General features: G+C 43.1%; 9 protein-coding genes, 2 long non-coding RNA genes and 1 pseudogene across 21 annotated transcripts; 8 read left to right on the top strand and 4 right to left on the bottom strand.

Moving 5' to 3' along the window:
* The first annotated feature begins 9,340 nt into the window (after positions 1-9,340).
* On the top strand, positions 9,341-14,868 carry GJC3 (gap junction protein gamma 3). The gene is made up of 3 exons (XM_008536545.2): positions 9,341-9,438; positions 13,463-14,247; positions 14,559-14,868. Exons 2-3 carry the CDS (start codon positions 13,464-13,466, stop codon positions 14,564-14,566), a joined length of 792 nt encoding a protein of 263 aa, XP_008534767.1. The 5' UTR covers positions 9,341-9,438; position 13,463; the 3' UTR covers positions 14,567-14,868.
* A 3,894-nt stretch (positions 14,869-18,762) lies between these two features.
* Positions 18,763-44,147, top strand: TRIM4 (tripartite motif containing 4). 2 transcript variants are annotated; one of them, XM_008536544.2, is made up of 8 exons: positions 18,827-19,544; positions 21,135-21,208; position 21,254; positions 27,483-27,578; positions 28,524-28,754; positions 32,738-32,760; positions 33,024-33,121; positions 38,937-44,147. In XM_008536544.2, exons 1-8 carry the CDS (start codon positions 18,945-18,947, stop codon positions 39,521-39,523), a joined length of 1,710 nt encoding a protein of 569 aa, XP_008534766.2. In that variant the 5' UTR covers positions 18,827-18,944; the 3' UTR covers positions 39,524-44,147. The 2 variants fall into 2 exon arrangements, with proteins under 2 accessions (XP_008534765.2, XP_008534766.2); XM_008536543.2 differs by lacking the exons at positions 21,135-21,208; position 21,254 and having other exon boundaries at positions 18,763-19,544.
* A 20,451-nt stretch (positions 44,148-64,598) lies between these two features.
* LOC103561889 (olfactory receptor 2AE1-like) lies at positions 64,599-186,722 on the top strand. 6 transcript variants are annotated; one of them, XM_070567625.1, is made up of 5 exons: positions 64,602-64,679; positions 65,280-65,325; positions 68,492-68,584; positions 92,424-92,598; positions 185,190-186,722. In XM_070567625.1, exons 4-5 carry the CDS (start codon positions 92,541-92,543, stop codon positions 186,164-186,166), a joined length of 1,035 nt encoding a protein of 344 aa, XP_070423726.1. In that variant the 5' UTR covers positions 64,602-64,679; positions 65,280-65,325; positions 68,492-68,584; positions 92,424-92,540; the 3' UTR covers positions 186,167-186,722. The 6 variants fall into 6 exon arrangements, 3 of the variants coding, with proteins under 3 accessions (XP_070423725.1, XP_070423726.1, XP_070423724.1); XM_070567624.1 differs by lacking the exons at positions 65,280-65,325; positions 68,492-68,584 and having other exon boundaries at positions 64,599-64,679; positions 92,427-92,598; XM_070567623.1 differs by lacking the exons at positions 65,280-65,325; positions 68,492-68,584.
* On the bottom strand, positions 77,409-80,628 carry LOC103545381 (odorant-binding protein 2b-like). Of its 4 annotated transcripts, XM_070567639.1 has the most exons (6): positions 80,137-80,628; positions 79,789-79,859; positions 79,119-79,229; positions 78,346-78,447; positions 78,006-78,032; positions 77,409-77,596 (listed from the first exon to the last, which is right to left on the bottom strand). In XM_070567639.1, exons 1-5 carry the CDS (start codon positions 80,148-80,150, stop codon positions 78,007-78,009), a joined length of 324 nt encoding a protein of 107 aa, XP_070423740.1. In that variant the 5' UTR covers positions 80,151-80,628; the 3' UTR covers positions 77,409-77,596; position 78,006. The 4 variants fall into 4 exon arrangements, with proteins under 4 accessions (XP_070423740.1, XP_070423737.1, XP_070423738.1 ...); XM_070567636.1 differs by lacking the exon at positions 80,137-80,628 and having other exon boundaries at positions 78,006-78,447; positions 79,789-79,964; XM_070567637.1 differs by lacking the exons at positions 79,789-79,859; positions 80,137-80,628 and having other exon boundaries at positions 79,119-79,635.
* LOC139074845 (uncharacterized) lies at positions 92,919-93,921 on the top strand. Its single transcript, XR_011524698.1, has 3 exons — positions 92,919-93,054; positions 93,605-93,684; positions 93,783-93,921. It is a non-coding gene; the product is annotated as an uncharacterized lncRNA (long non-coding RNA).
* Positions 96,719-98,135, bottom strand: LOC139074842 (skin secretory protein xP2-like). Its single transcript, XM_070567635.1, has 2 exons — positions 97,872-98,135; positions 96,719-97,403 (listed from the first exon to the last, which is right to left on the bottom strand). The coding sequence occupies exons 1-2, from the start codon at positions 98,001-98,003 to the stop codon at positions 96,747-96,749; spliced, it is 789 nt and encodes a 262-aa protein (XP_070423736.1). The 5' UTR covers positions 98,004-98,135; the 3' UTR covers positions 96,719-96,746.
* On the bottom strand, positions 122,221-131,251 carry LOC139074961 (uncharacterized). Its single transcript, XM_070568925.1, has 5 exons — positions 131,248-131,251; positions 131,009-131,212; positions 130,189-130,261; positions 123,410-123,512; positions 122,221-122,976 (listed from the first exon to the last, which is right to left on the bottom strand). Exons 1-5 carry the CDS (start codon positions 131,249-131,251, stop codon positions 122,596-122,598), a joined length of 765 nt encoding a protein of 254 aa, XP_070425026.1. The 3' UTR covers positions 122,221-122,595.
* Positions 131,232-166,666, top strand: RCC1L (RCC1 like). Of its 2 annotated transcripts, XM_070567620.1 has the most exons (11): positions 131,232-131,646; positions 138,221-138,350; positions 141,015-141,143; positions 141,983-142,049; positions 142,614-142,665; positions 144,636-144,720; positions 153,664-153,845; positions 157,526-157,613; positions 158,468-158,641; positions 161,061-161,146; positions 165,634-166,666. In XM_070567620.1, exons 1-11 carry the CDS (start codon positions 131,323-131,325, stop codon positions 165,709-165,711), a joined length of 1,395 nt encoding a protein of 464 aa, XP_070423721.1. In that variant the 5' UTR covers positions 131,232-131,322; the 3' UTR covers positions 165,712-166,666. The 2 variants fall into 2 exon arrangements, with proteins under 2 accessions (XP_070423721.1, XP_070423722.1); XM_070567621.1 differs by lacking the exon at positions 153,664-153,845 and having other exon boundaries at positions 131,254-131,646; positions 157,503-157,613.
* An 18,709-nt stretch (positions 186,723-205,431) lies between the features above and the next one.
* Positions 205,432-205,991, top strand: LOC103561888 (olfactory receptor 2AE1-like; annotated as a pseudogene).
* A 31,819-nt stretch (positions 205,992-237,810) lies between these two features.
* Positions 237,811-239,037, top strand: LOC103561893 (olfactory receptor 2AE1-like). The gene has a single exon (XM_008536735.2). It carries the CDS (start codon positions 237,880-237,882, stop codon positions 238,909-238,911), a length of 1,032 nt encoding a protein of 343 aa, XP_008534957.2. The 5' UTR covers positions 237,811-237,879; the 3' UTR covers positions 238,912-239,037.
* Positions 239,038-248,942: 9,905 nt separating this feature from the next.
* On the bottom strand, positions 248,943-286,273 carry LOC139074847 (uncharacterized). Its single transcript, XR_011524700.1, has 5 exons — positions 286,090-286,273; positions 259,532-259,653; positions 257,157-257,203; positions 253,937-254,058; positions 248,943-250,352 (listed from the first exon to the last, which is right to left on the bottom strand). It is a non-coding gene; the product is annotated as an uncharacterized lncRNA (long non-coding RNA).
* On the top strand, positions 274,903-275,920 carry LOC139074841 (olfactory receptor 2AE1-like). The gene has a single exon (XM_070567634.1). The coding sequence runs from the start codon at positions 274,942-274,944 to the stop codon at positions 275,800-275,802; it is 861 nt and encodes a 286-aa protein (XP_070423735.1). The 5' UTR covers positions 274,903-274,941; the 3' UTR covers positions 275,803-275,920.
* Positions 286,274-286,896: the final 623 nt, after the last annotated feature.

Genomic DNA, 286,896 nt, shown 5'->3' with positions numbered 1-286,896 from the left:
CTCAGGAGTGGGCTGGCAATGTCCTTCCCTGTCTCTATCCTTGTCCTGAACCTAGAGCTTTTGGGAGTACTTTTAATGGGTTAGGTAGGATTCTGAGGAACACCATTCCATACCTCTAAGCCCTCCTCTTTCTCTTCCACTGGGTCATCCATCCTCTCATATCCCCTCTCCTCAAGGTTCCTTGTTCCTTCTCTTGCTCAGTGCTGGAGAGTAGAACGTAAGAAGCAGTGAAGACTTAGTTCAGGTAGCAGGCAATCCCTCAGAGCATCTCAGGGCACTCCTCCTCCAGGTGAGCCTCAGCCACCTCACTGAGGTGCTCCCTGCTTCCCACCTCTGATTGGTGTCCAGGGCTGCAGGGCCCAAGGGGACTCAGGCTGGGATTTCTCTGTTGAATTTGGCGAATCTGTCCACTGTAGGCATACCTCCAGAACGCTACCCTGCTTTGTTTTGTGTTTTCACTCCAGAGCTCTCAATGTTCCCGGGAAGGCGTGGGACCCTGAAGGTCTGGCCTCCCGGACCCCACATATAGTCAGTCTGTTGGTCTGGCTTCATGTCCTGCCTCATTCATAGCATCATCTCCATCTCTGTTTTTTAAAAAATTTTAATGTTTCATATTCATTATTTATTTTATCCTGTAAGTTTATAAAAGCAGTTGAGGCTTGAGTCAAATATTTTGTTTTAAATAAACTTCCACAGTGTTACTTCCAATTGAAGGAACTGCAAAAAAGTATGCAATTGGAAGTAACACTGTGGAAGTTTATTTAAAACAAAAAATTTGACTCAAATTTGAAGCGGAGTGTGCAGAACTATAACCGCTGGGCCATCAGGGCTGGCTCATGTGATCCACTTTTTTGTTCCCTCTGGAAGCTTGTAAAATTTTTATTTTTTTCTCTAGCTTTTTGAAATTTCATAACGATGTGCCTTGGTATGCGTCTATTCCTGCTTCTCAATTCTTTATGGAACTCCTAGTTTGTAGCTGTTGGACCCTCCAGCCGGGCTAATTTTCTTTTCTGTTCTCTCCGACTTTCCACTACTTTTCCTTTTTCCTGTAGTTTCTAGGAGATTTCCTCAACTAAGGAAACGCCTTCCCCTTTGGCAGAGGGGCTCCAGAGACAGAATGACCCATCGCTCTGCTCCTGCGTCTGATGGACAATCCGGAGCTTTCCAGGGCCAGTGAGAGGGTCTGGAGGGGGATGTCCAATGATGGGAGGACCCTCCCTCCTCTTGGTAGAGAGGGCTACGCACAAGAGACAGAGGGACCCTGGGGAAGGGAGGGTATGAGCCACCCCCCCACAAACTACACAAAGCTGAGGAGGAGGAAGACCAAGGAGCCCAGCAAGAAGGGCAGGCAGCCCTTCACGGCTTATGCCCCCCCAGGAGAGCACCAAGCCACTGCATTGATCACTGCAAGTCAGGATGTTCCTCCGCCTCATTTGTCTGGAAAGTGCAGCTAGGAAAATAAGTGCTCTCCCCCTCTCCCATGCCTGACATGAGGAACCGAGGGCGGTCCTGGGTGCTGGTGGTGAGGGGAGCTGGGGTAAAGCACACTGGCTACCACTCCCACCGCCCCAGGGTGCTACACATTGGAGTTGGCACCACACGGGTTCTCCCTCTCACCCCCAAACACACACAGAGGGGTAGGGCAGTGGCCCATTGTAGCCCAGAATCTTGAACCGTCCTGTGTTCCACAGCCATCAGTGTGTTAGCACCATTCTGATGCAATCCTGCCTCACCAGTAGGAGCAATTAGCTTGTGAGTCACGGAGCTCCTGCAGAAAACTGGTGGATCCAGTGCAGAGGTGGGAGGTGAGTGAAGGAGGTGGAGACAGTGCTGCTGGGAAGGGCAGTCTGCCGTGGGCCTTGAGCTTCCTGCACATTCTTACTGGGCATGCCAGGAATGCAAAGCCCTGTGTGATCTTTACCCAGGGTAGTGTTCGCAGCAAGCGACCTCAAGGGATGAGGTACTGAGCCCCTTTGGAAAAAGATCAAGCTTGTGACAGCTCACTATAAAAGGATGCATTTCCTAAGCCTGGTGTTCCATGACTGCACTGCAAGCCTGTATAGCACCCACGTGGGTCCTTCGGAGTTACTGTCTGAGATTTAGGGGTCCAGGGGAACCCTGGCCAACACGATGTTAATGCTGTTTGCTGTGCCATTATCATTAGTCCTTTGTCTCTCCTGTCTTCTGCCAGTATCCTTGAAACAGTGTTGCTGTTAGGCTAATTTATTGGCTTGCAAGTGAGGCAAAATTCCAGACTCTGACAAGCACCTGCTTCAGGAGATGGTCCCATGCCCCTCCCTTGTCTGCATTTGGATCCCTGCTGGCTGAGGGGAATTTGGGTGCCACACTGATCAACCCGCCTGTGTGTACCCCAGCCATGGGGGAAGGAGGGTTGAGCAGCGGAGGCCCCTCGTGCATAGATATGCAGGTGCAGTTTTGGGAAACCCGGTCCACCGCTGCAGGGCAAACAGTCAGATGACCCAGCCTCGCTGCCAGCCTCCTGGAACTCTGCGGCCGACATCGGATACCTAACGTCCTCCCTTCACTAAGGTGGGAGCCAGACTTTCACGCTTGGGTTGGTGTTTCTTGAATCTTAGAGGCAATATCCCATTTTGCCACAAGAGGGAGGCTATCAGTGGGCTGGGAGAGGAAAATCAGCACGGATGGCAATTGAACAGAATTTATTTCTTTGGATATCTTGTGAATGCTGAGGGAATCAGACACAGCAACATTCATAGGTATTCCAAAACCAAATAAAAATTATTTTTAATTGTTAGATTATTTGCAATTTTTCTTTCCATCCAACTTAGGAGTTCAACTGTCCAGTCGCGTGGTTGTAGTGATTACATCTGGTCTTTGATCTGGCTTTTATTGTCCTTGTCCTAAACTCCTAATGTTACCACCCCCTCACCCATTTTCAATAATTCTCCATTGTTTCCCCTCCTTGAACACCCACTTTTTGGGATCAGTGTAATCCCTCCCTAGGGCTGCCACATCCTTCCTCTTTCTGATTATTCAGAAGGGTTTCTGATTATTCAAAATTGTTCTAGCTAGGATTTACTCAATACAGTGAGCATTTTGGTTAATGATCCAGGTTTTACAGATAGCAAGTTCAGGTTTGAATCCAAGCTCTGCCACCATTTGCTTAACTTGTGACCTTGAGCAAAGTACTTAATTCCTCTGTGCTTCAATTTCCTCATCGCTAAAATGGATGTTATAACAACAGATTTATCATAGAGTTTTTTTGTGTGTATAAGAATTACGTGAGATAACACGTATCTGGTACATAGTACTTGCTCAATAATTGCCATCTACTATAATTACCTCGTGTCCCCTTTTCTCTGTCTTCGTCCAGCACCCCTGTTACTCATGACTTCTGACCACAAATTTTCTGCTCCAGCCAATGTCTTTCCAGTCCCCTGTGCTTTAATAACTCCTACTTAGGAGACATAGTCCAGGCTACTTTCCTGACCTCTCCTCCTGGAGATTTCAGATTCCCTGCAGCTTTTTGGGCATTTTGTGCCTTGGTATCAACAGTTCACCAGATCTGAGGAACTGGCCTCTTGTTTGCTCTGCATCTTGCAGTCTGTATGACCCATGTAAATTATCTATTCCGAGTCTGTTTCCTCCTGTGTAAAGTGGGCTGGAGGATCCTTCAGGTTCCATGTAGCTGTAACAGTCTATGGAAAGGAAAACGACATTCAGTGAGCACCTAGCATTGATGTGAACTATGACAGTATTTACTGAGCGAGTTCTAAATGCTGAGCAATGTCCTTGGTGATGAGGGTACAGGGCAGGTCAAGAAACATACCACCTCTGCCCTCACGAAGCTTACCTAGGCTAGTTTTAAAAAAGTGAATTCTCACAACAACCATGAAATGACTCATCGATGCAATGCAGCCCAGATGATTAAGTCACTTGATGAAGTCCCTGTGAAATAGCTAGTGACTGGTGGAGCCACCATGTGAACCCAGGTCTGACTCACCCCGAGGCTGGCTCACTCTCCACCCAACATCCCTGGGAAGGGGTGAGTCTGACACCTTCTTAAGTGGGATCAGCCTCAGACGGGCGGGGGTGTGGAGCTGAGAGGTCACATGTGCCTGGATAAGAGTGGCTCCGCCGTCACTTCTTGTGAGAGTTGAGGCCTGGGAGTGAGGATGGGGGACGTGACGAGGAAGGAGGAAAGCAAGTGTGTTGTGGGGTGAGGGGAGTGCAGAAATGTCTGTGTATTTCTACTTGTGTCTTCTGTTGATCTTTTGGGGCTCTGATATTTCCTTCCTGCTAACTCCCCTTTTCACACCTACTTGGGACTGCCCCTAGAGCTTGTGAAAACAGCACATTCCTACCTTCCATCCACAGCCTTCTGTCCACTGGCCTTCTCTGTCCTTGGAATAGTCCATGATGTCGTTCAAAGTCATCATGAGGATGTCCTCCCTGGTCTGAACTTAACTCTCCTCCTGTCGTCCATCCTCATCACCTGGCTCTAGTGTCTCAGGGATTTACTGCCTTCGCAATCATAGAGAAAGAAGGCCTGATCACTGGCGTGGGCAGTGGCCTAAAAGCTAGGGGAGACTTCACCGGGCCTGGAAAACGTGGTGTAAAGAAAGTCACAGAGTAAGGACCTGCCAAACTGAAGAGGACTTTGCGGTGTGGATCAACTGTGAGTCCTACTGTGGGGCAGCAGAGGGTCAAGAAGGAAGACTGCGTCATTGGGATCAACAGCTGATCATGGCCTCTGGTCTCTAGCCCTTCCTTCCTGTCAGCCTCCTGGCACTGCATGCTCACACAGGCAAAAACTTGCCTTTGTATGGTAGAAAGTGCAGGAAGGAGAATTTTCTAGAAATTCAGGTAACGAACCAAATGGGATAAAACCAGGATGCTGCTTCTGTATCACCAGTGCTTTGAGTTAAATGTGTTGCTAAGTTGAATCCTGGCCATACTGGTGAGAAACGCATTTGCTGACTGTTTGTAAATGTTACAGATTTTAAACCTGCACAATCTCAAGAAATCATTAGTTTATATTTTTTGGTGGGCCCAGGACTAGCTTAGCTCCCTTCTCGCCAGGTCACATAGTATTCCAGGCCCAGTGCTGTTGTATCAGTTCCCTGGGAAGATGTTTCCCTTTTTGTTCTCACACTTCCCTTCTGCTGACCTCTCCATGACCCTAGTTCAGGGTGGTCTCTCACTATCCCCCAAACCAGATAGATACGTCCAGCTGTGGAGGAGGGAGGGAGGGAGAGAAGAAAGATTTCTCCTCCCATCGTTGTGGGGTGCAGAGGTGCCAGACCTCCACACTTCTTTCCACACCCTTCTCTTGGGTGCTCCCTGCACTCTGGACACCCTGCTACTCCAGGTCTTGGCACATATCGTCAACATATGGCTGTGGGAGGAGGCTCGTCTCATCTAGTGGGCAGAGGGGAGACAAAGAGGGCATTGTTTAGTGGAATAAAGAAGTGGGTTGAGAGTTCTCTTTACCCTTGGGGGCTTCTTTCCTGGCACCAGTCCTCAGAAACTTACTGTGAAAGAGAAGTTTGTCTGGGTACTTTAGGGTCCTGTCAGAAGCTTAGAAGTAACCAGGCAGAAACCCCCGCCCCCCAACCCTAAGCACCAACCGTAGCCTCCTGCCCTGATACCCACACTGACCCGGGCACTGTGGACATTTATAAATAGAGCCATTGAAGAATCAAGAGAAATTCATGCAACTTTGAAAAGTATCCCTAGTCCCAGGCCCTGTGCATCTCCCTACTTTCCACCCCCACTTCAGACATTTAGACGACGACTTTGGTCATCACTCCGGTTGGACTATCTGCATAGCCCCAAAAGGGGGGGGTCACAGCTCTCGGTTTCCAAGGAGATGATCACACACTGTGATCAAAGATGTGTTAAAGGCAGCTGATTCAGTGGTTCCTCCTTGAGAAATGGTTCAGTAGAGGGGGAAGGGTCTGACCCTAGAGCCACCCTTGGTTCCCATTCTGACTCTTTCAGAGCAGAAATAGATGAAACAGAGACCAGAAACACAATATAAAAGATAAACAAAACTAAGAGCTGGTTTGTTTAAAAAGATAAACAAAATTAACAAATCTTTAGCTAGACTTACCAAGAGAAGAGATGACTCAAATAAATAAAATTATAAATGAAAGAGAAGACATTACAGTTGACACCACAGAAATACAAAGGATCATAAGAGACTACTATGAACAATTACACATCAACAAACTGGACAACCTAGAAGAAGTGGACAAATTCCTAGAAATATACAATCTACCAAGTTTGAATCCTGAAGAAATAGATCTGAACAGACTGCTAATAAGTAAGTAGATTGAATCAGTAAGGAGAAACCTCCCAACAAAAAAGAGTCCAGGACCAGACGGCTTCACAGGTGACTTCTACCAAACTAAAGAAGGATTAATGCCAATTCTTCTCAAACGCTTCCAAAAATAGACAAGGAGGGCACACTTTCAAACTCATTTTACAAGGCCAACATTATCCTGATACTAAAACCAGATAAAGATATTACAAGAAAACTATAGACCAATATCCCTGATGAATACAGATGCAAAAATTCCTAACAAATTACAAGCAAAATGAACTCAACAGCACGTTAAAAGAATCATATACCATGATCAAGTGGGCTTTATCCCTGGGATGCAAGGATAGTTCAACATACGCAAATCAGTAAACGTGTATCAAATCATTACATTGTATGCCTTAAACTTACAAAATGTTACATGTCAACTATACTTCAATAAAGCTTGGGGAAAAAAGTTTTGGTCAGGATATGGAGAAGACAGAGCTGCCTATACTGTTGTTAGGAATGTAAAATGTTGCCACCACTTTGGAAAACAATCTGGCAATTTTTCAAAGAGTTAAACATAGATTTGCCATAAATGAAAACATACGTCCACACAAAAGCTTGTACACATATACTTATAGTGGCATTATCCAAAAAGTGGAACAACCAAAATGTCCATGAACTGATGAATGAATAAATAAAAGTGGTAAATCTGTGCAATGGAATATTATGCAGCAATAAAAAGGAATGGAGTACTGGTACATGCTCCACCATGACTGAACTTTGAAAACGTTATTGCAAGTGAAAGAAGTCAGTCACAGAAGATCATATATTGTATGATTCCATTTATAGTGAAAAGCCCAGAATAGGAAAATCTACAGAGACACAAAGTAGGTTAATGGTTGCCATGGGATTGGTGAGGGGACAGGGAGCGACTGTCAGTGGGTAAGGTGTTTCTTTCTAGGGGTGATGAAGTTTTTCTAAGATTAGATAGTGGTGATGCACAACAGTTTGAATATATTAAACCCCACTGAATTGTACACTTGAAAGGGTGGGTTTTACAGCATGTAAATTATATATCAATAAAGCTGTTATAAAAAAGATAGATGGACAGCCAACTTTTGGGTATGGTGTAATAAATATAGATTAAGAAAAGATTAAGAATAGATTAAGAAAAGACACCTTAATGCAAATTCATGAGTCCTTAACAAGTTCCTGAACTGAGTTAGTTCCGACAACTGTTGGTTTTAAGTAAGTTAGATCGAGAATCCATCGATTGAAGGGTGGGATCTCCATGTGGAAGCACCCTGCAACACCACGTGAGGCGCATGCAGTAGTGATTCCCTGAGTTCTTCCCCAAAGTAAGCTACAGCCATTTATTCAAATAACCACACAACGGGGAAGGGGAATACTGAGAACTTTTGAGGATGGTTGGATACACGGATACAGGATCCAAAGTTCCATCATAGTGCATACGGAGGTTTGGTAATAAATGGAGCCCTGGCCCAGCTCCCTTTCACAGCACATCTTATATTCGCCGGCTCTACAGACCCATCTGGTAGTCATTTCCCATGTTCCAGAGTGTCCAGTCAGAATGGCTAAACTTAGCAGTTGCCAGGAACCCACTCAGATTCCTTGACCAGTGGAGTAAAATTATTATATAGCAAAGGCCAAGTGACCCCACGCCCCAACACACACTAGGCCAATATAGTAAATAGAAAACAACATTGCATCTCAGGAGGAATGGCAGAAATCAATGGCGTTCTCAAATAGTTAAGGAATGCCTGGGGGTGGTCTCCATCATATCCCCGGGTAATTTGCCAGTCTGGTCCTTGAAGAACAGAATGAATCATGGCAGATGATGGTGGGCTACTGAAGAATTAACCAAGTAGGACCCCCAATGTTTAGCCACTGGGCCAGATCTAGTATATTTAGTAGAGCAAAATAACACAGCCTTTGTTATGTGGTAAGGAGCTACTGATCTGATTAATGTGCATATTGATTCACTGTTAGAACAATGCTTAAAATCATTATTATTCATTTGTATTTCAAAAAGTTTAAATTTTAACAGAAATTCTCATATCTGTCTGGCTAGTTCACAAATAAGTTTTTCTTTTCCTTGGAGCGTATGTCTTGCTTAACAGAATCCCCTGGAGGAGTGAACAGGCTTCAGAGGTAAAAAAGAATCCACTGTCAAAAAGATCAAATCACTTAAAACGTGAAGACTGTCAAGCTGGACTTATACCTATCCATACGATCAGTACATGTTAGAAAATAGTGGAATGATGTCCCAAATATCCACAGGGGCAGTATCTGGAAGTGAGGTTTCCTCCAACTCTCCTCTGGGAGCTGTTGCAGGCAAGAGAGTGAACAGATCCCTCACTCTGCACTCTTGAGTTACTCTCTCACCCTTCCACCTGCTCACCCCACCTCTCCCCTTCCTGTTCTCCATCATATCTTTGGAGGGGATCCTGGCTCTAGCAATGGGGGCAGGAAGGGGTATAGGGGCAGGCATTGCAGTTCTCACTGGGCTGGGCTCCCTGAGTTGCTGAGGGGACATGCAGCAGCTGCCCATCATGCTGTGAGGGGAAGCCGGTGCTATTTCTTCCAGCCAAGAGGAGAGGACTTCCTGAGAGCATGACGAGTTCTGGGACAGCTGCAGCCTGAGGAAATGAAGTAAAAACACACACACAGACACAAACCCTCACACAGACACACACACACACACACACACACACGCACACACTCTTCTTGTGCTTCGGGTACTTTGGCCAGGAGAGTGGGGGTCATAACAGAGATTTAAACAGAACGAAATTCTATCTGTTGCTGCCTGCGAGCCTGCAGGTTGGAAACACCCTGAAGCCATTGCTTCCATTTCAGATGATCTGAAAATCCCTGTTTCAGTTCACCCTCAACAACAGCGGGTTATTCTCCAGAGCCCACTCTTTAACAGCAGGGCCGCCTGCTCCTTCAGCTGCAATTCTTCTACTCTTCACTAAAGCTGCCAGGAATGAAAGGGGGAGGGGAGGATGGGGGCGGTGGCAGGGGCAGAGCCTGGCAGAGAGCTGGGACCCCGAGGGCTCCAGCCAAGGACGCTCCTCTCTGCCACTTTCCCTGCTGTTCTTGCTTCTGCTCAAAGCTGCCAGGTGAGTGCTCAGGCGGAGAGCAGCTGGGCTGGCTCAGGGCACGGGGGAGTGGCGGTGGGGGCTGCCTGGGGCTCTGGACTGTGCTTCTCCAACTCCTGCACACACCAATGACCTGGGGATATTATTAAAAATAAGATTTGATTTGCTAAGCCTGGGATGCAGCCTGAGATTCTGCATACCTGGTGATGCCAGTGCTGCTGCGCCACAGATCCCACTTTAAATTAAAGAATCTAGAGTGTTTTCCAGGCCAGGAGGCTGAGATGGGAGCAGTGAGCTCGGTTCAGCACTGTCCTCAGTGGACATCTCTGCCTCATACCTTAACTATCTGAGATGAATTCTGCCACCAATGGAATCTTGAAATTTTTCTCCAAAAGAATAGAGATGCTTAGACAAATCCTTACCAAAATCATGAGGGAATTAAGAAAAATCTACTTACATATTTGAAAATCCCCTCAAATTGCGCTTTCCTCCCTCTCGCAGCTCTTGAGTTCACAGGTGTTGCTTCACTGACTGAAATCTTGACAGGGCTCAGATACTGCCAACTCCCTCCCAAATAGATTTATCTGCAAACCGTTTCTCCATTCCTAGAAACAGAGTGGCGTCCCTTGAACTGAGCTTTGTCAACAATGCTGAGCCCTCAGCTCCTTAGGTTCCGAAGTTTGGCCTGGGGGCTCTGGCTCCTGTGGACAAAGCTGCAGACGTGTTTGTGGGAGGAGGATGTTGGGCTCAGGGAATGAGACAGGTGGCCTGGGGACAGCTGGAACAGATGGGCCCCAGGAAAGCAGCGAATGAGGGACAAGGGAGGGCTGTGTTTAGGCTCCGGTTGTATAGGAAACACCCTTTGGTCTGCAGACTGTGGGAGATGGAGCATGATTCTGTCTGAGCCTTCCATGAGGCCCTGGAATGTGTGCAGAATAAGCACTGTTTTGGTGATAATAGCTGTGGGACAAAGGACATCAAAAGGTGCTGAGAATTAGACATGGGGACTCCAAACCAAAGAGTTTTCAGGCAAGTCCTCTTGTCCTGCTTTATCCCCTCTCTCCCTTCCAAACCCCCAAAGCTCCGTGGTGAGCTCTGGAGACCCCGGTTCAGTTCTAAGAGCTTCTCAGAGGACATTTGGGTGTCTAGCTATGGGTCAGGGGTGGGCATGGGAGAGAGAGAAGAACAGAGACAGGGTCTCTGGAAACGACTTACATTCCCAACACTTGGAATAGGGCAGGCCTACTCTGTGTTAAATTCCAGGTTTGCTGGGAACATGCTGGAAACATGTTTAGAGGGTGCTAGGCCTGTACTTTGAAAGGAGATGAGGCTGACAGCAAGACTTGAGAAGTTACCAAATTAGCATTTGGTAACTCTCCAGGAGAGCCAGGGCAGAAATCCTCAGGGCCTGGGGCTGCCTGCCCTAAGGGCGAGGACCCTGTAGACTTCTGAGGTGGAGAGGGACTGCAGGCGTCCTCACAGACGGGGCTGCTTGAGGGACGATGCACAACCAGCCTGGAAACGGGCTGATTATCATGCCCCACCAAATAAAAGCCCTTTGAGATGCTCTGGTACAGAAGTCTTGCTTTACAGACCTGGTAACTGAAGCCAAGAGTAGAGAGCTGATGGACCAGCACAGCTCTGAAGCGGTGGTTCTCAACCAGGGGTGAATTTGACCCCAGGGGACATTCAGCAACATCTGGACACTATTGTGGGTGGGCAGGGAGAGTGTGCTACCAGCATCTAGTGGATAGAGGCCAGGAATGCTGCTAAACATTTTACAACGCACAAGACAGCATCCCTCCTACCCCCAAGCAAAGATTACCAGGCGCCAGATGTCAATAGTGCCAACGCTGAGAAACTCAGGACCAGCATTAGAACTTGACCTTCCTTTCTGTCCTCCATGGAGCTCAGTGCTTCTCCCAACAAAACTCGGTTAAACACTTATAGAGAAACTGCTTTTCCTCAGGCATGTCGCTAAGCGCTTTTTTGTCCACTAAATAAGCTAGCGATTTTGTTTTGTCATTGTCTTCCTGTTCAAATTAGGAAAGAGATTTTGTCCCCTTATCTCTTTAGCTTTTATAATCTTCAGTTGTTCACCTTCTTCCTCTGAATTCTGGAAGAGTCAGAGTGTGGTACTGAATTCTTTCCAGCACCGCACTCTGATTTTCCTCTCAATCTGTCCTGTTGCCTCCAAAGTGGCTTTTGGTTGTGCCACTGGTGATCTTCCTCCTGCTCTATTTGTCATGTTTATACGTTTAAAGATCCATTTACTCTCATTTTCGAGGAGTCTTGGGAATGAGAGGGGATAAATCTTCATCTTCAATCCGCCATCTTTAATCATGAGACCAATTTTACATCTTTCTAGAGACTAAAAATACATTTCCTCTAAAAATTTTAACCCAGTTTTATAGAAAAGAGTTTTCAGCAGCCTGATATATTTCTGAGTCTTCACAGTCTGTGATGGAGGTAGAAAGACAGGGACTGAGGGGCAGGCAGAGGTTCAAACTCTCATTCCTAGTGGCTCAAAAATGGTTTCTCACAGTTGGTGGGTGGCGACATATTTCTCTGGTCAGTTGAGACCCTTAGGAAGTCCCTTGGAAGCATCTCAATCCATCCTTCCTGATTGTACAGAAGTGACCGTTCTGCCTAAGTTTAGGCACATGGCCTGTTCTTATCTATAGTTTATAACACTAACACCCATTTAAAATTGTTTTGTGCATCTTTCTGGGTATTATAATTGGGAAGCTGGTATGAGACAAGTTAGCCATGTCTCATTTGCTGCCATGTGAACTTAGCAATTCAGGTTGTCATTGTTAGAGTTAAAAGGGAGAAACCTAAGCAAGTTCATAGTCAGAGAGGAAACAAAGATGATTCAAATTACAGGAAAGATCATTTGGGGATCAAATCCTTGGAGAAGCTGGAGAGACCCAAGGGCACAGGTCCGGGAGGGAGAGTAGCCTTGGACAAGGGTAGGACCACTTCTTTCTCTAAGATGCTGCAGAAGGAGGTGACTATGGAGATAGGAGAAGTGGTAGCTGTGGGGTTTCACATCAAAGAATCTTTTTTCTCTGAGGAATCAGAGGTTTGCATGGTCTTCTGAGAGTGAGAGGAACTAGGTGTGGAACAGTTTGCACTGAAGGGGAATGGTTAGAAACAGCGGCTCGGCATTGAGCAGGCTGCTGATTAGGATAAAGATAAAGATGGCAAACTGGGCTTGTAGCATGATAATATTTGTCCAGGGAATTGAAGAATTTCTGAAGCCTGTCCCTGACCATGGTCACCTCTCACCACAAGGGAGATATAAGCCCAAGGAACAATGATAAAGCAGAGTCAAATTTCGAATTTTTTATCCATCCGGCTCTGGCTTTGGCCTCAAACTCCACTACAATTAACTAGTAGATTCTGCTGGTTTTTTCTTTTTTCCCAAAATGTTCTCCTTTCCCTAAGCTGTAAGTCTAAAGAACATCAGACTAAAGCAAGCCTTGACACTCACTAGGCTCACTTGATCTCCATCGAGCCTGCTAATCTAACTGCATCTCAATCTCTCCACTGTGAGGGCAGCAGAGGCTGCCCAGACACACCTGTGAGCACCCAAGGTCAAGGGGCCAGAGAAAAGCAGACAGCAAGAGAATGGACACTGCCCCCAGGGTCAGCACTGATTTCATTCAGGTGATGCCAACAGTAGCACCAGACCTGGCAGCCATCACTTGGGGAAACAACTGTTTTCAGGGGACTCTGGTCTCTGACATTCAGCCTTTGGGGAAGGATGAGAGGGAGGGATGGAGGGAAAGGGAGAGTTCCTCTCCATTCCAACAGAGCGGGGACTGTACTTCTCACTATTATTATTTTACGTAGAAGATTCCATTAACTATAACTAGGTGCAATCAGAGTCTTGGTATTTGATCAACCATATTCTTGGAAAGGAGCAAGAAGGCTTGCTCCACCTATTGATGGGTTAGGAGTGAAGAGGTGGCCTGACACTCTTCCTAAAGGACAGTGAGCAACACACCCACACCCATCATTGTCCTCTGCTCCAAAACAGGATGTGTGGCAGGTTCCTGAGGTGGCTGGTGGCTGAGGAGAGCCGGCACTCCACCCACGTGGGGCGCCTCCTGCTTCCCGTGCTCCTGGGATTCCGCCTTGTGCTGCTGGCTGCCAGTGGGACAGGGGTCTATGGTGATGAGCAGAGTGAATTCGTGTGTCACACCCAGCAGCCAGGCTGCAAGGCCGCCTGCTACGATGCCTTCCACCCTCTCTCTCCACTGCGCTTCTGGGCCTTCCAAGTCATCTTGGTGGCCGTGCCCAGCATCCTCTACGTGGGTTTCACTCTGTATCATGTGATCTGGCACTGGGAAGAATCAGAAAAGGTGAAGAAAGAAGAGGAGACCCTGGTCCGCCAAAGGGAGGACAGCAGAGATGCCTCAGGATCTGGAAGCTCCAGGCTGTTCTGGGCCTATGTGGCACAGCTAGGGGTGCGACTGGTCCTCGAGGGGGCAGCCCTGGGGGGGCAGTACCATCTGTATGGGTTCAAGATGCCCAGCTCCTTTGCATGTCGTCGAGAGCCTTGCCTTGGTAGCATAACCTGTACTGTGTCTCGCCCCTCTGAGAAGACCATCTTCCTAAAGACCATGTTTGGGGTCACTGGGCTCTGTCTCTTGTTTACTCTCTTGGAGCTTGTGCTCCTGGGCCTAGGGAGATGGTGGAGGACCCGGAAGCATAAATCTCCCTCTTCTAATTACTTCCCAACTTCAGAGAGTACCAGAAGACACAAGGAACCAACTGATAAATTCCTGGTGGTGGAAACAAAAGAGCAGTTCCGAGAAGCAGGTGAGAAGGGCACTCATATCCCTCTTTCTTCCTGCCCCTGATGTCTCTGTCCTGATGGTCTCCCATGGCAGGTCCCTCGTCCTCTGGGAAGTACAACTCCCACATTGTCACATAGTAGAAAACCAGGTACTAGGCAGATGTGTTCTGACCACTGCTCCCAACCCATCTCCTAACCTTCATCCCCATCAATTTGACGATTCCTTCCAACGAACCAGGACAAGAGTGCTCAGTCAGTTGTCTCCTGCCCTTCCATTTAGGTCTTTTCCTACTTAGAAAAAGTCTCAGCTTCTTCTTGATTCTCTACTTTGCAGAGTTATGAAGACACCTGGCTTACCTCTGAAGGAAACCCTATGATTGGATCTTCTTCCAAACATCCTATGAGTGGGGTTTTGCCTCCATGACAAATTAGAGGCTGTTGAAGCATCTCTAAGGGCCATGACGGGCCATGCTATCTAAAGCATTTCCTTGAAGAATGCTTGCTTGTGCCTTCTCATCAGAATTCTCTGGTGTCAGCATAACAATTTTCATGGGCTTGGTTTCAGAGTCAGCCAGCAGAAGCCTCCATTAAAACTGTGCCTCTCCCCTATCCTGTACAATAAATATCGACTACTATTGTTGGAATTCCTCTTGCTGAAGACAATCCTCCTTCCCGTCTCAGTGACTCTACTTACCTCTCCTATTGTTCCACACTTTCTGCTCTCCCCACCTTCAAAGTACTTTAACCTATGAATGCCCTCAGCTCTGCAGCATATATCATAACCAGAAGCTCTGGCCCTCCAAACATGTATGACCCAGTGTCCTTTAATATATAGATTAGGTTTATTCAAATACCTGGCCACACCCTTTAGGAAGATTACTGGGAAATCAGAGGCTTATGTCTCCTTGACCACTGACAACTCTGATTTCTACTCAATCCTCATCCTCTGCTTGGTGCACTGTAGCACCTCCTATGTGGGGCCAAGGCCCTAGTTTTTAAACGCATACGTCTCAATACCACACAGAAAAGACAGTAGAGATTTGCTGCTGATTCAGGGGTAACAGTGAGGGATGTTTACATCACAGTATAATTCAATAGATGATTTAAAGCTTAATATCAGGCTTCTCTTTTCTTGAATGTCTCAGTCATTTCTGTCTGAGACTGTTCTAGCCTCCCACTTTTTTGCAGAAACACCTCTCTTCTCGGTTCTTCCTTGCCCTTAAATTCTCAACAAAGAGTAGCTACCTAGTGTTTTTTTCTTCCTTCTGAATCCCAAATTATCCCCAAGTAAACGAGGAGGGCCCATTCCTAAGGAAAGATATTTGGTTCCCCAAGGGACACTTTGGCAACAACTTGCAAAATAATAATTTTCCTTTCTGCTACACGAATGTCTCATAAAGAATCCCTTACCTACTGTAGCCAGAGCCCAGCCAAGTGACCAGGCAAATGTCATCATTCTGAATTCCTCCTTGATAGCATCCCTTTTTAATCAGCTGTATTGAGATATAGTATATAACATACCATATAATTCACCCATTTAAAATATACAATTCAATGGTTCTTAGTATAGTCAGTATATAGTAATATACTGTGCATCCATTAACACAGTTTTAGAACATTTCTTCAACTCAAAAAGGAACCCTCCAATGCTTAGCTATTACCCCCCAACCTCCAGACCCCCTAAAATAAGCAACCACTGATGTACTTTCTGTCTCTATAGGTTTTCCTATCTCGGCTTTTCATATAAATGGAACCACACAATATGTGGTCTTTTGTGTCTGGCTTCTTTCCCTTAGCATGTTTTTGAGATTCACCCATGTTGTAGCATGTATCAGTACTTCATTCCTTTTTATGGTTGAATATCATTTCATTGTATGGCTATACCACATTTTATTTCTTCATTTTTCAGTTTATGGGCATTTGGATTGTTTCCACATTTTGGCTTTTACGTATAATGGTGCTGTGAACATTCATGTACTAGTTTTTGCATCAATGTATGTTTTCAATCCTCTTGGGTAAATACCTAGGAGTGGAATTAGTGGGGTATATGGTAACTCTTTAAAAAAGTTTTTGAGGAACGGCCAAACTGTTTTCCATGGCAGCTGTACTATTTTACATTCCCAGCAGCAATGCATAAACTGGTTCCAATTAATCCACATCCTCACCAACACTTGGTATTTTCTGTTTTTCATTTGTTTGATTTTTTAATTCCAGACATCCTAGCCGGGTGAAGTGGTATCTCATTGTGGTTTTGATTTGCACTTCCCTAATGACTAATGATGTTAAGCATCTTTTCATGTGATTATTGGCCCTTTGTATATTTTCTTTGGAGAAATGTCTATTCAAAGCCTTTGCCCATTTTTAAATTCGGTTATTTGTATCTTTGTGGCTGAGTTCTTTATGTATCCTGGATGCTAGATCCTTATCAGACTTATGATTTCCAAATATTCTCTCTCACTCAGTGGATTCTTTTTCACTTTATTGATAGTGTCCTTTGATGCACAAAAGTTTTTATTTTGATGAAATCGAATTTATCAATTTTTTCTTTTGTTGCTTATGATTTTGGCATTAATTTTAAGAAACCATTGCTTAATCCATGGCCATGAACATATGCCTGTTTCCTTCTAAGAGGTTTATAGTTTTAGCTTTACATTTCGGTCTTTGATTTTGAATTAATTTTTGTATATGGTATGAGATAAGAGTCCAACTTCATTCTTTTGCATGAAGATATCCAGTTGTTCCAGCACCATTTGTTGAAAGCCTATTTTTCCTCCATATAATGGTTTTGGCACCCTTGTTGAAAATCAATTGTTTGTAGACATGTGGCATTATTTCTGGACTGTCAATTCTATTCTATTGATCTACATGTCTATCCTTATGCCAGTACCACGTTTTGATTACTGTAGATTTGTAATAAGGTTTGAAATTGGGAAGTCAGTTCTCCTACTTTGTTCTTTTTCAAATTATTTGGCTATTTGGGGTCCCCTGAAATTTCACATGAATAAAATTGTGAACTGGGGATCCTCAATATTTTCAGTAAAAAAGGATATTCATCTCAGCAGTATGGCAAGATAAAAGACATACGACCTTAAGGAGACAGGACCTTATGTCTGCCACTCAAAACACAGGCAGACATCCAGACACATACACACTCAGACCACAGACACTCATGGCAAACATCAGTAACTGATGAAAGCACTTCGTCCTGTTTGGTCCATATTAAGACTCAGATTCCTTCTTAACACAGCACTCTAATTTCCAAAGAATGGGCATTTATTAGTCGTATAATTTAAACATTTTAAAACTAGATATTGTGTGGGGCTTGTATCAAAAACCTCAAAATAGAGATCATAGGAACCCCTTTCCAATTCATTTACTCATACATCCAGTAACTACTTACTGAGTATATTATGGGAAAGGCAGTATCTGATATTGGGACACAAGAAGAATTAAAAATTTCATCCATAGAAAAGGAACAGAGTGGGAAGAATAAAAAACAAACCACCTCAGAAACACAAGATCAAAAATCCACTGAAGAGAAAGATAATTCTCTGAAACACGCAAGCATATCGTTTGTTGAAAGCCTCAATGGATGTTCCTTGGGAGAGCAAAATGGTTGCTCTTCTTCAAGTTGGGTACCAAACGGCGACGTATCTGTGCTTCTGAATCTTAACCACTCCCACTCAAAAAACTTGAGTTGCTTTTCACCCACTCTCCCGGCCCTATCAGGTCTTTCACAAGGTCGTCACAACTACAGCTTCAGCTTCACTCTCCAGGCACTGCTCTGGCACCCTGGTCTTGACCTACTCACGTAGGAGGATCAGGAACAGCTCGAGCACCAGCAGCTACAGGATCTGCTCCCTCCCAGCATCTGAAGATGACAGCCACTCATAGCAGATGAGCCAGAGTTGCCTTAGAGCATCCGTAGCCGGCTCACAGACCTCCCGGGAACTGAACCACCTAAAACACTGGTGGGAAGTCTCAGATCTAGGAAAGACCATCGAATCCTAGATTCTCTTCCCCTGACTTATCAGAACCTCTATCTACAGTGGGTGAGTGTGTCCCATGCTATGAGAATGGGCTGCTTCTACCTGGAGTCTGTCTCCGATGCTTGGGAAGAAAGAGAAGGAAATCAGGGTGGGAGGGCGATCAGATAGTCCCCACTAGCTCGTGGGGGAGCACTCCCTTTCCTGCTCTGTCCCCGGGAAAGTCGGCTCTCCAGTTCCCTGGACTCCTCAAACTCCAGGAGAGTTGTGGGCTCCCAATTGGTGGGCTTCTTGGGGGCAGTAGGAAATCCTGCTTTTTTGGGAACCCAACTAGACCTTGCTGTCGGAGGCCGAGAACAGGTTCTATTCCCTGGAGAAGGAGGCTGAACGAAAAAGGCGAGACTTCAGGGAGAGCAAGCCTAACGGGCCCAGGGCCGCCTTAGCCCACTCCAGCCCAGCTTCCCAGACCTCTCCAGCTCTCCGCCCTCCACGCCGCTAGGCTGCAGCCTAGGACTCCAGGATTGAAAGTGCCGGGAGCGGCCGGCGAACGCTGACCCCACCCCTCAGCCTTGACGGACAGGCCAAGTCCATTGGCGCCTCCCCGTTTTGCTCCACCTGCGGCTCCGTCGCAGCCCTAGAGCGCACTCCATGAATCCGTGGGCTCCTCAAGTCCCCTCTAGGCTGCCCGGGGGGATTTCCGCATCTCTATTGTCGACCGAAGGCGCCCCCCCGTCATGCCCCGCGGCCAGGCCAGCACCGCCCCAGGCGGAGACCCGCGGCTTCCGGTCTCGCGCGCTTCGAGCCCGCAGCGCCCGCGGAGGAGGGTCGCCGTCGGGTCGGCGCGCGCCCCGGCTGGGTCCCGAACCCCGGAAGAGAGACTACGCTTTCCCCTCCCTTGGGAGGCGCCGACCGCGACTCCGGCTCTGGGGCAGAGAAGCGGCATGGAAGCCGAGGACCTCCAGGAGGAGCTGACCTGCTCCATCTGCCTGGACTATTTCGAGGACCCGGTGTCCATCGAGTGCGGCCACAACTTCTGCCGCGGCTGCCTGCACCGCAGCTGGGCGCCGGGCGGCCGCCCGTTCCCCTGCCCCGAGTGCCGGCAGCTGTCGTCGCCCGCGGCCCTGCGGCCCAACTGGGCCCTGGCCCGGCTCACGGAGAAGACGCGGCGCCGCCGCCAGGGCCCGGTGCCCCCCGGCGTCTGCGGCCGTCACTGGGAGCCGCTGCGGCTCTTCTGCGAGGACGACCAGCGGCCCGTGTGCCTGGTGTGCAGGGAGTCCCAGGAGCACCAGGGCCACTCCATGGCGCCCATCGACGAGGCCTTCGAGAGCTACCGGGTGAGCCGGCCGTTCCGGGGCTGCTGGTATTGCCCGGGAATACTTAATTCTCATGAAAGACCCAGGAGTCCCATTGCAAGAATGACCCCCTCCACCTGAGTTTTAGAGAAGTTAAGTGACACACGGATCTCAGAGTTGGAGTTAAAACTGGCCTTGGGAGGGGCGGTGCAAGGCTCAGTCATCACTGTGCAGAATTTTCAAGGGACTGTCCCCCAGGGGCTTCTGGTTTGAGACAAACATAATGACAGGGTGTATACCAGTGCCGTTCAAAAGAAACATAATATGAGCCACATATGTAATTGAAATTTTTTCCAGTGGTAAACAGAAACAGATGATGGTAACTTTAATAATGTATTTTATTTAACCATATTGTCCAAACTATTGTCATTCAGCATTAATTCGTATGAAAAATTATCAGTGAGATATTTTAGTTCTTTTTTCATACTAGGTCTTTGAAATCTGTTGACAGCACGTATCAATTCGGACTCTCCACATTTCAGGTGCTCATGTGGCTCATGGATGCTATATTGGACAGTGTGGGTCTGTATGTACAAGTGTCATACACAACTGATGATTTGAGAGAAGCCTGACTTGGAGTGATGAGGCTGGGTTTTGTTACTAGCTACCCTCATCAGCTGGGAAAAATCACTTAATATTTGAGTTTGGAGCTTGGCTGTCCTGCCTATCTCGTGGGTTAAGAAGCCTTAGTTGAATAAATCAGTGTACCTTCTCTGCTCCAGCCACGCTGGCCTTCTTGCTTTTGTTTCAAGCCTGTTTTCTTTCTCTACCCTCACTTTCCATCCTTTAGATCCTTTTAGCTTTTAGCTTGAAGACCTTCCTTGATCATCCTTTCCAGAGTAGCCCCACCCCCTTCCGTTACTGACGGTGTAACTCCAGTGCTCTCCGACAGAATTGGTATCTAGTAAGTACTTGTTAAATACAAGAATTTAATGATACAAGTTAAAATGTAAACTGTAAAATGCTAGACAGTTTTATCAGCAGACTATGAACAAGAAACAGATGCAAAGCTAGACTGGAAAGCGTACGTTCATTTCTTCATTCAGTAACCTTTTTTGTTGCTTATTGTATGTCAGGTATTGTTCTAGAATCGACGTCAATGGATGAGAAAGACATGGGCTCTGACTTATTGGGGACGTAAGCATGTAGACGAATAATTTCAGTATATGTGAGAGTTATCAAAGTTTGTTCCAAGTACACAGAAGGTCTGAGGCTGGAGGGATCAGTGAGGAGTGAGGAAAGGCTTCACAGAGGAATTAAATGTGAGTTGATTCTTGAAGGGTGAGTGCAAGGTAGAGGAGAGAATATTCAGGCCAAAGGAACAGCATATTCAGCAGTGTGGCGCCGTGGAATAATGTGTGCTGTATAAGAGGACTAGAGGTTGCTCCATACTTCTGGAGTGTAGAGCGTGGGAGGGAGGATGGAAGGAGTTGAGGTTGAAGAAACAGGTGAAAGCCAGTCCTGAAGGATCTTGTTCATCATACTGAAAAGATTGAGCTTTCTCTTTCAGGCAGTGGCAGTCATCGAAGGATTTTAAGGCAGGGAGTGACATGATCAGTTTCTTTGCTTTAGAAAGATCCCTTTGGCATCCATGTGGATGAATGGAGAAGGCCAGTTCGGCTACTGTTGCACCATTTCAAGCAGGAGTTATTAGGGGCCTGCATTAGTGCAGGGCAGGGGTGATGGAGAAGAGTGGATGGATTAATTATGAGCTGGAGTTGAATGACTTGGTGACTAATCGGACTTGGTTGGTCAGGGAGAGATGGGAGTCTAGGATGGCAGTCCAGGTATCAGGTGCTCATTTGGGATGTGTTGAGTGTGAAGTATCTGTGACAGAAAGTCCAAGGAAGAGGGACAGGAGGCAGGGGGCATAGGAAGGTAGAAACACAGTATTTTAGAATCATCAGCCTATCCTTGAAGTCATGGAAGAAGTAAGCAGATGAGATTTTCCCAGGGGGACAAAAGGGTAACGAAAAGGGTAACGAAAGAGGGGCGTGAAGAGAAGCTTGGGAAACACCAATATTCAGTAGCCAAAAGAGGTTGAAGGACCCATGAGAGAAATGGAAGGGAAAATACATTTGTGGGGGAGGGCTGAGACAAGTGTAAGTGGTTGGATCTGAAAGGGGAAAATAGCACTTAAAGCTTCAATCCTCAGCAATAATAGTAATAATAATATTAATACTAGCATCACTTATTGATGACTTATGCACCACCCACAGTTCTAAGCATTTTTTGTGTAGTAATTCTTTAATCCTCATAGCAGCTCTATTAGATGGATTTTGTTATCCCCATTTTGCAGATGAGGCAACTGAGGCACAGAGACGTGAGGTCACTTGCCAAAGGTCACAGAACTAGGAAGTGGCTAAGCTTGGACTGAGGTCCTCTAACCCCTAGTCCATTGCACTTTTCACTATGCTACAGCCAATCTAGCTGAGAAGACTTCTTGGAGGAGGTGGGATTTCAGGATTAAACAAATGGTCCAGCAGCTGGGGAGTGAGTGGGTAAGACTAATGCTGCCGTGGGTTGAATGTCACAACGTTGACTGGGCAGGTATTCAGGAGTCAGGTCATTAGGCAGAATTCCCCAGTGTGTGTCCTTTTCTGCACCCTCCTCTGCTTAGTCATTGCTCCATTGAGCCATCTCCAGCTCCATCCCCACCCCAAGTTAGAAAAGCATTAACTCGCTCTTGGGAGGAGCGACCCTGTTTCCACCATCCCATTCCTAGCTCAAACTCACATGGGTGCACTGTGTCTTAGAAGTTGGGACCTCTCTAAGTCCATGGAAAATACCTCCCGTCCTACACGCATACCTGGCCCTGCACACGTGTGCCAGATGCTTCCTCTCAGGATCTGAGCCCCTGAGCACTGTATCTAGGAAACCTGCTTTGATGAATTCCTAGCCCACTCTGTTTGCTCCTTCGGGCCACACCAGTGGTTCAGGATACACATTGGGACCACCCAGGAGCACTTTTAGGAAATAGCCAAACCAGGCCTCTCCCTCACTCCCCGCCCCCAGGATTTTGATTCGGTTGGTAGGGCTGTTGGCGTCAGCGTTGTTTAAAAGTTCTTTAGGCTATTCTGATGTACAGATAAGATAGAGAACCATGGACCTACATCTTAGTACTTTCACGGAGGGAAATCTCAAAAAATCTTTTCCAACGGAAGTTGGTTTTAAGAGAGTCGTTGGTCATGGGGGAGAGAAAGAACAGAGAAAGAAATAGCTTCAAAAACTTCAGGGAGCAAATTGTTTGCATGGAAAAGGCTTCCAAGCATAGCTCTTCTTTCCCTCATGCCAATATTTAGTCCACTGACTCTAGGAGCCAATCCCTTCATTGGTATTCATTTAACAAATACTTCTTGAACACCTGTTTTGTGTCAGATACTGTACTGCAGTACCAGACACAGCACTGGGAATACAATGGTGAACAAGACAAAGACTGTTTCCATGGATCTCACAGTCTAGTTGGGCTGGGCTTAGAAGGTAAACAATCGACAGACAAATAAATGACATAATCACAGGTTGTGATGTGTGCTGTGAAAGAGATAATGTGCCATGACAGAGAAGTAACAGGGGCTTTCATAAGGTGAACACAGTAGTCTTCTCTGAGGAGATGACATTTCAGTTGAGACCTGATGGATGAAAAGAAGTCAGCCATCTGAGGAGCTGTGGGAAGAACGTTCCAGACAGTGGACGGCAAATTCAAAGACCCTGAGGCTGTGAAGAGCTGGACGTATTATTGAACTGAAAGAAGGTCTCTGCACCTGGAGCATCATGAGAAGGAGAAAAGTAGCACAAGATGAGCTGGGAGATGTAGACAAGGGTGGGGTCATTTTGGGCCATAATAAGGTGACATAATAAGGTGTTTGGGTTTTCTTGGTGGTGAGGAAAGTCAGTGAAGAATCTTAAGCAGGGGAGTGACATGATCTGATTGATTTTTAGAAAGATTATTCTGCCTTCTCTGGATAGCGGATGAGAGAAGGACAAGATTGGAAGTAGGGAGGCTAGTCAGGAGGTTATTGTAGGTGTCCAGACAGGAGACGATGGTGGCTTGAACCAGGAGGTGGCAGTAGGGATGGTGGAGGTCGTTAGATTGAATACAGAGGTTACAATGACTGAAATTCACAGAACCTAAGGGCTGGGATGGTATTCAAGAGACCAGCTAGTCCAGTGGTCTTCATCTTATAGTTAAGGAAGCTGTGACACAGGAAATGTGTGAGGCTGACTTGCTCAGATACACAGCTAGTTTGTGCAGGTCTAGACCGAAACTCAGGTCTGATTTGAAGTTTGATGTTATTTGAACTACAAGTCAGCAAACGTATTCGTTGTATAAATGTATACTTTTTTATTATGCTTATGATTTTCTATATGCAATTTTCTGATGTTAAATGCAAAGAAAGTGATTTTTTAAACTTCTGCTACCTCTGTCTTTGAATTGCTTGGTGTTGCCCTCCTGCCACCTTGTGGCAGTTCCTGTCGTTGCAGGGAAGGAGTTTTCTAACCTTCTCAAAAGGTTGCCAGGTTTCCTCAGGGGCCCTGGTTAGATCTGGCTGTGGCAGGATTCAGAAAGACTAGGTGGAGTATTGGCTAATAGAACCAATCATACAGGATAATTCCTGCATACTGGAATTGTTAAGGACTTCTGAAAAATTGACAAGTTCTACTTAAAAGATTATTTAATTTTTTCCCATTATCAAACAAAAGTGAAAAATTAAAAAAAAAAAATCTTGGTCACAATTCAGAGGAGCTATTCATCTCATTACAAGCCTCACACGTAGATCAAATTTGACACTGATGACAAAGTGGCAGATATATAACTGAATAAAGGAATAAAATTACTTGAGCTAGCATACTGAGTAGCAGGATTATATACCTAGTTAACAACTATGGGTAATAAATAGATTGTGTAATGTTAGGAAACATTGTATTAGGAAGAAGATAGCACAGGTGATTGTGTGATCTATAACAGAATTATATAAATCTCTTTATAACCTACTTTTATTTTTCCCCAGCGTTTTGCTATGCAGTTTTCAAGCATTCATCAAAGTTGAAGGAATTTTATAATAACACTAGTATACCCACATCTGGATTCTGCCATTAACATTTTACTCTGTTATCACCTATCTATCCGTCTGTATCTTCTCTGCATCTACCAATTATTTTATTTTGAAGCATTTTGAAGTTAATTGCAGATAGTACACTTCTTCCTGTATTTTAGTATGCATATCATTAACCAGATTTAACATTTTTTATGGTATTATTTGAGGTAAAATTTCGTACAATTAAATACACACCCTTTAAGTGTCCATTTGCTAAGCTTTGAGAAATGCATACACCTGGGCACCGCAGGCTCATCTCAAGATAGAGAACACTACCCTTACCCCAGGAAGCTCCTTCACACCCTTTCCCAGTTAATCTCTGCTCGCTCCCCCATCCAATACAACCACTGTTCTCGTTTTTTTCCACCACAGATTAGTTTTGCCTGTTCCGGAACCTCATATAAATGGAATCATATAGTCTGTACTCTTCTAAGTAGGCTTCTTTTGCTCAGCACGTTGATTTTGAGATTCATCCATTTTGTGTCAGTAGTCTGTTACTTTTTACTGCTGAGTAGTATTCCATTATGTGAATAAGCCGCTCTGAATATTCTTGTACAGGTCTTTTTGTGGACACATGTTTTCATTTTTCCTGTGTCTAAGAGGAGAATTGCTGGGCCCTGGGATTAATGTATGTTTAGTTTTATATGTTTTTCCAGTGTGGTTGTACCATTTCACACACCCACCAACATTGTATCAGAGTTCATGTTGCTCCACATCCTTGCCACCTTTGGTGTTGTCAGCCTTTTAGATTATCTAACTTTATTTTAACCATTGTCATTTGTAAATGATTGGAAGTAAACTGATAATGCTTAGTTTTAAAAAATTCTCCTAGGAGAACCTGATATCAGAAATCTCAAGAGTCCGTTGCACCCCTATGTTCATCGCAGCATTATTTACAATAGCCAAGATGTGGAACCAGCCTACATGCCCAGAAACTGATGATTGGATAAAGAAGATGTGGTATATATACACAATGGAATACTACTCAGCCGTAAAAAAAGACAAAATTGGCCCATTCACAACAACGTGGATGGACCTCGAGGGTATTATGTTAAGCGAAATAAGCCAGTCAGAGAAAGACGAACTCTGTATGACTCCACTCATAGGTGGAAGTTAGTATAGTGATAAGGAGATCAGATCGGTGGTTACCAGGGAAAAGGGGGGGTGGGGGGAGGGCACAAAGGGGGAAGTGGTGTATCCACAACATGACTAACAAAAATGTACAACTGAAATCTCACAAGGTTGTAATCTATCATAACATTAATTAAAAAAAAAAAATTCTCCTAGGGAAGAATTAAAATAAAATTGTATTGCTAGTTTCTTAGTTCTATTCATTTTTTTTTCTTTTAGCTTTTTGTTTTGATGTACATTCAGACTTAAGGAAAGTTGCCCTAGGACACTCTTCAGCATTTCACAGTATTCACCATTTGTTAAGTTAAATTTTCTCTACCTTTGGTATATAAGAAACCATTCTCTCTTGGTTTTTCGCCAACCACTCATCTAGTTTCTTTGCAGGATTTTCGTCCTCTGCACACGCCTTAAACGTAGTTGTTGCAGTTCTAGCCTTGATCCTCCTCTTCCTCTGTAGAATCTTACCCGCTCATTTTACGCACCCGCGTGGCTTCCACTGCTGCCTGTGCTTTAACCCCTAAATCTGCTTCTGCAGCTCAGATCTCCTTCTTGACTCTTAACTGCTAACTATGTCCACTTGTCTGTCCCAGAGACATCTCAAACTCAGTTGATTCAAGTTGAATTTATTTTCTTTCCTTCCATTTGCATACTGCTCATTTCCCTCTATTTCCTAACTTGGTAAATAACCTACGATCCAGCTATTTACTCAAGCCAGAACCCAGGGGCTAAAGCTAGACTCCTTCCTCCTGTAACCATTTGGTCATCACTTCCTGTTGGTTTTCCCCTTGTGTGTGTCTCTCACCTGCCCACTTCTGTCTCTAAGGTCGTGTCTGACATCTGCTATAAGGTGCTGCCCCTGTCCAGAGCCCACTTTGTTAGTGTTGATTGACTCATTTTATTTTTTAATAGCTTATTCAGGTTTTTAAATTACAAAAATCATATATGCCTCTTGTAGAAATTCAAACAAAACAGAAATTTATACAATTTCTAGTCTTCGCCCCCGGCTTCCAACCCATTTTTATTCCCCAGAAATAACCAGTGTTAATAATACTTAGGTATATATCCTTCTAGATATTCCTTCTGTTCAAATACAAACACACACACTCACACACACGTGCACAGGCATGTATATTCTTTTCAAAACATAATTATGCAATACTCTTGTTTTACAGCTTAGTTTTAACTTAATATAACATGTCGATATATAGAGAGCTGCCTGAAATTGATGCAGAGTATCAATATACCATAATTTATGTATTACTTCCCCATTTATGGATAATGAGTAATGCTGCAGTGAACATTCCTATGCACACGGATTATTTTTGCTAGTGTTTTGTGGCATAAATTATTAGAAGTAGGATTATGCACATTTTAAATTTTGTTAATTCTGCCAGTTTCCTTCAAAGAGGTGGCACCTTTCTACTCTCCTACTATTATGGTGCCAGATGCCTTCTCCTTTGCCAATACTGTGTAATTATTAATCTTCTAACAATTTTTAGTTTTTGCCCACTTAGTAGGCAAACTCTATAAAGTGTTATGGTGATTTGAGAACAGAGTATTTCTTTCACATAGGCCTGTGACCTTCAACATTTTCTCAGTCTCATTCCCTTTTTGGATTAGGTGAGTTTTAGCTCTTGAACAAGGAAGATACTTGGAGAGGTGATTTCTCTCTGATATGTGTTTCTGCTGGCAGGAAAAACTCCTTAAGATTCAATGTAGTCTGATGGCCAAGATGAAGAAAGCCATGGATTTACAGGACGTGGAAGTGAAGAATGCTGCAGAGTGGAAGGTAACAGCAGAAGTGGTCAGGCATTTCTTGCCCCTGAGGCCCATTCAGTCCAAGGCTGCTTAAGGGGTTTTGCTTGAAAGAGCTTGCAGGATGTCATCACTTGTCAGGCGCCTGGCAGATAAGGTGATAGAACGGGAAGCATCTGTCCCTACTGACCTGTGGCTTTGGGAGATGTGAGTTCCACACACTTCATCCTCATATCTCTATTTTGTGGTAGTGTGCCCTTCCTTACCACTTTTTCCTAAATATACATCCTAGTTTAGAGTCACTTCGGGTCCATGGCATTGTGGAAGGTAAAATGGACTTAGCTTTCAGAGATGCTAGTCTTGTTGCGAGGCATGATGTGCGCACACGTGCGCATCTAAAGATTTCACAAAACTGAACAGTAGGTGTTCTGAGAGCTAAACTAAATAATAGATGTGAAAGTGCATTTTAGTTTAAAAAGTATACAAACAGGGCACTGCTATCAGTACAGTTATGTATCGCTTAACAACTGGGGTATGTTCTGAGAAATGCATCGTTAGTGATTTCATCAATTTGTGAACACCATAGAGTGTACTTACACAAACCTAGATACTATAGCTTGTCACACACCAGGGCTATATGATACTAATCTTATGGGACCATTGTTGTATTTGTGGTCCTTTGTTGACCACAACAAAAGGACCGCAACAAAAAGGACCATTTGTGGTCCTTTGTTTGTGGTGCGTGACTTCAGCAGAGACTCAAATGTTACAAAGAATGAATTAATACTGTAAAGACTAGTACGGAGATATCAAGTAAATATAAATAGAGGAGTAGTGGAAATTTGTTGGCGGCGGGCAGGAGCTTTTCTGGAGGAGATGGTTAGGATGGAAGGACCATGGATTGTTGGGGAGACGTGCAAGGAATTTAGGCGCAAGGGCCAAGCACAACATGGACTGAGCAAATCTCATGTGACTGTAGGAGAAGCTGAAGAATCAGCGGTTAAGATTCAGCACAGAGTTTGCAAAGTTGCACCGCTTTCTGGCTGAAGAAGAGCAACTGTTTCTTCAGAGACTGAGCAAAGAAGAAGAAGAGGTGAAGAAGAAGGGGAAAGACAACATGTTACGGCTCAATCAAATGATCGCTTCCCTGAGGAAGCTCATCGCAGAGGTCGGGGAGAAGAGCCAGAGCTCCACCCTGGAATTGCTTCAGGTGAGGCGGGCGGGGGAGGGGTAAGTTCACAGCGTTAACTGATCTCCCTCTGGTCCTTAGAGCTGAATGTCTTTCTTGGTGAGTGGGTTTAATAGAAGAAATGTTTTCTCTGTTGATAATTGTGTTACTACTGTCATTATAAAATTAGAGTCAAAGATTCACCATTCAAAGGAAATTAAGGTGAAATTTAGGTATGCTGAGCTCAGGTAATGTGAGGTACTTAGATTCACTTGGTCTAATGGTTTATCTAGGATCTAAAGCACATATAAGACTTCCGTTCATCTTATTTATATGTTTATAATTCTCTGTTAAAACAGTAAAACAGCAAACATAAAACCACAAAGTAGATAATTGTGTCGACAGTTTTTAAGAGAAATTTATCTTTCTCACTAGTTCTTTTTTTTTGGTGTGGAAGATTGTCGCTGAGCTAACATCTGTGCCAATCTTCCTCTATTTTTTATGTGGGACACTGTTAGAGCGTGGCTTGACGAGCAGTGTGTAGGTCTGTGCTCGGGATCCAAACCCATGAACCCTGGGCTGCCAAAGTGGAGCATGTGAACTTAAGCACTACGTAACCAGGCAAGCCCCATCTCACTAATTTTTAACCGTTACAATCACAGCTTGATATAACTTTGTTCTTAGCCCTAGATTTTGATTGGTATGTTTATTTAAATAATTTCTAAATATTTAGCAACCTTTAAAAGATTATAATTCTGATTCATTAGCACTTAGATTTGGGTCTGTGGGCCACTTTGTTACCAAAAGGCCTTCCCTTGAGTTAATCTTTACCATCATATCCTCTGTAGGTAAAGTGTCCTTATAGCTTCTTTCAGTTTTTGGAGGATCCAACGTTTGTGACTGTCTTCTTTTTCTTTCACTAAAAGAATTCACTTTTGGTCTCAGATCCCTCAGAACTCTCTTTCCTCCATATCATGTGACTGAAGATGAAGGAACCATTGAAGAATCAAGAATACCTTCAGTCTGCCATTACTATTTTTTCTTATCAGAAGGAGACAATTTTCTATTCTACTCTTAAGGAAGAGAGAAACGTGACCCACTCACCAGTTATTTTCAACAAGAAATTGCTATCTGGGTGTTATATCTAAATGTAATGATTTCCAAGAATTGTCTAAAACTTGTACAACTTGCTTGAGCAATGAAGCTACAATGACATATCCAAATATATACTCCAGCAGAATCTTTGGAAGACCATGTGTAAACAGTGTTCTTAAAATATAGGTTTAACATCTAGTCAGAGTCTAAAACCTCAAAGATATACATGAAGCAGCAAAATGCTTACAAAAAAATATATCAGCCAACATAAGTGCAGGGTTAGGGAAGTGATTAAAGAAGGTGGAACTGGATCATAGGATCTCGGAGCCTAAGAGAACTTACTTTACTGATTTTGTCCATCCATGGGTCTATCCATTTGTTTTTTTCATTTGTTCCTTCACTTTTAGCACATAACTAACTTCTATTCTTTTTAGAAACAGAAACATTGAAAATAAAAATCATTCTGTTGTGCTTAATTTTTATCTTTTGATTTGAATGCTCTTGCAAAATATGTAGCATTGCTTGGGTGTATGTGTTTTTAATTTATACAATGATTTTGAGTTCTTGTTGCATTCTGTTTCTTGCCTTTTTCCTTAGGCACTATGTTTTTAAGATCCAGTCCTGTTGCTATATAAACATTTAATCCATATGTCCATCCACCACCTTTTGTGCCATTTCCCTCTTCTAGTAATGGATACCCAGGTTGCCCCCAGCACTGTTACCACTACAAGTAATGCTGTAGTGAAATCATCAATGTCTGCCCTTGTCGTTATTGTTTTTGTCCTTATTGGTTCTTGAGTTTGCTCTCTGGCTCTTTCCTCAACATCTCGAGTTGACATGCTTAACTTACTTAGATTTACCCTTTTGTTTGCTGGTAAATTTATGCTATACTTTCACCTTTAAGTATTGCTTTAACTGTGTCCACAGATTTTGGCAATATTATTTTTACTGTCATAATAAACATTTAAAAACATTTTAAGTATAACATCTATAGAGAAAAATGTATAAATCATAAGCTTGACAAGTTATCGCTAAGCGACCCACCCATGTAACCACTACCCACCTCAAGAAATAGAATGTGAGTGGCATCCCAGAAGCCCTCCTCATGCCTCCAGTCAATGCAACTTCCCTTCTCCTCAAAGGTATTCTCCTTCTAGACTTCTCACTCTTCTTTTTGCCTGCTTTTGAGTAAGAATCTTTCAGTATGCACTCTTTTGTGTCTGGATTCTTTTGTTCAACATTATGTTTGTGAGATTGTTCTATGTTGTTGTACTTGGCAGTAGATGTTTGTTTTCATCACTGCTGAGCAGTAGTTCTCAATCAGGAGTCATTTTGCTCCCCGAGGAGGACGATATCTGATGTTTTTGTTGTCACAACTCAGGGGTAGTTACTACTAGCATCTAGTGTGTAGAGGCCATGGATGCTGCTGAGCATCCTATAATGCACAGAACATGCCTCCCCCACAGTTCCCAGCAAAGACTTCTCCAACCCAAAATGTTACTAGTGCCGAGGTTGGAAAACCATGCTGTATAGTATCCCATTGTGTCAATATACCAAAATGTATTATTCATTTTCCTCTTGGTGAAATCTGGGTTGTTTTTAGTTTTACTGTTACAAAAAAGCACTACCAGCGTGCCTTTTTTGGTGCACTTATGTATACATTTCTGTCCATTGTGTACCTAGGAGAACAATTCCTGGTCACAGGGCATGCATATGTTCAGTTGAGTAAATGATTCCAAACCGTTTCTCAAAGTGATTGTATTAATTTTCACCATTACTAGCAATGTGTGAGGGATCCAATTGCTCAATATCCTCATCAATACTTAGAATTGTCAGTTCTTTAATTTTGGCTATCCTGGATGTATATATATTATCTCATGCTCTCGATCAACACTCCTTTCTTCCTCCCAAAGGGTGGATGGTGTTTCCCTGATGACTAATGAGGTTGAGAACTTTTTCATATGGTAATTAACTGTTTTGATATACTCTTTTAAAAAAAACCAACTCTCCTGAGGTATAATGTACATATCATATAATTCACCCATTTTAAGTGTACAATTGAGTGATTTTTCTGAATTTACCAAGTTGTGCATTCCTCACCACAGTCTGGTTTTATAGCATTTCCATCAGCCCAGTAAGATCCCTCATGCTTGTTACAGTTAATCTCTGTTCCTACTCCCAGAGCCAGACAACTTACTTTTCTGACTGTTTAGATTTCCCTTTTCTAACTATGTAAACAGAAGCATACAATATGTGGTCTTTTGTGTATGGCTTCTTTCATTTACTATAGTGTTTTTGAGATTCATTCATGTTGTAACACATATTAGTGTTGTATTAACATACCTTTTAAAATGCCCGAATAGGATGCCATTGTAGAATATACCACATTTTGTTTATCTCTTCTCCAGTTGATGGACATTTGGGTTGTTTCCACCATTGGCTCTTATGAATGGTGCTGCTATGAAGATTTGCCTGCCATTCTTTGTGTGGACATATATGTTCATTTCTCTTGGGTAGATAGTAGGAGTAGAATTGCTGGGCTATGTGGTATATTTATGTTTCACTTTTTAAGAAACTGCCAAACCTTTTTTCAAAGTGGTTGAACCATTTTATATTCTTACCACATCCTCACCAATATTTGTTGTCTGTGATTAAATAGATGGAGAAATAGGCAAAAGGCCAGGAGAGAGTTAATGTCATAGGGCTAAAGGAGAAAGAATAGAGTTTCAAGAAAAGAATTGGTCAACATTGTCAAATAGTGCAGAGGCGTCACATGAAAAAAGACTACGTTGTATCAACCCATTGGCTTTGGCACTGTGAGATCATATGTGACATTAACAAAAACAACTGACAGAAAATACCTGCTTACAAAGTTGAGTACTGCATCTCAAGAGGAAGATCCATCACTTACTTCTTTCTTTTTTTTGCAGAATCCAAAAGATGTGTTGACCAGGTATGAGCTCCTGCTTTCTTTTGAGGCCCTGATTGGAGTGGTAAAGATACAGCTGAGCAGAGAGGGAAACATGGCCTGGGCTCCATAGATCAATCTGGGCACACCCTGAGGGGTCTGTGGAGGAGGAATTCTACTGTTCATTTTTGGAAGGAGGAATGCGAAAGAAGTGATCTCAGCTTTGGGCTTGGAACCTTCAGGTGGGAGTTGGGGGTCTTGGCTGCCCTAGCTGTCGCCTAAAAGAGCAGCCTCTGTACTTTCTTTAGGAGTGAGAACCAGGATGTGAATTATTCCCTTGAAGTTCTAAAGGTGAAGACTGTGTGCCGGATACCAATGATGAAGGAAATGCTGAAGCGATTCCAAGGTGAGCAGAATTTCTAGGATATGGCGCTCCCTAGAAATCTTTCAAGTAAGAGAATAATTAGTGAGAAAAGTCTGGAAAGGAAGGAGGAAACAGCATGCAGTTAACACAAGTGTCAGGAAAAATGGTAATAACTACTTGAATATGCTTCATTCAAGAAACGTTTATTTAACACATACTGTGTGTTATAAGGTACTGGTGATACAAAAAGAAGAAGACCTATTCTTTTCTTTCTAAGAATTCATTACAGAGACAGACATGTATCACTTACTATAATATAGTGGTGTGAATAACATCTTATAGAAGTCCAGAAGAAGAGCTCTGTTGGAGATGAGGTGGGGGAGTTTTCATGGCAGAGGTGACAGTTCTGAGATTTGAGGGCTGAGTAGGAGTTTGCTGAGTGGAAAATGGGGATATACCCTTCCAAGCAGAGTCAGCAGCATGAGCTAAGGTGTGGATAAAATGAAAGGGGGGTAGCTAATGTGACTAAACCTTAATGTACATTCTAGGGAAAAGCAGGAGCTGAGGTTGAAAAGATGAGTGTAGGAAAGACTGAAGATAAACTTACTGGATCTCCGGGGAAGTACCAAGGCATGTACACGTTGTATAAGCTATGCAGGCAGTTCTCACGTGTGCATCCCTGATTAAGAACCATGTTGTGAGTGTCTACTTCCAGCTAAAATGAAGTAACGGGGACTGGATTTACTCTTCTGCCTGAAACTTAGTTAATTAAAAAAACAAAAACAGAACACACAATACATGAAACAACAGTTTTCAAAATACTGCATGTCAGGTAGTGAAGGACAGTGATCCCTGAAAAATGTGAAACAAATGAGGTAAGCTCTATGATTGCCCCAGCCTGCTGCCTTGCGAGAGTTTCCAGGCCATCTCAGGGAGGATAGCAGGTGGAGCCAGGTAGACTCCCTGAATTGGGGAATGGAGCTGAGAGAACAGGAACAACAAAGCAGTGCGAGTTCAGAGAGCACTGGAGAGGAGAGCTGTACAGAGACAGGATCCTGACGATCTATAGAGGCACCTCCTAAATATTCATCAGAGTGCTGATCAGTACATGGTTGTGAAGAACTATCTGAGGGTGAGGAAGGAAGTTTCTAAAATGATTAGAAGGAACAGTTTCTGGTGCTCTCACAGGGCTAGGAATAGTGCCTGTTCCTATCAGCCAGATTGGAAAGCTCGTAATTCATGGGGCATTGGGTAGAGTACTTAGGAAAATCTTGCCTCACTAGTGGAATAATTAACTATACTGAGCACTACTTTGGACCCACCTTACAAATCATGCAAGCAAGACCCAAAAGGATTGAATTACTTCCCAGTAACTTGACTGCATCCCAGGACAAAGCTCAAGAAGACGGATGGGAATGAAAAAAAGGTTTGAGTACCCAACAATGTAAATTCACAATGTCTGGCATCCGATCAAAGATTACCAGGCATGCATAAAGGTAGGAAAGCATGACCCATAGTGAAGAGAAGAATCAGTTGAAACTGACCCAGAATTGATCTAGATGTTAGAATAAGCATACAAGGACATTCATACATTATAATTGTATTCTCTAAAGAGGCATATAGAGACATGGAAGATATAAAAAAGACCTAGATCGAACTTCTGGAGATGAAAACTACTACATGATGAGATAAAGAATACACTGGTTGGGATTAATAGTTGAGTAGATATTTCAGAACAAAAGATTAGTGAACTTGAAGACAGAACAGTAGAAACTGTGCAAAACGAAACACAGGTTAAAAAAAGAACTTAAAAAATGAAGAGTAAGCTGTGGCACAACTTCATGCAGCCTTACGTATGGTAATCGGGGTCCCTAAAGGAGAGGAGTGAGGATGGAGATTAGACAGAAAAAATATTTGAAGAAATAATGGCTAAACATTTTTCAGATTTGATGAAAACTCTAAGTACAGAGATCCAAGAAGCTAAAGAAACCCTAAGCATGAGAACTATGAAGAAAACTACACCAAGGCACATCATAATCAACTCACTCAAAATCAGCAATAAAGAAAAAATCTTATTAAGAGATGCAACAAGAGAAAGAGGACATGTTACCTAACAGTGGAACAAAGACAAAGGTGACACCACATTTCTCATTGGTAACAATGCAAGTGAGCAAAATCTTTAAAGTACTGAAATTAAAAACTGTTAGCTTAGAATCCTATTCCTGGCAAAAATACACTTCAAAAACAAAGGTGAAATAAAGATGTTTGCAGATATACAAAAACGGAAAGAGTTTACGTTCAACACTGCAAGAAATGTTAAAGGAAGTCCTTCAGGCAGAAGGAAAATGTTACCAGATGGAAGTCTGTATCTACGCAAAGAAGTAAAAGATCACCCAAAGTGGTAATGATGTGAGTAAATATATATATTTTTGTTATTATTTGAATCTCTTTAAATGGTAATTGTGATGGTTAATTTTTCCGTTAAGTTCACTGGGCCGTGGGGTGCCCAGATATTTGGTTAAACGTTATTCTCCGTGTTTCCGTGAGGGTGTTTTGAATGAGATTAACATTTAAGTCTGGAGACTTGAGTAAAGCAGATTGCCCTCCATAATGTGGGTGTTCCTCATCCAGTCAGTTGAATGCCTGAATAGACCAAAAGGCTGAACTTTCCCACAGAGAGAGACTCCAACAGCAGACTGCCTTTGGTCTTCATCTGTAACATTGGCTTTTCCTGCCTGAAGGCTTTCAAACTGGAACATTGGCTATCCCTGGGACTCGAGCCTGCCATCCCACACATATAGTGACTGACAAGTCACATATGAGCCAATCCCTTATAATCTCTCTCTCTGTGCGCTTCCTGTATACACTTCTCTATAAACACTGGTTCTGTGTCTCTGGCAAACACTAACTAATACACTAATTGGCTGTTTAAACAGACAGACAAAAAATGATGTATTGTGGCATTTATAACATATTTACATGTGAGGTGCACAGCAACAACAGATGAAAGTTGGGAGAGGAGAATGGAAGTACACTATTATATGGTTCTTATATGTGAAGTGGTATAATATCACTTGAAGGGAGACTGTGATAAGTTAAAGTTGTATACTGTAAACCTTACAGCAGCCACTAAAATAAAACAAGGAGTTATAGTTAATAAGCCAATAAAGGAGATAAAGTGGAATCATAAAAAAATTACTTAATCAAAGAAGGCAGGAAAAGAGAAAAAAGAACAAATAGGACAAATAGAAAACAAGTAGCAAGAAGATATACACAAACCTAACCATATTAATAATCATATTAAATATAAATGATCTGAATACTGTATTCAAAAGGAAGAGATCGATTGGATTGAATAAAAGAGCAAGACTCAACTATATGCTTCAAGAAACACACATTAAATATAAAGACTTACGTATGTTCAAAGTAAAACGGTGAAAAAAGATATACCGTGCTAACATTAGTAAAAAGAAATCTGGAATGGCTAAATTAATATCAAAGTAGATTTCAGAGCAAAGAATATTACCAGAAATAAAGAAGGTCATTTCCTAATGGTAAAGAGGTCGTTTCATCAGGAGGACATAACAGTTCTAAACAATTATACTCCTAATGATAGAGATTCAAAATATACTAAGCAAAAACTAATAAAGCTGCAATAAGAAATAGACAAATCCACAATTATAGCTGGACTTTTCAATAATTTTCAGAACAAGTAGGCAGAAAATCAGCAAGGATATAGTAGACTTGAATACTACTAGCAACCAACTTGACCGCACTGATGTTTATTGAACACCCAACGACAGCAGAATACATTTTTTTTTAAGGGTACATGGAACATTTTCCTAGATAGACTAGTGTAGGCCATAACACAAATCTCAGTAAATTCAAAAGGATTCAAGTCATACAAAATATGCTCTCTGACCACAAAGTATTTAAGTTAGAAGTCAGTAACAAAAATATCCTTGGAAAATCCTCAGATGTTAGGAAACTAAATAACATACTTCTTAAAAACCCATGAATTAAAGGAGAAATCAAAAGGGAAATTAGTCAGTACTTTGAACTGAATGAAAAAGAAAACACAACATATCAGAATTTGTGGGGTGCAGCTAGAGCAGTACTTAAGGGGAAATTTATAGCACTAACCACCTGTATTAGAAGAGAAGAAAGTTCTCAATTGAGTGACTTCAGTTTCCACCTTAAGACACCAGGAAAAGAAGAGCCCCAAATAAAGCCCAAAGTAAACAGAAGAATGGAAATAATAAAAATCAGAGCAGAAATCATTGCAACAGAATACAGAAAAAAAGGAAAAAACCCAGAAAAATCAATGAAACCAAAAGCTGGTTCTTTGAGAATATCAATTTTATTGATTATCTTTAGCCAAAATGACCAGAAAAAAAAAGAGAAGACACACATTACTAGTATCAAGAATGAGAGAGGCAACATCAGCACAGATTCTATACATATTAAAAAGATAATAAGGGAATATTATGAGCAACTTTATGCTGATGGATTCGACAATATAGATGAAATGGCAAAGTCCTTAAAAGACACAAATGACCAAAACTTACTCAAGAAAAAAATAGATAACTGGAATAACCCTTTTTCAGTGAAGGAAATTGGTGTTGTAGTTAAAAACCTTCCCAAATGGTTTCACTGGTGAATTCACCAAACATTTAAGAAATATCTATTCTACATGAACTCTTACAAAAAAATGAAGAGGAGAGAATATTTCCCAGTTCATTCTATGAGACCTGCATTACCATGATACCCAAATCAGACAAAGACATTAAAAGAGAAAAGAACTATAGATCAATGGTCCTCATGAACATAGAAGAATTCTAAAGAAAATTTTAGCAAATTGAATCTAACAATGTATTGAAAGGGTAATACATCGCAATCAATTGGGATTTATCCCAGAAAAGCAGGGTTGGTTTAACATTAGAAAAATCAGTGTAATTCGTTAGCAATCTAAAAAGGGAAAACTATACGATCACCTTAGTAGATGCAGAAGAAGCATTTGTCAAACCTAACATCCATTCCTGGCTTAAAAAAGAGTCTCTGGAACTAGAGTGACAGAGAGGGTTTGAGAGGGAAGAGAATTTGGAGACAGGGAGGAAGTTATAAACAGTTAAAGTGAGAGATGCTAAAGATCTGAGTGAAGGCAGTGGCAGTGGAAATGGAGAGGAGGAAAAGAACCTGAGTGATATTTCAGAGGTAGAGTTGATACAAGTTGGTCACTATCAGCTATTGAGGGTCACAGGGAAAGAAGAGTCAAATAATCTCAAGATTTCAAAGTATGACTGTTTGGATGGAAGTAATGCTCTTACACCTTAGAAAACATAGAAGACAAGATGTCTGCATGTGAGGGAGGATTAGTCTCAAGAGGGTGGAAGGGACTTAGGATAATGAGTTCCATTTTGAGTTATCTCTTGGGGGCCTGTGGAGATGCCCAGTGAGCAGAAACCTTGTCACTGATGACATCTATGTTTACCTGTACAAAGAACCAGCCGGTCAACAACCTTGGTCTGGTACTGATTCCATAAGTCAGAATTTGTTAATGTTTCTCCAAATTTTATGCTGATTATGAAGACTTGGGCCATGAAATAGTGAGCTGCCCATTTTATAGGTCTTGGTCTTTGAGAGCAGAAGGGAATGAAGATTTCAGGTTGCTAAAGCTTGTACTAGGGCCTGCTAGGCCCAGCTGAGGATCAGCTGACAGTCAGCGATGAGTTTCATCTCTAACGGTACTTGTTAGGAGGAGAAGGTTGGAATTGAAGCTGGAAAAGATGGGCATTTCTGGAGGAGGGTTGGTGGTAAGCGATTGCATTATTTATCTCAGCTCTCATTTTCTCTACAGTGGCTGTAAATCCAGCTGAAGACACAGCTCATCCCAAACTTATCTTCTCCCAGGACGGGAGATATGTGAAAAATGGAGCATCAGCCAGTTCTTGGCCATTATTTTCGACAGCATGGAGCTACTTTACTGGATGGAGGAATCCTCAGAAGCCCACACAGTTTGCAGAGAGATTTCAGCATTTACCCTGTGTTTTGGGAAAAAACGTTTTCGCTTCAGGGAAACATTACTGGGAAGTTGAGAACCGAGATAGCCTGGAGATTGCTGTGGGGGTGTGTCGGGAGGACATCATGGGGATTGTTGATAGTTCAAAAGTGTCCCCCAATCTGGGAATCTGGGCTATTTGTTGGAGTCCTGCTGGCTGTCGGCCCCTAACAAGCTTCCCTGTAAGTCCTACCAAGCAAGAGCCAGCTCTTCAACGGGTGGGAGTTTTCCTAGATTATGGGGCTGGGGAGGTCTCCTTCTACAATGCTGTGGATGGAGTGCACCTGCACACTTTTTCTTGTTCTTTTGCCTCATGTCTCCGGCCGTTTTTTTGGTTGAGTCCATTGGCATCTTTAGTCATTCCATCAGTGACTGGTGGGAAATGAGGCTGTTCTTTCTCTGCCCAAGAGTCTTCCTATACCCCAGCCCAGGGACATACATCCCTTGGTCCTCTTCATTCACTTCATGCATATTGATCCTGGATAGTACATCAATACTATCCATTCAGATCCCAATTTCATGATTTGTTTACCTCCCTGGCTGTCGTATGCACAGATACGGCAGACCACGTTGGTTGCCTTTCCAGTAACCACTTGCCCCACCCACTTCTCTCCTTCTCTTCTGGTTCTTCCTAATTCAGCTGTTTAGTATGCGCCCTCCACGTGCTTCAGGAGAGGCAGTCCCATGCAGGGGGTTTCTGGCTAACGAGATAGGAGGAGAAGTTTCCCAAGGTGCTTCTGGGGAAAGTTCTTGTAGCTTTTAAAGAGATGTTAGAAGTGTGTGAAGGGGAAGACGCAGCCCCTCTGATGGTAGCTGCTCTATTGGAATTGAGGAAAGCACAGTAACAGTGGAAAGGAAGAAGAAACATGGTCTTTGTTGCCATTGTTCAGTTGCTGAAATTTCACTAATCCCAAGTTTCTTGTTATATGAGATTATGGCTCCCTTATTGTATAAGGTGATTGTAGTTTCGTTTTCATCACTTGCGCTCTGAAGCATCCCAACGTGCTATAGACTCATAGCATGGACATCTCACCTTAGCGGCTTATCTCACCTTTTCTGAAATGTGACGAATTTATAGAATCTCTTTCTATTTAGTCACGTAATTCCTTCTCTTTCCAGTAACTTCTGATATCCCTCACTTTTCTGGATCAGAAGATTGAGGAAATCTTCCCTTACTCTGCCCGTGTCGTTACTCTTCTTCACCTGACCAGGTCTCTGCCCTCCTGTGTTACGCTATCCGTTTGTCAGATTCATACATTGTATATACAAGATAATTAACGTCACACTGAACACGTTGGGAGCACTTGTTAAGTTTTCACGCCTCTTCACATAATGCTCTCGTATGACTCTTGGGAACAGCTAGATGAGATGGAAATTAAAATACTTTTTTGTCAAGTGAGAGAGCATACCTTTGGAGTAACTCGCTCCGTATTGCTCAGCTGGCAAATGGGAGCGTTGGGACTAAATCCAGATCTCTCTGAGGTGAAAGCCTGCACTCTTCTCCTGTACGTTCATTTGTGGGATCACTTTGTGGGATTGATCCCACCAGTTCGGGGATTGTGGATCAGCTTCATCTTTGTTTCAGGTTTTTATTTTGATCTGTTTTCATCTTGTATGCGTATTTTCCTCACTTTCTTCTCTAGATGGCATGCACCCAGAGGATTATGGCAGTTACTGGGTAGTTATTTTTAAAATAATGATTGTTTCTCTCTGGTTATAAAAGTCATGTTGTACTTATTGTAGAAAATTTGGAACATAAAAAAAGTGTAAAGAAAATTAAAATTATCAGTAATCCCACCTCTACAACATTTTAGTGTATTTCTTCCCAGACTTTCCATAGACTTTGAATAGACTTTCTGGCAGTGATTTAATGAGGCCTCTCACAAAACTTCCAGCAGCCTCCCTAAGCCCTCCTCCCCCTCCTATGTCCCAGCTTATCCTGGCTTGTCTTCCTGTCCAGTCTGAATAGGAAGAATGAACCCCCTCATTCAGTTATTTCTGCTGAGTCCTCCTTAACTCTTCAAGATACTTGCTATTATGAGTTGAATTGTGCCCTTCAAAAAGATACGTTGAAGTCCTGACTGTGAATGTGACCTTATTTGGAAATTAAGCTGAGGTCATTAGGGAAGGCCCTAATCCAGTGTGACTGGTATCCTTTATAGTTAACGGCAAATTTGTACATGCACACACACACACGGAAATGCCCTGTGAAGATGCTGAGGGAAGATGGCTATGGGAGAGATTGACTTTATGCTGCTATAAGCCAAGGAATACCCGGGGCTTCTAGAAGCTGGAAAAGGCTAGAAGCTTCTGAGGGATCATGTCCCTGTCACCACCTTGATTTTGGACCTCTAGCTTCTGAAACTGTGAGACAATTTTCTGTTGTCCATCACCCAGTTTGTGGTACTTTGTTATGGCAGCCCCAGGAAACTTCTACAGTTGCCCATCAGGCCTTTCTCCATCCCTGCCTGGTTAATCTCCAGTCCTTGGGGAAACTCATCCATCCCTTTCCTTGGCTCTTCCTTCTGGGCTGTGGAACCAGGTTGACAGGTTCTGCCACGAAGTATCTCTCTTGACTTCAAGTGGGCTCTTTGAGCTGCTTCGTAAACAAACTTTATTTTTTTAATCCCTTGATTTCTTTTTATATCTCTGGTGGCAGTGATTCCAAATCTTTTCCTCTTTTCTCAAGCCTCTGTGAGCCCCGTGTCATACTGCTGTAGGGAAGGTGAAACTTGACCTCTGCCCATTTTAGGTTTTCAGCTGGGACTGGAACAAAAAGATTAACAAGAGAAAAAACCATGATTTATTCACACATGCAGCACATCATGCAGGAGAAACCTAAAATGAATTGTAACTCAAAGCGGTGGCTTAGAATTCTGGCTAACATAGTATCTTCAACAACAGTAAATTTGTGGAGAAATGCTAAAGGAAAGAAATGACAGTTTTAGGCTGCCAAGGGTGGCAGACTGGGGACATAAATGTATGTGAGGAAACTAATGGAGAAATGTTTGCAGATTCCCCTGCTGCTGTCTCTGAGCTAAGAGTTTGTCTCCAGTAAAGGAGAATGTATATCCTGCCTTGAGGCAGAAACCTGGGAGTTTTTTTCTGGGTTTGCTGCTTAACTGCCTTCACCTCAAAATAGTTTTTATGTTAAAGAGGCATATTTTGGGCTGACACATTGTGGTTTCCATCACTACTAATTCTTGCAAAGAACTTATTTTTTACTGAGAAAAAAAAATGTTCTACTCTACCCTTCTTATTTACAATTCTTTGTTTCTTTTTTGAGTCTTGCTGTTGGCCCCTCTTATCTCAGGTATGGGATGGGGCCCAGGTGTCATATTTATTACAAATAAAACAAACTCTTCTGATGCTTCTCATGCTGAACAGCATTAAGAATAAACTTGTAGTAGTTTTCAGTTTTGCTTCAGATTTCCCTGAGTCTGTATTAATTTCTGAGTCTATGAATTTCTATGTTAATGTGTTATAGGAATCATTAGGAGTGATATTCATTATGCAGCATTTCTCAAGCTTATTTCACCACAGAAATTTTAGCTCTGGGAGCAGCAATTAAGACTTCCCAGAAGACAGTTTGGCAATGACTGTTTATCCTACGCTTTCTTCAGATCTTGACCATCTCAGATTTTGACCTAGACTTGCACTGCCCTGGCCCCCAAAGTTGGTGGGTACGTGCACTGGCGCTGTAAGCTGCGCACACTGTGACCCTGGTAAGGCTCTGCTAAAGTCTTTTCCCTAGAGACTAGGCTTTTGTTATGGAAAACACTCGGCACATTTTTTGATGATTTCTATTCATCCTCCCCTTGCCAGAGCTCTGAGGGGATCTTTCTCAACCTTTCACTCAGAATTTGATGGAGTTCTTGGAGTTAAATCCCATGAATATGTGCCCCGCTCCAATACTGCAGCTCCCAGAAGTTTCTCGCTCTTAAGCTAGTCCACACCCAACTTCTAGCACTTCATCAAAACTACCGTTTAAGTATTCTTATCAGTTTGTTGTTCCAGTGGATTTTGCTTCAGGTAAGCACATCTCAGCTTTGACTCTGGATTTGCCTGTCTGTCCAGAATTGGGGTGGTAATTTGCTGTGAAACCTTGGTTCTCTCATGGGTCCAAGAAAAGCCATTAATTTCGTTTTCTCATCTCTTTCTTATACGGATGTGATTTAGGACTTCCAAATTCTTTATATGTTGGAGCTGAAACTGGAAGTCTTCTATCATATTATTAAAATAGGTTTCTTTTAGAGCTCTATTATGGTTAATTTTCTGTGTCAACTTGACTCAGGGATGCTCAGATAGCTGATAAAACATTTCTGGGTGTTCTGTGAGGGTGTTTCCAGAAGAGATTAACATTTGAATCAGTAGACTGAGTAAAGAAGGTCACTCTCACCAGTGTGGGTAGACATTGTCCAATCCGTTGAGAGCCTGGATAGAAGAAAAATGCAGAGGAAGGGCAAATTTGTTCTTTGCTTGACCTGGGACATCCATCATCTCCTGTCCTTGGACGTTGGTGCTCCTGGTTCTTGGGCCTTCAGACTCGGACTGGGACTCATACCATTGGCCCTTGATTCTTGGGACTTTGGGCCCCCACTGGAACTTACGCCATTAGCACCCTGGTTCTCAGGCCTTTGGACTTGGACTGAATTACACCAGCTTTCCTGTTTCTCCAGCTTGCAGACAGCAGACTGTGGAACTTCTTGGCCTCCCGTGATCACATGAGCCAATGGTCAATGTTCCCTCCTGTTGGTTCTGTTTCTCTGGAGAACCCTGACTAATACAAGCTTATGTAGTTGGGTCTTGCATTTTTTAATCCAGTCTGTCAATTCTTAACTGTTATTTTTAAGCCATTCTACTTTAGAGTTATTGCTTGTATAGTTGTATTAAAATATACTCTTAGCTGTTTTCTGTTAGTTTCATTTCTTCTGTTTCTTTTTTCCTTTTTCTGCCTTTTCTAGTTTTATTGAGCACTTTAAAAATAAAATTCATTTTGTCTCCTCTATTTGCTTATTATTTATACTTCTTTTAAAAGCTTTTTTTTTTAAAAAAATGAAAGCTTTTTTAGTCATTGCCATCTGGTTTACATTGTACATTTTGAACAATCTGAATCTACCTTCAAACATGTGTGGTGAAAGACTATAGCAGTATGGCCTTGATTCCCAGTCTTTGCTCCATTGTTGTCATACATTTCACTTTTACACATGCAATAAACACCCAATTCACTGTTACTATTAATGCTTTAAACACTTTTTTGCTTTAAACATCTTCTTCCGGTATGTTGAAAAGGGTAAGGGGGTATGCAGTAACACACACACAGGCAAAAATGGAAAGGAGACATGAGGCCGGCCCCATGGCCCAGTGGTTAAGTTTGCGCGCTCTGCTTTGGTGGCCCAGGGTTTTCCCAGTTCGAATCCTGGGCGCAGACATGGCACTGCTCATCAAGCCATGCTGAGGCAGCATTCCACATGCCACAACTAGAAGGACCCACAACTAAAAATACACAACTATGTACTGGGGGGCTTTGGGAGAAAAAGGAAAAGTAAAATCTTTAAAAAAATAATGGAAAGGAGACACAATGAAGAAACCTAGGTAACTGAAGATTCATGAGAGATTTTGGAAAGATATTTGTCATAGAGTATCCATACTGATGACTTAGAAGCTATAGACCATATTCAGGCAGCCAAGAGAGACTCTCAGGAAAGATAGAGGAAATCACAGCTTCTCTAGAGTCTGGATGCAGAGACTCCAGCCTTTAATTCTCAGTGACCCGGGTTCGGTTCAGGCCTAAAAGAAAGAATGCAGGAAATAGGTGATTCTGAAGTGCAAAAGATTTCCAGTGTCAAAGGCATCAGGGTCCTCTGGATACACTTGGAAGAACAGCTTTCACAGTCTTACTATTATTGGTGTCATGGTGTAGACCTATGGAACTCTTGTTGACACATCATCCCATTTTGGGTTTCTCATTTAGCATGACACACATACTTTCTTGCTGCTTTATCCATTGCATCCAGTGTAAAAATCTCTGGCTTTTAATTGAACTGTTTAGTTCGTTTATACTTACTTGAATTATTGATAGAGTTGAATTTAAATCTATCAACTTGCTTTTTAAAATTTGGCCTATTTTTTGCCTATTACTCTTTTCCTGCCTTCTTTTGGATTAGTAAAATATTTAAAAAATTTTATTTTGTTTCAGCTATTGGATCTTTAAAGAGCTATACATCTTTTAAAAAATAATTTTATTTTTTATTTATTTTTTTGAGGAAGATTAGCCCTGAGCTAACTGCTGCCAATCCTTCTCTTTTTGCTGAGGAAGACTGACCCTGAGCTAACATCGTGCCCATCTTCCTCTACTTTATATGTGGGATGCCTACCACAGCATGGCTTTGCCAAGCGGTGCCATGTCTGCACCCGGGATCCAAACCAGCAAACGCCGGGCCACCAAAGCAGAATGTGTGCACTCAACTGCTGTGCCACTGGGCTGGCCCCTAAAAAATAATTTTAAGTTTGACATTTTGGTCAACTGTTCTTCAACAAAGATGCCAAGAATACACAATGAGGAAATTATAGGCTCTTCAATAAGTGGTTTTGGGAAAACGATATCCACATGCAGAAGAATGAAATCGTGTTCTTATTCCATACACAAAAATCAACTCAAAATTGTTTAAAGAATTAAACATAAGACCTGAAACTGTAAAACTCCCAGAATAACACATAGAGAAAAAGCTGCTTGACATTGACCTTAGCAAGGATTTTTTGGATATGACACCAAAGTGCAGGCAACAAAAGCAAAAATAAACAAGGGGGATTACATCAAACTGAAAACTGCACAGCAAAGGAAGTAATCAATGAAAAGGCAACCTATAGAATGGGAGAAAATATTTGCAAACCATTATCTGATAGAGGGTTAATAAAAATATATAAGGTGTTCCTACAACTCTACCAAAAATCAAATAACCCTATTAAAAATGGGCAAAGGATCTGAATAGACATTTCTCCAAAGAAGACATACAAATGGCCAACAGAGTATGTGAAAAGGCACGTGACATGACTAATCTTCAGGGAAATGCAAATCAGAACCACAATGAAATATCACCTCACACTTCACTGGATGGCTGTTATCAAGAAAGCAAAAGATTATGGCAAACAGTATGGAGATTCCTCAAAAAATTAAAAATAAAGCTATCATATGGTCTAGCAATTCCACTTCTGACTATATAGCCAAAGGGCTTGAAATCAGTATCTGAAAGAGATATCTCCACTCCCATGTTTATTGCAGTATTATTTATAATAGCCAAGACATGGAAGCAACCTAAATGTCCATCATCAGATGAATGGATAAAGAAAAGTGGTATGCACACACAACAGAATATTATTCAGGCTTTAAAAAAGGAAATCCACACATTTGTGACAACACGGATGAAACTGGAGGACATTAGCTAAGAGAAATAAGCCGGACACAAAAGGACAACTACTACATGATACCACTTATATAAAGAATCTAAAATAGTCAAACTCATAGAAACAGAGATTAGTATGGTGATTGCAAGGGGCTAGGAGGAGGTAGAAATGGGGAAGTGTTAGCCAAAGTGTACATGCTTCCAGTTATACAAGATGAATAAATCCTAGAGGTCTACTGTCCAGCATAGATCCTACAGTTAACAATACTGTATTGTATACTTAAAGATTTGCTAAGAGGGAGATCTTAGGTTGTGTTCTTCTGACAAAAACATAATACGAAGAAAGGCAGGAGGAAGCTTTGGAGGTTATGGGTATGTTTATGGCGTAGATTATGGCGATGGTTTCATGGGTGTACACTTATCCAAACTCATCAAGTTTTATTCATTAAACATGTACAGCTTTTTAAAATTGAGGTCATAATAGTTTATAACATTGTGAAGTTTTAGTTGTACATTATTATTTGTCAGTCACCATATAAATGCGTCCCTTCACCCCTTGTGCCCACTCCCCAACCCTCTTCCCACTGGTAACCAATAAACTGTTCTCTTTGTCAGTGTGTTTGTTTATCTTCCACATACGAGTGAAACCATATGGTGTTTGTCTTTCTCTGTCTGGCTTATTTTGCTTAACATAATACCCTCAGAGCCCATCCATGTTGTTGTGAATGGGAGGATTTTGTCTTTTTTATGGCTGAGTAGTATTCCATTTTATACATATACCAAATCTTCTCTATCCAATCATCAGTCTATGGGCACTTGGGGCTGCTTCCACATCTTGGCTATTGTGAATAATGCTGCAATACACGTAGGGGTGCATAAGTCTCTTTGAATTGTTGATTTCAAGTTCTTTGGATAGATACCCAGTAGAGGGATAGCTGGGTCACATGGTATTTCTATTTTTAATTTTTTAGAAATCTCCATACTGTTTTCCATAGTGGCTGCACCAGTTTGCATTCCCACCAACAATGTACGAGGGTTTCCTTTTCCACACAACCTCTCCAACCTTCGTTATTTCTTGTCTTGGTGAGTATAGCCGTTCAAATGGGTGTAAGGTGCTGTCTTAGTGTAGTTTTGATTTGCATTTCCCTGATGATTAGTGATGTTGAACATCTTTTAATGTGCCTACTGGCCACCTGTATATCTTCTTTGGAAAATGTCTGTTCATATTCTCTGCCCATTTTTTGATCAGGTTTGTTGTTGTTGTTGTTCAGTTGTGTGAGTTCTTTATATATTGTGGAGATTAACCCCTTGTTGGATATATGATTTGCAAATGTTTTCTCCCAGTTGGTGGGCCTTCTTATTGTTTTAGTCTTGGTTTCATCTGCCTTGCAGAAGCTCTTTAGTCTGATTAAGTCCCACTTGTTTATTTTCCTTTTGTTTCCCTCATCTGATTAGACATGGTATTTGAAAAGATTATTCAAGACTAGTGTCAAACAGTGTACTGCCTATGTTTTCTACTAGGAGTTTTATGGTTTCAGGTCTTACCTTCAAGTCTTTGATCCATTTTGAGTTATTTTTTGTGTATGCTGAAAGATAATGGTCTACTTCCTTTCTTTTGCATGTGGCTGTCCAGTTTTCCCAATGCCGTTAATTGAAGAGACTTTCCTTTCTCCATTGTATGTTCTTAGGTCCTTTGTCAAAGATTAGCTGTCCGTAGATGTGTGGTTTTATTTCTGGGCTTTCAATTCTGTTCCACTGATCTGTGTGTCTGTTTTTGTACTAGTACCATGCTGTTTTGATTTCTATGGCTTTGTACTACATTTTGAAGTCAGGGATTGTGCTGCCTCCAGCTTTGTTCTTTTTTCTCAGGATTGCTTTAGCTATTCAGGGTCTTTTGTTACCCCATATGAATTTTAGGATTCTTTGTTCTATTTCTGTAAAGAATGTCATTGGGATTCTGATTGGGATTCCATTAAATCTGTAGATTGCTTTGGTTGTATGGACATTTTAAGTATGTTTATCCTTCTGATCCATGTGCATGGAATATCTTTCCATTTCTTTATGTCATCATTGATTTCTTTCAGAAATGTCTTATAGGTTTCCTTGCATAGGTCTTTCACCTCTTCGGTTAAATTTATTCCTAGATATTTTATTCTTTCTGTTGCAATTGTAAATGAGATTGTAATCTCGAGCTTTTTCTGTTAGTTTGTTATTAGCTTATAGAAATGCAACTGATTTCTGTAAGTTGATTTTGTACTCTGCAACTTTACTGTAGTTGTTGATTATTTTTAATAGTTTTCTGATGGATTCTTTAAGCTTTTCTCTGTATAAAATCATGTCATCTGCAAACAGCAAGAGTTTCGCTTCTTCACTGCCTATTTGGATTCCTTTTATTTCTTTTTCTTTCCTAATTGCTTGGCCAAAACCCCCAGTACTATGTTGAATAAGAGTGGTGAGAGTGGGCACCCTTGTCTTGTTCCTGTTCTCAGAGGGATGGCTTTCAATTTTTCCCCATTGAGTATTATGTTGGCTGTGGGTTTGTCATATACGGCCTTTATTATGTGAGTACTTTCCTTCTATACCCATTTTATTGAGAGTTTTTATCATAAATGGATGTTGGATCTAGTCAAATGCTTTCTCTGCATCTATTGAGATGATCATGTGGTTTTTATTCCTCATTTTGTTAATGTGGTGTATCACGTTGATTGATTTGTGGATGTTGAACCATCCCTGTGTCCCTGGTATTAATCCCACTTGATCATGGTGTATGATCTTTTTAATGTATTGCTGTATTCAATTTGCCAATATTTTGTTGAGGATTTTTGCATCTATGTTTATCAGCGATATTGTCCTGTAATTTTCCTTCTTTGTGTTGTCCTTGTCTGGCTTTGGTATCAGGGTGATGTTGGCCTCATAGAATGTGTTAGGAAGTGTTCCATCTTCCTCAATTTTTTTTTTGAATAGTTTGAGAAGGATAGATATTAAATCTTCTTGGCATGTTTGGTAGAATTCACCAGAGAAGCCATCTGGTCCTGGACTTTTATTTTTGGGGATGTTTTTGATTACTGTTTCCATCTCTTTACTTGTGATTGATCTATTCAGATTTTCTATTTCTTCTTCATTCAGTTTTAGGAGGTTGTATGAGTCTAAGTTATCCGTTTCTTATAGATTGTCCAGTGTGTGGGCATATAGTTTTTCATAGTATTCAGTTATAATCCTTTGAATTTCTGTGGTATCCATTGTAATTTCTCCTTTTTGGTCTCTAATTTTATTTATTTGAGGCTTCTTTCTTTTCTTCTTAGTGATCCTGGCTAAGGGTTTGTCAATTTTGTTTATCTTCTCAAGGAACCAGCTCTTTGTTTCATTGATCCTTTCTACTGTCTTTTTTTGTTTCAATTTCATTTATTTCTGCTCTAATTTTTATTGTTTCCCTCCTTCTGCTGACATTGGGTTTTGTTTGTTCTTCTTTTTCTAATTCTATTTGATGTAGTTTAAGATTGTTTATTTGAGATTTTTCTTGTTTGTTAAGGTGGGGCTGTATTGCTATGAATTTCCCTCTCAGGAGCAGTTTTGCTGCCTCCCGTATGAGTTGGATGGTGTATTTTCATTTTAATTTGTCTCCAGATATTTTTTGATTTTTCCTTTAATTTCTTCAACAATCCATTGGTTGTTCAGTAGCATGTTGTTGAGACTGCACATCTTTGTCCCTTTCCCAGCTTTTTTCTTGTAGTTAATTTCTAGTTTCATAGCATTATCATTGGAAAAGATGCTGATGTGATTTCAATCTTCTTAAATTTATTGAAGCTTGCCTTGTTTCCCAAGATACGGTCTATCCTTGAAACTGCTCCCTGTACACTTGAGAAGAATGTGTATTCTGCTGTGTTTGGATGAAGTGTGCTATAATCCATCTGGTCTAGTTTTTTATTTAAATCAACTATTTCCTTGTTGCCTTTCTGTCTGGATGACCTATCCATTGATGTAAGTGGGGTGTTAATGTCCCCTACTATTATTGTGTTGTTAATATCTTCTTTTAAGTTTGTTAATTATTGCTTTATGTACTTTGGTGCTCCTGTGTTGGGTGCATATATATTTATAAGTATCATGTCTTCTTGGTGGTGTGTCCCTTTTATCATTATATACTACCCCTGTTTGTCTCTCATTACCTATTTTATCTTGAAGTCTACTCTGTCTGATGTAAGTATGGCAACACCTGCTTTCTTTTGTTTTCCACTAGCTTGGAGTATTGACTTCCATCCCTTACTCCTAGCCTGTGTTTGTCTTTGGAGCTGACATGTATTTTCTTGAGGCAGCATATTGTTGGGTCTTATTTTTTAATCCATCCCACCACTCTGTGTCTTTTGATTGGAGAATTCAATCCATTTACGTTTAGAGTGATTATTGATATATGAGGGCTTAATGCTGCCATTTTATCACTCATTTTCTGGTTCTTCTGTATTTCTTTTGTTTCTTGTCCCATGTATTTCAGACTACCAGTTCAGTTAAGTTGTTTTCTATGATGGTTTTCTTAGTTTCTCTTTGTTTATCACTTGTGTCTCTGTTCTGATTGTTTAGTGGTTGCCATGAGGTTTGTATAAAAAAATCTCATAGATGAGATAGTCCATTTTCTGATAGCCTCTTATTTCCTTATACTAAACCAATTCCATCCCTTTCTTCTTCCCCTTCTAAGTTGTTATTGTCACAGTTTATTCCATCTTGTGAATTTGTGGTTAAAATGATGAGATTATGTTTATTTTTGGTGTTTTCCTTCCCTTTATCTTCAATGTTACAATTAAGTGTTTGCTAAGTTGTTCTGATAGAGAGCTTCAATTTTCTGAATTTGTCTACCTATTTATCTCCTTACTCAAGACTTTGTAACCAACCCCCCCGCCCTTTTTTTTTTTCAGGTATGAGGGCCTTATTGAGCTTTTCTTGTAGGGGGGTTTTTGTGGTGATGAACTCCCTTAGCTTTGGTTTATCTGGGAAAGTTTTTATTTCTCCATCATATCTGAAGGATATTTTCACTGGATAGAGTATTCTTGGCTAAAAGTTTTTGTCTTCCAGAATTTTGAATGTATCATTTCACTCTCTCGTAGCCTGTAAGGTTTCTGCTGAGAAATCCACTGAAAGACTGATAGGAGTTCCTTTGTAAGTTATTTTCTTCTGTCTTGCTGCTGTTAGTATTTTTTCTTCGTCATTGACTTTTGCCAGCTTTACTAATATATGTCATGGAGAAGGTCTTTTTACATTGCTATAGTTAGGAGATCTCTTGGCTTCTTTCACTTGTATTTCCAGGTCCTTCCCCAGGTTTTGGAAGTTCTCAGCTGTTATTTCTTTGAACAAGCTTTCTGCTACATTCTCCTTCACTTCTATCTCTTGACTACCTATAATCCTTATGTTGCATTTCCTAATTGAGTCAGATATTTCTCAGAGAATTTCTTCATTTCTTTTTAGTCTTAGTTCTCTCTTCTCCATGAAGCATTTCTATGTTTCTGTCCTCCAGACTGCTAATTTGTTCATCCCTAATATCAGCTCTATTGTCCAAGGAGTCCAGATTTTTCTTTATTTTATCCATTGTGTTTTTCATCTCCAACATTTCTGATTGGTTCTTCCAAATACTTTCAATCTCTTTTGTGAAGAACTTCCTGATTTCATTGAACTGACTATCTGTATTTTCTTGTAACTGGTTGAGTTTTTTTTTATGATAGTTATTTTGAATTCTCTGTCATTTAAATTATAAATTTATGTGCCTTCAGGATTGATTTCTGGGTGCTTGTCACTTTCCTTCTTAGCCAGAGATTTAATGTATTGTTTCATATTGTTTGACGGCATGGATTTGTGCCTCTGCATAGTGATAGTATCTGATCACAGCTTACACTTGCTGCTACTGGGTGGGGGTCAAGAGCTGTGTATTCTGAGCCTGCCATGATTCGCCACTCACTCCAGCCACAGCTTTTCTAACTGTGCAGGCACTCTGGCTGACTGGCTGAGCTGGAGTGCTGGGTTGGGGTAGTGTGCTTTCTTTCACCTGCATGATCCTGGCTGGGGTCATTCTTGCTCTGCCCTTGCTATCTGCTCTCCTGGGATGCTGGCTTGATGAAGACACCCCCAAAATAGCTTAGTCACCTCTGTGTGGGACTTTCCCATGGGCTGTGAGGGAAGTTGGAGAGCAAAGGTGTTCCCACGGAGGGCTGTCCCTTCCCCCTTTTCTCTGGAGCCCTGGGTCGCTCACTGGGGGAGGGAGAGGAGATTCCCCTTACCTCCTCCCACTTCCTCTGGGGGGGGTCCACCTCCACCTTCAGACATATGGCTGCATGGATCTCTCAGATGTCTTTTGTATTGTGTGAATGTTCTCTGTTTGGTATATCAATGTCCTTTTCATTGTATCTTTGGGGATAGATTATAAGGAGAGAGCTCACTTTCCCATGATGCTGACGTCATTCAAGTCTATACAGCTTTTTATATATCAATCATACCTCAATAAAGTGGTTTAAACAAAACAAAACAAAACAAAATACTTCCTTATTTCCCTTTTGATTTCTCCTTTGATATGGGTTATTTAGAGGTGTGCTATTTAGTTTCCAAGTATTTGGGATTCTTTTGGAGATCTTTCTGTTAGAATTTCTAATTCTATTGTGTTCCAAGAAAACACTTTGTATGACTTAAATTCTTTTAAAATTTATCGATACTTTTATTATGATCCAGAATATTGCCCTAGCTGTGCAGCCTGACATGTGGAAAGACCCTTTCAGATGTCCTTGGGGGTGGCCCCCCAGCACTGGGGTGGCTCTGTGAGGCAGCCATCACCCCAGGGCCTGCCCTGCCCCATGACTGAGCCCAAGGAATGTAACCCCTCCCCTGAAGACCCCACACTTGCCTTTCTCTCTCTCAGGGTGCATCACCCAGCTACCCTCAGAGACTCATGCTTCAGTGATGAAGAAATCTCAGGCTTTCTTTCACACAAACCTTGATGTTTCACATGGAGCAGCAGAAGCCCAAGTTCAGCTTGAGCAGGAGACAATGCCCTGAGTCCCTCTAGCTGTGCTTTTCTCAAGGCCACACTGAGGGCATGCTCAGCAGTCAAGTTTAAAAGGATAAATCCAGATAGGGTGGTCACCTCGTCAAACCAGGAGTCCAATGTCTTGCTAGGGAAGCAAAACAGGTCAGATGTGCCTTGTCGAGGTGGGGGGGCCTGCCAATGGAGCCACGGAGAAACTTGGTCTTTCTATTGCTGTCATAGCATGGTGCCAGCTGAAGTGTTAGGAGACCAGAGAGGAATGCATGCACGAAGCTGTGCCCATCAGAAAAATTCCCCATGTGAGTCCACCCCCAGAGATGGAAACTGAACAGGCTCAGGCTCATGGCCAGAAGCTGTTTCTTAGCTTCAGTGTCTGCTCTAATTCCAGTGGGAGAATATTGAAGATGAAGCAAAGGAGGGATTTGGTACATATTCCTGAACACTGAGTGTATGCCAGGACCAGCCAGGTGCTGGGGATGCTGTGGTGAGAAAGATGCATTCATCCAAGCTGGCATGTCTGGGGGCTGGCTGCCTCTGATTAGTCTGGCCTCAAACTAGAGGAAGTCAAGAGGAGGCCACCTGACTCCCAGAGCAGCTGAAGGAGGCCATGTTAATGAGAGAATTCCTTTGGGCAGATTCTACCCCCAACCCTGGGCTCCTCAACCTTGCCTGTATAATGGAATCATCTGGGAGGTTATTTATTTAGTTTTTTGATGTACCACATTTTGTTTATTCATCATCAGTTGGTGGACATTTGGGTTGGTTCCACTTTTTGGCTGTTATGAATAATGCCAAAACATTCATGTACAAGTTTTACATTGGCCCAGCCTTTTATTTTTTGGAACATTCTGATACAAGTGTTTGTGTGAATATGTTTTCAGAGTTCTTGGGTATATACCTAAGAAGTGGGATCACTGGGTCACTCATATAATATTCTAAGTTTGGACACTTGTATCATGTAATCCATGACACACTCTGTGATCTTGAGTCCAGCACATTGAGTATTGATTTCCCTGAAGACAATTCGGGCTGTTCCCTACAGGTTCCTTAGAGGCTCTGCCTGCTTCTCTGAGATTCTCCCTGGACATCAGGATCCTCCCTGTGCCCCATGCTCATCAGGGCAAGAGATGGGCCCGGGTCTAGCTGATGGCTGTATACTTCCCACTGGGTCAGCTCAGGTGGAGAACCCCTGGAAAACCAGCTCAAACGAGATGTTCTCCCACCAACCTTTGCAAGGTAGGAGCTCTGGGTTCTTTCCTCCGTCTTCCTCCTCCTCTTCTGTGCTGCCTCCATTGTGTTGATAGAAACTTTCTTTAACCATTAAGAGTGGCAGAATAACTTACATTCTTTCTTGGCTGTCTTTCATGCTGTACATCCACACCTGTTGCTTTTTCTCCTACATTCGTGTTTTTAAAACATTGAGATGTGAGTCACATAACATAAGACCATTTTAAAGTGTACAATTCAGTGGTTTTAGCATATTGTCTATGTGGTGCAACCACCCTCATGGTCTCATTCCACACATTCCCTTTGGAGAGCTCGTTTTTACCAGGATGAGCCCCCCCGCCCCTCAGCAGAATTTCACATGATAAAACCAGGGGAGGCAAAGTGACCACAGAGGATGCCCTTTCTTTCTGTTTGAGTTCTTTTCATTACTTTTTGAGAGCGAGTTGGGGAGCTTTTAAAACTATATGAAGCCAAGATGAGTTGAATCACACTCTTGGGGGTGGGGTCCTGGCATGACTAACCCCCCAGGGGATCTGAATGTGTGCCAGGGAGAGACTCTGCCAAAAGCAGCTAAAGCTGCTCCAGGAGGAATTACTCCCTGGTTGTGGGAGGGGCACCCATGGTTCTGAGGGCTGGCTGGCTCCTCCTGCTCCTCCAACACTGTCCCTGCCACCCCTGACTCTGCACTGGGAAGGCCCTTGAGCCAGCCATGGGCACCTCTCCTGAGAACTGAGGCCAGGACCCTGGCCCTGGCAGTCCCCTTTCCTCCTTGTATTAGCCCTACTCATAATCCAGACCCACCATTCAGATGCTAAGTTTGGTCCCCTGCATGGAAATCCTCAGTGGCTCCCCATGCCCTGTAGGAGGGAGAGGGCCCTGGCCAGCCTGAGTACCCACCTTGCGTTTCAACCTCATCCCCTACCTGCCCCAGCCATTCCTCCCTCCCCCACCACACTCCTCCGTTCCAGTCAGTGTTCCCTCTGGCCCTCTGCAACTTTGCTCTTCCCTCTCCTGGGTCACCAACTTACCAAGCCCAACCCTAATGTCCTGGCTTCTTGGTCTGCCCCCTACTACCAGACAGTGGTCATTCCCTACTTCTGGATACAGCATCTTCTTGTAGTGTAGCCTGGCACCGCACTCCCCGGAGTAGCTCCTTTCAGTGTCTTCACACCTCCTAGAGTGACTCTGGTGCAGGGGCCACAACAGGTCCATCTGGGTTCCCAGTGCTCAGCACGAGGTTGAGCACTACCTGAGTGACAGTGACTGTGAGTGAGAGGTGGGAAAGGGAGGTCAGGATCTGGAGGCCTTTAAACTGTTTGGAGAGTTTGGGGACCATCAAGAGTCCCCATGGATGTCCTGGCTCCAATGGTATATTTGAAGGACTGAGTGGGCACTTAGTCTGCAGACCCAAGAAGGAAAAGTCTTCGCAGCAGCCAGAACTTTCTGGGACTCAGGGTAGTGAGAGAGCTTCAGCCCCATTGTCACTCCCTTCCATCTCCAGGGCCACTTTTCCTGCAGGCAGGGGTGAGGTGGGTAGGGATGGGGGTTGGTGGAGTCGAGTGCAGGCCCAAGTCTTCAGCCTGCCCTGCTCTCACCTGCCCTCCATGGAAAACATCAGAGAGGGGCAGTGAAGGGTATCCGAGGTCCAGGACCACTATCCTGCCTGTGCAGCCCCAGTGCCCACCTGCCAAAAGGGCAGGAGCCAAATGCCACAAAGCTTGTGGGAGGGACACTGGGCATGGAGTTCTCCCTCCTGCCCCCGTGGGTATCTTGTCTGAAGCATCAGCTCCTGCACTTCTAGTAACAAGGAACCACTCCTGGGGGTGTGATGTCCACAATGGGCCTCAAGCCTTGGGGAAGAGGCCCTGCAATGGGGGATCCAGCCCCTGATTCCCCCCTACCACCAGCAAGGCCTTGTCCTGCTCCACTGGTCCCCTGACCTCCAGTCCTGCCTCTGTCAGAGGTTTGGGAGGAATGGTGGATGTAGTAGCTAGTCTCCAAGATGGTCCCCAATGACCTTGAACTCTTGGTTTCATACTCTTGTGTGGTCTTCTCCCCTGTCAAATCAGAGCTGGGCTGTATGATGATGGAGTATGGTGGAGGCGATACTGCATGAATTCTGAGTCTAGGGGAAATAAAACCATTTTGGTTTCTACCTTGGCCCTTGAATCCCTTGTTCTGTGGGGAGCCAGGCACCATACTGTGAGGACACTCAAGCAGCCCCATGGGGAGACCCACGTGGAGAGGAAGAGGCTTCCTGTCAAGAGCCAGCCCCAACTTGCCAGCCCTGTGAATAAACCACCTTGGAAGTAGATCCTCAGGTCCCAGCCAAGACTTCAGATGCCCGCAGCCTTGTGAGGGCGTCTGAGCCAGATCTGCTCCCACTGCTCACAGATTCCTAACCCACAGCAACCGCGACACGTGAATAATCATTTTAAGCCATTAAGTTTGGGGCAACTTGTTAGGCAGCATCATGTAACCAACACAGCCCCTGTCGCTCTGGGAGACGTGTCCTCTCTCAGATGCTGGGTATTGGACTGGAAGGATTGTTCTGCTTTCCTCCCAGCACCTGGCCCATGTTCTGCCAACCACAGACTGGAGAAGGAAAGAAATGAGATGTGACCCTGGATCAGCACAAAATCAGACACCCATCAGGCAATATCATTTTCCCCCTCCATTTTAATTAGCACTTTACAAAGTAAAAAATATACTGTCTTTTCTGGGGAACAATAGGTACTTTTTTCTGTGTCATACAGTATATGAATCTCAAGGGTTTTGTGTTTCTTCAAGAAAGAAAGAAAGTATGAGGGCATCCCCCCCGCCTCCACTCCAGTTCTCGCCTCACCAGACCTTGGGACAGATGTAAGTGCTGCTGCTACTGCCGGTGACCTGGGGCATGCCAAATGAGGGCCAGACCCCCCAAGACAAGGCCCTGGGCAGGGCAGAGGCCCCTCAGAGCCCCACTATGCATCCAGCATCCACTCACCCCCATAGAACAAGAGGGAGGCTTGGGATTTTGTGTGTTGTTCGTCCCCCACCAACCCCAGTTTTGGAGCAAAGCCTGCTCAGTTCTTTCTGGATTGTTTTCCAAATAGGTAAAGTGAGGCAGTGGACAGGGAAACACACTGGGCTTGACATGTGACTTGGGACCTGAATTTGGCCTTTTATTCATCCCCCTTCCCCAGTCCATCTCCAACTTTGCTGGATGTTCTTCACAGACAAGCCCCAGTAGGCAAAGGGGCACCAGCACCAAAAACTTCTCCCTGTGAACAATGTCCTCAGGACTAGATGCTTCTGAAGAGCTTGCTCAGAGGTCTAGCCTCTTCAGGCCAGTTGCATGGACGGCCAGGCCTCTGCGGAGCACAGCAGAGCCCCTGCTGGGGACACCTCTTCCCTCTCCACAGAACAGTGTTACAAAGTCAAGTGGGGTGGGCAGTCCAGCCTTGGAGGCCTGCCAACCCCCCATCAACTCCACATGTGGCCCACAGGTAAGAATGCTACTGAGGCCTCAATATGCTGGATGAGCCAGTCCCTTAGCTCAGATTTGGGCTCTGCAAGCATGTGCTCATGTTCACGCTAATGTGTATGACACAGCACATGCTCACACTTAGATGTGTATATATAAATACACGTGACTTTCCACAGAATACTGTCCTGACTCCCAGGGCAGGGGCCACCCTGCACTTCTGATTCTCACAGCCTCCCCTCTCCTTGAGCCAAGAGCCACAAACTCCCTCACCACTAGGCTGCCCACAGATGCCAGGGGCCAGGCCACAGGCTTCCACCTCTACTCCAGGCCACTCCTGGTGCTGTCAGCCTCAAGGACAGAGGCTGCCTCAGCCACCAGCTCCCACTTTTACCTTCCCAAGAAAGCAGGCTTCATAGGAGGGTGTGGATATTAAAGCTGAAGGTATGGAAAGGGGATGAGAGACAATTAAGCTTGTCCTTTTGCTGCCTCTGATTTGAAAATGAAAGAAAGAAAAAAGCTGGCTGAGCTCTGAGAGGTAGGAAAATGTATCCAGCTACACCAGGGCTCCACTGCCCTCAGGACAGCCCCGGCCACACTTCCCCAGCCTGCCCTCTGCGGAGCAGACGCCGGTAACCAGCCTGGTTGGTTCCCGTCCCAGGTGGCCACTTTAGATGGAGGGCTCCTTCACCTCCCTCAGCACAGCCTCTAGGAAACCTGAAAAACATGAGCCAAATCTCATGTCTTTCCACTGCTGGGAGACCCCATTACCCAACCACAACCTGCGCTCACTAAGCGAACCACCATCTGCATTTCTCCTTGGAAGTGACAGCAGTGATTGGCTGCTCCCTGTCCTGGCTTACAGTGGGCACCAATATATTGGGGGTGTTTTCTTCCAACCCCCGCCCGGTGGTGGCATTAAAAATTCCTCAGTCACAGGGCTGGAGTGCTCTGCAATCATCTGGGAGATCCCCAAGTTCCCCCAACTTAGCTGGGGCTGGGAAGGGCCCCAGGTGTCGCCATATCCAGATCCAGAGGTTCAGAAAGTGGCCCAGGTTGGTGGCCATGGGACTCCTAAAGGTTGGCCTGGGAAATGCTGCCATGAGGGACTGGTGGTGGGTGGGCAGGTTCCTCTTTGATGATATGGCAAATGGTGCCCTTGGCTTGGGGTGGGGGCCTGGCCCCTCCTATCTCCCCAGAGCCTTCTCTCCTGACATCTATGGCCTCCTTTGTCACCTCAGAGGGGGCAAGCCCCATCAGACCATGCATCTTCTTCTGGACACCACTGGTCCCAGAGGTCATGCTGCCTGGTGGAGGAGGCCACAATGGCTCTGGGTTACCTGGCTCCCTCTCTTCCACCAGGGGCCTGTGGCCTGGCATTGGTGGGAGGGGGAGCATGCTGGTGTTTGGGGGGTTCTGGACCCCCTGAATCTTGGGGAGGAGAGGTCTGCAGGCCTCTCCAACTTGGATGTGCACCCTGGGCTGAGACAGTGGCATGGGCAGCACCTCTTAGGGGACTTGGGAGACCCCATGGAGGAAGGCGGTACAGAGCTGGCCCTGCCCAACTCTCTGTGGGTGAGGACTGGGGCTGAGGGAGAAGGGGGTTCATGGGAACCAGGAGAGCCCATGCAAGGGTGGAGCCAGAGCAGATTTTTCTAATTGCAGGTGAGGGAGAAGGGGAGGTCAGGGCTCCCCCTGTCCCTCACTCTCCCCTCCCTGAGCTCTCACCACTCTGGACTGTACAGGGATGGGGCAGGCGAGGGGCGAGGGGTGAGGGTAGTGTAGACGGTTTGACCTTTTCTCACCAGGGAGAGGCGCAGAGGCAAAGACACACACTCGGAGCCCAGGTGGCACCCTGCGCTGCCTGCTCACCCTGCCTCTTGGCAGTCAGGCCCAGGAACCCCATTTCCCTTCTGTGCCCCCTGCCTCTCCAGCCAGAGCCCAGAGATCCTCAACACCAACAGGGTATATCCTCGGGCTGCCCCAAGCCACTGGCTGCCCTCAGCTCCTTTGCCTTCAGCCCGTAGTAAATGTGGTCACGGGCTCTTCCTCCAGGGCAAGAGGTCAAAGGTCATGCAAGATGGCAGCACCCGGGAGCAGCTGAGGCAGGAAGGGGAGAATGGCACTGGCTGCGCTGGCATGGGATTTCCAACCCTGTGCAGATGGCTGAGCTCGCCAGATTCAGGTCCCCATGTCAGCACTTGGGGTGAAGGAGCACAGCCTCAGAATCAGAGATGGTCCAGCTCAGGGCTGCCTGTCCTGGATCAAGCAGAGAGCAGGAAGCAGCAGGGACCTCCCTCCCATGACTGGGATGTGAAAGCTCCAGAAATAGCTCCGCCCTGAGCCCAGAACTCCCTAGTCCATGAATGGGGAGAATAGAGTTCACAGGGCTGTGGGGAGGACATGATAGTGGCTCAGAGTGAGGGCTTGTATTTGAGATAAGTGGGAAGGCCTGAATTTTATCACATTTTATCCTCAAGAGAGTCAGAGGAGCAGGGTGCAGTCGTGTCTCCGTGTTTGCCTTCTGTGTGTTGGTTCTTTGCTAGGCTGGGCTGCCTGCTCCATGTGCATCGATTTCATTTAACTTCACAGAATCCCCGCCCTGGAAGTAGCATTGTCCCCATGTCATGTCTGGGTATTGGAGGTGCAGGAAGTGTCACCAATGGCTCCCCAGCTAGTAGGTACAGCTGGCGTAGAACTAAGGGTCAGGAAAAGTGTTCTGGGAGTTTCTACCTGCTGAGCTTGGCCAGGTTCTCACCCCTGCCTCAGGGTGGTGCTGTCTCTCCAAGGCTTTGGGAAATGTGTGGAGGCACTTTGGGCTGTTCCAGTGCCTGGGGGAATTGGAGAGACCACTGTCATTTAAGGGGGGCAGTACATGCCACAGACTGAAGAATTGTCTCCACCCCCACACCACACCCAGGGTGCCCAGATGAGAACGACTGGGAGGCCTGAGGAAGGACATTCTAGCTCTGGCCTCACTTGGTTGCTGGGGGTAAAGAAGGTGCTCCTACCAGCACACGTGGCTGGCACCTGAGGGCATGAGTACTCTGCACTTGGAGCAAATTAATAAAAACATTGAAACAGTTAGAGCCCTGGAATGCTCTGGTCCTTTCACCTTCTCTAAGGATCCCAGTGGCCTTGGAACTGGGTTGAAGGTCACAGGGTCAGGGTCCCTGGCTAAGCTTGGAGGGAGACCCTCATCACAGTTAGCACCCAGCAGCTTCCCTGAGCCCCACTGACCCCTGTGGGCTTCTCAGCATCTCTCATACCCTGCCCACCCCTTGGCACAATTTCTGCTGGGACCCCATGCCAGGCCCCCATTCTGCTTAGCTCTAGGCCCTGGGCTGCACCTCTCGCAACCCCTGTCCAGACTCTCACCACCCCTCTCCAGCTGAGCCCCTGCCCCACCTAGGTCCTGCCCACCTGTGACTAAGATCACAAGCCAGGTCCTGCTAGTCAATCAGAGGCCACTGACCAGCTGTCCTTCACCCTGAGGGGGGCCACCTGCAGCAGGAGCTCTGCAGTCACACTGGCAGGGCCGGTGGGCACCTGGAGGGCTCTGGGGAAGGAGACCCTGGGCTAAGTAGGGTCAGTGCTGCCTGCACTGCCCAGTGTTCTCCCTCCAGTTCCCCTGGGGCTCATAAAGCTAGGGGTGCATTCTCTCATCTCTCCACCTTTTGTTGTTACTCACAGTTGCTTCTGGTTTTCTCCTGATGAAGTGAGTGTGCTTAAAAAAAAAGGTCAGAAATTGATAAAAGTATAAGGAAGAAATTAATAATCACTGCTAGTCCCTGCCGATAGGTAATGTTTTGGCAAATTTTCTCCTAGGCTTTTTAGCCCCTGCTGTATATGTGGTTTCACATCTTGTTTCCCTCGTTAACATTATTTCCTAACCATTTTCTGAAGTCACACAATGTTTGTTCCAGCTGTGTTGAGGTATGATTAACAAATAAAAATTGTATATATTGAAGGTGTACAATGGGATGATTTGATGTACATGTTCATTGTGAAATGGTTACCACAATCAAGCTCATGTAGTTACTAGCATTTCTTTTTGGGGGGAGAACACTTAAGATCAATTCTCTTAGCAAATTTTAAAAATACAATACATTATTATTAACTATAGTCACCTTGTTGTATATTAAGTATCAAGAACTTATTTATCTTAAAACTGAGAATTTGTACCCTTTGACCAACATTCCCTCACCCCTCCCCTCCCTTGTCCCTGGTAACCACTATTCTACTCTCTGTTTCCATGGGTTTGACTTTTTAGATTCCACATATAAGTGAGATCATGCAGTAATTGTCTTTCTGTGTCTGGCTTATTTCACTTAGCATAATGTCCTCCAGGTTCATCCACATTGTTGGAAAAGGCAGAATTTCTTCATTTTTAGAGATGAATAATATTCAATGTATATATATATATATATGTATATAGACACCACTTTTTTAATCCATTCATCTTTCAACAGACACTTAGCTTATTTCCACATCTTGGGTATTGGGACTGATGTCGCAGTGAACACGAGAGGGCGTACTACATCACTTCAAGACACTGATTTCACTTTCTTCAGATACTTACCCAGTAGTGGGATTGCTGCATCATACGAGAGTTCCATTTTTAATTTTTTGAGAGAACCCTACACTGTTTTCCATAATAGCTGCACAAACAAAAATCAATTACAGTGGATTTTAAATAGAAATGGGAGTTTTTACAACAGCTTCTCTAGTAGGTATCCTAGGAGAACATTTTCAAGATCTTAGGGCAGGCAAAGATTTCATAGAACAAAAAGTATACTAACCATAAGGAACAAAAACAAAAACTGGAAATTATTAAAAATAAGAACTTCTTTTTGTCAAAAGAAACTTTTAAGAGAGTAAAAATCTCAGGCACAAAGGAGATAAATATTTTCAGCTTATTTATCTGACAAAAGACTCTTATTTAGGATATGTAACTAACTGATAAATTTGTAAAAATATAGACAGACAATCAACCAGAAAAAAAGGGCAGAAGGTTTGACTAGGCACTTCACAAAACAAGATAACCAAATGGGAATAAGTAGATGCGTAGGTGCTGCACAGCATTACTCAAGAGGAAAATTCAAAGGAAAACCACAATGAGACATGACTACACAGATGCCACAATGGATAAAATCAAAGGCCTGACAACATCAAGTGTTGGTGAGGATGTGGAGCAATTGGAACTCTCATACACTGCGTTGAGGGTAAACTTTGAAAACTCTTTGGTAATATCTCCTAGAGATGGACATACACGTACTCTATGACCCAAAATAGTTTTATACCTAACCTTAGGTTTATATTTGACGTAGATATGTTCACATGTTCACCAAAAGACTTGTACAAGAATGTTGAGAGCAGCATTTTTTGGCATATCATCAAGTGGGAAACAACCCAATGTGCATGAGTAGTGGAATGGATAAATAAAATGAGTTGTATGTTTTCTAGTAGAATACTATACAGAAATAAAAATCAACCACAGTCACATTCAAGAATATTTATGTATCTTATAAGCATAATGAAAGAAGCCAGACATAAAAGAAGACACTCTGCGTGGTTTTATCTAAGTACACTTCAAAGACAAGAAAAACAAATTCAGGGGCTGGCCCCGTGGCTGAGTGGTTAAGTTCACGCGCTCCGCTGCAGGCGGGCCAGTGTTTCGTCAGTTCGAATCCTGGGCGCGGACATGGCACTGCTCATCAGACCACGCTGAGGCAGCGTCCCACAGGCCACAACTAGAAGAACCCACAACGAAGAATACACAACTATGTACCGGGGGGCTTTGGGGAGAAAAAGGAAAAAATAAAATCTTTAAAAAAAAAAAAAAGAAAAAAAGAAAAACAAATTCAGAAGTTAAAATATTGGTTCCCCTTGGGGGAGAGAGGCAGTGACCTGGGATGGGTGCATCAGTTAGTCACTGGAGGGTTAGTCATGTTCTATTTCTTGTGGGTACTGGTTAGTGGATGTGTTTTCTTTGGATAATTTATGGAGCTATGGAAGTACGATTTCCATACTTTCTGGTATGGATGCTATGCTCCAAATTGCAAGTCCGATCACGTGATTATACCCTTTTTACTGATTAGTCCCAAGGCATAGTGGTTAGTGCAAGACTCCAGAATTATGGGTATAGTTTTGTATCCTGGATCTAGCCTCTTCTTATCTCAGAGGGCCTGGCCAAGTGATTAACTCTCTGGGCTTCAGTTTCTTCATCTGTAAAATGGGTTACTTTTGGTACCTCTTTTGTATTTAGTGAGATAATTAACTCCTTGCTGGCACAGGGCAAGAACTCCATAAATAATGGCTCTTATAGTTGTTCTTGCTGTTCTTATCTCTTTAGGTGAGGGAGCTGGTGGATGGTGTCCTGTGGCAGAGGGAGGAGCAGGATGGGGATCCAGTCAAGACACAGTCTCCAGGTGATGGTGAGGGGACACAGCAGAGCTGATGTTGAGGTGCAGGAGGAGGAGTCCGAGGCCTGGGGTCCTTCCTACCTTCCCTGTGTCAGCTCCTGCTCCTCTGTAAACATAGAAGGTAAACTAACCAGGTGATCTCTAGCTGGTTAGCCCGTCCAGCTATGACACTGGAGAGTCAGCAGGGCGATGGAAATGCCATTGACAATCAAAAACAAATTTCCCAGGGCCCGGGCCAGTGGCGTAGCAGTTAAGTTTGGGTGCTCTGTTTCGGTGGACCGGGGTTCACAGGTTCAGATTCTGGATGCAGACCTATGCACCACTTATCGAGCCATGCTGTGGCAGGCGTCCCACATATAAAGTAGAGGAAGATGGCATGGATGTTAGCTCAGGGCCAATCTTCCTCAGCAAAAAGAGGAGGATTGATGGTGGATGTTAGCAAGGAGCTAATCTTCCTCAAAACAAAAACAGAAAACACAAATTTTCCGGTTTGATCCCCACTCCAACACAAAGGACCAGACCTGGGAGTTATGGGAGGTGGATATCAGTGGTGGGATTATGGGTCCTTTCTATATTCTTTTTTGTATGTTTTTCTGTTTGGGACAGGAGCCACCTGAGCCAAGGAGCCCCCTGAGTGGCTGAGGTCCCTGGGGTGCTTCCCTTATCTGAAGACTCCCCTTGAGAGGGGGCCCCCTTTGCCCTGGAGAGTAGAGTCACATTCTGTGGATGGGATGGTGTAGAACTCCCTGGGCTCAGGGGTGCTTTGTCCACCCTGCCACAGTCCCTCCATGAGGGGCATCCCTGCATTTGATGGCTTGTGGAGGGGACCACACCAAGAGGAGGGGGTTCAGGCTGTCAGTGCCCGGCTTCTAGGTGCCAGTGACCTTCCGCACTCCTCCCTATCACCCTGAATCAACCACTAGCCCCTCCTGAGTGGAGCCCCATCTTCTCAGCCTGCCATTAGAGCGTGAACCCCCCTTCCCAAGACATCCATCCTGGAGAAGGGACCGTCTCTTTGTGTGGCCTTTGTCCCCTCCAGGGTATCTGCCCCTCTCAGCTTCCTGGGCCTGGTCTCTACCTGAGGGAATCTGGGTCTCTGAAGCTGTACCTCAGGCCCCTTGTAGCTGGCAATGTGCACATCCATCCACATCCTGCCCCACTGAGCCGTGTACACTCACAGCATCCACGATGCTTGCACTGAGCCTTTCTTGGGGTGAAGCTTTGTCCTGCACAGGGAAATGGGTGGATGGTGAGGAGAGAAGGAACCTGTGAAATGCACCTGGAGTGGGGAGGAATGAGGTGACTGGGGACACTGGGGAGTGGAGTAGGGTGTGGGAAGCACTGAAGGTCCTTGTAGTCTGCGCTCATCATGTGAAGGTGGGACCAGCCCTCACTCTGCACCAGCTTCTGTCCCTTTCATGGCCGGGGCAGGTTCAAAGATGGCAGAGAGTTGGGTTCCCAGGGTGGATTTCACCTGGCCAGGACCACGGAAGGAGTCAGGCAGAGCTGCAGGACAGGAGCGTGGGGCTGTCCTGGAGCTCAGTGTGTGCAGAGGAAGAAAGGACATGACGTAGGGCAAGGAAAGTGAACATGGAGCAAAGTTTGCAGATGGGGAGACCCAGTGGGCTGAGGATGAGTGAGGAGAGTCACTGTGGGTGACTGGGCTGCAAAGACACCAGCGGGTGCTGGCCAGAAGGGGTTGGCCTGAGGTGGGGGTATCAGTCATAGTGGACAGGTTTAAATGTGTAGAGTGAGGCCAGGACAGTGGGTGGCGGGGGTCAAGTGAAGGAGGGAGGAGGACAGGGCCTTGAGGGTCCAGCATGTCAGAGGGTGGATGCAGAGTGACCAAGAGGGGTTGATTCACAGTGGTGGTGAGTAGATAGACAGTGTAGGCTTATACACACACCCGAACGCACACACACGTGACCATACACACACAGATCCTGGTCAGCACACAGGGCACAGTTTGGCCTAAAGTCTGAGCACAGCTGCCAGAGGTGCCGGCCAACATGGGCAGCCCCCTCTGTGTGGCCATGCCACTGTCCCTAAGGACCCTTCTGCCCATGGATACCCCCATTGAAGAGCTTCATCATCTGTATGTTCTGATGATTCATCTTGTCCTTGAAGGAGTTGTTGTCATTGTCTCTCTCCAGGATGAACCAGATGTTGACGATGGGTCTTCACTCTGGAGGTGACATGGGTTAGAGCCGTGTTGGACTGCTTGTGGTCCCTGAGCTGAGAGGGTCCTAATGCCTGAAGGAGGAAGAGCAGAAGTGGGGGAACCTGTGATGCAGGGTGCTGCGAGGTCAGGAGGGATGCAGGCCCAGATCCCCAGCAGCGCAGAGTGGAGATGGCTGGTGGCCGGCAGGGAGGCTGTCCACCCTGGCTGGCTTCAGGATCGCTGCCATCAGCCAAGGCTCCTGGAGGCTTGTTTGCGTGAGTTCTCCCAAATGCTTCAGGGAACTTAGGAGCAGATGACCTGAGACCCAGACTTCCTGACCAGGTCTCTGAATGAAATAAGAGGAGATGATGGGCACTGTACCAGCAGGGTGTGTTATCCCCTGAGGGTGGGAAACTTGTGAGGTAGAGGAAGCATAATTGTCCTGTCCCGGGCATGAGGCCAGCTGCAGTGAGACAGGCTCACAGGTGGGGCGGTGGCCAGGGAAGGGCATGCCCAGGCTCTGGAAAACTGGAGAAAGTTGGTTTATGGACACAGTGAGGAAAGAACATGAGCTGCTTGTTGGGACCAGCCAGGATGATTGACGCCTCTGAGCAGTAGAGGAAAGACTGGCTCCTCCGGTAGAGCTCTGAGGTTTTCAGGGTACAGTAGGAGGTGAGTCTGTCACATGAAACTTTACCCAGATTCACAGGCTGGGTGGTCACCTGGCACATTCCAGCAGAAATGCTGCCCCCTGGAAGCCCAGGTCCTCCATGCAGCTGAGCCAGTGGCTACTTTCAGTCAGGTGATGAGTCCACAAAGGGCATTGTAAGTGGTTTGCATCCACTTGGCTTCCTGGAAAACAGAAGCTGCCTTGGAGATCTGTTCTGGTGACGGAAGCATCCCAAGGTCTCCAGCAAGTGAGTCCCAACTTCTCCATCAAAGGGCCTTCTCCTCATTCTCTCAATGCCCATCCTGTCTCCTCCAACCCAGGGATGTGCCACCATGTTATCCATTCAGCCCAGCCCCTGCCCTGTCGGTCCCACCCCAGGACACCAAGGACACTGGCTTGGGGTTCTGCAGCATCTTTGCTAAAATAAATAAATAAATAAAAGGATAGTTTCAATCTCATATCCCTTGCTATCACCTCTCATCACATTATATTGCCATAATCTTCTGAAGCACATGGACCCCCGTGACCTCCTCCACCAATGTCCACAGGCAGTGCTGACATGGTCACATAGAATGGATGGTCAGGAGATTGTCCAGTGAATGTTGCAAACTCCTCCTCCCCGAATCTCAGCCAGGAGCTCACTCCTGGGTGAAGTCCTCTCATCTCAAGCATGGTGAGGCTGTGGGCTGTAGGCAGCAGGACTGGCATCCCTCTTGGATCAATCTTGCCTGTCTGACACTCAAGGAGACTGTGAATATTTGAGTGGGGACCCCATCTTATTTATCTTTTTCTCCAGAGCCCAGGGTGGTGTAAACCAACACCAGGTACATGTAGTAGGCTGAATGGAATGAGCTAACGGAAGAGTCAATGCTCTGACTAGCTCCTCTTCCCCTTAAGGAATAGGACTTTTGGCCTCTCATTAAGTGACTTTCAGAATTGCCCCATCAGGCCTATTCTAAGGACTCATAATGCTCATCTTGCTGACAGTGCCCAACAGGATCCTGGAGAGGCTGTTGACCTGCTCTGGAGTATATCCCAACCCTCTTCCCCACCCATCCCACTTACAGCGTTGAACTGCGGGTGAGTCCGCCAGGGGGCCCAAATGAGTGCAGGAGGATGACATTGGCTGTGGTCTGCCCCTCACCCATTTGCCCACCTGTCCTGTAGATAAGAGGCCTCTGTTCCTTGTCTCAGCAGAAGCCAGTTGAAGCTTGCACTCTGGGCTGAGAGATCTCCAGTGCCTATCAATATATTCAACTTCTAACTCATGTGAGGACTATGAAGCCTCCCCTTCCTCCAGTACCCACAGCACTGGGCTTTTGCAAGATATGAATGAGATAAGGCATGTAAAGCAGTATCCAGGGAACCACACCGTAATTAATTCTCAGTACATAATGTCGACTCACTCTTATTTCATTACCATGACCACCATCTTTATTGTGTGAAGTCTGCTAGAAGCACCAGCACATTAATAATGTAGAAGACACAGGTCCTATCTGGCAGGCTGCTATCAGCTCCAGAGCACAGGTGGGAGTTGAGGCCTGTTTCCAGTACCCCAGGGAGGGAAGGGAGGGACACCCCCATGATTCACATTCTGAATTCCAAATGACGTTGAAGTTCATTGTGAAGCTGAAGAGCAGCAGGGGTGGCACCACTTTACCCTGGTGATATCGATGTTCCTGCTCAGAACTTTCTAACCATTTTCCTGAAAGCTGGGGAAAAAGGATGTCTATAATAAGGACTTTATGGAGAAAAATGTAAAAAGATTGAAAAGACTGAGCTCAGATGTCTTTAAAATGACTAATATCAGAGTTGATGTCCATAGCTCAAGGAAAGTGGGCTGTGAAGTTGGGTGAAATAGGGAAAGAGAGATCAGATTGTTGAGGGAGATATGGGAGGCAAACAGCAAGGTGTCCCTCCACTTGAGTCTGCCCTCCCATTGGGTCAGCAGAGGAAGCTGACACTGGTGGAAAATGTTCTGTGAGATTTCCGCAGGGGCTACCATGGCCCGAACATCCTGAAGGGGAGGGGCTCTTAATGGGCTCACTGAGAGGAGTACTGAGAAAGGGACCAGACCCTTGTCAGAATTGGACATGCCCCCAATCCAGAGCAAGAAAGGAATGATCAAGAAAGAGCAGAGAATGGAGCAATGTGCATGCAGATCACAGTGATGGTAAAGTGGATTTATACTCTCTTACCTTAGAGGTGTCCATGTGTGCCTTATCAATCCTTGCCTCATAGCTGTTCATCTATCCACCCATTCATCCATCCATCCTTCCATCCATTCATCCATCTATCCACTATCAATCATGCACACATACACAATCCATCCATCCACCATTCATTCGTCCATTCATCTATCCCTCATACATACATCCACCACCCACCCACCCATCCATCCATCCATCCATTAATCTACCATCCACCCATTATCCATCCATCCATCATCCATCCATCCAGCCACTCACCCATTTATCCACCATCCATCCCTCATCTATTGATCCATCCATTCATCTACTCATCTGTCCACTATCCATCCATCCAGCCAGCCAGCCACCATCCATACAAAATCCTTTCATTTATCCCCTATCCATCCAACACGTATCTATCCTTCAATACATTTATCCATCCATCCATCACTCATCTATCCATTATCCATCTATCCATTCATCCATCATCCACCTAACCACCATTCATCCATCCACCCACCATCCTTCCATCCTTTCACCATACATCCACTATCTACCATCCATCCATCCACCCACCCACACACCCACCTACTATCCATTCATCCACCATCCATCCATCCATTTACTAGATAATTGTGGAACATGGGATAAAAATTATTATGATTGTGTGGCCAGACTTTCCTTTGTCCGGACACTATTGAGGGCTCCAGATCCTCTAAACCAATACCATTGCCAAGCTCTTTCCCCTGAAATCAATTGCAGTTTTGTTCTGATGATGAGCACACATATGCATGCTATTCCCCAGGTCTTGGGCATGACCACCTACCAGGAGCTGGTTTACCAGCACTAGCTCTTGCCTCATCCCTGTGTCTTCTGGGGTTCAGTTTCCTTGAGAGGCTGAGGATAAATCTCAGGGTTGAATGAGACTAGTCTTTTCAGGCGTGAGGGAGAGGGAGGATCCAGACATGGGCATATAACTGGGAAAAGGCACAGAGAGGGGAACTTGGGTCCTCAGGCCCAGGTGGACAAGAGTGAGGCTGACAAGCTGCCCAGCACCTGCAGAGGAAAAGTGGACATGGGGAGACAAATGGGCAGAGAGGGGCCGGGAAACTTGGACTCTGCAATGGGAGCCCAGGTGTTGAGTATGCCTGGAGCCCAGGCCTGAGTGTCAGGGCTGTCTAGGTCACAAAAGTACCAACAAGAGGCACAGAGGGTTCCCAAGGAGGTGAGGCTGTGATGGTCCCTGTGTAGGGACCAGGAGTTTGGTGGTATCTAGACATTTGCAGACCTCAAATATTGTTTAAACAGCACCATGGATTTTTGAAGTTTATAACACATTTGGTAATAATGTGTTTGATTTTTTTTTTTTTATTAATGTTATGATAGATTACAAGCTTGTGAGACTTCAGTTGTACATTTTTGTTAGTCATGTTGTGGGTACACCACTTCCCCCTTCGTACCCTCCCCCCACCCCCCCTTTTCCCTGGTAACCACCGATCAGATCTCCTTCTCAATATACTAATTTCCACCTATGAGTGGAGTCATATAGAGTTCGTCTTTCTCTGACTGACTTATTTCGCTTAACATAATGCCCTCGAGGTCCATCCACGTTGTTGTGAATGGGCCAATTTCGTCTTTTTTTATGGCTGAGTAGTATTCCATTGTGTATATATACCACATCTTCTTTATCCAGTCATCAGTTTCTGGGCATGTAGGCTGGTTCCACGGCTTGGCTATTGTAAATAATGCTGCGATGAACATAGGGGTGCAACGGACTCTTGAGCTATCTGTTATCAGGTTCTTAGGATAGATACCCAGTAATGGGATGGCTGGGTCATAGGGTATTTCTATTTTTAACTTTTTGAGAAATCTCCATACTGTTTTCCATAGTGGCTGTACCAGATTGCATTCCCACCAACAGTGTATGAGGGTTCCTCTTTCTCCACAACCTCTCCAACATTTGTCGTTCTTGGTTTTGGATGTTTTTGCCAATCTAACGGGGGTAAGGTGATATCTTAGTGTAGTTTTGATTTGCATTTCCCTGATGATTAGCGATGATGAACATCTTTTCATGTGTCTATTGGCCATATTCATATCTTCTTTTGAGAAATGTCTGTTCATGTCCTCTGCCCATTTTTTGATCGGGTTGTTTGTTTTTTTGTTGTTAAGCAGTGTGAGTTCTTTGTATATTATGGAGATTAACCCTTTGTCGGATAAGTGGCTTGTAAATATTTTTTCCCAATTAGTGAGCTGTTTTTTTGTTTCAATTCTGTTTTCCCTTGCCTTGAAGAAGCTATTTAGTCTGATGAAGTCCCATTTGTTTATTCTTTCTTAATGTGTTTGATTTTTAATATTGATCCCAGTGCAGTAGTCTTGCAAAATATAAACACATAATAAATGTTATTCACATTTATAGATGGACTTAAAATATGCAAAGTTCCTTCCGAACCATGACTTTGACATCTGAGGAAACTATGTCTTAGAAAGGCTACCTGACTTGCTCATAATTTCACTAGGAGTAAGGGGTTGTTAGGGACCCCTGATGGATGGAGATCTGTCTAAGGCCTCACTGAGCTCCACACCCCTGCAATGGGCAGGAAAATGCTCTGCTCTGCCTGGGAGACATCACCAAAGACATGAGAGGAAACTATGGCTCAAGTCCTCCTGAGGTTCAGAATAACAGGACTGAGACCCCAACACAGTGCAGGTGAGTACCCAGTTCTTGCTCCAAAGGGTGGGTGATTTGACCTTTACCAGGTCCCAGTATCTTCTATGAACCCTCCAGCCCTGGCCATGCTGCTTCTCCGCTGCGGGTGCATCACCCTTGTGGTCAGGAAAAAGCTCAGGGCTCCCTTCTTTGGCAGGTCTTCCAGTTGCTCCCGAGGAGGGTCAGCTCTCCTTTTCTGTCCCCCTTTCATGGCTCCTCACAGCCAATGAGTCTGTCCATCACTGTTATGTGGCAGGAAGGAATATTTGCCTTGTGTGTGCACTGCCCCACCCAGGGGCTCTGAGAGTTACTCATCTCAGAGAGGTGGATCCTCGCTGATGCTCTAGCAACACTGCCTGAAATGCCCTTCCTGTCCAGTCAAGGGCCAGAACCTGTGAATATGTTTGCTTTCATGGCAAAGATATATGAAGTTGTAGGTGGATTAAGAGAGCCAGTCAGCTCACCTTGAGATGGGAGCCAATCCTGGATTATCCAGGTGGGCCCAGTGTAATCATAATTCTTATAAGTGGAAGAGGGAGGCAGGATGGTCACAGTAGAGAAGATGTGAGGATGGAGGCAGATTCAGAGTGACGTGACATTAGGAGGACTCCACTAGACAATAAGGGCCTTGAACATGGATGAAGAGTCCATGAGCCAAGAAACATGGTGACTTCTAGAGGCTGGAAAAGGTGAGAAAATGGATTCTCCCCAGAGCCTCCAGAGGGAACCAGCATGCATCAGAAAAACAACAGTGGTCTGTTGTAGCGATGGTTTGAGCAGCCCCATGTCGGCTCATTCAAGAGGACATCTGTTTGTCTACGAGATACGGAGGCAGAGTTGGTCTGCACAGAGAAGACATAGCAGGCGGTTCTACCTGAAGAGATCTGGTGCAATCCTCACAAAACCAAAGGGAGGAGCTATTCTCTGGTCTTCAGGTGGGCTTTTCAAGGGGTTATGATTCAGCCTGAGATGAAGAGCTCTGGCTCTGTGTACGAGAGTGGCCTCTGTGAGTGTGTGTGCGTGTGTGTGTCTATGTGTATGTGTTAGTTTCTTGGGACTGCTGTAACTAACCACCACCATGTTGGTGGTTTAAAATAACAGAAACTTGTTCTCTCACGGTTCTGAAATCAAGTTGTTGCCAGGGAGCTAATACAGTGCATATACCAATCAATGATCCCCATTCCACAGCCTAGTGTCTGAAGGCCCAGGCAGCCTACAGACTGGTCTCTTCCTAGGGTGAGGCTGGGGATGTCCCCAGCTGACCACTGCCCCCTGCTTACTGCACATTGTCCAGATGCCTGTGGATTCTGTGAGCCACAGGATCATCTTGAATTTTATTTCTGCTTAAATTAGCTAGATTTTCTTCTGGTGTTTGTAGTCAATAACCCTCATTGGTCCAGATGCTTATAAAGAAAAAAATAACCCCTGCAACTCTTGCCTCCAGAAGTCTGTGATAGAACCAGCTTCCCAGTGTCCTCAGACTGGGTCTATCAGACAGAAGGACAATGAGACGGTGAAGAGCCGGTGAAGGGGAAAAGAAAATCTATGGGACGTGTGTGGATCGCATACAAGACTTGTCTGACCCAAAGGAATTGCTAACAGGGACCCAGACAAGTCCATGAACAAGTGTGTTCATTGCAGCATTATTCACAGTAGTCAAAGGGTGGAAACAACCCTGATGTCCACCAGCTGAAGAATGGATGACCAAATGCGATCTATCCAAGCAATGGGATCTCATTCACTCATAAAGCAAATGAAGTTCTGACACAGCTGCAACGTGGATGGACCTTGGAAACGTGATACTGGGTGGAAGAAGGCAGACACCAAAGGCCACATATTGCAGGATTCCATTTATGAGAATGTTCAGAGTTGGCAAATCTAGGGAGATAGGAAGTAGATTAGTGATTGCCAGGGGTCACAGAAGAGGGAGGAATGAGAAGTGACTGCTAAAGCCTGAGGAATCTTTATGGGGTGATGAAAATATTCTGGAATTAGTGACGGGGGTGAGGGTGAGGTTGTGCCTCTCAGAAGGAGATGGCAGGAGTTGTGTGGAGTTTCTGAACTTGATGTGGAGCGAAAGTGCAGTGGTCAGTGATGGTAGCTGGCCAAGTGGCCTAGGCAATCCCCACCTGTGGCCTGGGTCCCCTCGAGGCTGACCCTAGAAGGGGTGAGTTGAGGTCAGTGAGCCCCCACAGAGGCAGCTCCTCGGCAGTGGGGAGTCATTTCCTTCTGCTGAGTTGCACAGCAGGGCCTTTTAAGTGCAGAGCTGACCTGAACTGGGTCCCTCGGGAGGAGACCAGCCTGATTCCTGCTCTAGATGGTTCTTCCCAACCCCTTCTTAACTAGAGGTCAGGGGTCGAGTGCTCATCTGTGCAGACGTGGTGCTCCCATGTGTGGTGAGCATGAGTAGACATACGCTGCCCTCCAACCAGCAAGTAAACAGGAACAACTGGGTCATCCATCTGGGCCCCACTGAGATGGAGGGGGTCTCAGGGTGTGTGGCATAGAGAAGCAACTACTGAAGGGTGGCTGTGTGGGTCAGTCTGGCCCTAGGACCAGCTACAGTGGGTCAGGGGCTGTGGTTTGACCGCTGTTTTCTCTCTTCTGAGTGTCCTCTTGAAAGGAGGATTCCCAGGACCTGGAGGAGCTGCTCCCTAAAGGTGAGCAGAGGTGTTTACATGCGCTCAGGACATGACAGGTGGGCTATAGTGTCCACGCAGGGTGACGCTCTGAGCCCCTTCAGGAGAGAGCCTGCCAGTGAGCTGCAAGGATGACAGTTGGCTAAAGACACCAGTGGCAGCACCCCAGGACCGAGCCCATTGGGAGTTTGGGGAGGAGAGTGCTGAGCTGGCCTTTCCACCATGCAGGCTCCTCCATGGGCAGCCATGGCTCCCAACTCCCCGCTGGGCCAGCTCGGCTCCTTGGAGAGTCTCCTGCCTCATTTGGCTTCCTCCCTCCTGATCTTTCTCAGGTATCAACCCCAAGGCCCCTCTTGCTCTCTTACCCGGCTCAGTGGCCAATTCTCAGAGGAACCAACTGAGCAAGAAATCAGGTAAACAAGCCAGAGGAGAAAGGGAGAAATAGAAGGGTCCTGTCTGTAGGAACGATGAACTCTATGTGGGGTCCGCTTCTTACTCTTCGTTCTGTCTGTCCACCCATTGCTTTGAGGCCACGACAGCTAGGACCTCAGACCTGGACCTGTTTGGGGTGGTTTCATTTCAGGGATGCTCCTTGGGCTCCACCCAGAATGAAGTCCACGTGGGGAGTAAAGCATGGTGGTTTGACCGCAGGGACTTGAGTCCCCAGGATGCCAGCTGCCTCTCTGAGAAAGTCTGTGGTCTTCCTGGGGTCCATACAGGGTCCTGTCCCATGGGAAGTGTGGTTTGCAGGATTCGGTTAAGATTCCACTTGTTCTGCCCCATCTTGCCCATGAAGGCCCTCCCCGGACACCAGGCCCTCCAGGGTCCAGGAATCCACTGAAAACCACTGCCCAGCACAGACCAGGCACCTGGACAGCCTGCAGGCAGGGCCAAGGCTGTTGTGGTGCAGACAGTGCTGGGGCAGGTACTGGACTTGGATTCCCAGACCAAAGAAAAGACTTCATGTAGGAATTCTGTTGCCCCCCAATTAGGAAGACAGACCCTGAAAATCGGCTCTGTATGAGCCCATGGGCTGGGCACAGGGATTCTTCAGCTCTGCCCACTTGTTCTCCAGCTGGAGGGATGTGCCCTGGGGAAGTTCTGCTGAGGATTGTCACCTGTCAGGTCTTAGCATCCCTACCCCAAGTCTTAACCCCTCGACCCTTGAGGACCCTGAACCCTGACCCTGGCCATCTCACAGCCCCTTCTCTGCACAGACCCCTGGGGCTGCCACATCAGAGGGACACCGCTGCTTAGGGGCAGGTCAGCACCAGGTGGACAAATGGCACAGGGTCCTGGAATCCCAGGACACGGGCCTGCGTGCACAGAGTCTTCCACCGACTCCCTCCTCCCAGGCTCCTGCCTTGATGGCCTCGTGCCATTGCAGGGACAGTGGTATAAGAACTGTCATCCTTATGGAAGCTGAAAAAACAAAGCCAAGGCAGTTGTAACCTGTGATTGCCTGGCCCCCTGGGCACCGCCTCAACCTGTGGGGGGCTTGCACCATGCAGGGACTCCCTACCTAGTATTTCGTTGTCAAGGAAGGAACCTACAAGTACCAGGGTGCCAGAAGTCTGCATCTGGGGCCTGCTGTGTTCAGGAGAGGCCCAGGGATGCTCGCCATCCCACCGGGGACCTTGGGCCTGTGACTTGGGAAGGTGCACTGACCCTGCATGAAGGGAGCTCCAGGCACCCCCCTGTCTCTAGGGAAGCTGGGCTGCATTCACCTCTCCTACCACAAGCAAGGAGACCCTGACCTCAGTTGGCTGGCTGTCACTGCAAAGCCCCAGGGTGATTTGGGAAACCATAGTGATGACATTACAATTGTGAACAAGGTCCCTCTTGAAGTGGCTCCCTCCCCAGGGGCAGTGCATGTGTCCAGCCAGGCCTAGGGGGAAGGGGCAGGAGCAGAGTCCCACCCAGGCTGGGATTCCAGGGTCCTGCTGTCCCCATCCTGATGGCCTTTGGAAGCCTGGTCTCCTGCCTGCACCCTCAAAGGCAGCCTCCCAGCACTCCTGTCACCACATCTAGGCAGTTGGGAATCAGGGGGCCAGGTGATCCCCACCTGCACACATGTCATCACCTCTGGGCTGTATCCGACCCTGTTATCTTCACATCCCTTCTCCCCCACCACGTGACCACCCAGAACCTGAGCTTCTTGGGTGTCAGACCTGTCCCCCATTAGACCCTTGGTCAGAGCTGTAGCACCCATCCCTCGGCCTGGACCCTAATGCCCATTGGATTGGTCCAACTTTCAAGGAGAATGCAGACATAGATGGGTCCTCCTGTCCTGCCTTCTCTGGCTTGCCCACTTCCTCCCAGTTCCCAGCCCACGCGAGGGACCCCCACAGACAGGCAGAGTCACCAGGAACTGCTGAAGCTCTTTATGTGGAACTAGGAGAGGGGATGCATGGCTGGGGGAGGAAGGGGAGTCAAGGTAACTGGAGGGGCAGAGCAGGTCAGGCTCTAGAGGCAGGGGCTCCTTCCATGGCCTGCAGGACAGAGGGTCTTGATGGTGCTGCCCTGGGGCTGCTGTGGGGTGCTGATGTCCCCTGCCCTAGAAAGAAGGGAGAGGGTCAGTGAGTCCAGGACAGGGGAGGGGAGGGGGGGCAGGTGTGGGGTTCTCAGGGGTGGCAGTGTTGGGGGCATATGTAATGCTCTCAGGGCTGCTGCATGGAGGGCAGGCTCCCACTTCCACCAGGTGCATGGGTGTGGTGGAGGACAGACCCTGGCCCATTGGTCCCAAGTTACAGAGACAGAGAAAAGAAGGAGTCCCTAAATGTCCCAGGAATGATGTTCGGGGACAGACATCCCAAGTAAGGATCAAATCCCAGAAAGGATCTCAGAGCAGACAAGGCTCTGCCTGGCTCACATGGAGTCCCTCTTGTCTCCACCTTGGGGGTGCCTTGGTGACTCCTGACGTTCCTTTGAACCCAGGACTCTTGTTTGCTTCAAGGGTCACTTACCCTAGTCACTTTCAGGAATGCAGCTTTCTGTAGAAACCAAGGAAAATTCAGCAATGAGAAGAGACCCTAGCCAAGGGCCCAGACCCCATCAAGCTGCAGCTCTGACACCAATAGCAGAGACCCGGAGTGGGGCCCTTGTGCCCCTGTGACACAACACAGCGCTGATGTCTCCCCCATGGCGGGGGGCAGGGGAAGGGGCGAGGAAGGTCATGGGGGACACAGAGGGACTTGAAGGGCACAGTGGGACACGAGGAATCTGTTGGGGACACAGGGAGGGACATAGGGGACAAAGGGACATGCAGAGTGGACACAGGGAACCTGGGCAGAGTTGTCCTCTTACCCGTCTGGACAGGCATGATGATGATGTCCTGTGGCAATCCCTTGCGCTCTGTGAATTTCTTAAATTCTTCCAGGGCTTCCAGGCTCATGTCGGGATTTCTACCTGTAGGAGAGGTGACCAGGTGAGCCTCAGGTTCAGGAAGCAGACCCCAAGAGGAGACAGTGCCTCCTAGCACTTGGGGGGCTTTGTCCTGTAATGGCTGAGGCTGAGATGGAGGGTTCCCCCGAAAGTGGATACAGAGTAGGCCCAGAGGAGACAGGCCACCACCCAGGTGAGAGGTTCCTGTGAAGGAGGATAGCCAGGGAGACACTCCGAGACACTGAGGGCCCCTGGGGTCCCAGGCCCACTCTCAAAACCGATCTGCAGGGTCACACCCCTGACCTGGAAGAAGCTGATGGCCTGGAGGAATTGTGATGCTCTCTGGCCAGAAAATTCTTGGACTTCACCCCACTCTGGAGGGTCATTGCTCCAAGAAGACCTCTGTCAGCAACAGTGCACTCCCCAATGCTGACCTGGCCTCACGCCCCAGACCCCAAGAGATGGGACTTAGCAGCTGCGTCCATATCCCCTTGGTGAGAAGTCAGGTCACTGAGGGAGTTTGGACTGGACACCCCAGGGCAGCAAATTGTGCCAGGCCCCCAAAGACAGAAGCAGGGTGTTCGTATTCCCCAGAATCAGGACTGAAGCCAGTTCCACTGACTTCTAGAAGCAGAGCCTGTGGGGGTGGGTCAGGAGAGGTGGATCTCTGAGGACCTGGGGCAGCAGCCTCTTACCCACGAGTTTTGCCATGCGGATTGCTTTCCCTCCGAGCTGGCCCTCGCAGTAGAAGATGCGGTGGTCCTTTACTGGCAAGTCCAGGATGTACATGTGCCTCTTTCCCCCAACTGCAGACAGACATAGAGAAAATTGGTCTTTAGTGTCTTCATTCCTGCAGAAAATATTTGAGACATTAGGGAACATTTTGGAACGTTTCAGTTTCTCGGCCACCTTAGCTCTACTGACTGCCCCGTAATCCAGGTGCCCAAGCTGGTCCAGTGCCCAGGACACACTGCTGCTCAGAACCATGGACCACACTCTGGAGAGGGAGACTCTTCATGAGGAAGGTTCCAACCCAAGCAGTGGAGTCACCAGAGGCCAGAAGACATCAGAGGCTGGGGCTCTTTCCTTTGTTCACCCAGCACCTGCCCCGCCCTGCATCCTCATCCTCAACCCTTGGTTCTCTGCAAGCTGAATTGCTAGGACCATCCAGAGGGAGGGTTTGGTACTGTCATCCTTGCTGTGGAGAAACCTTTCCAATGTCAGGACAAGGAGACTCCTGGGAAGGGAGTGGCTAGCTGCTCCTGGGAGGGGACAGGGCAGGGACTGCCCGGCAGCAGGCAGCCTCAGGGGAAGGGGAGGCCTGGGCTCTGGCAGGGAATGTGGCACAGCCTGGTCTGGACTCACAGGCGCTATATCTGCCAGGCTCCTCAGTTTGGTGCATCACAACTCGCTTCTCGTGGCACTGGCCCCCCTTCCTGGAAAACGGGAGGCAGAGGGGAAGGCTGTCAGGAAACACACTCGAGCCAACCTGAGCTCACCTGGCACATGGGCCTCTGCCCTGGTGTCCCCACGAGTTCCATTGTCATCCCCACAGTCTGGACTCTCTCCTTTCTATGTCAGGGGGACATTCATTTTACCCACATCCCAAAGTGGGATGGGAAGAGGCACAAAGAGGGGCTGCTCTGGGCCACCTCGCAGCCTGGGGAGAGGGAGGAGGAGGGGAGAGCAGCACCCTTGGGAGGCAACACTCACATGAAGGTGCCCATGGCCTCCAAGTTTCCATCATCCAGGGCAGTGACTGTCAAGGGGGACACCTTCTTGGGCCTTTTCTCCTTAGGCAGGTCCTTGTCAGCCACCACGGCCTTCACATACCATGTCCCTATGATCTGAGCAGGGTGGGGGCCATGAGTCCAGCACGGACATAGCCCAGAATCTCCTCCTCACCCCACTACCCCCATCCTCTGTGCATGGGCTGCAGCCATCACCAGACATCCCCAGCACCCCAGGTGCTGTCCTCCAAAGGCTGGCTGGGTCCCGTACATCCACACCCTGTGCTCTGTTAGAACCAGCCCAGCACTCAGGGCTCCCGACCCTAAACAGAGGCAGGGGGTCTCTCACCCCATGAGTCTCTTCTCTGCTGAGACCGGGCCCTGGCCCTGGATGAGTCTATACTCCACAGGGTCCTCAGTGCCTCTGGGTTCCCAAAGTGTCAGACCAACAGTCCCTATGCTGAACCCACTCCCCTGCTTCAGCCTCTGGGCCCAAGGAGGAGCGCTGTCTGCAGACACAAGAACAGAGCCTCCTGCTCCTCTGACCACACTCTGCAGGGAGCACAGGGTCAGAACTTCGACCTTGAATGACACCTCCTAACACAAGGCCCCTGGTCACTGCTGGCCAACAGGTAGTCACCGCCTTTCCCCCATACCTCTCTTCCCGCCCTTCCCTGGGCTCACATTCTCGTTCTCTGAGGGGAAGAACAGAGGGTCCTGGGCCTGCAGGGCTGTGATCAGGCCAAGGGTGATGGTCAGGAACAGAACCTTCATCTCCAGGGGTCTGTGCTCACAGCCGCCGGCAGGTCACTGGGGTCTGGAGGAGGCTGTGCGAGTCCTCACAGCGCTGCCCTTTATACCCAGCTCGGCTCCTGCCCATGAACACTTGGCACTGGCCACACCCCTCCCACCTAGCATCCTGGCAATTCTGCATCAGGGGAGGTGGACTGTCATTATTGTTGGAATCTGATGAGTGACAATTAAGTGCCACCCACAGAATAAAAGACACATAATACCATCCCTTTTTCCTGCCTTCCAGGGTGCTTACTCCAAGTGAGCCATCTGGATGAGGACATTATCAGAAGGGGCAGGGGTGCGTGTCTGCACTCCCAGTCATGGAGGGAAGGCCAAGGGCTTCCTTACACCCCCGCCCATCCCCCTCCCCCAGGATCCCAGGGCTGGATCTTCCGCCAGTTCTCTGGTAACTGGCCTCTCACTGCTGAGGGGAGAGGGACTGAGCTTTACAACTACAGAGACAGGGTGTGCAATCAGCTGATTCCCACAGGGTCCCCAGAGTCCGAGCTCTCTCCTGCCCTGGGGCCCCTGCATTTGCTCGTCCTGGGCCTGGGCCCCTCAGGCCACCTCTTCCTGGCATTTGGGGCACTATTTTATGTCTCAGGATCAGTTTAAATATCACCTCCTCAGAGGGGCCTCCCCAGGCCACAGGAGGGAGCGATCTGGCTGTGCCACCCCCTTCATTTGGGACCCCCAGGCCAGGCTGTGTTTCCCGGAGAGCACTCATTACTCTCTGGATTGTCTGCTCATTTCTCCCCATGAGTGTTCAGTGCCCATCTTCTCTGTTAGAATTAAGTTCCCCAAAGGGAAAGGCTTGATTCCCGGGTCTCATGAGTTCGATGGCCTGTAGGGAGGAGCTCCATCCACGTGCTAGGTGCTCTTGGTCGTTCGTTCATTCAAGAATAAACCAGTTACTGAATCTCTCTGAGCCTCAGAGGATTCCGCCCCCACAGGGGCACCCACAACTTCGATCACTTTGGATCTTTGTAAGGCTCTGCTGAGTGGGCCTGCGAAGACCCAGCTCCCCTGACATGTACAAGGCTCAATGAATGAGGGCTCCTCCCTCCTTCTGCCTGGAGTGGGGCCAGGGACCAGGATCCATCAGAGCCTGTCCAAACCCCTAATACTGCAAGTTGCTTACATTCATTCTTCTAAAACCCCGACTCTCCAAAATGCTTTCACCTCCCTCCTCAGCTTTGACTGCCTCATGTACCATAAGACAGGCCTCACATCTCCTTCCCTTTGGATAAATGGGCCGAGTGAGGCACAAACAGGCCACGAGGGGCCTGTGCTCTGAGTTCATGGTTGAGCACACTTGGGCACCTGGCTCTGCTGGTCTCAGTCCTGGCTGCCTTCTGAGCAAGAATTTGGCCTTCTCCCTCCCTGACCCTGTACTTCCTGGGCTTGAATCATCTCCGCTGAGACCCACAGCTGACGTAGACCCTGTACACAGGTGCTACGGCCACACAAGGGCAGCTTTGTGCCTCTCTGGCAGAAGATTGGACACCACTGCCGATTGCACACCCCCAAGTACTCACTAAATAACAATAATTAGCCCTCTCTAATAACCCCTGGGGGATTGTACTGAGGGTGCTGGCACGATCCAGTAATCAACTGCCAACTTGGAAGGTGCTGCTGAGCAGAAAACCTTCCGTCCTGGGAGTAGGAAAGGGCGAGGCCAGTGCACTTTAGGACCAGAGATTAGTAAACATGCTGGAGTCTCTGTGTCAATGGGAGAGCTTTTCCTCTGTCCTGTTCTTGTTGACTGTACCCCAGAGACCTTGATTTCCCTCATTATATGGAGTCACTGATCTAAGCATCTTATGACATTGACAAATTTAATTCCATCCTTGAAAAAGATGATGGAACACCACGTAGGGGTCGTTGGGAGGACAGGGCTGCCCCCATGAACCCTATGCTTAGTGCAATTGGAGATTTCCAGGGGCTGCCCGTCGTCCACCATCTTGTGCTGTGCCACCTCAGGTGAACTCTACAGAGCTTTCCAATTGTGTGGTGTTTTTTTGGATACTGGATGTGTTCAACTGGTGGTAGACACCACTGGGAGAACAGTGGCAGGAGGGGAGACCTATCTCCGCCCCCCAGTACACAATGGCCTGAGGCGTTTCTTTGGATGGCTGCATCCCGTTATGATGGGAGACCATTATACCACCCACACCATGATGACTGCGTCTACTCCACAGCTGTAGCTCTTATCACTTCTGGTGACACCTCTCACAACCTCTCCTTTGAATCTCAGAGTGGTCACAGCTCCTCACAGCTGCTACTTCCCAGATGTCTCACTAAGGGGGACAATGTCTGGGCCTTCCTTGGCATACGGGAACAAGAAGGTTTTCATGGCGCTACCAAACAATCACCAAGACCAGAGGGCTTGCTGGCTGGGATAGGTGGGCATGTAGAAGGGGTAGGAGAGGAGGCAGGATGGCTGCAAATTAAAGCCCCCAGACCACCCGGAAAGCTGGGACTGCAGCTTGTTTCTACTAACCATCTCCTGTCATTATTTTAGAGATTGTGGCTGGTTACTACCCTGAAGCCTCAGTTCCATAATTCACCAGAACAGATTTGGTTTGGAGCATGAGTGCATCAGTGCAGTGCAAGGGGTGGACTATGGTTGACAGTGCTGATGGCCCACCCCCTCAGCCCACTGCACCTGTAGTTCCTGCACACTGAGAGGGTCACAGCTTCCCAACCCAATGCCTGCATCCTCTGTTCCCCTATGCTTCCTATGCACACATGGTGACACTAGAAGTGCAGGTGAATTCACCTACCAAGTCAGTAGAGATGGTAACTGATGGGCTAATAGTCCTCAGCTCTTTGTTCCCCTGGGACAGTCTTGAGATGGTTCCACCCTATGTCTCAGAGAATCTTCAGGAAGAGTGAGTCCCAGTTGCCCACAATAGTGACCATCTCATTGGCATACCCTTTATTGGATTTTCTACCTTCCCCATCTCACTTGATCTCAGACTTCTCCTCCTGGAACTGTGAGAGAATGAATGTTTATGTTTTAGCCACCTGGCTTATAGCACTGTTTACAGCAGCCTTAGGAAACGAATACAAGCCTTTACATATTAATGATTATAGCAAATGTACATAGACTAACCATGCAAACTAAACGACAGGGATTGGCAGAGTAGATTAAAAACCATGATACAACCATATGCTGTCTTCAAAAAACTTACTAGAAATATAACAATAGGGGTAAGTTGGAAGTAAAAGCATGGAAAACATAAACAAAATAAATCAGTGAATTATGTTACCAGTTATCAAGGGATTGCCTCTGTAATACAACATCAATGTGTTGCCCTCCATTGTTTGCTCTGCAATAATGGAGCTGGACCCAGTAGGCATTTCTCTTTTGCACCTGGCAGGGGTTAAGCTTTGCTAGCAGAAGGCTTAGGGCAAAGGGGCTTCCTTCCTGGTTCCAGGGTGCTTCCAGGTTTTTTCATTTTCTTTCTCCTCGTGTACAACCAGCAGTGGCACAATCTGGGGATGTCCACAGGCACTCACCCACAGTGGGTGATCGACAGTGGAATCAGTGGATCCCCTTGGATAGCTTCCTAGGGGGATTGAGTGGCACCCCCACAAGTGGAATCCCGGTGAGTCCTGTAGGTGTCATAACCTCAGCCCACCTGCCCCTGGCAGGGGACAGAACTTTGGCACTTGCCACTGTCCGCCTACATTTCCCTACCCGCTGAACGCTGCTCTGACCATGGACCAGCTCTGGCCCTTGGCAACCGGCAAACTCCTCCACCATCCCTGAACTGCAGCCACACCTTCTCCGACAAAGTCTGAACCCGGCCTTGCAGAAGTGGACCCCTCCCACAATTGTTTCTTTCTTAGCTACTCTACTGTAATTCTGGGCTATTCTCTATAGTTCTCTTTACACTTTTATACTTAATTTTTCCTTATAGAAACTATTCCTGCTCAATCTTTTGTATAGTTTCTGTGTCCTGATTGAACATTGATTCACATAATTACATATTATTTTAAAAGATGATAAGTGCTATGGGGAGAAATCTAAGTGGAACAAGTTGTTTAAGGAGTGTCAGGACAAGGGGATAGTTTTATTTTAAATGGCATGGTTGTGACAAGCCTCACCAAGGTGACATTTGAACACAGAATTAAAGATAATGAAGGAAATGAACCATGAAATCAACAGGTGGAAGAGAATTCCAGGTGGAAGGAACATAGAGTTCAAGTCTTTGGGTAGAAGAGTGCCTGGCATGCACCAGGGACATAATGGAGGGCAGAGGGACTGGAGAGATTAATACAGGGAAAGAGTGGCCAGAGATGAGGTCAGAGAGAGGGTGGGACCGATTCAGTTGGGCTTGTAGGCCATGATAAGGACCTTAACTTTTACTCTGAGAGTAATAGAAAGCCTCTGGTGAGATTTTACAACGAATTTGACTTCTGGTTTTAAAACATCACTCCAGTTGCTGCATTGAGGATAAATTTGTGGGGCAAAAATAGAGGCAGAGAAACTACTTTGAAAGGTGCTGCAATAATCCAGTCCAGAACGATGGTGCAATGAGGCCTACCAGCCATCAGGGAGTAACAGGGTGTGGAATTACATACCCACAGCAAACAAAGAGAAAACTGGTCAGAATAAATGAAATGATTTCTTCACTAATGGCTGGTCTACATATGTATTGTTGGAAAGTCCACAAGGCCAGAAAAAAAAAATCCTTTGTATAAAGAATGATTCCAAGGAACTGTAAGTCACACCACACCCAACACACACAGATTCTAGAATTAGTTGACATGCCAAGAAAATCGCAAAGGAATAGTCTTTCAACAAGCAGTGTTGGGATAACTGCATATCCACATGTGAAAGAATTAAGTTGACCCCCTACCTCACACCGTATGCAATACTTAAGTCAAAATGGATCAGGAATGTAAATGTAGGATCTAAAACTACAAAACCCCTAGAAGAAAATGTACAACTAAACTTCATGGCCTTGGATTAGGCAATGGTTTCTTACATATGACGCCCAAAGTACAAGCGACTAAAGGGAAAATAGGTCAATTGAACTTCATCAAAAGTAAAACTTTTGTGCATCAAAGGACATGGTCAAGGAAGTGGAAAGACAACCCACAGAAGGGGAGAACATATTTGCACATCTTTACATATCTGATAAGGGTCTACCGTTGAGTACATATAATATACTCTTGCAACTCAATAATAAAAATACAAATAGCTCAATTGTAAATGGGTAATGCATTTGGATAAGCATTGCTCCAGATTAATATGCAAATGGCCAATAAGTACAGGTAAAGATGCTCCCCATTATCAGTTGTTAGGGAAATGCAAATCAGTACCAGAATGAGATATCACGTTACACACACCAGGATGACTATAATAAAAAAGTCAAATAATACCAAGTGTTGGTGAGGATATGGAGAATTTGGAACCCTCACTCATTCGCTGCTTGCCAGTGGGAATGTGAAAAGTAGAGTTGCTCAGGAAAATAGTTTGGCAGTTTACACTGATGAATAGCTCAACAAAAGTGATATATGAATACAATGGAATATTATTCAGCTGTAAAAAGGAATGAGGTATTGATACCTGGTACAACATGGATGAACCTTGAAAACATTATGCAAAATGAAAGAAGCCAGACCCAAAATACCACCTGTTGTGTGATTGCATTTATAGGAAATGTCCAGAATAGGCAAATCCAGAAGGACAGAAAGTAGATTAATGAATGCCAGTGGCTGGGGGGAAGGAAGTATGGAGTATGACTGCTAATGGGTATGAGGAACCTTTTTATGGTAATGAACATATTCTGGAATTAGCATCGATGATTGCACAACCTTGTGAATATATTAAAAACCACTGAATTATACGCTTTTTAAAACTTAAGATTATTTTTTAGAGCAGTCTTAAGTTCACAGCAAAATTGAGGGGAAAGCACAGAAATTATTCATGTGCCCCCTGCCTCCACACATGCATGGCTTCCCCCATTTTCAACATGTCCCACAAGAGTGGTAAATGTGTTATGATTGATAAGCCTACATTAGCACATCATACTCACCCCAAGTCCATAGTTTACCTTAACGTTCACTCTTGGCCTTGTTCATTCTATAACTCTGGACAAGAGAATAAGATGTATCCATCTTTAGGCTATCATACAGAGTATTTTCAATGCCTTAAAAATCCTCTGTGCTCTGCAGATTCACCCCTCTTCCTGCCCTCATCAATCTTCAGCAACCACTTAGGCATTTGTTCAGATCTTTCACTCATTGATTAATGAGGTTGTTTGTTTCCTTATTATTCAGTTTTAAGTGTTCTCTATGCATTTCCTATATCAGTCCTTTATGAGATGTGTTTTTGCAAATATTTTACCGTAGTCTGTTACTTATCTTCTCAATCCCTTGTTATCATCTTTCACAGAGCAGAAACTTTTTACTTTTAATGAAGTCCAATTTATCCATTTCTCATGGATTGTGCCTTGAGTTGTGTCTAAAAAATCATCAACATACCCAAGGTTATCTTGGTTTTCTCCTATGTTATCTTCTAAGAGTTTTGGAGTTTTCCATTTTACATTTAGATGCATGATCTATATTGAGTTAATTTTTGTGAAGGGTGTAAGATCTGTGTCCAGATTCATATTTTTGCAGGTGGATGTCCATTGTTCCAGCAGCATTGATTGAAGATCTGATCTTGGCTCCAGTGTATTGCCTTTGCTGCTTTGTCAATTCTCAGTTGACTATATTCCTGTGGGTTTATTTCTAGACTCTCTATTCTGTTCTATTGATTGATTTGTCGTTTCTTTCACCAATATCACACTGTTTTGATTACTGTAGCTTTCTAGTAAGTCTTGAAGTCAAGTAGTTTCCAACTTTGTTCTTCTCATTCAACATTGTGTTCTCTATTCAGAGTGAATTATACACTTTAAAATGGTGAATTTTTTGGTATGGAAATTAATATATAAATAAAACATATTTAAATCAACTCCTCAGAGAAACCTCCCCAGGCCACACTATGGAAGATGCTACCCCACGGCACTCCCTGCACTTCTGTCTCTGTCACTCCCCTGGCAGTGTCTATTGAGGACACATCTCTCCCTAGGGTTACCCTGCTCCTTGACTGCAACCCTGGTGATGATCAATTTTCCCATGGAGTAGGCTTGGTAATGGCTGTCACCAAAGATGTCCACATCCTAGTCCCCAGAGCCTGTATATGTGTTACCTTCATGGTAAAAGTCGCTATCCCAGTGGGATTAAGTGAAGGATCTTCAAATGGAAAGTTACCAACCTCTGTGGGCATCTGGAACTTCCAGGACCCCACACACCTGAGTGTAGACAGGGGCTAGAGGAGAGAGGCCACAGTGTCTCCTGTATAAATTAGGATGCTTGAAGTCAGTGATCCACATGACTGCAAAGTGTCTGTAGGCTTTGGCTCTCCATCAATGACCCACTACGCTCCAAGACCCTGGGATAATGCTTCCCAGACCTTGCAGGCCTGTGGATTAGGGAGAGGTTCAGGGGCTTTGGTGGATGAGGATTGGGCTAGAGAAGGACATGCCAGAGCACCGTGCAGCAAGGCCAAAGTAGAAGGAAAGATGGTTTTTGTTGGGGTGCTCTTTTGGAAGTCGAGGTGAGTCATTGTCCTAGCTGAGGCAAGGATGCCTCGTGAGTGAAGATGACGCCGATGAATGAATACATGGGCGGGGGGAAGGAAGCTTCCAAAGCCCCTCATACTGTCCTTGGTGTCGTAGGTCCCACCGAGAACCTACAGAGCCACCGTCTTGAGAAGCCCCAGTAGAGGTGAATGTGTGGTTTTGTGCTGTCCCTGCCGTGGCTTCTGTCCAGTACTGGCCACTGGGGGGAACCTCCAGTGTCAGGGGGGCCCACTGAGCTGTGCTGGAGCAACTGAACAAAGGAGGAGTCATGTGGAAGTCACGCTGCCCATCCCCCCGCCTCAGAACCCGCTTGCACCTCCTATTACTAGCGTTCGTCTCCACCATTGCAGCAGGTCAAAAGCAGGAAGGAGAAACCGAAGATCCCCCTGTTTACTCATCGAGCAGCTGTGTGCCAAGCCCTCACCCTGGGCCAGGAGCCCTGGTCGGCCCTGGGGTGGTGCTAAAAAGTGCCTAGTGGTCCCTGAGCCCCAGGAGCTCAGTCTGGAGGGAGACGGGCAAAAGCACCACATCCGAGACATGTGAAAGAGAAGAGCATGAACTGGAACGACAAGAAAGAGTGTCCTGCAGGGAGGGCTGGGGTCTCACAGGGTAGGAGAGTATGAAAGGCCTCCCCGGGGTGACATTGGCTGTGAGCAGAGTGACAGGAGGAGCCAGCCCTGCACATGCCGGGAGCAGTGTGCCAGGGAGAGGGCACTGCTGGTGCAGAGACATGCAGGCCTAAGTGAGTTTGCCAGAGGAGGTTGGAAAGGCTGGCAGTGTGGCTGCAGAGAGCCTGGAGGAGAGCGGAGGGAGGAGGGCAGGCCAGACCCAGGGCCTGGGAGGCAGCGCGAGGGATCTGCTCCTCCTGGACTCCATTGCTCCCAACCCTGCACCTCTCAACTACAAATACTGACGATCTCGCCATCTCTGTGGGCCACGGACGCCAGCACCGCTGAGCTGGAGTCTCTGCCTCCTGGCGTCTTGCAGGTTGGGGCTGTGGCCTCAACTGAGGCTGTGCTAGGGTGAGATTTGCTATGGAGATCACTCCCGTGGGCGTGGTCATGATCAGCTTCACTGAGAGCTGAGCTCCTTTCTCCCTGTTGGCCAGGGCATGCCCCTGGTTCATCCCTATGTGGCCTCTACATAGGGGAGCTCAGGACATCCATGCATGGTCCCCAGGTCCATGGGTAAGAGAGACTGAGAGAGAGAGAGAAACAAAGGGAGAGAGAGAAGGAGGGAACACAAGAGCGGGAGGAAGTGGGAAGGACAGCCTGGGGAATGAGATCTGGAGGGCTGATCTATCGCTTGTGCTGTGCTCTGTCGGTCAGAGGCCAGTCCCTGCCCACTGAGCGGCTCCACAGGGGTGTGTCGGACAGGCAGTGACATGCATGCCTGCCAGGGCCGCACTGACCGTGAGTGGAGTGTCCCGCGGTGAAAGGCTCGCTTCCTCCCTGGGCTCGTCCTGGGCTGAGCTCCGATCCTCCTCCCTGGGAGTGTTACTCATCGGGACCAGCTCTGCTCTCCAGGTTTTCCTGGACTCCATCTCCTCAGAGGGAGGTGTACACAGAGGGGGACTGAGGGCCGAGAAAGCAGGGTCCCCCTCCCCACTCCCAGGTCCTTCTCTTCCTGTCCCAGGAGGGCTGAGGCCTCAGGAGCCTCTCCTCCCTGCTCCCCACCTTCTCTACCTTCAGAGCCCCTCGGCTCACCCTCTGAAGAAGACCAGGGAGAAGTTTCCAGGTGGGAAGGCCTCTCTGCATGCGAGCCCCAGAGAGGACAGGGACCCCACAGGGCTGGGCTTTGCCCCTCAGTCAGCTGGGACCCTCTGGGAGGCAGCAAGGCCTGGGGCCAAGGCCTGGGCTGGTGGCAGGTCTCTAACCCTCCCCACAATGCGCACCTGCCTGGTCTCTCCTGAGTGTGTACAGGCCTGCACGTGCGCAAAACCGTCCAGACCCCCAGGGATGCGTGGAGCCCATCAAGTCCTTGTGTCTGTCTCACTGCCTGGTTCTCCCTCTCCACTTTCTGGCTAGTTTGTGGCTCTGTTCTGGATCCAACCTCAGGCAGCTACAAAGTTGATCTTCCATGGCAGCTTGCCGCTGAGATGGCTACAGTTTCCAGAAATGCTCAGGGGCTGGGGATTCCCCACCCGTGCAGAAACCAAGTAGGCAACTTCTGACAGGGAAGCAGCCGCCTTCAGGCCTGCCATTGTCACAGGGCCCTGACACTGAGGGTGTGGGGTCGGGAGCTGCCCTGGGTGAAAACACCACAGACTCTCATTGGTCTCCCTCAGCCTCAGATGCTCCTCAGTGGGCTGTGTGCCTTCGGTCTCTTGGCAGAGTGCTGACCTGGTGGTTTTCTGCCAGCTTCTCCAGGATGGTCATTGCTGTGCGGGAGGCGGATTTGCTGAATTCCTCGCTCCACCATTCCGTTTGTCCTGCCAGCCCACCCTGAGGACGTTTGGAAGGCACATCCTTCCAGCAATCTGAGCACCCAAGATGGAGACTCCGGGGCCTGGAGGATTTTGAGAAGAGCTGGTGGGAAGGCAGTACTGCAAAGCTTTTTGCTTCCGGAAAGCTCTCTGGGGTCCTCAGCATTTTCCTGTTTTGCATCAAAATCCTGAGATCTTGAAAATGCCAGCAAGGTTACAACGTGGGCCCCAAAAACCACTGTATCTGGGCATCCAACACCAATCAAATATTCGGAATTGCTTGTCACTTGAGATGAGTGGAAAGGAATCGGGCAGGTGGGGTGGAGGGGTGGTCTTGGACCCCACTTTGTGTTGGAAGGACAAATGCCATGCAGATGAGTCTTTCTCTGGGCAGAAGGGCGGGACCTTTGTGGAGAGCCCAGCCGCAGACACTGCTGTGGTCGCACTCCTGTTCCCTCAGCCCACCTGAGTGCCCCTGCAGCTGGGAGCCAGTGCCCAGGAGACTGATAGCGGCCCCCTGCAGTGCCTGCATCCCTCCTCCCTGCCTGAGGGCTCTCCTGCCCCATGGGCCCTTCCTCTCCTGCAAGGCTGTGCGGCCTTTTGCAGGAATGCCCTGGGGTGTTCCCTCCACCTGAGGGGACCGAGCCAGTCCAGGCAGGACCTGGTCTCCTGCTGGGACAGAGTGATGCTCACCACAGTGGTGCTGGTTCTTCAGGCCCCGCTAAGGCTTTAATCCTCCAGGCTCATTCCCCGCGTCCTCCTTCAGGCTTCCTGGGAAGACCTGCAAACAATTTCCCCTCCATCCTCCTCTGCATGGGTACCAAACTCTGCTGAGACGCCACACTGGCCGTGTCTCTGGACAGGCTGTACAGCCTGCTGGACTTGAGCTTCCTCGCCTGGAAGATGCTGACAAATGGCCTCCCTCAGGGAGTCATTCGGGGGGACCCAGTGTGTGACGATGCAAACCACTGCAAAGAAAGACGCCAAGTGATCCTAAGTGAAAGTGCCAGCCTTGCAAAAGAAGCAGGAGCTCATGAGACCCAGGGGGTAATGCGGGCAGCCTGTCCCAATGGCAGGGACAGTCCCGGATGGATGAGGGTGGCCTCGCAGGGCAGGCCCCCGAGCAGCAGAGGAGCCATTGGATGAGGAGGGACCAGGACAGAGGCTTCCAAGGAGGAAGATTGAAGTGCTAGGAGGTGAAAGAGGCCTTAGGAAAAGTGTGAGCCCTAGAAGATGTTTCCTCAAATGCCATTGTTGGTCAGAAAAATGGTGTCACCAAGCCCCAATCCATTGAATTTCTTCTTTGTTGGTTTTAGGAATCAGTGCACACTTGTAATCAGAGCCCATGTTTTGTTGGACACAGGGCATATTTCTTTGTCCTAACTTTTCCTTCTTTTCTTGTTCTAGCAGAGGAGCCGTGCACGTGTTCTCTCCATTCTTTCCTGTGCATGACTGGCCTCTCTGTTCAGAAGCGGATTGCTGGTGCTCATCACTCCCCCCTCACCCGAGAGATGGCCGTCTTCCATGTCACACAGCAGATGTGAACCGCGGGGACAAGGGTCACGCCGGATCACACTCACTGGTGAGGTCACATTGCTGGGTGCACAGCAGGGACCAGAGGATTTGGGCTGAATGAGTGAAAAGTATGAGTGAGAGTAGAAATGAATGAATGACTGAGTGAGTGAGTGAAGGAAGGAAGGAGGGAATGAAAGCCTCAGTGAATGAGTGAGGGAGTGCCTAAAGCCACAGCAGCTGGGATCCACCGAGGAGGAGACTTGATTTCTGGTGGGCTCCGGTGTCACAGGGCAGGCCCTGGACAGCGGCATGGAACGTGTCCAGCTGTCCTTCCGGCTCTGAGCCCCTGTCACCTGCAACACAGAGTTGCCTGGATCTTCTTCAGCTCCACCTCAAGGAATGCTGGCTATTCCTGGGGACAGGGCAGCAGGAGGGAAGCCGAGGAGGGACTCCCTGGACCCTGCACCCAGGAGGACCACTGTGACAGCCTGGCAGGTGGTTCCCAATGCGCTCCGGACACCAGGCAAGAGATCCACAAGTCCTTCCTCAGCGGAGTCTCCCAAGAGCCCGTCACGAGGCCCAGTCATTTCCTCATTGCGCAGAAGGGGAAGCTGAGGCTCAGGGCCTCCCCTGCAGTCGCCAGCTAGAGAAAGGCTGAGCATCGCCCAGGACCCCTGTCTCTCCAGCCCGGGGTCATTCTGCCCAGTGTCCCACATTGCAACCTCCTGGAGCTCAGGGCTCCTGTCTCTCCTGGGGCCTGCCCCATTCCGGCCTCCAGCCCTCACTGAACTCGAGGCCCAGGGCCATCCCGTTTGCCTGGGGCTGGGGTGGTGACCAGGTTGGCCAGCCACAGACACTGTGGGCTCTCCGAGGACCAGGACCAGCCTATCCCCCCACAGGATGAGGTCTCTCTGGGCACCAGCACCAAAGATTGTCAGGACTTTAGGGAAAAGAGGTCGTTCCTGGTCAGGGGGGCCCATGGGCTCTAACAGGCACTGGCTTCCAGTCCTGGCTCTGCTCCTCTGTTGGGCACAGAGGGACCCAGTCTCTTTAAGCCTCGCTTTCCTCATCAGTGAATTGAAGACCAGAATCCCTCAGTGCCCCACTGGGCTGCCAGGAGGATTTGGAGAGACAGCTCATGTGGCGAACAGAGGTGTGGTCTGAGCTCATGCCCAGGAGCCGATCCTGCTGACGTCACCCCCAGGAGAGCCCCTGGGGCCCTTGGCCTCTGCCCACTCTGTTCTCCACCAGGCATGCCCAACTCGCTCTGACTCCTTTGTTCCTCTGGAATAACTTTCTCCACCCCATCCGGTGCCATGTCAGTCTGCAAGTCCGGGTGGGATCCAGGCCCCCGGCCCAGTTCTCCTCCTGGGATTCCTCATCATGGGAGCTAGTAGCTGTGGAGCTCTTCGAAGGAGCAGCCACTCCAAGTGCAGCCTCCGTGAACTTGTCTCACACCACCACGGCAGGTCGGCTGCCAGCCCAGTGCACAGGGGAGGAAAGCGAGGCTCGAATGGCAGTCCCTTGCCAAGGTGCCCAGGGCTCTCTCCCTCATCCCTACTAAGCAGAGCCCCTCCCTCCCAGAAGCAGAGTCTGCTGGCTGTGTGGACCAGGGGCTGGCACAGAGCCTGAGGCAAGGGTCACTGCTAGAGGACCCTAGCTCTGCTTTGTGCTCAATGACCTTCTCTAAAGCCCCCAGCCCCAGGCTTAGAGCTCTGGCACCTTCCACGAGGCCTCCGCCATACCTTGTCAAAGTCCCTTCTGCTCACACGAGGTCCAGCAGGTCCTGCACATGCAGCTGAGAACGACCCCTGGACGGAGCACGTTCGAGGTGGTCCCCGTGACTCTGTGCACTGCCCTAGATGTGCTTTCCTGCCTGGAGGATGGGGTTTGGAGGAGAGGAGCAGGCAGGATTGTGCGGGCCCTCCTCATCCTCTGTCCTGGTCAGCAGGTCAGGCTGCTCAGCTCAGGAGAGTTAGAGGCCGGGAGGGGCATTGGGAGGCCAAAGTGGGCTAGGGAGGTGGAGGGTGGGACCAGGGATGAGGCCAGGGATGAGGCCAGCAGCAGGACCAGGAGGGCAGGAGGGGAGCCCTCTAGCTGGGCAGATCACCCCTGGTGCCTTCCTCACCTGCATCCTAGCAGCCAGTCCTTGTCCATCCCTCCCTGAGTTCTCTGCCCCAGGCTCTCTGCATCCCCACTTTCCCAAAACAGGCTCACAGCAGAGAAGGAGACCTCGAAGGTCAGAGAGTGACCGACAGCGGAACACCGTGTTGACATCATGCACCAGAATCTCCCCCTCTGGGGATATGTCCTCCAGGATCAGAGATTGTGAGGTAGGCTGATGTTCCCATCACCGTGAGGAGGGGAGAGGAAAGTCAGAAACGGGGCACGTTCCACATCGGGGCCATTTGGAAATTCGGATGCCGGGATATCCAAGAGGAAGGTCTTTGTGTGCGCCCCAGGGTCCGCCCGTGAAGAAATCAGATCCAGAGGAGCACACGCCCTGCAGGCCTCCGCACTCAGCACCCACAGGATGCACGCACTCTGACGCACACACCGGCATATCCATGTGCACACACGCAGACCACAGGTGTGAATATGCATCACCCCACACACATGCACCCCCGCGCACGGGCACACGGGCACACGCACACACACACACACGCCCGCGTGCACACACACGTGGACACCAAGGGAAAGGACTGGAAAGGTGAAGACCACCTGTGAAGGGCACTCCTGAGTTGCCACTTCCTTAATTCTTCAGTCTCTGAAAATTCATTCTTTTACTACAATAAACGTTCATTGTCTTGGAATAGAAATCTTCAAAAATAGAAACTAAAGAATGTACTTTATTCCAAAGATGGATCATCAATGGATTTCATTGAAGCTGTGATATTCACCTTTTTAGAATTAGGAAAGGAAGACACGCACATTCTACAGAACTTTCGACATCCCGCCAGGAGCAGATAAGACTGGAAAGTAGAGCCCCGTGAACAGTTTGGTGCATATCTCCCTGGCGCGGTTGCTCTCATTCTGTCTCCTTCTGTCTGTCTCTCTCTCACACGCACATTCATTTTCATAGATGTCTGTCTCCCTGTTGATGTCACATATCCGTGTTCTGACGGATGGGCCGCATGGGTCCCATTGCCTCTCCATGAACCTGAGTTGTGTTCCCAGCTCCCAGCCATTGCAACCAGTGCTGTCATGACTACTCTTGAAAAGATATCTTGGGAACCTTGGGCAAGACCTCCTGTGGGCCACACTCCTGGCATTGGCACTGCCAGCAAAGGTGGGGTCCTGGGGAACTTGGAAGGGTCCTGCAGGCTATTCTCCCAGAGAGCAGTGCCCTTTCCCCTGCTCTCTAGGGATCTGCGGGGGCCTCTGCTTCCCCAAATTCTCACCAGGGCTGGTCGCAACCAGACCAGAAACCTGGCAGTCTGCTGGTGACCAATGCCGTCTCCATGGTGTTTACGTTTGCACGTGTCCTCTAGGGGAGGTCGAGCATCTCTGACATATGCCGTCCCTATGTCCCTATGTATCGCCTCTCGGGGGAATTGCATGTGTTTACTCTCTGTGCCTTGAAAACAACGACTTTCGGGAGTTCTTTGGTCCAGAGGGAGGTTGCACCTTTCTCTCACCTTGGTTTAGGAGGAATGCTTTCGAGGTTCTGGTTTGTCTTTCCAGCTGTCTCCCTTTTTCTTGTTTGTGTTTTGGCCACAGGAAGAACCAGGCACTTCCTGTGTGGCTTGTGGCTCTGGTGTCCCCCTTAGAAGAGCGGTCTGTAGCCTGACATAATGCACATGTTTACTAAAAGGGCTTCATTTGAAGCATCTAATCCATAAGCCATTGGGACTTTCCTATCAGCTGGGAAAAATGCTATTCAAGTAGAAAGAGAAATGAAAAATCGATCAGTGCTTCTGAAAATATGGAAGCAGACTAGGATGGCCACCTATTGCATGACACCGCTTATCGGATACATCCAGAAAAGATTGACCAAAACCTGCCAGAACACAGAATAGGCGTTGTCAGGGAGCGAAGGAGGAATGAGGCATGAGCGCTTTGGGAAAAGGCTTCCCTTGTGGTGAAGGGAATGTCCAGCAAGCGGACAGTGGTGGGGATGGAGACAGAGCATTCATGGGACTGTGTAACAGCAGGAATGTTACACTTGAAAAGGAGAAAATGCAGAGTTCTTTTTAAAATATAAATAAATTTATTTTACAATTTACATAAAGACCAAAAAAAGACAAGAAAACGAGCAACATAAACGGCTACACGGACATACAGGGGAAGCAGGGAGAGGAAGGGAGGTCGTGGTGAGGGAGCAGGTGGAAGGGATGGGTCAGGAGCTGGGGATGAAGGGGGTTGGAGAGTGAGCTCTCCTGGGGACAATGCTGGGGCCTGAGCGGGCTCCAGGGCTCCAGGAGGCTCTGGAGCAGGAGATGGCTCTCCCTGCTCCCTGGCGACCACTTCAGCCTGCCCCGGGGCACTGGCAGGAGCCGGAGCAGGGGATGGCTCTCCCTGCTCCCTGGCGACCACTTCAGCCTGACCCGGGGCACTGGCAGGAGCCGGAGCAGGGGATGGCTCTCCCTGCTCCGCTGGTTCCATGAGAGTCGGCTGCATGGCTCCTGCCCGAGCCTGAGGGGGGGCTGGCTCTCCCTGCTCCCGTCCTGGGGCGCCGCTTGTCTCCTGCCCTTGTGCAGGAGCTGCTGGATGTGACTGTGCTCCCCGCACACGGGCTGGGGCCTGTGCTGGCTCTGATCCTTGTGCAACAGTCCCTGAGGACGGCAGCCTTTTCCCCACGCCTGCCGCTACGCTGTTCCTGCCCAGCTTCTCCTCCCTCGGGGAGCTGGACTCCGTGTCCCGAGTGGACCTCTGCAAAGACAGTGACCAACAGTCAGCCCAGAAGCATCAGAGCCCTGCTCAGCTGCCCCTGCTCTTTCTTCTGCCCTCTGCGCCTAATGCTCCCACATCAGGCACACCCTGTGTCTGCGCAGAATTCTCCCCGGGATGAAACAGATAGACCTCAGGGGCTCGGGAGAAACCTCGGGCAGACGGTGCTGCCCGGCACTCCACGCCCCACCCGATCAGCCATGAGCTGGGGTGGGAATGGGCCCGGCCCACCAGGCTTCTAACCCCTCATCAGCCTGCTCCTCCTCGCGGTGGTCCACTCACACAAACCACCCTTCCACACACACACACACACACACACACATGCACACACACACTAACACACACACACACACACACACACACACCCAGGGAGGGGAGGTAGGGCTGTCCAAGTGGGACCACAGTGGTGGCCTGGCCTGGATTGGCCCACCCCGGGCGTCCCTGTGTTACCTCTGTGTCCCTCCGCACGAACGTCCAGAGACGTCTCGAGCGGGACAGGAGCCCGCCTTTGCGTCCAGGGCGCTCCTTGCGGGCTCTGCTGAGGCTGCGGCCCCGGCAGATAGGCAGACAGCAGAGAAACATGCTGCTCCTTCTAGACGAGTGCTAGACGAGTGAGCTGTTGGGGGCTGTCTCTAGGAGCTGGGTGCCTAGAGACCAGGGTTCCAACTTCTCTTGGGCCCAGTGAGGTCACTGCGTGGGGTCCCTTCCCTAGGCTTCCTGCTCACACGAGACCTCCCTAAGGACCCCCTGGGCCGCTGACGGCTCACCCTCCATCCCAACACCACGGCCATCCACACTTGCACCAACACGACCCATCCCACCGCCCCCGAGGAGGCCTGGCTCGAGTCAGAAGCCAGCGTTGGGGACGCAGAGCTGGTCAGACCTGGCTCCTCCTTCTTGCCAGTGATGTCCCCCTGGACAGCCATGTGCCTCTCAGGGCCTCCCCATGCCCCCATCTGTGCAGTGCGGGTCGTTCTAGTACCTACTTGCTAAGGGTGTCTTCAGGTGTCTAGACCTATCAACCCCTCTAGCGCCTGTCAACCCATGGGCCGCTACCCCGTGGAGCTCCTGCCCAGACTTAGCATGGGAAGGGTTCCCCAAAGGCTGGGCGGGACAGACAAGACAACTCCAACAGACCTGGGGCTGCTCTGGCATCTGGGAAAGGCACTGCCCCTCCTGCCTGTTTCCCAGTGTCCCCAGGGAGCGTTGTCATGAAATGCTGTTCAGACATCATCTCCCTCTGGCTCACAACCTTCCGGGGCCTCCTGTTAGGTTCAGACTCAGGTCCAACGGCCTCCTGTCCGCCTCTGTGCGTGGGAGACCCCAGAATGGCTCCCAGTGTTCCCACCCCCTAGCCACACATCTTATGTGATCCGGCCTCCTCGCGGGGAAGGAACTGGGTTCCAACCAGTAGAATATGGCAAAGGGACGGGATGTCCCTTCCAAGACGGAGTTCAGGACATGTCTGTGGCTTCTGCCTGCCGCCCTCTCTCCTGTGTTCATTCTCTCTCCATCTCTCTCTCTCTCTCTCTCTCTCTCTGTCTCTCTCTGTCTCTCTGCGTCTCTCTGGGCCTCTGTGTCTCTCTGTGGGGCTGTGTCATTTTCTGTCTCTCTCAGTCTCTCCCGGTCTCTGTTTCTCTGTCTCTTTCTCTCTCCATTTCCGTCTCTTCTTCTTTGTCTCTCTGTCTCTCCTCTCTGGCTTTCTGTCTGTGTCTCTCTCGGTGTTTCTCTCTGTCTCTCTGATCCGTTGTTCAGGAGAAGCAAGACGAGATATTAGGAGCTGCGCTTGGTGGCCCTCGTGCAAAGAGCTAGCAGAGGGTCCCGGCTCCCAGACGGAAAAGACTCCCAAATCCATCCAAATGGCGTCCTGCCGATAGTCGGGCAGTGGTGTCCGAGACAGCCCCCGCCCCTCTAGCCTCCGTTGAGCCTGCAGCCTCAGCCTCCCGGGAGACCTGGAGGCAGAGGTTCCTAGCAGAGCTGAGCCTGGATCCTGGGAGAGAAACGAGGAGGTGGTGCCTGTTTGTTCTCACGAGTACTAAGTCAGGGTCGTGCTCACACCCAGCCTAGACAGCTAGGAGCTCCTTCCAGGCCTGAGTCTGGCCCTGCCCTCCTCCCCTCCAGCCTCCTCTCCTCCCCAGCTCTCTGCAGCCACTCTAGCTCCTTTCTCACCTCCTCTCGGCCAGATTCCCTTGCGCCTCCGAGTGTCTGGCCCTCGGAGCTTCCCTTGGCACACTGCTCCCGGCTGTGTGCAGGGCTGGCTCCTCGTGTCCTTCTGCTCGTGGCACCAATGTCCGCTCAGAGGACTTTCGACCCACCTCAGGGCTGCAGGCCCTCCCTCCAGCACCCTGCTTCATTGCCCTCTAGCACCTGCGTGTCTTTTCCACATGGATTTGCTTTCCTCACTTGGTCCCTTCCCCTCACAGTCGGTGAGCTCCTGGAGGCCACGGGCCGCGTGAGGGCTTTCAGAACCGCCCCCAGGCTCACAGCGCGCCTTCACAGAGTGAGTGCAGGGCCCACAGCAGCTGAAAGAAGGGGATGATCTCAGAGGGCCTTCCACCTCTGAGCAGCTCCCATCGTGGCCATGGATGCCAATCACGAAAGGTACCTGTTGCTTTGGCTGGGGGAACGCCCAGAATGACCGCTGAGTGTGCCTTCCCTCTTCCAGTTACTCCTCTGAGCACGAGTGGCCACCAAACCCCTGGTGGTCAGGCCCAGCATTGCAGCAACAAGCAGGACAGTGGGAGAGAAAAGACACACCTTTGTTCGGGGCCTGGAGGCAGCGGTTCCACCAGGGCCCAGGGCGCAAAGGAGAAGGCCGTGCAGGCTCCGGGGGTGATGTGAGGGACCTGCGAAGCCTCTCTTGCTCCCTCTCTCCCTGCACTGGCCGCGGCATGTGCACTTTCCCCACGAGGCCTCCTCACCGCAGCCAGGGCACTGACTCTACTCCACGTCCAAATGAGGACCCCGAGGCTCCAACAAGGATGGCCTCGGTCCTGCTCTCCAGAGGAGGGGTCCTGTGCTCTGCCACGTTCTGCAGTAGCCAGGTGCCCAGCCCACCTACAGCTCAGGCTGCCCTCTGCCCAGAAAGGCCTCGAGGGACTAGAAGGCCCTGTCCAAGGCCTCGGAGAACAGTGGGTCATGGATGGACAACTGAGATCTATAGACTCTTCTACAAGCTTGTGGGGTCCTTGGAGTCACTCCTCTAGGCTCCTCAATTGACGGAGAAGTAACCTCAGGCCTTCTATCCACTAGCCCCTTCCACACTGGGGGCGGGGACAGGGGGGGTGTCACATCCTCCATCCAGGTGCCCAGAGTGGTGGACACAGGACCCCAGACCTTGTCAGGCATCTCTCCTCCTCATGCTGCAGACCTGGGCATGTTCCTAGGGGACTGGAAACCCCTGGGCCGAGGCAGAGCCACCTCCAACCTCTTTCTTCTTTGCGGCTGTCACCTCCTCAGTGTGCACTCCCCTCCTGACCCCCACCCTGGGCAGGCAGAGTGTGTTTGAGTGTGAGAGTGAGTGTGCGCCCAGGTGCGGATGCCCAAAGGAAAGGGCCCCCAATGGGAGGGCGTGGACAGAGGTCCCCCAGGATCTTAGGGGTTCTCCTTCCCAAGGCCAATCTCCTGGGACGCTAGAGCTGGCCCAGGGGCCTGGAAGCCTCGCTTCTCCTCTGGACTCTGCCCACCTCGCGGGCCCAGGGCCAGTCCCTGTTTCCCCTGGCCTCAGCTTCCCAACTGTCCCGTGAGGGTTGCGCAGGAACGGCATCAGCCCTGCTCAGCACGAACACAGCCCTGGGCTCCTGCCCCCTGGGGTGTGACGGGGCCGCCCTCAGGGGCTCCCTGGCCTCTCTCCCTCGGGGCAGCCGGGCCTCCTGTACCCGTCCAGGCATACAGAGCAGCCCTGCCGGCAGCATACGTGGGTGTCCCCGCCCCCAGCACGCATGTGGGCCACAAGAGGCTCCTCACACGGCGGCTTTCGATAAGTGCTTCTGAAAATATGGAAGCAGACTAGGATGGCCACCTATTGCATGACACCGCTTATCACATACATCCAGAAAAGATTGACCACAACCTGCCAGAACACACATTATGGGTTGTCAGGCAGTGAGGGAGGAACGGGGGATGAGCGCTTTGGGAACAGGCTTCCCTTGTGGTGAAGGGAATGTTCAGCAAGTGGACAGTGGTGATGGAGGCCGAGCATTGGGACTGTACTTAACGCTCAGGAATTGTACAATTGAAAAGGAGAAAATGCAGAGTTCTTAAAATATAAATAAATTTATTTTACAATTTACATAAACACCAAAAAAAGACAAGAAAACGAGAAACATAAACGGCTACACAGACATACAGGTTAAGGAGCGAGAGGAAGGGAGGTTGTGGTGAGGGAGAAGGTGGAAGGGATGGGTCAGGAGCTGGGGATGACGGGGGTTGGAGAGGGAGCTCTCCCGGGGACAATGCTGGGGCCTGAGCAGGCTCCAGGGCTCCAGGAGGATCTGGAGCAGGGGATGGCTCTCCCTGCTCCCTGGCGACAGCTTCAGCCTGCCCCAGGGCACTGGCAGGAGCCAGAGCAGGGGATGGCTCTCCCTGCTCAGCTGGTTCCATGAGAGCCGGCTGCATGGCTCCTGCCGGAGCCTGAGGAGGGGCTGGCTCTCCCTGCTCCCGTCCTGGGGCGCCGCTTCTCTCCTGCCCTTGTGCAGGAGCTGCTGGATGTGATTGTGCTCCCCGCACACGGGCTGGGTCCTGTGCTGGCTCTGATCCTTGTCCAACAGTCCCTGAGGACGCCAGCCTTTTCCCCACGCCTGCCGCTACGCTGTTCCTGCCCAGCTTCTCCTCCCTCGGGGAGCTGGACTCCGTGTCCCGAGTGGACCTCTGCAAAGACAGTGACCAACAGTCAGCCCAGAAGCATCAGAGCCCTGCTCAGCTGCCCCTGCTCTTTCTTCTGCCCTCTGCGCCTAATGCTCCCAGATCAGGCACCACCCTGTGTCTGCGCAGAATTCTCCCCGGGATGAAACAGATAGACCTCAGGGGCTCGGGAGAAACCTCGGGCAGACGGTGCTGCCTGGCACTCCACGTCCCACCCGATCAGCCATGAGCTGGGGTGGGAATGGGACCCGCCCACCAGGCTTCTAACCCCTCATCAGCCTGCTCCTCCTCGCGGTGGTCCACTCACACAAACCACCCTTCCATATACACACACACACACACACGCACACACACACTAACACACACCCCAGGGAGGGGACGTAGGGCTGTCCAAGTGGGACCACAGTGGTGGCCTGGCCTGGATTGGCCCACCCTGTCCGTCCCCGTGTTACCTTTGTGTCCCTCCGCTTAAATGTCCTGAGATGTCTCGAGCGGGACGGGAGCCCGTATCTGCATCCTGGGTGCTCCTTGCGGGCTCTGCTGAGGCTGCGGCCCCGGCACATGGGAAGACAACAGGAAATCATGGTGCTCCTTCTAGACAACTGCTAGATGACTGAGCTGTTGGGGGCTGTCTCTAGGAGCTGGGAACTTAATGCTCAGGAATTGTACAATTTAAAAGGAGAAAACACAGATTTCTTAAAATATAAATCCATAAATCTATTTCAAGGTGACACAAACACCACAACAAGACAAGAAAACGAAAATTATAAATGGCTACACAGATATACAGGTTAAGGTGGGAGACGAAGGGAGGTTGTGGTGAGGAAGAAGGTGGAAGGGATGGGTCAGGAGCTGGGGATGATGGGGGTTGGAGAGTGAGCTCTCCCGAGGACGGGGCTGGGGCCTGAGCAGGCTCCAGGATTCCAGGAGGATGTGGAGCAGGGGATTGCTGTCCATGGTCTCCAGCTGTGGCTTCAGCTGGCTCGCCAGCCCCAGCAGGAGGCAGATCAGTAGATGGCTCTTTCTGGACCGTGGCTGGGGCTTCAGCAGTCTCCCAGGCACAGGGAGAATCTGGAGCAGGGGATGGCTCTCCCTCTTCCCTGGCTGCGACTTCAGCTTGCTCCTGGGCCCTGGCAGGAGCTGGAGCAGGGCATGGCTCTCCCTGTTCCATGGCTGAGTCTTCAGCCAGGCCAGAGTCCCAGCAGGAGCCGGAGCAGGGGATGGCTCTCCCAGCTCCTGGGCCCTGTCTTCAGCTGGCTCCACAGCCCTAGCAGGAGCTGAAAAGTCAAAGCCCGTGTCTTTCCAGTGCTGGCAGTCCCCAACTCCCTCCCCCAAGCTCTGCTCACAAAGCCAACCTGTGGCTGTGACAGCAGTGCCCGGCTGCCCCCTGCCCTGGATTACAATGGGCACAGATATATTGGGGGGTTTCCTGCCAACCTCTGCCCAGTGTCCACTCACAGAGTGGCATCAAAACTTCCTCAGTCCAAGGACTGGCGTGCTCTGCTCTCATCTGCGAGCTCCCCAAGGTCCCCTCTCTTAGCTGGGGCTGGGAAGGACCCTACATGTCCCCACATCCAGACCCAGTGGCTCAGAAAGGTGGCCCAAGATGGCCATGGGGTCCTAAAGGTCAGCCTGGGAGATGCTGCCAGGAGGGTCCTGTGGTAGGTGGGCAAGTTTCTCTTGGTGCCATCAGCTTGGGGTGGGGGCCACGACTTTCCTGTCTCTCCAGAGCCTTCTCTGCTGACCTCCATGGCTTCCTCTGTCACCTCACAGGGGATGAGCCCACCAGACCCCATTTCCTTGTGGACACCACACTGGTCACCGAGGCCATGCTGCCCGGTGGGGAGGCCACAGTTGGCATCTCTGAGTTCCCCGGCTCCCTCTCTTCCACCAGAGGCCTGTGGCCTGAAGAGGGTGGGAGGGGAGCCTGCTGGTGCTTGGGGGGCTCTGGAACCCCTGAATCTTGAGAGTTGAGGTGTGCACACCTCTCCAGCTTGGATGAGTGCCTGGGCGGAGGGCAGTGGCATGGGCAGCACCTCTTGGGGGACTTGGGAGACCCCCGTGGAGGATGGAGATGCAGAGCCAGTCCCGCCCAACTCTCTGTGGGTGAGGACTGGGGCTGAGGGAGAAGGAGGTTTGTAGTGAACCAGGGGAGCCCATGCCGAGGGTGGAGCCAGAGCAGACATTTCTAATTGGAGTGAGGGAAGCGGTGCCCAGGGCTCCCCCTGTCCCTGCCTCTCCCCTCCTTGGCTTTCACCACTCTGGACTGTACAGGGATGGGGTGGGCGAGGGGCGAGGGGTGGGGGTAGTGTAGACGGTTTGAGCTTTTCTCACCAGGGAGAGGCACAGAGGCAAAGACACAAGCTCAGAGCCAAGGTGGCGGCTCCCGGCGCCCACTCACCCCGCCTCCCAGCAGCCTGGCCCAGGAACCCTGTTTCCCTCCCTGTGCCGCCTGCCTCCCCACCCTGAGCCCAGAGACCCTCAGCCCCCATGGGGCATCTTCCTCAGGCCTCCCTGAGCCACGGCTGCCCTCAGGGTCCGCCTTTGCCTGCAGCCTGGAGGAAACGTGGTAATGGGCTCTTGGGCCTGAACATGGGATCAAGGGTCACCCAAGATGGCAGCGCCCAGCATGGGATTTCTCTGACGTTTTCTTCATGTCACACAAGGGACCTGAGCTCCACGTGGGCAGGAAACATATTGGGTTTTGATCCCTGGTGAAGTTACAGTGCTGGGCACACAAGCAGGGAATAGAGGCCACTGGCTGAGTGATTAAAAGAATGAATTCCTACCTGAACGAATGAACGGATGAGGAACAAGTGAAGGCCTGAATGAATGAATGACTGGATGAATGAGTGAGTGAGTGAGGCCATGAGTGAATGAGTGGATGAATAAGCCAGTGAACGGAAACACAGACGCCGCGATGCAAATGGGAGGAGGCTCTATTTCTTGTCCTGGGGCCTCTGCCCAGCTCAAGGGCCCAGCCAGTCCCTGCCGCTCCTGGCCTCCGTTTCCCCACTGTCCCCTGAGGGGCGGGTGGTGGGGCTGCAGCAGCACAGCTTGGCGTGGCCATGGCCGGGCTCTCCCCGCGGGCTGTGGCGGGGATGCGCTCGGAGCCGCACGGCCTCCCTCCAGCGGCAGACATGGGCGGACCCCAAGGTCGGCAGGGCTCGCTTCCTGGCCCTGTGCACACGGCCAGAGAAAGCGCGTGCCCGTGACCGCCCGCTGCGCGCATGTGCACCGCCAATGGCGCCCAAGGGCTGCTCCCAAGGGTCTTGTCCCGCCTTCTGCTCCATGGCCAGGTTGGGTGGGGCGTGCGGAGAGGTCCTGGGTCCCAGGGGCCAGGCTGTGGGCGCGGCGAGGGGAGCAGAGAGAGGTGGCCCGTTCCCCCAGAAGCCTCGGCCCCGCGTCCCGGGCCAGCCGGCGCCCAGAGGCCGGCAGAAGAGGCTCCGGGGCTGGAGAGAAGGCCTCTGAGCCCGGAGACCCGCCTGTGGTTCGCCCTGTGGGCCGGACGCAGGGGACAGGGGCCCTTTGCTCCGTGTCCCGGTCCTTTATCACCGAGGGCTGTTCGTCGGCGTCTGCAGGGACAGCAGGAGACCTCCGTCACCTCGATGAAGGACACGGCCCTGGCCTGGTGAGCCCACAGGTGAGAGAGCTGCTGCCCGCCACCAAAGGCGGCACCATGCTGCCACCCCTGTGTCCGGCCCTGTCTGGACCCCTGAGGGAGGGACAGGGACCTGGTGGCAGGAGCACACCTGTCGCGAATGTGGATGCTACCTGGCCGAGGAGACCAATGTGTCTCTGCTCATTTGTGATGAGTTGATGCGTTTACTGTGGGGGACTATAGGGACGAAGGGGTCAGGACTCAAGTCGTTTGGTTCAAATGTCCGTGGGGATAAACTGAAAATGGCAACTCGCCCTAGAGTTTTCTCCTGTCCAGTAGACTGTTTCCTTTCTGCGTTGGGGAAAGAACAAAAATGATGGTATATTTTACCCTTTGCAAAAATAAAGCACCAACCTTTGTTTCTTTAAAATGATGTAAAAAGTTACTGGTATCCTTCAAGTTTTGTTTGGGGGTCACTTGATGGTAAACAGGCAGCTTTCTTCGAAAATGTCTTGTTCTAATGATCAGGCCACTCCTGGCACAGGGAGCAGAGATTTTCATGTCTCGCCAGGTTGAAAGGCCCTGGGCTAGCTGTCAGAGACACTACCAGCGTGTCCTTGGAGCCTCCCTGTGTCTCAGTTTCCTCATCTGTAACATCGGGCTTGGCTGGAGGGCCTAAGTGGTTTCCAGAAGTTCCTGCAGCTCTGACAGCTGATGCCTTAAGGTACCAAATGTTCCTGAAGACATGAAACAGGAGACAAAAATAGTTTTTTCCCCTTGAGGGTCTAAACTGGTAAACAGACAGACGAGAGAGGCCGAGCTCTCAGATGAGTGGTTCCAGTGAAACTCGCTCACAGCCTGTGTGTCATGGAAAGTTCCCATTTCCATGCTCACTGCACAGGTCCTGCTCCTTCTGTCTCACCAGAGTTCATCGATGCCCTTGGGCACTTTCATTCATCTTTCAGCAGGATCTGTGTTCACCCTCGTGGGTCCCTGACTATCACACCAATGAGTCAATAATGTTCACTTGTTCCAAGTCCTGTTGTTTAAAATCCCATCTCCAGCTCTGTTCTGGGCAAGTTTCTAAGGAAACCTCCGTGTCTTGGAGTGATTGAATTAGAGAGAATGTTACAGCATATGCACTCTCGTTTTCTCCCTTTCGGTGTGTTTCCCACATGGAATAGCTGCTTTGAAAATCAAAAGATAAAATTTCCACTCTGTCCTCTGCCAGCTACCCTCTTGCCTAGAGAGACACCATAAGCTGCACCTGCTTTCCCTTGGGAAGATCGAGGCATAAATTCAAGGCAAAATTTCTTTAGTGTGAAGGCTAGGGTTAGGGCTGCTCCCGCCCATGCTGCTGGCTGGAGCAAGTCTGCACCCCATTCCTGACACCAGCATCCCCCATCCTTTCCTTCTGAGGATGTCTTTGCCCATTTCCCTGGGGGTGGGCTTTGTGGGGCTGTGACCCACATCCTTTGGATTGGTTGGGACTCAGCTGTAGCCAGTGCCTCGTGCTACTTATCGTGGGACAAAGACACATCACAAAGTTAAAAGAAAATTGCTCTTCTTTTTCTTTTTTGAAACAGCTTTGTTGACATATAACTGCCATGCCGTGTAATCCACCCATTTTCAGTGTACGATTCAGTGGTTTGTGGGATATTCACAGAGCTGTGCAACCATCCCCACAATAGTAGAACATGTTCATCCCCTCGAAATGAGACCCTGTACCCATGAGCAGTCACTCTCCATTCTCCCATCCCCATGGCCCTAGGCAACCCCTCAACTACTCTTGTCTCTCTCTGTCTATTTTGGACATTTCATATACACGGAATAATACAATACAGGTCCTTTGATGGCTCCTTTAATGTAGGATGTTTCAAAGTTCATCCGCATTTATAACACATGTCAGTAATTGATTCTCTTTTATGCCAAATAATATTCTGTTGTCTGGATATACCATGTTTTGTTTATCCACTAACCAGTGGAGGGGTATTTGGGTTGTTTCCAACTTTTGGCTCTTGTGAATCCTAACGCTATGAACATTCGTGTTCAAACTTTTCATATGTTTCCATTTCTCTTGGGTACATACCTGGGAGTGGAATTGTGGCGTCGTATGGAAACTGCGTCTAGATTTTGAAGAGCTGCCGGGCTGTTTTCCAAAGGGCTGCACCATGTTTTATTTCAAGCCAGCAACGTATGAGGATTCGAATTTCTGCCCATCCTTGTCGACACTTCTTACTATCTACCTTTTAAATTACCACCGTCCTAGTGGATGGGCAGTGATATCTTGATTGTGGCTTTGATTTGCTTTTCCCTTCTGAATAAGGATCTTGAGCATTTTGCCTGTGCTTTTCGGCCTCTTGTGTATCTTCTTTGGAGAAATGTCTGTTTAGCTCCTTTACCCATTTTTAAGTTGAGTTATTAGTTTCTTTATTATTATTTATTTATTTATTTTTAATTCTTTATGTTTTTATTTATATTTATTGAGTTAATGATAGGTTACAATCTTGTGAAATTTCAGTTGTACATTATTGTTTATCATTCGTGTTGTAGGTGCACCACTTCACCCTTTGTGCCCACCCCCCACCCCACCTTTCCCCTGGTAGCCACTAATCTGTTCTCTTTGTCCATCTTTTTAAATTCCTCATATGAGTGGAGTCATACAGAGATTATCCTCCTCTAACTGGCTTATTTCACTTAACATAATTCCCTCAAGGTCCATCCATGTTATTGCAAATGGAATGATTTTGTTCTGCTTTGCAGCTGAGTAGTATTCCATTGTATATATATATACCACATCTTCTTTATCCAATCATCTGTTGATGGGCACTTAGGTTGCTTCCATGTCTTGGCTATTGTAAATAATGCTGCAATGAACATTGGGGTGCATAGGACTTTGGAATTGCTGACTTCAAGCTCTTTGGATAGATACCCAGTAGTGGGATGGCTGGATCGTATGGTAGTTCTATTTTTAATTTTTTGAGGAATCTCCATACTGTTTTCCATAGTGGCTGCACCAGTTTGCATTCCCACCAGCAGTGGATGAGGGTTCCTTTTTCTCCACAACCTCTCCAACATTTGTTACTATTAGATTTAGATATTTTTGTCATTCTAATGGGTGTAAGGTGATATCTTAGTGTAGTTTTGATTTGTAATTCCCTGATGATCAGCGATGATGAACCTCTTTTCATGTGCCTGTTGGCCATCCGTATATCTTCTTTGGAGAAATGTCTGTTCATGTCTCCAGCCCATTTTTGGATCGGGTTGTTTGATTTTTTGTTGTTGAGTTGTGAGTGTTCTTTATATTATGGATATTAAGCCTTTGTCAGATATATGACTTGCAAATACTTTTTCCCAGTTGGTTGGTTGTTTTTCTGATTCAATCCTGTTTTCATTTGCCTTGAAGAAGCTCTTTAGTCTGATGAAGTCCCACTTCTTTATTTTTTCTGTTGTTTCCCTTCTCTGAGAAGACATGGTGTCCGAAAAGATCCTTTTACTACTGATGTCAAAGAGTGTACTGCCTACGTTTTCTTCTAGAAGCCTTATGGTTTCAGGTCTCACCTTTAGGTCTTTGATCCATTTTGAGTTTATTTTGGTGAATGGTGAAAAAGAATGGTCAATTTTCATTCTTTTACATATGGCTTTCCAGTTTTCCCAGCGCCATTTATTGAAAAGACGTTCTTTTCTCCATTGTATGCTCTCAGCTCCTTTGTCAAAGATAAGCTGTCCATAGATGTGTGGTTTTATTTCTGGGCATTCAATTCTGTTCCATTGATCTGTGCACCTGTTTTTGTACCAGTACCATGCTGTTTTGATTACTGTAGCTTTGTAGTATGTTTTGAAGTCAGGGATTGTGATGCCTCCTGTTTTGTTCTTTTTTCTCAGGATTGCTTTAGCAATTCGGGGTCTTTTCTTGCCCCATATAAATTTTAGGATTCTTTGTTCTAATTCTGTAAAGAATGTCCTTGGGATTCTGATTGGGATAGCGTTGAATCTGTAGATTGCTTTAGATAGAACGGACATTTTAACTATGTTTATTCTTCCAATCCATGTACATGGAATGTAGTTCCATCTCCTTACGTCATCATTCAATTCTCTCAGAAAGGCCTTGTAATTTTCATTATATAGGTCCTTCACTTCTTTAGTTAAATTTACCCCGAGGTATTTTATTCTTTTTCTTGCAATTGTGAATGGTGATGTGTTCTTGAGTTCTTTTTCTGTTAGTTTGTTATTAGAATATAGAAATGCTACTGATTTATGCAAATTGATTTTACACCCTGCAACTTTGCTGTAGTTGTTGATTACTTCTAAGAGTTTTCCAATGGATTCTTTGGGGTTTTCTATATATAAGATCATGTCGTCTGCAAACAGCGAGAGTTTCACTTCTTCCCTGCCTATTTGGATTCCTTTTATTCCTTTTTCTTGCCTGATTGCTCTGGCCAGGACCTCCAGTACTATGTTAAATAAGAGTGGTGACAGAGGGTATCCTTGTCTCGTTCCTGTTTTTGGGGGGATGGCGTTCAGTTTTTGCTCATTGAGTATGATGTTGGCTGTGGGTTTGTCATATATGGCCTTTATTATGTTGAGGTAGTTCCCTTCTATGCCCAGTTTGTTCAGAGTTTTTATCATAAATGGCTGTTGGATCTTGTCAAATGCTTTCTCTGCATCTATTGAGATGATCATGTGGTTTTTATTCCTCAGTTTGTTGATGTGGCATATCACGTTGATTGATTTGCGGATGTTGAACCATCCCTGTGTCCCTGGTATGAATCCCACCTGATCATGATGTATGATCCTTTTGATGAATTGTTGAATTCTGGTTGCCAAAATTTTGTTTAGAATTTTTGCATCTATGTTCATCAGTGATATTGGCCTGTAGTTCTCTTTTGTCGTGCTGTCCTTGTCAGGCTTTGGTATCAGCGTGATTTTGGCCTCATAGAATGTGTTAGGAAGTGTTCCATCCTCCCTAATTTTTTGGAATAGCTTGAAAAGGATAGGTATTAAATCTTCTCTGAACGTTTGGTAGAATTCCCCAGGAAAGCCATCTGGTCCTGGGGTTTTATTCTTTGGGATGTTTTTGATTGCTGTTTCAATCTCTTTCCTTGTGATTGGTCTGTTCAAATTGTCTGCTTCTTCTTGAGTGAGCTTTGGGAGATTGCAGGAGTCCAAGAATTTATCCATTTCCTCTAGGTTATCCATTCTGTTAGCATAGAGTTTTTCGTAGTATTCTCTTATAATCCATTGTATTTCTGCAGAGTCTGTTGTTATTTCTCCTCTTTCATTTCTGATTTTGTTTATTTGAGCTTTCTCCCTTTTTTTCTTTGTAAGTCTGGCTAGGGGTTTGTCAATTTTATTTATCTTCTCAAAGAACCAGCTCTTTGTTTCATTGATCCTTTCTACTGCCTTTTTCGTTTCACTAGTATTTATTTCTGCTCTGATTTTTATTATTTCTCTCCTTCTGTTGACTTTGGGCTTTATTTGTTCTTCTTTCTCTAGTTCAGTTAGGTGTAGTTTAAGATGGCTTATTTGGGATTTTTCTTGTTTGTTAAGATGTGCCTGTATTGTGATGAATTTTCCTCTTAATACAGCTTTTGCTGTATCCCATATGAGCTGATATGGCATGTTATCATTTTCATTTCTTTCCAGGTATTTTTTGATTTCTTCTTTAATTTCTTCAATGATCCATTGCTTGTTCAGTAGTGTATTGTTTAGTCTCCACATCTTTGTGCCTTTCACAACTTTTTTCTTGTAATTAATTTCTAGCCTTATAGCATTATGATCGGAGAAGATGCTTGTTATTATTTCAATTTTTTTAAATTTGTAGAGGCTTGCCTTGTTTCCCAACATATGGTCTATCCTTGAGAATGTTCCATGTGCACTTGAGAAGAATGTGTATTCTGCTGTTTTAGGATGAAGTGATCTATATCTGTCTACTAAGTCCCATTGTTTTAGTTTTTCGTTTAGCTCCACTATTTCTTTATTGATTTTCTGTCTGGATTATCTGTCCATTGATGTGAGTGGGGTGTTGAGGTCCCCTACCATTATTGTGTTGTTTTTAACATCTTCCTTTAGGTCTGTTAATAGTTGCTTTATGAACCTTGGTGCTCCTATGTTGGGTGCATAGATATTTATAAGTGTTATTTCTCCTTGATGAAGTGTCCTTTTGATCATTATATATTGTCCCACTTTGTCTCTCTTTACCTGTCTTATTTTGAAACCTGCTTTGTCTGATATAATAATTGCAACACCTGCTTTTTTTTTTGCTTGCTATTAGCTTGAAGTATTATCCTCCACCCCTTGACTCTGAGCCTGTGTTTGTCCTTGGGGCTGAGGTGTGTTTCCTGGAGGCAACAAATTGTTGGATCTTTTTCTTTAATCCATTTTGCCACTCTGTGTCTTTTTATTGGAGAGTTCAATCCGTTTACATTGAGAGTGATTATTGATGCATGTGGACTTAAAGCTGTCAATCTGTTGCTCATTATCTGGCTTTCCTGCTTTTCTCTTCCTGTGTGCTTTATCCTACCCATTTGATACGGCAATTTCTTACGCTGGGTTTCATAGATTTTTCCTTATTTATGATTTGTGTCTCTGTTCTGTTTTTTAGTTTAGTGTCTACCCTGAAGTTTGTATTTAGAATCTCGTGTATAATATAGTCTATTCTCTGGTGGTCTCTTAGTTACTTGGCCTAGACTGATTTAGTCCCTTTGCTCTTCCCCTCCTAAATTATTATCTTCGTTTCTTATTCCAACTCGTGTTATGAGTTTGTAGTTAGAGTGATAAGATCCTCTTTGCTTTGGTAGTTTCCTTACCTTTATCCTAATGCTATAGTTGAATATTTGCTATCCTATTCTCGTTCTATTTATCTGTCTCGCTACTCTGTGGTTTGTGACCCCTTTCTCCATTTTTTCTTTTTTCAAGTATGAGAGCCTTCTTGAGGATTTCTTGTAGTGGAGGACTTTTGATTACAAATTCCCTTAACTTTTGTTTGTCTGGAAAAGATTTAATTTCCTCCTCATATCTGAGGAATATTCTTGCTGGATAGAGTATTCTTGGCTGAAGATTTTTATCTTTTAAAGTTTTGAATATGTCACTCCATTCTCTCCTAGACTGTAAGGTTTCTGTAGAGAAACCCACTGAAAGTCTGATAGGAGTTCCTTTGTAGGTTATTTTCTTCTGTCTTGCTGCCCTGAGTATTCTTTCTTTGTCTTTCATTTTTGCCATTTGTACTACTATATGCCTTGCAGTAGGTCTGTTTACATTGACAAATCTAAGAGATCTGAAAGCTTCCTCTACACACATTTCTCCCTCAATCCCTAGATTTGTGAAGTTCTCTTCTATAATTTCATTAAGCACACTTTCTGCTCCATTTTCCTTTTCCATGTTCTCAGGAATTCCTCTGATCCTTAAATTCTTTCTCCTCATTGAATCCACTATCTCTTGGAGATTTTCCTCATTTTTTTAAATTCTTAGTTCTCTTTCTTCCTCTGTCTGGAGCCATTCAGCCTGTCTATATTCGATTATGCTAATTTGCTCTTCTATGGTGTCTACCCAGGCATTCCGGGAATCCGTATTCTGTTTTATCTGGTCCATTGTGTTTTTCATCTCTAATAATTCTGTTTGATTCTTCTTTATAATTTCAATCTCTTTTGTGAAGCAACTCCAGAACTCGTTGGCTTGTTTCTCTATCTTTCTCTCTACCTCATTGAGTTTTTTGATTATAGCTGCTCTGAACTCATTTTCACTTAAGTTACCTATTTCCAAGTCCTCAGGACTTAATTCTGTGTTTTTATTGTTTTCCTTCTGGTCTAGAGCTTTTATAAGTTGCTGGATGGTAGAGGAGCGGTTTTTTCCCATGGTGGTAGAATTCGGTTGCAGTTACAGCCTGTCGCCACAAGATGGGGGTCGAGAGCTGCATGTTCTGAGCTCTGCGCCTTCGGGCAAGATGGCTGCACCCAGCGTGGTTCGCCAGGGGAAGGGGCGGTTTTTCTCACGTGCCAGTCTGGATTCAGGTCATTTCTGTTCTCTGGTCTCCTGGGGCCCTGGGTTTATGGGGTCCCTGCGCACGGAAGCTTTCCCCCGTCAGCAGGTTTCCACTGTACCACCAGCGGGAGTCCTGGATGATACCCCTGTTGTGCGGCCCCTCCCCCGCTCCTTCCCTCACTGGCGGCAGCAATCCCACACTCTAGGGGAGGGAGCGAAGTTCTCTCCTACTGCGTTCCAGCTCCTCTGAGGCCAGCAGCAGGGTCTCTGTCCTCCATATTTTTGATACTGTAGGTCTCCAACGTCCTGGCATTAGGTTTATTTGCTGAAATTGAGTTTTTTTCCAGTCCTTTGTTGCAGTTTGGAGGGGAGACAGTCCCGTGTCAGCTCACCCCGCCATCTTGCTCAGTCCACACCTGTAGTTTCTTTATTATTGACTTTTAAGTGTTCAGTATGTTTTCTATACGCAGGTCTCTTATTATACTTGTGATTTGCTTGGGTATTGTCCCATTCAGCAGGTTGTCTTCTCACCTTCTTGATACTCTCGTTTGAGACACATGTGTTTTTAATTTTGTTGAGGTCCAATTTATTTCTTTTCTATTTTATACTAGTGCTTTCGGTGTCATCCCTGGGAAATGATTGCCTGACTCCAGGTCAGAAGTTGTGATCCCATGTGTTTTCCTGTAGGAGTTGTGTAGTTCTGCCTCCTATGTGGTGTTGGATCTCTGTGAGGTCATTTCTGGAAGTGCTGTGAGGAAGGAGTCTGACTTCCTCCTGTGCATGTGAATATCCAGTTGTCTCGATCCCATTTGTTGAAAAATTATTCTTTTCCCTTTGAACTGTCTCATCTCTCATCAAAATCCAACTGACTGTAAACATGAACATTTATTTCTGGTCTTTCAGTTCTGTTCCATTATCTGTGTGTTTATTTTTCTGTCGGTACCACACTGTTTTCATTATTGCAGCTTCACAATGAGTTTTAAAGCAGGAAGTGTGAGCTCTCCATCCTGTTCTTCTTCTTCGAGGTTGCTTTGGCTCCTCTGGCTCCCTTGCATTTCTCTATGAATTTCGGGATTGGCTGGTCAGTTACTGCAAAAGAGGCTGCTGAGATTTTGCTCGAGGTTGCATTGACTCTGCAGTTCTCTCCATGCAGTATCACCATCTTCATAGTATAAAGTCTTCTGATCCATGAATATGGGCAGTCTTTTCATGTATTTTGGCCCTCTTTAATTGCTTTCAATAATGTTTTGGAGCATTTGTTGTACAAGTCTTGTACTTCTTAAGTTAGATTTATTACTAAGGATTTTATTGGTTTGGATGCTATTGTAAATTAACCTATTTTCTTACTTTCATTGTCAGTTTTTCATTGCTAGCATGGAGAAATAAAATTGACTTTTTAATTGAAATATTATATTAGTTTCAGGTGTAAAATATAATGATTCCATATATGTGTATATTCCCAAATCCTACCGCCGTGAGTCAAGTTTGAATCCATCGCCTTGTTACTGAGCAAGGGCTTGCTGCCTGATGCGCATAGAAGCCAGGACTATGGCCTTGGCTTTTGAGAAAAGAAGAGCTTCATTGCAAGGTCGTCTCACAAGGTAACAGGGGGCAAATCTCTCCAATCTGTCTTCCCAATGCAGGTTTGGGGTCACATTTCAGCACTGGTGGACTAGTAAGCTGCTGCTGGGACCACGTGGGCTGCCGGGCTGGCCTTGACTCGGTAATCAAGCTACTTGGGCTGCTGGAAGCCAGATTGTCCTTATTGAAGGGCTGCTTGCTTCCGGTGTCAGTGTTTCTGAGGATTCTTGTCTCTGGGGACCTCCTGGGGCCATGGGTTCCTGCCTGGCGTGTGCACAGTGCTGTCTGTGCAATTGAGCACCAGGATTGATTAATCAACAACCTGTTTTAATGGAGAAAAACTAGTTTAAGATGGTCAGTGTTTTCTGTGCTGTTGCAACCTCATATAGTTACAAAATTTTTTTCTTGTCTTGAGAATTTTTAACATTGACTCTCTTAGCAACTTTCCAGTAGACAATATAGTACTGCTAACTCTAGTCACCACGATGCACGTTAAGTCCTCAGGACTTCTTCATTTTAGAACAGGGAATTTGTACCTTTTGACCCCCTTGCTCCCTTTGCCCGACCCACTACCCCTTCCCCCTGGCAGCTGACAACCTGTTCTCTGCATCTATAGCTCAGACACGTGGGTTGCTTCTGTGTCTGGGCTCCTGTGAATCATGCTGCAGTGAACATGGGGGGCAGATGTCTGTCTGCAGGAATGTTTCTGTTTCCATTGTGTAAATACCCAGAAGTGGAATTACTGGATCATATGGTGGTTCTATTTTTAATCTTTGGAGGAACTTCCATACTGTTTTCCATGGTGGCTGCACCAACTTGTAGTTCCGTAGATTGGTGGTGGTTTTGTTTTTTTTTACTGATCTTGTATCCTGCCATCTTGCAGAAGTCGTTTATTCGTTCCAATACTTTTTCTGTGTTTTCTCTGATTTCCTATATACATGGTCATGTCATTTGCAAATAGAGAGAGTTTTACTTCACTCCGTCCAATCTGGATGCCTTTTATTTCATTTTCTTGCCTATCTGACATGGCTAAAACCTCCGCGTAAATGTAAAATAGAATTGATGGGAGTGGCCCTTGCTCACCTTGTCCTGACGTCAGGGACGAGGCTTCCAGTCTCTCCCGTGAAGTATGATGCATGTGAGCTCTGTCTTGTTCACAGATGCCCTTTCCCAGGCTCAGGGAGCTGCCTTGTGTTTCTAGTGTCCTGAGTGTTTTGATCACAAAGGGCGTTGGATTTTGTCCAATGGCTTTTCTGCATTTAGTGGGAATCAGCTTTCCCAGCAGCTTTCAAACCATGAAATCACCTTCCCTGCCCTCTCCCTCCATCTCTCTCCCTCACACAAACACACAGACCTCTCTGGAAGCAAATCAGAATCCACCCAGCAAATCCTTGCTAAAAGTTGTCGAAGGAGTCATCTAGACCTCTTGCCCCCGGTTATCCTTGCCTGGCTGCTGCGTAGCTAGGGGCGGCCCCCACTCCACACAAGTGATGGCAGAAATTCACATGCTCCTGATGATTTGCGAGGGTGCTGACTCCCTCTGGCATGCACACGCCATCATTTTTCTTCTCTTGACTGACTGTAGAGTGGAAGCATTTAGCAGGAAAGGAGAGGACCGTGCAGGAAGGAGCATGTATCGAGTGCGAGTGCTAAAGGGTCACAATAGACAGGCAAAATGTTGACTTCCCCAAGAAGTGTGTTAAAGGAAATGTGACATATTCTCGACAGCCCTTTCTGGCATGGAAGTCCGCATTCTGCAAATACTGCTTTGGGTTTATTTCCTGAGGCCTCATATATTGCTTTTGTCTTGCAGGAGTTTGGTTGCTGACCATGTTGTCGAACGGCCCTCAGGAGGGTGAGCTTTCTGTTCCTCAGTTTGGCCTGTTGCAGGTAAGGGGCCTTGGGGTCCTTTGTGTGTCTTCAGCTAGGAAAGGGTCACCTGGGCTTTCCCCAGAATTCCCTGGCGGTGCTGGGAGCGCCCGACATGCAGTACAAGGTCTGGACTGGACAAACGCTTCATCTGCAAACTTCCTATGGCGCTGAGTTTCTAAAGCCCTCGAATGACATGGATTCTGAAATGGAAAAGTGAAGGACAAAGGGACTTCAGCAATGTGGTTGCCAGGCTTCTCCCGAAAACAAGCAACAGGATACACACCCACGTGCATGTGCGCACATACACAGATGTGTGTATACGTATGTGGAGAGAGAGACTGACTTTAATATACTGGCCTGTGTGAGCATGTGGGCTGGCGAGTCCACAGTCTGCAGGCCAGGCTTACAGACTAGAAGCACCTCTGGTGTCTAGACGCTGAGGTCTAGAGGCAGATTTTCTTCTTTGGGAAACGTCAGGTTTTGCTCTGAAGGCCCTCAACTGATGAGGCCCACCCGCACTGTTGACAGTCATCTCCTTTCCTTAAAGTCAACTAATTGCACTTGTTAACCACGTCGGCAAAACACCTTTGCAGCAACACGTGACTAAATGTCCAGTTTGATTAAACAGCTGTGCACCATGGCCTGGACAGGTGGACACATGAGACTGACCATCACAGCCCACAATCCCTCAATGTGGCACCCACTCACATCTCCTTTAGCTGTATTAATCTCCCAGTAAAGACAGGAAGAAGGTCATTCTTCCTCCTGCCGTGGTCCACCTCTCCTGCGTACAACCCAAAACACACAAATATTGTCCCCAAGGCAGATGCAAAGTCTTTGGGTGAGTTCACTCTTTTCCTTGCTGTTCAACCACTTGAATACTATTATGTGAAGTTAACTATTATTGATAATTATTTTGTTACATGTCATGTTACATGCTAAGAAGATAAGGAAGAGAACAGAATAGTATTTGATACACACACACAGTCTACGGTCCTGGAAGATTTCCTGCAGTGGGGTTCTAGGGCTGGGGCTTCTCTGGAGGCAGTAAGATGTTTTGTGGTTTTGGAAAGGCAGTCGTCTTGGAGAACTTTTGTCCTCTTGCAGCACCACTGCCAGCTCTGAAACAAGCTCCAGAGCTAGTGCCAGCTCCTCAACCTGCACGACCACCAGCTCCAAAGCTAGCACCACCGTGAGTGCCAGATCTCGCACCAGCTCTAGTGCCAAATCTGGACTTAGAGTCGCTTCTGGCACAAGCCGAACAGTTAGGCAGACACACAGCAAACTCTAGCACCAGCTCTTGCAGTAGTTCCCGAGCTGGAGCTCCAGTGCCACTCCCAGATTTAGTGCCAGCGCTATCACCAAATCTAGTATGAGCTCAGAGCTAGAACTACTTCCAACATGAGATGCTCATGTCAAAGCCCTGGAACTACAACCAGCTCCAGAACTAGCTCTAGCACCAGCTCCAAAGCTAGAACCAGCTTCGTCACTGACTCTGTCACCAACTGCAGAGAGAGAAGAACTCTATTATCAACCTATGAGTCAGCTCCAGCACCAACCCTAACACCAGCTCTAGAGTTTGAATCAGACCCAACACAAATTCCAGAGGAACAGATCATGACAGGCACTGAACTGGAGCCTACTCCAGCACCAGCTCTGGCGACACACTAGGACTCCAGGTAGCTGTAGCATGAGAGCCTTCTCTAGAGCTAGTTTCAGCACCAGAACTAGCTCCAGCACCCAATTCTAAGCTGGAGAAAGCCCCAGTGCCAGCTCCAGAGCTGGAGCCTACTCCAGCACGAGGTCCAAAACCAGAACCAAATTTCACATGAGCTCCAGGAGAAGCTCGAGTACTTCAGTGGCCTCCAGAGCCAGCTCCAACCAAAGCTCCAGACTCACGGCCAATTGGAGCACCAGTTTCAGCACTCAATCCTCTGCTAGAGCCGGTTCTATTACTAGCTCCAGAATTAGAGGAAGCACCAGCTCCACAGCCAGAGGTGCCTCCAACACGAGCTCTACCAATAGCTTCAGCACCGGGGTTTGAGCCAAGTCCACAACTGGAGCCAACTCCAGATCCAACACTTATATCAACTCCTGAGATAGAGCCAGCTCCACCTTCAGCTCCAGTGCTAGTTGCTGGGTCAGAGCTGGTGTCCTCCCATGAGCTAGAGCGTGCTTGAACAGTAGCTATAGCACCGCTCCACAGATAGAGGAAGCTCTGTCCCCACGTCCTGGGTCAGCCATGGGAATAGTCCCAGTGCTCCCTTTAGAGTGAGAACCAGCTTGATCCAGCTTCGAGCCAGTTCCAGGTTCCAAGGAAGAGCCAGCTCCAGCACCAGCTCTAGCATTGGCTCCAGAATTAGAGCCATTCCTGCCACCCACTCCAGAGCTAGAGTCAGCACTAAGTACAGAGCTAGAGGCTGCTTCATCAACAGTTCTAGACCCAGATTCAGAGCTAGAGCCCTCACAAGTGCCGGCTCTTGCCCCAGCTCCAGAGTGGGAGCAGGCTTGTCTCCCAGTAGCAGACTTAGAGCCAGTGCCAGCTCCAGAGAAAGAACCAGCTCCAGCAACAGCTCTAGCCCTAACATCAGTGCTAGAGCATGCTGTGGTAGCAGCTCTAACACCAATTTCATAGAGACAGAGGCAGCTCTATCCTCAACTGCTATGCCAAAGCCTATACATGTCCCAGTGCCAGAATCTGCCCTGATTCCAATTCCAGGGCCAGAGCTACAAACAACTCCACCACCAGTTTTATTCCCAGCTACAAAGCTAGAGCTGGGACGGGCATTACAGCTAAACCACAAGAACCAGATGTAGGACCAGAACAAGAGTCAGTGCCAACTCCAAAGCCAGAGCCAGCTCAAGCGCCAGCTGAAAAGATCAAGCCAGCTTCAGAATGAGAACCAGCACCCTCTACAGCCAGAGCCAACTCCAGCACCAGCTATCACACCAGCAACAAGTCCACCACCTGTTTCACAGCTAGATCCATCACTAACTCTAGCACCAGCTGTAACACTCGCGCTCTAGCTACATCGAGCTCTGGTAGCAGATCCACAGCTCAAGCCACTCCAGCACCCCCTCAGCACAAGCTTCAGTGTCAGATTCAGAACTAGATCCACAGCCAGCCCCAGAGTCAGAGCCAAAAACAGCAAGAGCTCCAGCAGGAGTTGTAGTGCCAGAGTTACAGCCAGCTCAAGACCTATATCCCACGCACAGCCGGACTACACTATGTCTGAAGGTAGATTGAGTGGAACACCTCTTCCAGAGCTAGAGCCAGTGCCAACTATGGAGCTAGAGCCAACTGCAACACCGGCTCGTGCATCCACCCCAGAGGTTGAGCCAGCTCCAGCTTCAGCTCAGGTGCCAGTTCTGGGATCAGAGGCATCTTTTTGAACTAAAGCCAGCTGCAGCACCAGCTCTAGCACCAGCTCTAGAACTAGCCCATGACACCTGCATCCTGGGTGGGGCCAGGTGTGGGGCTGCGGGAAAGGACAATTTCCACCAGGGAGATCACTCTCACTCAGGCACCTTGCTCACCCCCCACTCCCAGCTCCTCCTCCTCCCTCCATCCATGAGGTCTCAGCCCCAGGGTGTCTGTGCCCCTACTTTCCCAAACAAGGCTCAAAGAGGCCTCTGATGTTGGAAACTGTGGCCAATACCTTACAAACCAAATACATTTTGACGCATAAATTCCACATCGTGGATTCTGTCCTAAATAGAGCTTCATGGAGGCAGATGTTCTCTTCAGCAGGATTCAGAGTGAAAAATTGGGGACGGCGCATATTCCATGCTGGGGCTTTGCAAAAGCTCTGATGCTGTGCCCCAGACAGTACCAAGGGAAGAGGATTCACTGGCAGTGTCACCCCTGGGCAGATCAGGCTCTGGAAGAGCACACGCCATGGAATCCTCCCTGCCTGACACCCACAAGTGCACACACGCATGTGCGCACATGCACACACACTCTACAAGACTTCCAGTGGGCCACACTCCTGGCATTCACACTGCCAGCAAAGGCGGGCTCCTGGGGAACTTGGATGGGTCCTGCAGGCTATTCTCCCAGAGAGCAGTGTCCTTTCCCCCTGCTCTCCAGGGATCTGCGGGGGCCTCTGCTTGCCCACATTCTCACCAGAGCTGGTCGCCACCAGATCATAAACCTGCCAGTCTGGTGGTGACCAATGCTGTCTCCACGGTGTTTCCGTTTGTACGTGTCCTCGTGGGGTAGGTTGAGGATCTCTGACATATGCTGTCCCTATGTCCTCGCCTCTCGGGAGTTGCGTGTGTTTGCTCTCTGTCCCTTTTAAAAGAACGACTTTCGAGAGTTTTTTGGTGCAGTGAGAGGTTTCACCTTTCTCTCACCTTGGTTGAGGAGGAATGCTTTCCAGTTTCTGGTTTGTCTTTCCAGCTGTCTCCCTTTTTCTTGTTTTTGTTTTGGCCACAGGAAGAACCAGGCATTTCCTGTGTGGCTTGTGGCTCTGGTGTCCCCCTTAGAAGAGTGGTCTGTAGCCTGAGTTAATGCACATGTTTACCAAAAGGGCTTCATTTGAAGCATCTAATCCATAATCCATTGGGACTTTCCTATTAGCTGGCAAAAATGCTATTCAAGTAGAAAGAGAAATGAAAAATCGATCAGTGCTTCTGAAAATATGGAAGCAGACTAGTATGGCCACCTATTGCATGATTCCGCTGATAGGAAACATCCAGAAAAGATTTACAAAAACCTGCCAGAACACAGAATAGGGGTTGTCAGGGAGCGAAGGAGGAACGGGGCATGAGCGCTTTGGGAACAGGTTTCCCTTGTGGTGAAGGGAATGTTCAGGAACTGGACAGTGGTGATGGAGGCCGAACGTTGTGACTGTACTTAACGCTCAGGAATTGTACAATTGAAAGGGAGAAAATACAGAGTTCTTCAAATAGAAATCAATTTATTTCAAAATTTATACAAACACCAAAAAAAGCCAGAAAAACGAAAAAAAAAAAATGCTAAACAGACATACAGAATAAGCAGGGAGAGGAAGGGAGTTTGTGTTGAGGGACAAGGTGGAAGAGATGGGTCAGGAGCTGGGGATGACGGGGGTTGGAGAGTGAGCTCTCCTGGGGCCAATGCTGGGGCCTGAGCCCCCTGCAGGGCTCCAGCAGGAGCTGGAGCAGGGGTTGGCTCTCCCTGCTCCCTGGTGACAACTTCAGCCTGCCCCGGGGCCCTAGCAGGAGCTGGAGCATGGGATGGCTTTCCCTGATTCATGGCCCCATCTTCAGCGGGCTCCACAGACCAAGAAGGAGTCATAGCAGGGGATGGCTCTCCCTGGTCCCTGAGCGCCTCATCTTCATCCAGCTCCACAGCCAGGGCAGCAGCAGGATCAGGGGATGGCTCTCCCTGCTCAGCTGGTTCGATGACAGCCGGCTGCATGGCTCCTGCACCAGCTTGAGTAGGGCCTGGCTCTCCCTGCTCCCGTCATGGGGCCCACTTGTCTCCTGCTCTTCTGCAGGAGCTGCTGAAAATGATTGTTCTCCCTGCACATGTGCTGGGTCTTGTGCTGTCTCTGAGCTTTGGACAAGAGTCACTGAAGACGCCGGCCTTTTCCCCACGCCTGCCGCTCCATTCTTCCTGCACAGCTTCTCCTCCCTCGGGGAGATGGACTCCGTGTCCCCTAGAGTGGACCTCTGCAAAGACAGTGACCAACAGCCAGCCCAGAAGCATCAGAGCCCTGCTCAGCTGCTCTTGCTCTGTCTTCTGCCCTCTGCACCTAATGCTCTCAGATCAGGCACCAACCTGTGTCTGAGCAGAATTCTCCCCGGGATGATACATATAGACCTCAGCGGCTCGGGATAAATCTCGGGCACACGGTGCTGCCCGGCACTCCATGTCCCACCTGACAAGCCATGAGCTGGGTTGGGAATGGGCCCGGCCCACCAGGCTTCTAACCCCTCATTAGCCTGCTCCTCCTCGCAGTTGTCCACTCACACAAACCACCCTTTCACATACACATCCACACACACACATGCACACACCCCGGGAGGGGACGTAGGGCTGTCCAAGTGGGACCACAGTGGTGGCCTGGCCTGGATTGCCCCACCCCGGGCGTCCCTGTGTTACCTTTGTGTCCCTCTCCACAAACGTCCAGAGACATCTCAAGCAGGACAGGAGCCCGCATCTGCATCCTGGGTGCTCCTTGTGGGCTCTGCTGAGGCTGTGGCCCCTGCAGATGGGAAGACAACATGAAAACACGGTGCTCCTGATGCGGGGTCGGTTAGCCGAGGAGTCGAAAGAAAGATTTCTTGGACTCTCAAAGTCTGGTAGTGGTGCTCTTTTACTTAGAGAACAGTACAGAATAGCATGGGGACAGGACCCATGGGCAGTGAAGAGCTGTTGCTGCTGCTACATGGGGACAAGACCCACGGGCAGTCAGAGCTCCTGCTGCTGCCCTGAGTTGAGAGTTAGGGCTAAATTTATAAGGCATGGGTGTGTGACTTATTTTTACTGGAAAAAGAAAAGATAATGTAAAAAGTCATTAAATGATTTCAGTGCAGATGGGGTCTGGTTATTGTGCGGTCATATAACTTTAGACACGAATCTGGTCATATAGATTGGCATGTAGGTGAGGATGCCCTGGGCTTCTCTCCCTGGGGCAGCCCTAATTCATACCACAAAAATCCACCGGGTCATATAGTTTGGCATGTAGGCCAGGTCACCTTGGGCTTCTCTAGCTGGGGCGGCCTTAATCCACATCATAAACCCCCCCTTAACTCATTTGGGCCCAAATTCTTTTGGGGATATGGACTATGATCTGTCTTCTGTAACTACTTCCGGCTGTACAAGGTCATAGAGCTGTCCCTAAATGGGGCCATAGGTATAGGTAGGAGCTTCAGTGGACTGGATGGCTGCACCCATGGAGTCCAAGGCTGACAAGGCATACAGAGCCTCTGGAGTCTAGAGAATCATTTGACAAGAGGTGGTCCAGGAGGTCAAACTTTGTTGACATGCAGAAGACAATGAAACAGACAACAAATTATAATAAAAAATACAAGCAGTGTGATTAACCTAATGAATAAGGTTTTGATAGTAGTCCAGAAACCTGGTCCTGACAAGGAGTTCAACCAATCATTTAGAGATAGGGCAGGGTCAGACATGGACTTAATTTGGTTGCTCATATCAGATAGGAAGCCAGAGATATTTTGATGGTAGTCAGGAATATAGACATAACATTCAGTTTTTATAATGCCACCAGTGCCTCCCTGTGCTGCTGTCAAGACATCCTGTGCCATTCGGTTTTGGAGGACTGCCTTACGCATTTGGGATACTTCTAAATCGAGCAGCAAAAAGCTATGTTGTGTATCATTTAATGCCTTCATAGTAAATTTGTTTAGGACTTCCATGTGCAAGATGACACTTTCGATTCCTAATTGGGGAAGGAAAATTGAGGAAAGATGGTCATACCAGTGGAAGACAGAGCAGGTCCAGTGCTGTTGCAGGTTGGGAAGGTTAGCAGGAGGAGATACAGTAAATGTAGTTCCACCTTGCATCCAGACGAAGTCTAAAGTGCATCGTCAAATCCATCCATGTGGCAGCCAAGGCCATAAGTTGGAGCCACATAGCCACTGAGTGCCATTAGGGGCTAATCAATGCATGCTGAGCCGTCTATCCCAGTCAGTCCCAAACCAATCAGTATTTCTTAAGGCTCTGATATGAGAACACATATAATGGGGAATTTTTCCCATAGGTCGGGTGCTATTAGGGCATGTATCACAGTTGTAATTGGTTTGTTCCCAACATAGAGTGGCCTTTTGACTGAGTTGACCACTAGTAGGAGTGAGCCAAATATACTCGTCCCAAATTTGATATAGTCCATCCTGTGTGTATCGATAAGTTGGGGACTTTACCTTTGGAACTTGTTGTTTATGATCCAACTGTGACAAGGCAAATCTAGTTAGTATTTGGGCAGTAGTATTGAAGGAAAAGGTTTGATTGTGGCCAGGGAACTCCCAGGTATCAGAGACAGATGGCCACAAGGAGACATTATGATTAGTAATAGATGAATCTTGTGGAAGAAAAGAGCTAGAATCTAATATCCATGAATGCCTACTATAGCTTCTACTGAAACATAATTTTTTCTCTCTAAAATCACCCTCATTTTTACCAAAGATAGCCAAATTAAGATTAACTGGTTTGCAAATAAAGTGTAGTTTCAATACAACTTGGTCCAATTATTTACATAAGAGCAGCAAGAATAGTAATTGATTATCCAGGCTTTTAAAAATCTGCTTTGCTGGAATTTTTTTATGAGGAATCTCAGATTGAACTGTGAAGGCCTCTCGAGGCCAGAAAAGCCAAGCCAAGGACTTGCCGTCAGATTTTGCCTGTAGTATCTACAGATTTGGGTGGATTTCTCTCTTCTCGAGGTCCCCCAAAATATTCTGAGGTTCCTTGCACCTGCCAGATAAGCAAGCTTCCTTACTTACTGGGTAAGATTGCCAGAATCTCTGTAAAGAAGGTACCAGGCCCATATTTCCAAGTGGCTTTATTTCCAGAAAGTCCGCTCTTTGTTCCTGAAAAGCTGTCTTGTCATATCCGAACCTGTATGTTTCTCTCAAATATGACATTCCAGTCAGAGCCTGGGTAATATAACCAATGTGTCCTGTTATAAGGAGACCAAATTCTTAGTGAACTTATGCAAATAACTATATTGCCATGAAATAACCATACTCACAAAGAGTTTCCAAATTCTGGAGGGATCAGGTAGGGAGAAAAAGATAAATGCTTCAGTTTTGCTCATAAAGGTATATTTCATTAAATTGCTGTAAGTCATAGCATAAGAGAAAAGAGAAAAATATTTCCTTAAATATGAGAAAACAAAACAAAACATCAAAACAACAATATTCCAAACAGAAGTCATAAAAAATTATAATCATCCTCATCAGTTCACACAGTCCTGTATAATCAGTTCTTGAGCTTAATCTTCTGTTAGCAGATCTATGAGCTCAGTTTCTCCGTTAGAATTCTATAATTTCTTACCCAGTTCAGTTTTACAATCTGAAAGTTTATCAGAAACTTGTAGCTTAGAATCGTGTGTCAGAATCCTTTCCAGGAATTTCTCTGAAGACGAAACATATTTGCAAAAGCAAAAAGCATCAGAGTAAAACAGCAACTATCTGCAAATAGACAAGACTCAAAAGGGCAATGAGCAAAGAAACTTGACTACTTCTGTGACATACAACACTTCAAGATAACAATTGGAATTATGACTGATAACCAGGACAGATCAAAATTTTAGGAATGCTATATAATTTTAAGACATCTATATCAATAGCATTTACCCACATAATACCACCTAAGGAAGTTTATCATCACTTATTTGACAATGCTTCCCATGTAGCTTAATAGACCAAATAAGCCTAATTAGTTTTTTCCTCCTTAAAGGAAGAGAGAGCAAATTTCTTTGAGAAGTCTCAGGGGCCCTCTGAAAATCCTCAGAGAAATTTTTCTTCCATCTACCAGGTCAAAAGAAAGCCTTCATTCAGGATTTGAATATTTTTGAGGGAGAAGCTTGTCAAAAATATCAAAAGTTTTTAAAATACTTGTTCAAATAGGAAACAACACTCACTGTTAAACAATGCTCAGGTATCCATTCAAAGTGACAACAGAGACAGTCAAGAGCAAACAACACAGTCAAAAAATTTTAGAAGAGACCTCTTTCTTTCTGAATATAGGAAATTGTTTTAACAAAACATAGATTTTTGTCTTTTAGGTAGAGTTAGAGCAGGCCAAAAGTTCAAGAAAATTATCCTTTGAGAGAAAACCAAATTTTAATTTCTGTACCAGCTTATTTTTAACATTAAAACTCATTCACTTAATTGGATTTACTTTAATCTTAGTCTACTTGACCAGACATAAAACTCCTTTCAGAATTTCTCCTTCATAAACCTTCTACAACTTTCTTTTTGCCTTCAGAATTTGTCCCAAAGTCTTTCTTTTTTTCCTTTCTAGTACCTTAGGACAAATTTATCTTTCTTAACCCATCAAGCAAAAATACTTCCATTCTTTATACCCTCTTTACTGAAAACATATTTAACTTTCCTTGAATACAGAGCTGTTTTCCTTATTAATTTCCAGTAGCTTTAATTATATATGTTAATTAGAACTTTTAACCATTAACAGACCCTAGTAAACACTAAAAGATAAGCAATTATGAATTGTCTTTTACATCAGCATTCTAAACACTTCATAATTTCTAGAAACACGCCACTTTACAATAACAGACCCAAAGACTTTTAGCCTCTCTGCAATAAGAAGCCAAAAGTAGATAACTTCAATAAGTTTAGCTGTAATGCTTGTGTGCTATCCAATCCAAAAATGACCCAGATGATCAGATTTTTATCATTTAACTTAAGTTGGCAAAACTCAAGATTGTTATCAAAAAGAATTTGGAAGCTGTTTTTTTTTTCCAAGTATACAGACCATAAAACAGTTATTGTACCCACAAAAAGTTCATGAGACATTAGACAAAACTGGTCATCATTTAAAGCTATTGTTTTGCTGACGAATTTAACAGACAATGTGAACTTATTTGACTAGTAAACCCAGGCTGCATGCCTGCATCGTATGCAAATACTGACAACTCTGAGAAGAAGACTATTTTCAATCAAACCAACAAACTTAAACAAGCTTTCATTTACCAAAGGTTAATTCACATCAAGTTAACTTGAAAGACATTGGATTAATTTCTACTACATTTAGAATTTATGTAAGTGCTTACTTTAAGCCAATTAAACCGAGCTCTTAATTTTGGCCATACCATCCGGAGGTAAAAATATCACACATATAACATACATAAGACATACGTACACAGAGACTGCACAGCTATTTTTTTTTTTACCAATATTTGTGGAGAAGACACTCAAGATGCTAGATTTTTTGCAAGGGCACGCTTATGGCCGTTTTTCCTCTCCCCTCCTCTTTTTTTTTCTTCAGTCTTATGAATTAGTGATGGGCTAGATAGTAGTTCCTGGAGAGGGGAGATGATAATCCTTTTCGTGATAAAGGAACTAGGTGGAATCTGAACTGCCTCTAGAGCTGTATTTCCAGTCTTGCAAGGATTTTCTAAGGACAGTTGCTCTTGATTTCCCAGAAACTGGATTGTAACTCAAATTACATTCCAGGTTGATCTACCTGTCCAACTGCATCACAAAGCCACAGAGAAACCCCTCAAGTTTTCTCCCAGCTGGAATTTCTGGGGCATAACCCATCCAATTGAAAGTGTTTCTAATTAGTTAGAATGCACCCGAGCAGTGAGTCTCTGGGGATGCTTAGGGCATTCCCCATGGCGGTAAAGCCAGTGTCCGACTGACAGTGGACTGGAGAAGGGTGCAGAGTCCGATTGTGGGTGTTGACATAGTTATAAGATTTAGTCAAGTCTCGCTCAGCCTGGGCACTTTGTCTCCGAGCCAGCACGGTTGAGGCAGGGAAGCAGGAGGAAAAGGTCTGGAACTGGCTGGAGGCTGGGACTCCCAGCACCAGGGTTGAGAGTTAAGTCCCTGGCAAAAGGCTTAAGTTTTGATTTTACGGAAAGTCCAGGTTCTGCTCAGGTCCAGCATAAACTTAAACTTGACCTGGTGACAACAAAGGAGGTGATGAACGAAACGGACAAAGAAAGGAAAAGAAGAGATCAGACCTCGCCCTCTTGGCCTCTTCCAGAGGGTTATCAAGACAAGAGTCACACAACAGTTACTGTGCTGGGGCACACAACTCCAGCAGGACAGTTCACAGAATGAATCACAGGTCTCCTACCCTCACAGCAGACTCAGTAGGTGACTACAATACTCAATGAGTCAACTGCCAAGAGAAGGCACCCCACTTGGGGTCACCAGGGTGATCAGGCCCAGAAACCAGAGTGGGGGCTCCCACGGGTGGAGCCTTTGATTCTTTAAAGATTTCTTTGTTTCCTGGTTGCAAAGCTCAAAAGGAGACGAAAGTGGCCATTGTAACTCCAAGAGAGACAAAAGAAACGGGTCCATTACCTTGAAAATCCCCCCTGAACCTAGGGCAGCGTCCTACCCATTGTTCCTATGGTGGGGTTCCTATAGCAAGGGGTGATGGGGGCGTCCCCCGGCATTGCATCCCTTGGATACCTTCCCTGTTATGCCTGGCAGTAACAGGTGCCTGGTGAACATCTTTCCTATTCTTCCTGGCAGCATAGGCCTGGTGAATGGTCCCTGAGAGAAAAGGAGAAAGAAAAGGAGCCATTACCTTGAAAATCCCCCCAGTGGGGTTCCTGTAGCAAGGGATGATGGGGGCATCCCTTGAACATTTTCCCTATTATGCCTGGCAGTAATAGGTGCCTGGTGAATGGTCCCCAGGATAAAAGGATAGAGAAAAACAGTGAGGAATTTTCCGCCAGTCGGGGGAAGATTCTACCCAATTGCAGCCTGGAGCCATTCTCCCAAGAAGGGGTTCCCATACTCAACCAAAGGTTAGAGTTTGGTACTTCCCTTGAACTGGAGTCCCGAGTGGGACTTTCCCGCAGTTTAGAGCGTGGTCAGGCACCATGAGAGGGATTGCAATCCAGCCTTAGGAAAAGAAACCTTCCACGGGAGTCTTGGAGATTGGCGACCGTCCTAATGACTTAAGTGGCTGACCCGTGCCCATGTAAAATTTGTCTATTAGAGACAGAGTCAGGAAGGAATGGATGAATTCATTCTCCATCACCCTGAGGCTTAAGGTACTGATTCTCTTCAAGCTGAATGCCACAGTTTGCCCCATAGAGTAGCCATGGGCAGCAAACGTGGATTCATACAGTCATCCAAGAAAGTTCCCGATGGAGAAGTGAATTTAGATCCATCCTCGAAAAAGAGAGAGGCACAAGGAAAAAGGGCACTTACCAGAACTTGAACTCACAAGCCGATGAAGCAAGCTCCCCGTACGGGCCACCAGAAATGATGCGGGGTCGGTGAGCTGAGGAGTCGAAAGAAAAATTTCTTAGACTCTTAAGATCTGGCAGTAGTGCTCTTTTATTTAAAGAATAGTATAGAATAGCATGGGGACAGGACCCACGGGCAGTCAGAGCTTCTGCTGTTGCCCTGAGTTGAGGGTTAGGGCTAATTTTATAAGGCATGGGTACATGACTTATTTTTACTGGAAAAAGAAAAGATGATGTAAAGTCATTAAATGATTTCAGTGCAGATGGGGTCTGGTTACTGTGCGGTCATATAATTTTAGATACGAATCTGGCCATATAGATCGGCATGTAGGTGAGGATGCCCTGGGCTTCTCTCCCTGGGGCAGCCCTAATTCATACCATAAAAAAAATCCACCGGCTCATATAGTATGGCATGTAGGCCAGGCCACCTTGGACATCTCTACCTGGGGTAGCCTTAATTCACATCAGAGGTAAGCTGGGGAGGAGCATGCGTTGCGATGACAGCAGGGAAGCCCGGCAGGGGTTTGGGCAGCAAGGACAACAGTAGGAGCTACCCTCTAGCTCACTGGGGCTGGAGCACGGACTGAGCGGCCTGGTAGCAGATGGCAGTGGGGAAAGGCCCCGACAAAATCAGGTAAGAAACGACAAGGGACAGTGGCAAAGGGAGGAAACAGGACAGGGGATGGCACTGCCCTGGAGTTTTGCAGGATAAGCTACCCTCGACTGTTCTCCCCGCTGATGCCCAGAAGCAAAGGGCCTCGCAAAAGAAAAGCGTCCTGCACCCAACGAGCCGGGCAGATGCTCGGGAAACGTGCGCTGCGCTCCAGCTGAGCTCAGGCGGAGCTGGAACTCCGAGGATGATCGCGCACTACTTGGCAGGGCCAAGACCGGAACCCCTTGGTCCACTCGGCAGAATCCGGGTCCCCGGCTCCGCCCAGCCCAGCCCAGCCCTCCCGCCTCCCTGAACCATTGGCTGTCCTCAGCGCCTTTGCCTTCAGCCAGTAGGAAACAGGCCGCCAGCGCATACGCCGGGGCGTGGGGTCAAGGGTCACGCAAGATGGCGGCGCCCAGAGGCCGCTGAGACGTGAAGCAGAGAATGGCGCTGACGGTGTTGGCGGCGGGAGCTCGGCTGGGGCGCCGGCTGAGCTGCCCGGGCCCTGGGCGAGGGCACTGGACGGCGGCCGGGCGCTCGCGGAGCCGGCGCGAGGCGGCGGAGGCCGAGGCGGCCGCTCCCGTGGTCCAGTACGTGGGCGAGCGTGCGGCCCGCGCCGACCGCATCTTCGTGTGGGGCTTCAGCTTCTCGGGGGCGCTCGGCGTGCCCACCTTCGTGTTGCCCGGCTCCGGGCCTACGCCCCGCGCCGGCTCGCGTCCGCGCCGCAGGATCCAGCCGGTGCCCTACCGCTTGGAGCTGGACCAGAAGGTGCGGACGGCCCGTCTCCCCCTGCGTTCCTCCCTCCGCCGCTCTTTCCTGGCCCCTCGGCCTCTTAGAGAAGCTGTGACGCTGTAGGGGTCAGACTCCGGGAGGACGCCCCTCGAGCGGCTGCAGGAGCCAAAGGGGAAGGCTGTAGGGGCGCAGCCCACAATGATGGAGCGACTGGTCCATCTGCATGTCACTCGGGGGTCAGGGTTGTCACCACAGTTGAGATAGGAGAGGGAGGCTCAGAGAGGTCGAGGAACAGGTCCCAGGCCCCACAGCTGGTGGGAGGACATACAGTGGGATCCGCGCTCCGGCCGTCTTGACTTGGAAGTTGTGATGTTAGGAAAGGCGAATGCAAAAGGCGAGGGACGTTGCCGGCCGCCTGGAGTCGGTGAAGAAGTGGGAAAGTTAAGTATTAAGTGGAGCAAATACAGGCATGAGAGAGGAGGGAGGAAGGGTCTAGACACGCTAGAGTGGTTGCGCAGGAGGCCTCTGAGTTGCCTTAGCTTTGAAAAGATGGCAGCAAAGTACAGCTACCAGAGGGCAGCTTATCTCCAAAGGCAACGCTCAGAAGAGCAAAACTACGCTTAGCGCAGCTTTGTTACTGAACCAGGTTCATTTCCCCCGCCACACGATGATCAGACTCTCCGAGAGGATCGGTTTGCAAAGAGAAGGGATTTAATCACAAGGCGGCCAAGAGAGGAGGCAGGAGAATCACTTTCAGCCCTGCCTGCTTGAAAATGGGGTCTCAGGGACACGGAATAAGGGGGCGGGGCGGTCTGAAGGACAGGAATAGATGATTGGAGTTAAGGAGAAGTGAGGTAGTTGATGATCTGCGCAAGGGTAGTCAAGCATCAGGCCTCCTCATAGGATGCATGTCACAAAATGGCCACATTACCGTGATCTGAGGGTGGAGTTTTTAGCTTCTTGATGTCAAAAAAGGTCAGTTGTTTAGCATTTGCACAGGCCCAGTTGATGGGTTGGTGGTGTGAACTGGCCTGAAATGGACAAGGGGTCCTAATTCCTGAAAAACAACAGCTCAGACATCTGTTGCCATGGTGACCCAGGCACTGGGGAGGTGTTATCTTTAGGAACCTAGTGGGAGTCCCATAGTGTATTGCCAAAACAGCACAGTTAACAATGGGTGGGTAACCAACTAAAAGCTATAATTAGTAATTACAAAAAACCGAGCTACCAGCTACCTAATCATCAATGGCTGTTCACTGGTTTCAGGTTCTTGCTTGGGGATGGTTGTGGAAATCTTGGTGGTTGATGGCAGAGGAGCAGTTGTAACCAGTTTAGCTTCCGGCGTTTCTGTCAAGAGTAAGAAGTGGTCTTTAACTGCAAAGGGGAGATCAATAGAAACGGAATTTATGTTCTGGATGTAAGAGAGGTTGGGTTGTTTGACTTCTTAATATCGAGTTGTAAGGGTTATTATGTATTCTGGATAGAGGTCCTTTATCACATGTATGATATCTGCAAATATTTTCTGTTGGTAGGGCTTTTCTTTTTATTTTCTTAACAGGGGTCTTTGAAGAGCAAAAGTTTTTAATTTTAATGAAATTCAGTTGATGTGTTTTCCTTCGAAATTTCTATAGGGTTGTTAGTGATATCCCCTCTTTCATTCCTGATTTTGGTAATTTGTACTTTCTCTCTTTTCCTTGGTCGGTCTAGCTAAAGATTTGTCAACTTTGTTAATCTCTTGAAAGAACCAAATTTTGGTTTAATACATCTTCTCTACTGACTTTCTGTTTTCTGTGTCATGGTTTTCTGCTTGAATTTTTACTATTCCCTTTCTTTGCTTTGGGTTTAGTCGCTCTTTCTAGTTTCTTAAGTTGGAAGGCTAGGCTATTGTTGAGGTCTTTTCTCTTTTGTAATGTAAGTGTTTAAAGCTACATTTAAAGCTTTAAAGTTTAGAGCTAAAGTTATAATTTTCTCTTTAAGCACTATTTAGCTGCAGCCCATGAGTTCTGATCCATTGTATTTCCTCTGTCTCCATTCACCTTCAAGTATTTTTTTCTGTTTTCTTTCTGATTTCTCCTTTGACCCATGAATTATTTAGAAGTGTTTAATTTCCAAATATTTATGGTTTTCCTGATTTCTTTATTTGTTGATTTCCAGTTTAACTGTGTTGTGGTTAGAGAACACGCTTTAATTTCAGTCCTTTTAAATGCATTGAGACTTTGTTTTATAGCCTAGCATATGGTCTGTCCTGGAGAATGTTCCATGTGTGCTTGAGAAGTATGTCTATTCTGCTGTTGTTTAAGTGGAGTGTTCTATAGGTATCAGGTCGAGTTAGTTGATAGTTTTTTGGTTAACCTATTGTTTCCTCCAGTTGTTATCCACCACCTCAGGTAACTTCACTGTTCATCATTAGCCTCTGATTGTTTTCAACAAACGTCCCTAGGGCTGTTTGCACTGGGGGACAACTGGGTCAAGTCGAGTAAATAGAGCCTTGTGAATGGAGTCTTGCAGGGAACCACCAGAGAGATCAAAGAGAATTCTCTGGGAATGGGGCTTTCAAGTTGCTCCAGTCCCATCCTGCCTCATCCAGTGGCTGCCAGACTGCTGGTTTTCACTGTAATTGTGAGCTGTTGGTTTTCAGGGTTGCCGCAGAGCTGAGAAGAGGTGGATGGGAATAGGTCAATTTAACATGCAGCAAAGCTTCCTGTTCTTACTGTGATTTAGCTGCTTTCTTGAGTAGACATTCCCCAGATTGCTTCACATCTTTGGTTCATTGCCAGAGTTTTGAAAAAGTTGATTTTGACAATGTTTGCCAGCATTCTTGTTGCTCCACCATTTTCACTGATGTCACTCAATCCATGTCCTTTTACTGTAATTACCAATGTGATTGGATCACATCTACCATTTTAATCTTTGTTTCTGTATGTCTTTTTTGTTTCTCGGTTCTTCCTTTGCTGCCTTCTTTTGTGTTAAATAGTTATTTTTCTAGTGGACCCTTTTAATTCCTTTGTTGTATGTTTTAATATATTTCTTGAGTTTTTTTTTTTTCTTTTTATTAGTAGTTGCTGTTGGGATTACAATGTGTGTTAGTTTATCACAATCTACTTTAGGTCAATAGTGACCTAATCTTGAGGAAGCTATAGCAACTGTTTTCCAACATAGCTCCATTTCCTCCTCTCTCCCTTGTGTGGTTATTGTGATATATGTTGCATCTTTATATATTTTAAGCCCAACAATACAATTTATAATTATTATTTTATGCAGTTGTCTTTTAAATCTCTTAAGGGATTAAGGAAGAAAAATATATTTATGCAGTGTTTTATGTTTACCTTTGTAATTACTTTCACTTTCTTTCTTTCTTCTTGTGATTTTTGGTTACCGTCTGCTGTCATTTCCTTTCAGCCTGAAGAATGTCTTTAGTTCTTGTTAAGACAGGTCTGCTAGCAGTGAATTCTCTCAGTCTTTATTGGGGAATGAATTAATGCTCTGTTGACAGTTTTTGCCTTTCATTGCTTTGAATATGTCATTCTACTGGTTTCTGGCCTCCATAGTTTCTGATGAGAATTTAGCTGTTAATCTTATTGTTGTTGCCTTGTACTTGATGAGTCCATTTTCTTTTGATGCTTTTAAGATTTTGTCTTTTAACAGTTTTAACAGTGATTTGTTGAGCAGCTTTGATCTGTAGATTTATGTTTTTCATAAAATTTGGTAAATTTTCTGCCAGTATTTCTGTATTTTTTTCTACCTCTTTCTCTCTTGCCCTTCTGTGACTCCCATTTCATAAATGTTAATATGCTTGATACTGTGTCACAGGTCTCTGAGGCAATGTTTATGTTCTTTTTCAATTTTATTTTTCCTGTTCTTCAGAGTGAATAATTTCTGGAGATAGTTCTTCAAGTTAACTGATTCTTCTTTCTGCCATCTCAAATCTGCTGTTGATTCTATAAGTGAATTCTTCATCTTGTTATTGTACTTTACAACTCTATAATTTCTATTTAGGTTTTTGTTTGTTTGTTTGTTTGGTGAGGAACATTGTCCCTGGGCAAACATCTGTTCCAATCTTCCTCTATTTTGTATGTGAGATGCCTCCACATCATGGCTTGATGAGCAGTGTGTAGGTCTGTGCCCAGGATCTGACCCCCTGAACCCTGGGACCCCAAAGCAGAGTGCAGGAACTTAAGCACTATGCCACTGGGCCAGCCCGTCCATTTCGGTTTTTGATGTTTTTATTTGTGAATTCAATGTCCATATTTGTAAAGTCATTGTCATGATGTTTTCATTTAGTTTTTTGAACATGGTTTTAAAATATTCCTTAAACAATAGTTCATTGAAGTCTGATAAATCCAACATCTGGGTCTACTTCTTGTCAGTTTCTGTTAGCTGCTTTTTCCCCTCAGTATAGGTCACGCTTTTATTTCTTTTCATGTCTTGTACTTTTTTGTTAAAAACTGGAACTTGATGATATTTTATAAAACTTTGGATTCTGATATCTTTCCCTCTGAGTTTCTTCTTTAGTAACATTTGTAGACTTAATCTATGGAGAAGCTGTCTCCCCTTCTGTGCCTGGTCACTGATGTCTTTGCTCAGATTTCTGTTTTGTCCTCCTCCCTCTTTTGTTTGTTTCAGCCTGGCTTCTTGATGGTTGCCTGCTATCTGCATACCTTTGTGGTCAGCCGATAATTTGGGCAGAGGTTGTGCTCAAACACCTTGAGCTTGTAGGGTTTCTACCCTTTGCCTTTGATTCTGTGTGTAGGTTGGAACCACATCAAAGTTTTGCCTGTTCTCAAGTCTTGGCTTAGCTTCCCACTGGGTGCTCAGGGCTCCTCTGTTCATTTGTGCAGTTTCCCAGTCAGCCATGGATGTGTGCAGAGCCTTTGATGGCTCTCTCATTTCTAGTATCCTCCCATTAAATTTCTGGCTGTCCTCTTGCCCCAATCAGGATTGCAACCTGAGTTGTGGATTTTCCTTGTTTGTTCCCTACTGTGTTTGCTGCTGGGCCTGAGCTTTTCACCCTCCACCCCAAATTAACTCAGTCCTTTCTGGCAACGAAGCTGATGGTTTTCACGGCCAGCCAGACCCTTTTCAGCCTTCTGTGCTACCTGAACTGGGGTGGATGGAACAGCACAAGACAAGAAGTCTGTAGACTCCTGCTATTCTTACCTGTAATTCTAGCAGCCTTCATGAATAATTTATCAGTTTATTTCCCTTGATTGGTTTTTTGAGCCCTGGAATGCTTGTTTTTTTTTTTTCTTTCAGTTTTGTCCATTTTTTTACTTACTTTTTGGTGAGAGGTTCACTAACATCATTCCACTGTAGTTAGAAGTCCTCTCCTGGTGCATTATTATAACAAACATTACTTAATGCTGACTCTGTGTCAGGTATTCTTCAAAGTCTTTTCACCTACTAGTAGATTTATTAATACAGCAGGTCCACACCAAATATTTGGTGAATGTTGAATAGACAGCTACCACAAACAATGAAAATAATCGTAGTGTGCTGTGCCTCACCTCTGAAGTCATTTCTTTTCTGTGTTTCCTGTCCTGTGGTCAGGGGCTGGCTCTTGCCTCCCCAGTGGGCCATTTCTTTGGAGCTGGAGCCATTCCAGAAGGCCATAGAACTGAGGCTTTTTGATGAACACAAGGGTGCATGTGTATATGTGCCCTGTGAATGTTAGGAGAGAAAATACCACAAGGCAAAAGGTGGGATATATCACTTTGGGGTGACTTAATTAAACGAGTCATCATCAAATCAAGTTTAAAGGAAATATTTAGCTAGCTTTCTTCAAGAAATGCTGAAACTAAAAGAGATTTCCTCATGTTTGTTCATTATCAGTGATAAGCTGGCGTTTTCCTTGGGATAAGGTTAGATGTATGTGTAGTCTCTGAGATCAGCTGCAGAGGCCTGTGATAAACTGTTTACAGCCAAGAGAGAGTGGGGGCTCTTTAGAGTGACTGTATATTTTGTCATCCAGTTTGTTTGAGAGCAAAGGTCAAGACATCAAGTGTAAACCAGGACTATCCCAGGAGGTGGTCACTGGGTTCATGGGAACAGGGTTGACTCTAAAGCCTGCTGCCTTTGGTTTGCTTCAGCCCCACTTGAAGCCTGAGTTTCCTCATGTGGTCAGTGAAGGTGAGATTGATAACAGTGCGGGTGAAACACCCAACAAAGTCACTGGGCTGTTAATGTGTTATGTTCACTGTAGCTGTACTATGAATTCTTCTTCATGGCAGGGTTGAGAGTGTCACAGTGCAGCATCAGGGTCCAGAGCGTGCACTCTGGAATCAGACAGCCCCTACTTATTAGCTGTGTGACTGTATTAGGTGAGTTACTTAGTCTCTAGGAGCCTCAGTTTTCTCCTCTACCGGATACTTCTCCAACTACCGCCTATAATAATAGTGAGTATGTGACATCGCTCTTAAGTGAGGTGCTATTTACTGTAGGGGCTTTGGCTTTGTTAATTCATTTAGTCCTCACAACAACCCCCTAAGAGAGACACTATTATGAGCTCCATTTCACATAGAGGGGAACAGACACAGAGAGGTTAAGCAGTCTATCTCAGGTCACACTGCTGGTATCACAAATCAGTTAATGCTTCATGGCAACTCTTTTTCAGATTTCATCAGCTGCCTGTGGCTATGGATTCACACTGTTGTCCTCCAAAACCAAGGATGTGACGAAAGTTTGGGGAATGGGCCTCAACAAAGATTCTCAGCTTGGATTTCACAGGAGCCGGAAAGATCACAGTGAGTGCTCTCCCCTTGGCTTCATCCGTTGTTACTGGGCTGAGAAAACTCCCTCTGACTTTTGAGAGTAGGATGACATGAGCCAAACCGTAACAACAACATAGATGGAGTCTTTAAAGACATGTTTGACACCATCTGGAACAGATTATTTTTCAGCCTGTTTGGTGACAACATCGAACCTTTAGGCAAAAGGGCATTTGCTGATAAGTAAAGATGTTGTTTTTTGGCCCCAAAGAGATGACCTTTCTTTCCTAGCTTGGAGATACCTTGAAACACTCTACAGTGCCTAGAATTAGTCTGGAGAAAAAATTCAATTAAATCCTTAAGATGGAACTTTGCTCCAAATATTTAGAACTTGGATTGTAAAAATGTTAGAAATGATTTGTGATGACATTTTAAAAAGTAGTCATTAGTCAAGCAGTATTATAAGTACAATAGGGAACATTTTTTAGAATAAAGGGGAAATTACCCAGAAGTACATACTGGACAAACCTTTCTTTTCATTTTTTTTTGGTTCTCTCATTTGTATGCAAATTTATTTTTAAATATAATTTTGATCATAGCATATATTTTGTTTTCTGCCATTTTTGAATAATTTCATCAGGATTCTTGTTTAGTTACTATTGAAGTCATTATTAGCTATAAGAAGCCACATTACATTTCTTTATACCTTTTTCTTTTGCTGAGGATGATTTGCCCTGAGCTAACATCTGTTGCCAAGCTTCTTTTTTTGCTTGAGAAAGGTTCACCCTGAGCTAACATCTGTGCTAGTTCTCCTCTACTTTGTATGTGGGTCACCACCATAGCATGGCTGATGAGTGGTGTAGGTCTGCACCTGGGATCCAAACGTGTGAACCCAGGCTGCCGAAGTGCAGTGCGCCCGACTTACCCCCTTTGCTAATGGGCCAGCCCCCTCTTTATACCTTTTAATGCAAGCAATTGGAAACACGTACAGAAATGGACAGAGTCTGGTAATGCGTCCCGCGGACCGTCACCAGCTTCAGCCATCATCAGCTCATGATGGTCTTGTTTTACACATTTCACCCGCCTTCGCCCTTGAGAAATTTGGAGCAAATCCTAACATTATTGATTTGGTTTGTAAATATTTCAGTACATATCTAAAAAAATAAGGACTCTAAAAAAACCATGAATACATCATCATTATCACACTTAAAAATAATTAATATAATCCCTTAATATCATCAAACAGCCAGTTAGTGTCCAAGTTGCCAGGTATCTCATAAACGTCATTAGATTTTTATTTTACTTTTAAAAATTTGTTTGAATTAACATCCATGTAAGGTCCAGACATTGCAATGGGTTGATAAGACTTTTAAAAGTCTTTTAAGTCTATTTTAATCTTTTTTCCTTGAAATTTATTGAAGAAATCACATTGTTTATTCTATAGAATTTTCCAGTCTGGAGTTTGCATCTCTGTGGTGCCATTTGACATGATCCTCTGTTCTCTGTATTTTCTGTCAATTGCTAGTTGGACCTATAGCCAGATTCCCTTTCAATGTTATGTGTTTACTACTTTCTAGGCTCTTAGGGGTCTATGCAGGTAGTAATGAGGGATGTGAGTGACTTTTCAGTATTTTAAGGTATTACCTAGTTTCACCTAATGAGGCTCTGTAAGCTAACATCATTGTCTAGTTTCTTTGATTTTGCCTAGAATCACATCATCTCATTGTGAAAAGGCAGTTATTCTATGCTTATCGAAAGCTCTGTCTGAAAATCATATCAGTCACTGATGAATACTAGTAGGTGAGTGTATTATTAAAACGGTGATAATGCCATTTATTTGGTAGACAAAATCTTTTTAAACATGGGGATCATGGGAGAAAATAGGGGATCAATAGTGGGGAGTAGGTTGAGAACCAGTGTATTTGCAGATCTTCTCAACTCCAGCCTCCATTGTAACTATTTGAAAGCTCATTGATTAAAACCTGCAAGAGGAATTCCCTACATAGACCAATCTGGCCTCTCCAGTAGGACTGTAAAGAACAATAAGCTGCTTCTTTAGAGTGACTTCTACAAAACCTTCCCCCTTACTTGCTTATTTAAATATTAAAATTTTCTGTTTTGAATGGATAACATATTTGTATAACATTTCATTTCAGAATCCTGATGGCAGAGCAGAGCATATAATGAAAAGTCTGCTTCCCATCTCTGTGCTCCCAGCATCATGGTTTTTCCTCCCTGTAGACAACCTGTACTAACAGTTTCCAGTTTATTCTTCTAGAGAGATTTAATGCATTTACAAGCGAATGTGTCTATGTATTCTTTTTGCTTCCTTTTAATATAAGTGGTATCATATGAGAGATGCTGTTTTCATCTTCCCGAGAAATCTTAGTATTGCAAAAAGAAAATGCTTTTACTTTCCTGAAAAATTCAAATTGTATTAAATGACATTTGAAGAGCTTTCTTTAATAAGACTAAGGATGCTTTTCAATAACCCAGTGTGTATTGGAGGCAGTGTGGTACAGTGGGCTGAAAGTTGGGGACCGGGTTTCTAGTCTTCGCTCTGCTCTAACTTTTGTGCCTTGGGTAAGTCATTCTGATCTCTGATTGCGTAACAATGTGGAGGTTGGACAGTATGACCTTTAATGTTACAAATGCAATGACCCTCCATCAGTGCACTGACCCTGGTTGTGTTTGTTTCAGTGAGGGGATACGAGTATGTTTTGGAGCCCTCGCCCATCCCACTGCCTCTGGACAGACCTCAGGAGACACGGGTGCTACAAGTCTCCTGCGGCAGAGCCCACTCTCTCATCCTGACAGACAGCGAAGGAGGTGAATTAACCTGTGCAAGACTGAGGGAGGGTCGGGGAACTGCTTTCTTGCCATTGGGCCTGAAGTGGCTTGTTTTATTGAGCCCCATCTGATTTGTGGAGCTGTTGGCATTTCCCGAGCAAACCAGTAGGATGGCTCCAGAGAGCTGTAGGGGCAGACCTTCCTCTTATGTTTGCTGCTCTCTGTGGCTCTTGGGAAATCTCAGGTATTCATAAACGTGACAGCGCACACCAGGCAGCCTCATCAAGGCCTCCCGCTCCCTTTGTCGTCAAGTCGCTGAGCCAGGCTGCGTGTGTAGACAGCTTTTCTCTTGTACATTTGCTAACACTCCTTCCGCATGGCAGGGCTTTCAGAGTCCAGGCTCATGGGTAACCCCGAGGCTCTCCAGAGGAGTGGTTGTTTCCAGGGAAGGGCAAGTTGGCTAAATTTTTCAAATTTCATTTTCTGTCTGAGTGTGCTTTGTAGGAAAATGCGAAGGTGGTGTTTACGAACTCTTTCAAGAGGGGACTTGGCATCGAGGGCAGCCTGGTGACAGGTCCAGGGAGTGGGACTGCTAAGGCCTTTCACAAGAGGTGCTCATCTCATCACATGGAATTCCTGAGAGGCGGAACTAGGGCCCTGAGATGAGACAGAGGGACAGAAGAGGGGGCCAGGCTGTTGCAGCAGACCCCAACTTGCCTGGGAGTATGCCTGCGCTGGTGGGGAATGTTGGAGAAAGAAACCCAGTGGCAGTTGGGTGAGCAGTAGGACTAGGATCACTTTATATGCCCTTCCAGTCCTGACTTTCTAGGATATCCTGAACCTGCAGGATTGATTTCATTGGTGGTGTTATTCTTTAGTCTTCAGCCTGGGAAACAACTCTTATGGACAATGTGGAAGGAAGGTGGTTGAAAATGAAATTTACAGGTGAGTTCCCACAAGGACTACCCCTCCCCCAAATTGTGTTGAGCAGTAAACATTTCTGGGGTGATTACTATGTGATAGACCCACAAAGCAGTAAAAGGCAAGGTTCCTCTTGCCTGCGAGGAGCACTGAGTGCTCCCTGGAGAGCTATGGAGAGTGCTGTTCCATTGCAGGGTGAGCTCCGTACTTCAGCCTGGTGGGAGGGAGGGCGCCTGAGTGTTGGTGCCTGGAACTTCTTTGAACTTTTTACTCTTAAGCAAATTGATTAACTTTAAGAATTCCTCTGTTTCAGTCCTATTTATTTTAGTCTTTGGAAACATTTTCCTCTGTTCCTCGCATTGTTCTGCTGGGTCTAAACACCGGTCTCAACTCTGGCACCGTAGTAAAATCACCACAGGATTTTGTTTGTTTTACTTTCACACCTGGGTCTAACTCTGCCTTTTATTTGACCTCGAGGGTTTCCCTAGCAGTTCCTGTGTGCGTAGGGGTGATAGGGAGGGGCCAGAAGCCCACAGTGCTCACCGTGACCATATCTCTTGCTTTTCCCCAAATTGCTCCTGGCTGTAGCGAAAGTCACAAAGTCCACAGAATGCGGGACTTCGATGGACAGGTGGTCCAGGTAAGTGGCGTGGGCTGAGAGACACCAGTTCTGCCCCCTGGGGCACTTTTTAAAGGGTGAAAGTTGGGTGGACTGATGGCAGATTTGTTAGGGTGACTTTCTGAATTAATAAATTATTTTAGTAAAAATTATTGCCTGCTTTCTATAGGCCAGGATGTACAGTAGATAATGGGGTACAAAATTTAATAAGGTTTAGGGAATGACACCTAGTGGGAGAGACAGGTTAAAGTTAGCTGTACCGCACCACACCGTGTGTTCTAGGCTGGCTTTATCTTGCTCACCATTTTATTCCCATCCCTGGGGCAGTGCCTGGCACATGGTAGGTACCTATAGTCAGTACTTAAAGACACAAATGAATGCATAAAGAAAGTGCTATAAGAGTACAAAAAGGGGAATTGTTAAGTCCCAAGGGTGGAATGGAAGGGAGAGAAGCCATCATGGAGGAGGTGGCAGCAGAATTTACCAGATAGACCTGGGATGGGTGGTAGGAAAGGGACAGACCAGGGATGGGTGGTAGGAAAGGTTCCATGGCAGAGGGGAGGGGCAGGGGGAGGCTTTAACTGCTGAGAGCCTGAGGGGCGGCTGGAGTTTGCTGTGCTTCCAGGGGAGCGGTGTGGGAGAGGCTGGAGGACAGGTGGAGAGTGAGCGATGCAGGGTTTTGGAGATTTGGAGGAGGTGATGAAGGCCACTTGGAAAGCCATGGGGAGACATAAGGAGAATTGACTGGATTGGGGGCTTGATTAGATGGACAAGCAGTGAGCTAGAAGGAGTGGCGCATGACCCCACAGGCAAATGAGTGGCTGCTGATGTTTTCAACCCAGATTAGGGAGAACCAGAGGAGGAGCAGGTTTGGGTTGGGGGTGGGGGAGGCGTGGAGGAGGTAGAGAGTGACTTTGCTTTTAAAGTTGCAGTAGAGTGTAGTGCTCCTTGCACAGGCTTCAAAGTCACCAGGATGTGAGTTCAAGTTGCTGCTTCTCTGCATATAAACTAGATGACTTTGAGCAAGTTACCAACCTTCTCTGACATTCAGTTTCTTATTAGGTGATCTTGGTTATTAACTTAGCACAGGACATGGCATAACAAGTGTTCGGTAAAGGGTATTTTTCATTAGGCTGTTGGAAAAGTAGGTTTGGAACTCAGTAGAGTTCTTGGGACTGGAGATAACAGTGTAAAAGTGACAGCAAAAGGCTTGGGAATGAATGCAGCCTCCCAGGGGAGTTTGAAGAGTGGGAAGAGAAGAGGGCAGAAGACAGATCTTGGAGAAGGATTCCAGCACTGAAGGATATGAAGCAGAGGCTCAGCTAATGACAAAGATTAAAAGCTATTAGAGGGGCCGGCCCCATGGCCGAGTGATTAAGTTCTCGTGCTCTGCTTCGGCGGCCCAGGGTTTACTGTTCAGATCCTGGGCACGGGCATGGCACTGGTCATCAGGCCATGCTGAGGTGGCATCCCACATAGCATAACTAGAAGGACCGACAACTAGAATATACAACCATATACTGGGGGGCTTCGGGGAGAAGACGAAGAATAAAGAAGAAAAAATTGGCAACAGATGTTAGCTCAGGTGCCTAAAAAAAAAAAATGCAGGGCAGGGATAAAATCCACGTAAGTCTTGTTTAAAAAAAAAGCTATTAGAGAAGCAGAAGAAAGGGATGGGAAAGAGAAAGGCTTATGGAGGAGGGAGTGGTTCCTCAGGGATGGAGTGGGATGGAGGAGATCTTGGGTTTGCTCCTTAGTATATTTGGCACTTTCCTTTAGCAAGAGCACTTTCTGTGCAGTGGGACAGAAGCCAGGCTGCAGTGGATTGAGAAAGAATCCGATGTGGAGGCTGTGTGGGGCAGCCTGCCTGAACCCAGCTCCCTCGGGGTTCAGGAGCAGTAGGGAATGCTACTGTGCTTTGGGTCCATTGACGAGGACACTGGGCTTCCAAGGATTTCTTCTCATCAACCTCCCATCTGTTTGTCTGATAGGTCGCCTGTGGTCAGGACCATAGTCTGTTCCTAACAGATAAAGGAGAAGTCTATTCTTGTGGATGGGGCGCAGATGGACAAACAGGTAGTGGACCTTTCATCCCTTGGGATGGTGCTGTATACAGCTGTGAGCTGCAGAGCTCTCGGGATAGAACCTCCTGCCTTGCTTTGACTCTTGCCTCTCTTATCACTTCCTCGGGGCAGTGTTCTGTTTGTCCCTTCCCTATCCCCTCACTCTGACTCCCCTGAACAAACTGAGTGGATGGAGGAACAAGTGAGGGAGTGAATGGAGGATTTAGAGCTGCCCCTCAACAAAGGGGTTCTGTCTTTCTCTCTGGAGAGACAGGAAACTGTGAGGCTTTTAAAGAAGAAACAAGGGCCACCTAAAAGGAGCTCGATTTTAGCTGATTTGAGAAGAACATGATTAAGGGAGGGAGGAATAAGGGAAAGGCTTTATCAACCTTGTGTATTTATAATCTTTTTGTTTCTGATATTTATCTGAAGGGAAGGCCTTTGAATTTAAGATTTCAATCTTATATAAATCCTCAGTAATCCTACCACCACCTCAAATCATCTTGGTTCATTGTCTCATGTTTTCTTCTATCCTTGTTCATGTGTACATCGTTTATATTGTAACATAGTATAGGTATGACTTTATATGCCTGTTTTATCATTTAAATTTACATAAAACATTTTTCCATGTTGGTACAATCAATTTTCACAGTTACTGTTGTTAATATTTGTATGATATAGCATCAAATTAATTTACCATAAGGCAATTAAGCACTTAATCATTTTATCAAATAATTACTTAATCATTACCCTGTTGGCAGAGGGCATCCTTTTTTGGGGTGGGGTGCAGTGGCAATTGGAGATGTTGAGACATTTATCATATGTTCATATATAGCTTTTTCTTTCTTTTGGGTTATTGCCCTAGAATAAATCCCAGGAGTGGATCAGAGGATTGGGGTATTTTTATTGTTGTCAGAACTCCTTGTTAAATTGCTTTCCAGAAGTTTTACCAGTTTATACTGCCAGCAGCAATGGGTAGAAGTACCACTTTAATCATATCCTTACGTGCAATGAATATTGTCAATTTAAGTGTGCTACATTTCATTACTGTGCTAGTTTTTTATATGTGCTTTTCTTTAGTAACTATAAAGTTGAAGCTTCTCTTTATTTTTAAAATGTTGTTGAATAAGTAATAAAATTGTTGATATATTCTCACAGCAGAGACAGAAATGAGGTAAAAAGTAGAAGTCCCACTAGCTGGAGATAACCATGCTAAACAGTTGCCTAGTGCCATTCCAGAAACTTGCCGTCACATGCTACCCGTCCTTCCTGCCCTTTCTTGCCAGGCTCTGACTCCAGCCCTGTGGCCCTGCACTCAGTTCCTGGAGTGAGCCCTCCTCTTGGCTGCCATAGGGCCTTTGCACATGCCATTCCCTTAGCCTGGAACGCTCTTCTTTGCCCCCCTTTTCATCTTCTAGGCCTCAGCTCAGGTGTCATCTCTTCAGTGAAGGCTTCCCTGACCATTCTCTCTAACCCAGTGTTTCTTCTCCTTGTGGTTTCTGTCTCAGCATCCTGTTCCTTTCTTTCATCATCCTTCAACAAGTTGAATTGCTTTTTTTCAAAATCTTTTTGATCATATAAACATTGTGGGGGTATATAAAAGATGATGTGTATCCCCAAATTGATCTTCAGTGCAATCCCTATCCAAATTCCAACTGCCTTATTTGCAGAAATGGGCAAACTGATCCTAAAGTTCCTATTGAATTGCAAGGAACCACACATAGCCAAAAAAATTTTGAAAAAGAACAAAGTTGGAGGACTCACTTTCTGATTTCAAATCTTACTACAGAGCTACAATAACCAAAACAGTGTGGTACTGGTGTGAGAATAGACATAGATCAATAGAATAGAATTGAGAGTGCAGATGTAAACCCATACATCTGTGATCCATTGTTTTTTTTTATTGAGGTATAATTGATGTTTAACATCCTATTAGTTTTGGTTATATGGCATAATGATTTGGTGTTTGCATATAATTCTGAAGTGATCACCACAGTAACTCTGGTCAGCATTGTCACGATACCTAGTTGTAGAATTTTGTTTTCTCATGATGATAACTTTTTCAGATTTACTCTTTTAGTACCTTTTTTTTTTAAGATTGGCACCTGAGCTAGCATCTGTTGCCAGTCTTCTTTTGTCTTCCTTCTTCTTCTCCCCAAAGTCCCCCAGTACATAGTTGTATATTCTAGTTGTCAGTCCTTCTAGTTATGCTATGTGGGACGCCACCTCAGCATGGCCTGATGAGTGGTGCCACATCCACACCCAGGATCTAAACTGGCGAAACCCTGGGCTGCTGAAGCAGAGCGCACCAACTTAAGCACTAGGCCACGGGACGAGCCCCCTTAATAACTTTTGAATATGTAATACAGTATTATTAACTCTAGTCGCCATGCTGTACATTACATCCTCATGAGTTACTTATTGTATAAGTGGAATTTTGTACCTTTTGGCTCCCCATTTCATTTCACCCATTTCACCTATCCCTTACTCCCCACCTTTGGCAACCACCAATCTGTTCTCAGAATCTATGAGATTTCTTTTTTTTTTTTTTAAGATTCCTCACATAAGTGGGATCATACAGTATTTATCTTTCTCGGTCTGACTTATTTCACTTAGCCAAATGCCCTAAAGGTATATATCCATGTTGTTGCAAATGGCAAGATTTCATTCTTTTTTAACTGAATAGTATTCCCTTGTATATATGGGCCACTTTTCTTTTTATATGATCCATTATTTTTGACAAGAGTAGTAACACCATTCAGTAAGGAAAGAATCGTTTTTTCCACAAATGGGGCTGGGACAACTGGATGTCCACCTGCAAAAGAGTGAATGTGAACCCATACCTCACACCATCTATGAAAATTAACTCAAAATGGATCAAAGTCATAAATGTAAGAGCTAAAACTATAAAACTCTTAGAAGAAAACTTAGGTGTAAATCTTTGTCACCTTGGAATAGGCTGTAGTTTCTTAATGTGACACTCAAAGCACAAGCAATGAAAGAAAAAAATAAATAAATTGGTCTTCATGAAGATTAAAAACTTTTGTTCATCAAAAGATGCTATCAAGAAAGTGAAAAGGCAACTCATAGAATAAGAGAAAATATTTTGTAAATCATATATCTGATAAAGCTCTAGTATCCAGAATGTATAACTCTTAGCACTCAATAACAAGACAACAGCCCAATTATAAAATGGGCAAAAGCTTTGTGAAGTCATTTCTCCAAAGGAGATATACAAATGGCCAAAAAGCACATGGAAAAAGACACACATAATTAGTCATCAGGGAAATGCAAACCAATACCGTGGTGAGATATCACTACCACTTTACATTCATCAGGATGGTTACTATCAAAAAGCCTCCAGCTAATAAGAAGTGTTGATGAGAAGGTGAAGAAATTGGAACCCTCATACATTGCTGGTGGGAATTTAAAATGGCACAGCCACTGTGGAAAATAGTTTGGCTATTCCTCAAAAAGTTAAGCGTAGAATTACCGTATGACCCAGCAATTTCACTCCTAGGTATGTAGCCAAGAGAAATGAAAACATTTATCTACCTAAAAACTTGTTCACATATGTTCATAGTAGCATTCCCCATAATATCTCAAAAGTAGAAACAACCCAAATGTCCATTAACTGACAAAATGCGTTCATTTTGTTTGAAGGGGGTCCAAAGGTTAAAAAAAATCAAACAAAAAAAACCAGACAAAATTACCAGGTGGAGGAAGAGGGAAGCGCAGTTCCAGTCATCTCGAGCCATTGCTCATCCACTAACACCTGCTGTCCTTTCCTCAAAGAGGCCTAGATGGCTATTTCATAGCAGGTGTAATTTACACAGGTACATTTTCCCATTTCTGTGCTACGCACACTGTGTGATCCTCTGTGGAAACATTTCCAAGGCACGTGAGCCTGGAATCCCACACAACTTCAGGTACCTGTAAACTTGGATTGGCACACACTGCTCACTGACTCAGCTGCACAGTTGAATCCCTTGGATGTTGCAACAAAGGATTGGAGATGAATTGTTCTGCCTCTTGTTTAAACAAAGCAAAAACCAAAGCATGGTATATCCACACAGTGAAATATTATTCAGCCATGAAAAGGAGTGGAGTTCTGATACTTGCTATAACATGGATGAACCTTGAAAACATTGTGCTGAGTGAAAGAATCCAGACACACAAGAACATATTTTGTATGATTCCATTTATAGGAAATGCCCAGAATAGGCAAATCCATAGAGACAGCGAGTAGCTTAGAGGTTGCCAGGGCTGGGGGTGAGGTGGAAAATGGGGAATGACTGCTGAGTGGGTGTGGAGTTTATTTCTTAGTGATGAAAATGTTCTGAAATTAGTTAGAGGGGATGGTTGCACAACATCCTGACTATTACTACAAACTACTGAATTGTACACTTTAAAATTATTGAAATGGTGAATTTGTTATGTTAATTTTATCTCAATAAAAAATATGTAACATAAATGTAAATTTTAAAACATGATAATAAAGTCAACTTTTGTGAAACGACTACCCAGTTGAAGACCTAGACATTTAAGACCTGCCCAATTAAGAACATTCCCGATGCTGTAGAGTCTGTCCCTACACTCCTCTCCTGTTCCCTCCACTTGCCTTCCCCCAGGGGGATCTGCTGTCTAAATTTTATTTCTATTATTCCTTTCTTTGAGGGGGTAAAATGTATACACACACACACACTCCTAAATAACGTCTTGACCAGTTTTGCTCATTTTAGGGGTCATACTGTATGTAGTCTTCTGTGACTTGGCTTGAACTCACAAGCCAAGCTCTTGTTCATAGCAGCACTATTCCAATAGCTCACAAGCCAAGTGAGTTCTTGTGTCTTAAGAACTTGTGTTTCTTAAGATTCAGCCATGTTGTTTTATGTATGCGTCTGCATACGAACGTGTGTGTTTGGGTTTTGTTTTGTTTTTTTTCCCTACAGCCAGGGAGGCCAGTTCCAGCTTGTAAATTGTTTTTTGTTTTTCTTCAATTTTTTTTATTGTGGTAAAATACACACAATATAAAACTTACCATCTTAACCATTTTTAAATGGACAGTTCAGTGGTATTAAGGACATCCATGTTATTGTGCAAATATCCCCACCATCCATCTCTAGAACTCTTTCATCTTACAAAACTGAAACTTTATACCCATTAAACAGTAACTCCCATTCTCCCCTCCCCCTAGCCCGTGCATCCATCATTCTGCTTCCTGCCTCTATGAATTTGACTAGACTAGGTGCCTCTTTTAAGTGGAATCATACAGTATTTGTCTTTTTGTTACAGGCTCATTTCAATTAGCATAATGTCCTCAAAGTGCATCCATGTTGTATCATATGCCAGAATTTCCTTCCTTTTTAAGACTGAGTAATATTCCATTCTGTGTATAGAACACATTTTGCTTATCTATTCATCCATTGATGGACACTTGGGTTGCTTCTCCTTTTAGCTATTGGAATATTGCTGCTACGAACATGAGTGTACAAATACCTCTTTGAGACCCTGCTGTCAGTTCTTTTGGGTATATACCCAGAAGTGGAATTGCTGAATCATATGGGAATTCTACCTTTAAATTTTTGAGGAACTGCCATACTGTTTTCCACAGCGACTTCACCGTTTTACATTGTCACCAGCGGTGTTTGAAGTTCTAATTTCTTCACATCCTCGCCAACACTTATTATTTTCTGGGTCTTTTTGTTTCTGGTAGGAGCCATCCTAATGGATGTAAAGTAGTATCTCATCATGTATTTTTTTTTTTTTAAGCAAATGACTTTTTTTTTAAAGATTGGCCCGTGAGCTAACAACTGTTGCAACTCTTCTTTTTTTCTTCTTCCTTCTTCTTCTCGCCAAAGCCCCCCAATACATAGTTGTATATTCTAGTTATGAGGGCCTCTGGTTGTGCTATGTGGGATGCCGCCTCAGCATGGCCTGATGAATGGTGCCATGTCTGCACCCAGAATCTGAACTGCCAAAACCCTGGGCCCTCGAAGCGGAACGCATGAACTTAACCACTCAGCCACAGGGCCGGACCCTCGTTGTGGTTTTGATTTGCATTTCCTTAATGATTAGTGATGTTGAGCATCTTTTCATGTGCTTATTGGCCATCTGTATGTCTTCTTTGGAGAAATGTCTGTTCAAGTCATTTGTGTGGTTTTTAATTGAGTTTTTTGTTGTTGTAGAGTTTTAGGAGTTCTCTATATATTCTGGTTATTAATCCCTTATCAGATTTATAATTTCCAAATATTTTCTCCCATTCTATGGGTTGCCTTTTTTACTTTGTTGATAGTGTCTTTTGATGCATAACAGGTTTTAATTTTCCTAAGTCCAATTTGTCTGTTTTTTCTTTTGTGCCTGTGCCTTTGGGATCATATTCAAGAAGTCATCGTTAAATCCTGTGTCATTAAGCTTTTGCTCTCTTTTCTTCTAAGAACTTTATAGTTTTAGCTCTTATGTTTAGGTCTTTGATTCATTTGGAGTTGATTTTGTACGTGGTGTTAGCTAAGGGTCTAACTTTATTCTTTTGCATGTGGATATCCAGTTTTCCCAGCATCATTCTCTGAAAAGCCTATCCTTTCTGCATTGAATGGTCTTGGGACTCCTGTCAGAAATTATTTGACTATACATGGGATGGTTTATCTCTGACTATTCTGTTCCACTGGTTTACATGTCTCTCTTTAAGCCACACTGTACCACACCGTTTTGGTTACTGTAGCTCTGTAGTAAGTTTTGAAATCAGGAACTGTGAATCCTCCAAGTTTGTTCTTTTTCAAGATCAGTTGGCTTTTAGGGTCCTTTGAAATTCCATATAAATTTCAGGATGAATATTTCTATTTCTGTGAAAAACACTGTTGGCATTTCGATAGGAGTTACATTGAATCTGTAGATGACTTTGAATAGTGTTGTCTTAGCAATATTAAATCTTGCAGTCCACGAACATAAGACGTCTTTCCATCTATTTATGTTTTCTTTAGTTTCTTTCAGCAATGTTTTGCAGTTTTCATTGTAGAAATCTTTCACCTTTTTGGTTAAGTTAATTCCTGAGTATTTTATTCTGCTGGCTGCTGCTGTATATATGGTTGTTTTCTTAATTTCCTTTTGTGGAATGTTCGTTGTTAGTATATAGAACTGCAGTTGAGTTTTTTGTGTTGATTCTGTATCCTGCGTCTTTGCTGAATGCACTTCATTCATTTTTATAGCTGCATGATATTCTACCATAGAATATATGTCAATTCATTCACTTTCCTTTTGAGAGAGATTTGGATGGTTTAGTTTTTTGTTATATAACAAGCAGTGCTTCTGTAACCATCTGTTAGTCTCCTTGTGCACATGGTCTAGGATTTCTAGTGATGAGTCTGTGAGTAGAAGTGAGCTACAGGGTATGCATATGTAATTCAAATGATTGTTTTTCAAAATAGTTAACAAATGACCCCCCACAGCAGCACAGTGTTGTTCCACAGCGTGTCCGAGGCTTGGTATTTTTCCTTTATAAGTTTTTGCCTGTCTGGTGGATGTGAAATAGTCTCTCACTGAGGTTTGAATTTGCATTTTCCTAATTGCTACCTGAGAGTGCCCATCTTTTTATATGTTTATTGGCCAGGATTGTTTGTTTTCTCTGAAATGTACATGGTGTCTTTGCCCATTTGTGTTGACTTGTCTTTTTCTTACTGATTTTTTAGGAGTTGTTTATATACACTGTATCTTTATTCTTTATCAGTTATTACAGGCTTGTGCAGATCTTCTCTCAGATTGTGGCTTGTCTTTCTGTCCATCCATTTGAGTTTTTAATTTTAAGTATATTTTTTCATTTCTAATTTCTTCATTTTCTGATTTGCCTGGCCATTTGCTTTTTTTTTTTTTTTTTTAAAGATTTTATTTTTTCCTTTTTCTCCCCAAAGCCCCCCAGTACATAGTTGTGTATTCTTCGTTGTGGGTTCCTCTAGTTGTGGCATGTGGGACGCTGCCTCAGCGTGGTCTGATGAGCAGTGCCATGTCCGCGCCCAGGATTCGAACCAACGAAACACTGGGCCGCCTGCAGCGGAGCGCGCGAACGTAACCACTCGGCCACGGGGCCAGCCCCTGCCTGGCCATTTTCAATAGTCTCTTGTTCCTAATGTTATTTCTTTAAACCTTGCACACACAGGTATTTTTTATTCCGTGCGTCATAATTCCAGTGTCTGAAGTCTGGAGGGGATTGTAAGTTGTGGGTTCTGTTGACTCTCACTCGTAGTGGCATCTTTCCTTATGTGTTTAGTAGGTTTTGACTGTGAGCTCATATTTTATTGAGTTTAATTTGCGGAAACTTTAAGGGCCTAAATTGGAGGTGCTTTCCCCTGAGAGGAAGTGGATTTGCTTTTGCTGTTGTGAGGGTGCTGCAGTCTCACAGTGCTTTGAGGCCTGGTGTGAGCAGGAGTCTGTGGTCAATGTCCTGCCTCGCTCTGCTGCCCAGGGGTCACCCTCCATTTCAGTGCTGATGGTGACCTTTGTCCTTCGGGGAAGCCCTGTGTTTTCCTCTCTTTACTGGTTACCACACCACTTTCCCTATCTTGGTTTCCTGGGTTTTGGGGGTGGCCTGGGGGGTCGGGATGGGATGGATTCTTAGAAATTTCCTTTACTTTTTAGCAAGCCCAACAATATATTAGAAATTGCTCATTGTAATATATGTACGCTCTTTTCGGTTCATTGTATAGTGGTGTTTCATCTGGAAAAGTTTTCTCACTTGAATCAGACCTAGAAAATTCCAAGGGTTTTAAAATAATGCCCATTACAATTATGTCTTTTTCCTCCTCTGAGAACCTGGAGAAGGAAGTTGTAGATAATGCAGACGACCAGGTTAGGATTTCTGAGTTATTTGTAAAGTGTTCAAAACTGTGTTTTGCACATAGGAAGTCTATGTCAGTGTTTGCTAAGAGAATAAATAATTAAAAGTAAGTGTTTTCCATTGTGTTAGGTCTGGGTCACTACAGTATCACCAGCACACCCACCATGCTGGGTGGAGACCTTGCTGGAGTGAATGTTGTCCAGGTCGCCACCTACGGTGACTGTTGCCTGGCTGTGTCTGCTGACGGAGGCCTCTTTGGTTGGGGAAACTCTGAGTACCTGCAGCTGGCTTCTGTCACTGACTCCACACAGGTATGAAGTCACTTACAACACGGGGCTGGGAGATTTGGGAATATAAAGTGCGAAGGACAATTATAAGAGATTCTTCACCAAAGTGTGATGTATAAAGTGTTGTTTAGGCCTCACGTGCTGTAAGAAGGGCTCTTCCAGGTACCGAGTTCTTGGCGATCTCGTTGGAGCCTGGAAAGAAAGCTTAGATTCAAAAGCCATCATCATTAATACTTTGATGAGGTAATCCTGATGTAGAACAGTATTTTAGGTGTGTCTTTACCCTGTCTTGTTCTAAAAGGGATATGAGGCTGTTTACATACGTTCCTGTGATGTCACAGTGTGCTTTCTGTTGCGTTGTCACATATATGCCCCAAAGCACACATGTCCTAAGTGTGCAGCTCAATGACGACACCTGTGCAACCCCACCCAGATCAGGCAGGAGAACACTGGCAGCCCTGCAGACCCCTCCTGTGGCCTTTCCTTGTCACTGCCTCCTCCTTCTCACCAAAGTGAGCCACCATCAGTATAATTTAGTAGGATTTTAAAAGTTTTATTGAGGAAAATTTCAAATATAGACAAAAAGAGCTCATTGCATAATTAATCTCTATGTACCCATTACCCATGTTCCACAATTTCCAACTAATGGCCCAATATTAAAAATAGAGAGATAATTCACCATTTTTGAGTGTATAATTTAGTGGCTTTTAGTCTAGTCACAGGGTTGTGCAACCATCACCACACTCTAATTCTGAACATTTTCATCCGCCGCCACCCCCCAAAACCCATACCTCTAATAGCCGATTCTCTTGCATCTATAATTTCGTCTGTTTCTCTGCCCTGGATTATTTTGAAGCAAATCCTAGATATTATATTTCTTCCATTAAAATTTCAGTATCTCTAAAAGATAAGGACTATTTAAAAAACATACTACATTCTTTAATTTCATCAAACTCTGAGAACATCCGGAAGGGTTTTAAATATATATGAACAGATGAAGAGATTTGCACAGAGGGAAACTAAAGGTCAGCTAATAAGATGAAAGACTGCATTCTCTCTGGTCTGGTCCAGTGGCTAGAAGTGGATGCAGATTTGGCTCTGAGCTTCCTAGTAGCCAAAGCAAAGAAGAAAATATGATCATATAAATGGTTCGTTGTTCCTACAAGATAAGCAGTAATTAAAGGGTTCAGGAGAAGTACTGCTCTTCCTGATACCAAGGCTGCAAAACTGTCTCCCATGGCCTTTCTGTGGGGGCAGATCAGTGTCGTTTCATTGTTATCTGTTGCTGTGTAACAAATGCCCCCAAAGTTTAGTAGCTTAAAAGAACACACATTTATCATCTCGTTTTCTGTGGATCAGGAATCTAGGTGGGGGTCTTAGCTGGGTCTTTGGCTCTGAGGGTCTCAAAGGCTTCAGTCATCTTAGGATTCCGCTGGGGAAGGCTCTGCTTCCAAGACCACACCGGTGGTTGTTGGGAGGATTCAGGTCCGCGTGGTTGTTGCACTGGGGCCCCAGGTCCTTGCTGGAAGTTGGCCAGCTAATGGTTGTTGGCCAAGCCTTCCTTGGTTCCTTGCCATGTAGCCTTCTCTATATGACAGCTCACAACGTGTCAGCTGGCTTCATTGGAGCGAGCAAATAAGAGGGCAACAAAGAATGCCAGCAAGACAGGAGTCCGTGTTCTATCATTTATTCTTAGCAGTGACCTCCCCTCACTTTTGCTGGCCTTCTGCTCATTAGGAGCAAGTCACTAGGTCCAGCCCCCACGCAAGGGTAGGGATTACACATGGGTGTGACTAGCAGGAGACGGGGATCATGAGGGGCCATCTTAGAAGTAGCCCACCACAATCATGATTCTTTACTGTGGCGTGAGCCTCACCCTGTCCGTGACAACAGGGGTGTGTTTCCAATGGCTCTTTGCCAGAGCACAGTTAGGTAAAACAGCTGTCTGAGAGCCAGGCAGCAGAGGCCAGACCCCAGCTCTGACAGCTTTGCTCATCTAGGCATACATTTTCTGGCTCAATAAAGACTTTTCATTCCTTTTGAGTCAATTAGGGGCTATTATTGTCCAGCTGTCTTCATTTGAGAGTGACTCTAAAGATTCATGGCTGTCACTAAAGCGTTTAAAATCTGTCTTTCCAAAGTTATTCCTCAGCAGAGATACCAGGATCACATCCTGCTGGAAAGCTAAGTTGGTCACACTTGCTCCCATCTCTCACTGTCAGCAGAAGAACTCGCCTCCTGTTTCATAGAGGAAACAGATGCCTCCAGCTGAGAAAGCCCTCAGTTTCCCTCTCAGACTCCCACACACTCGCCTGTACCTGTCCCACCCTGGGCCCATTCCCTTTGCAGCAGAGGGGAGGTGTTTCTCTTCCTGTTGGAGCTGGTGCTTCTCTCTGTGCCCTGGGTCCCTCTCCTCCCTCCTTCTCGGAAGCCTCACTCCATGTGCTGGGCCTTCTTTCCCACAGCCCCAACCTCCCTCTCTGCTGGTCCCTCCCCATCAGTCTTTACTCCTGACTCAGGTGTCTTCCATCTTAAGAGGCCCTGTGTGGACCCCTCCGTCTCCTCCCAATCCCCCTTGGCTTCACCTCCTGCTTCCCCTTCTAGGCTAAACTCAGGAGCTGCGTTGACTTACTATCTGCATTTCCTCATCTCCTTCTCCTTCCTCTGTCAGTTGCACTCAGCTTCCACCGTATCAGTTTGCTGAGTGGCTCTTGCTAGGGTTCTAGTGACCTCCATGTTGCTAAAAACAATAATAAAGAAGCTGGAGAACATTTTCCAATCTTTACCTTTCTTGACCTCTCAGCTGCATTTGACGTTGGCCGTGACATGCTCACCATCTTTGTGAAGAACACTCTTCTTTTTGCCCCTGTGGCTAGACTCTTGGAGGGCTCTTTCCCTTTCTGGTTCCTTCTTGGTCTCATTTCCTGGCTCTCCTCCTGGACCAGGCCTTCCCATGTCGAAGGTCCTTGTGGTGGGGACTGTGCTCTCCTTTCCTCTGTGTTCTTCAGAAGCAATCACCCTCACCATGGCTGCATTGCCGTCATGAGCTCAGGACTCTCCAGCTGGCAGGTCAGGCCCAGACTGCTCTTTGCGGGTGCAAACCTCTCTCAGTGCCACTTGACATTTGCGTTTGGCCATCTCTAGGTACTGCGAGTTCATTGTGTCCAAAACTGAGCTCCCGCTTGTCCCCTACCTGCTCCTTCTCCACTGTTTCCCACGCCCACCTGCGGTCCCCTCTAGAAATCAGTTCCTCCCCTACTTAAAGCCCATACTGGCTCCTCGTTGTGCTTAGAATAAAGACCAAATTCTTCCTGTGGTCTACAGCATCCTGATGATTTGCCCTCCCTGCTCCCTACCAGCATCTTGCAAATACTCCCCCTTGTCCCCTGGCTCCATCTACTCGTCCTTTGTTTAAACTCCCTCAGTGGGCGGTGCGCCCTGCCCCCCTTTGCAGGTGCCATCTACCCTACTTGGAATACCCTTCTCTTCCCTCCCCTCCTGGCTACTCCTCATCCCTCGGACCACAGGGTAGAGTGGAGCCTCCCGACTGCCCCCCAAGCTCCATCAGGCTCCCTGGCGGTCCCTCCCGGAGAGCCCTCGCCGCCCTCAGTGCGGTCAGCACGGAGGAATTTGGTGTCAGTTTTGGGTGACCTCTGCTTTGCTTGTTTGTCTTCCTAACAGTGTGGACCCTTCCTTTGATTCAGGTGAATGTCCCCCGGTGCCTACCCTTCTCAGGAGTAGGGAAGGTGAAGCAAGCTGCGTGTGGAGGCACAGGCTGTGCTGTATTAAATGGTGAGACCCTACTGCAGGCACTTCATTGGGAAGCCTGTAGGTGATGGGGTGGGGAAGGGTCAGTGTCCGTTGGATTCGCAGCAGCCACCCTCAGCCTGAGGGAGGAAACATGGCTGTGGGATGACCTTGTTAGGTTGAGTTCAGTTAACAGAGGGTAAGGGTGACATTGCTGACAGAGAGGTAATAGCCACAGTTTATATGTAGACAAATAGCCAGCCCAGAGCTTAGTAATTCTGTAGCGAGCCTCTGGAGTGGAGAAGGAAATACTTTCTCCCTCTCCCTTAGCCTGGGCCACAGATGCCAGCCCTGCCTTCTCCAGAGAGAAGCGCCAAGAAGCAGGCAGATGGAGAAGAGCCTTGGGGTTTGGATACTGAGATCCACGCCCCCGGGATTAAATGTCTGGCACCACTGATGAGGATTCAACTTTTTATAGCCAAAAAATTGTTTCTAAGGGTTTTAGGTATCTGGCCAGAAGTTGTTTGGTACTTGGCTTGCTCTTCTGATCAGTGTGAAACTTAGAGCTGTTGGTAGGGGACAAACTGTCCTAAGGCTCTCCTGTGTTCACAGGGGGTTTCGGGGTGATTTATGGCCTGGGCCCATCCAGGTTACCCTCAAGATGTGGGAAGTTTCTATTCTGAGATTAGGTAGCTGGCTAGACATAACTCCACAAGCAAGCATTTGAAAGAGGAGAAAAGAAACTTATTATTTCAAATATCTGTCAGCATGTTCTTGCCAAGCAAGGAGGAAAAAAATCCACGTGGATCTAATGTATCTCAGTGGTGCAGTTTGAATCTCCAGTGAGGGACGCGGCACTTTGGTTTGACTTACTGATTGTTGTTTTTACTGTAATGTAGAAGAAGGGCGTGTTTTTGTCTGGGGCTATGGAATTCTTGGGAAAGGACCAAACCTAGTGGAAACTGCCCTGCCAGAAATGATTCCTCCCTCTCTCTTCGGCTTGACGGAGTTCAACCCAGAAGTCCAGGTTTCCCGCATTCGCTGTGGACTCAGCCACTTTGCTGCCCTTACCAGTAAGTGACCAAGCCCCAAAGTGCGGCCCTGAAGACAGTTAGAGTTCCACTCTCTCAGGTTCACCCCCAGAGCGTGGGCAGCTCTCAGTTTCCATCCATCCAGTAGGGGGCGCCCCCTATGGATAGTAATAGAGCAGGTAATCCAGAAGCTGTTTGGCTTGAGGTTGTATAAAGTGTGTCTTTTTTCATCCTGGAGTTTTGTTTTTGCTTCATTTGGTTTGTGGTTGGGCTAATGTGAAAGTGAATTTTCTCAAGAGGATGCTCATCGGTGGTAGGAGAGGGACCCTTGAGAATGTCGGGGTGCTGGGGGGAACCAGCAGAGGTTGGGTGAATCCCCTAGAAGGTCATTAGGAAATGAATGTGTGGGGCTCACCTCACTCCTGGTCAAGCCCAACCCTAACCTGATCCAGGAACGTGGGATGGCGGGAGGCAGGCTTGTCAGACCCTCCTCTGGTTTTGGGGAGGGAAACCTGCCTGATTTATGCAAAGTGCTGGGAAGAGAATGATCAAAGAGAAGACTGACATGGAGCTTTTCTCAAAGGTTTGCCCAATTACAAAGCCATCAGATACGCAGGTACCCACTGACCTCTCGAGTGTGTGCTTTTTCTTGATGGTATCTCCTATTCCACCACAGTGGCTCTTGGTTCAGTTCACTGCTCTTTAGTTGACTAGACTAGAAAGACTGAACTAAATTAATTTCATTTTGTTATCCTCAAGTAGGTTTCATATTTCCTTGCAATTAAAACATCTTTTCATCTCCCGGTAGAAAATTGTTTTCTTTTAAACATCTGGGCAGGGACAGCCAGTGTGGGTCATTCTCTGGCCCCACACTACTCTGAGGACTGTTCCAGATGCCCGCCCTCTGCCCCAGAGTCCTGACTGCTGTTCAGTTGTCGTCTGAGGTTCAGATCTCGGGCCCTGAAAGCACCCAGGCTGTGGCGTGGACTGTGGGCGTGTGATTGTGTATGCAGCCCCAGTGGTCACCATGATCACCCGGGAGAAGCCATCAGCACTGTCACAGTTAGCACTTCCATTTGGTAATGACTCCAGAGCACGAGAGTCGTCTAAAGCTATTTTGATTTAAAAAATGAGTCATTATGGACTCATTCCGGAGATATCAGTGATCTATTTTCCAGAATGTTCTAAGGCTTAAATTGTGCAGAGTCACATCCTTGGAAATCCATACGAAGTGTGCAACTAGAGTAGACTGTTTTCTGTTTGCTGTCATGCCGTATGTCCATTTTGGGTCACACTGAAATGAAATCCCTGTCTAGATTTCCCAAAGCCACCCTCCCGGTGCCGGTGACCATCCCTCAGTAGAGGGAGCATCAGAGCTTGCGTTTCTCCCCTGTCTGTGTGTCCAGCGTTTGCATATGTTCGGCTAGGAGCTGGAGTTGGTTGATTTACCCTGAGGTCTGCTGGCATTTTGGGGGCGAGACTGAATTGTTCTGTTAAACACGTATAATCTGAGAGTGGAAGACTTAGGGTGGGTCAGACCCGAGGGGTTCTGACGGCTCGTAACCAAAGGATTCCTTCTTAATCAGCCCAGATGATTCTAGTCCTGGCTTCTTCATGTCTTGTCTTCTAATTCTACTTCCCTGACGGGGGTGGCGAAATGGAGCCTCAGTGCCACAGAGTGCCCAAAGCTGATGCAGAAGTCGGGACTGAAGGCTGGGTAGTGGGGGCTGCCCCACCAGGTCTGGGGGCCTGTCCTGGAGGCTGGCGGTTCCGGGAGCCCTCATCTAGGTTCAGTCTCCTGGGTGTCCTCTGTAGCACTCTGTCTGTTCTTGTCCCTCATGGCACTTTTTACACTTTGTAAACATGTGTATGTTGGTTTGATCGTTTATTTCTAGCTGTTCACCAACTACAGCCCCATGAGGACAGGAACCGTGCGTGTTCCTTCACTGTCCTATCCCAGCTCCCGGCACACAGACACAGACCCGGCCCAAAGAGGCACCCAGTGACCAGGTGTCACCTGAGCGAATGCTCCCCAGATGTGGACACCCAGACAAGGAATGACAGATGGGCCTACTTCTCCCCCTGTCAGGGCTTGAGCAAGATGGGAGGGTCTCCGATTTCAGGAGGTGTGGAGGGCATGGTTTGGTTGGACATGATTGTGGGTGAGGAGGTGCATAAGGGGTGAGCAGAGGAGACCGTGTGCAGGAGCCTCCTGGGCCCACAGCTCTGAGCAGGAGCTCATCTCCCATGTGGCGGACAGTGTCAGTCTAGGCTTGACATGTCTTTGGTTTGGGGACAGTATACTTTTCCCTTCAAAAGGAAGCGTTAATGCCTGGTAGAAATTGAAGTTGAACATTGGACTCTGTACGTGGTTCTAGAAAGCCTGTTCCCGTGACCCTTCCTCTTGCTGACTTGTCCCTGGCCTAGCCCCAACCAAGACACTTTTTTCCTTTCTTTGCAGACAAAGGAGAGCTGTTTGTGTGGGGCAAGAACATCCGAGGGTGCCTGGGAATTGGTCGCCTGGAAGACCAGTATTTCCCGTGGAGGGTAAGGCCAGACTGGGCGGGTGTAAGGGCGTGCCCACAGGGCAGACGCAGCTGATGAGGCAGCAGCGCCCAGTGTGCAGCTGGGCCAGGACCGGGTCCCCAGGAACTGCTCCCCGTCCTGGTCCCGGCTGCCCTCCTCCTTCCCCATGGCATCCTCTGCCAGGGCCTCAGGAGAGAATGCGTAGTGGTGAGCAGCTCACTGCTCTGAGCTCCTTCCTTGGCCTGTTGAGGGAGCAGCCTGCCCAAGAGCGGAACAGCCTGCCCAAGGAGGGAACAGCCTGCCCAAGGAGGAAACAGCCTGACCACAGGTTCCAGTGCCCAGTGAGAAACCTCATCAGAGGCTGTCCACTGGCATGTGGAGCAGAGAGAGAAAACCCTGCTGTGGCCTCAGAGAGGAGCCAGCTGCAGGCGGGGCACCCTGAGGCCCCAGAGAGGCTCCCAAGAGGCACATATTTGAAATGAAAAAACTGGCATGCCAGCAGCTGTTTAGAGGGGCTGGTGTAGAGGATTGTTTTAGAGCGCATTTAAAAGAAAGCAGGATGTTCACTGTTTAGAGGGTCTGACCACAGCCATGAAAGTGAAAAAAATAAGCCTTTTCATAGGCAGACGATGCAATTAGACAAAAAGTCTTGTTTCAGAATTAAAGGGGAAAAAGTTTCTTTCTTAAATTATAGTTTATCACAGTGTTGTTTTCTGAGTCAGCTCTTTAAGTTTCTTCTTAAGAAAAGCTATTTATTTTTTTGAATACAGAACATATGTATTTAGTACAAAGTGTATCATGGAAACTAAGTCTCCTGTCTCCTGTCCCAGAGGCGCCACCAGTCCTGCTTCTCGTGTTCCCTCCAGAGACAGACTCTGCAGAGAGAACACGTGTGTGTGTGTGTGCCCGTATGCACGCACAGGCCTAAGGGCTTCCTTTGAAGCCTTGATCTTAATAACGTGTTTTGAAATTGTGGAGAGCCTTTTTAAAAAACACTTGCAAAATGCAAAAGAAATGTCTAACTTAAATAAAAGGAGGATCTGTCTGTCAAAATCCCACTGCAGAATGTTTTGAGGCACTTTGGTAGTTTAGGGGCCGTTTCCATTGGCCCTTCCCTCAGCTGCTGCCTTTCCTGGTTCCTGTGACCTCGGCAGGCGCTGCCTCCCTTGTAAAAACTGCAGGTGCAGTATCTAAGAGAACAAGTCAAAATGGAGACTTTAAACTTGGTAGAAAAAACATGGTTGTGCCCCAGAGTTGCTCCCAAGCTGGTTGGCGCTAGCTCACTTGTTTTCTGAGCCTGGAAATACTGTGATGTGTGAGGGATGGAGAGTCACTGAGTGGACAGCGGACTGCAGCTCAGGTGACAATGAACATCAATAATGTCGATATCCCACTTGTTTTCTTAATAGTTCCTCACTGCCCTGTCTTCACCCACCAAGAAGGACTTCTTTCTGAGGGGAAGCTAGGCAAGCAGTAAAGCCACTGGGTTTTGGGTAAATGACCACTGTGACTAGAGCTTCCCACCTGCCTTCATTTCCTCCAAATTAGAGCAAAGATCAGCCTTGAGATAAGATTTGAAATCCGAGAGCATTTTCCCTGTAGAAATGGCTGGGCCAAGCTGGGGCCTCTGGTGGAGCTGGAGGCAGCAGGCTGCTGGGGGCCTGGCACCGCTTGCCCTTCCGACCACAGTCCCCTTCACTGACTCCTTCCACCCCTGTAGAAGCGTCCTTCCTCCATCATGCCATCAAGGATACTTCGCTCTGCCCCTGTGACGCCTGCTTTCTGGCCACACTGGCGTCCTCCCTTGCACGTTTGTTGAGTGCTAAATTTTGTGGAGCTCCTTTATTCCCTTGTCACTTTGTGATTGGTGTTGGGAGGATTGGGTGCAGGACAGGGCCTGAAAGGATGGTGCTGAGGGCCGAGGGCCTGGCCTTTCCACTCTGTACAAGCTCGAAGGTGGGAGGCCGGGGCTCTGGGAGAGGTGGTGGTGGGAACCAGGTTTGGGCACAGCTCGGTTGGGTTCCTTAAAGATGAGATGAGTCTGTTCTTGGGTAGTTGGACCTCACTTCAGTCTGTTGTTATACTCACTTTTTTTTTTAATTACAGGTGATTTTTATTCTTTAAAAAACTGTGTTTTCTTACTAATCTTCAGTGGGGAATATGTAACTTTAGAAGCATTCCAAGAAAGAATGCTACACTGGTACTAACTGGTTATTCTTAGACTCACAGAGCTTTTCTGCGAATGTGTAGGCCCAGGAAGTGACATCTGAATCACCTGATTCGCGCCTCTTTCCAGATGCTTTCTGGAATGTTTTCCTGCCACGCATTGATACTCAGAGCTCAGAGAGGTTCAGTGATTTCTTCAAGGTCACACATCTAGTAAGAAGAAGAGCCGAGATTCAGATTCAGAGGGTGAGAAACTGCTCGTCAGGGGCAGCCACCCACTGCTCCCCAGAGAGGGCTCTCAGAGGCCAGCCTCAGCCGAGACCATCATCCTGGTGAGGAAACCAAGGCCGAGTGGTTTCCTCTGACTTGGGCTCTAATGGCCAGAGCACTGAGGGGGCAAGGACATCAGTGCTCAAGTGCAGCAGCTTGACTACAGATGAGTGCAGAGTGGCTGTGTCCCTGGAAGGTAACGTGCACTCTGATGGCCTGGGGAGGTTGCTAAGGTGCACCTGTGCCCAGTCGCCTCAGAGGCAACGTTTTCTTTGCTTCCATGGCCGGACTGGAACATTTTCTGTGCCTGCGTTCCTTTGTGATGAACTGGAGGCACCACTTCTTGTTTGTTGAGTGATTTCTGTGATTGGTTTTGCTAAAGACGTATTTTTAGACAAGGAGGGGCAGGTGGCACAAATTGGTTGCTAGCATCCATTTGCCTTGTGGCCAGGAGTCCTTAATGGCCTCATCTCCCCATATCAAAGGCGCCAGGCTCTGGGGTTGGTGCCTGCTGCCTCCAGGCTTTTAGGCCGGGCTGTCTGGATTAGGCATTTTCCCCTCTTAATGTCAGTCAACTCCACAGGCTGTTACAGGTCCCCTTTCCAGCTGTCACACTGCCTGGCTGAGCACTGCCACCGGGAAGGATGGCAGAATTTGGATCTGGTCAGAATGGCAGCCTCAGCATCCAGGCAAACGTCTGAGGGGTAGTGGTGCAGGTGCAGTGTCTTAAAAATTGCCACCTGAGACACCGCTGTACAGTCCTGTGCTGTATAGTGACATTTCGGTCAATGACAGCCCACACATAGGGCGGTGGTCCCATGCGATTAGTACCATATAGCCTGGCTGTGTAGTAGGCTGTACCCTCAGGCTTATGTAAAGTGCACTCTGTCATGTTCGCACAGCAACGAAATTGCCTAACGATGCATTTCTCAGGACTCATCCCCGTGGTAAAGCGACTCATGACTGTATCACATTTGCTGCTTTTGCATCAAGAACCTCTAGAAGGATAAAAGAAACCATTAAAAGTAGTTTCCAGTTCAGAGGGAAGGTGGGGAATGGGGCAGATGATGACAGGGGTGATAGTAAAGGCATTTAAAACTTTTTTATTCTATTTCACTGAATGTCACTTAGCCACATGAATGTATTACCTATTTAAAATAACAATAACAACAACAACACTAACAACAATAATAGTAAAGCCACAAGAGAAGGAAAGCGCCCCTTTTCTGGAGAGCTGGTGTGGCTCTGTGGATGTGGAGATCCTTGAGTCGTGGGCACACCTGGAGCTGGTGGGGGTGTCCATTTCGAAGGCTCACTGTGCAACAAGGCAAGTCAGTTTAAAGGCAAACAGCTGGAGCCTCAACACCTGCCTGAGGGTGGTCTGCTCGTTACCCGGAAGGCTGGGCCTTCGTGAGATGTAATGTCAGCGTGGATGGGCAGTGTTGTGAAGACGGGTCAGCAGGCCTTTGACACCTTCTGAGACACAGTAAACATCCCTCCTCAAGGGTGCAGGTGACTTGGGAAACAGCCTGCCTGTCTGGAACTGGACATAGTGGGAAAGTGGGTGAAGACACTGGGCCACGGGGGCCTTGTTCCCAATGTGGACCCTGAAGACACGAGAAAGGGTTTCTTGAGTTGCTCCAGTGAACCATGGTGGTGACCCCTAGGAAGGTCACTGATCATCTGGCTGGAGAGCAAGTGTTGACTCTGGTGGTGCCCCACTCAGAGGGGAGTACTCTCTGTGGGATGTGCACATTCCAGGATGGTGCACTCAGGGTCTGTGCTCGTGCCCAGAGCGGCCCCTCAGAGGGCTGCGTGTGAACAGTCACGTCTGCTGTTGGTGGGGTGGGAGTTGGGATGGCGTTTCCCACCGTGATGGCATTTACTCCTCCCAATAGACCTGCTGGGTAGGTATAAGCATCCCCAATTCAGGTGGGGGGTGGCCAAGTCTCGGAGGATAAGTCACTTACCAAGAGGCATAGCCATGATCAGGCCCAGTTGGGCTGTCTCCAAGCCTGTCTGCCTCCTAGCCAGCCATTTCCCCTCATGGTGTACTGGGTCTTGTTTTTCAGGTAACGATGCCCGGGGAGCCTGTGGATGTGGCATGTGGTGTGGATCACATGGTGACTCTGGCAAAGTCATTCATCTGAATCTCCTACCTGACCCACTCGAGCCCGGCCCTGGCCTCAGAACCACTTGGACTGCTTAGTAGTGGCAGCCAGCTGGGTTTCTTGATTAGGGTCAGAGAGGATTAGGCCCTTTGTGAAGTGTGACGCTGTCGCCTCAAGCCCTCAGCAGGAACATACTGGAAGTCCCGGGATGTGGTCCCTTCTCCAGCTAAGGATGAGACCTGCTAAATTCAGCACAGGACGGCTGCCTCTAGCGGGCCGAGCTCCAGTGAGACGAGTCCCATGGCTGTGTGATCCCGGCAGGGCAAGGCTGATTCACACGCCTTGGCTCTTTCCAGGGAACCTGTGATGGCTTCTGGTGTCACGTCTGGCCCCAGAAACTGGTCTTAGGAAAGGTTAGCTCACAGTGTACCATTTTACTTGAACTTCAAAGGTGGCCTGACAGATTTCAGTGCTCGGGAGGGCTTCTGTGGCCCCTCTGCCCACAGAAAGGTCTTGGTTGGTGTCTGGGCAGGCTTTGCTTGGGCATCAGGGGAAACCCCAGTCCCACTGAGGGAGCAGGCTGGCTTTGGCCTGGGGTTTTCATTCAGGTCCCCCTCCCCACTCAGCCATTTCCTGCCAGCTGTCCCCAGCCAGCTCACTGCCGGGACCCACTCTGAAATCCTTGAACTGGGGTTCTCCCTGGGGATACCAGTGGGCGCCATCCTCGTACCCAGTGGGCCCAGTGCTGTCACCTGCCTTGTATCCATTCTCACTGCCTGGCTTGGAAAATAGAAGCCTCCGCAGAAGAAGATCGAGGCCAAATTCCTGTGGGCTGAGGACTCTGAACACATCCTGCAAAAGCTTGGCTGGAGAGCCAGCCTTGGAGAAGAAGGTTCGGAAATTGTGAGAAATATTTGAGTTAGTAACATAACTTTTCTTTAAGCATATCTTTTAAAAATATCTTTTGGAATAAAGTCTATTTTCTGCCTTTTTATTTTTAAGAGCTAAAGAGGTCTTTTTATTTTACCTGATCATCTAGAGATTAGCTTTCAAAAACAAGGCTGTTTGATAAAGAAGCAACTAGAAGCCAGTGAAAAGTACTTGAGAAGACAGCCATACTTGGAAACTCTTCTCTCTCTGAGTCTACTCCCACGGTTCAGTTGGGAGGAAACAAGGACGTACAAACATCACTGGTAATCATGCCACAGACTGGGGTCTCCCTCCCTGCCTGCCCGTGCCCCCTTCCTTCTGTTCATTCACTCACCAGATTCCCCCTGTGGCCCCTCACGAGCCGGGTCCTGTTCATCACACTGGGTCACGTGGTGACAAAACTCCCTGTAAGTAGGTCTCGTGAAGCTTAAGTTCTAGAGGACGAAACAGACTAAACAAGCAAAATGCAAAGTCTGCTGGATGGTTGTGTGGACTGTGAAGAAAAATAAAGCAGGCAAAGGGATGGATGAGGTTAGGCTAGTTGCAATTTATACGGGAATGGTCCCTGGGTAGATGTCCTTGCTGAGACTGAGGAGTGGGCACTAGCCAGCTGGTGTCCAGGGGAGCAGCCCTGGGACCCCTCATCTGGGCTCATGTTGCTTCCACTTCTCTGTGGGAGACCATTCTTATGTTCATTACAGCCCAGCTTTTCCATAAACTTTAAAGTGAAAACAATTTGTCATTTTCCTTCCTGAAACTCCTGGTTGGGCCAGGTACCCTGTCGCCCCAGGGTGACAAACAGTAATCTGTCCTCAGTGAACTGCACCCCTTAAAGCATGTCCTGATTTATGGAGGGGGGGCGCTCCAGAGGTCAGGCCCAGGGTCTCACAGTGGTGTCCAGGGCCACTAGGTGATGGTGGTGATGGAGTAGCCCTGATGGTGATGGAAGGTGGGCGTGGTTTTTAAGTCTCCCACCCCAGTGACCACCAAGATTCAGTTCCAATGAGAACCTCTGCCTTGGACATGGCCACCAGGGTATAATACAGGGCATCCTTGGATTTGTCTTAAAACCCAGTGTCTTCCCTTTGGGCTTAGTCAGCCTGGCTGGGCAGTGTGGCTGTGATCCTTCTGGGTGATGGGGGTTCCTGGTCGGAACTCATCTGCCACACAACAGCCCCTTTCCAGTTGTCCTCTGTGTTCATGTCCTTTCCCAGGTTTTGTTCCCTTGTTCCCAGCCCCTCCCAGCATTTAACACACAGGGAAAGAAACTGTCTCTGCCATTAGCTTGGTCACCATGATTTATCCTTTTGTTCTTGTGAACAGTCCATGTTTGCACGCTCCAGGTTCCTCTCACCTCAGCGAGCGTGTGAATGACACTCTGAATGAAGTGACCATGGACTGACTCTGACGTGTCCTCTGGCCATTCCATCTTCTTACCCTCAGACTGTCCGTTCACATATATCGGGGTCACTAGCCACGGCCAGAGCAGAGCCTGAGTGGCAGGCGTGGTCTGAGAAAGTGTAGGGACTTGTCACTTGGTGGCCACCACTGTCTCCTCCAGTGGACAGTTGTTACTAATGTGCTTGGGTCTCTGTCTTCCATTCCCTGAGCCCGCCAGATGCATATGCTGCCGCTCTATAATGATTTCTGCAGGAGGGATGGCCCTTACTGGCATGCAGAACCTTAAGTCAGTGAATAAGGGCACTTGGCCTTCCATTCTTGTCAGGTTAACCCCAGACACACGCAATAGAATCCTGTCCTGAGCATTCTTGTTTCTTGAATGTATGGCTGGCTCATATTTTCATGAATTCAGGAAATAATTATGCACTTAGTGTGTTGCACATGACAACGGATGCTGAGAACCAAACAGTAGTGACGGTGCTCTGACTTGGCACAGCAGGTGGCAGTCGGGCTGAGTGTGTGGTGCAGGATAGACACTCGGACTGCATTTGCAAAGATGCACAACATTCTCTTTTCTTTCATTATGCCCTGGTCCCAGCACCTGAAGGGGCCTGGCCCCTCCTGACCAGCAAAAGAGTTACTCCAACTGCTCTAAGGCCCTTCTCCCTGCAGTGGCTGCAGCAAAACTGATCATGTGCTTTGGCTTAAATCTTGATAAATGCTCCATATGCACTTGAAAGATGTGTATTATTTGTCAAGTGGAGTGTTTTGTAAGCATCGATTAGGTCTAGTTACTTAATAATGTTCTATTCTTCAAATATTTTTTCTGTCTCTCCTGTTTCCACTCTTTTAAGGACTCCAGTTATATGTATATTAGGCTGATTGAGGTTGTCCTAAAGCTCACAGATTCTCTGTTCATCATTTTTCAGATTTTTTTCCTATCTCGTTGCATTTTGGATAATTTCCATTGCTATGTCTTCGTACACTCATATTTTCTTTGCAGTGTCCAATCTGCTGCTTATTCCTCCAGTGTGTGTTTCATTTCAGACATTGCGGTTTTCAACTCTAGAAACTCGTGTATTTGTTCTATCTTCCTTGTCTCTGCTAACATGTTTACTCTTTCCTCTAGCATTTTGACATGTGGACTACAGTTGTAATAAGTGTTCTAATGTCCTTGTTTGCCAATTCTGTCTGATCTAACCAATATGATGAGTAAGATACCCCAAATTGGTCTATTGAGTCTCAGTTCTGGGTTGGTTTCAAGTTGCTGATTTTTCTATTTATTATGGGTAATATTTTCCTGTTTCTCTGCATGCCTGATAATTTTTTATTGAATGCTAGATGTTGTGAATTTCACCTTGTTATGTGCTGAATGTTTTTGTATTCCTGCAAATGTTCTTGAGCTTTGTTCTGGAATGCAGTTACATTATTGGGAGTCTGATCATTTTGCCTCTTGCTTTTAGGATTTGTTAGGCAGAACCATAAGATGGTTCAGTCTAGGTCTAATTATTCCTCACTACTGAGGCAAGAACCTTCTAGTATTGCACCCAGCACTCCAAAACGGGTTTTCCAGTTTGGCTGGTGGGAACAGGCACTGTTCCTGGCCTGCCCCATGTCTACGTACTGTTCCCCCAATATTTTCAGGTACTTCTTTTTCCCAACCCTGAGTAGTGTCATCAAGTACGTGAGCTGATCAGTACTCTGCTCAGTACCTGAGGGAGAGCTCCTCCACATCTCTAGGTTTCTCTCTCTCTGCAGCTTTCTTCTCTCCAGTACTCTGCCCTGCTAATTCCAGTAGGCTTGGGATTCGCAGACTCTCAACTCATCTCCTCAACTCAGGGAGGTACTTTGCTTCCACCTGCCTTATTCCTCCATCACTGCAGACTGGCAACTGTCAAGGCAGGGATTACTGTCCTTTTTGGTCTAATGTCCAATGCCTTAAACTCTTGTTTTATACATTTTGTGCAATTTTTTAGTTGTTTCAGGCAGAAGGGAAAATCCCACCCATGTTACTGCATCTTGGTCAGAAGCAGAAATCCCTACAAGTACGTTTTAAGCAATTAGAAAAGCGTTCTTTTCTCACACTCAAACAGTCTCTTTCCCTCTTTTTCTATTTTAACTAGACAACGTTTTATTTACTTGGAATTCTTGAGTACATTAATACTTGTCATATTCTAATTAAATTAAATAACTCTCATGTGTAATATACATTATTATAAAGTGAATTCTAATGTGGGTGTGTATAATCAGAGAAATTCAAGGACGTGTTAAATTCCTGGTTTATTTTCTAACCAATCTTGGTAATGTGGTTATATGAAATTGCTTGTGGTCAGAAAATTCCAATCCTGTTTTAGATACTGGGAGTGCATCATTCTTCAAAAGAGGAAATAAGCACTCATTGTTGTAGTAACTTGTCTGAGATCGCATAGCCAGTAAGTATTGGAAATGGGATTTGAACTCAGTGTCTTTGGCCCCATAATTCGGTGCTTAATCACCATACCACCCAGATTCTCTCAGTGGACCAGTGAGAGCTCTCTTAACTCATGAGGTTGGTTAGGTATCTCTCTTTTTAGCTTTTCTTCACTCTTTACTTATATTTTTGTCCACTTAATCTTTCTTAGACCGAGAGAGGTAGATTAATGTTTTCCTCCTGCAGTTTGTTTCCCCTTGTAGTTCCTATGATTTGGCTTTATTAACTGTTGCTGCTGTGTGAGTGCTTACATTTTTGTAACTACTGTATCTTCATATAGATTGCACCTATTTTTACAATCTTTTACAGATTTTAGTTTCAATGTTATATACACTTAAAATAATACCCTTTATCATTACAATATTTTCTTTTTGTCTTCCATGCCTTTGGAATTGATTTCTAATTTTTCAGATGATAAGGTCATAGTCCTTATTTTTTACAGTTTTCATTTAGCTCTGCCCATTCTTTCATTTTTTAGCTTTGTGAACTATTTTTTATAGAGATATGTTCTTTTATACTGCATAGAGTTCGACTTTGCTTTGTGATCTAATTTGAAAATTCTTTTCTGTGTATAACAGGGTTAAGTCCATTTGCATTCATTAATAGCCCAGGTGTCTTTGTTTTGAATCCTGTCACATTGTGTTCAGATGTCTTCTGCTCTTACTTTTTATTTTTTAAACTTTATTTTTAGTTAGGTAACATTGATTTATAAAATTATATAAATTTCAGGTGTACATCATTATATTTCAATTTCTCTGTAAACTACATCATGTTCATCACCCAAAGACTAATTACCATTGTCACCATACACATATGTCCTTTTACTCCTTTTGCCCACCCCCCCCTTCCCCTCTGGTAAACATCAAACTAATCTCTATATCTATGTGTTTATTGTTGTTGTTGTTTTCATCTTCTATTTATGAGTGAAATCATATAATATTTGGCTCTCTCCATAATAATTTGGAAATTAACTTCTTTTCAGATAGATGACTTATTTCGCTTGGCATAATAACCTCAAGATCCATCCATATTGTTGCAAATGGCAAAATTTCATCTTTTTTATGGCTGAGTACTATTTGATTGTGTATATGTATACACATCTTCTTTACCTGTTCATCCGTCGTTCGACCCTGAGGTTGTTTCCAGGTCTTAGCTGTTGTGAATAATTCTGCAATGAACATAGGGGTGCAAATATCTTTTTGGATTAGTGTTTTCATGTTCTTTGGATAACTATCCAGAAGAGGAATAGCTGGATCATATGGTAGTTATATTCTTAATTTTTTGAGGAATCTCCATGCTGTTTTCTATAGTGGCTGCACCAGTTACATTCCCACCAGCAGTAGATGAGGGCTTCTTTTTGTCTACATCCTCTCCGACACTCGTTACTTCTTGTCTTGTTAATTATAGCCATTCTGATGGGTGTGAGGTGATATCTCATTGTAGTTTTGATTTGCATTTCCCTAATAATTAGTGATGTTGAACATCTTTTCATGTGCCCCTTGGCCATCTGTATATCTTCTTTGTAAAAATATCTGTTCATATCCTCTGCCCATTGTTTGATCGGGTTGTTCATTATTTTTTGCTGTTGTTGAGTTGTGTGAGTTCTTTGTATATTTTGGAAATTAACTTCTTTTAAGACATATGATATGCAAATATTTTCTCCCAGTTAGTGGGCTGTTTTTCGTTTTGCTGATGTTTTCCTTTGCTTTGCAAATGCTTTTTAGTCTGATGTAGTCCCATTTGTTTAGTTTTTCTTTTGTTTCCCTTGCCTGAGTAGACATGGTTTTTGAAAAGATACTGCTGACACTGATGTCAAAGAGCGTACTGCCTATATTTTCTTGTAAGAGTTTTATGGTTTCAGGTCTTACATTCAAGTCTTTAATCCATTTTGAGCTATTTTTTGTGTATTGTGTAAGACAATGGTCTGCTTTCATTCTTTTGCATGTGGCTGTCTACTTTTCCTAACACAATTTGTTGAAGAGACTTTACTTTCTTCATTATATGTTCTTGGCTCCTTCGTCAATGATTAGCTGTCCATAGATGTGCGGTTGTATTTCTGGTCTCTCAACTCTGTTCCATTGACCTGTGAGTCCTTTTTTTTACTACTACCATCCTGTTTTGATGAGTACAGCTTTGTAGTATAATTTGAAATCGGGGAATGTGATACCTCTCTTAATTCTTCCAATCCAAGAGCACAGAACGTCTTTCCATTTCTTTGTGTCTTCTTCAATTTCTTTCAACAATGTTTTATAGTTTTCAGTATACAGGTTTTTCACCTCCTTGGTGAAGTTTATTCCTAGTTATTTTATTCTTTTTCTTGTGATTGTAAATGGGATTGTATTGGTAATTTCTCTTTCTGCTACTTTGTTGTTAGTGTATAGGACTGCAACTGATTTTTCTATGTTGATTTTTTATCCTGCATCTTTACCATATTCATTTATCATTTCTAAAATGTTTTTCGTGGATTGTTTATGGTTTCCTATATATAAAATCATGTCATCTGCAAATAGTGAGATTTTCACTTCTTCTTTTCCAATTTGGATCCCTTTTCTTTCTTTTTCTTGCCTGATTGCTTTGGCTAGGACTTCCAATACTATGTTAAATAGGAGTGGTGAAAGTGGTCATCCTTGCCTGGTTCCTATTCTTAGAGGGAGAGCTTTCAGTATTTTCTCCATTGGGAATGATATCAGCTGTAGGTTTGTCATATATGGTCTTTATTATGTTGAGGTATTTTCCTTCTATACCCATTTTATTTAGAGTTTTTATCATAAATGGATGCTGTATCTTGTCAAATGCTTTTTCTGCATCTATTGAGATGGTCATGTGATTTTTATTCTGCATTTTGTTAATGTGGTGTGTCACTTTGATAGATTTGTGGATGTTGAAGCATCCCTCATCCCTGGAATAAATCCCACTTGATCATGGTGTATGATGTTTTTAATGTATTATTGAATTTGATTTGCTGGTATTTTCTTGAGGTTTTTTACGTTTATGTTCACCAGTGATATTGGCCTGTAATTTTATTTTTTTGTATTGTCCGTGTCTGGTTTTAGTATCAGGGTAATGTTGGCTTCATAGAATGTGTTAGGAAGCTTTCCCTTCTCTTCCATTTTGTGGACAAGTTTGAGAAGGATAGATATTAAGTCTTCTGTGAATGTTTGGTAGAATTCACCAGGAAAACTGTCTGGTCGGGGACATTTATTTTTTGGGAGGTTTTTGATTACTGTTTTGATCTTCTTACTGGTGATGGATCTATTCAAATTTTCTATTTCTTCTTGATTCAGTTGTGGAAAGTTGTATGATTCTAGGAATTTAGCCATTTCTTGTAGATTATCCAATTTGTTGGTGTGTAACTTTTCATAGTATTCTCCTATAATCTTTTGTATTTCTGATGTGTCTGTTTAATTTCTCCCTTTTTGTTTCTGATTTTATTTATTTGAGGCTTCTCTCTTTTTTTCTTGGTGCGTGTAGCTATAGGTTTGTTAATTCTGTTTGTCTTTTCAAAGAAGCAACTCTTGGTTTCATTGATTTTTTCTATTCTTTTTTGAGACTCTATTTCTTTGAAATATGCTCTCTTTCTACTGATTTGGGGTTTTGTTTGTTCTTCTTTTTTCAATTCCTTTAGGTGCACTGTTAGATTGTTTATTTGAGGTTTCTCTTGTTTGTTGAGGTAGGTCTGTATTACTATAAACTTCCCTTTACAAGAGCTTTTGCTGTTTCCCGTAAATTTTGGCGTGTCATATTTTTATTTTCATTTGTCTCCAGATATTTTTGGATTTGTCCTTTGATTTCTTCATTGAGCCAGTCACTGTTCAGTAGCATTTTCTTTAATCTCCAGATATTTGTCTCTTTTCTGATTTTACTTCTGTATTTGACTTCTAGTTTCATAGTATTGTGGTCAGAAAAGATGCTTGGTATCACTTCAATCTTTCTTTTTTTTTAAAGATTTAAAATTTTTTTTTTCCTTGTTCTTCCCAAAGCCCCCCAGTACATAGTTGTATATTCGTCGTTGTGGGTCCTTCTAGTTGTGGCATGTGGGACGCTGCCTCAGCGTGGTTTGATGTGCAGTGCCATGTCTGCACACAAGATTCGAACCAACAAAACACTGGGCTGCCTGCAGCGGAGTGTGTGAACTTAACCACTTGGCCACAGGGCCAGCTCCCAACACTTCAATCTTCTTAAATTTATTGAGATTTGTTTTGTGGCCTAATATGTGATTAATCTTGGAGAATGTTCCATGTGAATTGAAAAGAATGTGAATTCTACAGTTTTTGGAGGGAATGTCCTGTATATATCTACTAAGTCCATCTGGTCCAATGTGTCATTTAAGGCCAATGTTTATTTATTGATCTTCTGTTTGGATGATCTATCCATTGGTGTAAGTGTAGTGTTAAAGTCCCCTGCTATTATTGTGTTACTTTCTATTTTTCCTTTTATATCTGTTACTAATTACTTCATATATTTATGTGTTCCTCTGTTGGGTGCATAGATATTTACAAGTGTTATATGCTATTGTTGGATTGTTCCCTCTATCATTATGTAGTGCCCTTCTTTGTCTCTTGTTAAAGTTTGTGCTTTAAAATCTATTTTTTGGGGGCTGGCCCCGTGGCTGAGTGGTTAAGTTCGCGCGCTCCGCTGCAGGCGGCCCAGTGTTTCGTTGGTTTGAATCCTGGGCGTGGACATGGCGCTGCTCATCAAACCACCCTGAGGCAGCGTCCCACATACCACAACTAGAAGAACCCACAATGAAGAATATACAACTATGTACGGGGGGCTTTGGGGAGGAAAAAGGAAAAAGTAAAAAAAATCTTAAAAAAAAAATGTTAAAATCTATTTTTTGTCTGATATAAATATTGCTACCCCAGGTTTATTTTCATTGCCATTTGCATGGAGTATCTTTCCCATCCCTTCACTTTCAGTTTGTTGGTGTCTTTAGATCTGACATGTGTCTTTTGTAGGCAGCATATATATGGGCCTTGTTATTTTATCCAATCAGCCAACCTATGCCTTTTGTTTGGAACATCTAGTCCATTGACATTTAAAGTAGCTATTGATAAGTATGTACTTATTTCCATTTTGTTATTTTTTTTCTGGGTGTTTTAGTAGTTCTTCTCTGTCTCTTCTTCTCTTGCTCTCTTCCCTTATGGTTTACTGGCTTTCTTTAAGAGTATTATGTTTGGGTTCCTTTCTCTTAATTTTTTTTTTGAGGCAGATTAGCCCTGAGCTAACATCTGCCATCAATCCTCCTCTTTTTGCTGAGGAAGATTGGCCCTGAGTTAACATTTGTGCCCATCTTCCTCTATTTTTTTTTATATGTGAGACACCTGCCACAGCATGGCTTGCCAAATGGTGCCATGTCCGCACCCAGGATCCGAACCAGTGAACCCTGGGCCACCAAAGTGGAATTTGTACACTTAAAAGCTGAGCCACTGGGCAGCTCTACTCTTTTACTCCCCTCCTCCCACATTTTATGTTTTTGGTGTCACATATAACCTCTTTTTTTGTGTGTGTGAGCATGACCCATCTTATCATGGAAATAGGTAAGTTTAGTACTTTTGTCTTTTGACCTTCATATTATATTCGTGAGTGGCTGAACTGCTACCTTTACTGTATCTATGCCTTTCCCAGTGATTTAATGCTTTTTAGGGAGGGATAATTTTCTTATTCCTATTTGTGGTCTTCTCTTTCCCACTTAAATAAGTCCTTTTACCATTTCTTGTAAAACCAGTTGCTTGGTGATAACTCCTTTATTTTTTGCTTGTCTGGGAAACTCTTTCTCTCTCTTTCCATTCTGAATGATAACCTTGCTGGGTAGAGTATTCTTGGCTGTAGGTTTTTTCCTTTCAGTGCTTTAAATATATTGTGCCACTTCCTTCTAGCCTGTAAGATTTCTGGTGAGATGTCAGCTGATAACCTTATGGTATTTCCTTTGTATGTAACTAGTTGCCTTTCTCTTGTAGCTTTTAGGGTTCTCTCTTTATCTTTAATTCGTGACATTTTAATTATAATGTGTCTTGGTGTGGGCCTCTTTGGGTTCACCTTGTTTAGTGGTCTCTGTGCTTCCTGTACCTGGAAAGTTTTCAGCTATTATTTCTTCAAATAGATTCTCTGCCCCTTTGTCTCTTGCTTCTGGGATACCCATCATATGGATGTTAGTGCACTTGCTGTTGTCCCAGAGGTCCCTTAGACTATCCTAATTCTTTTTAATTCTTTTTTCTTTTATCTGTTTAGCTTGGTTGATTTCCTCTAGTTTTTTGTCCAACTTGCTGCTCCATTTTTCTGTATCATCTACTCTCCTATTGAGTCCCTTTAGTGAATTTGTCGTTTCCAGTATTGTATTCTTCATTTCTAATTGTTTCCTTTTAATATTTTCCAATTGTTTGTTGATGTTCTCACTGAGTTCTCCATTCTTCTCCCAAGATCAGTGAGCATCCTTATGACTTTTTGATTGAACTCTTTGTCACATAGATTATTTCTGTTTCACTTAGTTTTTTCCTGGGGTTTTGTCCTGTTCCCTTACTTGGAACGTATTCCTTTGTCTCCTGATTTTGCCTCTTTCTCTGTGCTTATATCTGTGTATTAGGTAGGTCAGCTACATCTCCTGATCTTGGAGAGAGGGCCTTATGTAAGAGATGCCTTATGAAGCCCAGCTGTATGCTTTCCTCTTGTCACCAGTTCCAAATGTCCCAGGAGTGAGCTCTGTGGGGGCTACATGTGTCCTTCTGTTGTGGCAGCATTGCTCTTGCTGCAGGTGCCTGGGGAGGGTAGGCTGTCCCATGGCCAGTTGTTTGTCATGCTCAGCTGTGTGTGGCTGTGATGGTCGCTTCAGTCACTTTATCAGGCATGGGGAGCCCTAGCACAGTTGGCTGCAAGGTCTAATAGGACGTTCGTGTTGCAGTTCTTCTATTAAGTGAGTAGGTCCTCAGCATGGCTGGCTGCTAGGCTCAGGAGCTTACAATTGCTATAGGCCTCCAGCCTGCAAAGCTGTTGTCAGCTCTCTCAGGGTTGCAGCTGAGTGGTGCCAGCTCCATGCATGGGAGCACCCAATTGTTTCTGGCTTTGGAGAGTGGGGCCAATCCTCTTTGTGGCTGTTTGAGAAGCACAAGTCTGCTGCAGCTGAGAAGCCCCACTGCTACCAGGGCCACACACCACATTAACATAGTCCTGCCCCATGTGCACACCCTGACCCACTGAAGCAGACCCAGTCCCCCTTCTGCAGAGGCCCCACACACTCCACCAATGCAGGCCCACCCCTCATGCAGGCCCTGCCTCACAGATGTGGACCCACTTGTCCAGCTACAGAGGCTCCAGGCACCCCACCTATTCAGGTCCGCAAGTTCCCTGAGAGCTTGCTGTTGGGTGGGCCCAGCCCCTATGGCAGGCTTCCTGCCCTGGCTGAACTGGATTAAATTAGTTCTCTAGTTGGTGGGGCAGACCCTGGGCTAACAGGCCAGGGGAAGAACTCCAATGGGGTTTGCCAGCATCTGTGTCAGCACCCTGAACTAGGTCACAGTGATGGCTGCTACCAATGTCTCAGTCCCTTGGGAGGTGGTCCCAGCCTGGGGAGATCTCACCTCTCACTGAGATGTGATGAGAGCCTATCAAGTGAGTCTCTTTTCACCAAAGGACTGTGCACCTTTCATTCTGATGCTTTATGTTGCTTTTCAAAATGGATGAATTTGTGTGTGGGGCCTTAAAGAGCAGGCTTTTTCACCCTATGTCTGATAGCTTTTCTGAGTGTATCCCCTGTTGTTGTTAATAGCCAGGAAAGCCAGACATTATGACGCTTGTTTCAGATGTGCTGAGTCCAAAAGCTGCTTATTGTGATAATGCTCCCCCGCTCAGATCCCCCACTCCTCCAGGGAAGGCTTCATACCCTAAGATTTCTCCCAGCTGGCCATGAAGCACTGAAGCTAGAAGGTGGCATTTTCCTCTCCAGAAAGGAATTTCTGCCTCTTCCACCTCAGTCAGCACTGTACCTTGTTGTGGGGGATCCTTTTATCCAGGTTTTCAGTTCTTGTTCAAGCATAATTGTTCCAAGAGTAGTTGTAAATTGTTATGTCTGTGTAAGGAGGTGATTTTAGAGTCCTTCTATGCCACCATCTTGACATTAAATGAGTTGATTGGTTATTTTTTAAAGTTTCAATCTCATTGGTACAGTTCTCCTTCTGCTCATTGATTTTATTCCTGAGCTCATTAAATTACCTGTATGAATTTTCTTGTAGTTCATTGAGTTTCTTTATGATAGTTGTTTTGAATTTTTGTTAGATCATAATCTTTGATGACTTTATGTTTTGTTTCTGGAGAATTGATTTCTGTAGCAGACATATCTTTCATTTAGGTACTGTTTTGTTTTGAGTCAAACTTTTCAACTGCTTGGAGTTTAGAAGCCTTTCTGTTTTTTTCTCAGTAGGTGGCGCTATAGTGCTAGTTTTTGGTTTCTGTTACGTAACTGCCTCTCGCTATATTTGAGGATCTCCATCTTCTAAACTCCACCACCTGTATTTTGGGTATTGTTGATATTATTGTGGTTGCTGCTTGCACTTCTGGGGGGGGGGTCACTGATGCCTTGCTGTTGCTGGTGTCACTGTGGTTGCTGGTTTTGCTGCTGAGGCACAGCAATGGCTCATGCCTCACCCATGTCTGAGGTCACCTGGGTCAGAAGTTCCACTGGAGTGGTGGGGGGATGGGTAGGATGTGGAGGGAGCCTGGTACTTGGGGCACTATCTCAGCTGTTGCCTGTTACCTTGTGGTCCCAGGTGCCACTGAGTTTGAGATGTAGGAGTTTTGTGCACACCTCTGCCACTGCTGCTAACCTCTGAGTTGAGGGCAGGGGCTATGGATCGTGGGGCTCCACCTCCATTGCTGCTCTACTTCCCAGAGCTGCAGGTGCTTCTGCTGCTGTCTGGCTGTAGACATGCATACAAACCTCTGCTTCTGCACACTGGGTTCTCTGGGTCTGGGAGCAGCTGGGTCAGCTGCCATGGCTGGGGGTTTAGGATCCTAGGCTCTGCCTCTGCTGTTTCCCCATTTAACCTCCTCTGTGTGCTCCAATTCACTCACCTTCATATGTATTGATGTGTGGATCTTTCTGGTATCCTAGGGTGTTTTGCAATGTAGCTTTTGTTGGGTTATGGATGACTTAATCACTGTAGATTGAAGGGGAGAGGACAAAGGATCATTTCACACCACCATGATGATGATGTCTTTGATTAATACAAATTCTTTACCCAATATGATATACCGTTATTACTTATTTATTCGTTTTACCTATAAGTCCCACGGAGGAAGGGACTATGGTTACCTGTTAATCACTGTACACGTGCTACCCAATACAGTGCTTGGGAGATAGCAGATGTTCATCACATATTTGTCAAAAAAGTTAATGAATTATATAAATACTGTATCTGCCTTAATTAGAGATAATTTGTATTCTGGTGAGAAGGAGAGCATCAGGTAAAATCATTAGATGGTACAATTTGAAGAAAGTGATGATATATTGGGCCTACTCAAAGAATAAACAAGGTAAGCTTAGTGAAGTAAGACATTTTATCATCTGAGTTGAGATAGAGAAACAAAGAATAGTTCAACAGGTCCTTATAGTAGAGAGGAAGAGAAGGCTATGAGAATGAGATGGGAGTAAATAAGAAGGAGATATATGGATACACCATTTTCTTCTTTTACTTCTGTACCTGAAATCTTTTCACATGTTATATTAATGTAGTCTATAAAATTGAAATATCACCACCAGATTGGGTGGGAAACATAGTGGTAATTTCCGGCCTCCATTCCTTGACTTCTCATCTATCTTAAGGCACATGGGGAAACACTCAAAGGGTCCTGTGGGCCATAGAGACTAGATCTTTCTCAGACTGTCTTCTCAAAAGGGTTTGATAGAAAGGGGATAGAGAGATCTGGGTTCCAAGATTAAAAACAAGCCAGAGACTCTAGGAATTGTTGTCTTCACGGTTAGTTAGCCCTTGGAGAAGGTAGTCCCATGTTGTCTTCAGAGCCATGCTCATCAAAGTAACTCATTCTGACTCCTACAAACAAACTCCAAGAAAGCCCTTTGGGAATGCTCATCTCAATGCGTACACCAAGTCTAATTGGCATCTTAAGTAATGGTTTTCAGAAGAGATTCAGGATATGTCCTCTGGGTTGCAATCCCTGATGCAATATATTTAGCACCTTCAGTTTGCCCCAGCTGACATCAAAGGTCCTCTGGGTTATGAGGATGTTTTATTTGTCACAGATGGTGCTCCTCTTCCCCCATGATTGGCTCACGTCTTGCCATATCTGCCCTCACCCTAACCCCCATGATTCCTGCTGAGGAAACATTCCACAGTCAAGAAGGCACTTATTCTAAAAACAAATGCTAGAGGCAAATTCTGATTTTATTAATTTGGAGGAGGTGTAAAGTGAGGAAGAAAATGTCCGGAGTGATCCCAAATTGCAGAAAATAGAAAACATGTTTTCTTTTGACTCTGGACTCTTTAATAATTACGCTGGTATTAAATGTAGCTTCTTAGTCAGGTAACATTAATGGAAATCCTTTTTGCCCAAGCTCTCATTGCCATTTTGCTATGGAGATGCACCTGAAATATATGTTTAGAAACAGCAGAAGCATATGCATGATTCAAAGGCCCAGCTAGTAGAGGTTAAAGAAGCTCAGTTACTTAATATGTCCTGACGTGTGCTGATGGAGTTCAAAATCTGAGTACACATTGCAAGAGCATTACAGAATAACATGTGCTGTTGCTCCTGATTATGCCCTGTCACTAGGATAAGTAGTGTGGAGGAAACAGGATGACTGTGGAGGACATTATCTTCTATGCCATTCCAGCAGTAAATGGATATCTCCAGCGTTAGAGAAGGGGAAGTCTGATGAGCACCTTAGAAAGACTTGTTTGGATGATCAGTAGCCAATGTTTGAGTCAGTGTGGACCTATCCTGCCCTCGCCATTTCACTTCTATACTTGTTCTACCCACAAGTCTCTGCAGAGGAAATTCCAGGTAAGGAAATTTTGGGGCTTGACGTATCCAGGAAACCTTTATTAGAAACTAGGGCATCCTCTTGCATTGTCACCTTGTTTCTCCATCCCTTAAGTCAGAGGGTGATGTCTGGTCAGTCCTTGAGGAAAGCTTCCTGAGAAGGCAGAGGAAAACAGCTGGAGAACACAAGTCAGAATGGGAAACTTTTAGGTAAGTTGCCTAAGGGAGGAAGAGAGACATGAATCAGATGATAGAAAACTTACACTATGGAGATTTACAGAGAAAGAGGGAAACTAATGAGGAAAGAGATAGGAAAGTATATGAATACATAGTAAAATGAAAATGTCTAGATGTCTTTTTGGGATTGGAGCCATCAAGGGGAGCATGGGAATTCTGGGTCCTTAGTCAAGAAGAAGCTGAGTTTGAAATAACAGTGTGAGGTGACAGCCACAAAGATGATCTTAGGCTGTATTAACATGGAGAGAGATGATACATGTGACCTCTTTCTTACAGGTCAAAATATACTTTGAAGAATACACTCACTTCTGAGTTCTTTGCATTAAAACATAAGTAGATAGTGCGCAATACGTGAAGATCTAGGGAGATGTTTAGGAGAAAAAACACAAAGAGGCATAAGGTGGATAATCTGGGGATCAATTTAGATTACTATTTCTTTGAGTTGGGCTTCACCATGGAGATGAAGCTCTCATTCTGATCAGTATTTCTGTGAGGAGTAGATAAAGGGCTTATTGGGAAATTTGTCTTATTAAATTTTAAAATCCTAGTTTTATCAGCTTGATCATAATTTGAAAGCTCTCAGGTCTATGAAGACGTATCTCTTGTTTTATTTTTCAGGTGCGTAACTATGGTGGCTTTGTTATGTGTCAATTCAGCACCCATACACATTTCATTAAACTATACCTAATCCTCAACTTAAGACAATACCAAGTTATCCTTCCACTTAACATGGTAAAACCAAAAATATGTTAACCTTTCCTCAAGAAGAGGATATAAACCATACCCACTGTTTTCCCATAAGAGGATACAGAATCCTTTTTTTGTCTTTAGCTGAGATTCATTCTACTATCTGATTCAAGTTATAATGCTTTTAGGCCTTATAACTTAAATACTCAGATATGAACCTAACTATATTAATGTATCTTATGTTATAAAAAAGGTGCCCAAGGGGACAAAAACAAAAATATGTAGTTAATATATATGTACAAGGTATTCATATCAAAATAAAGAAGAAATGCCTATAACTATTACAGGTTTTGATTGCGAAGCTGCTCATGTGCTCATGGCTGGTGCTTGTAATAACCTTCTTTCACTATCCGTTCGATATTCCCTTTGTCCACAGTTGATATGCTTCTTTGTGTGGTGGGGTGACCCAAACCTTCATTCCTGAAAGATCTAGGCCATTAGCTGTCCTGTGTGAATTGGGTTGTTGTAGTGTTTTACTGACTTTCATCACAGGCCATCTGAGTACAGAGGTGCACCCTAGAAAATTACCTGCATTATAGACATGCTCCTCTTTATCTCCAAGGTGTAGTAGCAACTCAATTTCCCCTTGCTAGTCAGGATCAGTGACTCCAGGCAGTACATAGTAACCTCCTTTGCTTGTCGATTCAGTGATATGAGGAGCCAAGTGTGGCAGGGTGGCAGTCTCAATTCTCTGTAAATGAAATCATTGTTGTCTCACCTGGTGGAAGAATTTCCTCCCTTTGGGACTAAGACCTCTAAACCAGCAGAACCTAAAAGTGCAGACACAGGAATCAATTTTTCTGGTGGATCAAATTTATAAATTTTATAGTGAGAGGACTCACTCCCATTTCCACCTCTTTATTCCTGGTCCTATAAGCCCTTGTGACATAAGAAACAGCATCATAAATTAGATGCAGATTAGGAGGATTTACCTCATCATGGAGGACATTGTCCCAGCAATGTGAGGTGTTGCCAACTAGCTGTTGCTGTAACTGAATCTTCAAAAGCCCGTTCCACCATTATATTAAACCACTTGTTTCAGGGTAATGGGGAATATAGTAAGACCAGTGGGTTCCATGAGCATGGGCCAATTCCCACACTTCATTTGCTGTGAAATGAGCTCCTTAGTTAGGAGCAAAGTTTCCTGGAATAGAATTTTGGTGAGTAATGCATTCTGTAAGTCAATAGGTAGTAGTTTTGGCAGGAGCACTGTGGGAAAGGAAGGCAGATCCATATCCAGAGTAAGGGTCCATTCCAGTACAAATAGCATGCTATTCTTTCCATGATGGAAGCTATCCATTGTAAACTGTCTACCACCAAGTAGCTGGCTGTACCCTTGTGGAATGATGCTGTATCAGGAACTCAGTGTTGGTCTCAGCTATTGGTAGATTGGGCACCAGCAGTGGCTGTAGTGAGATCGGCCTTGGTGAGTGGAAGTCTCTGTTGCTAGCCTATGTGTAGCTTCCATCCTGGCTGTCATGACCACCTGCTTTGTGAATCCATTGGCATTAACAGGAGTGACTGAGAAAGAGTGCTAACTAACATCACAGAATGGTTTAGTACTTGGAGAGGATGACTCATTCTGTGGACAGTAGTAATGGATATTTCTTCCCTGTTTTATAGGAATATTTGGCATCTTTTCAGTTGTATGCAGGATAGTTACACCATGTTAAGCAAAAGGATGACTTTGTTGTGTTTGTTTTGGGATTAAGTGTGGCTTAAGGAGATGTGCATGTGTGCCAGATTGACAGGGGATGGACTCTAGTGGTTTTGTAATGTGTCTACATGGCTATGATGGACTACATTTCCCAGAATTCCCATTTTTATGTGTTTCTGGTTAAGGTAGGCCACAAGAGAGATTAGAGAGATTGAGAGGGAGAAGGGAGCAGCCATTCTGTAGTTTGCAGACATTGTTGGTGACCTGCTGACTCACCTCAGTAGTACGAAGCAGCAGCTGCGCCTACAATTGCTCCAGCTTCCCCTGGATCTTCCTCTAGCTTCTCTGACTTCCAGGCCAGGTGTGCGTGTTTCTGCCTCATGAAGAAGGACCCCAGCTTCTGCAAGATAACCCTACCACCAATTCCAGAGACAGCAAGAACCTACGTGGGTTTCAGTTTACCTTGTGGGGTTGCAGCTCATGCTCATGGGTTCCAGCCTGCCCTTGATCTACAACACTTTATACCCATCTTCCCTTCCTGACTGCTTGCCCCCTGGGCTTCAAGTACCAGCATCAGACAGAAGGTGACAGCCTTACGTAGACTGCTTAACTAGCTTTCACTATTGCGTAAGGCCAATTTCTATACAATCCATTAAATGTATGCTTATATGAATGTATAAGTCTCTTAGTGGTTCAGCTTCTCTGGTTAATCTGTCTGAAATAATAAGTAAAAAAAGTATATATGTATACTTTATATATGTATATATATATAAAATTTAGTGTGGATATGTGTGTGTGTGTGTGTACGTATGTTTATTCCTTAATGAGGGAGACTCTTTTTTGAAGTTTGGCACTTAGAGCCTAGATATTCTGGAATTTCAGAGTGATCATGTTTTGAAGAGAGATTTGACGTTCTTTCTTTTTTTTTAAAGGTTATTTCAATAATATGAATTGTTGAATAATTAGAAATAGAAAAAAATTTTTTCCAAAAATTCTTTTGTCGATCAAAAGGTCTTATTGTTAGGTATGCTGAACACCAGTATTTCTGATATCACACTTCATCTCCACTTCCTGTTTCCCCAGGGACTGAGAAAGGGGAGATGTGGCAGAGGAATCAGACCTCTCTAGCAGACTTCATCCTTGAAGGCCTCTTTGATGATTCCCTCACCCATCTTTTTCTTTTCTCCTTGACCATGGTGGTCTTCCTGATTGCGGTGAGTGGCAACACCCTCACCATTCTCCTCATCTGTGCTGATCCCCAGCTTCATACACCCATGTACTTCCTGCTCAGCCAGCTCTCCCTCATGGATCTGATGCATGTCTCCACAACCATCCCCAAGATGGCTACCAACTACCTATCTGGCAAGAAGTCCATCACCTTTGTGGGCTGTGTGACCCAGCACTTCCTCTATTTGTCTGTGGGTGGTGCTGAGTGTCTTCTCCTAGCTCTCATGTCCTATGACCGCTACGTTGCCATTTGTCATCCACTGCGTTACACTGTTCTCATGAACAGAAGGGTGGGACTGATGATGGCTGTTGTGTCATGGTTGGGAGCATCCATAAACTCACTAATTTATACCGCAATGTTGATGCAGTACCCTTTTTGTGGTCCTCGAAATATCCGCCACTTCTACTGTGAGTTTCCAGCAGTTGTGAAGTTGGTATGTGGAGACATTACTGTTTATGAGAATACAGTATTCATCAGCAGTGTCCTACTTCTCCTCCTCCCCATCTTCCTTGTTTCTACATCTTATGCCTTCATTCTCCACAGTGTCATTCAGATGCGTTCAGCTGGGAGTAAGAGAAATGCCTTTGCCACTTGTAGCTCTCACTTCATTGTGGTTTCCCTCTGGTTTGGTGCCTGCATGTTCTCATATATGAGGCCCAGGTCCAGGCGCACTCCATTACAAGATAAAGTTGGATCTGTGTTCTATAGCATCATTACTCCCACACTGAATCCTTTAATTTATACTCTTCAGAATAAAGATGTAGCTAAGGCTCTGAGGAGAGTGCTGGGGAGAGATGTTATCACTCAAAGACAGCAATTGCAGTTGTCCTGAATATAAGAGTAGAATAGGATAAGCTCCTTAAACTGATCTGGGTAAATCCCTAACAGATTTCAAGGGTCCAGATCCCTGATGACTACTGCAAAAAAGAAGTGGTCAACAAATAATTCCAGTATTCTAACTTGGTCTCAGGCCTCTAAGCACCATAGTGTACTATCTTAGTCCATTCAGGCTGCTATTACAAAAATACCATAGAGTAGGTGGCTTAAACAACACACATAAATTTCTCACAGTTCTGGAGACTGGCAAGTCCAAGATCAAGCCTTGAAAATCCTAGACATTCTCTCATTTCCTTTTGATCTTTTTTTTTCAGTGTAACCTTGACAAAACATGCTTCCCTGAGTACCCTATCCAAATAGCACTCTTCGTTTTCTGTCCCTTGCTTCTAATTTGTAACACTACTTTACATGATGGTGCACAATATATAATATAATATTATATTTATTGTCTGTTTTACTAGAATGTAAGCTCCCTGAAGGGAAGGACTTTACTTGGGTACTATTGTCTCACCAGAGTCAAGGAAAGAGCCTGACATGAAATAAATTTCTCAATAATTATTTGTTGCGTGGATTAATAAGTAAAAGGGACTTTGATTGTTTTACAAACCCACATGACATTGATGATATTTAATTCAGAGAGGAGAAGATATTATAAAAATGAATAATATAGTGGATGGCTTGGTAAGAATCATTTGTCTCAGATAGTCAGATATTAATCCCATGTGTATGCAGAAGCCTGACATCTCTGTGAACTTTCCTGGGGTCTAGTGGTCTGATGGATGCCAAAGTGAGGGAAAAATTTTTATAGCCTGCTTCCCCTACTATTAAAAATGTCGTGAAGCCCTGGGACAATCTTCAAAAGAGTAATACTTAAGGTTTGAGAGCCAAGTTGTACTCTCTTTGACAAGTAAGTATTTTCCCTTTGAGAAACAGCTTTTTCATATTCTGTAATAAAGTGAGCTATCCATCATGAGTTGGGGGTCATCTTCCACACCTTGCCCAAAGGTTGGATTTTCCCTTTAACACTCTAATGTCAAGAGAATTAGTTTTTACAGAAACCACACCTGGGTTGTTTGGAGACACAAAGGTGTTGCCTAAACAGCTGGCTCACAATCCCAGTTAGAGACAGGTGGTTGTTCCTCTGCTCCCTCTCTCTGTATACACACACAACTATGGCCTTGTCAGGAATCTTATAAGATTATTTGAAATTGAAACAATCTAAGCTAATTTTTTAGATGGTTATTTGTGTAATGCCAGTGTCTGCTAAATGTAAACAATACAGTGGTGTGTGGGCTCCCCTTGAAAAGAGATGTAACACTATGTGATTGTAATTGCTCTTTGTATATTCTGGATATTAACTTCTTATTAGATAGGTTGTTTACAAATATTTTAGCTCATTCCATAGGTTACCTTTTCACTCTGTTGATTGTGTCTTTTATGAACAAAAGTTTTTAAATTTTGAAGTAGTCCATTTTATCAATATTTACCTTTGTTTTCTTAGCTTTTTGTGTCATATTCAAGAAGTCATTAACAAATCCAATGTCATGAAGACTTCCCCCTATGTTTTCTTCTAAGAGATTTATAGTTTTAGCTCTTACATTAGGTTTTTGATACCTTTTTAGTTAACTATTATATCTATATTGTGTAAGGTAAGGGCCCAACTTAATTCCATTTACAATGTCAATGAAAAAGAATAAAATACTTAGGAAGTAACTTACCCAAGGAACTGATAGAGTTGTACACTGAAAACTATAGAACACTGCTGAAAGATATTAAAGAGACATAAACAAATGAAAAGATATCCTGGGCTCATGAATTGGCAGACTTACTGTTGATAAGATATCCATACTACCCAAAGTGAGCTACAGATTCAATGCAGTGTCTATCAAAATCCCTGTGGCATTTTATTCAGAAATAGAAAAACCTATGCCAAAATTTGTATGGAAACAAGTAATCTCAAATAGGCAAAACAATCCTGAAAAAAATAAAACTGGAGGATTCACACTTCCTGATTTCAAAACTTACTACAAAGCTACAGTAATCAAAATAATGTGGTCCTGGTATAAAGACAGGCATATGATCCAATAAAATTGAATAGAGAGTCCAGAAATAACGCCTCATACATATGGTCAAATGATTTTCAACAAGGATGCCAAGATCCTTCAATAGGGATATGACAGTGTTTTCAATAAATGGTGGTGGGAAAACTTGATATGCAAAAGAATTAATTTGGACACTTACCTTACACCATATACAAAAATTAACAGAAAGCGTATCAAAAACCTAAATGTAAGAGCTACAACTATACAACTCTTAGGAAAAATCATAGGGGGAAAGGTTTATGACATTGGATTTGGCCAATGATTTCTTGTATATAATACAAGAACACAGGCCACAAAAGTAAAAATAGATAAATTGGACTACATCAAAATTTTAAAAATTTCTGTTCATCACAGGACGCAATCAGTAGAGTGAAAAGGCCACCTGTGGAATGGGAGAAAATACCTTTAGAGCATCTACTTGATAAGGATTAATATCCAGATTATATAAAGAATGGCCAGAAGACAACAACAAGAATAAAACAACCTTTTAAAAAATGGGCAAATTACTTAAATGGATAGTTCTCCAAACAAAGTTTACAAATGGCCAAAAGCACAAGAAAAGATGCTCAACATCACTAATAATTAGGGATATGATTAGGAGAAATCAACTCAAATTGGATTAAAGACTTGAAAGTGAGACCTGAAACCATAAAAGTTTTAGAAGAAAACATAACAGCTAAGCTCCTGGACATTGGTCTTGGAAATGAATTTTTGGATTGGGACCAAAAGAAAAGGCAATAACAAAAGCAAAAGTAGACAAGTGGGACTACAACAAACTAAAAATGCATCTGCCCAGCAAACAAAACCATCAAGAAAATGAAAATGCAACTTACATAATGGGAGAAAATATTTGCAAATCATATATCCAATAAGGGGTTAATATACAAAAAATCCAAAGAACTCATACAGCTCAGCAGAAAAGAAACCCTAATATCTGATTAGACAATTTTCCAAATAAGACATACAAATGGCCAACAGGTATAAGAAAAGATACTCAACATTACTGATTACCAGGGAAATGCAAATCAAAACCAGAATGAAATATCACCTCATGCCTGTCAGAATGGCTATTATTAAAAAGATAAGAGATAATAATTGTTGAAGAGGATGTGGAGAAAGGGAACCCTTGTGCACTGTTGGTGGGTGTGTAAATTGGTACAGCCACTATTGAAAACAGAATAGAGATTCCTCAAAAAAATTAAAAATAGAACTACCATATGAGCCAGCAATTCCACTCCTAGGTTAATATCCAAAGGAAGTGAAAGTACTATATCAAAAAATATCTGTGATCCCATGTTCATAGCAGCATTATTTACAATAGCCGAGACATGGAAACAGCTTAAGTGCCCATCTATGGATGAATGGATAAAAATATGTGCTATATATATATACATATGCAATTGAATATTGCCCTAAAAAGAAAGGATATCCTGACATTTGTGATAATAAGGATGGCCCTTGAAGGTATATACTAAGTGAAATAAGTCAAAGAAAGACAAATTCTGTATGATTTCATTTATATGTGGAATGTAAACAAACTGAACTCAGAGATATAGAACACAGGTTGGTCATTGCTAGAGTTAGGGGATTGGGGTGGGGCAAGTGGGTGAAGGTGGTCAAGTTAAAAACTTCCGGTTGTAGGATGAATAACTTCTGGGGATGTAACGTACAGCATGGTGACTATGCTTAACAATACTATATTGTATATTTGAAAGCTGCTAAGATAATAGATCATAAAAGTTCTTATAACAATAAAAAATGATGTAACTTTGTGAGGTGATGGATGTTAACTAAATTTACTGTGGTTATCACTTCATAATATATACACATATCATAACATGGTGTTGTACACCTTGGATTAATATAATGTTATATGTCAATTATATCTCAATAATACAAGAAAAAATAAATCTCCCAGTTTAATAAAAAGAAAGGAACAAACAGCACAATAGGACACCACTTCATACCCATTAGGATAGCTATTATTAACTAAACAGAATATAAGTTTTGGTGAGAATGTGGAGAAATTGGAACATTTGTGCACTGTTGGTGGGAATCTGATATGGTACAGTAATTATAGAAAAGAGTTTGGCAGTTCCTCAAAAAATTAAAAATAAAATTACCATATGATCCAGCAATTCCATTTCTGGATATGCCCAAAAGAATTGAAAGCAAGATCTCAAAGAGATTTTTGTGCACCCGTGTTCATAGCAGCATTATTCACGGTAGCCAAAAGGTAGAAGTAACCCATGTGTCTACTGATGAATGAATGGAGAAGCAAAATGTGGTGTATGCATACAATGGAATATTGTTTAGCCTTAAAAAGAAAAGAAATTCTGACACGCTACAACATGAATGAACCTTGAGGACAATATGTGAAGTGAAATAAATCATTGATGAAAAGACAGGTACTACATGATTCCACTTATATGAGATACCTAGAGTAATAAAGTTCATAGAGACAGAAAGTAGAATGGTGGTTGCCAGAGGCTGGGGAAGGAGGGTTTGGGGAGTTTAATGGGTACGGATTTTCAGTTTGGGAAGTTGAAAAGAGTTCTGGAGACTGAATGCACACAATATGAAGGTACGTAACAGAACTGAACTTCACACTTAAAATGGTTAGGATCATAAATTTTATGTTATGTGTATTTTATCACATTTTAAAAATTTATATTAAAAAACAGCTTGGGTTGAATACAGGGAATTCTCATCATTAATGAGATATTCATTTGGATGGCAACTACAATTTTGGTGGTGAACATGAGGTAGTCTATATAGAAGTCAAAACTATGATGTACACCTGAAATTTACATAATTGTTATAAATTAATGTTACCTCAATAGAAGAATAAATACAATTCATATGGAAGTTAAAAAAATGGTATGATCAAAAACTTACCACAAACATAAATTTTAAAGGAAAAAAACCCTTAGGAACATTTTCACTAAAGCTGGGAACAATAAAAGCTTACAATTACTACTACTATTAGGCACTGTAACAGAGATTCTTGCTAATACAAGAAGAAAGGAGTAAGGATAAATCTTGTGCAGAAAGAAACATTTATTACGTTATTTTTTACACTTTAGAAATCCAAGAGGATCAACTCACAAATAATTAGAACTAACAAGTAACCTCAAGAACTGTACAAAAAACAACACATTACTTAACAATGCAAATAACCAGTCAGAAAATATAATAAAACATTGATAAATAAAATGAAAATGCTAAGATAAATGGACGTAAATCAGCTTCCTGAATGGCAAATATTTTATTGCAAAGAAATCAGTTGTTCCTCAAATTAATCTTTAAATTCAATGCAATTTCAATCCAAACCTTTTAGTATATATTAAGGAATTGGACAAGATAATTCACCAAGTCAAACCATCTAGAAAATCTCTAAGAATAAAAACAGGATCACTGAAAAAGAGCAACAATGAAGAGCATGTGGTATCAGCTGTCAGAACATGCTATGAAATCCAGGATATTAAAACAGTGTGGTATACATTCAGAGAAGGAATCAATGAAAGAACAGTGAGTCCAGAAAACATATTTGTATATAGGTATTTAATATATAATAACCATGATGTTTCAAATCAGGGGAAATGATGTTAGAACATTGAGGTATCTTGGCAAGATGTGGGGCAAGAACTCTTTAAGGTATCACTTAATTTTAAAGTCTTCTAAATGTTTCAGGAAATCTATGAAGAAAAGTCTTAGAATATTTATTTTTCCCCAGAATTTCTTTTAACCCTTAATCCTGGAAGGGTGTTCCTATCTGGCTTTAGGGGAATATTATAGCACTTGGAGGCAAAGATGAATCCTGGTAGCCAAGCACTGGAAGCCATATGAAAAAGATCTCCACAGCCACCATGACCTTCCCCTTGGGGCTGTTACACACAGGGAGGAAGGTGATCCAGACCCTACAGAACACCAGCACGCTGGATGTCAGCTTGGCTTCATTGAAAGTGTCAAGCAGGCTTCCGGCCAGGAAAGCCAAGGAGAAGCTTGCAAAGGCCAAGGAGCCCTAGTATCCTAAGAAAAGGTAGAACATAATGACAGAGCCCTTATTGCACACAATGATAAGGAGTGTAGGCTCAGAATGTGCATCTATGTCAACAAAATGGGGAGAGGTTTCCAACAAGGCTGCACAGAACGTCACTTGAATCAACGAGCAGATGGGGATGATGGAATTGGGTGCCCCTGATAGCAACCACTGCCTCATCTTTCTGCCTGGTGTTGTGATCTTCAAAGCCAGAATTAGTGATGGTTTTAGCCAAAATGGTGGAGACAGCCACAGTAAACAGAACTCCAAATGACATTTGTTGGAGGATGCAGGTGGCAGTGCTGGGACAGCCAATGAAGAGTAAGGAGCAGAAGATGAGGGCAGTGAGCAGGATTGCTTTGGCTATCTGTGGTCTTTTGTTGTTCCATATAAATTTTAAGATTCTTTGTTGTATTTCTATGAATAACATCATTAGTATTCATATTGGGATTACATTGAATCTGTAGATTGCACAAGGTAATGTGGATATTTTAATTATGTTAATTCTTCCAATCCATGAGCATGGAATATCTTTCTGTTTCTTTATGTCTTCCTCATTTTTTTCCAACAATGTCTTATAGTTTTCAGTACATAGGTCTGTCACATCCTCAGGGAAGTTTATTCCTAGGTATTTTATTCTTTTCATTTTGATTGTAAATAGGATTGTATTCTTCATTTCTCTTTCTACTAGTTAGTTGTTAGTATATCAATATGCAACTGATTTTTCTATTTTGATTTCATACCCTGTGAATTAACTGTATTTGTTCATTATTTCTAATTGTAATTGTTTTTTGGTGGACTCTTCACAGTTTCATATATTTAGAATCATTTCATATGCAAATAGTGATGGTTTTACTTCTTTCCAATTTGTATTCCTTTTAGTTCTTTTCCTTGCCTAATTGCTCTGGCTAGGACTTCCAATACTATGTTGAATAACAGTGGCAAGAGTAGGCATCCTTATCTTTTTCCTATTCTTAGAGGAATAGCTTTCAGGTTTTCACCATTTCATATGATGTTGCCTGTGGGTTTTTCATATATGGCCTATGTTATGTTGAGGTTATTTCCTTCTATACCCATCTTATTAAGAGTTTTTATCATGAATTGTTGTTGAATATTTTCAAATGCTCTCTCTGAATCTATTGAGATGATCATGTGATTTTGATTCTTCATTATTTAATATGGTGTACCACATTGATTGACTTATGGATGTTGAACCATCCTTGCATCCATGGAATAAATCTGACTTGATCATGGTGTATGATCCTTTTAATCTATTATTGTATTTGATTTGCTAATATTTTGCTGATGATTTTTGCATTTATGTTCATCAGTGATATTGGCCTGTAGTTTTCCTTTTTTTGTGTTGTCCTTGTCTCATTTTGGTATCATGGTAATCTTGGCCTCATAAAATGAGTTAAGAAGCATCCCATCCTCTTCAATTTTTTGGAAGAGTATGAGAAGTAAAGATATTAAGTCTTATTTGAATGTGTCATGGAATTCACCAGAGAATCCATCTGGTCATGGACTTTTGATTTTTGTGAGGTTTTTGATTACTGTTTCAATCTCTTTACTTGTGATTGGTTTATTCAGAATCTCTATTTCTTCTTGATTCTGTTTTGGAAAGCTGTATGATTCTAAGAACTTATCCATTTTCTAAGTTATCCAATTTGTTGGTGTACAGCCTTTTGTAGTATTCTCTTATAATCCTTTTTATTTCTGTGGTATCCATTGTAATTTCTCCTCTTTCATTTCTGATTTTGTTTATTTGAGCCTTCTCTCCTTTTTCCTTAGTGAGTCTAGCTGACGGTTTGTCAATTTTAGTTATATTTTCAAAGAACTAGCTCTTAAACAATCAGGCAAGAAAAAGAAATGAAAGGGATAAAAATTGGAAAGTAAGTGAAACTGTCACTATTTGAAGATGACATGATTTTATATATAGGAAACCCTAAAGAATCCAACAAAAAACTAATAAAAATAATAAGTGAATATGGTAAAGTTGCAGGATACATAATCAACATACAAAAATCAGTTGCATTTCTATACACTAACAATGAAGTATCAGAAAGAGAAATTAGAATACAATCCTATTATGCAATTGCAACAAAAAGAATGAAAAACCTAGGACTAAATTTATCTAAAGACGTGAAAGACCTATACACTGAAAACTAATAAAAATTGTTGAAAGAAATTGAAAAAGACACAAAGAAATGGGTAGATGCCATGATCTTGGATTGGAAGCATTAATATAGATAAAATATCCATACTTTCTAAAGTAATCTACAGATTCAATGCAATCCCATCAATGGTACAATACATTTTTCACAGAAATAGAACAAAGAATCCTAAAATTTATATGGAACAACAAAATACCCTGAATAGCCAAAGGAATCCTGAGAAAAAAGAACAAAGCTGGAGGTATCAGACTCTCTGATTTCAAAATATACTACAAGCTATAGCAAACAACGCAGTATGGTACTGACACATAAAACAGACATGCTGATCAATGGAATAGAATTGAGAGCCCAGAAATAAACCCACACATACATGGACAGCTAATTTTTGACAAGGGAACCAAGAACATACAATGGACAAAGGAAGGCTTCTTCAATAAATGGTATTGGGAAAACTGGACAGCCACATGGAAAAGAATGAAAGTAGACCATTTTTCTTACGCCTTACACAAAAATTAACTCAAAATGGATTAAAAATTTGAATGAAAGTCCTGAAAACATAAAAATTCTAGAACATAGACAGTATGCTCTTTGACATATGTCTTAGCAGTATATTTTCAAGTACCATGTCTGACCAGGCAAGGGAAACAATAGAAAAATAAACAAATGGGACTACATCAAACTAAAATTCTTCTGCACAGCAAAGGAAACCATCAACAAAAGGAAAAGACAACCTAACAATTGGGAGAAGATATTTGCAAATCATATATCTAATAAGGGGTTAATATCCAAAATATACAAAGAACTCATACATCTCAACAACAAAAAAAATTAAGAACCCAATTAAAAGATGGGCAAAAGTTCTGAACAGACATTTCTCCAAAGAAGATATACAGATGGCCAACAGACACAAGAAAAGATGTTCAACCTCACTAATGATTAGGGAAATGCAAATCAAAACTACAATTAGATATCACCTCACACCCATCACAATGGCTAGAATTAACAAGACAAGAAATAGGTGTCAGAGAGGAAGTGGGGAACAGGGAACTCTCATACACTCCTAGTGGGAGTGCAAATTGGTGCAGCCACTTGGAAAACAGTATGAAGGTTCCTCAGAAAACTAAAAATAGAACTACCATCTATTTTTAGTGATGATCCAGGTATTGTACTGCTGGTTATTTGTCCAAAGAACATGACAACATAAATTCATAAAGATGTATGTACCTGTATGTTCATTGCAGTATTATTCATGATTGCCAAGACTTGGAAGCAAACTTGGTGCCCATCAAGGGATGAAAGGATAAAGAAGACGTGGTATATGTACACAAAGGAAACTACTCAGCCTTAAAAAAAGATGAAATCTTGCCATTTGTGACAAGATGGATGGACCTTGAGGGTATTCCGCTAAGCTAAATAAGTCAGATGGAGAAATTCAAATGCCCTATGATCTCACTCATAAATAGAAGATTAAAAACAACAACAAACAAACACATAGAGACAGAGATTGGACTGGTGGTTACCAAAGGGGAAAAGGGGAGGCAGGAGGACGAAAGGGGTAATTAGGCACATGTGTATGATGATGAATGTTAATTAGTCTTTGGGAGGTGAACATGATGTAATCTACACAGAAATCAAAATATAATGGTGTACACTTGAAATTTATATAATGTTATAAACCAATGTTACCTCAATAAAAAACAAAAAACCAAAGAACCAGCTCTTAGTTTCCATAGTTTCCTTTCTTTGCTTAGTCTCCATTTTGTTTATTACTGCTCTGATTTTTATTATTTCCTTCCTTCTACAGACTTCGGGCTTTGTGTGTTCTTTTTTCTTGTTCTTTTAGGTATAGTGTTAGAATGTTTATTTGATATTTCTCTTTTTTCTTGAGGTAGGCCTGTATTGGTTTAAATTGTCCTCTTAACACTGCTTTCACTGCATCCCATATGTTTTGTTATGTTGTGTTTTCATTTTCATTAGTCTCTGGGTATTTTTAAATTTCTACTTTGATTTTGTCATTGATCCAATAGTTGTTCAGGAGCATGTTTAGTCTCCACATATTTGTGACTTTCAACTTTCTTTTCGCAGTTGATTTCTAGTTTTATATCATTGTGGTTGGAAAAGATGCTTGATAGGATTTCAATCTTCTTAAATTTATTGAGACTTCTTATGTTTCCCAAAATATGATTTACCTTTGAGAATTTTCCATGTGCACTTGAGAAAATAGTACCTGCTACTTTTTAGATGGAATGTTCTCTATATATGTACTAAGTAATTCTTCCCTAATGTTTCATGTAAGGCTGATGTTTTCTTGTTGATTTTCTGTCTGGATGATCTATACATTGATGTAAGTGAGATGTTAAATTTTCCTACTGTTATTGTGTTGCTGTCAATTTCTCCCTTTAGGTCTGTTAATAATTGCTTTATATACTTTGGTGCTCCTATGTTAGGTGAATGTATATCAAGAGGTGTTATGTCTTCTTGATGGATTTTCCCCTCTGTTGTTATATAATTTCCATCTTTGTGCCTTATCTGTTTTGTCTTGAGGCCTATTTTGTTTCATATAAGTATGGCTACATCCACTTTCTTTTGTTTGCATTTGCTGGGAGTATCATATACTATCCCTTCACTTTGACCCTTCCTTAGTCTTTAAATCTGAGATGGGTCTCCTCAAGGCAGCATATTGTTTGGTCTTATTTTTTAATCCATCCAGCCACTTTCTGTGTTTTGATTGGTGAATTCAATCCATTTATGTTTAGAGTGATTATTGATATATGAGGGCTTAATACTGCCATTTTATCTTTTGTTTTCTTGTTGCTCTGTATTTCCATTGTTTTTTCTCCTATACTTCTGCCAGGGATTTCAGCTTGGTGGTTTTCTGTGATTTGTTCTCAGTTTCCTTGTTCTTTCTGTTTTGTGATTCTGTTCTGAATTTTTGTTTTGTATTTACCATGTGGTTTGTAGAAAAGGTCTCATAGATAAGACAGTCCTTTTTCTGTTGACTGCCTCTTATCTTCATTTTCCTAGGAAACTTCTACCATTTCATCAAAAAACCTGTTCTGGGTTTTTGTGTCACAATTTATCCTGTTTTGTATTGTGATATTGTTACCAAATTGAAGTGGTTACAGTTATCTTTAGTGCTTCTTTCCCTTTAAACTTTATGTTATAATTAAATGTATACTAATCTATTCTTATGCAAATTATAAGTATTAGGATTATATCTGTCTATTTATCACCTTGCTCCAAGATTTGTATACAGTTGCCTTTTGTTTCAGATAGGAGGGCTCCTTTCAAAACTTCTTGTAAGTCAGGTGTAGGGGTGATGAACTCCCTCATCTTTTGTTTGTCTGGGAAAATCTTTAGTTCTCCTTCTTATCTGAAAAATAACTCTGCTGGATAGAATATTCTTGGTGGACAGTATTTATCCTTCCACATGTTGAAATATATCTTTCCACTCGTTGCTGGCATGTAGGGTTTCTGCTGAGAAATCTGCTGACAGACTAATAGGCATTCCTTTGTAGGTTGTTTTCTTTTTTCCCCTGGTTTCTTTTAATATTCTTTCTTTGTCATTGATGTTTTTTCTTCTCCCCAAATCTCCCTAATACATAGTTGTATGTTCTAGTTATAGGTCCTTCTGGTTGTGCTATCTGGGATGCCACCTCAGCCTGGCCTGGTGAGCAGTGCCATGTCTGCACCCAGGATCTGAGCCAGCAAAATCTGGGGCCACTGAAGAGGAGTGCGCAAACTTAATTAACCACTTGGCCATGGGGCTGGCCATGACTTTGAAATTGATTTTTGTCAGTTTTATTATTATGTGTCTTGAAGAAGTTATTTTTGTGTTGAGATAATTGGGTGTTCTATTAGCTTCCTGGATTTGTGTATCTAGTTCCTTCTCCAAGTTCTGGAAGTTCTCAGAAATTATTTATTTAAATAAGCTCTCTGCTTCCTATTCATTCTCTTCTCTTTTTGGAATCCCCACCACCATTATATTGCCTTTTCTAATGGAGTGAGACAATTCTCATAAAGTGACTCTTTTTGAAATGTCTTAGTTCTCTCTTCTCATACCTACATCATTTCTAGATTTCTATCCTTGAGCTCATGAATTCTCTTCTCCGCATGATCTGCTCCACTTCCACTGCTTTCTAATTCATTCTTCATATAATTTATTGAGTTCTTCAGCTCTAGAATTAGTTTTTCTTTAAGTTTCCATCTCTTTGGTAAACTTCTTTTCACTGATTTTATTCCTGAGGTCATTGATCTGCCTTTCTGAGTTTTCTTGTAGCTTGTTGAGTTTCTTCCTGATAGCTACTTTGACTTATTTATCAGTTAGATAAGAATCTTCCATGACTTTATGTTTGGTTTCTGGAGAATTCTTTTCTGTAGCAACCTCTTTTATTCAGGTACAGTGTTGATTTGATTGAAACTTTTCAGCTGCTTGGAGATTAGAAGACTTTCTTTAGTTTTTCAGTATGTGGAACTATGTCACTAGTTTTTTTTCCTTCTTACTTGAGCAGCCTCTGGCTGTATTTCAGTATCTGCAAGTTCCACCCTCCACTACCTCCATTTTGAATGTCAACTGTACTTTTGTTGTCACTGCCTGTGTCTCTGGGGGCTACTATACTTTCCTGTTGCTGTTGTTGTGGTGGTGGCTGGCTTTGCCACCGGGGCACAGGGATCGCTGATGCCTTATCCACATCCAGGATCATCTGGTGGGAAGATCTACTGTAGATCTACTGTGTGGGGAGGGAGAAGGTGTGGAGGGAGCCTGGTACAAAGGGTACCATCTCAGCTGTTGCCCACCGCCTTGTGGTCCCACATGAAACTTTGGTTGGGATGTAGGAGTCCTGTGTGCACCTTTGCCACAGCTACCAGGCTTAGAGCTGAAGACCACCAAATCACAGGGGTTTGGATCACAGGGCTCCACCTCCATTGCTGCTCCACTTCCTGTGGCTGCAAGTCACACTGTGGTTGACTGGCTGGAGTTTCATGCACACATCTGCTGCTGCTCACCAAGTTCTCTGGGACTGGGGGCAGCTGGCTCACCCTCCACAGCTCTGGGTATCCAGGATCCTGGGCTCTGTTTCTGCTGTTCTCCCATTTAGCTTCCTCTACTTCTTCCAATTCACCCACTTTATATGTACACATTGGTACATATATTGGATCTTTTTGGTGTCCTGGTGTGTTGTGCAATGTACCCATCATTGGGTTATGGATGTTTTAATCACTGTACATTGAAGGGGAGTCACAAAAGGACGCTCTCACACCACCATAATTATGACATCTTCCAATTAATACAAATTCTTAACCCTATATAACATGCTATATTTGTTTATTTATTAGTTTTACCTGTCAGTCCCATGGAGGAAGGGACCATGCTTTCTTGTTAATCACTGTACAAGTGCTACCCAATACAGCACTTGGGACATAGCAGATGCTCATCAAATATTTGTCAAGTAAATTAATAAATGATATAAATGTCATAGCAGCCTTAAGTAGAGAGATATTATATTCTAGTGAGAAGGAGAGCACCATGTGAAAGTATTATACAGTAGGTTTAGGGAAACTGGTGATACTTTGAATATACTCCAAAAATAAGCAAATAAGCTCAGTGAAGTAAGACATTTTAGCATCTGAGTTGAGAGAGAAACAAAGGATGGCTCAACATATCCTTATAATGGAGAGGAAGAGAAGACTATGAGAATGAGATTGGAGTAAATAAGATGTATGGATATGCCATTTTCTTCTTTTATTTCTGTATCTAAAATCTTTCGCATATTATATTTATGTAGTCTAAAAAATAGGAAGATGACCAACAGCTTCAGTGGGAGAAGCTAGTGCTACTTTCCTGTCTTCATTCCTTGACTTCTGTTCTATGATATGGCACATGAGGAAACCCTCAAAGGGTCCTGTGGGCAATAGAGACTAGATCTTTCTCAGACTGTCTTCTCATAAGAGTTCGATAGAAAGGGGATAGAGAGATCTGGGTTCAAAGACAGAAAAACAAGCCAGGGACTCTAGGAATTGTTTCTGTCCGTGGTTAATTGACTCTTGGAGAAGATATTCCCATGTTACCTTCTGAGGAATGCCGCTTGAAATACCTCTGAAATTCCCCTGACACTTACCAACAAACTCCCAGAAAGCCCTTTGGGAATGCTTATCTTAATGCATGCAACAGGTCTAATTGGCATCTTGAGTAATGGTTTTCAGAAGAGATTCAGGATGTGTCCTCTGGGTTGGAATCCTTGCTGCCTTACATTTAGTGTCCTCAGTTTGCCTCAGGTGACATCATAGGTTCTCTGGGTTAGGGGGCTGTCTTATTTTTCACAGATGGTTCTTCTCTTCCCTCATGATTGGCTCATGTCTGACTAAGTCTGTCTTCATTCTCACCCCTATGATTCCTGCTGAGGAAACATTCATGTAGTCAGGAAGAAGCTTATTTTGAAACCACCAGTGCTAGAGACAAATTCTGATTTTATTAAGTAGGAAAGGAGGTATAAATTGAAGAGAGTGCCTTGAGTGATCCAAAATAGCAAAAAAAAAAAACAAAAAAAGATTTTCTTCTGACTTTGGACTTATTGATGGTCAAGCTGGTATTAAATATAGCCTCTTAATCAGGTAACATTAATGGAAATTCTTATTACCCAAGCTTTCATTGCCATTTTGGGATGAAATGGCACCTTGGATACGTGTTTAGAGGCACAGAAAGCATATGCATGATTCAATGGCCCAGCTAGTAGAAGCTAAAGAAGTTCAGTTACTTAACCTGTCCTGATGTGTGCTGTTGGAGTTCAAGATCTGAGCACACATTGCAAGAGCATTACAGATTATAGGTGCTGTTGCTCCTGATGATGCTCTGTCACTAGATAATTAGGGTAAACGATGATGACTGTGTAGGACAATATCCTCTGTGCCATTCCACCAGTAAATTAAGATTTCCAGGGTTAGACAAGGAAGTCTGATGAGCACCTCAGACAATACTTGCTTGGGTGATCTGTAGCCAATGTGTGAGTCAGTTCGGACCTATCCTTCCCTGTCCATTTCACTTCTGTACTTGTTATGCCCACAAATTTCTGCAGAGGATATTCCAGGTAAGATAAAGTTGGGGCTTGTAGTATCTAGGAAACATTTATTAGAAAGTAGGGTGCCCTCTGGCATTGTCAGCTTATTTCCCCATCCCTGTGTCAGAGGGCTATATTTGGTCAGTCCACGAGGAAAGCTTCCTGAGAAAGTAGAGGAAAAAGGTCACCTGAGTGTCACGAATCAGAATGGGAAATTATTAGGAAATTTGCCTAAGAGAGGAAGAGAGACATGAATCAGATGATGGAGCAACTTTGGCTATGGCGATTTACAGAGTAAGATGGAAACTAATGTGGAAAGAGAGGGAAACATGTGCGTAATTAAGTAAAATGGAAATGTGTGGATGTTTTGGGATTCGAGTGATCAGGTGGATCATGGAAAAGTTTGGCCCTTAGTCCAAAAGTAGCCTACTTTTAAATAACAGTGTGAGGTGACAGCCAAAATGATGATCCTAGGCTTCATTAGTATGGAGAGTTAATATATATGACTTCTTTCTTCCTGGTCAAATTATACTTTGAAGAATGCATTCAGTTCTGAGTTGTTCACTTTAAGCAGTAGGTGGATAAGTTGGAAAGCATGAAGTTCTAGGGAGATGTTTAGGAGGAAAAACACAAGGAGGGGTAGGATGGACATTTTGGGGATCAATTTAGATTACTATTGTCTTGCTTGGGGTTTCACCATGAAAGTCAAGTCCTCACTCCGATCAGTATTCTTATGAGAATTAGATTAAAGGGCAGTTGGGAAATTTAGCTGATTAAATGTTATAATCTCAGTTTTATCAGCTTGATCCATAATTTGAAGGTTCTCGTGTCTACCAGGATATATTTCTTGTTTGTTTTCCCATACATATCTATGGTGGTTTTGTTATGTGTCAACTCAGCACCTATACACATCTTTTAAAACCATATTTAATCTCCAAATAAAGACAATGCCATTATTCCTCCACCTAATATGGTACAACTATCCATGTACAACCAAAAACACGTTAACATTTTCCCAAGAAGAGGATATAATACACACCAACTCTTTTCCCATAAGAGGATACAAAATCTCATTTTTGTCTTTAGCTGAAACTCTTTCTACTCCTACTCCTGATTTATACTTCCCCTTTTGATACCCTATAACTTAAATACTGAGATATGAAGCTAAATATATCGTTATATTTTGTGTTACAAAAGGGGATGACTGAGATTAAGAAAACAAAAATTTTTAGTTAATACATATTTAATAATATATTTAATAATAATATAGTTAGTATTGTATTTATATATGTATGTTGTATATATATTTATATGTATGTATTTTTGTATGTTTATACACAAATATGTATGTAAATATATAAATACACATATACACATACAATGTTCATATAAAAACAATGAAGAAATGCCTACAACTACTACAGTTTTTGCTCCTGTAGTTGCTTGTCTCATGTCTGGTGTTTATAAACACCTTCTTTCACTTATCATTCCATATTCTCATTGTCTGCATTTGGTCATGGTTACTCGTCTGTTGGGATGACCCAAACCTTAATTCCTGAAGGATCTTGGCCATTAGAAGTCCTTTATGAATTGGGTTGCTGTAGTTTTGCACTGACTTTCATCACAGGAATTTTGAGTTCAGACATGTACCTAGAAAATATCCTGCCTTGCAGACATTCTCCCCCTAATCCCCATGGTATAGGAGCAGCTCAGTTTCCTCTTGCTAGTAATGATAAGTCACACCAGCCAGTATATAGTAACCTCCTTTGCTTGTTGATTCAGTGATATGAGGAGCCCAAAGTGACAGGGTGGTAGTCTCAATTCTCAGTAAATGAAATGGTTGTTGCGTCACCTGGTGGAACAATTCCTCTCTTTAGAATAAGACCTCTAAACCAGCAAAGTCTAAAAGCACTGACACAGGAAGGAAAAATTTTGCTGGTGGATCATAGTTATAAATGTTATAGTGAGAGAACTCCTTTCCATTTCCACCTCTTGATTCCTGGTCCACGAAGTCCTTGTAATGGAAGAAACAGCACCAAAAATTAGATGCAGATTAGGAGGATTTACTTCATCCTGGAGGACATTGCCCCAGCAGTGTGAAGTGTTGCCAACTAGCTGTTGCTGTAACTGAGTCTTCAAAAGCTCATTCCACCATTATATCAAACCAGTTGTTTCAAGATGAAGGAGAATATGGTAAGACCGGCAGATTCCATGAGCATGGGCCCATTCCCACACTTCATTTACTGTGAATTGAGTTCCTTACTCAGAAGCAAAGCTTTGAGGAACACCATTATGGTGAGAAAAACATTCTGTAAGACCATAGGTGGTAGTTTTGGCAGCAGCACCGTAGGCAAAGAAGGCAAATCCATATCCAAAGTAAGTGTGTATTCCAGAGAGAACAAAACACTGTCCCTTCCATAATGGAAGCTATGCAAAGTAATCAATTTACCCCCAAGTAGCTGGCTGTTCCCCTGGGGAATGATGCTATATCAGGGACTCAGTGTAGCTCTCAGCTGTTGGCAGATCAGGTACCCAGTAATGGCCTCAGTGAGATTGGCCTTGGTAAGTGGAAGTCCATGTTGCTGAACCCATGTATAGTCCCCATCCTTGCTGCCATGGCCACTTTGTGAGTCCATTGGCATGAAGAGAAGAGACTGAGAAAGAGTGCTCGACAACCACAGAGTGGGTTAGCACTTGGATAGGATGACTCATATTGCGGACAATAGTAATGGGTCTTTCTTCCTTGTTTCCATATGAATAATTGGCATGTTTTTGATTGTATGCAGAATAGTTATATCATGTTAGGGAAGTGGGTGATTTTGTTGTGTTTATTTTGAGATGAAGTATGGCTTAAGGCGATTTGCATATGTACTGAATTGACAGGGCATGGCCTCTGGTGGTTTTCTAATGTGTCAACTTGGCTAGGATGAACTGTATTTCCCAGAAAGTGTGTTTCTGGAATGGTAGGCTACAGGAAAAATTCTCAGGGACATTTAGAGGCAGAAGAGAATTAGCCATTTTGTAGTTTATACATGTTGTTGCTGACTCACCTCATCAGTGTGAAGATACAGCTGGGCCTGCAATTGGTCTACCTTCCTCTGGGTCCTCCTTTAGCTTCTGTGACTTCTGGGACACTTGTGTGTGTTTAGTCTCCTGAAGAAGGGTCCCAGCTTCTGCAAGACAACCATACCACCAATTCCATTGGCACAAGAACTGACATGGGTTTCAGTTTGCCCTTGTGGGGTTACCCTTCATGCTTGTTGGTTTCAGCCCATCACTGATCTACCACACTTTATATCCATCTTCCCTTTCTGAACTGCTTGTTCCATGGACTTCAAGTTCCAGCGTCAGGTGACAGCCTTACACAGACTGCTTACTTAGCTTTCACAATTGCATAAGGCCAAATTTCTGTACACTCCGTTAAATGTATGTTTATATGTATGTATAAATATCTTAGTGGTTCAGCTTTTCTGGTTAAACTCTAACTGATATAACAAGCACAAAATGTATATATGTATAGCTTACATATACTATATACTTATAAAGTTTAGTATATAAATACAACATATATATATATATATATATATATTAATATATATAATTTCTTCCCTAATGAGGAGAGACTCCTGTTTTGAAATTTGGCACTTAATAGAGTCTAAATATTCTGGAATTTCAGAGTGACCATATTTGTGAAAAGATACTCTTAGTTTTCTATCTTGTTTTAAAAGGATATTTCAATAACTTGAGCTATTGAATAATAATAAATAGAAAAATGTATCTTCGAACTTCTTTGTAGATCAAACGGTATTATTGTCAGGTGTGCTGAACTCCAGTATTTCTGATATTACACTTTATTGCCACTTTCAGTTTCCCCAGAGAAAGGGGAGATGTGACAGAGGAATCAGACCTCTCTGGTAGACTTCATCCTTGAAGGCCTCTTTGATGATTCCCTCATCCACCTTTATCTTTTCTCCTTGACCATGGTGGTCTTCCTGATTGCAGTGAGTGGCAACACCCTCACCATTCTCCTCATCTGTGCTGATCCCGGCTGCATACACCCATGTACTTCCTGCTCAGCCAGCTCTCCCTCATGGATCTGATACATGTCTCCACAACCATCCACAAGATGGCTACCACCTACCTATCTGGCAAGAAGTCCATCTCTTTTGTGGCTTGTGTGACCCAGCACTTCCTCTATTTGTGTGTGGGTGGTGCTGAGTGTCTTCTCCTAGCGCTCATGTCCTATGACCGCTATGTTGCCATCTGTCATCCACTGTGTTACACTGTTCTCATGAACAGAAGGGTGGGACTGATGATGGCTGTCATATCATGGTTTGGAGCATCCAGAAACTCCCTAATTCACACGGTAATATTGATGGGGTCTAGTGATCTGAGGGCTGCCAAAGTGAGGGACAAATTTCTGTATCTTGCTTCCCCTACTAGTTAGAAAATGTCATGAAGCCCTGGGAACATTTTCAGAAAAATAATACTCAAGGTTTGAGAGAAAAGTTATGCTCCCTTTGACAAATATTGTTTTCCCTCTAAGAAACAGAGTTTTGGCATTCTGTTATCAGATAAGCCACCCATCCCGAGTTGGGTGTCATCTTACCCACCTAGCCCTAATGTTGGATTTATGCTTTAACACTCCAATATCAAATAGAATAAGCTTTTCCAGAAACTGTGTCTGGGTTGTTTCTGAAGGCACAAGGGTGTTGCCTAAACAGCTAGCTCACAATTCCACTAAGAGACAGGTGGCTGTTCCTCTGCTACTTGTCCCTCTTTAAACACACAACTTTGGCCTTGTCAGGAATGCTATAGGATTATTTGAGAATGAAACAATCTAAGCCAAGTTTATGGATGTTTATTTATGTAACACTAGCATCTGACAAAAGTAAATAATATAGTTTTATATGGTATCTCCTTGAAAAGAGATATAACACTATATTATTATTATCATTCTTTATATATTCTGGATATTAACCCCTTATTCAAAAGATGGTTTACAAATATTTTATCACATTCCATAGGCTGCTTTTTCACTTTGTTGATTCTGTCCTTTGATGGGCAGAATTTTCAAAATTTTGATGTAGTCCAAAGAACGTGTTTTTACTTTTGTTTCTGTTCTTTTTGTGTAATATCCAAGATGTCACTGGCAAATCCAATGTCGTGAAGCTTTCCCCTTATGTTTTCTTCCAAGAGTTTTAAAGTTTTATCTCTTACATTAGGTTTTGATACATTTTCAATTACCTTTTATATCCATATTGTGTAAAGTAAATGCCCAACTTCATTCCATTTACAATAGCAATCAAATAGAATCAAATACTTTGGAAGCAACCTAACCAAGGAACTGGAAGATTTGAACACTGAAAACTACAAAACACTGTTTAAAGAAACTAAAGAGACATAAATAAATGAAAAGACATCCTGGGTTCATAGATTGGAAGACTCACTGTTGTTAAGACATCAATACTACCCAAAGTGACCTACAGATTCAATGCAATTCCTACCAAAATTCCAATGGTATTTTTTCTTTTTTGAAAATTTTTTTTTTCCTTTTTCTCCCCAAAGACCCTGGTACAAAGCTGTGTATTTGTTGTTGTTGTTGTTGTGGGTCCTTCTAGTTGTGGCATGTGGGACTCCGCCTCAGCATGGCCCGATAAATGGTGTTGTGTCCACATCCAGGACTCGAACCAGCAAAACCCTGGGCCCCCAAAGCAGAGTGAGAACTTAACCACTCAGCCACGGGGCCGGCTCCCTCCAGTGGTATTTTTTCAGAAATAGAAAACCTATGCTAAAACTCATATGGAAACAAAGAACCTCAAATAGCCAAAACAATCCAGAAAAAGAATAAAACTGGAGGACTCACACTTCCTTATTTCAAAACTTACTTCAAATCTATTGTAACCAAACAGTGTGGTCCTGGCATAAAGACAGGCATGTCAACCAATGGTATGGAATATAGATCCCAGATATAAACCCTCATGTATATGGTAAAATCATTTTCAACAAGGATGCCAAGATCGTTCAATAAGGATGTGAAAGTTTTTTCAATAAACGGTACTGAGGAAACGAGATACGGAAAAGAATGAAGTTGGACCCTTACCTTACACCATATGCAAAAACTAACTGAAAATGTATCAAAAACCTAAATGTAAGAACTAAAACTATAAAACTCTTAGGAGAAATCATAGGGGAAAGGGTTTATGACATAAGATTTTCCCAATTATTTCCTGGATGTGACACAAGAACATAGGCAACAAAAGTAGAAATCGATAGGGGCTGGCCCCGTGGCCGAGTGGTTTAGTTCACGCGCTCCGCTGCCGGCGGCCCAGTGTTTCGTTGGTTCGAATCCTGGGCGCGGACATGGCACTGCTCATCAAACCACGCTGAGGCAGCGTCCCACATGCCACAACTAGAAGGACCCACAATGAAGAAATATACAACTATGTACTGGGGGGCTTCGGGGAGAAAAAGGAAAAAATAAAATCTTTAAAAAAAAAAAATAAGTTAAAAAAAAAAAAGTAGAAATCGATAAATTGGACCACATCAAAATTTTAAACGTTCCCTTCATCACACGACACAATCAATAGAGTGAAAAGACAACTTGTAGCACGAAATAAAATACTGTAAACCATGTATCTGATAAGGGGTTAATATACAGAGTATATACGGAATGACTAAAAGTCAACAACAACAACAATAATGCAACCCAATTAAAAAAAATAGGTGAAGGACTTGAATAGACACTTGTCCAAACGAGTTGTACAAATGGCCAACAAAAACATGACAAGGTGCTCAACATCAGTAATCACTAGGGATATGATCAGGAAAAATCAACTCAAATCAGATTAACCAGTTGAAAAAGTAAGACCTGAAACAATACAACCTCTAGAAGAAAACACAACAGCTAAGCTCCTGGACATTCGTCTGGGCAATAATTTTTTGGATTTGATACCAAAAGCAAAGGCAACAAAAGTGAAAATAAACAAGTGGAATAACATCAAAATACAAAGCTTTTGCTCAGAAAAGAAAACATCAACAAAACAAAAAGGCAACCTATAGAATGGGAGAAAATATTTGCAAATAATACATCTGATAAGGGTTAATACCCAAAATATATAAAGAACTCATAGAACTCAATAGCAAAAAAAGCCCCAAAACAATCCAATTAAAAAATGGGCAGAAGATATGAATAGATAATTTTCCAAAGAAGACACACAGATGACCAACAGGTACATGAAAAAATGCTCAACATCACTAATCATCAGGGAAATGCAAATCAAAACCACAATGCCTGTCAGAATACCTATTATTAAAAAGATGAGAAATAACAACTTTTGGAGACAATGTAGAAAAGAGAACACTTGTTCACTGTTCATGGGAATGTAAACTGGTACAGCCACTATTGAAAACCATATGCAGACTCCTGAAAAAGTTAAAACTAGAACTATCATATGACCCAGCAATTCCACTACTAGGTATATATCTAAAGGGAGCAAAATCACTGTCTCAAAAAGATATCTGCACCCCTGTGTTCATTACTCATCATTTACAATATCCAAGATATGGAAATAACCTAAGTGTCCATCTGTGGATGAATGGATAAAGAAAATGTGTTATATATACATGCAATGGAATGTTAGTCAGCCATAAAAAAGAAGGAAATACTGCCATTTCTGACAACACGGATGTACCCTGAGGACATTATGTTAAGTGAAATAAGTCAAAGAAAGACAAATATTGTATGGTATCACTTATATGTGGAATCTACAAAAACTGAACTCAAAGATAAGAGAGTTAACAGACTGATGGTTGCCAGAGGTGTCAGGTAGGTGAGGGCAAATGGGTGAAGGTGTCAAAAAGTAAAAACTTCCAGTTATAAGATAAATAAGTTCTGGGGATGTAATGTACAGAATGGTGACTATAGTTAACAATACTGTATTGCATATTTGAAAGTTGCTAAGAGAATAGATTATAAAAGTTATTATAACAGGAAAAACATTTGTAACATTTTGAGATTATGGGTGTTAACTAAACTTACTGTGGCAATCACTTCAAAACATATACATGCATCAAATCATTGTGTTGTACACCTTGGATTAATAGAATGTTGTATATCAATCATATTTAAATGAAACAGGAAGAAAAGTCTCACAATTTAATAAAAACAAACAAACAAGGAAACAAACACCACAATGAGACACAACTTCATACCCATAAAGATAGCTAGTTCTAAACAAACAGAATACAAGTGTTGGCAAGGATGTGAAGAAATTGGAACCCGTGTGCACTGTTGGTGGGAATGTAAAATGGTACAGCCATTATAGAAAACAGCTTGGTGGTCCCCCCAAAAATTAAAAATACAATTACCATACGATTCAGCAATTCCATTTTTTGGTATATACCCAAAAGAATCCAAAGCACGATGTTTAAGAGATATTTGTACACCATGTTCATAGCAGCATTATTCACAAAGATCAAAAGGTAGAAGCAAGCCAAGTGTCCACAGAGGAATGAATGGATAAACAAAATGTGGTATATACACATACAATGGAATATTATTATTCAGCCTTTAAAAGTAAGGAAATTCTGACACATGCTACAACGTGGATGAAACTTGAGGACAATAGGCTAAAGTAAAATAACTTCACAAAAAGATGTATATGATTCTACTTATACAAGATGCCTAGGATATTCAAATTCATAGATTCAGAAATTAGAATGGTGGTTGCCACGGCCTGAGGGAAGCAGGATTTGAGGCATCATTTAATGGGTACAGATTTTCAGTTTAGGAAGAAGAAAAGAGTTCTGGAGATTCATTGCACACAATGTGAAGGTATGTAATGCTCCTGAACCGTACAGTTAACAATGGTTAAGATGGTAAACTTTATGTTACGTGTATTTTATCATATTTTAAAAATTTATGTAAAAATCTAGCTTGGTAGGGCTGGCCCAGTGGCATGGTGCTTGGGTTCTCATGCTCCGCATTAGCGGCCCTGGGATTGCTGGTTTGGATTCTGGGTGTGGACTCACGCGCTGCTCATCAAGCCATGTTGCAGCAGTGTCCGACATATAAGATAGAGGAGGATTGGCACAGATGTTAGCTCAGGGAAAATCTTCCTCACACATACACAAAGCTAGCTTGGGTTGAATACAGGGCACTCTCATCATTAATGAGATATCCATTTGGATGGCAACTAGACTTTCAGTGGTGAATAGGAGGTAGTCTACACAGACATCAAAATATAATGATGTATACCTGAAACTTATGTAATATAAATCAATGTTACCTCAATAAAGGAATAAATAAAATTCATATGGAAGCATAAAAAATGATATGATCAAAAACTTACCACAAACATAAAATTTAATGGAGAAAAAACTTTGAGAATATTCCCACTAAAGCCAAGAACAATAAAAGCCCACAATTACTACTACTATTCTAGTATCAGAGCATTGTACCAGAGAAACTTGCCTACACGATGAGAAATGAATAAGGACAAAGGTTGTGCAGAAAGAAACATTTAATTATATTACTTTTCATAAATTAGTAGTTCAAAAGGATCAACTTATAAATAACTAGAACCAACAAGTAACCTCTACAAATGTACAAGGAACAATACATTACTTAACAACCCAAATAACCAGTCAGGAAATACAATGAAACATTGATAGATAAAATGAAAATGCTAACATAAATGGAGATAAAGCACATTCCTGAATGAGAAACATTTTATTGCAAAGGAGTCAGCTATTGTTCAAATTAATCTTTAAATTCAGTACAATTTCAATCCAAATCTCTTAGTATATATTATGGATTTTGCCAAGACAATCCAAAAAGTCAAATCAAAGAGAAAATCTGTGAGAATAAACACAAGATAACTGAAAAAGAGCAACAATGAACAGGTGTTATCAGCAGTCAGAGCATGCTCTAAAATCCAGGAAATTAAGCATAGTACTATTCATTCAAAAACAGAATCAATGAATGAATAGTGAATCCAGATGACAGACTTATATATAAGAATTTGATATTTAATAACAATGACATTTCAAATCAGGGAAAATAATGTTCTAACATTTTGGTGTCCATGGCAAGTTATGGGGCAGAACTATTTAAGGTATTTCTTAATTTTCAAGCTTTCTAAATGTTTTATGAAATCCACGAAGAAAAGCCTTAGAATATTTATTTTCCCCCAGAATTTCTTTTACACTTTAATCCTGGCAGGGTGTTCTTATCTAGCTTTAGCAGAGTATTACAGCACTTGGGGGCAAGGATACATCCTAGTAGCCCACCACTGGAAGCTGAGATGGAAAAGATCTCCACAGCCACCATAACCTTCCCCTCGGGACTGTTATACACAGGGAGGAAGGTGATCCTGACCCTACAGAACACCAGCGTGCTGAATGTCAGGCACTTGGCTTCATTGAAAGTTTGAGGCAGGCTCCTAGCCAGGAAAGTCAAAGTGAAACTCTCCTGAGCCAAGAAACCCAAGTATCCTTAGCAAAGGTAGAACATAATGACAGAGCCCTTTTTGCACACAATGATAAGGAGTGTAGGCTCAGAATGTGCACCTATGTCAACAAAATGGGGAGAGGTTCCCAACCAGACTGCATAGAAAGTCACCTGAATCAATGAGAAAATGAGAATGATAGAATTAGGTGCCCATGCTAGCAACTACTGCTTCATCTTTCTCCCTGGTGTTGTGAACTTGAAAGCTAGAACTACAGTGATGGTTTTAGCCAAAATGGTGGAAACAGCCACAGTAAACACAACTCCAGATGTCATTTTTGGTTTATGTAGGTGGCAGTGTTGAGATCGCCAATGAAGAGTAAGGACCAGAGGAAGAAGAGGATGAGGGCTGTGAGCAGGATGTAGCTCAGAGCCCAGTTATTAGCTTTGGTGATATGGGAATGTCCCTATACTTCACAAAAATGCCAAGAACCACAGCTGTGAGGACAGACAGACAAAGGGCTTTGCTGACAAGTACCATCCCCATAGGATCTGCACAGGCCGAGAAGATCACAACCTTTGGGAGGCAATGATCTCAAACACTATTGGGTATTGATTGTCTGGACACTTCATACATTGCTTCAAATCTAGCAAGAAAAGCAAGGTGTCATTAACTTGGATTCAACGATTCTCATGAGCCCCCAAAATACTCACAATTGGCCAAATTGCTATAATTAGAGATCCTAGCCCCAGTCATAAAGGGATGTTATAGGGAGAAAAATTTCAGGTTAATGATTCCTGTTTTTTTCTTGGTATATCAAAGGTCAAGGAGCTCTAGCATCAGCTCTTTTGTTCATCTTCTACATTCAAGGGAACAATTTTTTCCTTAGAAACAAAAAATAAACAAACTATATCACAAATATAGGTAGGATAGGACACATCCTGGATTTGCTCACTCCAAAGTGCCCATTTATTGATAACCTTCACTGACTCAGACAATTTCCCAAGTTTTGCAGATATGGAAATGACCGAGACATAAACTGTCACTTAGCTTCAAAATTATATTATTTCTGCTATCCAAATAATTAAAAACCAATCTCTAATTCATTGACTTCTATCTGTTTTGTTCAGATTTGAATTACTTGTATCTTAACAAAGTAACTCCCTAATAAGTCTCCCTGTCTTCTGTCTTGAATCTCTCTCATCTCTCATCCATTCAACCATACTTATTAATGTTTCTATTATTATATCCATTCATGTAATTTCCTTTCTTAAAATCCCACCATTACTCTCATCATCTTCTAGAGCACTGATTCTCCAACATTAACGCACATTAGAATCACCTGGAGGGCTTGCTAAAGCAGTTTGCTGGACGCTACTACCAGAGTTTCTAATTGGGAAACTGAGAGTTTACATTTCTAATCAATTCCAAAGTGATTCTGATGCTCTTGGTATAGATGCTACACGTTGAGAACCACCATTCTAGATGGAGTCCAAACTCCTAGCGCAACAAAAAAGGTCCATTATTACCTACGTTCTACCTACTTCTTCTGTAGCGCCTTTTCTTAGAGGTGTTTTGTAGCAATGATAAAGGAATAAATTTTAATGTGCATCTGTGATATTCCAGACAATTTGCTTGATATATTGCATAAATATCTCACTTAATTTTCACAGAGTCTTGTGAGGTAGGTAGATAGTATCAACTCATTTTGCAGAAGAAAATAATTGAGGCTTAAAGAGCTTAAGTAACTTACCTGAGATCTTGGAGGCATTGAGGGCTGGGCTAGGATCCAAACTTAAGACAGCGGGCTAGAATAGGGTCAGGCAAACAAGACACCAGAGGTGTAAAATTTAAGGAAGCACTCTCTTTCAGGTGCTGACCCTGCCCTGCATGACCCTGAGAGAGAGTGCCTCCTTAAATTTTGTACTGCAGACACCTCACCCTATCTTTCCCTGATCCTGGCCCCACTCAATAGGGTCTGACTCCATAATCTGTGATCTTTGCATTACACACTTTTGCTAACTTTAACATCCAGTACAACCTTTTATCTTAAAAAGTCGTCATTCTTGGGGCCGGCCCTTACCTGGATGGTTAAGTTCAGGTGCTCTGCTTCAGTGGCCTGGGGTTTAGCAGTTTGGATTCCAGGGGTGGACCTATGCACTGCTCATCAGGCCATGCTGTGGCTCATCCCACATAGAGGAACTAGAAGGACTTACAATTAGGATATACAATTATGCAATGGGGCTTTGGGAGGAAAAAAAAGGAAGATTGGCTACAGAATTTAGCTCAGGTCCAGTCTTCCTCTCCAAAAAAAACCAAAAAGTTGTCATTCTCTTAGAATTATAGGACTTAGAGAAATTTCTGTATTTGATAGTTTTTATTGAAAGGAATTTCTAAATATTTAATTTCATGAATTTAATGTATCACTAAAAAGAAAACTATAGGCCGATCTCTTTTATGAAAAGCTAAACTGTAAATAAAATATTCAAAAATATAATCAAGTACATTAAAGAAATAGCACAACAGAGTCAATTAGGGCTTTTTAAATGTTTCAAAGGAAAGAACTTTAAAGAACATTTAACTTACAGGGAGGCAGAACTGAGTTCAAAATAGTCCAGATATCGGCATCAATTTTATATTGAATTAAAAGAAAGAAAAACAAACAATAGGATTCTTGAAGCTTTCCTTCTGTTTAATTTTATGATATAGCTCAAATTGAGTGAAAATTATCTATTTCCTGAAGATTTGATGAAATTCCCACGTGAACTTATCTGGACCTAGTGCCTTCTTGCATGGGTAGCCCTTTGATTTCTTTCAACACTATTAAAGTCTTAAAAGAAATCTATCTTCAATTCTTAAAATGCTCCATTATCCTCATACCTGTGTGTATAACTTCTCTTTCTCTTCTTCCTTGGACGTCTTTTCTTCCCTTCTACACCTGACTAACTATAAACACCTGTCCCTAAACTGAGCTTGAGTGATTTCACCTGAGTGGCAATCCTTGCCCATGTAAGGCTTATTGACTCCTTACTTCCCCAACACATCCTATTTATGTTTTGATAATCACTTTTCACTTTACTGCAATTTTTCTTTACTTGCCTGCTTATATCATTAGGCTGAGGGTGTTCAATGAAAATTGGCCTATTTGAAAGAGAATAAGGTTTGGGATTAGAACAAGATTGAAATTTGGGCTCTTCCACTTATTGGTGGTCAAATCTTATTAATCAACTTTGTTAATAAAAATTATTAAAAATTTGGGAATAATGGAAGAGGATGCCTGAATGTCCTTTCAGTTGCATATTCTAGCATTGTCTAATCAGCCAACCTAAGGCTTATTTATTTATCCAGGACAATGTATCTGTTTGACTTTATGATTTACTCTTTGATTAGAACCCAAACGCTGTGCAATTACATGTTAATCTGTAGATTTCTGTCCAAGAGAAAGATAAACCCAAAGATTATGGTTTTATTGCCCCGTAGGACATTAATCATTTTTCTATGTAACCTAGCAATCGTATTCTAACATTGTTTGGTTGATGTGGTGTTTTCCAAAGTGCTCTTACAGATGGACTATAGAAACCCCTGTTTCACAAAAACGGTTTGTGGTGCTTGGAACCTCTTTGGTCCTCTTACTGATTTCCACATTATTTAATTAGTTGAATAAATCTTTGATACATGTTTATTTTATATTATTGACAGCTATAGGCTTAGCTTTTAAAACCTTGTGCTCACAGTAATCTCAATTCACAGAAAAAGGGTAATGATGATAACATCTACCCCCCCATAGGCATTTTTATGGAAAAACTGAGTATGTATGTATGTATGCACCTGTAGCATAGTCTCTCAGTAACTGGTACTTGTAGTTAGCTTTACTTCCTTTTGACTCGGTATATTGCACCAAATAGGCACTCAATATACATTTGTCAAAAACATATATCGTTGAATACAAATACAGTTATTTATTAAATAACTGACTGAATTATCAACAATAAAAGGGACAACATAGCCACAGCTTCATCTTCAATAAGTCTGAACATCTATGTGTTAACTGACACTGAAAATGCTGTGTTACAGTCTGTTTTCCTAGATCTGAGCTATGCAATTTTTTACTTAAACTTTCTATTTTCAGATAATTATAGATTCACATGCAGTTAGAAATTATACGGGGAGATCCTGTGCACCCTTCACACAGTTTCCTCCAAGGGTAACATCTTGCAAAACTCTAGCACAATGTCAAACCAGGATATTGACTTTGATGATGTTCAATCATTGGTGAAACTTTCTATTTCTTTGCTGAGGCTTTCTATTTTTCTGTTAGTCTCAAGTGTGTTCACAATTACTCAATGGACCATTTTATGATAATTGCTTTAAAATACTTATTAGATAATTCTGAGATCTCTGTGATCTTGGTCTTACCATCTGATTTTTTTCTTTTTTCATTCAGTTTGATAGCCTGGTTCTTGTAATGATGAGTGATTTTTGAAGGAAACTAGAACATGGTGGGTATTGTGATATGAGGCTCTGGATTTTATTTAAACCTTCTGGTTTGTCTGACTTACTCTGCCATGGATCTGGCTGGGGAAGGGTGGGAAACACTGCTTTGTTTCTGCAAGGGAGGCAGAAGTGCGAGTTTTCCACTTGGCCTCTATTGACACATGATGAGAGAAGATCTCTTCATTTCTCCTGGGTGGGGTAGGAGTTCTGACTCCCCACTAGCCCTCTGTGACACCTCCCTGGTTGGGAGGAATGGGAGTGCCTCCTTTCTGCTTCCCATGTGGCTTCACTACACTCTGGGGTAGGGTGAGGCTTGTACTACTGGGCTGTGGTAAAAACTCTGACTCTCCCCTTGGCCTCCCCTAAGACCACATCAGCAGGGAGGTTTGTTTTATATATATGCCCAGCATTTGGGTTGTACTTAGAGTGAGGAATAGGGAAAAGTACATCTACTCCTTCGTCCCAGAAGTGGAAGTCCTCTGAAAACTAAGGTTTATGTTCATTCTGAGGAAGAGAAACTTCAGGAAAATCTATTGTCTTTTATTTTTTTTCTATAGTCAGTTTCTACTGACTGGGTATGTGCTCCTGTTCCTTAAGATATTTCAATATTTGATCAATATTGATCTTGATTTTCTTCCATTTTTTCTGTGTTGACACAAATAATCCACGACCAACCTATAAATCAAAATTGGGGTGAGTTTATTACGAGCCAAAGTGAGGATTATAACCCAGGAAGGCCTTAGAAGGTGTTCCAGAGAAGCATGAGTTTCAGTACAGTCTTATAGCTTTTTAGGACAAAGAAGATACATTACACACAGCCAGGATGCATTATCATAGAAGTATTCCATTGCAAATTAGCAGGTCAACGTAATCATGATGCCAGGAAAGGAACTAATCCTGGCGTTACCAATAGGGCATCATCGATAGGGTGTTGTTACCAGTAGGGTGTAAGAGGGGAAGTGTGCATTCTTTATCTAAAGAGAGATTCTTTATTTTTATGGATAAGCAGATGTACAATGCATGTTTGATAGGCCAAAAGTCAGGCTTTCTACTTCAAGCTGAATCAGTTTTGAACTTGAATAGCTACCCATACACCTCAATATGTGAAAATATCTGTATATTGTTAATATCTAGAAAAAATTAAAATTGAGCTATGGAAGAGAAAATAGGAAAAAGTGGTTGACATTGTTGTTTAAATTTGGTCTCTGAAGATAGAAACAATTAATTAGTCAAGGAGGCAGCAAACTGTATTGGCTAAATGCATGGGCAATGTAGCCAGATTATCAGATTGAAATTTGATTTCACAGTTCCAGCTGTGTGACTTTGGGCAAGTTTCTGTGCTACCATTTCCTCATCCTTAAATGGGGATGCTATTGGTACCTGCTTTATAGGATTGTTGTTAAATGATTTAACATGTGAAAAGCATTTGGAACCATGCCTAGCAGCTAATAAATATGATCCAAATATTTGACATTTCTAATCATTTGCCTATTGATTTATTAGACATAATTCCCAGCTGTACATTACTTACAGTACTTAAATGTGTATTTTTTGTAGTATCCCATTTTTTATTGTCAGATTTAAAAATACATTTTCATATCTGTCAATAAATGTCTCTCATCTATCAAAATTCTTAGAATATTTTCTCCAAATTATTCTCTGTACCAACATTATAATATATTACATGAAGGTCCACATATTCAGTAACATTTCAGTGTGCAACACATTCAACTTACAATTAAATTTAGTAAGTTTTGCTATCTTTCCAATTTCACATTTCCTATCAGTAAATAATGTGAGCCCTTTGCTTATTCAAAAACTGTTTTGTAGTCATAATTAAAGTTTAGACGTTTTCTTCATAGCAATGTCAATGCAAATAATCCATAACCAACCTATAAATCAAAGATGGGGTGAGTTTATTCTGAGCCAGAGTGAGGACTATAACCAGGGAAGGCCTCAGAAGGCGTTCCAGAGAAGCATAGGTTTCAGCAGTCTTCTCTCTTTTTAAAACAAACAACATACATTAAACACACCCAGGATACATGTCCATCAACATTTTAAAGAGGTTTTCAGTTGCAAATTAGCAGGTGAACATGACCCTGCTGTCAGGAAAGGGTCTAATCCAGGCATTAGCAATAGGGTGTTACCAATGGGGCATAAGAGGGGAAGTATGCATTCTCATCTTAAGAGAGTGCATTCTTTACTTTAATGGATAAGCAGATGTATAACGTGTGTGTGATAGGGCATAAGTCAGGCTTTTTAGTTCAAGCTGCATGAGTTTTGAACTCGAATAGTTACCCCACATACCTCAATATGAGAAAATCTTTTGTCAGCAGATTTGCACACTTCTTGCAGTTTATTACTAAACATCTTAAATGTGTTGCTTCATTGTTGGAATATTTTTCTGATATTTATTTAATATGGTTATCACTTGTACGTAGTGTAGGGGAGGAGGACATTTCCTCTCCCCAAATGGGGGTTCGTCTAGCTGGAGAACGAATTAAATTCACATGAGACAGAATAGCAAGAGAAAATTAAACAAAGCTTTATGAGGAACCATGGCCCGGGGCCTTTCTTCCCGAAGGAAGAAAGGGCACCGAAGAAGTGGGGTGCACATAGTGGTTATATAGCCCCCAAACGGGGTGTTTCACATGTGATTGAAAAGTCCCTTTTACAATAGTCACGAGGCTGCTCTGTCAGCACAGCGCTTGACGGAAATGGCAGATAGGTCTGCTGTCTCAGTGAGCGCCGCAGGGTGGCAGGTGTGTTGCCTCGGGCTGGGGGGTGTCACAGATGAGCGCAGCAATTGGTTCCCAGCCTAAGGAAAGATGCTTAATCTTTAAGGAGATGCCAATGTTGGGAGGGGGAGGGAAGTCAGTTACAGGAGGTTACCAGAGAAGCACAATAAAATGCAGATTTAAGTCCTTGCCTTCAGGTATTGATTAAGAGTTTCTAGAGAGAAGGTCATGGGCTCTCTTCTTCCTGGTACAGAGAGGGAGGCACCTTTTACAGATAGAGATTTACCTTACAAATGTAAATGTGTCCTAACAAAGGGCAAGTTCCATTCCTCAGAGCCTCCTTCCCTGTCCCAGTTTATCAAAAGCAATCAGCCTCAAATAATCCTGATGCCAAAGAGACATATCTTGGGGTGGCCAATTCCAGGTCCCCACATTAGTCTCCTGTATAATTATTTTCTTTGAATTGATTTTTCTCAAATATGAAATTTAGAATAATTTCAAAAAAAATGAGTGTTCTGACATGGTCATTTATAATTTCTTTTTGCCTACTAATTATTTCTGACTAGATTAAGATATTTATAACATTCCAAATTCTTATTCTGTAAAACAGGTGTGTGTTACATGGACAGTAGGGGGGATCTATTATATAGGAAAAAGCAAGGTCATCCAGTATATCAGACAGAAATAAGAGGAGTAAATTAGTGAATTCAGGAGAATTTTTACTTTAGAGTCAGACTTGTGGATACAGAGAGAGAAAACTGGCAGAACTTGTAGTGTGCTCTGTGTACTTTTGACATCAAATCTGTGAGAAGCCAAGAACATAATAAAAATCTGATCAAGTAAAGTAAAAGTTTCCTTTTCAGGGCATGTGATCTACTGTCAGCTGCTCTGGCAATGAGATGCCAACTTATGGCAATGGCATTCTAATGAGAAAAAACATGCAAATAAAGCCAACACTAATTCAAAGTGAGCTATTCAGCAGACAAATTTGCAAAGGGTTTCTGCTCAAAGGATAAGAGAAGAAAGAATTTGAGTTTACCTGATAGGATGATTTGAAACTTGTGCTCCTGAGAGCTCCTAGGCACTGACCTGACCTAACAGTCAGTTACCCTGGTAACGAAACCAGCTCAACACAAGGTTGACATAAGGGAAGCCATATTGTAGAAAAGAGACCATGTTTGTAACTTTGAATGACCTCTGACTAACTAACCCAGCTGGATTTGCACCCTCCAGGAGATCCACCTGTTCTGTAGATATTATGACCCCTGCTAGTGCATATACCTCCCAGGTGCAATAAGACGATGACTTCGTTATTTTGAGTTCCTTAGGAATGTGATGACCCCCCAAACAGAGAGCCTATGCTGATAGCCATCATCAGTGAAAACTGAAAGATCTGGTGTGGCGACTCCCAGTCTGTAACACCAGAGGGTCAACATTCCTAACCCCCTCCCCTATAACCCACTGGACTATATAACTGCTTCAAGATTCTGTGCCCCCTTAAGATGGTTCTTTTGGACATTAGTCGGCCATCTTCTCTCTTACTAGCAAGCTGTAATAAAATGCCCTCTCTTTGCCACCATCTTTCCTCTTGACGATTGGCTTTTGTCCTGCAATGAGCAGATCATGCCCTTTTGTGCAGTAACAGTAATAAACCCTATCCATGGGCATTCTCTATTTTACATTGTCACCACTGCCCGTAAGCAAACTCCATGATGCATTGACTAGGCAAGTGAAGAAGTCTGCTTTTGAGGCATTCTGTGTAAATTTGCCAGAATTGAGTGAGTTGGCCACCCACTGCCTTTATTACTCTCCACACATTCTCCATTGGCCCAAGGGTGAGCCCACCAAGGGGGTGTGATTGCTGTTTTCCAGCTACATTAGATATTTTATTTTCAAGTCTCTGAAAAGCAGAGGAAATGTGCCATTTTAATTATTTCTGACAAGGACTTCTTCTTCCTTTTATTCAGCTGATGTAATTCTATTCATCTTTCAGAACTTAAAATAAAAAACTTCATCTTTTGTGAGGAATTTTCTGACATCTCAAAGGAATGTTAGATAATCCCCAAGACCTTGTATTTACTGCACTTGTATTGTGGCCCTTATAATATTTCTTGTGATCACTCATCGTGCTCATCTCCTCACTCCCTGCCTGTGAACTAGCAGAGCACAGGCATTACAGAACCGCTAGGGGTACTATAGTGTATCCTCAGCGCATTTCATATTGGCTGGCTCATAGCAGTAATAGAGGATATTTTTTTTCGTTTGTTAAATCACACAAATTATTTCTGAACACTTACTTTGTGTCGTGAATGTTGCTGGACACTTAATAAATGAAACTGAATAAGATGTAACCTTCAATGTGATCAGGGTTTGCTTGAAAGAAATTCATGCAATAAAATTAGGAGATTCATAATTCCATGTATTAAGTTCCATGGTAGAAACAAACATAGGTCACTTTTAAACTTTATGAATTGTACCATTATCTATAACACTAAAATATTCAAATACCAAAGATTAAACTTAATGAAATATGTGCAAGACCGCTAGATTACAAACAACAAAATGTTTTTAAATAAAATTTAAAAGACCTGTATAAAAGGAGGCCTATAACATGTTCAGGGATTAGAAGTCTTTGTATTTAAAGATGTCAATTTTCTCCAAATTTATCTATAGAGTCAGAGCAGTGCCAAACAAAATAAAAGCAGTTTTGGGTGGGTGGGTGGGTGGGGGACTGATGTAATGAGCCAAGAATAGTCAAGATAATCGTGAAGAAAAAAATAAACCCGATGGACTTACACTGCTAGATATCAAGACTTAAGCTATAATAAGTGAAACAGTGTGCTATTGTCACAAGTTTATCTAAGTAGACCAATGGAACATAATAGTTCAGATGCATACCTACACATATGACAAAGATGTTATTGTAGTACAGTGGGGAAAGGATGGTCTTTTCAATAAATAATGCTGGGTAAATTAGATATCAGTACGGGAAAGGATACATTTTGACCCCAACCTCACACCCTATACAAACACCAATTCTAGGTGGATTTGAAACCTGAAAATGTTAAAAGTAAAGCAGCAAAGAATCTTTTAGGAGAAAAAATAGAAAAATACTTATAAGCTTGGTGTAAGACAGATTTCTTTAACAGGACGTAAACAGACTATACAGGATAGAAATAGAAAAATTGCACTACATTACGATTAGAACTTCCAGTTACCAAAAGTCACCATCAAAATAATAAAAAGGCAAGTCACAGAGTAGAAAATCAGTATCAGTACCTGTGTTGAAGAAGGAACTCATGACCAAAATATGTAAAGAACCCCTACAATCTCACTAAGAAAAAGGTAGACAATTCAATAGAAAATAGACAAAGCATTTGAACAGGTACTTATGACAGAGAACATCTAAATGCCTGATCAACATATCAAAAGATTCTTAACATGGTTGGTCACCAGGGAAATTCAAATTAAACCTACACTTGAAGTATAGTCACTCACCTCCTATGATGGCTAAAATGAAAAATACAGACACACCAAATATTGGCGAGGAAGTAGAACAACTGGAACAACTGAATTTCTCATACATTTCAGGCTGGATAGTAACGTAGTACAACCACCCCTTTGGAAAACTATTTGTCAGTATCTGCAAATGTTGAGTATGAGCTCTTGGGAATATAGTCAATAGAAATGCTAACATATGGCTACCAAGATCCATGTACAAGAATTTTCATACTAGTACTGTTTATAGCACAACAAAGTGGGAGCTATCCAAATACTCATCAATATTAGAGTGGATAAATAAATTGTGTTATATGCACACAATGCAAATCTATCTAGTAATGAAAACAAATGTCTAAACACAACAACATGAATGAATCTCACAGAACAAAACATTGAGCAAAAGAAGTTGGACACCAAAGAGGGTGTCCTGCATGATTCTAAATATATCAAGTTCAAAGACAGGCTAAATTTATTCATGGTATTAGAAGTCAAAGTAATAGTTGCCTTTGTAGGACAGTAACTGGAAGTGGCACAAGAAGAACCTCTGGGGGGAACAAGTGACATTCTGTATTTCGTGTGTATGTGTGTGAAGAAGATTGTCCCTGAGCTACCATCTGTGCCAATCTTCCTCTTTTGTATGTAGGACGCTGCCACAGCGTGGCTTAATGAGCAGTTCATAAGTCTACACCTGGGATCCAAAGCCATGAACCCCAGGCCAGCAAAAGAAAGTGCACAAACTTAACCTCAATGCCACTGGGCCAGCCCTGACATTCTGTTTCTTGATCTGTGTGCTGGTGATCTGATGGGCTCACTTTGTGGAAATTCATCATGCTATGCCCTTATGATTTGTTCACTTCTCTGAATGTATATTATACCTGATAGAGGGTTTTTAAAACACATATTATTTCCACAAATATTAGAATTGAGCAGAGGGCTCAGAGGAAATAATTAAAAATATAACAGTGCCTCTATCTTTGACAAAAGGAATTGTTAAATAAATCACACTCTTTAACCTGGAGAATCTAATTCAGGAGCTCTCCAAGGAAGCAGTCTGATTTGGGATCTGATTTATTAGGCCACAAAGAATGTTTCAATTAATACCACAAAGTAGGGAACAAATCAAATCGTTTGTAATGTAATCATCACTTTCACGAAGAACTCTTGGGTCAAAGAGGAAACAAAGACAAGAATCAGAAAATAATAGCAAAGAAGTGAAAAGAGAGAGAGGAAGGGGAAAGGTTGGTGAGTGAGGGGATGGAGTAAGCCTGAAATTTCCCTGGTCTTCACTCACCCTAGTAGAATGTCAGCAGTCAGCAGCTCCAGCCAAACGTAGGAAATTGAATATACATAAACCGGATAAAGTGATGATAACATTTCTGAAATACATTTTGAAAACTTACAGAGAGAAAAACAGGAAGCCCAAGAAGGGGTCAAAGAGTGAGAGAGATGTTAGACAAATACTGAGAGAAGAATAGAAAGACAGGTGCAGAAGACATGAAAGAGCAAAAAGCGGTCCAATTTCCTACCTACAAGGATGTCATCTGTATTATTCCTCCCCACATGCATAGCTACCTGCAAAAGTTGTGACTTTAACTCATATGTCAACTGATACAGGTGTTAACAATGTGAAGAGGTAGAGTGTCATTCTGAAGTGTATTTTCATCTTTTTTATGAGAAAAACAAAATGTTGCACCATGATGATATTAACAGTCCATCAGACACAGGACTAGTGCAATTTGATTAAATATAGGGGAAACAAAGGAAAGCTTATGTCTTTATTAGCCTTGAAACCACTAGTAAAACAGAATCCAATGGAGAGAAAAGACCTCAGAGACTGTTCATTCTCTGTCCCTTTCATGGCATCTAGACATAGGAAACCTGGGTCATTCCTAGTAAAACAGAGAAAGTCTAGGTATTTCACAAACCAAAATGATATTTACATAGAAATTCTGTTTCTGCAGATAGGACACTGACGTTTAGAGCTTCTCTATAGGGATATTATCAATGATCATCCTCAGCTTGGACAAATTAGCAGATGTATGACTCTGTAGGAAAAAGTTTTGTATAGTCTCTTAGCTCTGCCCTCTTGCCAAAGAACTGCGTCTCTGAGGAACACCACTTTTCCCACATGACTAGTAACAGCATGGCAGGAATGAGTGGATCCAGGACAACAGACGTCGATTGAGATCCCTCCCCTTTACTTATGTCCTGGTAATGCAGGAAGAGAAGAGGTGTGGGGAGAGTTCTAATGTGAGTTCTTGATGGGAGGTGTGTAAGAAAGGAGAAGGGAAGTAGGACTGAAGGAAGATAGCTTGTTTTATTGCTCCACCTATAAAGGAAAATAGGCCAATGGAAAGAGACAGAGTAATTTAGAGGGGCTGAGGGAATGGTGGACACAGGCAGAATAGGAGAAAGTGAATTTGGAGTACATTGGTTTAACCACATGAAGCTTAAATAGATATCTTTCATCATGATCTCTGAAAGTAAAAATAAATAGGCTTAAAAGAGGAAAAAGAAGAAAAGATACTTACTGTAAATAATACATATCTTGTTTAGGATGGTATTGAAACTCTTTCTAAAAAAAATTCTGGATCTAGTTGAAATGAATAAAGTGAGAGAAAGCCACCTATAATCATGTCCTCATCCCTGTATAGACTGGGCTTCCTTCTTGAAAAGCAGATGGAATTATCTAAACTGCACACTGAGAATGGAAATTTCATGGCCAGAGAGAGAAAAATCAGAGAGATCATCACAGAAACATCTCCACAAATTATAGCCCAAACCCTAAGTCTGTGGCGAGAGAACGGGCAGAGATGGGAGGAAGTCAGCAGCCGGCCCTGTGCAGGGAAATGAAAACCAATGCCTGACTGCCCCTCCTCTGAGGAAACACATTGGAACCAGTGTTTTGGGGCCATATCTAAGGCCAGGGAAAACATGAGTGCACAAAGTATATACAGACATTCAGACGTCTTAGAAGACAGATGTCCTTGTTGTGAATTAGGGAGGCGTCATCCCCTCCCCTCAGCCATTTAGGACTTGGGGACTATCTTTCTCCTGAGGCTGCACATCTGAGGCTCTGTGCTCAGGTGAAACCCACCAAAAAAGAATATGTTTGCATGTCGCTCACTCCAGCCCGAGGCCCTATGATTTTATCACAGCCCCTGGAGAGCATCCCCAAGGACCACCCTCTTCTGAAGCAAAATATCCTTTCAACTGTGTCAGTATGCCAAGTTGAAACCATTATTGATAGAGCTTTTATTTCTGTATCGGGGATTTACTGAGATAATCCCAACATCATGCTCCCCAAATACCCAGGTAGAAGGACCCTGCTGGGGCTGTGCCTCCCCCACATATTCAGGGCCCGCAGCAATCATGACTGTGCCCTCTAAAGCCTCCAAAGGGCCCCTAACCTCCATGTGCTTTAGAATCATGGGCAGGACCATGTAAACCTGACTGAGGAAATGGCAGTCAGCTGTATATTATTCAGCCTTACAGAGGAAGGAAATTCTGACGCAGGCTACAACATGGGTAAACTTTGAGGATGTTATGCTGAGAAAAATAAGCCAGTCATAAAAGGACAACACCGTATGACCTCATTTATATGAGGTACCCATGGTAGTCAAATTCATAGATAAAGTAATATGGTAGTTGCCAGGGTCTTAAGTGAGGGGGGATGCGAGTTAGTGTTTAATGGGTCCAGAGCTTCAGTTGGGAATGGAAAAAGTTCTGAAGGATGGTTGTGATGGTTGCACAACAATGGGAGTGTAGTTAATGCCACAGAACTGCACACCTAAAAATGATTGTTAGTAACTTTTTAAAAATTTTTTTGCATGAGGAAGATTTGCCCTGAGCTAACATCTGTGCCAATCTTCCTCCACTTTGTATGTGGGATGCCTGCACAGCATAGCTGATGAGTGGAGTAGTTCCACACCTGGGATCTGAACCCACAAACCCAGGCCACCAAAAGGGAGAGTGTAGAACTTTAACCACTCAGCCACAGTTCCCACCCCCTAAGATAGCAAGTTTATGTTATACACATTTTATCACAAATTGAAAAAAAATAATTAACTAATTTAAAAAAGAGCTCATGTTTGAACACTGGTCTGAACAGAAGAGCAAACTTCTTATCTCACATTATAGAGTGAACTGTGTCCACCTCAAATTCTTATGTTGAATTCTTAATCCCCAGTGTGACTGTATTTGGAGACAGGCCTTTACGGAGGTAATTAAGGTTAAACGAGGTCTTAAAGGTAGGGTTGTAATCCCATAGGACTGGTGTCATTATAAGAAAAGGAAGAGACACCAGAGCTCTCTCTCCCTGCAGGTGCACAGAAGGAAGGCCCTGTGAGCACACAGTGAGAAGATGGGCATCTACAAGCCAAGAGAAGAGCCCTCAGAATGAAACCAATCCTCAAAAATTGTGAGAAAATAAACTTATGTTGTTTAGATCACCTAGTCTCTGGTATTTTGTTATGGCAGTCTAAGCTGAATAATTTGACTCATATGGGCGCATTCCTTGTTAGCATTCTCTTATGGAGAGCATCTTTCCAAGATGAAATTAAAGGTAACTGAATTCTCTCTTCATTGCTTAAAAATCACAATATATATCTGGGAAATAACAAATTGTGGAAAAGCAAGGTGAAATCCCCCAGGGGAAGGGGGCCCAGCAATTCTCACGACTCAAGATATATCCTAACTGCCCAGCTTGTTGATTTATGTGCCTGGAGAATCTGAAGAATAAGGCCACCTGGATCTCTGGACTTGAGTGCTGGTTCCTTGGAACTCCCCCTTAGAGCCCAGTTATGGTGGAGTCTGAGCCCAGCCACCTGAAGGGGCCATCTGGGAGTGGCCACCAAGTCAACAGCCCCAGCTGAACTCCAGCCACGTGAGTGTGCCATCTTGGATGTTCAGTCCAGTTCAGCCTTGTGATAGCACAGCCTGCACACCATCTGATGGCATCTCTATGAAAGGCTCCAAACAAGACCTGCCCAAAAAAGCCCTTCCTAAACTCCTGACCCACAAAATATTTTCCAAAATAAAATGGTGGTTGTAAGTTGCTGAGTTTGGGGTTAATTTGTTAAGTAGCAAAAGATAAATGGAACAACCACGCAAAAGAGACACACATCTGACTGAGCCAAGGGAACTGGTGGAGAACCACATGGGAAATTGGAGGAAGCAACAAAGCTTTAAGTTATAGTGGATCACTGGAAGCAGCAGTGAGGTTGTGGGTCAGATGACAGGGAGTGCCGAGGTCTAAGCAGTCATGATCTTTGGAGTCATATGGTTCAGGACAAAGGAGAAGGGCAGGGTACTGGCTTTATTGAGGACCTATTACTTGCTGGATTGGTGTGACACCAAGCCTTTGTGTTTTCACAATACATCTTTCAATAGGGCGCATTTTGGCTATAGGCTGTGGTAGCCAGTTTTTAAAAGCACCCCAAATGATTCTCTCCTCCTGGCATTCACACCCTTTTGTAGTCTCTTCCCACATGAATTGGGCTAACCTGTGAAGCCACTAGGATATTGTGGACATGATGGTGTCTGATTTTCTGCTTCCTCCTATTTCCCTCAGTTCATGTTTCTCTTCTGGGTCCTATACATTTTACTCTACATGAAGTGAAAGAGAGATGTCCCAATTATCTATTGTGGCATAACAGACTATGCCAAAAAAGTGGGCAATATTGATTCTTTATGTTGCCCATGAATCTGGGGTTGACTAGGCTCAGCTGGGCAGCTCTTTCTTGTGGTCTTTCGTGTGGTTGCAGACAGGCTGAAGCTGGGGTCATCCTGAAGTTTCTTTTCACATGTATGGGTTGAAAAGAATCAAACAGGTGGAGTCTAGAATGCCTGCATCTCCTCAGACATTTCTGTCTTTCTAGATAGATACACAGATGATGATGATGAGAGAAAGAGAGGACGGAGAGGGAGGATGGATGTAGATAGATGATAGATAAGCTGGTAGATGTAGATAGATGATTGAGAGATATAGACAGATATATAGATAGATGATAGAATGACAGATACATACCTACAGTCTTACTTACACTGTTACATTTTCTAGGAGTTATTGCATCTTCCAACAGGATTCCATGGAGAGAACAATTCCTGGCCAGAAGAAGTGAATATGGAAGTTTGGACATCAAACCGAGGGTCTTCCACCCCGTGGATAATTATCTACTCTGAAGAAGCTCTCAGTGAGTCTGTCACAGATGAAGGCGTGAATCTCTGAATTGTCCAAGGTTGACTTAATATTTCCCTTGTCCTGCCTGAGTATCGTTGAGCATTGCAGGGATAAATTTTATCTGTTTTGGGCACTGCACAGCTTGAATATCACCCAGATACTTGTCAGAATTCTGGACCAGAAAAGCAATTCTAAGGGAGGACAGTAGAGAGCCCACATGAACACAGTGGGAGCATTTCCCTAGAGTCACTGCAGTGCATCCCTCAAAGTTTGCCCAGGCTTAGTTGTGATGACAAAGCCACTCCTAGAATGGGATGTTTATATTGTTCTTAGGGAAATTATTAAATGGCATCAGCTGTGACACCAGTGTTTTCCTACTTAAACCTCCATGAAATATGTATGCAACTTTATTTTCTAAAATGGCAGATAAAGCTAGAGTTGATCATGCTGGAGCCCAAACTTCAAAATCAACATTGGCCTCCTGAAGACTGAGGATAATGTCTCTGAAAATAATAGCTGACATTTATTAAGCTCTCACTGCATGCTTCATGGTCTGCGTCCTAAACACTTTGCACATATCACCTGATTTCATCGTCACTTGAGATAGGTGCTGTGTTATCCCCCTATTTTGCAGATGGGGACTCTGAAGCACTAAGTACAAAAGTACTAAGATGTTAAGTAACTTGTTTACGGTTGTATTGATAAGAAAGGTACCAGATCCCTTTCATTTGGCTGTGCATCCATTGCCAAGTTGCTGGAAGCATTGGCTATTACTAGCTCACAGTTGCCCCATTCTCAGGAGAACCATCCATGGCCAAACTAAAGCCCTTTCACCTGGGAGTTTGTGCCTCCTGGAGGGTGGGAGACCAGTCTATGATTGAATGATGGGGTACAAAAGGATGGTCCCTGCCTAAAATTAGGATCCACTCTGTAATACAATTCTGGCTCCAGAGCTCCCAATGGGATCAGGTTCCACTGAGACCACATCTTCACTCAAGCTTTCCTCCTTCCCTACTCAGCTCTCCTCACTCCCTTCTCCTGAAAACAGTCTCTCAGTAAACCGTTTGCACCAGAACCCCCATCTCAGGCTCCGCTTTTAGAAAACCTGAGCTAAAACAGTGGCTAAATGGCTAACCCTGAGCTAATTTGTGCACAGTGGCACTAAACTGAGAGGCATACAGGTGCTGAAATTCAGCGCAAACCCTGTGGGGAAAGCTATGCAATGAGTGTGCCTTGTCCTCATTGTCCCAAAGCCACTGATGGTCTACACTCAGTCCTGGACTGAGGTAGGATTCAAAAACCAGGAGTTCCAGTTTCAGAGCCCCTCATCTCTCAATCACTGTGTTGTGCTGCCTCCTTATATTAAAATAATACAAGTAAGACTAAGGTGAGAGAGGAGAAGAGCTGTATAAGTGAAAAGGTGCCTTTGTGACATCCCTCACTCCCTGAAAACAATTACAAACTTACAGAAAATCAGTTCAAAGAACTATTTCCTGAACCATCTCAGAGTAAATTGCTGACCTGATACTATATAACCTCCTGTATTTCCTACAAACAAGGATATTCTCCTACATAACCTCAAAATGACCTTCAAAGTCAGGAAGTTCACGCTGCTACATTACTTCCATCTAATCCTCAGACCCCATTGAATCCCCCCAGTTGTCACAATAGTGTCTTCATAGCAGAAGGACCCAGCCACCGTTTTGTGTTTAAATGTCACTTCTCTTGAGTCTCCTTCAGTCTGGAACACTTCCTCGGTCTTTGGCTATCATGACCTTGACTCTTGAAGATTACATCTCAGTCAGAGAGGAGTAGAACATTCCTCAGTTTGTTTTTGTCTGACTGTTTCAGGATTTCTTTCAGCATTACCTTCTTGGAAGGACTGTCACAGAGGTGACACTGGGTTCTCACTGCATCCCGTCAGGCGATGCTCAATCAATTCACCCTGTTCCTGGTGATGCTCTCTCTGATCACTTGATTAAGGGGCTGTCTGCCAGGTCTCTCCACTGTGAAGCTACCATTTCTCTTTTGTAATTAATGGAAATTTTAAGCAGCAGCACATTAAAAGTGTGCAAATATCCTCATCAAATTGAAATTTATCAATTTATTTATATATATTTCTGAATGTACTCATGTTTTCCTATTTAAAGCAATGGGTCATAATCTCTCACTATCATTCTTTATTATGATGATACAGTTGTTCCTGATTGGTCAGTGGAAGGCCGTCAGGCTGGTTTCTGTCTCCTGTTGACGATTTCCCATCAGTGTTTAGTATTCTCTTGCTTTCCAGCATAATAAGATGTTTCAGGCTTTTCTTGTACTTTCCCAGTCCCAGCCTTAGAATCAGCCATTTTTCCAAGAAGCCCTAGTTCCTCTTAGTGGAAAATGACATAGATTATGTAAGTCAAGATCTGAGCAGGAAGTGTGTTTATTGCTATTTGGGTCTCACTATTTCTAAGTCCTATCAGTGGAGATAACTAAGAAATGTGTTTTTATAACTACACACACACACACACACATACACATACACACATCTATCTATCTATCTATCTATCTATCTATCTATCTATCTAATCTATCTATAAAGAAAATTCTGAATTTACATCAATACATTTAATTGCAATCTGACCCCACAGGGTTCACTGGATTTCTCTCTTTCTGAATCAGTGACTCCCTTCTCCAACAGTGATAAATATGGCTCCCATCATCCTCAGTATATTCACTTATTTGATCAATCCCCTTTTATGTGGCCAATCCCCCTCCATCTCTTTCCACTCAGGGATGCTCTCCTCATCGTAAGTGGGTTCTCTATACTCTATTTAGGCTCCGGTTGTCTTGCTAGGCCACCCTCTGCATGGACCCCCTTCTCACCTTGATTGCTCTCCTATACGCATGCCAGGCTGCCCCTCCAAGTGCACACCCTCCCCACCATAACTTGTCTCTGACTTGGAGCCATAGCTTCCGTTCTCTAACCATGCAACTCAATATGTGGCTGCCACCTTATTGTGCCCCACCTACTGGCATTGGGACTGAATTGTCCAGGAAGGGAAAAGGAGGGACAGGAAGAGGAGGAGAGGGAAGGGGAAGGAAGAGGCAGAAAAAGAAAAGGAAGAACCAGGGCAACTTCTGATGCTGATAGAAGCTGACAAATGCTTTTAGACTTTCTGCCTAGTCAATTGATCTATCAACCATTTAAAAAAATTATTTTATTGAGGGCATATTGTTTTGCAACACTGTATAAATTTCAGGTGTACAGTATTCTATTTCAGCTTCTGTATATACTGCATTGTCTTCACCACAAATAATCTAGTTTTTATGTGTCACCATACATATGTGCCCCTTTACCCCTTTTGCTCTCCCTCTGTGTCCTTCCCCTCTGGTAACCACCAATCTGTTCTCCTTATCTATGTGTTTGTTTTTATGGTTTATCTTCCACATATGGGTAAAATCATACAGTATTTGTCCCTCTCTATCTGACTTACTTCCCTTAGCATGATAGCCTCAAAGTCCATCCATGTTGTTGCAAATGGCATGATTTTGTCTTTTTTAATGGCTGAGTAGTATTCCATTGTAAATACCATGTTTTTACTATTAAATTATTTTATTGAGATCATATGGGTTTTTAACAAAGAGTAAACAAGATAAGCTCAGTAAAGTAAGACATGTTAGCATCTGAGTTGAGATAGAGAAAGAATAGCTCAATATATCCTTATAATGGAGAGGAAGAACAGAGCTAACAACTGTTGCTAATCTTCTTTTTTTTTCTGCTTTTTCCCCCCAAATCCTCCCAGTATATAGTTGTATATTTTAGTTCTGGGTCCTTCTAGTTGTGGCACATGGGATGCTGCCTCAACATGGCCTGATGAGTGGCGCCATGTCCGTGCCCAGGATCCGAAGCAGCAAAACCCTGGACTGCTGAAGCAGAGTGCATAAACTTAACCGCTCGGCCATGGGGCCGGCCCCTCTTCTTTTACTTCTGTACCTGAAGTGTTTTTACATGTTATATTAATGTAATCTATAAAATTGAAGTATGACTAGCAGCTAGAGTGAGAAATGCTAGTGGTAATTTCCTGCCTCCATTCTTTGACTTCTCTTCTATGATGTGGCGCATGGGGAAACCCTCAGAAGGGTCCTGTGGGTAAAAGAGAGTACATCTTTCTCAGACCGACTTCTCAAAAGGGTTGGATAGAAAGGAGCTAGAGAGAACTTGGTTCCAAGATGAAAAACAAGCCAGGGACTGTAGGAACTGTTTCTCTTCACTTTGACCATTAGAGAAGATATTCCCATGTTGTCTTCTGAGCCATGCTCATTGAAATAACTCATTCTCCTGACCCCTACAAACTAACCCTAAGAAAGCCCTTTGGGAATGTTTATCTCAATGCATACAAGAAATGTAATTGGCATCTTGAGTAATGGTTTTCAGAAGAGATTCAGGATGTGTCCTCTGGGTTGGAATGTCTGATGCCATATATTTAGTGTTTTCAATTTGCTTCAGCCAACATTATAGGTCCTCTGGGTTAGGAGCTGTTTCACTTCTCAAAGATGGTGCTCCTCCTCCCTCATGCTTGGCACAGTCCATGCCATGTCTCATCTCTACTTAGGAAACATTCATGCAGTCAGAAAGGGGCTTATTCTAAAAAGACCAGTGCTAAAGACAAATTCTGATTTTATTAAGTAGGAAAGGAGGCATGAAGCTAAGAAGAGAGTGCCTTGAGTGATCCCAGATAGCAGAAAATAGAAAACATATTTTCTCTTGACTCTGGACTCATTGATGATGAAGCTGGTATTAAATGTAGCTTCTTAATCAGGTAACATTAATGGAAATTCTTATTGCTGAAACTCAAATTGTCATTTTGGGATAGAGATGCACCTGAAATATAATTTAGAGGAAGAGGAAGCATATCATGATTCAAGGCCCAACTAGTAGAGGTTAAAGAAATTCAGTTAGTTAGTCTATCCTTATGTGTGCTGATGGAGTTCAAAATCTGAGCACACATTGCAAGAGCATTACAGAATTACATGTTCTGTTGCTTCTGATGACTTGTTGTCGCTAGGATAATTAGCATAAACAGTTATGACTGTTTAAGACAATATCCTCTATGCCATTCTATTAGTAAATGGAGATTTCCAGGTTAGAGAAGGAAGTCTGATGAGCACCTCAGAAAAGACTTGTTTGGATGCTAAGTAGCCAATGTGTGAGACCATGTGGACGTATCCTGCCATCTCCATTTCACTTCTATACACATTTCTGCAGAGGAAATTCCAGGTAAGGTAATGTTGGGGCTTGAGGTATCCAGGAAACCTTTTTTAGAAACTAGGGCATTCTCTGGCATTATCAGCTTATGTCCCCATCCCTTGAAGCAGAGGGTGATACTGGTCAGTCCATGAGGAAAACTGCCTCAGAAGGCAGAGGGAAAAAGTAAGCTGTGAACCACAAATCAGAATGGGAAATTATTAGGAAAGTTGCCTGGGGGAGGAAGAGAGAGGACATGCATCAGATGATGGAAAACATATGCTACAGAGATTTACAGAGAAAGATGAAAACTAATGAGGAAAGAGATAGGGAGATACATGAATATTTTAGTAAAAAGGCAATGTGTGGACATCTTGTTGGAGTTGGACTGATAAGGGGGAACATGGGAAAGTTGGGTCCTCAGTCAACAAGAAGCTGAGTTTGAAATAACAGAGTGAGATGACAGCTAAAATGATGATCCTAGGCTGCATTGATATAGCGAGAGATAATACATGTGACCTCTTTCTCACTGGTCAAATTATACTTTGAAGAATACATTCAGTTCTGAGTTCTTCACTTTAAATTGTAGGTAGATATTGTCAAATTCCTGAAGATCTAGGGAGATGTTTATGAGGAAAAACACAAAGAGGGATACACTGGGTATTTTGAGGATAAGTTTGGATTACTTTTGTAAGTTGGACTTCACCATGGAAGTCAGGTTCTCATTCTTATCAGCATTCATAGGAGAATTAGGTAAAGGACTGACTGGGAAATTTGGCTGATTAAAAGTGATAATCCTAGTTTTATCAGCCTGATTCATAATTTGAAGTCTCTCATGTCTACCAGGACATATTTCTTGTTTATTTTTAGGTACACAAATATAATATCTTTGTTATGTGTCAACTTGGCATCCATACACATTTCTATATACTTAATCTTCAAATGATGACAATACTGAGTTATCCTTACACCTAACATGATAAAATTATCAATGTACGCTCAAAAACCTGTTCAGCTTTTCCACAGAAGAGGATATAAAAGACACCAACCCTTCCCAATAAGAGGATACAAAATCACTTTTTTGTCTTTGAGTAAAATTCATTCTAGTCCTACTCTTGATTCATACTTCCCCTTTTATGGCCTATAACTTAAATACTGAGATATGAACCTAATTAAATTAACATAGCTTATGATAGAAAAGCGGGTGATGGAGGAGAAGAACACACAAATATTTACTTAATATATATATGTACAAAATATTCTTATCAAAGAAGAAAGAAATGCCTATTACTATTACAGTTTTTATTTCTGCAGCTGTTCACATGGGCATGGATGGTGTTTATAACTGTCTTCCTTTACTATCAATTCCACATTCCCTTTGTCTGCAGTTGGTCATGTTTCTTCAGTGGGATGAAACAAACCTTCACTCTTGAAAGATTTGGGTCATTAGAAATCCTGTCTGAAATGGGTTGTTGTAATTTTCCACTGACTTTCATCACAGACATTTGTGCACAGACAGGCACCCTAGAAAGTTTCCTGCATTGCAGACATGCTCTCCTTTATCCCCATGGTGTAGTAGCAACTCATTTTTTCCTTGTTAATCAGGATCAGTCACACCAGCCACTATTTAGAAACTCCTTAACTTCTTCATTCAGTGATATGAGGAATTCAAAGTGGTAGGGTGGCAGTCTCAACTCTCAGTAAGTGAAATCATTATTGTGTCACCTGATGGAAGAATCCCTCCATTTGGACGTAAGACTTCTAAACCAGCAGAGCCTAAAAGTGCAGACAAGGGATGCAAAAATTTTGTTGGTGGATCATAGTTATAAACGTTATAGTGAGAGATATCACTGTCATCTCCACCTCTTGATTCCTGGTCCCATGAAGATTTATGATGGAAAAACCAGCACCATAAATTAGACGCAAATTTAGAGTATTTACCACATCCTGGAGGAAACTGCCCCAGCAATATGAGGAGTTGCCAACTAGCTTTGCTGTAACTGAGTCTTCAAAAACCTTTTCCACTGTTATATCAAACCAGTTGTCTCAGGATGATTGAGAATACGGAAAGACCAGTGGATTCCATGAGTATGGGCCCATTCCCACACTTCATTTGCTGTGAAATGAGTTCCTTAGTTAGAAGCAAAGCTTCATGGAATATAATTATAGTGAGGAAAGCATTCTGTAAGTCCATCAGTAGTAGTTTTGGCAGCAGCACTGTAGGCAAGGAAAGCAAATCCATATCCAGAGAAAGAGTCTATTCCAGTAAGAAAAAAGCACTATCCTTTCCATGATGAAAGCTATGCAATGTAATCAATCTACCACCACGTAGCTGACTATTCCCCTGGGCAATGATGCCATATCAATGACTCAGCATTGGTGTCAGCTGTTGGGAGACAGATGCAGCAGTGGCTGTAGATAGATTGGCCTTGGTGAGTGGAAGTCCATGTTGCTGAGCCCATGTATAGCCTCCATCCTTGCTTCTATAGCCACTTTGTTTGTGAGTCCTTTGGCATGAAGAGGAGTGAGTGAGAAACACTACCTGACATCCATAGAATTGATTAGCACTTGGAATGGGTGGCTCATTCTGTGGACAATAGTAATGGATATTTCTTCCATGTTTTTATACAAATATTTGGTATGTTTTGGTTTTATGCAGGATAGTTATATCATGTTAGGTAGAAGGATGATTTTGTTGTGTTTATTTTGGGATTAAGTTTGGCTTAAGGAGATATGTATGTGAGCCAAATTGACAGGGGATGGATCCTGGTGATGTTTAATGGGTCAACTTGGCTAGGATGAACTACATTTCCCAAGTTTCCCATTTCTGTGTGTTTCTGGTTAAGGTGGGCCACAGGAAAGATTCTCAGGGAGATTTAGAGGCAGAATGGAAGCAGCTGTTTTCTGCTTTACTGATGTTTTTCTGAACAGCTGACCTTATGTCAATGTTGTGAAGCAGCAGCTGGGACTGCAATCACTCTACCTTCCCCAGGATCCTCCTTTAGCTTCTGTGACATCTGGGCCAAGTGTGTGTGTTTAGCCTCATGAAGAAGGACCTCAGCTTCTGCACGATAACCATACCACCAATTCCAGAGGCAACAAGAACTGACATGGGTTTCAGTCCACCTTGTGAGATTGCAGCTCATGATTGTGGGTTCCAGCCTGTCCTTGATTTACCACATTTTATACACATCCTCCCTTCCTGACTGCGTGCCCCATGAACTTCAAGTTCCAGCATGAGACACAAAGGTGACAGCCTTAAATAGATTGTATAGCCAGTTTTCACAATTGAATAAGGCCAAATTCCTGTACAATCCATTAAATGTATATGTATATGTGCATATAAATCTCTTAGTGGTTCAGCTTCTCTGCTTCAACTCTGACAGATACAATAAGCACAAAAGTATATATGTATATTTTATGCATATATAATGTATATAAAATTTATTGTGTGTATATATATACATATTGTGTGTACATATATATATACACACACATATGTATACTTTTATAAATATATTGCTTGCTTAATGAGGAGAAACTCTTGTTTTGAAGCTTGGCACTTACGAGAGCCTAGGTGTTCTGGAATTTCAGAGTGATCATGTTTGTGAAGAGAGATTTGAAATTCTCTCTGTTTTAAAAAGATTATTTTAGTTATTCGAGCATTGAATAATTAGAAATAGAAAAAAAATTTCTGCAAAAATTCTTTTGTTGATCAAAAGGTCTTAGTGTCAGGTATGCTGAGCTCCAGTTTTCTGATATCACACTTCATCTTCACTTCCTGTTTCCCCAGTGTGACTGAGAATGGGAAGATGTGGCAGAGGAATCAGACCTCTCTGGCAGACTTCATCCTTGAAGGGCTCTTTGATGACTCCCTTGCCCAACGTTTTCTTTTCATCTTGATCATGGTGGTCTTCCTGATTGCAGTGAGTGGTAACACCCTCACCATTCTCCTCATCTGTGCTGATCCCCAGCTTCATACACCCATGTACTTCCTGCTCAGCCAGCACTCCCTCATGGATCTGATGCATGTCTCCACAACCATCCCCAAGATGGCTACCAACTACCTATCTGGCAAGAAGTCCATCACCTTTGTGGGCTGTGCCACCCAGCACTTCTTCTATTTGTCTTTGGGTGGTGCTGAGTGTCTTCTCCTAGCTCTCATGTCCTATGACCGCTATGCTGCCATCTGTCATCCACTACATTATACTGTTCTCATGAACAGAAAGGTGGGACTGATGATGGCTGCCATATCATGGTTGGGAGCATCCATAAATTCCCTAATTCACACAGTGATCTTGATGCACTTCCATTTCTGTGGTCCTCAAAATATCCGCCACTTCTACTGTGAGTTTCCAGCTCTTGTGAAGTTGGTATGTGAAGATATCACTGTTTACGAGACCACAGTGTTCATCAGCAGTGTCCTACTTATCCTCCTCCCCATCTTCGTGGTTTCTATATTCTATGCCTTCATCCTCCACAGTGTCATTCAGATGCGTTCAGCTGGGAGTAAGAGAAATGCCTTTGCCACTTGTAGCTCTCACCTCACTGTGGTTTCCCTCTCTTTTGGTGCCTGCATCTTCTCTTATATGAGGCCCAGGTCCAAGCGCACCCCATTGCAAGACAAAGTTGCACCTGTGTTCTATAGCATCATTACTCCCACACTGAATCCTTTGATTTATACTCTCCAGAATAAGGATGTAGCTAAGGCTCTAAGGAGAGTGTTAGGGAGAGATATCACTCGAAGACAGCAATTGTGGTTTCCCTGAATATGAAGGTGGAATGGGATAATATCCTAAATTTTATCTGGATAAATTCCTAAGAGTTATCAAGGGTCCAGATCCCTGATGACTACTGCAAAAACGAAGTGGTCAACACACAATTCTAGTATTCTAACTTGGTCTCAGGCATCTAAGCACCGTAGAACACTATCTTGGTCCAATTGGGCTAATATAACAGAACCTACCATAGACTTGGAGGCTTAAACAAAAACATTTATTACTCACAGTTCAGGAGACTGAGAAGTACAAGATCAAGTCTTGAAAGTGCCAGAGATTCTCTCATTTCCTTTTGGTCTCATTTTAAATGTACCACGTCTAAACATGTTCATGACTACCCTATCCAAAGCACCACTCTCCATTTCCTGTCCTCTGCTTCTACTTTGTAATACTACTTTGCATGATGCTGCACAATAGTATGTTATATATTATATTATATTTATTGTCTGTTTTACCAGAATGTAAACTCCCGAAGTGCAAGGACTTTACTTTGTTTGCTATTATCTCACCAGAGCAAAGAAAAGAGCCTGGCATGAAATAAATGCTCGATGACTATTTGTTGCATGGATTAATAAACGAAAGGGACGTAGATTGTTTTCCTAACCCAGAAAACATTAATGATATTTAATTCAGAGATGGTAGGAGATTATAAAAACGAATAATATAGTGGATAGCTTGGTAAGACTCATTTGTCTCAGATAGCCAGATATTAATCCCATGCAAATGCAGAGGCCTGACATCTCAGTGAAGTTTCCTGGGTTCCAGTGGTCTGAGGGATGCCAAAGTGAGGGACAAATTTCTATGTCTTGCTTCCCCTACTACTTAAAAAATGTCATGAATTCCTGGGACCATCTTCAGAAGAATAACACTTAGGGGTTGAGAGCAATGTTGTGCTCTCTTTGACAAGTAAGCATTTTGCCTTTGAGAAATAGCTTTTCAGGATTCTGTAATAAGGTGAGTATCCCATTGTGTGGGGTGTCATCTTCCCAACCTAGCCCTATGGTTGGATTTATCCTGTAACACTCCAATATCAAGTAGAATTAATGTTTATAGAAACTGTGCCCGGGTTGTTTTTGAAGGCAGAAGAGTGTCGCATTAACAGCTAACTCACAATCCCAATTAGAGACAGGTGGTTGTTCCTCTGCTACGTCTCTCTCTACACACACAACTATGGCCCTGTCAGGAAGCCTATAAGATTGTTTTAGAAGGCAACTTTATGGATGGTTATTTGTGTAATGGAAGCATCTGCCAAATGTAACTAATACAGTGTTATGTGGGTTCCCCTTGAAAAGAGATATAACACTATTATTCTAATAACTCTGTCTATATTCTGGATATTAACTCCTATCAGATAGATGGTTTATAAATATTTTATCTTATCCAACAGGTTGTCTTTTCATGTTGTTGATTGTGTCCTTTCATGAAGAAAGCTTTTTAAATTTTGACGCAATCCTATTTATCTATTTTTACATTTGTTTTCCATGCTTTTTGTGTCATATCCAAGAAGTAATTGGCAAACCCAATGCCATGAAATTTCCCCTATGCTTTTTTCTACGAGTGCTATAGTTTTAGCTCTTACATCAGGTTTTTGATACATTTTCAGTTAACTTTTGTATCCAAATTGTGTAAGGTAAGGGCCTAACTTCATTCCATTTACAATGATAATAAAAAAGAATAAAATGCTTAAGAATTAACTTAGCCAAGGAACTGATAGAGTTGTACACTGCAAACTATGAAACACTGCTGAAAGATATTAAAGAGACATAAACAAACTAAAATATATCCTGGGTTCATGGCTTCAAAGACTTACTGTTGTTAAGATGTCCATACTATACAAAATGACCTACAGATTCAATGCAGTGTCCATCAAAATCCCAGTGGCATTTTATTCAGAAATAGAAAAGCCTACGCTAAAATTAATATGGAAACAAGGAGCTTCAAATAGTCAAAACAATTCTGAAAAAATAAAAGTGGTGGACTCACACTTCCTGATTTCAAAACTTACCATATAGCTCCAGTACTCAAAATAATGTGGTCCTGGCCTAAAGACAGGTGATTGACCAAGGGAACTGAATATAGAGCCTAGAAATAAACTCTCATATATATGGTAAAGTGATTTTTAATAAGGGTCCCAAGTTCATTCAATAGAGATAGTACAGTTTTTTTTCCCCAATAAATTGTGATGAGAAAATTGGATATGGCAAAAGAATGAATTTGGATGCTTATCTTAAACTATACATAAAAATTAACTGAAAATGTATCAAGAAGCTAAATGTAAGAGCTAAAACTATAAAACTCTTAGAAGAAATCATAGAGGAAAGGTTTATGTCATTGCATTTTCCTGATGATTTATTGGGCATGCCACAAGAACACAGGCAACAAAAGTAAAAATAGGTAAATTGGACTACATAAAAATCTAAAATGTCCTTTTCATCACAGGACATAATCATTTGAGTGAAAAGACTGCATGCAATGAGTTAAAATATTCATAAACCATCTATCTGATAAAGGGGTTAACATCCTGAATATGTAAAGAATGAGAGAGACTGCCTCTCAACAATAACAATAATGAAACTACCTGATTAAAAAAATGGGCAAAGGATGTGGATAAACATTTCTCCAAACATGTTGTACAAATGGTCAACAAACACACGGGAACATGCTCAACATCATTAATCGTTAGGGATATGATTATGAAAAATCATGTCAAATTTGATTAAAGACTTGAAAGTAAGACCTGAAACCATAAAATTTTTGAAGAAAACATAGGGTGCAAACTCCTGGGCATTGGTCTTGACAATGAATTTTTGGATTTGGTATCAAAAGCAACAAAAGCAAAAATAAACAGATGGGACTACATCAAACTAAAAAGCTTTTGAAAGGCAAAGAAAACCATCAACAAAATGAAAAGGAGACCTATAGAATGGGAGAAAATATTTGCAAATCATATACCTGATAAGTGGTTAATATCCAAAATATATAAAGAAGTTATACAACTCAATAGCAAAAACTCCAAACAATCTGGTTAAAAGTGGGCAAATGATCTGAAAAGTCATTTTTCTAAAAGAGACGTACTGGTGGTCAACAGGTACATGAAAAGATGCTCAAAATCACTAAGAATCAGGGAAATGCAAATCATAACCACAATGAGATACCACCTCATACCTGTCAGAATGGTAATTATTAAAAAGACAAGAAATAACAAGTGTTGGAGAGGATATAGAGACATAGAACCCTTGTGCATGGCTGGTGGGAATATAAATTTGTACAGGCACTATTGAAAACAGAATGGAGATTCCTCAAAAAATTAAAAATATAACTACCTTGTGATCCAGCAATTCCACCCCTGGGCATATATCCAAAGGAAGTAGTGAAACCACTATCTCGAAAAGCTATCTGCACCCCCATGTTCCTAGCAGCATTATTTACAATAGCCAAGACACAGAAACAAGTTCAGTACCCACCTATGGATGAATGGATAAAGAATATGCGGTGTATATATATATAATGGAATATCAGTCAGCCATAAAAAGGAAGGAAATTCTGACATTTGTGACAACATGGATGGATCTTGAGGGTATTATGCTAAGTGAAATAAGTCAGACAAAGAAAGACAAGTACTATATGATTTCATATATATGTGGAATCTAAAAAATTGAATTCAGAGATACAGAGAAGAGATTGGTGGTTGCCAGAGTTGGGGCCTGGGAGTAGGGAAAATGGGTGAAGGTGGTTAAAAGGTAAAAACTTCTAGTTGTGAGATGAATAAATTCTGGGGGTGTAATGTACACCATGGTGACTATAGTTAACAATATTGTACATTTGAAAATGGCTAAGAGAATAGATCATAAAAGTTCTTATAACAAGAAAATAATATGTAACTTTGTGAGGAGACGGATGTTAACTAAACTTATTGTGGCAATCATTTCACAATACATACATATATTAAATCATTGCGTTGTACACCTTGAACTAATACAGTGTTGAATGTCAGTTATATCCCAATAAAACAGGAAAAATAAATCTCACCCTTTAATAAAAACAAACGAACAAACACCACATTGAGTCACCACTTCATGTCCATTTTTAAGGCTATTATTAAAAAACAAAATATAAGTGTTGGTGAGGATATGAAGAATTTGGAATCCTTGTCCACTGTTGGTGGGAATGTACAACGGTACACCCATTATAGAAAACAGTTTGGTGTTTCCTCAAAAAATTCGAACTAGAATTACCATATGATACAACAATTCTATTTCTAGGTTTATACCCAAAAGAATCCAAAGCAGAATACCAAAAGGATTTTTGTACACCCCTGTTCATGGCAGCTTCATTCACAACAACCAAAAGTAGAAGCAACCCATGTGTCCGCTGATGAATGAATGGATAAACAAAATGTGGTAAATGCCTACAATGCAATATTATTCAGCCTTAAAAAGGAAGGAAATTCGGACACATGCTACAATGTGGATGAACCTTGAGGGCAATACTAAGTGAAATAAGCCATTCATGAAAAGACATGTACTCTATGATTCCACATATATGAGATACCTCATGCAGTCAAATTCACAGAGACAGAAAGTAGAATGTTTGTTGCCAACGGTTGGGGAAGGAGGGCTTGAGGTATTGTTTAATGGGGATGGAGTTTCAGTTTGGGAAGTTGGAAAGAGTTCTGGAGCCTGGTTCCACACAAAGTGAAGGTACTCAACAGTACTTAACCATACAATTAAAAATGGTTAAGATGGTAAATATTATATGTATTTTACCACACTTGTAAAATTTTTGTAAAAAACTTAGCTTGGGTTGAATATGGGGCACTATCATTAATAATGAGATATTACTTTGGATGACAACTAGACTTTTGGAGGTGAACAGGAGGTAGTCTATACAGAAGTCGAAATATAATGATCTACACCTGAAATTTATATAATGTTATAAATCAGTGTTATCTCATTAAAAGAATAAATAAAATTCATATGAAAGTTCAAAAATGTGGTATGATCAAAAACTTACCACAAACATAAATTTTAATGGAAAAAAGTCTTTAGGCACATTCCCATGAAAGTCAAGAACAATAAAAGCTCACAATTATACTATCAAGCGTCGTACTAGAGAATCTTGCCAATACAACATGAAAGAAATAGGATAAAGCTTGAGCAGAAAGAAACATTATGTTATATTACAGACCTTAGAAGTCCAAGAGCATCATCTTACAAATAATTGGAACCAACAAGTAACCTAAAGAAACATACAATAAACTACTTATCAGTCCAAATAACCAGTCAGAAAATATAATAAAACTGATAATAAAATGAAAATGCTAAGATAGATGGAGATAAATCACATTCCTGAATTGGAAGATTTTATTGCAAAGAAGTCAGTTCTTAAATGAATCCTAAATTCAAAAATTTCCAGTCCAAATCTCTTAATATGTAATATGGAGTTTGCCAAAATAATTCAAAAACTCAAATAAAAGAGAAAATCTGTAAGAATAAACATAAGATAACTGAAAAAGTGCAACAATGCAGAACAGGTGCTATCAGCTGTCAGAACATGCTCTGAATTCCAGGATATTAAAACAGCATGATATTCATTCAAGGAAAAAATCAATGACAGAATAGTGAGGCCAGAACACAGATTTATATACAGGAATTTAATATATAATAACCATGGCATTTCAAATCAGCGGAAAAATGATGTGGGAACATTTTGGTATCCATGGCAAGATGTAGGGTGAGAACTCTCTAAGGTATAGCTTAATTGTCAAGCTTTCTAAAAGTTTTATGAAATCATGAAATAAAGCCTTAGAATATTTATTTTCCGTGAGAGTTTGCTTTAACCCTTAATCCTGGCTGGGTGTTCCTATCTGGCTTTAGCAGAATATTATAGCGCTTGAGGGCAAAGATGCATCCTGGTAGCCCTGCACTGGAAGCCAGATGGAAAAAATCTCCACAGCCACCATGACCTTCTCTTGGTGCTGTTAGACACAGAGAGGAAGGTGATCCAGACACCACAGAACACCAACATGCTGAAGGTCAGGCACTTCACTTCATTAAAAGTATCAGGCATGCTCCTGGCCAAAAAAGCCAAGGTGAAGCTCACAAGGGCCAAGGAGCTCTAGTATCCTAAGAAAAGGTAGAACATAATGACAGAGCCCTTACTGCACACAATGACAAGAAGAGTAGGCTCAAAATGTGCATCTACATCAACAAAAAGGGGAGGGGTTCCCAACCACCCTGCAACCCTGCACAGAAAGTCACTTGAATCTATGAGCAGATGGGAACGATGGAAGTAGGTGCCCTGATAGCAACCACTGCCTCATCTTTCTCCCTGGGTTTGTGAACATGAAAGCCAGAACAACAGTGATGGTTTTAGCCAAAATGGTGGAAACAGCCACGGTAAATAGGACTCCAAATGTCAATTATTGGAGGATGCAAGTGGCAGTGTTGGGATTTCCAATAAACAGTAAGGAGCAGAGGAAGCAAAAGGTGAGTGAGGCGAGCTGCATGTAGCCTAGAGCACAGTAATTAGCTTTGACTATGGGAGTGTCCCTATACTTCACAAAAATCCCAGAACAACATGTGTTTGGACAGACAGACAAAGGGCTCCACAAACAGGTACCATCCCCATAGGATCTTCACAGGCCAAGAAGGTTGCAACCTTTGAGAGGCAATGATCTCTATCACTGTTTGGGTATTGTCTGGAACTTCACACACTGCTTCATATCTGGCAAGAAAAGCATGGTGCCTTTTACTTGGGTTCGATGATTTTCATGAGCCCCCCAAAAACTCACATTTTGACCAAATTGCTGTAATTAGACTACAAATAAAGGAATGTTCTAGGGAGAAATATTCCAAGTTAATGGTGTCTATTTTTCTCTTGGTATATCAAAGGTCAAAGATCTCTAGTTTCACCTCTTTTGTTCAATTTCTATATGCAAGGGAACAAGCTTTTTCTTACAAACAAAAATTATATCAACTATATCACTTAAATATAGGTAGAATAGGACATATCTTGGATTTGTTCACTCAATAGTGAGCATTTATTGACAACTTTCAGTGACCTAGACAATTCCCCAAGTTGCACATAGAGAGATGGTCAAGAGATGAAGTCTCATTTAACCTTCAAAATTACATTTCTGCTATCCAAATAATTGTACACCTATCTCCTATTCATTATCACTTCTACTATTTTTGTTCAGATTTGAACAACTTTTATTTTAACAAAATAACTCCTTAATGAGTCTTGCTGTCCTCTGTCTTGAATCTCTCTCATCTCTCATCCATTCAATCAAACCTATTAATGTTTCTATTATTTAAATCCTTTCATGTAATTTCCTTGCTTAAAATACCATAATTATTCTCATGTTCTTCTAGGGCAGTGATTCTCAAACATTAATGCACATTAGAATCACCTGGAGGGCTTGTTAAAGCAGTTTGCTGGACCCCACCCTTAGAATTCCTGATTCAGAAACTCAGGATTTACATTTCTAATAAGCTCCCAAGTGATGCTGATGCTGTTGGTACAGATACTACACTTTGAGAACCACCGTTCTAGATGGAATCCAAACTCCTAGCAATGCAAAAAAGGTCCATTATTATCCTGGTTCTACTACTTCTCCTGTAGCACCGTTTTTGAGAGGGATTGGGTAATGAGGATAAAAGAACAAATTTTAATGTGTTCCTTTAATGTGATACTCCAGACAATTTGTTTGAAATATCACATACTATATCTCACTTAATTCTCCCACAATCTTCTGAGGCAGGTGGACAATATCAACTTATTTTGCAGAAGAAAATAATTGAGGCTTGAAGAGCTTAAGTGACTCACCTGAGATCTTGGAGATAGTGAGGGCTGGGCTGGGATCCTGACTTAAGACACAGGTCAGACTAGGGTGAGGCAAATGAGACACCAGAGGTGCAAAATTTAAGGAAGCACTCACTTTCAGGTGCCAAGCCTGCCCTTGCATGACCCTGAGCATGAGTGCCTCCTTAAATTTTGTACTTCATGTGCCTCACCCTACCTTTCCCTAGTCCTGGCCCTACTCAAGAATGTCTGACTGCAAAGCCTATGCACTTTCCATTACACACTTTTTGCTAACTTTAGTGTTCATCACAACCTTTTCTCTTAAAAAGATGTCATTCTCTTAGAATGATAAGGTTTAGAGAAATTTCTGCATTTTTAAATTTGTCAAAAGGAATTTCTAAAAATTTAATTCCATAAATTTAATTTATCAATGAAATGTAAACTACACGCCAATCTCATTTAAAAAATCTAAATCCTTAAATAAAATATTAAAAAATATAATCAAGTACATTAAAGAAATGGCACACCACAGTCAATTAAGGCTTTTTAAGTGTTTCAAATGGAAAAAATTGAAAGAACATTCAACTTATAAGGAGGCAGAACTGAGTTCTAGATATTCCAAATATTGACATCAATTTTATACTGAATTATAATAAACAAAAACAGACAACAAAATTCCTGAAGCTTTTCTTCTTTTTTAATTTTATGATATAGTTCAAGCTGAGTAAAAATTATCTGTTTCCTGTAGGTTTGATGAAATTCTCATGTGACCCTATCAGGACCTAGTGCCTTTTCAGGTAGGTAGCCCTTTTGATATCTTTCGACACTATCAAAATAATAAAATAAGTCTATCTTTAATTCTCAAAATGCTCCATTATCCTCCTGCTTGTGCACATAACACATGCTTTCTCTTCTTCCTGGGGCATCATTTCTTCCCTTCTACACCTGACTAACTATAAACACCTGTCTCTAGACTGAGCTGGAAGCATCTCACCTGAGTAGCATTCCTTGCCTGTGTAAGGCTTATTGACTCCATATTTCTCCAATACATCCTACTCATACGTCTATAATCACTTTTTACACTTTATTGCAATTATCCTTTACTTAACTGTTTATATCATTAAGCTGGGGATGTTCAATGAAAATGTGGTTTATTTGAAAAAGAATATTTGGAGTTAGAACAGTATTGAAATTTTGGCTCTTCCACTTATTAAGGGTCTAATCTTATTAATCAATTTTGTTAATAAAAATTACTAAAACCTCGGCAATCATGTAAAAGGATGACTGAATGCCCTTTCAGTGTCATACTGTAGCCCTGTATCACCAGCTAACCCAAGGCTTATTTACTTATCTAGAACAATGTATCTGTTTGACTTTATGATTTACTGTTTGATTAGGACCCAAACACTGTGCAGTTACATGTTAATCTGTAGGTTTCCGTCCAGGAGAAAGATAAACCTATAGGACATTAACCATTTTTCTGTGTAACCTACAAATCTTATTCTAACATTCTTTGTTGATGTTTTGTTGTCAAACGTGCTTTTACTGATGAACTATATAAACTTCGTTCTCCCAAAAAGTGTTTGTGATTTTTGGAACCACTTTGATCATCTTATTTATTTTATTAATTAATTAGTTGAATAAATCTTTGATACAGGTTTGTTCTATATTTTTGAAAGTCACGGGCTTAACTTTTAAAAACTGATGCTCACAGTGAACTTAAATCACAGAAAAATGGTAATGATAACGTCTACCTCTGCAGTATTCTTATGGAAAAAATGAGTATGTATGTATGTTCCTGTACCATAGTCTCTCAATAAATGGTATTTGTAGCATTACTTTCTCTTGACATGGTATATTGCACCTAATAGACACTCAATATATATTGGTTGAATATTTATATTATTGAATACAAATACAGTTATACTGTTGAATAACTAACTGACTGAATTATCAATAACAAGATGGGACAAAATAGCCACACCTTCATCTTCAATAAGCCTAAATTCCTAGGTGTTAATTGACACTAAAAAGCTGTGCTTCAGTCTATATTCCTAAATCTGAGCTAGGTGATTTTTTACATAAACTTTTTATTTTAAGATAATTGTAGATTCACATGCAGTTAGAATCAATACACAGAGATCCTGTGTACCCTTTATCCAGTCTCCTCCAACAGTAACATCTTGCAAAAGTCAAGTAAAATTTCACCACCAGGATATTGACACTGAGGTTCATTTATTATTGAGAACTTCCTATTTCTTTGCTGAGGCTTTCTATTTTTTCATTTGTCTCAAGCATGTTCATAACTGCTCATTGGAGCATTTTTATGATAGTTGCTTTAAAATATTTATTAGATACTTCTGACATCTCTGTGATCTCGGTGTTATCGTCTGTTGGCTTTCTCTTTTCATCCAGTTTGAGATCTTCCTGGTTCTTGTTATAATGAGTGATTTTTGATGGAATCCAGAACATGTTTGGTATTGTGATATAAGACTCTGGATTTTATTTAAACTTCTGTTTTATCTGGCTTCCTCTGCGATTATTCTGGCTGGAAAAGGTTGGGGGATGCTGACTTGTTACTGCCTAGGAAATAGAATTCCAAATTTTCCACTCAGCCTCTGTAGACACAAGATGAGGGAAGATCTCCCCATTTCTTCTGTGTTGGGTAGGAGTTATGACTCCACATTAGGCCTCCATGACATCTCCCTGGTTAAGAGTGCCCCCTTACTGCTTCCCATGTGGCCCCCTGTAAATTTGGGGGGATGGTGTGGCCTTGTAACTACTAGGGCTATGGTGAAAGTCCTGACTGTCCACTTTCCCTCCTCTAAGATCAAACCAGTAGGGAGTAGGAGGGGTGCCTCATTGTTGCAGAGTTGGGGGTGGAAGTTTAGGAAGTAGAGGGCCTGGTTACTGCCCAGTGATGAGCAACATCCTACCTGCCCACTTGACCTTCTCTGACACCACCCTGGCAGGTTGCCTTGTTGCAAGTGGAGGGGGTGGATGACCACATTCCCCACCTGGCCTTTCCTGGTGGGAGTGGGCCACAGTTTTATTCTGTGATGTTTGACTGGATTAGAGCAGTTCTTGTCTAAAAGTTTTCTGGCTTTCTAGGCTGTCCCTTTCCTGACCCTTTGGCTAGAGAAAGCAGACTTTTTAGGGGGCATTTTAATGTTGTAAATTCCCATTGGCCTTTCCAGGTTGTTGTCTTCTTCAGATCCAAGCCTGGGAGATATAAAGCAAAAGAAAACCTAGGAAACTCACTACCATGTAATTTGTTGGTTCCCAAGGTCTTTACTAGTATGCTTTATTCTCTCCACCTTCCAGCGTCGTCTTAGTTTTGTTATATATATATGTTCAGCATTTTAGCTGTATGTAGAGGAAGGAATAGTGAGAAGTATATCTCTACTCCGTCTTCCCTGACGTGGAAGTCCTCTGAGCACTAAGGTTTATGTTTATTCTGGGGGAGAGAAGCTTCAGGAAAATCTATTGTCTTTTAGTTTTTGTTTCTACTAACTGCTTAAAGACTCCTTATCCTAATGATATTTGGACATCTGACCAACATCGATCTTGGTTTTCTTCCATTTTTTCCTGGGTATTTTTAATATTTGAAAAACATTAAAATTGATCTGTGAAAGAGAAAATAGAAAAACGTAGTTGATATTGCGGTTGAAATTTGGTCTGAGAAGATAGAAACGTTTAATTAATTAGTCAAGGAAGTACTGTATTGGTTAAATGCATGGAGAGGGGAGCAAGATTATCAAGTCTTAATTTGATTACACAGCTGCCAGCAGTGACTTTGAGTAAGCTTCTGTTCCATCATTTCCTCATCTTTAAATGGGGATGCTATTCATATCTGCTTTACAGGATTATTGTTAAATGATTTATTATATGAAAAGCACTTGGAACTGTGTCTAGCATCTAACAAATGCTATCCAATAGTTTGATATTGCCAATCCATTTGCCTGTTGATTTATTAAACATAATTATCAGCTGCATGTTCTGTTCCATATATAAATATGTGTTTTTGTGTATTATCCCATTTTTTTATTGTTAGAGTTTAAAAATACATTTTAATATCTGGGAATATAAGGCTCCCATATACCTAAATTCTCTTCCGATATTTTACGCAAATCATTCTATATATAAACTTGATTATATATTACATAAATGTCCACTTTTTCATTAATATTTCAATATGAAAGGCATTCAACTTACAAATAAACTTAGTACCTTTTGCTATCTTTCAATTCTCACATTTTCTGTCAATAAATAATGCGAGCCCTTTGGTTATTCAAAAATTGTTTTATATTCATAATTAAATAATAGAAGTTTTCTGTATATCAGATTTGCACAGTTCTTGCAGTTTATTACTAAATATTTTAAATGCATTGCTTCATTATTGGAATATTTTTCTGATATTTATTTAATATGGTTATTACTTGTACATAGAAAAGTTACTGCTTTTGGGGTACATATTTGGAGACTGGACTTCTTACGAAATATTGGAAAAAATGGTAATTTTTGCTTTCTTTTTATTTTAAAATGAAAGCTAGACTTACGTTGAAGAAAGTTTAGCTTTATGATAACCTATAACATCTTAAATGGAAATTTTTCCCTAATTACTCTCCTATATAATTATTTTCCTTGAATTTATTTTTTGTAAAAATGTTATTTACAATAATTTGGTTCAAAAATGATGGTTCTTGCATTGTTATTTATAATTTCTTTATGCCTACTAATTATTTCTGAGTAGATTAAGACATTTACAATATTGTAATTCTTATTCTGTAAAATAAGGATGTTATATGGACAATAGGGGGAATCTAGTATATAGAAACAAGGAAGGTCATCGAATATATTAGACAGAAATAAGAGGAGTTAACTAGTGAATTCAGAAGAAATTGTACTTTAGATTCAGATTTGTGGATACAGAGGGAGAAAAATGGCAGAACTTTGTAGCAGTCTATAAACTTTTGACACCAAATGTGTGAGAAGCCAAGAAATCTGATCAAGCAAACTAAAAGTCTCCTTTTCAGGGCACGCAATCTACTGCAAGATGCTCTGTAAACGAGACCCCAACTTATGGCAATAGCATTCTAATGAGAGAAAAACAAGCACATGGAGCCTACACTAATTCGAAGTGAGCTATTCAGCAGCCAAGTTTGCAAAGAGTTTCTGCTGAAAGGATAACAGAAGAAAGACTTTGAGTTTACCTGAAAGGATAATTTGAGCCTTCTGTGTTCCTGAGTGCTCCTGGGTACAGACCTGACTTAGTCAGTTATGCTAGTAATAAACCCTATCCATGAGCATTCTCTATTTCACATTGTCATCACTGTTTATAAGCAAACTCCAAGATCCATGGACCTGGCAAATGAGGAAGTCTTCTCTTGAGGTATTCTGTGTAACTTTGCCAGGACTGAGCAAGCTAGGCCACTTACTGCTTTTATTACTCTTCCTGCTTTCACCAATTAACCAAGGGTGAGCCCCCAAGAGGTTGTGAAGAAATAAAGGTATATTCTTTCATTCAACCAAGAGATATATACTTTATGTATCCATAAGTTTGTACTGTGGCTATGTACTCACTATGCATTTCTCCTTAAAGTTACCAAGACTTATATTACACAGTGTTACTCTCTGAATGGAATATTTTTTATCATTTTATCTACTTGGTTATTATTGAAAAAAGGAAAATATATTTTTGCATATGAATCTCCTAGATGAGAGATTTTTATTTAGTCAGTTTTTTTGAGGAGGATTAGCCCTGAGCTAACCGCTGTCAATCCTCCTCTTTTTGCTGAGGAAGACTGGCCCTGAGCTAACATCCACGCCCATCTTCCTCTGCTTTATATGTAGGATGCCTACCACAGCATGGCGTGCAAAGCCATGCCCTGTCTGCACCCGGGATCCGAACTGGCAAACCCTAGGCTGCCAAAGTGGAACATGCACACTTAACTGCTACACCACTGGGCCGGCCCCGAGAGATTTTTAACTTCAAATTTTTGGAATTATACTGTTTCAGTTGACTTTTTGGAGTATTTTTGGTATAAAATAAAATATTTTAATCTCTTATGTTTTCCATTTCCATAAATGTCACCCTTTCTGTTTCATGAATTGTTGCAATATTCAGAATTCTGGCACAATGTTAAAGAACAAGAACAAAGTGAACATTCTATGTTGTCCACAAATTTGAGTGGTGGATGGTGTATTCTGTTTTCCGTATTTTGATTAGAATGTCTCTTGGCAATTTCAAGATATTAGCTATGGTCTGAAAAGTCTTCAGAATCAGTCCATTTTCACTTTTTGTCATGGAGTTCCACCACTCCAGCCTAGACATGCTGTTCTCCAGGCACACTGAACTTTTTTTTCCAGGTCCCTGAATAGTGGAAGGAATGTGCTGTTTCAATTATTTCTGAAAAGGAATTCTTCCTTCCTCTATTCAGCTGATATAATTCTATTCATCTTTCAGAACTTGAAATAAAGCATTGAGTCTTTTGGGGGAATTTTTCTGACATCCCAAAGCAACGTTAGATGCTCCCCCAAGTCTTTGTACTTACAGCACTTATATTGTGACTCCTATAACTTTCCTTGTGATCACTCGTCATGTTCATTTCCTCGCTCCCTGCCTCTGAACTAGCAGAGCAGAGGCATTAAAGAACAACTAGGGGTACTATAATGTATCCTGTATATGTATGTATAATATATGTAATGTATAATGTAGCACGTTGCACAGTGGCTGGCTCATAGCAGTAATACAGGATATTTTTTCATTTGTTAAATCACACAAATTATTTCTGAACACTTACTTTGTATCGTTAATGTTGCTGGGCACTTGAGAAATGAAGCTGAATAAGATGCACCCTTCAATGTGATCAAGGTTTGGTTGAAAGAAATGCATACAATAAAACCAAGATCCTCATAATTCCGTGTATTAAGTTCCATGGTAGAAACAAACATAGGTCACTCTGGGACAATCCTTAAAAATATTTTCTTAAGAAGGTGATGCTAACAGTCAGAATCTGAGTAGGAATGAACCAGTTCGAAGAGAAGAATATCCTTTCATAGGGAAGATTATTAACTTTAATAGCAAAATCATGGAATAAATGAAAGAACAACTTTGAGATTTCAGTCCTATTTTAGATCTTTCCCCTTTTTGGGGACAAATAGAGATATAACTGAAAAGAGGAGGAGGAAAATCCCTGCAGCTCTGTACCTGTGTCACTGGAAATCTCCTTCTCTGGGCAGAATGCACAGTCAAAGAAGCAGGCAGACTTTCCTCACTGGGGATTGCTTGGATCCAGGGCCACAGCTCTTGCTGCACACAGAGCCAGGAATCTGAAGAAGTCAGAGGAAAATCTTGTTAAAATCTGCAAATATGACCTAGTTTTGTGTAACCAGAGTGTTTCGGGGATAATCAACAAATTCCATTTAAAACAGGCCTCCCATTCATTCATTAGACTGGATGCTCTTAACTACTGTATGATGTTAATGATACCAAATTTTAGAATCATATACTTGGTTAGATGTATTTTTTTCATATCCATTAGGCATTAGGAAAGGAAAACAACTCAAGTTAGAGGGGAGACTAGACAATTACTCAAGTTGGAAGGGGCGAATGTGCTTCTCCTGTCGAACAGAAACAGGTCATGGAACTTCCCATGGCTGGGCTCTGTTCTAAAAATGCATAGGTCATAAACATCCAGGAATGAAACTGTTCGACAAAACTCTTTGAACCCAGTGGCCCAATCCAACAACTTGTCATATATGGAAAAATCTTGACAATGTGGAGCCTGTGGGACAAATTATCCTACTTTTACCTGAAGGCCAAGTCCATCAAGAAAGTTCTAAAAGTTGAGACTATCATACTCTTTCACAAACATTCTTTTCTGATCCAAATATACCTTGTCCCAAGCACTGTTGTTAAACTGGATGCTTTTCAGAAAGGAATGGAGAGGGGAGAGATGTATTTGGGTTTTAGAAAGAATTCTGGATTTGGACAGCAGGGGCCCTTTAGCTGTATGAATTTGAAAAATTTCCTTATCCTTTTGGAACTTCAAATTTAAAAGTAGTCACTTGTATCATAAAAATCAAATGAGGTAATACATATGAAAAAAACTTGATAAAAACTAAAATTTAAAATGATATTTAAATATCACATAATATACATATGATTATATATATTATATATATACATATTTATATTTTATGAAATAAATTTTGTAAATTAGCCACTATAGTTTTAGACCAAACAGACGTACATCCTCATCAGTCACTTCCTTGAGGTGATGCTTGAGAACATGAGAACCAAAAGTATCTATGCACAAATTTCAGAAAATATTGACCACAGAGTCAAATTCAGACTCTCTCATTTGTCACTGGTAGCCTTTCAAAACCTCACTTTACTGTTTTGAAAAATGGAGATAAAAATGTTGCCTAAATTATTACGTAAGATAAATCAAACACATATACATATATATGACATGTATCATGCATATATATGCATAACATAAAATATTTAAGTTAGCTACTACAGTGCCAGACCTGACAAAGGCACTTCAAGAACTAGTGTTCTCTCTACTATCGTTTAAGACCATCATGAAAGAAGTCTATACTAACGATAATGAAAAAAAAAGATGAGGTTGGCGGGACTCTGAGGCTCTTTGTGACTCCAAGAGTTCACTTTGGTAAATAACCTCTACAATTCTGTCAGCACCATTGGTACATTTTTTTTAGTGATCATTTCTACCAAAACAAGTTGAAATTGAAAGCATCTAAGACTAGATCCCCTTTTGAGGCACTGAAGCTGGTAAAAAGTCTACTATATCTCTGAGGAAAGAACCTAAAACCCAATTTCCTATTGAAGTTCTGAAAAATTACATTTGACTGTGTATTTGGACTGGATCTAAATTTTCTAGATCATCAGAGGAGGAGCAACTTGATTTGAAACATTAACTGCCCAGAGTAAACATTCAGCCTCTCTCCATCCCCCATTGACTGCATTTCTGACTGCTGAAGTTTGTGAAGGGTTTGGGCCACAATATACGCAGCATTATGTACATAGTAACTCCCTCCAGCCATGGTCATATCAAGCTTGTTCAAATGGAGAGACTCCAAAGAGGCATTTGGTGGACGGTTCCCCAGTTTCTCACTGTCAGGTTCAGAAATCAATCAGTCAAAATGCAGGTACCATAATTTAGTAAGGTAAAAGTCTTCTGGGTATTTAGAAGGGGCAACTGTCTGGAGAAACTATTTGAAACCAAGGATCTCACTATGCGGTTGTGAAAAAATGACAGTCCTAAGAATGTGTCAAGCATGGAATAACTTTCATTGAAAATAAAATCCCATTGTGATGTAGTGATCCAGAATTTCCCTGTCACCAAAAGGTTCCACTTTGAAAAGCTCAGTTCTAGGAGTGAGTAATAGTCAACAAAAATGACAACCACATTTGCTGGTGAATCTAATCCTTAAATGGTATTGCCAGGTCAATGAGAAATACACCCTCTGAGTGTCAGGAATCATTTCCACAAAGGCCACCCAGCTGCTGCTACTGTCCATCTGTCCTCAGAAGTCCCAGAGAGACTGTCTACCTTTCTTGTCTTCTGAAAGAACCAGCCCAACCCAGATCCAATCAAAATGCAGCATCAACAAGACCATGCCAAGGGCTAGTGCTGTGTTTCTGAAGGCCATCTGATAGAGAGATGGAAACTGGCTTCTGTCACACAGGATGGGATCAAATTGCCATAGATAAGCTAAATGGGAAAATAAAATCATGATCCCATTTGATACCAGAGGAAGCAACATGAGGAAGCAAAGAAGCACAATCATCAGCCCATCCAACTTAAATTAAATTAAATTTAATTAAATTTAATCCAAATTAAATTAAAGGGCATCAAGCCAGATCGCCTGGTTGCTATTCAACGTGTTACCTGTAGAAAGGAATCATACATAAGCTCTCTTCATTCCATTTTTATACATCATCCTCCCTGTGAAAGTTCTCTGCAAAACAGAGAACTATCTGAACTCAGAAATCCCCAAAATGTTATCCAGTTATGGCCTCCCCTATTTGCTCCTTTCTCTCACCCTCTGCAAAAGATTGAAATATTGACCCAAATTCTTCACCTCTCACTGTCCTATTGCCCGCTGTTATGTAAACTGGCAGTTACTGTTGCTAGAAGTGGAATGTACTTCCCTGTCCCTTGACCTTGTTTGTACTCACCATGTGACTTGAGTTTACAAATGATGTTAGTGGACATAACACAAGCAAAGTCTTGAAATGTGGTTACTGAGTTGGGATTGACATTCTGCACTTCTACCATTACTGTGAGGAAAGTTTCTCCCAGGCATTTATTGCCCCTTCAGCATGAGCTTTGAAAGCTACACATGTATAGCAGACCTGAGAACAACCACCAGCAAGGAGTAAAACCCCATTGTACCTGCTCTCAGCTGAACCCAGCCTAGATCAGCTGACCTGTCAACCAACCTGCAGATACATAAAGGAGAGAAAATAATTGTTGCTTCAAGTTACAAAGTTTTATATAGATGTTTTGATAGTATTATCATGCTAATTACTAATGGATATAGAAATTGGTATCTGGAAGTGGGCTGCTGTTGTAACAAAAAGATAGTTTATGGTAGTACTTTGGGAAAATAGTCATGGGTGGTGAGAAAACTGTTAGAGGGGTTTGGTCAAATGGCTATAAGACTATTACAGGAGACTGAAAACGGTGCCCCATAATATGGAGAGGGAAAAATATGATGACGCTGTCATCTGTGGTAATTAGGAAGATAGGAAATATACCTAATAAACTGATGGACTTGGGAAAAATAGGTTTCCAGGCAGAATTTGATCTCAAATGCATATGATAAGAAAGAGATGAGTTAAGAAAACAACGGGCTTATTTGCAAAAGTAGAGTTTATAGGGAATAAAAGGAGCCCAGAAATTTCACTGGTGGAAAATTAAACCACTTCTCACAGAATCAAAGGTGTAACTATTATTATATAGCCTCATAAACAAGACCAAATTCAGGTCAATGCCAGTAAAATATAGCCTCAGAGTAAAGATCAAATAAGTGGTTTGTTTGGCATTATATTCTTTTAAGACCCCTGAAGAAATAAAGTGGTTAGCAGATCATTTCAGTTGAAGAAATTGACTTCCAGAAAGTTTAAGGATATGATCCCACAGCAATCTAAGTACCAGTACCTAAGTACCAGTGACTAAGTATAGAAGGTGGGGTGTGTTTTAAAAAGAACTGTGTGGCTTTTGACATATGCAGTTGACTAGAATCTAATACGCAGAAAACTCAAAAACTTTTTGTTTTTTGAGGAAGATTAGCCCTGAGCTAACATCTGTCACCAATCTTCCTCTTTTTGCTGGGGAAGACTGGCCCTGACCTAACATCCGTGCCCATTTTCCTCTAGTTTATATGTGGGATGCCTACCACAGCATGGCTTGCCAAGCAGTGCTGTGTCTGCATCTGGGATCCAAACCGGGGAACCCCTGGCCATGGAAGTGGAACGTCCGAACTTAACTGCTGCACCACTGGCATGACCCCTCACAAACTTTTTGAGAGAATTTTTTTGGAGAAAGCACTGCCTGCCTGTAATAAAAGACACTGAGACTATTTGGAACGTAACATGACTTGTAGATCCCCAGTTTTCTACAAGTGAGGAACTACTGAAAAACCTAAGGACACACTCTGGAATGCCTTCTTCACAAGTGGCAAAGAAAAACATTGTGTGCTATAGTGGACAAAGAAATAAAGATCTACTTCTAAGGATCCAAACTGAGGCCTAGTCCAGAAAAAGTCTCTATTTCTAAGTCCTGGCAACATTTGCTCAGTGAGGTTTCAGAATTGCATGAATCAGGGACTGCTCTGTGCTTCCCACTTTTCCTCTATATGAATGGAAGTGTTTATTGCAGTTTTCTTGTTTCTGTTCCAACTTTCCATGCTGGGTGGGTGGGACACAAATAGCTTTTGTTAATTCATAGATCGTCATATCAAGAGAAACTATATACAAAACTGGTGTGGATGCTGAGATCTTGGTCTTTAAGCTTCGTGCTGTGATTCCATGAGACTTCTGGGGATCCTAAGGGTGGAGTGAACATAGTTTGCGTGTAGGAGAGCATGCATAATTGTGATTCTAAAGGACAGATTGCTGTAGATTGAATTAACGGCCTTAATTGTTATCTCCTTATATATATGCTCTTTGCCATGTAACTTTTCAACTCCTCCTATTAGAGGCGGGAAGTACTGCCCTACCCCTTAATGTTAGGGGTCATCATATGATTTGCTTTTGCCAACAGGATATTAGTAGAAATGAGCAAGGAAGGGATTGAAACGTTTGATGAACTGTTCTTGCCTTGGTAAGCTTTCACCATTGACATGAAAAGAGTTTCTGCTGAGTAGCTGCTTCCACTCTAGTCTGAGCCTCAGAACCAATACAGCTGGAGAAAACCTGATCTCAAGACATAGCATGGAGGTAAGCTCAGTCAAACCCACTGCTTGAAGCAGAGCAAGCAAGCTGACACCCAGCTCACATGTGCAAGAATGCGAACAAATAATATTTTAAACCATTGATCTATAGGATGATTTTCTCCATAACGTAAGTATTGTTGTTAAAATAGGTACCCAACATACCCACCCCTACCTCAAATAAATGATATACAACACATACAAACACAAACTCTGTATTCTATTTTTGTCTCGTGAGATGAAACCCAGTTATACCCTTTCACTTTTTCTAGGCACCTAAGAGTGGCACCCAAGGAGGCAAGATTCCATTCATCCCCACCTCATCACACCTTACCTGTGGGTATTTGTAGAGTCCCGGCAGCGTCCCCGTCTGAGCTGAAATTGCCCATGTGGTTCTTGAAATAACTGCCACAGACTTGCTCTCTCTCACACAGGTGTAGTTAGGGATCACTTTGCCTAGTCAAGACAACCACATCAGGCAACTCTCCAAGTCCTTTGCTCAGTGTGCAATGCATTGTAGAGATAAAATCCTACATTTATTTTGAGTAAAAGATGGGAGTTCCTGTTTATCTCTTCAGTGGAAAAAACAAAGGCTAGAACATACTGGAAGTGTGATGAAAGAAACCTGTATGGAAGCTATAAACATCCTTAGGAAAAGGTGCATACCATGTGATTTAGGATTTTACTACCAAAGTGGTGTAATTATAGCTCTTTTTAGTGCTTTCTTTCTCTTCAACATTTATGTTTATTAATTGTATATTATTCTATGGTGATGGGAATTTGCAATTTTGTGTGTCTATTTATCACCTTGCTCAAAGTTTTGTATACATTTGCCCTTTCTTTTCAGGTAGGAGGGTTCCTTTCAACATTTCTTGTTAGGTAGATCTAGTGGTGGTGAACTCTTAGCTTTTATTTGTCCGGGAAAGCATTTATTTCTCTTTCTTATGTGAAAGTTAACTTTGCTGCACAGACTATTCTTTTCTGAAAGTTTTTATCTTTCAACATTTTGAGTAGCTCTTTCCACTCTTTACTGGCCTGCAGGGTCTCTGCTGAGAAATCTGCTGACAGCCTAATGAGTATTCCTTTCTAGGCTGTTTTCTTTTTCTCCCTGGCGTCATTTAATAATCTTTCTTTGTCATTCATTTTTCGTGGTTTTATTGTTACGTGTCTTGGAGGAGGTCTTTTTGTGTTGAGATTATTGGGCGTTCTCTTAGCTTCATGGATTTGGATATCCAGTTCCTTGCTCAGGTTTGGGAAGTTCTCAGGAATGATTTCTTTAAATAAGCTATATGTTCCCTTTTAATTTTCTTCTCTTTCTGAGATACCCATTATCTTTATGTTTCCTTTTCTAATGGAATCAAATAATTCTCATAGAATTTCTAGTTTTTAAAAAGTCTTAGTTCTCTCTCTTTCTTCCTGCACCATTTCTAGGTTTCTTCTTTGAGCTAGCTAATTCTCTCTTCCATATAATCAACTCTAGTTCCAATGCTTTCTAAGTCATTCTTCATCTCATTTATTGAGTTCTTCAGCTCTAGAATTTCTGTATGATTCTTATTTAAAGTTTCAATCTCTTTGGTAAAGTATTGCCTCTGGTCACTGATTTTATTCCTAAGATCGTTTACCTGCCTTTCTGAGGTTTCTTGTAGCTTGTTGAATTTCTTCATGACAGGTATTTTCAGTTCTTTATCAGTTAGATCGTACTTTTCCATGACTTACGTTTGCTTTCTGGAGAATTGTTTTCTGCAGCAAACACATTTTTTATTTAAGTACAGTGCTGTTTTTACTCAAAATTTCAACTGCCTAGAGATTAGAAGCTTTTACTTTGTTTTTCAGTAGATGGCACTACAAAGATAGATGTTTGTTTGTTTTTAACCTGAGCTGCCTCTGGGTACATATGAGTATCTGCAAGTTCCACCCTATACCACCTGTATTTGACATGTGTCAACGAAAATAATCCATAACCAATATATAAATGAAAATTTGGGTGAGCTTATTCTGGGCCAAAATGTGAGGACCATGGCCGGGGGCATTCCTTCCCTAAGGAAGGAAAGGCACCAAAGAAGTGGGGTGCACAGAGAGGTTATATACCCTCAAAAAGGATGTTTCACTTATGGTTGAAATGTCACTTTTACAATAGTCATGAGACTGCTCTGTCAGCACAGTGATTGATGGACACAGCAGGTAGGTCTGCTATCTCAGTGGACACAGCAAGGTGGCAGATCTGTTGTCTCGAGCTGGATGGTCACAAGTGAGCACAGCAATCAGTTCCTAGCCTGAGGAAAGATGCTTATGCTTAAGGAAATGCCAATATGGGGAGGAAGTTGCACCTTTATCTTAAGGCCATTTTTCTTGCCATAGGAAATGTTTAAAGCAGACATACAATGCATGCTTAATGGCCATGTCAGGCCGTTTTGGAAAAAACAAAGTCAGGCTGAATTAGGTTTACACTAAATGGCTTCCTCATATACTCCAATATATGTATTGCTTGCCATTACTATTTGTCGTGTGCCAGTTGTACTCTTGTTTCCACCTGTGCTTCTGAGGACCACTATTGCTTTGCTGTTTCTGGTGGTGTTGTGGTGGCTGGCTTTGTCACTGAGGCATAGGGATGGCCAAGGCCTTAACCATGTCGGATCATCTGGTGGGAAATTCCACCATAGTTTTTGGTGGTGGGAAAAAGTTTGGAGGGAGTCTGGTACAAAGGATGCTATCTAAGCTGTTGCCTGTTAAATTGTGGTCCCATGCACACTGTGGTAGGGATGTAGAAGTCCTGTGTGCACCTTTGCCACTGCTACCAGCCTCTGAGCAGAGGATCACTGGATCACAGGGGCTTGTGATCACAAGGCTGCACCTCCATAGCTGCTCCACTTCCACTGGCTTCAAGTGCTGCTGTGGCTGGCTAACTGGAGTCACACACACACACCTCTGCTGCAGCTCACTGAGGTCTCTGGGGCTGGGGGTAGCTGGCTCAGCTGCTGTCTGAGTATCCAGGATCCAGGGCTCTGCCTCTGTTTTTCCCCATTTAGACTCCTCTGTATCTTCCAACTCAATCACTTTATATATACAAATGGGTGGATCTTTATGGCGTCATGCAATGTAGCCTTTGCTGGGTTATGGATGTTTTAATCACTGTACATTGAAGGGAAGAGAAAAAAAGATCCTCTTACACCACCATGATGATGATGCCATCTGATTAATATAAATTCTTAACCCTGTATGTTATACTGTATTTGTTTATTTATCAGATTTACTTGTCAGTCACATATGATGGAAGGGATCATGCTTTCCTGTTTTCTTTTCTTTTTTATTGTAGTAACATTGATTTATATTATATAAATTTCAGGTGGACCTCATTACATTTTGATTCTTGTGTAGATTATATCATGTTTGTCACCCAAAGACTAATTACAATCCATCACCATACATATGTGTGTAATTACCCCTTTCACACTTCTCCATCCCCGTTCCCTTCTGGTAACCACTAACCCAATTTCTGTGTCTATGTGATTTCTTGTTGTTGTTTTTATCTTCTATTTATGAATGAGATCATAAATATTTGACTTTCTCCCTCTGACTTATTTCACTTAGCCTAATACCTTAAAGGTCCTTCCATGTTGTCACAAATGGCTGAATTTCATCGTTTTTTAATGGCTGAGTAGTATTCCATTGTGTAGATATACCACATGTTCTTTATCCATTCATCCCTTGGTGCATACCTAGGTTGCTTCCAAGTCTTAGTTATTGAAAATAATGCTGCCATGAATGTAGGGGTGCGTGTATCTTTCCACATTTGTGTTTTCATGTTTTTTGGCTAGGTACCCAGCAGTGGAACTGCTGGATTTTATGATAGTCCTATTCTTAATTCTATGAGGAATCTGCATACTGTTTTCTATACTGGTTGCACCAGTGTGCACTCCCACCAGCAACGTATGAGTGTTCACTTTTCTCCACATGCTCTCCAACACTTGTTATTTCCTGTCTTGTTAATTATAGCCATTCTAATGGGAGTGAGGTGATATCTCATTGTACTTTTGATTTCATTTCCCTGATAGTTAGTGGTGTTGAACAACTTTTCAGGTGCCTGTTGATCATCTGTATATCTTCTTCGGAGAAATGTTTCTTCAGATCTTTTGCCTATTTTTAAATTGGGTTGTAAGGATTTTGTTGTTAAGATGTATGAGTTCTTTACGCATTTAGAGATTAACCTGTTATCAGATATATGGTTTGCTAATATACTCTCCCAATTGTTCAGTTGTCTTTTTATTTTGTTGATGATTTCATTTGCTGTGCAGAAGCTTTTACAGTTGATGTAGTTTATTTTGAGATGTTTAGTTTAGTTTTTCTTATTGTTTGCCTTGCTTGGTCAGACATGGTACTTGAAAATATGCAGCTAAGACCAATTTCAAAGAGTGCACAGCCTATGTTTTCTTCTAGAAGTTTAATCGTTTCAAATTTGACATTCAAGTCTTTAATCAATCTTGAGTAAATATTTGTGTATGGTGTAAGATAAAGGTCTGCTTCTACTATTTTGCATGTGGCTGTTCAGTTTTCCCAACATCATTTATTGAAGAGACTTTCCTATCTCCGTTGTAGGTTCTTGGCTCCCTTGTTGAAAATCAGTTATCGGTAGATGTGTGAGTTTATTTCTGACATCTCAATTCTGTTCCATTATTCTGTTTGTCTGTTTTTGTGCCAGTACCATGTTGCTTTGGTTAGTACAGCTTTGTAGTATATTTTGAAACAAGAAAGTGTGATACCTTCAGCTTTGTGCTTTTTTTCTCAGGATTCCTTTGGCTATTTGGGGTCTTTTGTTGTTCTATACAAATTTTAGGATTCTTTGGTCTATTTCCGTGAAAAATGTTGTTGAAACTTTGACATGGATTGCATTGAATCTGTAGACTGCTTTAGGAAGTATGGACATTTTGGCTATGTTAATCCTTTCAATCTTCTATGAATAGAATCATGTCATCTGCAAATAGTGACAATTTTACTTCTTCCTTTCCAATTTGGGTCACTTTTCTTTCTTTTTCTTGCCTGATTTCTCTGGCTAGGATTTCTAAAACTATGTTAAATAAGAGTGGTGAAAGAGGGCATCCTCGTCTGGATCCTTTTCTTAGAGGGGCAACTTTCAGCTTTTCTCTATTGAAGATGATATTAGCTGTGGGTTTGTCATATATGGCCTTTGTTATGTTGAGGTCCTTTCCTTCTATACCCATTTTATTCAGATTTTTTTAAATCATAAATGAACACCGTATCTTGTCAAATGCTTCAGCCACATCTATAGAGATTATCATGTGATTTTTATTCTTCATTCTGTGAATCTGGTGGATCACATTGATTGATTTACAGATGTTGAACCACCCCTGCATCCCTGGAATAAATCCCACTTGATCAGGTGTATGATCTTTTTAATGTATTGTTGTATTCTATTTCCTAGTATTTTGTTGAGGATTTTGCATTGATGATCACAAGTGATATTGGCCTATGAATTTTCTTTTTTGTGTTGTCCTTGTCTGGTTTTGGTATCAGGGTAATGTTGGCTTTGTAGAATGAGTTACAAAGCTTTGGCTCATCTTCAATTTTTGGAAGAGTTTGAGAAGGATAGGTATTAAGTCTTCTTTGTATGTTGGATAGAATTCACCAGGGAAGCTGTCTGGTCCTGGAATTCTACTTTTGGGAAGGCTTTTGATTACTGTTTTGATTTCCTTGCTGGTAATTGGTCTATTTGAATTCTCTATTTCTTCTTGATTCAGATTTGGAAGGTTGTATGATTCTAAGAATTTATCCATTTCTTCCAGACTATCCAATATGTGGGCATATAGCTTCTTGCAGTATTCTCTTATAAGCTTTTGTATTTCTGTGGTGCCTGTTGTAATTTCTCCCCTTTCATTTCTGATTCTATTTATTTTTGCCTTCTCTCTTATTTTCTTGGTAAGTCTGGCCAAAGGTTTATCAATTTTGTTTATTTTTTCAAGCAACCAGCTCTTCATTTCATTGATCTTTGCTGTTTTTTTAAGTCTCTTTTTCATTTATTTCTGCTCTGATTTTTTAAATTATTTCCTTCCTTTTGCTGATTTTGGGCTTTGTTTTTCTTTTTCCAGTTCCTTTAGGTGCATTATTAGATTGTTTATATGAGATTTTTCTTGTTTGTTAAGGTAGGCCTGTATTGTTATAAATTTCCCTCTTAGAACCACTTTTGCTGTATCCCCTAAGATTTGGCATGTTGTATCTTTATTTTCATTTGTCTCCAGGTATTTTTTCATTTCTCCTTTGATTTCTTCATTTACCCAATCATTTTTCAGTATCGTTTTGTTTAATCTCTGAATATTTGTGGCTTTTCTGATTTTCTTCCTGTAGTTGATTTCTACTTTCATTCCATTGTGATCAGAAAAGATACTTGGTATTATTTCAATCTTCTTAAATTTATTGAGACTTGTTTTGTGGCCTAATACGTGATTTGTATTGGAAAACTTTCAGTGTACATTTGAAAAGAATGTATTCTACAGTTTTTGGATGGAATGTTCTGTATATATCTACTAAGTTCATCAGGTCTAATGTGTCATTTAAGGCCAATGTTTCCTTGTTGAACTTCTGTTTGGATGATCTATTCATTGGTGTAAGTGGAGTGTTTAAGTCCCCTACTATTCTTGTGTTACTGTCTATTTCTGCTTTTATGTCTGTTAACAATTGCTTTATAGATTTAGGTGTCCTATGTTGAGTGCATAGATATTTACTAGTGTCATATCCTCTTGTCAGATTGTTTCCTTTACCATTATGTAGTGCACTTCTTTTCTCTTGTTATAGGTTTTCTTTTTTCGATTTTAATTTTTTCCTTTTTCTCCCCAAAGCCCCCCGGTACATAGTTGTATATTTTAGTTGTGGGTCCTTCTAGTTGTGGCATGTGGGATGCTGCCTCAGCGTGGTTTGATAAACACTGCCATGTCCGTGCCTCGGATTCGAACCAACAAAACACTGGGCTGCCAGCAGCAGAGTGTGTGAACTTAACCACTTGGCCAGAGGGCCAGCCCCATAGGTTTTCTTTTAAAGTCTGCTATGTCAAATATAATTGTTGCTACCCCAGCTTTCTTTTCATTGCTATTTGCATGGAGCATCTTTTTCCATCCCTTCACTTTCAGTTTGTGAGTGTCTTTAGGTCTGACATGAGACTCTTGAATGCCATCTTATGCCTTTAGAATGGAGTATTTACTCTATTGACATTTAAAGTAGCTATTGAAAAGTAGGCACTTATTGCCATTTTGTTACTTTCTTTCTGGGCGTTTTAGTAGTTCTTTTTTGTTCCTTTCTTATTGTCTTGCTGTCTTCCCTGTGGTTTAATTGCTTTATTTAGTATTATGTTTGGGCTGCTCTCTTTACTTTTTGTGTATTTATTATAGCTTTCTGTTTTGTAATTACCATGAGATTCATATATAATAACCTACATATTGCAATCCATATTAAGTTGATGGTCTCTTTATTTTGACCTCTTCCTAAAAGCTCTACTCATTTACTACCTTCCTCCCACATTTTAGATTTTTCGTGTCATATCTAACCTTTTTTGTGCCTGTGTATCTGTAACTCTCTTATCATGGAAATAGATCATTTTAGTGCTTTTATCTTTTGACCTTCATATTAGTTTCATAGGTGGTTGATCTGTTACCTTTGCTGTATTTTTGGCTTTACCAGTGACTTTATTGCATGTTTTTTTAAAAATAATTTTGTTATTCCTATTTATAGTCTTCTCTTTCCCACTTCAAAAAGTTCTTTTAGCATTTCTTATAAGGCTGATTTCTTGGTGGTAAACTCCTTTGGTTTTTCCCTGTGTGGGAAACTCTTTATCTCTCCTTCCATTCTGAATGATAACTTTGCTGGGTAGAGTATTCTTGGCTGCAAGATTTTTCTTTTCAGCACATTAAATGTATCATGCCACTCCTTTCTAGCTTGTCAGGTTTCTGCTGGGAAGTCAGCTGATAGCCCTATGGGGTTTCCTTTGTATGTAACTTGTTGCCTTTTTCTTGTGGTTTTTAGGATTCTCTCTGTATCTTTAAATCCTGACACTTAATTATAATGTGTCTGGGTGTGGGCCTCTTTGGGTTTATCTTGTTTGGTCTTTTCTATGCTTCCTGTACCTGAATGTATGCTTCCTACCTTAAGTTAGGAAAGTTTTCAGCTAGCATTTCTTCAAATAGATTCTTTGCCCCTTTGTCTCTCTCTTCTCCTTCTTGGACACCTATAATACACATGTTAGTGTGCTCGATGTTGTCCCAGAGGTCTCTGACTGTCTTTGTTCTTTTTAATTCTCTTTTCTTTTATCTGTTTGGCTTGGGTGATTTTCTCTAGTCTTTTGTAGAGCTCACTGACCTTCTGTATTATCTACACTGCTTTTGAGTCCTCTAGTGAATTTTCCATTTCCAGTATTGCATTCTTCATTTCTGATTGGTTCTTTTTAATATTTTACAATTTGTTGAAGTTCTGAGTCTATCCATTCTTCTCCCAAGGTCAGTGAACATCCTTATGAATTTTTGTTTGAACTCTTTGTCAGATAGGTTCTTTAGTTCTGCTTCATTTAGTTCTTTTCCTGTGATTTTGTCCTGTTCCCTTGCTTAGAAGGTCTTCCTTTGTCTCCTCACTTTGCTTGTTTCTCTGTGTTTATACCTATGTATTAGGTAGGTCAGGTACATCTCCTGATCTTGGATAGGTGGCCTTATGTAAGAGGTGCCTTATGAGGCCTATCTGTGTGCTTCCCTCTCATCACCAGCTCCAAATTTTCCAGGAATGTCCCCTGTGTGTACTATGGTGTTTTCCTGTTGTGGAAGGGTTGCTCTTGCTGCACATGCCCAGGGATACTAGGCTGTCCCCCTGGCGGCTCATGGTAATGGTCAGCTTCATATGCCTGGTATGGACACTTCAGTCACTTTATCTGGCGTGGGGAGCCCCAGCACTGTTGGCTGTAAGGTTTAATAGCACATTCTTGTTGCTGCTGTTCTGTTAAGTTAGTAGGCCCCAGCACAGCTAGTTTCTAGGCTCAGGGGCTCACAATTGTTGTAGGCTTCTGGCCTTCAAGGCTATTGTCAGCTCTCTCAGGATTGCAGCCGGGTGGAGTTGGCCCTAGACATGGGAGGATCCAATTGTTTATGTCCTTGGAAGGTGGTGCCAATCTCCTATGTGGCTGTTTGAGAGGCACAAATCTGCTGCAGCTGAAAAACCTCAGCACTGACAGGGCCACATACCCCACCAATTCTGTACTGCCTCATGTGTGCAATTTGACCCACTGAAGTGGACCCAGTGGCCCCACTGTATAGGGCCCACATGCTCTGCCAACACCTTACACTCCACCCACTCCTCATGCATGCTCTGCCCCACATAGGTGGACCTGCTCACCTGGCTGCAGAAGGTAGAGGTGCCCTACCTTTTGGGGCCCACAAGTTGCCAAAGGGCTTGATAGTAGGTGGGTCCAGTCCCTAGGGCAGGCTACCTGCCCTGGTTGAGCTGGATTAAATTGGTGCTCTAGTGGATGGAGAAGACCCTGGGCTAACAGGCCAAGGGAGGAACTCCAATGGCAGCTGCCAGTGTCTGTGTGAGTATGCCTGTACTATGTCACAATAATGTCTACTGCCAATGTCTCACATCTGGAGTGACATTGGAGAGGTCTCATATCTCACTGAGATACATCCAGAGCCTCTCAGGTGAATCTCTTTTCAGCCAAAGACTATGCACCTTTCTTTCTGGTGATTTTAGGTTACTTTCTGAAACAGGTGAATTTGTGCATGGGTCCTTTTAAAGCCAGCTTTTCCCCTCTTATGTTTGATAGCTTTTCTGAGGTTATTCCCTATTGTTGTTAGGAGCCATCAAAGACAGTTATTATGACACTCATCTCAGTTATGCTGAATCCAAATGCTGCTTACAGGGGTATCTCTCCCCCACTCAGATTCCCCACTCCTCCAGTGAAGGCTTCATACCTTGGGATTGCTCCTGGCTGACCGTGAGGTGCCACAACTTGTGAAGGTGGCTTTTTTTCCTCCAGAAATGAATTTCTGCCACGTTGACCTCAGTCAGTACTGTCTCATTGCAGTAGTTCATTTTATCCAGTTTTCAGTTCTTTCTCAGGGTTAATTGTTCCAAAAGTAGTTCTAACTTTCTTGTGAAAATGAGAGAAGCTGAATTAAGAGTCTGCTTATGCTATTATCTTGACACTTTTCTCCATACTTTCTTGTTAATCACTGTACATACATGCTATGCAGTACAGCACTTGGGACACAGCAAATGCTCATCAAATATTTGTCAAATAACTTAATGAATTATATAAGTGTGACAGCTTCCATAACTAGAGAGATTTATATTCTGCTGAGAAGGAGAGCACCAGGTAAAATCATTTCACACAAGGTTTAGAAGGAAGTGATGATACATTGAATCTATTCAAAGAACAGCAAATAGACTTAGTGAAGAAAGACATTTTAGCATCTGAGTTGAGATAGAGAAACAAGGAATAGCTCAAAATATTCTTATAATGGAGAGGAAGAGTAGAGTATGGGAATGAGACGGTAGTAAATAAGAAGGAGATGTATGGATACGTCATTTTCTTTTACTGTTGTATCTGAAATCTTTTCACATGGTATAATTCTGTAGTCTATGAAATTGGAAGATGACCAAAAGCTAAGGTGGGAAATGCTCATGGTAATTTCCTGTCTTCATTCCTCGACTTATCTTTTATCATATGGCACGTAGGGAAAACCTCAAATGGTTCTGTGGGTAATAGAGACCAGATCTTTCTCAGACTGTCTTCTCAAAAAGGATGGATAGAAAGGAGCTAGAGAGATCTGGATTCCAAGATGAAAAACAAGACAGGGACTCTCAAAATCGTTGCTCTTCACAGTTAATTGGCTCTTGGAGAAGATAGTCCCATGTTATCTTCAAAGCCATGCTCCTTGAAATATCTCATTCCCCTGATCCCTAAAAACAAACACTAAGAAAGCCTTTTGGGAATATTTATCTCAATGCAAACAGCAAGTCTAATTGGCATCCTGAGTAATGGCTTACAGAAGAAATTCAGGATGTGTCCATTGGGTTGGAATCCCTGAGGCCATATATTTAGTGCCTTCAGTATGCCTAACCTGACATGACATGTCCTCTGGGTTAGAAAGATGTTTTATTTCTCAAGAAGGGTGCTTCCCTCCCCTCCTGATTGGCTCGTGTCTTGCTAAGTCTGCCTCATTCTAACCCCTATGATTCCTTCTGAGGAAACATTCACACAGTTAGGAAAAAGCTTCTTCTAAAAACACCAGTGCTAGAGGAAAATTATTGTTTTATTAAGTATGAAGTGAAGTTTATGCTAAAAAGAGAGTGCCTTGAGTGATCCAAAAATAGCAGAAAATCCAAAAGAGACTTTCTTTTGACTCTAGACTCATTCATTGTCAAGCTGATATAAAATGTAGCTTCTTAATCAGGTGATGTTAGTAGAAATTCTTACTGCCCGAGCTCTCATTGCAACTTTGGGATGGAATGGTACTTTGGATGCATGTTTAGAGGCAAAGGAAACAGGTGCATGGTTCAAAGGCCCAATTAGTTAGTAGATGTTAAAGAAGTTCAGTTACTTAATCTGATCTGATGTACTGATAGAGTTAAGAATATGAGCACAGATTGAAAGTGCATTACAGAATAACATGTACTGTTGCTCCTGATGATGGTCTATGACAAGAGAATTAGTGTAAACCATGGTGGCTCTGTAGCAAAATATCCTCTGTGCAATGCCACCAGTAAATGCAGATTTTCAAGGTTAGAGAAGGAATTCTGATGAGTACCTCAGAAGAGACTTCTTTGGATGATCAGTAGCCAATAGGTGAGTCAGTGTGGACTTATCTTGCCCTCTCCATTTAACTTCTATGCTTGTTCAGCCCACAAGTCTCTGCATAGGAAATTCCAGGTAAGATGATTTTGGGGCTTAGGTATCTAGGAAACCTTTATTAGAAACTAGGACATCCTCTGGCATTGTCAGTTTATTTTTCCATCTGTAAATCAGGGAGTGATATTTGGTAAGTTTATGAGGAAAGCTGCCTGAGAAGGTAGAGGAAAGAAGTCGCTTGTGCACCACAAATCAGACAGGAAAATCATTAGGAAATGTACCTAAGGGAGGATAAGAGACGTGAATCAGATGATGGAAAAAACTAATACTATGGAGATTTACAGACAAAGGTGGAAATTACTGAGAAAAGAGATAGGGAAATGTATAAATACTTAAATAAAATGGAAATGTGTGGATGTATTGTTGAGATTGGAGTGATTTGGGGAGCATGGGAATGTTGGGCTCTTAGTCTATAAGAAGTTTAGTTTGAAATAACAATGTGAGGAGATAGCCAAAAAGATGATTCTATGCTGCATTAATATGGAGAGAGTTAATACATGTTACCTCTTTCTTACTTGTTGAATTATACTTTGAAGAATACATTAGTTCTGAGGTCTTCACTTTAAACAGTAAGTAGATGATGTGGAATGTATGAAGACCTAGGGAGATGTTTAGGAGGAAAACACAAAGAGTGGATATTTTGGGGATCAATTTAGATTATTACTTTTTGAGTTGTGCTTCACCATGGAGATCAAGCTCTCATTCTGACCAGTATTCATCTGAGAATTACATAAAGGGCCAACTGGGAAATTTGGCTGATTAAATGTTATAATCCTGATTTATCAGCCTGATTAATAATTTGCAGGCTCGCAGATCTACCAAGACATAGCTCTTGTTGTTTTCAGTTACATAGCTAAGGTGTATTGTTGTGTACCAACTTGGCTCCCATAAACATCTCTTTAAACTATATTTAATCTCCAAATAGAGACAATACCAAGTTATCCCTTCACATAACACGGTACAACTGTCCATGTACAACCAAAAGACTTTTAACCTTTTCCCAAGAAAAGGATGTAAAGCACACCAACTCTTTTCCCATAAGAGGATACAACATCCCTTTTTTGCCTATAGCTGAAATTTATTCTACTTTTACCCCTGATTCATCCTCCCCCTTTTACACTCTACAACTTCAATGCTGTGATATGAAGCTAACCATATCAGTATATTTTGTGTTTGAAATGGAATGACCAAGGAGAAGAAAAATATTTATTTATTTATATATATAGATTTGTATATAAATACATATTTTATATATGGGTATTTTGTGTGTGTATATATATATATAGATAGATAGATAGATAGATAGATTAGATAGATATACTATGTATATATGTTTATGAAAATATATATGTCAAAATAAGAATTAAATGCCTACAGCTATCACAGTCTTTGCTTCTACAGCTGCTCATGTGGTCATGGCTTGTGTTCACAACTACCTTCTTTCACTACCCATTCCATGTTTCCTTTATATGCAGTTGGTCATTGTTTGTTGTTTGTTGAGATGACCCAAACCTCCATTCCTTAAGGATCTTGGCCATTAGCAGTCCTGTCTGTTTCGGGTTATTGTCTTTTTCCACTGACCTTCATCAGAGAATATTTGAATACAGAGAGGCACCCTAAAACATCTCCTGCATTCCAGACATGCTCCTTATCCCTATGGTGTAGTAGCCACTCAACTTCCCCTTGCTAGTAATGGCCAGTAAAACCAGCCAGTAAATAGTAACCTCCTTTGCTTGTTGATTCAGTGATATGAGGAGCCCAAAGTGGCAGAGTGGCAGTCTCAACTCTCAGTAGATAAAATCATTGTTGTGTTAACTACTGGAAGAATTCCTCCCTTTGGAATAAGACCTCTAAACCAGCAGAATCTAAATGTGTTGACACAGGTAGCAAAAATTTTCCTAGTGGATCATAATTGTAATTGTAATTGTTATAGTGAGGGTATCATTCTCATTTCCACCTCTTGATTCCTGGTGCCATGAAGCCTTGCGATGGAAGAAATAACACCATAAATTAAATGCAGACTAAGGGTGCTTACTATATCCTGGAGGACTTTGTCCCACCCATGCAGTGTGTTGCCAACTAGCTGTTGCTGTAACTGAGTATTCAAAAGCCCATTCCACTGTTACATTAAGCCAGTTGTTTCAGAGTGATGGATAATAAGGTAAGACTGGTGGATTGCATGAGCATGGGCCCATTCTTGCACTTCACTTTCTGTGAAATCAATTCTTTCATCAGAAGCAATGTTTCTTGGAATATCATTATGGTGAGTAAAGCATTATATATGTCCATAGGTGTTAGTTTCAGCAGCAGCATTGCAGGCAAGGGAAGTAAATCTATATCCAGAGTAAGTGTCTATGCCAGTAAGAACAAAGCACAATCCCATACATGATGAAAGCTTTCCAAAGTAATCAATAAACCACTAAGCAGCTGGCTGTTAAAATGAAGAATGATGCCATATCAGGGACTCAGTGTTGGTCTCAGTTGTTGGCAGATTGGGCACCCAGCAATGGCTACAGTGAGACCAGCCTTGGTGAGGGAAAATCCATGTTGCTGAACCCATGTAAAGCTTCCATCCTTGCTGCCATGACCACTTTGTTTGTAAGCCCATTTTCATGAACTGGTCTGGCTGAGGAAGAGTGCAAATTGACTTCCAGAGAATGCATTAGCACTTGGATAGGATGACTCATTCTGTTAATATAGTAATGAATATTTCTTCTTTAGTTTTATATGAATATTTGGAATATTTCTGGTTGTATGCAGAATAGGTATATCATATTATGGAGAAGGATGACTTTGTTGTGTTTATTTGGTGAAGAAATGTGGCTTAAGAAGATGTGTAGGTTTACCAAATTGACAGGGGATGGATTTGGGTGGTTTCGTATTGTACGAACTTGGCTAAGATTAAATATTTTTCCCAGAGTTCCCATGTTTATGTGTTTCTGGTTAAGGTGGGCCACAGGGGAGATTCTCAGGGAGCTTTAGAGACAGAAGAGAAGCAGCCATTTTGTAGTTTATAGATGTTGTTGATCTGCTGATTCACCCCATTGATGTGAAGAAGCAGCTGGGCCTGCAATTTCTCTACCTTCTCTTGGATCCTCCTTTAGCTTCTCTGACCTCCAGGTCGGGTGTGTGTGTGTTTAGCCTCATGAAGAAGGACCTCAGCTTCTGGAAGATAACCATACCACCAATTCCAGAAGCAAAAAGAACTGACACGGGTTTCAGTCTAACTTATGGAGTTCCAGCTTATGCCGTAGGTTCCAGGCTGTTCCTGACTTAAAACACTTTATATCCATTTTGACTGCTTGCTCTATAGATGTCAGGGTCCCATATCAGACGCAAAAGTGACAACCTTAGATAGACTGCTTAATCAGTTTTCACTATTATGTAACTCCAAATTTCTGTACAATCCATTACATGTATGTGTGTATGTACGTATACAACTCTTAGTGCTTCAGCTTTTCTAGTTAAACTCGGACTCATATAAGCACAAACTACATACATGTATACTTGATATATGTAATATATATGTATAAATTTACTCTATAAATAATGCATACATAAGCGTGTATATATATTTCTTCCTTAATGAGGAGAGACTCCTTTTTTGAAGTTTGGCACTTAAAAGAACCTAGATATTCTGTAATTTCAGAGTGATCATTTGTGAAGAGAGATTTGATGTTCTCTGTTTTTAAAAGGTTATATCAATAATTTGAGCTATTGAAGAATTAGAAATAGTAAAATAAATTCTTTGTAGATCAAAAAGTCTTATTTTCAGGTATGCCGAACCCCAGTATTTCTATTGGTCTTCATTTCCACTTCCTGTTTCCCCAGTGACTGAGAAAGGGGAGATGCGGCAGAGGAATCAGACCTCTCTAGCAGACTTCATCATTGAAGGGCTCTTTGATGACTCCTTCCTCCACCTTTTACTTTTCATCTTGATCATGGTGCTCTTCCTGATTTCGGTGAGTGGCAACACTCTCACCATTCTCCTCATCTGTGCTGATCCCCGGCTTCATACACCCATGTACTTCCTGCTCAGCCAGCTCTTCCTCATGGATCTGATGTTTGTCTTCACAACCATCCCCAAGATGGCTACCAACTATCTATTTGGCAAGAAGTCGATCTCCTTTGTGGGCTGTGCCATCCAGCACTTCTTCTATTTGTCTTTGGGTGGTGCTGAGTGTCTTCTCCTATCTCTCACGTCCTATGACCACTATGTTGCCATCTGTCATCCACTGCGTTACACTGTTCTCATGAACAGAAAGGTGGGACTGATGATGGCTGTCATGTCATGGTTGGGAGCATCCATAGAATCACTAATTCACACAGTGTTCTTGATGCACTTGCCTTTCTGTGAGCCTCAAAAAATCTACCACTTCTACTGTGAGTTTCCAACTATTGTGAAGTTGCTATGTGGAGATGTTACTGTTTATGAGACTGTAGTGCTCATCAGCAGTGTCCTACTTCTCCTCCCCATCTTCTTGATTTCTACATCTTATGTCTTCATCCTCCACAGTGTCATTCAGATGCATTCAGATGGGGGTAAGAGAAATGCCTTTGGAACCAGTAGCTCTCACCTCACTGTGGTTTCCCTCTTATTTGATGCTTGCATCTTCTCATATATGAGGCCTAGGTCTCAGCGCACCCCATTGCAAGACAAAATTGGTTCTGTGTTCTATAGTATCATTACTCCCACACTGAATCTTTAGATTTATACTCTTCAGAATAAGGATGTAGCTAAGTCTCTGAGGAGAGTGTTGGGGAGAGACATTATCACTCAAAGACAGTAATTGCAGTTGCCTTGAGTATAAGAATGGAATGGGATTAGCTCCTTAAATTTATCTGGGTAAATCCCTAAGAGTTTTCAAGGGTCAAGATCCATGATGACTGCTAGATAAATGCAGTGGTCAACACACAATTCCAATATTCTAACTTGGTCTCAGGCATCTAAGCACCATAGAGTGTTATCTTAGTCCCTTAAGGCTGTGACTACAAAAATACCATAGACTGGGTGGCTTAAACAACACGCATTTATTTCTCACAGTTCTGGAGACTGAGAAGTCCAAGATCAAGTCTTGAAATTTCTAGGCATTCTCTCATTTCCTTTTGGTCACTTCATAAATGTAGCCCTGTCTAAATGTGATCCTGACTACCTTGTCTAAAGCAGCACTCTTCTTTCTGTGTCCCCTTCTTCTACTTTGTAACACTACTTCACGTGATTTTGCACAATATTATGTTGTGTTATGTTATGTTATATCATACTATGTTATATTATATTCACTGTCTGTTTTACTGGAATGTAAGGTCCCTGAAGGCAAGAACTTTGCTTTTTGTACTGTGGTCTCACCCAAACCAAGAAAAGAGCCTGACATGAAATAAGTGCTCAGTAACTAGTTGTTGCAAGGATCAATAAATGAGAGGGATCTACTTGTTTTACTATCCCCATTATATTAATGATGCTTAATCCAGGGAGAAGAAGAGATTATAAAAATGAATATTTCTCAGAGAGAGAGATATTAATACCTTGAAAATGTAGAGACTTGACATCTCAGGGAAATTTCTTGGGTTCTAGTGGTTTGAATGATGTGAAAGCAAGGCATGAATTTCTATATCTTGTATCCCCTAACAGTCAAAATATAGTGAAGCCCTCGGATCATCTTCAGAAAAATAACACAAGGTTTAAGAGCAAAGTTACCCTCTCTTTGAAAAGCATTGTTTTTTCTCTTTGAGAAACAGCTTTTTACCGTTCTATAATGAGGTGAGCCACCAATCATGAGTTTGGTGTGATGTTACCTACCTAGCCCTAACCTTGGATTTATTCTGTAACACTCCAATATCAAGTAGTAGTAATTTGTTTTAGAGACCAAGTCTGGTTTGTTCCTGAAGGCACAAGGGTGTTGCATACACAGCTCACAATTCACAGCTAGCACACAGTTCCAATTACAGACAGGTAGTTGTTCCTCTGGGCCTCTCTCTCTACATAGAACTATGGCTTTGTGAGGAATCCTATCAGATTACTTGAGAATGAAACAATGTAAACCAAGTTTATGGATGGTTATTCATTTAGTGCTAGCATCTGCCTAAAGTAAAGAATTCAGTTCCATTGGCTCCTCTGAGAAGAGATATTGCACCATATTATTTTAATCAATATTTATATATTATGAATATTACTCCTTATTTGATATACGGTTTAAAAAATATTTTATCTCATTCCATAGTTTGCCATTTCACTCTATCAATTGTATCTTTTTTTATTGAGGTCATATTGGTTTTAACGGTATGTAAATTTCAGGTGTACATCATTATATTTCAGCTTCTGTATAAACTGCATTGCCTTTACCAACAAAAGTCTAGTTGCCATCTATCACCAGACGCATTTGCCCCTTTAACCCTTTTGTCCAACCTCTTTCCCTTCCCCTTTGATAACCACCGACCCGTTCTTTTTATCTATTTGTTTGTTTGTTTATCTACCACATAAGAGTGAAGTCAAACAGTATCTGTCTTTTTGTGTATGATGATTTTGCTTAGCATTATATCCTCAAGGTCAATCAATGTTGTTGCAAATGGTACTATTTTCTCTTTTTTATGGCTGATTAGTATTTCTTTGTATATGAATAGCACACCTTCTTTATCCAATCATCCATTGATGGGCATTTGGGTTTCTTCCAAGTCTTGGCTATTGCTGCAATGAACATAGGGGTGCATATATCTTTTCAAATTCTTATTTTCATGTCCTTTGGATAAGTCTCAGAAGTGAAATACCTGCATTATTTGGTATTTCAATTTTTACTTTTTTGAGAAATCTTCATATTTTTTTCCATAGTGGCTGCACAAGTTCCTTTCCTTCCAGCAGTGTATGAGAGCTCCTTTTTTCTCCAAATCCTCTGTAACACTTGTTATTTCTTCTCTTCTTAATAATAGCCATTCTGACAGGTGTGAGGTGATATCTCATTGAAATTTTAATTTGCGTTTCCCTAAAAATTACTGATGTTGATCATCATTTCATGTGCCTGTTGGCCATCTGTATATCCTCTTAGGTAAAATGTCTGTTCATATCTCTTTTCATTTTTTTGATAGAGTTGGTTCATTATTTTGTTCTTGAGTTGTCTGTGTTCTTTACATATTTTGGAGATTAACTCCTTGTCAGATATATTATCTGCTAATATATTCTCCAAGTTGGTGGGTTGTCTTTTCATTTTCTTCCTGGTTTCCTTTGCTTACAGAAACTTTCATCTGATGAAGTCCCACTTGTTTATTTTTCTTTTGTTTCCCTTGCCCTAGTCGACATGCTATTTGGAGCTATCCTTCTAAGACCAAGTCTTTAATCCATTTTGAGTTAACTTTTGTGTGTGGTGTAAGATAATGGTCTACTTTCATTCATTTGCATGTGGATGTCCAATTTTCCAAACGTTATTTATTGAAGAGAATTTCCTTTCACCATTATATGTTCTTGGCCCCTTAGTCAAAGATTGGCAGTCTGTAGATATGTGGTTTTATTTTGGGGCTTTCAATTCTGTTCCATTCATCTATGTGTACCTCCAGTACTATGTTGTATAAAAGTGGGCACTCTTGTCTTGTTCCTGTTCTCAGAGTGATGGCTTTCAGTTTTTCACCTTTGAGTATGATGTTGGCTGTGGTTTTATCATATATGGCCTTTATTATGTTGAGGTACTTTACCTCTATACCCGTTTTATTGAGAGTTTATGGTTAAAATGAAGTGAATATAGTTATTTTTGATGTTTTCTTTCCTTTTAATATTATAAAGTATTTCCTAATCTATTCTGATATACAGCTGTAATTTTCTGATTTTGTCTGTCTATCTCCTTGCTCAAGTCTTTGTAAATCTTTTCTTTTTTGTCAGGTATAAAGGCCTTCTTGATCATTTCTTGTAGGGGGCAGCTTGTGGCAATGAACTCTCTCAGCTTTTGTTTATTTGGGAAAGTATTTATTTCTTATCATATCTGAAGGGTATTTTCACTGATTAGAATATTCTTGACTGAAAGTTTTAATGTGTCATAATTCTGAATATAGAATTCCACTCTATAAGCCTGTAAGGTTTCTGCTAAGAAATCAGCTGAAAGACTGATAGGGGTTCCTTTCTAGGTTATTTTCTTCTGCCTTACTGCCATTAATATCTTTTCTTTGACATTGACTTTTGCCAATTTTAATAATATACAGTTTGGAGGAGATCTTTTTACATTGATGTAATTAGGAGTTCTGTTAGCTTCACATACTTATAATTACAGCTTCTTACCCAGGTTTGGGAAGTTCTCAGCTATTATTTCTTTCAACAAGCTCTCTTCTCCTTTCTCTGATATACTCATAAACCTTATGTTGCATTTCCTAATTGAATCCTATATTTCTCAGATAATTTCTTCATTTATTTTTAGTCTTATTTCTCTCTCCTTCTCCATGTGAAGCATTTCTATATTCCTGTCCTCTAAATTGCAAATTGTGTCCTCCAAAATATCAGCTCTGTTATTTAAGGACTCCGCTTTTTCTTAATCTCATTCATGGTGTTTTTCATCTCCAACATTTCTCATTAGATTTTTTATAGTTTCAATCTTTATTGTGAAGAATTCCCTCTGTTCATTAATTTTATTTCTGATTTAATTGAACTGTCTTTCCAATTTTTCTTTTAACTAGTTGGCTTTATTTATGATAGCTATTTTGAATTCTCTGTCATTTAGATTGTAAATTTATGTGACTTCAGAATTGATTTCTGGGTACTTGTCATTTTCCTTCTGGCCTGGAGTGTTAATATATCTCTTCATATTATTTGATGTGGGGGATTTGTGCCATCACATAGTGGTATCATCTGGTCACAGATTCCACCTGACAACACTGGTGGGGGGGGGCAGGAGCTGTGTAATCTGAGCCTGCCATGATCCCTGGCACCTGTGTATGTGTTTTGGAAGCTGTGCTTACAAGGACCATCTGTATTTATCCACTGACCACTGCTGCTTTACACATGTAGGCCTACAGGCACTCTGGTGGGGGTCCCTTGCTCTGGCCAACTGGTTGAGCTGGTGTACCAAGGGAGGGTAGGAGTCCTTTCTTTCATGTGAGCAGTCCCAGGAGTGCTCTTACTCTGCACTCATTGTAGGCCTCCTGGGCAGCTCAGCTTGCTGAAGATGCCCCTACAATTGTTTAGACTCCTCAGTGTAGAGTATTCCCATGGGTTGCTAGGAAACTCCAAGAGCAAAAGCATTCCAATGGAAGGCTGCCCTTTCCCCTCTCTCCTCTCAGAGCAGTGCGAGGTCCTGTGCCCTGGATTGCTGTCATTCAGGGAAGGAGAGGAGTTCCCGTTATCTCCTCCACTGCCTCCCTGGGTGTGTTGAGCACCTCCTCCTTCAGATATATAGCTGTGTGGATCTCTCAGATATCTAATGTGTTGTGTGAATGTCCTCTGTAGGCTTATGAGTGTCCTTTTTGTTGTATCATGGGAGGGTGAGATTCAAAGGGAAGAGCTCACTTTGCCATGATGCTGATGGCACCTTCCCCTCTTTAATCTATTTTGGGTTAATTTTTGTGTATGGTGTGAGGTCATTATCTACTTTCATTCTTTTGATGTTGCTATCCAGTTTTCCACACACCATTTATTAAAGAGATTTCCTTTCTCTGTTGTATATTCTTGTCTCCTTTGTTGTACATTGGCTGTCCACAGACATGCGGTTTTATTTCTAGTCACTCGATTCTGTTCCTTTGATGAGTGTGTCTGTTTTTCTGCAAGTACTGTGATATTTTGATGAATATAGCTTTGTAGTACAGTTTGAATTCAGGGAGCATGATTCCTCCAGGCTTCTTCTTTTGTCTTAGGATTGCTTTGGCTAAAGGACTGTTTCATTGTTCCATATAAATTTAAAGATTCTTTCTTCTATTTTTGTGAAAAATATTATTGGGATTCTAATTGGGATTGCAAGCAATCTGTAGATTGCTAGGTAATTCAGACATTGCAACTATATTAATTCTTCCAATCCATGAGTATGGAATGTCTTTCCATTTATTTACGTCTTCTTTGATTTCTTTTAATAATTTCTTATTATTTTACTGTACAGATCTTTTACCTGCTTGTATAAATTTATTTCTAGGTATCTTAGTCTTTTTGCAATTGTAAATGTGATTTTATTCTTGATTTCTCTTTCTGCTAGTTTGTTGTTAGTGTATATAAATGTAACTGATTTTTGTGTCTTCAGTTTTTACCCTGCAACTTCACTATATTTATGTATTATTTCTGATAATTTTTTGCTGGATTATTTAGGATTCCCTATATATAGAATCGTGTCATCTGCAAATAGTGATAGTTCTACATATTCATTTCTAATTGGATCCCTTTTATTTCTTTTTCTTGCCTAATTGCTGTGGCTAGGACTTCCAAAACTATGTTGAATAAGAGTGGTGAGAGTGGCCATCCTTGTCTTGTTCCTGTTCTTATTGGAATAGTTTTCTGATTTTTACCATTGTATATGATATGGGCTATGGATTTGTCATATTTGGTCTTTGCAACGTTGAGGTGCTTTCTTTCTATGCCCATTTTATGGAGAGTTTTTGCTGTCCAGACAAGCTAGGCAGCCAGCTGAAGGGGCAGATGGAATTAATACACAGAACACCATCTATATAATAGACACAACACACTCTATATTATTTAATGGGACGGGGACCATCAGCCTCAAGGACTGAGGTGACATCCCTGTGATCACCACATATTTATTTGCAGGCCAAAAAGTACAAGCATAGCAGGAACTCATGCCAGCAGGAATGTGCAAGTCAAAGCTCAGCAGTTCTAATTTCCCCCCTTTCAATGTACCCCGGCCCTACACAAGGCCGTTCTCTGAGGGAGTATCCTAGGAACAAACAATCTGGCAAGTTATGCAGACGGCGTTCCATTCCTGCAAGGGCCCAGCATTCTTAAGCCCCTTGCCTTCATGTTTGATAAGATATTACCTTCCGGCCTTTGATTCCAAACCACAAACAATCTAACACAGTAATTTATGAGAATCAGCAAATTGCATATTTCTCAGTCACACATTTTGTAATTTGTTCTTGCTAAGCTTAAAGCCTTGCGATAATGTTGCTATGCTCTCCTGCAACAAGTTTTTTTTTTTTATCATAAATGGATGTTGAATCTTGTCAAATGCTTTTTCTGCATATTTTGAGATGATTATACAATTTTTCTTCTTCAGTTTGTTAATCTGGTATATCATATTGATTGATTTGTGGATGTTGAGCTATCCTTGCATACCTGGAATAATTTCACTTTATTTGGAATATGGTATATGATCCTTTTAATATATTGTTGTATTCAACTTGCCAACATTTTCTTGTCATGATTTTTGCATCTATGTTCCTTGGTGTTAGCCTGTGATTTTCCTTTTTTTGTATTGTTTTTGTCTGGTTTTGGTGTCAAAGTAATGTTGGAATTGTAGAATGAGTTACAAACATCTTGTCCTCTCGAAATTTTTGAAGGTGCTTGAAAAGTGTTGTTATGAAATCTTTCAATGTTTGGTAGAATTCACCAGAGAAGCCATCTGATCCTACTCTTCCTTGAGAGGTTTTGATTACTGTTTTAATCTCTTCATTTGTGATTGATCTATTCAAAGTCTCTATTTCTTCTTGATTCAGTTTTGGGAGGTTATACAATTCTAAGAATTCTTCCATTGTTCTAGTTTATCCAATTTGTTGGTATATAGCTTTTCATAGTATTCTCTTATAATTCTTTGTATTTCTGAGTTGCCTGTTGTAATTTCTCCTCTTTTGTTTCTAATTTTATTTATTTGAGCCCTCTCTCTTTTTGTGCTTGGTAAGTCTAGCTAAAGGTTTGTCAATTTTATATTTTCAAAGAACTAGATTTTAGTTTATTTTTTTCTATTGTTTTTTAGTCTTTATTTGTTTTATTTATGCTCTGATTTGTATTATTTCCAACTATATATCCATTTTTGGTTTTGTTTGTTCTTCTTTCTCTAGTTCTTTTATGTGCACTGTTAGATTGTTTATTTGAGATTTTTCTTGTTTCTTGAGGTAGGCCTCTAGTGCAATAAACTTCCCTCTAAGTGCCACTATTTTTGTATCTCATAAATTTTATCATGTTGTATTTTCATTTTCATTTATCTCCAAGTATTTTTCGATGTCTCCTTTGATTTGTTCATTGACCCAACCATTGTTCAGTAGCATTTTGTTTAATATCCACTCATTTATGGCTTTTCCAGTTTTCTTCTTGTAGTTGATTTCTAGTTTTGTACTGTTGTGGTTAGAAAATATGCTTAGTATTATTTTGATCTACTTAAATTGGTTGAGACTTGTTTCTTGGTTTAATATCTGATCTTCTCTGGAGAATGTTCCATGCATGTTTGAAAAGAATGTGTATTCTGCAGTTGGGGATGGATAGTTCTGTACATATTTCCAAAGTCCATGTGGTCTAATGTGCCATTTAAGGCCAATATTTCCTTACTTATCTTCTCTTTGGATGATTAGTCCATTGATATGAGTAGAGTGTTAAAGTCCCCTGCTATTACTGTGTTACTATTTCTCCTTTTATGTTTGTTGATAATTGCTTATAAATATATTTAGGTGCTCCTGTGTTGGGTGCATAGATATTTATAACTGTTATATCTTCTTGTTAGATTGTTCCCTTTTTTATTATGTAGTGCCCTTCTTTGTCTCTTGTTATAGTTTTTGTTTTAAAGTCTATTTTGTTTTATATGAGTATTGCTGCCCAAGATTTCTTCTTATCACCATTTGCGTGGGCTCTCTTTTTCCATCCCTTCACTTTCAGTTTGTGAGTGTCTTTAAGTCTGAAATGTGTCTCTTGTATGCAGCATATATATGGGTCTTGTTTTTTATCCAATCAGCAACCTTATGTCTTTTGGATTTGAGCATTTATTTGATTAACATTTAATGCACCCATTGATAAGTACATACTTATTTCCATTTTGTTACTTTTTTCTGTGTGTTTTAGTAGTTCTCTGTTCTTTTCTTCTCTTGCTCTTTTTACTTGTGATTTTACAGCTGTATTTAGTATTATGTTTGACTTCCTTTCTCTTAATTTTTGTAGATTTATTATAGGTTTCTGGTTTTTGATTGCTGTCCGGTTCATATATAATAACCCATGTAAATATCAATCTATACTCTGTTGATAGACTCTTATGTTTGACCTCTTACTAAAAGCCCTTTTACTCCCCTCCCTGCAAATTTTATGTTTTGATATCATATTTAACCTTTTTTGCGTCTGTGTATCCTTTACCCTTTTATCATAGAAATAGATCATTTTAGTACTTTTTTCTTTTGACCTTGATATTAGCTTCATAAGTGGTTGATTTGCTACCTTCATTGTATATGTGCCTTCACTACTAATTTTTTCCTTGATAATTTTCTAATTCCTATTTGCAATCTTTTATTTTCCATTTACATAAGTCCCTTTAACATTTCTTGTAAGGCTGGTTTGTTGGTGACAAGCTTCTTTAGTTTTTTCTTGACTGGAAAACTCTTTATTTCTCTTTCCATTCTGAATGATAATCTGACCAGGTAGAATGTACTTGGCTGTAGGTATTTTTATTTCAGCACTTTGAATATATCATGCCACTCCCTTCTAACCTGTAAGGTTTCTGCTGAGAAGTCAGCTGATAGACTTATGGGGTTTCCTTTGTATGTTATTTGTTGCCTTTCTCTTGCAGTTCTTATAATTCTCTCTTTATCTTTAGTTCTTGACATTTTGGTTTTAATATGTCTTGGTGTGGGTCTCTTTGGGTTGATCTTGTTTGGGTTGATCTCTCTGTGCTTCCTGTACCTGGATGTCTGTTTTCTTCCTTTGATTAGGAAAGTTTTCAGCTATTATTTCTTCAAATAGGTTCTCTGCCCCTTTGTCTCTCTCTTCTTCTACTCAGAAAACTATAATACACAGGTTAGTATGCTTGATGTTGTCTCACAGATATCTTAGACTGTCCTCATTCTTTTTAATTCTTTTTGTTTTTATCTGTTCAGCTTGGTAATTTCCTCTACTTTTTTTGTCCAGCTCATTGATCCATTCTTCTATATCATCTACTCTGCTATTGAGTCCCTCAAGTGAATTTTCCATTTCCAGTATTGTATTCTCCATTTCTGATTGGTTCTTTTTTATATTTTGCAATTCTTCGTTGAAGTTCTCACTGTGTTAATCTATTCTTCTCTCAAGAACAGTGAGCATCCTTATGACTATTAGTTTGCACTCTTTATGAAGTATATTGTTTATCTCTATTTCATTTATTTCTTTTTTTGAGGATTTTTCCTGTTCACTTATTTGGAATATATTCCCTTGTCTCCTCATTTTGCCTATTTCTCTTTGTTCATATTTATGTATTAGATAGATTAGCTACATCTCCAAGAACTTGGAGCTATGGCCTTATGTAAGAGGTGCTTTATGAAGCCCACGAATGTGCTTCCTTCTCATCACCAGTTCCAATGTTCCAGGAGTCTCCTCTGCTTGGGATATGTGTGCCCTTATGTTTTGTTGGAGTTGGTCTTGTTGCAGGTGTGTCTTAGGCTATGCTGGCCCCCTGGCTGGATGATTGTAAGGCTTAGCTATGTGTGGCCACTATGATTACTTTAGTCACCTTATTGGGTGAGGTGAGCCCCAGCACAGTTGGCTGCAAGGTCTTCTAATACACAGTTACTACTGTTAAGTGAGTTGGGCCAGCAGTGTGGCTAGTTGCTAAGTACAGTGGCTCATAATTGCTGTAGGCCTCTGACCTGAAAGGCTGTTGTCAGCTTTCTCAGGATTACAGCTGGATGGGTCCAGTCACAGTCATGGAGCACACAATTGCTTTAGGCGTTGTAAGGTGTAGCAGATCTCCTATGTGGTTGTTTGAGAAGGCCAGTGGCAAAAATCTTCTGCAGCCAACAAACCCTGCCACACAACCATGGGCCCATCACACACTCTGTCAATGCAGTCCTGCTCTGTGCACATGTTCCACGCTACCAAAGTGGACACATCTTACCTGCTGCAGAGTTCCCAAACACCCTACCTGTGCAGGTCCACAAGTTCCAATGGTGTTTGCTGGTGGGCAGGGTGTGTCTGGAGGGTGGCTGTCTGCCCTGGGTGATCTGGATTAAATCAGTGCTCTAGTGGGTCAGGGAAATCCCTTTGCTAATAGGCCAGGGGAAGAAATCCATTAGCCTCTGCCAGTGTCTGTGACTGATGCTTGTATTATGTCACAATAACGGCTGCTGTTTGTGTCTCACTCCCTGAGAAGGTTGTCCTAAACACCTCCTGCCTCTCTGAGTTTGCTCAGTGATTATCAAGTGAGTCTCTCTTACTAAAGGACTGTACACTTTTCTTTCTGGTGATTTTGTTTTGGTCTCCAGAATGGGTTAATTTGTGCATGGGCCATTTAAGAGCAGGCTTTTCTCTCTCATATTCAATAGCTTTTGTTGGGGTATTCCTTCTTTGTTTTAATAGTCAGCAAAGCCAGGTATTATGACATTTGTCTTGGTTGTACTGAATTCAAAGGCTGCTTATTGTGACATAGATCTCCTGCTTAGATCCCCTGCTTCTCCAGGAAGATTTTCATACCTTATGATTGCCCCTGCCCATGAAATGTCACAGCTAGAATATAATATTTTCCTCAGTAGAAAGGTGTTTCTTCCTCTTCCACCTCAGTCTTGTCCCTTGTTATGGGGATTCTTTTTATCCAGCTTCCAGTTATCACTCAGAGGTTATTATTCCACAGGTTGTTGTATCCATGGGAGGAGGTGTGTTCAGAGTCCACCAGTGCTTCTGTCTTCCCAGCAATTTCTTTGTCATTGATTTTTGACAGTTTTATTATCATGTG

This window comes from Equus przewalskii, chromosome 12 (assembly GCF_037783145.1).
Source record: "Equus przewalskii isolate Varuska chromosome 12, EquPr2, whole genome shotgun sequence".
Lineage (NCBI taxonomy): Eukaryota > Metazoa > Chordata > Mammalia > Perissodactyla > Equidae > Equus > Equus przewalskii.
The sequence above is the reverse complement of the archived record's forward strand: the minus strand, read 5'-3'. Positions and strand labels throughout refer to the sequence as shown.

Excerpts from the sequence above, each read along its gene's own strand:
- GJC3 (XM_008536545.2), top strand. The coding sequence starts at position 13,464 with ATGTGTGGCAGGTTCCTGAGGTGGCTGGTGGCTGAGGAGAGCCGGCAC.
- TRIM4 (XM_008536544.2), top strand. The coding sequence starts at position 18,945 with ATGCCCCGCGGCCAGGCCAGCACCGCCCCAGGCGGAGACCCGCGGCTT. Across the intron at positions 19,545-21,134 it reads AGGCCTTCGAGAGCTACCGG|AAAGATCCCTTTGGCATCCA; the intron begins GTGAGCCGGCCG and ends TCTTTGCTTTAG. Across the intron at positions 32,761-33,023 it reads CCAAAAGATGTGTTGACCAG|GAGTGAGAACCAGGATGTGA; the intron begins GTATGAGCTCCT and ends TACTTTCTTTAG.
- LOC103545381 (XM_070567636.1), bottom strand. The coding sequence starts at position 79,825 with ATGCACCAAACTGAGGAGCCTGGCAGATATAGCGCCT. Across the intron at positions 79,230-79,788 it reads GCCTGGCAGATATAGCGCCT|TTGGGGGAAAGAGGCACATG; the intron begins GTGAGTCCAGAC and ends GTCTGTCTGCAG. Across the intron at positions 78,448-79,118 it reads CCGCATGGCAAAACTCGTGG|GTAGAAATCCCGACATGAGC; the intron begins GTAAGAGGCTGC and ends CCTCTCCTACAG.
- LOC103561889 (XM_070567624.1), top strand. The coding sequence starts at position 92,541 with ATGTCACACAGCAGATGTGAACCGCGGGGACAAGGGTCACGCCGGATC. Across the intron at positions 92,599-185,189 it reads ACGCCGGATCACACTCACTG|GGACTGAGAAAGGGGAGATG; the intron begins GTGAGGTCACAT and ends CTGTTTCCCCAG.
- LOC139074842 (XM_070567635.1), bottom strand. The coding sequence starts at position 98,003 with ATGTTTCTCTGCTGTCTGCCTATCTGCCGGGGCCGCAGCCTCAGCAGA. Across the intron at positions 97,404-97,871 it reads TCGTGCGGAGGGACACAGAG|AGGTCCACTCGGGACACGGA; the intron begins GTAACACAGGGA and ends CTGTCTTTGCAG.
- LOC139074961 (XM_070568925.1), bottom strand. Across the intron at positions 130,262-131,008 it reads GCATCTGCCCGGCTCGTTGG|CTCACCGACCCCGCATCATT; the intron begins GTGCAGGACGCT and ends TCGACTCCTCAG. Across the intron at positions 122,977-123,409 it reads TTGTGGAGAGGGACACAAAG|AGGTCCACTCTAGGGGACAC; the intron begins GTAACACAGGGA and ends CTGTCTTTGCAG.
- RCC1L (XM_070567620.1), top strand. The coding sequence starts at position 131,323 with ATGGCGCTGACGGTGTTGGCGGCGGGAGCTCGGCTGGGGCGCCGGCTG. Across the intron at positions 138,351-141,014 it reads CAGGAGCCGGAAAGATCACA|TGAGGGGATACGAGTATGTT; the intron begins GTGAGTGCTCTC and ends TGTTTGTTTCAG. Across the intron at positions 153,846-157,525 it reads CTGTCACTGACTCCACACAG|GTGAATGTCCCCCGGTGCCT; the intron begins GTATGAAGTCAC and ends CCTTTGATTCAG.
- LOC103561893 (XM_008536735.2), top strand. The coding sequence starts at position 237,880 with ATGCTGAGCTCCAGTTTTCTGATATCACACTTCATCTTCACTTCCTGT.
- LOC139074841 (XM_070567634.1), top strand. The coding sequence starts at position 274,942 with ATGCGGCAGAGGAATCAGACCTCTCTAGCAGACTTCATCATTGAAGGG.